Source organism: Peromyscus maniculatus, chromosome X (genome assembly GCF_049852395.1).
Source record: "Peromyscus maniculatus bairdii isolate BWxNUB_F1_BW_parent chromosome X, HU_Pman_BW_mat_3.1, whole genome shotgun sequence".
Lineage (NCBI taxonomy): Eukaryota > Metazoa > Chordata > Mammalia > Rodentia > Cricetidae > Peromyscus > Peromyscus maniculatus.
The window spans coordinates 117,271,209-117,559,566 of NC_134875.1; the positions used below are offsets into that span (position 1 = coordinate 117,271,209).

Here is a 288,358-nt window from a genome sequence, read left to right on the forward strand (position 1 = left end):
TTCTTTAACATCATATAAATACTTAAGACATTGTTTTCTTAACGCCAAAGAACACAGTTTTCAGTAAGTAGTAATATCTTTCTAAGTGCCAGCAACCTCCAGCACAGATCCTCTCTGACAATAAAATGTCTATGTGAACTGCTTATCTATCTAAATTAATTCACTCTAAATGCTAACTGGATTTGGCATGGAACTTGAGAAGTTTTATACACACTCATTTGATTGTGTGGACATTCAGGCATATATATATATATATATATATATATATATATATATATATATATATCATCAAATCCACTGAAAAGTACTTGGTTGAAGCTTGGGTATTAAAAAGCAAGGAAAATTACACCATGAAATAATTAACCAAGAATGTGATGTTCTGCATGGTGGATCTGTGTCCCTTTTATTATAAAAAAGCATAAGTGTAGCCGGGCGTTGGTGGCGCACGCCTTTAATCCCAGCACTTGGGAGGCAGAGCCAGGCGGATCTCTGTGAGTTCGAGGCCAGCCTGGGCTACCAAGTGAGCTCCAGGAAAGGCGCAAAGCTACACAGAGAAACCCTGTCTCGAAAAACCAAAAAAAAAAAAAAAAAAAAAAAAAAAAAAAAAAAAGCATAAGTGTTGAAAATAAAATCCACATGTGTAGGCTAGTGGCCTCTAAAAATCTGTTCTCTAGAGTTAGCAAGGCCTTTCTGTTGAGTTGTAAATCATACTAGAGAACCTTAGGCTTTCTCTTTTCTCCATAGAAATCACCCCATTGTGTGGATTATTATGCAAGACAAGGCATAGCATACCATTTTGGAGGATGTTTCCCAAAAGGGAGAAAAAAGGGCACAGAAAAAAATCGTGAAATTCCTTAGGTTCCTTCAGCCTTTCTGGAGAGGGTCTAGGAGATACCAAGACATATACTCTGGGGAGCTCTTCACCAAATTGAGGCTTGACTCCAACCACAGATCCTACTGTGCAGATTCCAATGCTGGTTCTGTGTGGAACTCACAGCAACCTTGTAAATTGGGTGCTTCTGTCTTTGTTGCCATTGAGATAGGAGAATGGAGAATCTGAGGTCGTAAGCAACATGTCAAAGGAATAGGAGCAAGTCTGAAGAGAATGTGTCAACCTAGTGCCAGAGCCCGCACTCTGAACTACAATGCAATACTACTGCATTACCAATTCTCAGATGTAACTAAAAGGACAAGTAACCAAATTTCTAAGGAGAAGCGTGGTAAATCTTCACCGATTTTTCAACTCCTAGGATCTTTTATCCAAGCTTCTAGAGTGCATTTTATTTGTCTTTATCCAGACAAGATATTCTCCTTTGTTCAAATGATTGATGTTCAGTAGTAGGTGGATTTTGTCAAGCTTCAAAAGGAATATTTAATTTCAAACATTAGCACTGACCCCTCTTTTATTCCACTCTGATAACCTCCATGCTGTATAGACAGTTATATGCATAAATAAAAAACCAATCATATTTTCCTGCATAGACTCTTATATAACAGTATCCTTTTATTTACTAAACAAACCCAAGAGCCTTAAACAAGCACGTGATTTTCTATTTCCATCGCTGCTTTCTCTTCATCTTTGTTTCTCATTCCCATTCTGGAGTAAGAAAAGCCAACCATTTTAGATTATCTGTAGCTGTTGTAGTGTCCCTTAAAAAGGACACAAAATGCTAAGTATTTTGACATGCAGATGTAGCATGAATCTTAATGGTACTTATTAATAAAATCAAACCTGAGGCCTGTTATTGGGATGAACACTGGAAGATCAGAGAGACAGAACAAGCCACAGCTAACCTCACCTGGCCAACTTCTCAGCTGATCTTGTTTCCTCAGACTGGAAGCCTCTGTGTCCTCATATCCGAATGGCTCTCAGCTGAACTGTGCTGCTCAAAACCAAAAAGCTTAACTAGCCAAATGCTTAACCAGCCAAAAGCTTCTAGTTTCTGGTCCTCACGCCTTATATACCTTTCTGCTTTCTGCCACCACTCCCTGGGATTAAAGGCATGATGAGTCACCATGCTTGGCTACATTTTGAACAGATGGATTTCTGCCTCTGGAATGCTAGGATTAAAGGCGTGTGCTACCACTGCCTAGCCTCATGTCTAATATTGTGGCTGTTCTGTCTCTGACCCCAGATAAGTTTATTAGGGTACACAATATTTTGGGGGACACAATACCACCACATACAGATTTAATATAAATCTTATATAAAATAGCAGGTTCCCCCCAAAGACTTTAAGCATAAAATCCAGCTATACCACATATATATATATATATATATATATATATATATATATATATATCCATATCCAAAGGACACTTCATCTTACCACAGGGATGCTTGGTCAATGATGGTCATTGCTGATCTAGTCATAATAGTGAGAAATTGGAAACAACCAAGCCAGGTGGTGATAGTGCATGCCTTTGGTGCCAGTACTTGGGAGGCAGAGGCAGGTGGATCTCTGTGTTAGAGGCTAGTCTGGTCTACAGAGCGAGTTCCAGTACAGCCAGGGATACACAGAAAAACGTTGTCTTGAAATAACCAAAAAGAGAGAAAGAAAGAAATTTGAGACAATCTAGATTGTCCCTCAACAGAAGAATGGATAAAGAAAATATGGTACATTTACACAATGGAGTACTACTCAGTCATTAACAAAAATGAAATCATGAAATTCACAGATAAATGAATGGAACTAAAGAATGAGCGAGGTAACTCATACACAGAAAGATAGATATGGTATGTATTTACTGAAGTGTGAATATTAACTGTTAAGTCTTTGATAACCAAGCTACAATCTGTAGAACCACAGAGGTTAGGCATTGAGTAAGGGACTAGGAAAGACAGATAGGTCTCCCTAGAAAAGGGAAACAGAATAGTTATGGATGGATGGGGACATATAATGGGAGGATCAAGTGGAAAGGGGGAAGGAAGAGAGGGGACAAGGGAAGCAATATAGGGAGAGAGGGGTAAAATTAAAGGCTATTTGAGGGGGTAGCAAAGAAACCTTATATAGTAAAGCTTTCTAAAAACATACATATATGAAGGTGATCTAAATGTAATTGCCAAATAATGAGGGAGACAGAGCCCCAACTGGCCATCTCTTGTCCCCAAATGAAGCTTCCAGTTCTGGGATCAGGTTGCATTCAATTGAGCTGTTGGCTAAAGGGATCCCAAGAGAATCCCCAAACAGCCTAGGCTATTGCCAAGACTATAGGTTGCTTTTTACAAACTGACAGTTAGGCTGAAGACAACACCCACACAACTCATTGAACATGGATAAGTCAAGCTGATGCATATATATACATACACTCTATGTTCTAGCATCTGTGGCACAGGAAGATATTCTGTATGCTAGCAAAAGAGAAATGTAAACACAAACCCTTGAATTGACAATGGTGTCCTGCTTGCAAGACATGCTAGAGCAATGGTGGCACAAAGCTTGTGGGAGTAACCAACCACTCTCTGATTTGACTTATACCCAACACTGCTTGTATGACCAAGAACCTGAGACTAGACAACCCAGGGACCTAGGGTAAAATCAAATGATACTAGTCTGAACAAACAAACAAACAAAACCCATAGCAATAAAAAGACTCCTAATGACATTTAGGTATACCCATAGACCAGTGCTTTGCTCAGTTATAATCAGAGAAGCATCCTACTACAGCAGATTGGAACAAATACAGAGACACCACGGAGAGAATGAGAGACCTTGGAACACTCAGCCTTAAAATGGATGTTTCCATTAAATCCCTCCCCTAAGTACTCAGGGAATCCCAAAGAAGAGGAGGCAGAAATGATGTTAAAGTTCAAGGGGATGGAAGACACCAGGAGAACAAGACCCTCTGAATCGACATGATCAAAGCTCATATGAACTCAAAGAGATTGAAGCAGCAGATTATGGCTTCCAGTTTAGTGTTTTGATGGAATTCAAGAGTGTGCAAACAAGCATGTCTCTGATTTTTGTGCCTTCTCTTGGGTGCTTTTCCTTCAGTTTGTTTGTTTGTCCAATTCTGATGTGTTAGTTTTTGCTTTATCTTATATTTTCATACCACCCCTTAGAAACCTGTTAGTTTTCTAATGAGAGACAGAAAATGAGTGTATTGGGATGGGAGGGGACTTGGGGAGGAATTGGGAGAAGTAGAGGAAGAGGAATCCTTAATCAGGATATACTGTGTGAGGAAAAAAAATCTATTTTCAAAAAAAGGAAAATAAAGAGCAAAACAAAGCTTCAACTTGTTCTCTGCCACCTACCCCAGAGGGCTCCTAATACATTCAGGATGGGCCATGGCTAAGGCATTTCCTTAACATCCAGCATCTCAAGTCATTAATCTCTCTCTTTCATTGGACTTGGAGGCCATCAGAAATCCTAAAACACTGGACTGTGTATTTGCCCAGCCAAATGTGAAAGATAATGGGTGCAAAATTCTCAGCTTATTGGAAGGGACAGAAACAAAAAAGTTACAGTTACTAAGTGAGAGGTCATTTTGATGGCTCCAACACCCTGGGCATATGCAAAAAAAAGCAAACTCCTTTGCCTCCCAGCTTTCAGCAGAATCCAAATGACTTGTGGTTTATGGCCTATTTGTGAGTACCTGTCCACTCAAAGAAACTTTAAAACTTAAATGACCTCAGTTGTCTTTTCACAGGAGGTACAATTTGAACTTGAAAAAAAGGTCACCTCCTTAGAGGGGCCGAAAGAAAGCTGTAAAATATTATTTAACTCATTTTCAATCCTGTTCTTTCATTCTCCCCACAGGATCGATGAAGATAGGACACAGGACCTTTAGGTAGATTTGCAACCTAAGGTTGCCTTGCCACTTACCAGCTTGTTAAATCTGTTCCTAAAGCCATTAGGAAAATTGCCTGATGAGAGGGAGTCATGCTGGCATGCTATGGGTGTTACCTTGAGAGATACCTTTTGGAACTGATTAACAGGGTGCTTTGGCCTGCCTTGATGTATGCAGTTCAGACACTTCACAGTCTGCGGATCCTGACATGTGAGCCCATTTTAATGATACCAGAGAGCAAAAAAATAAAGAAAAAAAAATAGCTAGACCCACCCAAGGTTTTTCTGAGATCAATACCATAATTACATTTTAGACCCTCCAGGTATTAATCTTCTACTTTCTGAAAAGCAATTCCATTTTCCTAGCATGGTCTCTTAGAAATAATACTGTTTCTCCATGGCTTTTTTTTTCTTCTTTGCCCCAAGGGGGAAGGGAAGGAAAGCATTTTCCTTTTACCTTTCTTGCTCTTATAGCCCTTTCCTCTTTTAAATTGAATGTTCATTGATGCACAGAGAAAGAGCTGATGGGAAAATATTTTATAATATTAACAGCATGGATATTGGCTCCTTTTGGTGCTTTCTGGCACTCCTTGCTTTCATTAGTTTATTTAGCAAATTTGTATTTGTCATCTAAAAACAATGTTAATAATTTTCGTTGATTATTATTGTTATGAGCTAGTTACTGTTCTAAACACTTGACTTGAATGAACTAATTTAAATCTCGCTAGCATCCTGAGAAATTGGGATCATTTTAAGCATCAAGACTCTGAGGTCTAAAGATTTGAGGACTATTGCCTAAAAGCTCACAGCTGTTAGAGGCAGAAGGACCATTTCATTCCAGGCAATCTTACTCCAGTGCCTGCATGTTTATCCACTAAAGCTATATATAGCTGAAGATGTATGTATCTTACATTGGGCTAGGTACCAGAAAGAAACAGTCGGTGTCTGTACCGGTACTGGGTTGAATAGATTCTCTACTGAAATTAATATCCACTCAGAACTTCAGAATGTATCCTGATTTGCAAAAGAGATTTTGCAAGCACAATGAATTAAGATGGCATCACACTAGATTAGGACAGGCCCTTCAAAGTGTTCTTATCAGGAAAGGGAGGGCTGGGGAGATGGCTCAGTCAGTCAAGTGTTTGCTATGCAAAGGTGAGGATCTGAGTTTGAGCCCCAGAGTCCATGTAAAAAAAATGTTGGAGGAGGGGGAGAGCAATAAAAGAGATATCTTGATAGAGGGGGCCATTATATGGGGTTCAGGAGAGGCCTGGTTCCAGGTAAACTCTCAGGAATCCACAAGAATGATACTAGCTAAGACTTAGCAATAGTGGAGAGGGTGCCTGAACCAGATTTCTCCTGTAATCAGATTGGGGAACACCCTAATTGTCATCATAGAGCCTTCATCCAGAGACTGATGGAAGCAGATGCAGAAATCCACAGTCAGGCACTGGACGAAGTTCCAGGAGCAGGCACTGGACCAAGCTCCAGGAGTCCAGCTGAGGAGAGGGAGGAGGGACTGTATAAGTAAGGGGGGTTAAGTTTATGAAAGGGGAACCCACAGAGACAACTGGCCTGAGCTTGTGGGAGCTCACTGACTCTGGACTGACAACTGGGAAGCCTGCATAGGACTGATCTAGGCCCTCTGCATGTGGGTGACTTGAAGCCTACTACCTATGGTGGGATTGGTAGGATGCCCCACTCAGCCTTGATGCAGGGGTAGGGAGACTTGGTCCTGCCTCAACTTGATGTGGAATGCTTTGTTGACTCCCATGGGAGACCTTATCCTTTCTGAGGTGGGAAGAAGGGATGGGAGAAGAAAGGGAGGGGAGGCTGTGGTTGGTATGTAAAATAAGTAAAAAGAAAAATGGCACTAAAAATGTTGGGTGTGGTGGCATATGCTTGTAATCCCAGAACCAGGGAAGTGGAGACAGATAGATCCTTGGGTCTCACTGGTTGGCCAGTCTAGCTTATTTGGAGAGTTCTAGGCCAGTTAAAAACTCTGCCTAAAATAAATGAAAAGAAAAGAAAAGAAGAAGAAAGAAAAGAAAAGAGAAAAGAAAAGAAAAAAGGTAGATGATATCTGAGGAATAACACCTAAGGTTATCCTTCTGGCCTCTACACACATGCACACACAGGCATGTACCCTGCACATGAACCTGAAAACTCACATGTATACACACACACACACACACACACACACACACACACACACACATACATACACACACACACACACATACATACACACACACACACACACACACACACACACACACACACACACACACACACACTCCAAATAATAAAAGGAACAGGAGATATCACATAGTAAGTGAAAATGGCTATACAAGGACAGACGCAAAAGTTGGGATGGTAGAATAACAAGGCAAAGAAGTTCCTAGCAGCAACCACTGGAGACAGGAAGAAGTAAAAAGGGAACCTTCCTAGAGATTTTAGAGGCAGCATGGCCACATTCACACCTTGATTTGGTACCCAAGATTCAAAATTATAATGTAATAAATTTCTGCTGTTTTATGCCATTCAGTTTGTACAGTAGCTTTTGAAATTTCATAGGATGATAGTAGAGAAATAAAGAAAACATATTTGAGATGATATTTTCACATGATTTTTCCTAAGAGACTTAAAGAAGTGTCTATTTCCATGTACTATAAACAGGGAGGGCACAAACAGATCCAAGAAGGGATTTGAAGTCCAGCCTCTGAACCAATGAGTTGATTGGGATCCTTACACAAAGACAAATACACTATTGTAAAGACCCTTAAGCAACTTAGAGATGAAACACTGTAAATGGAGGCGTTTTTCTGTTCTGCCCCGTCTGGTAGCCACTTCCAAATTATTACTGAGAGGCTTATATTAATTATAAATGCTTGGCCAATGGTTCAGGCTTATTATTAACTAGTTCTTTCATTTAAATTAACCTATTTTTATTAATCTATTTATTGCCATATGGTCCATGGCTTACAGGTCCTCCAGCACCCTGCTTCTTGGGTGGCTCATGGCGTCTCATTCCACCTTTCTCTTCCCTTCCTTAGTTTGGTTGTCCTGCCCATACTTCCTTCATGGCTACCAGCCAATCAGCTTTATTATTAACAATGAGAATAATACATATTCATAAATCACAAAAAGATTGCTCCACAGCAAAACATCACTGAGAAGTCCCACCTTCATTATGGATGACGTAAGAAAAAGCTGCACCACTGGTGAGCCTCATTCACAGCAATTATTTACCTTTTATATTGCCTCAGAGAAGGGAAAGACCTACTGTGGATCTCCTAAAGGCCCGCACACCCTGTGAGCCTCTTAAACCACATGATCCTCATGATCCCTGGGATTCTCCATCACCCTCTATGAAGGATTGTTACTTAGCTTGATTTCTTCAGGGTGTCTTTCTGCAGAGAATTACAATTCCTCTGACTCAGACAGCAAAGGACATGTTATGACCAGAAGAAACAGTTACAATACACAAATGATAAGATCTATTAAAATATTCAAAATGTTACCCAGACATCTTACAGATAATGGTGGCATCTCTTCCAACATAATTCATTTTACTGAAGAATCAATATCAGATGGTAAGTAAGAATGTGAATTATGCAGAAATACTGTCTGGATTTTATCCGATTGTGACATTTATGAGTGGTATGTCATTGACAAATTGTTTAACCTGTCTTTTCCCCAGTTTCCTTACCTATGGAGTAATTTTCAGAGACTTTTGACTTCATATTTTTAAAAAATTCTCACAGTTTTCTTGAAAGGTAGGAAGATGGAGCAGATATCATAGTTTATATTTTACAGACATTGTCAATAGTCATTATGGCTAGTACCTGATAATAGAATCTACATCCTGGACAATGGACCATCTGTTAGCCATGGTATGCTAAGGTTTTATGTATGAATGATGATAGGTGCTACTGATGCTGCTGATAATAATTAAGGTGCTAAAATTATGATGGATATCATGTACTGAAGACCTGCTCCATACTAGGTCCTTTGATGCAAAACTGTTTTGCTTCTGCATTTCATAGGAGAATAAAGTGAGACATTGAAAGAAATTGGGCTGAGGCTGGTATCACTGTGCTCACAGGATGATTTTTCAGAATTTATGTAAATACTATTTGTAAACTTTAATGGTAATATATCATATATATGATAGATATTATAGCTTCTGGTAACTTCTCCCACTTGCCTAGTCATGCTGACTTAAGCTATTTTAAAAAACACAACAAAATATTTTTCTTCCCTAGCCCTGAATAAGATGGCTATGTTTCTAGTAACATGCATGATTTTTCCCTTGTTAAGTGGTCCTTAAGTCTGGTTAGAGAGCTGTTGGTTACCTTCAAGGTATATGCACCATTGCATCTTTACTGCAACCTTAGTATTGTCATGCCACACTGTTTGAGAACTGCTGGTTGCTTCCTTCCTTTGGAAGTTTCCATTGTAGCTCTCAGAGAGGAGGCATTAAAAAATAAAAATCAATACAAATACTTTATATACAAACATGGTTTTCTTTCTAAATTAGATGAAAGTAAAACATTTACCAAAGAAGTTTGTTCATACTTTTTCTATGTATGATACTTTTACTTTCAGTTAGCCTTTCAAAAAGTATTGCTTTTATATTTTGATATTATAATTACAGTATTTCTTCCTTCCTCTCCCTCCCTCCAAATTCTCCCCAATCTCCTTCAAGTCCATGACTATTTCATTAATTTTAATGTATATGTGTATATATACATATACATGTATACCTATATACATACATATAAAACTGACTCAGTCTGTATAATGTTACTTGTATGTATATGTTTTCAGAACTGACCATTTGGTATCGTACTACCAATTGGTGTGCTTTTCCCATGGGAAGACCATTTTTTAATGTCTCCCAGCATATCTTAGTTGTCTATAGTTATTTGTATAGAGTTGAAGACTTGTGAACTTTCAAGTCTCACCAACGTGATTGACTTAACATGAGCTAAACAAGGTCAAATAGCATTTATGATGTTTAGATTATGATTGCAAATTGTGGTAGTTACGGTAAAACAAGCAAGAACAGACTTATTGAAAAGCAAGCATTTCCGTACTCTTGAATATATGGGAGTCAGGATAGGACAAGGATAGTTGGTCATCCATGTTACCGTGGTACAAAAAGCCAAGTTATTGAATCAGACTAGGTGTCCATCAATAGATGAATAAATAAAGAAAAAATTTAAGTATACACATTGGGGTTTTATTTAGCTATAAAGAAGGATAAATTATGTTGTTTTCAGGAACTTATATGAACCTGGAAATAACTGTGTTAAGTGAAATAAGCCAGACACAGAAATATAAATATTATGTATTTTCTCACATATGTAAAATCTATTCAAGTAGAAGTGGTGAGATGAGAATAAGAGAGGGTGATGGGGTATGAATACCTCAAAGTGCATGGTATACTTATATGAAAATGCTGTAATTAAGCCAGTTATTTTATATAATGAATATATGCTATTAAAATATGATAAAAGTGAACTCATAAAATAAAATATCATTAACTAAAGGTAAGCATGAAGTGAAATCAAAACTGCTTATTCTGTAGTCATTAAGTGGCAGGTACTTAACAAGCCAATCCCATCTGCAATTGGATGAGGTACATATTGTTATATTTGGTGCTATGTCAAGTCTTGGAACACAAAGGCTTTATATCAGAAGACTGCAAATAAAAGACTGTCTTTGAACTCAGACGTGATTCCACAAACTATGTCTTTATGGCCATGGCAGCTGCCTTCCAGCAGCATGGACAAATAATCATGCAGAATTATAATAACTGAAAAGAACTACCCCCCCCCCATAACTTTCTCTTCTGGAATATGAAGGGAAAGCAGGGTAGAAGTCAGGGGATTTTGATTCTAAGCCCAAATGTACATCCACATGTCACTTTAACTCTCTGGGCTTTGGTAGCATAAGACATGATACTGGTGCCCACATAATAGTTAAGTATTACATTTGAGGTTTTTGTGTTTCAGAGAAATTTATCCATCTGGAGAGACAGCTTAGTACTAGAGTGTACTTGCCTCGTGTGAGTGAGGCCTTGGCTTCCCTCTCAGTACAGAAAAGCAAAGGAGTCCCAGGACCACAAGAACACTGAAAAGGAAACATTTGTCTTGAGTCTTGGAACTAGGTAGTAATGCTTCACAAATTCTGCTTTAGTGTTATGCTAAGCTTGATATTGCATCATCTGGGCATCACTGCATTCTGTGTCTAAGCTAGGAAAACTCCCTTAATATTCAGTCTAAATGCAAGCTTTTTCAAGTGTTCTTTGGGCTCATTTTGACATTTTGCTAGTTTTTCATCAATTAACAAATTAAATGCAGTTTTGACATGCATTAATTTTGTGTTTTCCTGGGTCAACACATTTTACCTTTTCATTACTACTGCTGATTTTTTAAAATTTCATATAAATACATGTATATAATTTTTAAATTTTCACATATAAATTATAATATTGACTTCATTGAGCTGAAGCATTTGGGCTTCTTGAAGTGCCATGTAGTCAGCAGACAAAGAAGAGGGCCACTATACTGCCCTGGGTGAATGACCTTATTAATAATGAGGAACTAAGTTGTTATTAACTGGGGAATGTAGTTGGACTTTCCTTCAGGCTTCCAGCTCAGAAGTAATGACATAGAGACATTATTAATTTTTGAATCTCAGCGTGGAATCTAGGCTTGTTCCTAAGTAGCTCTTATAACTTAAATTAGCCCATTTATATTAATCTATGTTTTATCATATGACATTACTTCCCTTCCATCTTGCACCTCCTGTTTCTTCTCCATCTCTCTTGGCATCTCATGCATGCATAGATTAATCCTCCTCTTCCTTTCATTCTGCCCAGAAGTCCCACCTATACCTCCTGCCTAGCTATTGGTCATTCACCTTTTTATTACACAAATCACTACAACACACCTCCACACAGTGTACAAATGTCCCACAGCAGGGGAGCTATAAGGAGAAATATTTTAAGAATTCAAGAGGCCCCCCTGGGGTACCTTGCAGAATTCTCCCATCTTAGAATGTTCATGGCGTCTGTTAAAAGTCTATGGGAAACTATAAGAACTCATTCCAGGTGGGATTGTTAACAACCCCCTGAGGAATTTTTATAGTGAACTTTTGAAAATATGTCTCTAGTACAAATCTGTCTTTTTAAAAAATAGATTTAGAATCTGGTGATTTCTTTTACCTCCAATTTTTATCTAATGAGGCACTAAAGGTTTCCTCGTTCTTTCTCTAAACCTCCTGTGCAAACACTAAATTAGCTCCTTAGTAAAAGTGAACTATGATTCACTGAGCAAATTCTATGTCAATTAGACAGCTACTAAGTGCCAGGCACAGATATAGACCTTGAAAATATCACAAACACATTTTTTTTTGCTTTGTAATCTGGAGCTACCGTGTGAGTGTGTGTGTGTGTGTGTGTGTGTGTGTGTGTGTGTGTGTGTGTGTGTGTGTGTGTGTGTGTAGGGAGGAAAGGAAGAGGGAGAGGGAGAGATGGAGGGAGGGTCACTGGGTCACTGCTAACATATTGCCTGCAGGCCAAATCTGTTTGTTGCTTTCCCATTTGAGCCAAGTGTTAATGGAGCACAGTGATATGTATTTGTTTCTTCACTGTTTGTGACTATTCTTTGTTACAGTGGCAGAGAATACTTGCACAAAAGACTGAGACTTTCACACTTACACCCTTAACTGTCAAAAGCATACAGAAAAGGCTTGTCAACTTCTACTCTAGGAAGAGTGTGCCATAGTGAAGACAAATGCCCTGTGGAGAGCACTTTGTCTGTTCAAGATCCTGCAAGGTGCTTATGCTGGATGGGAAAGAAACAGGAGGACATGGTAGAAAAGCAGGCTCCATCACATCACAGTGAGGATGCTGGCTTGTTCTTGGAATAAGACAGAAAGTCAACAGAGGCCAAAGCAGAGTGGTGTGATCAGATTTTTGTCTTAAAGGGGATTTTAGTTTACTCTTGCTTTATTTCTTTTTCTTTGTAATCCTCGATCATTATTTTTAAGAAACATACACTAATGAATTTAACTGCGGGGTATTTCTGATCCTTGCATATGAATGGCCCTTTGTTCCATGAATTTTGAGGACCTGGGGCCAGAGTGAAGCTGCAGTCTGCCCACAAGCTTATTAAAAGCTATCTATTACACACAGTTCTGAGATCTACCATAAAAGGTCAGCATTCAGCATGCTCCACAAAGGACATCCCAAAGCTTTGCTTCCCTGTGTAAGTGTACGTTCACTCATTACAGAACTGTGTGTGCCAGATGCTGGCTCATCAGTTTATAAGCACCAAATGCACACAGCCTTTAGTTTGAGGGAAATGTATTACTGGCGATTTTTAAAATGCTTTTGCAGCAGATTGGGAAGAATATGTCTTTTTTTGTGTGGGAACATGTGTGACAAAGCCATGGTCATTTTCCCTCTATCAAAATGGAAATATACACCTTTTAAATTGCATTCTCCTGGTCTTGATTTCAAGGTGAATATCTTTGGGGCCATTCAGTCACACAAGACATTGCAGTCACTTTGAAGATGTTATTTGTGCTGCATACACAATTTTGAGCAACTTCTCTTCGGCATTTCCATTGTGAATATTGTACTGTTTGCCTTCTTTTTCAGTCTGTCTTATCATCCTTGAGGGAGGGTCATTGACTATGCGTTTACTTCCAGGCCTTTCTTAGGTAGTTTAGTGACTGTGACATTATGCAGGTCAAAGAATTATGAAACAAATTGTGGCAGATAGTCAAATCTAATATGAAAAATAATTTGACGCAGGATTCTTAATCCGTAAAGCTTTTGTGGTTGTACTAATCAAAGGGTGTGTATTTACTGTTTTTGAGCAGGCCAACTTGGATAGTGTAGGTAGGTTTAAATAAAATTACCCACATTAAATCATGTTGATATTTTTCAGAGCACTATAATGAATAAGTGGTTGTGATGTTATCTGTTATTTTATTTTATGATTGATGAAAGCAAATGTTTGGCTCATTCAAATTACACATTTAAAAAACAAATTGGTAACACTATGAAAATGTTTGAGGCACAGGTTGAAATACTAAAAATAATATCTGGTAGACATAAAATTTAGATTTATCTGACAAATTGGCTTCATGCTTAAACTGGGGAATGAATAAATCCTTTAAAATATCATCCCAAAGCTGTTAATATGGAATTTTGTGTTGTGTTTTGGTTAGAGTGTTTTTATTTGATATTAATGGAATAAGTGAAATGTAAAATGATATTCATTTAATCTTTATTGGCAGTTTTGCTTTCTGAATTTGGTGCTCGTGGTCAGTGGCAAAGATGAAGAGCTTAATGCTAAAACTGTTAGGAAAGGCTTTGGAAAATCTCCAGCTCATCTGGTTTGTAGCATCTATTCAGGGCTAAGTTATTTGAATAAGCCATAAAAACTTCCAAGAGGGAGTCATCCTGATGAACTTTTAAAAGGTAAATAGTGGAAATCAAAACCATTTTTAAAAAGGCATTTCATTGTCTAAAAACTGCAGTAAGAGATGGGTACCCCTTGGGATTTCTATGTTGAGAAAAACTCACGTGACTACGCCATTTGGCAACGCATTATTTTTCTAGTATTACTACACATACCTACAGGACATTTGAGGCTTGGTGGGCATGTGGAAAACCCATGCAAACACAATCTCTTCCTTGTGCAAAAGAGAGCAAACTACGGCAGTGTCCTTTCTACAACACTTCTAGAGTCAGGTACTTGTGAGGAAGAATAGTAGTCTCAATTTTATATTTTGCCAATGGAGGAAAAGAATGGAGAACAAAGACTTCACCCTCCTTGTTTGTCAAGGAGCAAAAAAAGACATGTCATGTTTTGGTAACGTTGCAAAAAAATATGACAGTCAGTTTGCCAGGGACAGGTCTTCTGAAGTGTCTTGTGCAGAGGATAACCAATACTATACTATTCATAATAGCATCTATTCTACTATTGGCTTTTGAAAAATTATGTGTTGAGCATGGTAATAATAGATTCAACTTCATTTTCCCTAGTCAGCTCTTTTGAAACTACAAACTACTTGAAGTTAAGTACTTAATCTAAGATCATAACATTGTTAGACAGCTAAGCTAGTCTTCGCTTTGAAATTTGTAATTCTACCCACTTTGCAATATCCTTTTCTATAGAAACAATTCAGTATTTAAATAAGTTTCAAGGCTATAAACATTCACTTATGACTGAACATCTTCTTGAGAATGTTCTAGCACATCTCTTTAGTTACAAAAAAATTGCAAAGGTTACAATGAGTTAACTCTATTTCTCTTAGTTTCTCAGAATTTTACTTTCATCTTAGATTCCCATTCCTGATAGAAATTGGGATGGGTAACAGGAACAATTGATCTTTTAAGTTTTATTTCAATGTCAGATTTTATTGTTCTTTGGTGGCTTGGAAATTTTCAGTGTCTCACACAATGCACCCAGTTTTAAATTTTGTTCATTTGGGTACTACTAATACTGCTCTGTCTGCCTGTCTGTCTGTCTGTCTCTCATTTTGTAGAGTTTTACCACATAGCTTTCCTGGAACTTGTCATGCAGTACATGTTGCCATTGGACATGTGATAATCCTGTTTTGTCTCTTCTTCCCGAGTGCTAGGATTGTAGGTGTGTCACCCTGCCCGACCCATTTCTATATTTCTACAATGATAAAAGTATCTTGACTACTATAAGCATAAAAAATATAATAGCTCTCACTCTGTTGTGCTCAGCAGACAGCAGTTCATAGCATCTCTCCTCATCCTCCAATTCTTATATTCTTTCTCCTTCTTCTTCCGTAATGGTCTTTGAGCCTTGGGGGTGAAATGCTAAAGAGACTGAGGAAAGAACTGGAGGGTGTATATGATCATATTCCATTGTATATGAAATTCTCAAGAATAAAAAATATTATATATAATAAAAAGAAAAATAATACAATAGCTATATAAATGATCCAAGTTCTTGAGGAAGATTGCATATGAACATCCAAGTTATTATTGCCACATAAATGATTTACATTTTAGTACAAAAACTGAAAGACACTGGATAACTTAGTGGCACACTTATCTTTATTGAAATTGAACAAATGCTTTTTTTAAAATAATCCCTTTTACAGCACATGTAAAATGTAATTATTTCCATATATTTTTACAGGTTGTCTGTTGAGTAAGCAAAAATACATCTTTTTTTTTCTTACTTAAAACATGTAGCCAGGATTCAAACCACGTAGCTCTGGTTCCAAAAAGGCAACGGGTTATGAAAATCACAGTACAGTTTTAATTTTTTAAAGTTAATCAAGGATATTTAAAACGATATTCACTTGGATTGAAAGTAGAAATTACAGGGCAGTCAACATTAGGACAGTAGTTACAGCTACAATAAGAGCAGAAACGGGAAGTTCAAGCTAATCTGAGCTACACCATTCAGAACACACCACCTCCATAAATACTGTGGCTGAGCGGCTGCAATAGCTAAGTTACACTTGGGCACTTAAAGTCACACATAAATAGAGCCAAAGTGAAAAAATATACATAGTAGGCTAACTCGATCTAAAATAAAATGAGCATTTTTTTAAAGAGGATATACTGGTAAGTCAATTACACAATACACAATGAAACCCCCAATTTACATCTAGGAAAGAAAAATAATATCAAAGTGCACACCTACACAGACAGTAGAGTAGAAATCTGTTCTTTGTCATTTGTGTTTGTTTTGTTGTCATTTTCTGGATAAGTAGAAAGAATTTTTAACCCACAAAAGGATTTCTTGGGTGAAACACTAATTACAGACGTTGTAAAGATCATAGCTCAGGAGGCTTGTTTTAAAAACGAGGCAGCATTTTCCTGAAAAAGTTTGGTCCTCAATTTACTATAGACTATTCACTATGGTCAGATGGTAAGCATTTTTCAGTGTGTGTGTGTGTGTGTGTGTGTGTGCATTAAACTAACTTTTCAGTACCAGAATTCATCAAAACCAAGTCAAACCATACACTAATCAGCCCTCGAGAACTTGACTTTGCACATCATGTCTGAGTGATCTGTCATCTAAAAGAACAGTGCTAAAGACTATGAATGGGAGTTATGCTCATGTGATTCTGCAACACCTTAATTTTGTGCAGTTTTCTTCACTGCCCATAGAACTTGTCTTTTTTTCATGTAGGTGCCAGAAACCCCACCCTCATGATCTCCCTCCCCCCTCCCTCAATGTTCTTCTCTGTCAGAGTGATATAAAGACAATATTACTGTGTATTTACAAGCACAACACTTAGGCAAGAAGGTCCCAGGGTTAATAGGGAACAACTATTTCTTGTGGACATCTTCATGCCGAATGATCTTGTATGTGATCCAGTAAAAGATATTGAAAATGAGGAAGGCCAGTGGGAAGGCAGCTCGAGATATGGTGTCAATCCTTTTCGCCCGATCTACAAACTTCTTCTTGATGGCATCTGCATCTTTTGGGGGTTGTGGAAGTGGATTGGCAGGTGTAGCCTTGACAGCTGTGCCATCTTTCACTTGGAGGCAGTGACCCATCCCATAACCACTGAAGTTAAAACGACTTTCACGAGTAACATCTTCTTCCTGGGAGAATAGAGACAGGAAGCACAGACTGTCAGTCAAATTTGATGGAAGGTTCTTAAAATTCTTTAGAATTAGAAGAATAAATCATAGTTAACTGTTGGTGTAGGAGGTTCTTAGAATAGGGAGTACTTTTTGAGTTTAATTCAATTATTCACAGTGCAGATATAATTCATTAACTTTTAAAGCAGAGAAATTAAATATAAAAGTAATGACTTTGTGATCATTTTAATTAACAAGTAGAAATACCTATGCTATATTCAGTATTGACTTTCTTAAATCTTATTTACTAATCCATAGATTTTATCAGACTATTTTAAAACCAGTTTCCAAACCTCCAGTTTTCAACTATAAATATATGAAGAATGACATTCATTCATTTCTTCTTTCTCCAAAAACACTTCTACTAAGGTCTTGTTAGGTGCTTTTAGAATGACCATTCATGGTTCTGTTCTTTCATTAACATTTGATTTAAGATGAATCCTTTAATTATACACAGTTTCCCCTCTGGCCCTCTAGTTCATTTCAGCCATATAGTAGAGATTAAATATTCATCATTTGGCATATATGTAGCACAGACATTATTTCCAGAATTGATTTTTAACATTGATTCTTTGGCCAGTAAGAATCTTTACCATATTCAAACATATCATTTTAGTCAATGCCAGTAATGTTTTATGCTGATTATTTCTCCACAAATTAGATGCAGGACAGAAAATAGTTTCTATTCCTTGGTGTGAAAGGCAAATCACCTAGAGACAAATGGGATCAGAGTATATAGTTGAGTTAAATGGGGGAGTCAAGTGGTAGAGCTTAAAAGATGGGATTAAAATGACTTGCTTGATACCAACGTATCTCTAAATAGCCACTGATCAATTATCTTCTGTTTTTAGCTAGTTTACTGCTTCTTATAATGATATATAATCTTCTACTGAACTTTTTAGCTTACTTGATAATGATAACAGTATGTTTCCCAAAATACAAGAGAACTTGGTATTAATATTACTTCATCATTGTTAAATCTAGCCCTGTAGCACCTTCAGTCACATATAAAAAGTGTGCCAAGGAGAGAGCTGTGAACATAATATGAATGTAAGCTCATCTGTATCTATCCCAAATGGAGTGAGGAAGACAGATTGTACCTAGTGCATTCAAATGGAGTTTTAAAGTCATAGGAGGACCTGCGTAGGTAAAGAAAGGCAAGAGTAGGTATTTTAGTCTACATCATTGAGTACATAATGAGGAGAGAGACGGCAGTGCATGGATTAAAGAGATATGCAAGCACTCCAGAATGGTTAGGGTAAATTATAGTTCATGTGTTCAGATGGGCCATGCAGAACTCAGGAAGGAGAACAGATTGACTCCCATGTGTCTTACTTTGCCAGATTAGTACCCACATGCTACTTCCCTCTGTGAGAAAGACATGCTGCTTGAAAATGAATAATGGAGTTCAATAGAGTCCTGACAGCCTTGGTTTACCAACACTGCCCATTGTGATAAAGTGCCTTTGGTGATGACAGCCCCAAACATGGCTGAATATTGCATTGCAAGCTGGCAATGACTTAGAATTTGAGCTAGAGAGATAGTAGTTGTGAATTAGACACCATGCCACCATTTTCCATATATATCTGGTCTCCAGGAAAATCAGACTAGGAAATGGAAGTCTCATTCTTTAGAAACATTAGTTATTCATTGTTTGTTTGGTTGATACTTATGCTTATTTTATTATTATTTCAGAATTTCATACATGAGTTCTATATTTTCACCTTATACTTCCTCATTCTAACTTCTCCCACAACCCCCTCTCAAATTCATGACCCTTTCTTCTTTGATGACAATTGTTACATATGTGTGTGTGTTTATGTAAACACAGCCTGCTGATTCTGTCTACTGTTTCTCATATGTTCATTTTTGAGGCTGACCATTTGGGATAGGATAACTTATCAGGAGGTATCCATGGAGAAGATTGATTCACCCTTTCTTGGCAGCCATTAATTGTCTGTAACTCTTCATCTAGGGGGTGGAACCTTGGGAGATTTTCCCCTTATTCATGTTGGCATGTCAATGAGTGCTGTCATTGTGCAGTTTTGTTTAGGTGGCCACAGTGTTTTTCTGGGTGCAGCTCCCTGTTATATATAGAAGATACTATCTCCTGACAGATGTCCTGGTGATCCAGCCCATTTAATCTTTTTACCCCCTCTTGTGTGATGTTTCCTGAGGCTTAGGAGTGGGGTTGTGTTGCAGATGTATTGGTTGGGGCTAAGCACCCCACAAACTTTTGTTGTCTATATTTTGACCAGTTGTGTAATCGTCTCCATTTGCTGCAAAATGAAGTTTCTTTTATGAGGGGTGAAAGCTACACTTACCTGTGGGGATAGGAATATATATTTAGAATGTGGTTGGGAATGTTCCTGCCTTAGAGAAGTTATCCTCTAGCATCTATGACTTCACCAGCCATGGATAGTTGTCTGTGTTTGCAGTACCAGCTATGAATTCTTCATTATTCTTATTAATAAATGACTCTAGTGCAATCAAAAGGATATTAATTATAACCTTTAATCAGCTCATTTATAATTACATAAGACCAAAGCTCTTGTATAAAGTAATTGTGAAACTGCTAATTTATAGAGCCATCCCTCCATACTCTGATTCATGTTATATTGTCCTATACAAGTTTGTTCAATGACCAATGTCCCATTGCTTACTAAAAGCTAATGAAGTTTTCATTGAGCAACTAACTGTTGAGTGTTGATTTTGTGTCAAGAACTGAGCTAGGTTTTATGAGAAAGTTAATGTATTTGGGGGGAAAACTCTGCTTGTATGGGCTTTCAGAATCCAATGGGAGATATAATCTAAAGTGTTATCATATAAGGAATCTGGCAAAGAATATTCATGCTGATGTCTGAGTGGTCCCATGTGAACAACTGCATGAACTCAGTACTAAATAGTTAAACTGGGTTAAGATTAAAATATTACATCATATTTCGTTTCCTTAAATTGTGAATGATTCAGACTTATTTTTATTCCTGTAACAGCCTGCTTAAAAGAGACTTTCCTTCCATCCTACCTCCATTCCCTGAATACTCTGACTATTGATGAAGACCTAGCTTAGCTCCCCCCCCTCTCAGCTTTCCCTTCTAACCCATCTCCACTCCTTCCTTAGTTACAGAACCTCAGACATGCCTTTTTACAGGGACCCTCAGTAGCCCGCACTAGGCTGGGACTCAGGTAGGAGATTTTCACAATCCTCCCTGTCCTCTCTTCTTGTCTCTTGAGACTTAGTCCTGTAGCAGCCTGTCTGCAGGAGGCCCTCCTCCCACCCCACCTTCATTCTCTGGGAACTCCACCTCTTGGTTCAGAACCAGAGTCCCCTTAACTCTTTCAGCGGCCCTTCTCAGTCTTTCATCCTGGCTCATCTCTATTCCTTTCTGTCATTCCCTGACCCTCAGAAGCCCACTCTACCAGGAACTTCACAGCCACTAAATTTGCCTATGATCCAAAGAGTGGAACGCCCACCCCACAAAGACAAGACTAGATATCAACCCCACAAAAACACCTTACTCATCATAACTCCAAATGCATAGACCCCAGTATGTTGTTTTAAAATAAAAGAAAGAGAAAAAGGAAAAAGACACTGGGAATAGCCAGGCATGGTGACACATGCCTCTAATCCCAGGAAGTGATGGCAGGAAGCAGAAAGGCATACAAGGCGTGAGGACCAGGAACTTTAGCTTTTTAAGCTTTTAGGCTTTTTAGCAGCAGTTCAGCTGAGATCCATTCAGATGAGGACTCAGAGCCTTTCAGTCTGAGGAAACAAGATCAGCTAAGAAGTTGCAAGGTGAGGTTGGGTGTGGCTTGTTCTGTTTCTCTGATCTTTCAGCGTTCTCCCCAATACCTGGCTCTGGGTTTGTTTTTATTAATAAGATCTTTTAAGATTCATGCTACACCCCAATTCAAAAACAGAAACATCAACAGCAAAGACTCTATCAGAAGCTTGTGTCTCTATTGCAGTAAGTCCTGGCAAATTCAATCTAGCTAAAGTACGAAAAAGGACTTCAAAATAGCAATTATGAATATGTTCAAGGATGTTAAAGAGGATGTTATAAGTAAATACCCTAATGAAGCCTATAAAAACACAGTGGAATGAAATAATGAAAACAGTTCAAGACATGAAAGCAGAATTTTGCAAAGAAATAGGATCACTAAAGAAAACACAGACTAAAAGAAAGCTGGATATGAAAAATTTAAGAAGTCAAACAGAAACTTCAGCGGTAAGCCTCACCAAAAGATTACAAGACATAGAAGAGTCTCAGGTGTTGAAAACAAGGTAGAAGAAATGGGTAGCTCCTTCAAAGAAAATGTTAAATTGAAAAATATGTGAATGGTTTAATTGGTTCAAAGTTTCAAATGAATGTTCTAAAATTATGGAATAAACATATGTGTTAACCATCACAGTGCTATCATAACTGTCCGAAGACTTATTTCATGCAAGAAAGGGAGCACACAGTTTCTTAGGATGTGGGGACTTACTCCTCATATTGGTTATAGACAACCTCAGATTTTCTATCTACTATTTTTTAAGGTAGGGAAAATAGAGACAGCTTGTTAAGACAGGGGAAGCACTCCCTAGAATGAGAGTAGGCTACTGAGCAGGGAAAAGGTATCCACTCAAATGTGTCTAACTACCATTAACCAGCATGTGAGTGATGTAAAAATGCTATAGAAACTCAGATTAGGAATTTGGATACTTTAGTCCTAGATTTAGCTTGGAGGCTTATAAATTGTGTTGATCTCAGGCAATGTAGTTATTATTTTATTTTTCAGATCACAGATGCTTCATACCCAAAAAATGTGAAGGTTGCACTAGAGCTATGGATCTCTGCTATGGCTGCTGGAGAATTTTGCAAATATACTTGTGTCTGTTACTCATTGCATTCCGTTCAAGACCAGTGGGATCAGACACTCTGGGAGTGTGAATTTAGGACCTGAAGGTTTTAATATCCAGTGATTCTAATGTAACGTGTTTGAAGAGTTCTAATGTCTGTCTCTTAAAATGTACAGCAAATTCTGTATATTAGTCTAAAAATAATTTTCAAATGGAAGTAATCCTTTACCATACTGTGCTTTTCTTCTTTACATGACTGCAAAATCTCACAAATTCCTATTCTCCCATTTAAAGAACCATTTAGAAATTAATGATTAAGCATATACCACTGCATGAGTGAGATAATATTCATTTAAGTTCCCAAGTTGTGGAAAAAATCAAAGGGGTAGTTATCTAGTAACCTGTTTTTAGTATGTAAAACAAAAAAAGCCTCAAATATGCACATCCATGTTTCTTTTCAGACTACCTCATTCATATAATTTCTATAGCCTTTCCCCACACACTGTGAATAGACAGATAAAGAGAATAACTCCTTCAATTAAGTACCAGAGGTAGAATACAAGGATACCAGGTTTGAATATCAGTATTTTATACACTGTCATGCAAACTATGGCCATTTAATAGATGTTTGGTGAATAATAAGTGACATGGAATTTTAAGAGGGTTCCCATATGCTTGAAAACCATTTCTTCATTCATTCAAATATGCTTTAGGAGTACAGTTATAGTTAATTAAATCAGTTCTTTAATGTTCTCTGCCACAAAAATTTAATCTATTGTAGTGAGGAAATAGCCACTTAATTCTTGATATACAAGTGAGATGAATACTAGATTAAGGGTCTTCTTATTTACTTTTATGACTTATTCAGTGATTTTTAAATTAAATATGGAAGCTTAAATTATTCATATCAAAGGATATAGTTTTGATTTTGAAAAACATAACTGCAACCGATTTGTTATTGATACTCTGAATGATTAATTTACTTTCTAGTAGGTTCAGGATAAAATGTTATGGTAGTATGGCAAGATTCCTATGTGGGGGCAAAATGGAGATGAGACTGAATCAAAAGTAAACTGAAGCTAAAATAAAGAACAATTTGTATACATGGTCTGTGACTATGCCAACTAATGTAAGTCAGATGCTCCCAGTTAGGAAAGAATTTTCGGATTAGCTCCCTCCTCCTCCTCCTCCTCCTTCTTCTTCTTCTTCTTCTTCTTCTTCTTCTTCTTCTTCTTTTTTTTTCTAATCATCTGGGAACTGTTAACTATTGATGCCAATCCACCATCTTTCTTCAATCACTGAGCAGTATATACCTCTAGATACCCTATTTTGCTATGTTCTGATTTGTAAAATTTCTATAGAAAATGACTCATCTGGTTGAAGGTTCAATGCATTCAATTTCTATATCCTCTTGATAATATCTTATATTTGGTCTTCCATGGAAAGTATTGCTGTGGCACTGAAAATCATTACAGATTTATTGCTACTTTTTATTTATTTTTGTGCATCTGTTTTACCAGCCATTAAATGTGCCCATCTTGCATTTGCAATAAATTGAATCTAAAGCTGTCCAGAATTGCAGCATTGTGAATTTCTAAGAAAATGATTTCAATATAATTAAGGAACACAGTACTTAAGAAACAAAATACTGTCAGTGTCTTCGATTTGATCTGATTCCATTGCTAGGGAGCCTCCATGGGACTGACCTAGGCCCTCTGCATGTGGGTGATAGTTGTGTAGCTTGGTCTGTTTGAGGGTTTGAGGGGGCCCTAGCAGTAGCACCAGCATCTGTCCCTGGCACATGAGCTGGCTTTTTGGAACCTGGTCCCTATAGTGGGGTACCTCGCTTAGTCCCAATGCAGGGAGAAGGAGTTTGGTCCTAACTCAACTTGATATGCCATGTATTGTTGACACCCCATGGCAGGCCTTACCCTTTTGGAGGAGTGGATGGGGGGTGGGTTGAAGAGGAGACGGGGAGGAGGGAGCAGGAGGAGGTTGGGAGGGGAAATTGTAATTGGTATGTAAAATAAATTTGAAAATTTTAATAAAGAAGAGAAATAAAATACTTAGTGAACCCCATGTCTCAGACTTTTATGCCCTAGAAATGAGGAAATAGAGGATTTCTAAATGCTGGGGGTAGGGGAAGTATCTTTCTATCACATTCCACACCCAGATTATTTGATTGGATCTAATGCCCCTTCCGCTGTAACTGGAAATTGCTCAGTTGGAACTCAAGGCTAGTGTGCCTCAATCAGCACAAGGACATAATGGACTCTCTAGTCCTCTTTAAGAAACAGTGTGAGTTCAAACACAATGAATTTTCAGTGACAAAATCCTCCAAAGAAATGATGACTACATGATGCTTAATTATAAACCTGTCTACTTTTATTGCCTAAAGAGATTTTCCTCAATTTGGGGTGGGGGGCTTCAATTCCTTTCTCCATACTGTAAGTTCCTATGAATATATATGAATAATAAATAAGTATAATTTATTGATTATGACCACACTCACATATGTAGTCAGTCTCATTGAGATACCAACTTTGTAAATCACAAGAGAAACCAAGGCCAAGAGATGCTACATGGTTTTGTAGTGGTATATTATTAATGAATGTTAAAATTGAGATACAAGACCAAGTTGGTCTGAATACAAACTATGTGATTTGGAAAACACTAGAAGTCTTTGACTTTCGTGAACTTTTGTCTATATCAAGTCACAAGTGATTTCCTTTTGCAATTATGGATGGTGAGTCTGACTAAGATTTTCAGAATAAAGTTGAAATTAGTAAAAGTAACCATAATCCCTTGTTAGTTAATGACAGATGGTGAAATAAATCAATATTTTCAGCCTTTTGAGCAGATTATGAAAGATAATATTTTTACAGAAAATTCATACCAATAGGTCATTTATTTTTCAAGAGAGAATTTTGATATCATTGTTTTTTAAAACAGTCTCACTATATAATCTATGCTAGTCTTTATCTTAAGAGTCTCCTGACTCAGTTCACCAAATCCTGAGATTATATACCTGCTATGACCACTTATCATTGATTTTTGAAGAACGAATTTCTGAGTTTCATTTATTAACTACCTGTCATTCATCTATTTATATTTCAACCAATATTTATTGAATTATTATTATGTGCAAGGCAAATGGTAGGGAGAAGGCATTGAATAAGAAGACAAAAATCTTATTTTTTTAATGTTTGCATTCTATTGGAAAAAAACAGTCATTAAACAAAACTATATACACAGACAAATATTACACACACATATATACACACACAAACATGAACATTTTAAAAAACTGATTTCAAATTGTCAAGGTCAACTTCCAATGTAAATTACTAGATGGATGATAGTGCCAGGCTATCAGAAAGAAGATAGTAACAGAGGATCATTTTTGGCTGTGGAAAAGTATGATTGATATGGAAATGCTTAAGGCCATCTCACCTGGAGGCATATATGATTACATATTAACTCATGACTGGCCATCTTTCTACTTAAAACTCTTTTCAAGACAGAAATCCTAAAAATGACTTATGGTAAAAGTCAACCTTTAACCAAGATATTTAAAGTTCAAATTTTAAATATTCCTTCAGTTTTTGTTTTTATCTTTTCTTTTAGATAGAGCATCTTTTGCAAATTATCGTGGATGCAGAATAAATCCATGATGATTAACTGATGTTCAGCTGAATATTCCAAAGCTTTATAGAGTAGCTGTTCTTTGGGTCTTTGGGTGGGATCATAAACTTATCCTGGAGTTTCCTTTCAACCTGGTCATGGGAGTCTATATCTCTTCTTGAATGGGCCTTTGACTTGCTCCTACTTGACAGACTATGATTAAACTGGCACTAATTAATTTTAGAGGCTTGGTCAGAATAAGCACTGATGTTTCATTCTGGCTTGCTAGAATGTACAACTAGACCTATGAGTCTTTATGTCAGTTGCTTGGCTGCTTTGAGACAATTAAAGTGTAAAAAAATAATAATGAGCCCATGTGGAGAGAGCAAATGAATAAGCTCTGAGAATAGGTGAGAAGAGAAAGATATCCAGCCAGCTCTCAAGTGTTTCAGCTCCTTCTCCTGTCTAACTGCATCCAAGGTCAAACCCTGAGCTGAAATGGCTCAGCCAAGACCTTTCCCAATTCTTGCCACATTGGCAACTGTGAGAGATAAAGAACTGATTATGTTTATTTTAGGTCACTAAGATTTGGGGTAATTAATCAGTAGTAACATATAGCTATATACATAATCTATAGCATCCCCAACACCTAAATATTTTAGCATTGTCTCTGGGACCAAGCACCAGGAAGAAACTTGGAAGGGTCTCAAGGAGATGGTTGCAAGACTGAAAGCAGAAGGAAGCATTTGTCGCAATATAGGAGATGGTGGAAAGTTCATCCACTATCATGGTAATGTGAAGATAGAAAATATATATGTTATAAATCTGATGATCTAGCTAAAGATATTTCCAGACAGAATAGTGTGGGTATTAAATGTACAACTAGATGTTAGAAGAAATATAAGGGATCTAGAGTCATTTTTTTGAGCTTTCAAAAAAGTCCTTAAATAAGAACAGGCCTCAAGAGAAAAACCATGTCCAGAGTGGGTTTGTAAGATTCCTTTGTTAAAACTTGAGAATTATCTAAGTGAATGCCTTGAAAGCTCCTTTGAACTGAGATCAAGTCTTACTAGGATTGTAAGAGCATGCCTTGCAGTTCATCTCCTTCAAACAACAAACTGCTAAGAATACTGAGAGTTTGTGCCACAGAAGCCTTATAAGGAGCCTTAGGTCAAGAAAGTCAGCTTTCCAGTTTTGAGTTAGGGTCTCACTGAGTAATCCAGACTCTCCATAAACTCACTATCTTCTTGCCCCAGTCTCTGCTGTGCAGGCAATACAGATGGGCACCACCAAGCCTGGCTCAAAAGAAGGCTTATCTTCAACTGACAAATAATAACTACAGATTTATGGAGAATAATGTAAGGTTTTGATAAATGTGTTGTTTATAATGTTTACATCAAGTTAAACCATCCTGTAACATATTTATCATTTTTTGGGTAATGGCACCTACATGGTTCTCTTAGCAATTTTGAAAAATATAATACATTATTATTAACTTAAGCATGCTGTGCAGAAGATCTGCACAATCTGTTCTTGTCAAATGGATAGATACGTGGCTTATCCCACCGAGATTTGTGGCTATGACTTCAGTCTAATGACATGAATTATATTTACCACCAGGTAAAGGAATTGTATCTGTTTAGTTTGAAAGCAGCCAAGCCAGCAGGGAATGAAAGGAGGGGTTTTAAGAGCTCTTAATCTTCTGTGGTGGGGAAAATAGTTTCAAGAGTTACTTAGTTACAAACAAACGTCATGTCTTAGGAAGAAACACTACTCAAATAACAGAATAAGCACCCCGAAAATAGAAAAAAAAAACAGAAAAAAACCACTTCCATGAAGGTATCCACAGTCAAGGATCTGTTAACCCAAGCTTTTCCACATTCTAGAATTCCCTTTAATCAATGATTACTATGCTTTATTCATTTTCACTAATTTTGAAGAGAAATGTCTGTGGCAGTACCTAGAAATGTCTGTGGCAATGTCTGGGAATGTCTGTATCAGTATCTAGAAATGTCTGTGGCAGTATCTAGAAATGTCTACGGCAGTACCTAGAAATGTCTGTGGCAATGTCTGGGAATGTCTGTATCAGTATCTAGAAATGTCTGTGGCAGTACCTAGAAATGTTTGTGGCAGTGCATGTATCTCCATATTCCCTATTTGATACGCTGGGCAGATATCTTATTTCTAAGGTCACAAGGTTTCATACTAAGCTCTGCTCACAGGGCTTGACAAGAGGTGTCTTGTCTGAGGTCAGTAGTGAGACCCTGAGTTTTGACATATGTTTTAATTCAATAACTATACATACTTTCATATGTTGAAGGATTTTTATAAGGTATTAATTTGTTTTCCTTATGTAGAAAAATAACATTAGTAAAAAAAAGAAAGAAAAACAGCTATCTAGTTTACTATTCATGTATATGCACATTTAGTTGATTTCTGGGAGTAAATACAAGTATGACTTGGGTGTATGAAAGAAGTGGGTTTTGTCAAGTACAGTATTGGGGCAGAATATATTTAACAAAAATTGCCTCTATCACATCTCCCATCCACAAATTTTCTTTGATGAGACTTTGAAACTCCTCCTACTGAGAGCTAGGGATCTATATTCCCACATATTGATCTGGACAGCCTGTAACTTGCTTGTAACTAAAAAAAATGCAGTAGAATGACAGTTTGTGAATTCCCATGATAGTATACAAAAGGAGACAGAGATTCTACCCTGTTTCATGGCTCATTTGTGCTTGGATTCAGAGCTGTCCTATAAAAAGCCCACCACCCTTCAGCTGCCATGTAAAAAGGAAGCTAAGCCACATGAAAAGGTCATATATGGGCAATCTAATTAGCAGTCCCAGTCTCAGGAGCTCCCAATCCAGACACCAGACACGCCAGTGAACAAGTTTACAGATGCCTAACTCCCAGGTGACAACCTTTGAGTTTTCCAGCTGAGATTTTAGAAATCATGTAGCAGTGAAAAGTCATCCTTTCTCTGCTCTTTCCAAATTCCTGAGCACAATACTAGGTCAGTTGTTTGTGCCATTGCATTGAAGTGATTTATAACATCCTGTAACTGGAACAGGCTGTTTGAGTAATTGTTGTACCAAATTTTCCAGTTTTAATGGCTAGTACTTAAAACTAGAAGTCTTAGCATAAAATAAAATTAGAAATATTATGACAATATAGGCTTTAATGTGTTCCTGAGTAAATGCTGTCTTTTAAGATTTGGTTTTGTAGGAGTCAGAGGGGGTGGAGGACACTGGAGAACATGTCCCACAGAATCAGCTAAGCACAGCTTACATGGACTCACAGGAACTGAAACACAATCACAGATCCTGTATGGGTCTGAGCTAGGTCCTCTGGATATACATTATGGTTGTAAAACTTGTTAATTCCTGTGGGACTCCTAACAGTGGGAGCAGACATGTCTCTGACTCTTTGGCCTGCTCTTGAGGCTCTTCCTCCTGTTGGGTTGCCTTGTCCATCCTAGATATGAAGGCTTTTACCCTGTCTTATTGTAACTTGTTTTGTCATATCTGGTTGTTGTCTCTTGGATGACAACCTTTGTGAAAGGAAATGTAGGAGAGGGGCAGTGGGGGGCAACTGGGAGGTATGGAGTGTAAAGAAATTGAGATGTGTTGTATGAGAGAAGAATCTATTTTTAATAAAGAAAAAAAGTTGATTGTCTATGCCAAATGGTCAGTCCTGAAAACATACATGTAATTATTATTATACAGATTGAGAATCTTATATTGAGGAGTATGTATATGCATATACATGTATATATGCAATAACAATTAGTGGAAAAAAGGAAGCCATGAATTTGAAGGAGAGTGGGGAGGAGTATATGGGAGGGTTTGGAAGAGGAAAGGGAAGGGAGAAATGTTGTAATTATATTATAATCTCAAAAGTAAAATAAAATATAAAAACCTCTAAAATAGACATAAAATAGCAATCTGGGGGGCTGGATAGATGGATAGCAAAGAGTGTTTACTGCTCTTGTATGACCCAGCATCAGATCCCAGCACCACCCATATCAGGTGGCTCATAACTGCCTATAACTCCAGTTCCAGGGAATCAGATGTCCAGTAGCCTCTGTGGTCATCCCCATGCATGTGGTACACACAGGCACACAGATACATATACATACACATGCACATACAACACACGAACGTAAAAAAAAATAAGCAAATCTTTTTTGAAGTGTAAATCTCAACATGGCATTGGTGGAAACTGTTGCATAAGCCATGCCAGGTAATTTGGCCTCTCTGAAGTGAGCTTCCTGTATCTTTTCTAAGCTATCTGAGACGCAGCATCATTACCTAGGGCTCCAACATTCACTCTGTTAGAGGAATGACACTACTGAAGAAGTACCAGCATTGTAATGGTTTTTTGATAGGGGATGTTAATTCCTGTTCAAAAAATAAATTTCTTGCTTCACCTCAATAATGATGCCACAGAAGGATACCAATGTCATAACCTGGTGACATTCTCAAGGTAACAATTTCTAAGAATCACATTTACTTATCAGCCAATCTCTATTATAAAATGAAGCACAAGTGTATTTCTTTATGAAATACGTATCTGAGATATACCAAAGAGATAAAGTGGTGTATAATCTCTTTGATATTGGATTCAGAACTGGGTTTCAAATACAAGCTTAATAAATCCTTGATAAGTCCTTGTTGATTGCCTGGTGGATTTTTCACTTTATAGACAGACCTACCATTAGCTACTAAACCCTAGCTCACTTAATTCCAGATTTGACCCACATAAAGTGATTTATACTCAACCTTTTTTATGATGTCTATGTTCCATATAGTCAAACATGATCACAATTTTAAAATTCTAGTATGAGATGATTTAAAGAATTAAGGGAAAATATGTACAGATAAATATTATAGATAGGTAAAGATTGTAAACTAATATAAACAGAAAGTGACTGACTATGCTCTTTAAATGCTTTAGTTAGTCATTTCAATATAAAATTACCAGTGATAAGTGAAAACTTGTCATGACGGTATCTATAAGATCAAGACCAGTTAGTGGACTACTTTATACCCACCTTTTTGTTTACTTTGTTCAGTAAAGAAATTGACAAAGGGGCAAAAAGAGAGAAATGGGAAACATCTCTTAGGTATGACTGACTGCTTCTTTTGCACTGATGCACTGAAATCTTCGTTGTGCCACTTGGAGTACACTACAACCATTCTCTTTATCAATCAACAGCAATTTTTTAAAGGAAAATTTATTCTAGGTATCCTTTAATATTTTCTTCCTGCCATTAACTCTTTTTTTCCCCTTTTATTTGGGGGTAAGGATTGCAGGAGCCAGAGGGATCATGGACAGTCTGAGAACACAGCCCACAGAATCAACAGTAATGCTTAATAAAGCAATAATAGAATAAGCATTGGAAACACAATGATGAATAATCACCATTTTTAAATATTGCCTACCTTTTTAAATGTGAACATGCATGGATATCTGAGTAGAGTATAAGAGATTACTGATACAAACATACACAGAGACAAAGATATGGGGGATTCAGGTTAGCATTAATTATGCAAAGTTTATGAGGGTATTTATGGTACTAGTACTACGATACATGAGACCATGAGTAAATCATCAATGACACACCTTTGCTCTTAGTATAACTGTAGCAGCCTATTGGGGTTTAATACTTATTTCTATTTTTCTTTTTTATTATTTAAAATTTGTTTCTCATTCATATTAAAGAACAGGTCGTCAAGAGCTCTGGATTTTGATAGCTGATTTCTATTATTGTCTGTAAGCAGAGGGTGCTTTCTGGAATTGTATCCAAGTCACTTCTGTATCAGTATCCCCTAGTACATTTTCTGGACCCAAATAATTCAGTTATTTTGTTGAGAATGAGACTTTTGATTCTGACTGAAGGCTCAGAAAAGCAGTTCTTTGTGGGGAAGGAGAGGGAGACAGTAATTTTCTTCTGCTCGACAGTTTTCTCCATCTAATAATGTCCTTCCTATATTGTCTAGGTCAATCTTCTCTCAAAGAACTTCCATCCCTTCCCTCTTATGCTAGATCAAGTATCCTGGACATTACAAAAAGTAGAGGAAAACTTTGATCTGGAAGCCAAATTGCTTGGGTTAAATTGAAATCTTTTCTACTTCATATTTTAAGTTTGGGATAGTGCCTCAACATTTTGCTCTTTCATTTCTTCATCTTTAAAATGAAGAGATGAGTTACTTAGCCATCTTCTGCATTTGTGAATATAAGCCTCCAATAATGGCTAGTGTATTGCCTTGAGACTAATCTCTAGGTGGTTCATATGGTTAAGACCTTTCACCCCCGTCATGAAACATATAGAATGAAAATAAGGGTCTTCATAGCTCAGAGAAGTTCGATAACAAGGAGGACGCTAAGAGGGATGCATGGATTGCCATGGGAAGGGGAAATAGATGAGATCTCCATGAGCAAACTGGGAGTGAGGGTGGGAAATGGAGGGTAGGGGATTGGGGATGAGAACATAAGGAAATGGGATGGTCAAGATGGAACAGGGACAGAGTGGGGGAGCAATGAAAGAGATACCATGATAGAGGGAGACATTTTGGGGATAAGAAGAAATCTGGTGCTAGGGAGGTTCCCAGGAATCCACCAGGATGACCCCAGTTTAGACTACTAGCAATAGTGGAGAGGTGTCCTGAACTGGCCTACCCCAGTAATCATATTGGTGAATACCCTGTCATCCTTGAGCCTTTCTCCAATGACTGATGGAAACAGATGCAGAGATCCACGGCCAAACACCAGGCCAAGCTCCAGGAGTCCAGTTGATGAGAGAGAGAAGAGGAATTCTATGAGCAAGGGGCATGAAGATCATGATGGGGAAACCTACAGAGACAACCAGACCAAACTAGTGGGAACTCATGAAATTTAGACCAACAGCTATGGAGCCTCCATGGGACTGGACTAGGCCCTCTGTATAGCTTTATCTGCTTAAGGGGCCCCCTGGCAGTAGGATCAGGATCCATCCCAGGTGCATAATCTGGCTTTTTGGAGCCCAGTGCCTATGGTGGGACACCTTACACAGCCTTGATGTAGGGAGAAGAGCTTGGACCTGCCTCTACTGAATGGACTAGGCTCTGCTGACTCCCCATGGGAGGCTTTACCTTGTTAGAGGAGGGAATGGTGGGGAGGGGCTGGGGAGAAAAGGCAGGAGGGGCAGGAAGATGGGAAGAGAGTGGGATCTGGGGTTGGTATGTAAAATGAATAAACAATTCCATAATAAAAAAAAGAAGGGTCTTAATGTTTTCTTCCTATTCTACACTAATAACTACTACCAGAGTTAGCATGGGTATGTACAATCCATAGACACATAAGATCCAATGATTAGAAGAGACCTGTGCTTGGCCTAATGCATTGCTGTAGCTATCTTGAAATGTATAATTTGTGAACAAAAGCCCTACATTTTTATTTCTCACCATGCCCCACAAATCCTAAAGCCACTATTGACTTCTGCTGTACTAGAAGTGATGCCTTTCGCCTGCTGTTTCTATTCCCAATGAAAAGTTGATATGTGCTAGAAATGTGTAAATATTTAGCTAAATAGGTTAGACTTTATCCATTACTACCCACAGTAGAGACTAGGGGGTATTTGTATAACATTAGAGTAATTGAGCTCATGTGCTGTGTATTTGAGTATAGCAAAGAAAGGGGAACCATTATAAACCTATGATTATTGCAAAGCTTCTGTTTTAAGTTTTAAAATTCTGTTCAACAGAACTTTATGTTTCAAAAATCTCTTAAAACCAATTAATACCATCATGGTAAAGCTGTGTATCACTTAGATGTCATTATACAAAATCTCTTCCATTGCCTACATCTTGCATGTTATTTTTATGAGCTTCTGTATGAAAAAAAATCATCAGGGCCTCTCACTAATTCCCAGTAACAAAGGCAAATGTGTGAACAAGAAAGGACAAAGAATCTGTAGAGTTATTGCAGTGGTCCATGTTAACTGGCAACTTGACAGGATCCAGATTCATGGAACAGTTGCATTTGTAGGTACACCTTTTAGGTATTTACTTAGCTAAGTATGTTCTGGTGAGGGATTGTGGTCAGTAGGTTCATTGGGAACACCTGTACTGAAAGGGAGTGTCACTATTACCTGGGCTTGGGTCCTGAACAGTATAAGAAAGAGAAATTAAGATGGGTACAAGCATTCATTGCTATTTGCTTTCTGATTGTGGATAAAATGTGACCAGCTGCCTCCTTGCTCCTACTGCTGTGCCTTCCCTGCTATGATGGACTGTGTCTTTAAACTGTGAGCCCAAATAAGCCCTTTCTCCATTGTTGATTTTATCACAGCAGCAAGAAAAGAAACTAAGACATGAATGTTACTACAGCCTACTAATGGCAGAAGTAAAGACGTACAGGATCCAACTGGTTAAGACTCCTACTTAGCCAACAAACCTATTCATTTTCTCTTTTACTAGTGGGTCATAATTTAGTTCAGTCACTTAACTACAGTTCTATTGAAATTTAAATTCACATACTTATTACTAGGAAAGGAGATTTTCTTTTAATGATGTTTAGTAACATACCTGGCCTCTACTCACTAGACACCAACAGCACCAATATTTCCTTACTTATGACAACCAAGAATGTCTACATTTTCCAGATATTTTTTAGAAGAGCAAAACAATCCCCAAAATGGTTTTAGTGACCTGTTCACATATGTGCACAAAGAAAGACTATATTTTCTAGTCTCCTTTGCACCTGTGTAAGACGGTGAAATCTATCAAGTATCAAGATTCAAATTAATGCAAGATTCAAGATAGAATTCAATCTCATATTCTTCTAGCACTACATGCTGGTCTGAGTCACCCCATTATGACTCATGTTCTGTGGAACAATACTTTTCTACACTATAAATATGTAATACTCTCATTGGTTAATAAAAAGCTGACAGGCTAGTAGGTAGCTGGACAGGAAGTTAGGTGGGAAAGCCAAACTGAGAATGATGGGAAGCAGGGGGGCAGAATCAGGAGAGATGTCAGCTAGCTCCTGAACAAGCAAGATTTTTAAAAAATGAGGTAACAAGCCATGAGCCACATGGCAAAGCATAAATAGAAATATGGGTCAATTTAGATAATAATTAGCTAGTAACAAGCCTGAGTTATTGGCCAAGCATTTATAATTCATATTCAGTCTCTGAGTTGGTTATTTGGAACCAGGTGATTGGGACAGGATATTTCCAATTACATATGACACCCAATGTGGAGCCGAAATTTCCACATAAAACCCGACAAAGCTTAAAAAAGAATTCTAGACACACAAGAATGGAATCAAGCATGGCTTCTTGGTATCTGCCTTTTCTCCAGTAGGCTCTGTTTACTGGCAGTGAGACATGTCTGCTCCTGGCAGTACCAGTTACTTCAAAGAGGATGACGGGCATCAAAGTAACCCCAAGTGAGGTTTGTTTTCTTTATGGCAAAAGCTAGCCACATGGGCAAAGAAACTGCCCTTGCCTCAATTGCTGACAGTTACTGTCCAAACAGGACCAGCAAGACACAAGAAAGGAGATGGCCAAACTTTGCCAAGACAAGGTAGGACAATCCTTCAGAATTCCCTGCTTCACAGGAAAGTCTGTCAGATATTCTAGGCCTGTAGGCCAGAGTTGGTTGCCCCAACATTACAGAGGAATTTTGAGTGACTTTCCAGGCAGCCTGATGTTCCTGTCAGTAGGTAACACTTCACCCTTCTGGGGTCTTTGATGGAGCTGAAGACTAGATAGTCATAATTATAGTTTTCCTTAGTTATAATAGAAAGTAAATTAGATACAAAACTTTAGACTTACCAAGATAGTTATAAGTATTTTCTCTAATTTTGCCAAATGCAAATTGATTGGATATTGTTATGGTAATTCTTACTAAATAACTCTTTCTGCGGTATATTTTTACTATATTAAGGTAAAACCTCCCTTTTTAATTAGACAATAAGGGGGAATGCTGTAGAACAATCCTTTTCTATGCTATGAATATGTATTGCTCTCATTGGTTAATAAAAAGCAGATAGGCCAGCAGTTAAGCAGGAAACTAGGTGAGAAAGCCAAACTGAGAATGATGGTGAAAAGGGAAGGCAGAATCAGGAGAGAGCCAGCCAGACCCTGAGCAAGCAGGGCATGTAAAATATGAGGTAACAAGCCATTAGCCACGTGGCAAAGCATAAACAGAAATATGGGTTAATTTAAGTGTAAGAGTTAGCTAGCAACAAGCCTGAGCTATTGGCTGAGCATTTATAATTCATATTCAGTTTCTGAGTTGGTTATTTGGAACTGGGTAGTTGGAAAAGTAAATGTCTGATTACATTTATGAAATTCATTCATACTATGATTATTATATTGTATAGTTTTCTAACATGGTCCTGTGACTCCAAAACACTTGCTTCCAGCAATAATGGCCATTCTCAGTATTTCAACTAGAGAGAAATTGCTACAATGTTAGTCAAGTCAGGTCTTTTTTAGCTCAAAATTCTCCAATGACTTTCACTTTATTGATCTTGTAATTGTCCCTTAGCTTTCGATCCTCAACTGTTGCTGCTCTCATGCTAGCCCAAATATCAGCAAATACCTACTGTAAATGTTTAGATACATGATAAATAGAGATCACATTTTTAGACATCATGAGCCATGAAATCTCTGAAGACCACATACTTTGAGTATATATATATTGCTTCTCTATAATAAATATATTTCACTCTACTTTGAGGCACACATCACCTACAGCACTGTATTTTTAATGAACTGTGTATGATTGTTTAATCATTTGGCTTTCTGCTAAAAAATCTGTAAAGGAAAAACTGTTTTTACCTAATGTTGTCTGTAGTCTTAGAGAGTCACAGAAAAATCAATAACATAGTTGTGGTGTTTCAATTCCTCAAGAGAGTGGGAATTCCTTGCATATGGAAATTCTTTCCTAGTAGTTTCTGTCAGTTTTGCTCTAGGATACGCAAAAGACACACTAAATTCAAAGAAGCATGAAGGTGAACATCTTCCATCTGGTCTATGAGCTGTTCAGTTATTAACATCATTTGCCATCTGTTCTGGGTACAATGTGAACACTGAGAATGCAGGGAACAGGTAATCAGGGAATGCTTCTACTACTCAAAATAGTAATAGCAATAGCACCAACTGCAAACCACACTAAGCACTTGTTGATGTCTAAGTTGGATGATCCTGTTGGTTAAATTTTCCAGTTCTCTCTCTCTCTCTCTCTCTCTCTCTCTCTCTCTCTCTCTCTCTCTCTCTCTCCTTCTCTCTCTCTCTCTGTGACACACACACACACACACACACACACACACACACACACACACACACTTAGAGCATTTGGTGTCAAGGCGCTCATTGTTGGGGATTAGGAATTGCTTAACTGGGAACACCATACCTGTAGAAGCTCCTATAGTAGATCATGAAAAACTACATTTCTAAGAATTTGCCTCTGTATTGTTTTGGGGCTGAGATTTGCCAGAAGAGAAACTTTGGGGGATTTGGAAGATGGAAGGTGAGCAGAGGCTACTATTCTTGGGAGTCCTTGGGTATTATACATGTGATATTACAGAATTTTGTGAACTCCTATTTTCTCATCCCACATTGGTAGCTAGATATGTTGGCTTCTAAAGAATTTCCTGTGACCATTTGGTTTACCATTTAGAGCTTCAGAAGAATCCTCTCCCTTTCATTGTTGCTTCTTTTGGTCACTTGCACATTTATTTAAATCCTAATTAGTATGTGAAATTTCTTATTTTGGTAAAATTGTATTGTATTTACCTGACGAAACAGAAATGGAGATAATATTCTAGTACTCCAGTAATTTAACTACAAAACAATGATTTAATGAAAATTATTATAGCTTCTCTCAATTAATATTTATTGAACATGATAATATAGCAAGAGTTGGAGACAAACAAGGATGAAGGATACAGGGCTATTTTCTTGAATACACAATAGGTATAAAGGAATAGGTCTAGGACAGTAGTTTGTAGCTAGGGTTAATATTTCCCCTTGGGAAATATTTTGAAATGTCTAGAGAGATATTTTTGGTTTGTAATGGTGAGGTAAAAGGGATCTCTTGGCATCTAGTGGGTAGATGCCCCAATATGGCTATTCATCCCAATGTGCATGGAAATACTCCCACAAGAAAACATGCATTGTTGATGTTGTTAAACTCTGAAACACACACACACACACACACACACACACACACACACACACACTGCCAACAAGGTTGTTAAACTCTGAAATGCACACACACATTGCTACAATGTAATACAGCATCTCCTCTACTCAAGGCATCCAACAGCTACCAAAAGCAACAAAGGGAGGATTTGTTGCAAAACACAGAAATGCTAGTTCAAATAAATGGGAAGGTGTTTTTAAGGGATGGTGTCTTAGTTAGTGTTTCTACTGCTGTGAAGGGACACCATAACCAGAGCAACTCTTATATGGAAAACACTAAATTGGGTTGGCTCACTGACAGTTCAGAGGTTCAGTTCATTATCAGCATGGTGGAACAAGGTAGCATGCAGGCAGACGTGGTACTGGAGAGACAGCTGAGAGTCCTACATCTTGCAGGCAACACACAGTGGTCTGTGACACCTGGCGGTATCTTGAGCATATATGAGACCTCAAAGCCCATTCTCACAGTGACATACTTCCTCCAACAAGACCACACCCACTTCAACAAAGCCACACCTTCTAATAGTGCCACTCCCTTTGGGGGCCATTTTCTTTCAAAACACTGCAGATGGTTTTAGGAAAGTCACTGTGAGACAATGTTCCAAGTCTCTAGGGATAGGGAATTAATGATCTACATGATGAGAAGACTGGGTTATTTAAATCTTGCTTCTGCCACTAACCAACATGGGAGCTAGGTAAGTCACTCTATGTGGCTCAGTGTCCTGTGTGGTAAAATGGAGAGAGTGACGCATTGTAATATTTTTGAGAGTATACCCTGAGATAACTAACTTGAAGGGCCTACAATAGCTTTTTGTTTATAAGGTATGCTTACTAGATGTCAGTATGATGTTATTATTATTGAGACCATAAACAATTAACCAATTCAGTAACTACAATGAGCGAGTAATCAAATGAGACTAGCTATTATTCTTTATTATTTCTGCTTTTGTCTTACTTAATTCCTTTTTATGTGTGTACCAACTTTCCCACACCAGCTTCAATACTATCAGAACCTATTCGAGAGTCTTTCTATAATTTGGTGTATCAAGACTTTTTAGTTCAAATTCTCAAAAGACTCCCATTGATATGTCATTTAGTAGACTACTGTCTATAAGTCAGTGGATAGGAAAAAGGACAGGATCACAAGATAAAGGACACATTAAGAGTAGGACAAGGAGGGCTGGCAAGATGGCTCAGTAAGTAAAGGCAATTACTGCCAAGGCAACCTGAGTTCAAGCCCCAGGGCTTACCTGCAGGAAAGAGAGAACCAGCTCCCACAAGTTGTCCTCTGATCTCAACACGTACATCACATTATGAAGGCACCAATTCCGCCCCCCCTCTAAATAACCTCCCCAATAAATTCTTACACCAGAGATGGCGGAGACAAGCAGACGCAGGTAGGCCTGTGGTGGCGGCCCGTGGAGGTGGACGGGCCCGGCGGCGGCCGAAGGGGACATTCAGGCCCGGCAGCAGCTGGCGGAGACATTCAGGCCCAGCGGCGGCCCACAGAGGTGGACAGGCCCTGCGGCAGAGATAAGCAGACGGAGGTGGACGGGCCCAGCGGTGGCGGCCGACAGAGACATTCAGGCTCGGCGGCAGCCCACAGAGGTGGACGGGCCACGCGGAGGAGACAGGCGGACGCAGGTCGGCGACCTGCGGAGGTGGACGGGCCCAGTGGCAGCAGCCGACAGGGACATACAGGCCCAGCGGCAACCGGCAGAGACATACAGGCCCCGTGGCAGCCGGCGGAGACATACAGGCCCGGTGGCGGCCCGCAGAGGTGGATGGGCCCCTGGCAGCAGTGACAAGCAGAGGTAGATAGGCCCGCGGTGGCAGCCGGCAGGGACATACAGGCCCGTTGGCGGCCCACAGAGGCAGACAGACCCAGCAGCAGCTGACAGGGACATACAGGCCCGGCGGTTGAGACAAGTGGACACAGGTGGGCCTGTGGCGGCAGGCCGCAGGAGTGGACAGGCCCGGGGACGGAGAGGGGCAGACGCAGCTTGGAGCGGGGACGCCCCTGGCCCCAACACCTGGGGAAGAGGCTATCTCCGTGGGTCGGAACCAGGGCGAGTCTGGGCACTCTGTCTGGGGACAACCCAGGGCCCAACTGCTGATCCTGTGAAACGCAACAACTTGGAGGTGTTGGTGAGACTACCCTGCTCAGCTGAAACCCATCTGGGAGAGGATTCAGATGCCTACAGTTGGAAGTCTGAAGAAACAAGATCAGCTGAGGAGTTGACAAATGAACAAAACGTGACCTGGGAACACAGAAGAAGGTGATACCCAGCCACTAAACCAGATCACCAGAATCATAAGTATATAATTCACCGACTGAAATCAGCTGTCCCTGAAGAAACAGCCCAATAGCACCAATTTAACCAAGAACCCCTACTAAACCAAGACTAAAAATTAGAACAAGAGAGGCACTCTCAGACACAGACACCACCTGCACCGCACAGAGGAAAAAATGAGTAGACGCCAGCGCAAAAATACAGGCAGTAACATAAAGACCTATATGGCAACATCAGAACCTAGTGATTCTATACCTGCAAGACCTAAACATACCATGACAGAAGAAACAGAAGAAATCAACCCTAAAAATGACTTTAAGAAGATGATAGAGGCCCTTAAAGAAGAAATAAAACATTCCCTCAATGAGGAAATAAAAACTTTCCTTAAAGAGGAAATGAAAAACTACCTTAAAGAGGAAATAAAAACTTTCCTTAAAGAGGAAATGAAAAACTCTCTTAAAGAGGAAATAAAAACTTCCCTTAAAGAGGAAATGAAAAACTCCATTAAAGAGGAAATAAAAAACTCCCTTAAAGAAATGGAAGAAAAAACGAACAAAAAATGGGAAGAAATCAAATCAAGCCAAGAAAAAGCAATTAAACAGATGAAAGAAACATTCCAAGATCTGAAAAATGAATTTGAGACAATAAAGAAAACACATGCTGAGGGAATGCTGGAAATAGAAATTCTGACAAAACGAACAGGAACTACAGAAACAAGCATAACCAACCGATTGCAAGAGATGGAACAGAGAATCTCTGATACTGAAGACACGATAGAGAAAATAGATTCGTCAGTCAAAGAAAACACTAAAGACAAAAAAGTCGTAACACAAAACGTCCAGGAAATTTGGGACACCATGAAAAGACCAAACCTAAGAATAATAGGGATAGAAGAAGGAGAAGAATACCAACTCAAAGGCACAGAAAATATATTCAACAAAATCATAGAAGAAAACTTTCCTAACCTAAAGAAAGAAATACCTATGAAGATACAAGAAGCTTACAGAACACCGAATAGGCTGGATCCAAAAAAAAAGTCCCCTCGCCACATAATAATTAAAACACTAAACACACAGAACAAAGAAAAAATATTAAGAGCCGCAAAGGAAAAAGACCAAGTAACATATAAAGGTAAACCCATCAGAATAACACCAGACTACTCAATAGAGACTATGAAAGCAAGAAGATCATGGACAAATCTCATGCAGACACTAAGAGACCACGGATGCCAACCCAGACTATTATACCCAGCAAAACTCTTAATCACCATAGGCAGAGTAAACAAAATATTCCAGGATAAAACCAGATTTAATCAATACCTGTCTACAAACCCAGCCCTACAGAAAGCACTAGAAGGGAAAATTCAACCCAAAGAAGCTAAACACATCCAAGAAAAATCAAGCAATAGATAATCCCACACCAACATACACCACAGAAGGACAACACAACACAACCACAAAAAACAACAGGAATTAATAATCATTGGTCATTAATATCCATCAATATCAATAGTCTCAACTCACCTATAAAAAGACATAGGCTAACAGAATGGATAAGAAAACAGAACCCATCCATCTGCTGCATACAAGAAACACACCTTAACTTCAAAGATAGACACTACCTCCGAGTAAAGGGCTGGGAAAAGGCTTTCCAAGCAAATGGACCTAAGAAACAAGCTGATGTAGCTATCCTAATATCTAGAGAAAAAGGATGTTTCAAAAGAGAAGAAGTCTTGTGGCAATGCCTCAGTGGTCCAGGTAACTACCAGAACTCGGAAATCCGCGACGGAGACTAAGGCAGCAGAGATCTAGAGTGGAGTGCTGAGTTCTGGCAAACAGCTGCATCTTTCTTCCAGTAAGTACCTGAACAGGGCTGATGTGAATTATGTAAAGTCCAGATTTTAAGAATCATACTCTCTCAGGGATCTCCACAAACTAGTGGGTGTCCTCCCTCACTGCCCCTGTGAGACAGTCTCTGTACGGGAGAGGCCTCACGTGACTTTGTCTCTGGTGTTCCTCTGGGGACATCTGTGTGAGAAACTGTATGCTCCAGAACCAGCTCTTGTGTCCTTTGGCCAATGCCGGAGTGTGAAATAGTCCAACGTGGGAAACAAAAGATGATCCCAATCGGGAATCGTGACATTTTGTTTTTTTTTTTTGGATGATGGTTATGTTCTGTTTTGAAATAACCTCTGTGTATTTCATTTATTTTCTTTTACCTGGCGATCTCTGAGCAGGCTTCAGATTTTGACAGTTGATGAAAGATACGACAAGCATTAATGTGTGGGTGAAAAGCTTGGTGAAATTCTGAGTGAAGTTTTAGTTAAAGTTGGTTGAACTTGGGATTGACTGGGAGGCCAAAGATTTAAAAAGCAGAAGATTCTCTCAAGACACAAGTCGTGTGATAATAGTGTGTTTTGTGTGTGTGAATGAGAATTTGTAAATGTTGAATTCTAGGCTTCGACAATCATTGTCAGTGCAGATCAAGCTGCAAGTATTTTTTCAAATATCTTAAGTTATATTTTCTTTTTCAGAGCTGCTTCTTATTTGGGGCTACTTTTTTTTTTTAATTGAGGCGTAATTCATAAAAGGGTATATTGTTTTGATGAGACTTTTTACAACTGTGGCTGGATGTCTTTCTTTAGTCTTTCAAGAAGGGCCATTTTACTTTTTTAGAGTTACTTTTTAAAGTCATGAGGTCAACAACTTGGACTACTATGCATGTAAGTGCTAATGCAAATTAAAACCCAAGTTGACCTCCAGCAGCAGTTCATTCTATGTTGACAGTGAGAGAACACTTTGCCTGTTAGGATACTGTTACTCGTGGACTGAAATGCTGAAGAAACCCCTCCCCCTATTTTGTTTTTTGCAAAAATCAAGGTATATTCTAGGGTTTCCTGGTTGACCTCAACAGATAAACTGAGATGATAGTCTTAGTTCAGAAATGATCTGAATGTAGATTTACAGTCTGCGTGTACAGCTGGCTAAGTGAGATCGCTTTCACAGTTCTGCATGTATCCCATCGGCTCCCCATTAGTCACTGAACTCTTAAAACTGGTATTGTAACATTATCACAATGTTTTGCGCTAATTTTATAAACTTTACAGTGCAATATGTGTTCCTTTTCTGAGGCAAACCAAAGGTATATTTCTCAAGGTTCTGCTGCTACCAGCAGCGTTGATGGAGGATTTTTTATACATTTGTAATAGATAGAAATAAACCAGAAAGAAAGAAGAAAAAAATGTGGTGGAGGAAAAGGTGAACACAGCAAGAATACTCAAAAGGGCTGAGAGTTGCAAATGCCAAGAATGGCTTTGCATAGTAAATGGAATAGAACAGCTCTGAACTATAGCTTACTTTTCCTGGTTTGGTCTGACAGAATGATTGAATGCTTTTGTACAAAAATCAGAGCCTTAAAAACAAGGATTTGGTGAGATTGTAAAATGGTGTGCCACTTTGGCAAAACAGTTTGGTGGTTGGTCAAAATGCAAAACACTGTTACTCTGTTACTCAACAATTCTACCCTTAGGAATAAATCCTCAAACTACTGAAAATGTGCACCTATGAAACATGTACATGAAAGTTTACAGCAGTGTGTTGCTAATAGTAAAAAAGTTAAAACAACTCAAATAGCTATCAAATACTGGAGAGAAATAAAATGTGGCTTATTCATACAATAGAATATTATTAAGACATAAAAATGAATGAGAAACTGACAGATTAAATGACTTTGGTGAACCTTCATAATTTCATTTGTAGATCTTTCCATTTCTAATTTATAAATACATTTGGGGTTATAAATTATAAATGTACTGCCTCCTGTCAACATTGTATACTTCTATTTGATGATTTCTGTGTCAAACATTATATGGAAATGTTTCCAAGTATTTTCTGTATTAACTGTGAATGAATAGAACAAAATAAATTGCCTGTGATGAAAAAAAAAAAAAAAAAAAAAAAGAGTAGGACAAGGGGTGAAGGCAATCTTTCCAGGGTGCTGAACATTCCTGAATGCATACCCTATGAGGAACTGTAGAAGAGACAAGAAATGCTGGGCTTGAGACAAGATAAAATTGGATCATATGAGAGCTATTTTCTGAAGAGCAGAGAGCCTTTATGAATTTGGGTTTATATTTATACTAATGGTTTCAAGGGAACTAATCAAAACTAATTGGTTGACATTAGGAGGAACCAGAATTAAACTCAAAATGAGGATGAAACATTAAAACTCTACAATTGAATATGCAACTCACCATGTTGAAAGTTCATGAATTCCTGGATGTTAGAGACAGCCAAGTATTTAACATTCGCTGGAGATATTGGGTGGTTTATGAGATTGTATAACCAGGTGTCTCCCATTCATGGAACACTGACTATATGTAAAAATTATTAAAGTAAGAAGTTTAAGAGAGCAAACCATACTGAAGGTGATGACTGAAGTTTATGAAAGACATATTCACTAAGCTATATACATGTGTTAACTATCAGAATTTTCTAATTATTCTGATTAAGTTTTCAGAACCTGCTCCAATATTGTTGATCCCACAACAGTTCAGCTGTGCTATAATTTTTGTGATGTATCTAAATGTCAAATATATAAGATATAAGGCATACAAATTTAAAAATCTCCTAAATAGTAGCATATAATCTTGCATTAAATAAAGAAAATTATGCATTGAACTGGATATATTCCAAGAGTCTAACAAACCAAATATGTGGAAACCTATAGCTTGGAAACAACAATATAGCCTTCTGAATAGCCACTTCTTTCCTTCTTCTACTGCCTGCTCAGTTTCTGCTAGAAGTTGCTCAGAGGGAGAGAAGTCAATGCCATTGGTAGTCAAAGTCTATTTGGTACATTGTTTCTGCAGGAAGTCAATAACTTAAGAACTGAGAACTTGACCAATAAGATCAAGTCTGTATTTTGTCTTGCCCTGTATGTCTTTCTACCAACTTGGAAGAGATATGGCTTGGGAAATCCTTAAGAAGTTTTGAGAGGCGAGCAATGGACACCTATGGGCAGCATTGCTTTCCACACCTGCCGAATATACATGTGAAATCAGCTGCGAAAACAATATCCCACCAACTCTGGCTAATCTTGTGTACTTCTAAATTTGCATAATCCTCTTAAGACAGCTTTTCCCCCCCAAATGAATAGGGGCTGGAAGTTCTGTTTTTAAATCAGCAGTTACTGATGCAGGTGAACACTATAAACCATCAGGAGGTACTTTCCTGTGGCTTCTCCCAAGGACACACAAAGCATCAGAATGAACTAGAAACAATCTATATTGCATAATTCTCACTTATTATTTAGTTTTGCAGATCATCTGTGTCCTAACTCTTTTACATATTTCCTGTGACCTTTTTTTTTTTTAAATTAGTGCCTCAGCTCTAACTTTCTATAAGCACCTCTCTCATAAAAAGGGAAAATAGGAAATAATAGATAAACTTGTTTAAAAAAAAAAAAGGTATCTGGAGTGCATCTCCCTTTCTCTCTGGTTCATTACTATGGTTACCAGATTTAAGACTTCAGAAACATAACCTGTCTCTAGGCCTCTAGGGAAGATTGATTGCAGTAAACCATAGAAGACAGAGATTGATCACAAGGTGAAAATAACTCCAGTATCTGTTGATTTAATTGTTGGCAAACTGAGTTCCTGTACAAGCAAATGTGCATGAAGGCATGTAGCAAAGAACTTAGGCATTGCCTCTCTTCCTTTTCAAAACTGTTAGTGCAATTGATTTATAAGCAGCAGAAAGAATAGCTCCTGTGGGTCTGTGAAGACCTATATTCACAAAAAATGGTCTGAACGAGCAGGCTGAAGTTAATTCCTCCCTCCCCAGTTGTGTGCCTTGTAATAAAGCAAATGTGCCCAGCTGAATACGACACAGCTTCAACACCAAAAGCACAGGTCATCAAGTGGTGAGCCCACTCGGTTGTGGGCACCAAAGTCCTCAGCTGGGGATACATGATGAAGAGGCTTAGTGAATGTTATAAGGTATAATAGTTAGTACAAGAAACAGGTTCTATCCCTGCCATTGTAGCAACAAAATCCTAGGGCCCTTGCTTCTGGATCTAGCCTGCTTCTTAAAGATGTCTGAGGAGGTTTAAGAGAGAAACCCCAGTGGGTTTGCTTACCTGGCTTTCAAAACATATTTGCTATGTGATACCTCATGTTCATACTTTTGTGGTGTCCAAAATAATCAAACTCATCAAAACAGAATAAAGTGGTAATTCCTAGGGCTGGGAGGAGGGAAAGTGCGGGATGCTGGTCAAAGGTTATGTTTCAATAATGCCAGACAAATAAATTGTAGAGAGCTAATGAATTGTAATGTAAGTATAGGCTAAAACCCTATACTGTACATATACTTCAGTTTGCTATGAGAGTAGAATTTAAGTATTCTTAAGAAAAAGAAAGAGAAAAGGAAAAAAAAGTATCACTGACTAGTTGCATGCCTCCATGATAAAAAGTACAGATCACACAGGCACCAATGGGAATAAACTTTATGATCAGGCCTTATTGGATTATCCAAGCTTCATTTACAATTTCCACTGCATAGTCCATGTTTTTGCTATTGTCTGTTTCATTGATGGCTTCAGCTTTCCTAGCTTTCCGAACAGTTCCATGTGTTTTTCTTTCTTTTCACTGAATCTTCTTGTCTTTTGTTGTCCGTCTTCAGTCAAATTATAGTTCCCTCCAGGAGGCTTCTACCTCTGTTAAGCAGTAGCTGTAGGTACTGTTTTCTATTCTTTTCTAATGTTTGCATTTATTATATCAGATTTTTAATAATGTAGTTGTGAGTCTCTTATGCACTAAACAGCAATTATGTTAATCAAAATAACATATAAGATAGTTTTAATTAAAGAGCCAGAGGACATTTTTGCATGAGCCTGAGAAAACAAGTTTATATATTGAACTCAATTATACTATTTTAGGTAGCTGTCCATTTTCTCCCTACTGACATGTGCTTTGACCTACAATTCCAGTAGGTTGGACTCTTAAGCACACATAGCCATGCACATTTAAAATATCCCATCTGAGAAATGACATGGCTGGATTTCTGCTTTCTGATCCCTGAGCTATGAGGCATTGCATAGAATCTAGTAATTCATTAAACAGAAGCACTAAGTATGCACCAGACACTGTGACAGGCATTTCAGAGCAAAATGTGAAGAGGATTTGCTGTTCAAAACAACTCTAATGCCATTTTCCCAATGCCTTTCTGAAAACTAGAAGGAAAGAACGTGGAAATAGTTGATGAGTGTTACAGGTGTGCTAAAAACCAGCATTTGGATCCTGAGTTTGCCATCTGGTGTAAAGAAAAGACCCTTGCAGAGAGTGAATCTCTCTCTTATAGGATGTTCTAATTGAAAGGAATTTCTCAGTTGTCTCTTTGGTCATATGTGCTGTAATTATTGTGACAGAAGAGATTTCTTTGTTTGCAAGCAGATTGCACTCACAGACTAAAACATTTCTCTCAGAAACTGTGGTGGTATTGTGTTCCCCAAAATATTGTGCACCCTAATAAACTTATCTGGGGTCAGAGACAGAACAGCCACTAGATACAGAGGCTAGAAAATGGTGGCATTCACACCTTTAATCCTAGCATTCCAGAGGTAGAAATCCCTCTGGATCTCGGTGAGTTCAAGGCCACATTGGAAACAGCCAGACATGGTGACACATGCCTTTAATCCCAAGAAGTGAGCCTTTAATCCCAGAGAGTGATGGCAAAAACAGAAAGATATATAAGGCGTGAAGACCAGAAACCAGAAGCATTTGGCTGGTTAAGCTTTGAGGTTTTGAGCAGCACAGTTCAGCTAAGAGTCATTCGGATATGAGGACACTGAGGCTTCCAGTCTGAGGAAACAAGATCAGCTGAGAAGTTGGCCAGGTGAGGTTAGCTGTGGCTTGTTCTGTCTCTCTAACCTTCCAGTGTTCACCCCAATACTTGGCCTCAGGTTTGATTTTATTAATAAGACCATCTAGATTCCTGCTACAAGAAACCTCAGTCCTCTGTGTGTGCAGCCTATATGGTCCTTATATTACACACTTCTTTACTCTCCCATTCTTGGTACATGGATAATTCTTTGCCCATGTACAACAAGATATTTTAGCAGGTTTCAGGACTTCTAGCCACTGAATTATTGCAGTGCATGGTTCCCACTACCAAAGTTATAAACTAAAATGATTCCAGATGATGCCAAATATTCCCCTGTCTGGTTTAGATCAAAGGAGGTGTCCATGATACTGACTCTCACTTTCATCTGAAGTTCAAGGTATGAGATACTCTCCAGGTTCCTGTGATGTAGATGTGAGTTTGAACAGCAATGTAGGATGGGGCCATTTTCTGGTGAATGGTGAATGCTACCTCTAAGAATATAGACTTCACTATCCATTTAATTATTTAATCCTGGTTTACTTATTCACAGAACCAAGACAAACACACAATGGTTTACTATTAATGTTATAACACAAAAATAAACACAAACACTGCTTCTTTCTAGAGAATAAGTTTTCTTTAAGAGCCTGGAACACCCTATATTTGTAGGAATTCCCTCAGAAATAACTAGGCTGCATTAGAGTTTTCTCCAATTGTTTTTTTTGTCTTGTTGTTGACTCCTAAAGCTGCGTGAATACAAGTTTCAGGCAGTTTTTTCACTATCTTACCTTTTCTAATAGAGAACAACACAAAGGAAACATTCAAAACTAGCTGTTTAGCCAACAAATTTGAGGGCTGTTCATCAGCTTAAGAGATAGCTTAGGAAGGGGGCCATTTTCTAAAACTCTGTCTTACACGGAGCCAGAATCATTCATTTTTCTAAATGGGTATGATTGTGTCAGATGCTACTTCATCAAAGAGGTAGGAAATAACTCCTGAGTCACCTAAGCATTTTCTTATTCTCATATGAGTTTGTTGCCAATGAGAATAGCTTTGAGAGAAGACAAACGAGTGTTGTGCTTAGACAATCTAAGCTGTCTTCATTCACTTCGATCTTTTTATGCTAGTCTAGTTATGTTGAAATAACTGCACAAAGTATATTATATCAATTAGGAGCCAAGCAGTAAAGGAAGACTGAAGACATCCATCATAGTCTTTATACTATTAAAGAGCTAAGCCACAGGCTTGGTTTCAGGAATGGAAAGCAAAAGGATTATTTTGTGAAAGCTGCCAACTTGTTTGGGAAAGGCAGCACAGAACTACCTTAACAACATCAACTGTAAGATTCAGTAGGAAGAATTTGATTGTTTATTCTGCCCTCAGGGCTGGCACTCAGCACTGCTGATTCTCAGCCAAAGTGTGGACATAAGATATACTCCAGGAGCTCTTTGCTATTCGGTAAGCAGAAAATAGTTTTCAGTATGCTGTGATTCTCATCAGGCCCCTGGCCCAGGAGAGAGCATATCTTAGTTTGCTTTGGTTTTCTACAATGTAATTTCAAGATAAGGAACTGCATTGAAGAGGTCTTTTTAGAAGACAACGTCAGAGGTGTGGTGAAAGAATGGGAAAGTGAGTGGTAGAACATCAATAAATGGTGTGTTGATGATCAATGGTTATCATGCTACATAAGCTGAGTTTAAACCGTGGAGACTCGTATTTGACCTAGCAAGCTTTGACAATGCTGGCTATTCAGCCACCAACCAATAGCTGTCTTTAGTTGAGGACTCTTCCAGCATTTTCTTCAATGCACTTCTAGCTTGCACTGAGTATGCATGGGGTATATATGTTCAGAGTTGCAGAAAAATCATTGATATTTGTAGAAGGTAGAATAATTTGAAACATGGATTTCTGACCTTAAAGAGCGAAGGGATTTTGTAGATGTGATTAAGCAATAGAAGCTGAGTTAGTATACAGATGAAAGGCCCAATTTCATTAAATGGATTTTAAAATGGAATTTTTCCCAGATGTGGCCAGGAGTAGACATGGCCATGGGAGAAGTATCTGAAATGCAATGCTCTTGCTTTGAAACCAGAGAATGGAAGTCATGAACCAAGCAATGTGAGTGGACTCCAGACTTTGAAAAAGGCAAAATTTCAAATTCTCCCCTAGATATATAAATGGACCAAAGATGACATTGCAATTTGAATCAGAAATGTTCCCTATAAATTCATGCTTTGGATGCTTAGTTCTATTTTTAGAGATTTTGGTAATTTTTGGAAGTGGGGCCTAGCCAGAGGGGTTTGGGAGTCATTGGAGACCGGTTCTTTAATGTGTCTGTCTCATCCTTGGCTATTTGCTGTCACCACCCTCTCTCTGCATCTTGGTCCACCAGGACCTGAACTATTCTACTGTGCCATTCCTTTCCTGTCATGATGGACTAGACCTTGACCCAAGATAAATACAGCTTTCTTTTAAGTTGTCCAGTCATGCATTTTGTTCACAGTGACACAAAAGTAGCACAGACAGCGTTGGTATATTGGCACCTTAAGTTATGTTTTCACCCTAGATTGATCTGTATTAGCTTAAAAGCCTACCTACAACCAACTTCAGTCATTAAAAAAATACCTTAAACAGGTTTTTGACCACATGGAGATAATTTCATCATATACCTATGAAACTCTACAAAGCATCTTTTGACCATTAATCAGAGGTTTGTGATTTTAAGTCCCCAAGTTACTGCTGCTCTTTGAAGGTCAAAGACTCCTCACTGTCAACTACATAATTGAGTTGCCCGTCCTCTGACCTCTCCCTTCCTCGCAAATTTCCTTGTCTTCCCTTATTCTGTGAAAGCACCCCTTCTTTAAGATGGCTTCATGCTCTGATCGCCCAAGTAATGTTAGACAAACATTGCCAAATTAAGTTACTGGGTGTGACTGCCTGCATAGTTCTCTCTGTTCCTCTGATGAGCCACCACATCTGTCAATCCCCTTCACAGACTTCCATGGCCCTCCCCACATGTTGTTGGAAAGCCCAATGAGATATGGGTTAGATGTCTGACTTCTGGAGTTATAGATACTGTTTATCTTGTTCAGAGCCACTAAGTTTCTGGTGATTTGTTATGACAAGGCTGGGTAATACTTGTTACTCTAATAATTCAAGCCACAAATTCATTTTCATATTTATACCTGCTTAAGACAATCTTTGCTAAGCTTGTAGTACATGGCCCAGATTTGGAAAGCTAGTTCCAGCAACATTACAAAAAGGCAAACTAATGTGAATACGTAACTATCTGTACTTTTACAGAGGGCCTTAACAGGCATGTCCAAATTAACTGTGCAATTAAGAGTGTGTTGAAATAAAAATACTGCAGCATTTTCCTGATATTGTGCCTCATTCCTGTCTGACCCTTCCCATATAGAAGGATAGTTCTGTAATTCTAATCTATTGATCACATCGAATCATCTCTAAAGCCTTTCAGAAGATTCTATTTCATGAGCAATTAAAGTCTTCTAGCCTCTCCGGTGTTATGTTCTCAATACTTTTCTGGACCCACTGTATGTGTTTGTCTTGTGGGCTCCTTTCCCTCTGTCTGTTTCTGATATGCTGCTGCTCACAGGGCACTGCCCTCCAGCATCTCTCCTTTTCCTTCCTGATCCTTCCCTGCTATTTCTTTTCCTAGTCCTTCATTTTCTTGCCACCTTTCTTCTTTCCTGTCTCTTCCCTCCTCATTTTGCAAATTCATCTTCAGTTCTCATCCATGCCTATAGCTTTTGTTCATCTGAATTCTGCTCATTTTCTAGCATGTCCATCCAGCCCTGGCCTCTCTTCCTCATGATGGACGATTACTTCATGAACCACTCTATTATGGTGTCTCAAATTTTGGCTTATTATAAACCAAACTCATACCTGAATCCTTTAGTCTTTACCTTGCAACACCCCAGTCCCTCTCTTGTTAAAGTCATACTCCTCAAAGTTGAAGTAAACTTTTTCTTGACATTTTGTATTTTCAGTCAATACATGATATATTAATTTTACTTTCTTAACTTGTTTTCATTTTTACTTAAATTTTGCCACTTTTTATTTTAGTTTTGATTTTAGAAAGGACCTTCTAATGTTCTCAATCAATCCAATCCTTTTCTGCTTGAAGAATTCTTCCAAGTTTTCAGCTGAAATATTTTTTCTTTCTATAATGCAGATCTCACCATGCGGTTCCCTTGTTTAAAATACCCTTCATGTCTCTCCATCACCTTCAGGAGGAAACTAAATCTTTTTGGCATGACACAGAACCTTTCCTTGCATGGTTAGTGCTCACCTCTCCAGCCTCCTCTTTTGTTACTCATATTTGAGGGAGCTCAAGCGCTAGCTTGGAACTTGTTTTAGTTAGTTTTATCTAGTGGACCTGAAATAAGGATGTGAATGCAAGTTGTCTGAGAGGTGATCTCAGGAAACTAGTAGAGGCGTGGTGGAAGACCCACCTCTCCACTTGGGAAAGACAAGGCACCAACTCATGTTGCACTGGTAAGCAGGCTTATTATGAGTATCTAAAATTCAATCTCATAGGAATCACTGGAAGCCGGTATGGAACTTGTCCAAAAGGGACAAGTAAACTAGAATATTTATCTTTAGTTCCTAATGGTTATTGGTGGAAGTTCATTCAAGTGTAAGTCTTCTGCATTTTCAGCCTGCCTTGCAAAATGTGACATGCTGCTAGGATATGAGTAAGGCACACTCTCTCTTCTTAAATCAAATAAAGGTATAGGATGTAATAAGAAGCCACCAAAGTATATATAAAGGAGCATTACAGTGGTTAATGAGTGTCATATCAACAATTTCTATCACATGGACTCCCCAGTGTATTTTCATAGTACTTCCATATCCTCTGTCATGAATATGTCATATTTGCATGGTAAGTGTTTGTGCTTATTAATCTCACTTTGCATGGACTGTGAGTATCCCAAAGATAAAGTTATTAGACATTATATGATAAATTTATAACGAGTATATGAATAAATTTAAAAAATTAAAGGTAAGGGAAAGAGAATTTTGAAGAATAGAAAAGTAGACAAAAATAAATTCTGTTGAAGTATGAAGGTAAGTAGTAAAGAAAATAGTGAGTCACAACCTGAGATGCAAGAAATAAGTGGAAGGATACATTAAAAAAGACAGGAATTTCTTCTGCCAGCTCTATTCTGCAAATGACTTGCATTGTGTATAAAGGAGTTCCTCATTATAAGCCGTACAATATCATAAGTCTGTCATAATACCTAACAAAATAGAGAAAGCTCAGAAGAAAATGCCTTTCAGTGTAAAAGGTTACCATGTTCCTGACAAGTATGAGCTCTGTACCCTAATAATATAGAGAATTACATAGTATCATGACAGTTATTTTGGATGTCTTCTATAATTAAGTCTAAATTTCTAATACATGCAGGTCTGTTGAAGCTTCATCTAAACTCTTCAGTTTTTCAGGTAAGAAACAAATAGGCCTTCTGCTCTATTTACAAGCTTTCAATATCACCCTTGTTAAAGAAGTAGTTGTTAACTTAATTAAGAATCTATTAAATCACCTTTAAACACATGTAAGAACATGTGGAAGAATGTGAAAAAATGACAGTGATAAAGGGGAACACACACTATTTTACTATATCTTCCTGAAAGGAAAGAGAATTAAGAATTACAGTTGAGTTTCCTTTACAAAGACAAGGTAAAGGAGATCTACAAGATTTTCAAATCTAAATGTGTCTTACATATTTCCTATTTGGTAATTTTTCAGTGATTTGTTTCCCAACATGGGACCAGTTCCTGGGCTTTAATGGTTTTGACATGGCCATGTAAGTAGCCAAGTCAGGAGTCAATCGGAGTACTGTTGTTACTGAAAGGGATGTTGTGATGCTATGCACTGTCACTACTGACTGGACACTTGTTAGAAAGTATAATTATGGGTTCTATCCTGATCCACTAAATTAAAATTTTGTAGACTGAAGGGCAGGGATTTGTCCTTTCCTTTGGCCTCTGGGTGATCCTCATACACATGCAAGTTTGACAAGCATGGCCTAGAGCAAGTTGATCAAGACCTGCTCTGCATGTCAGCAGTAATCTACAAACTCTTTGATTTGGCCAGCAAATAGACAACTATGCTTATGATGGGTTATTTTTAATCCTTATGCTTATTGCTATGATAAGCATGAATGTTTCATAAATAATATTAGTAATAAAACAATTTTAAAATTTCAAAGTGGATTTGTAGGATAGATTGAACAACAATAGACTAATAATAATCCATTGCATTCATTTTCTCTCTCTTGTTAAACGTCATTGTATCTATTGATCTATACACATTCTTCAGATGTTCATCCTAATCTCAACATACAATGTTTAGATGCATGAAAACTTAAAAAAAGAATGGACTAATTTAAAAGGTGTGCTTTCAGTGTGAGGCATTAGACTGCTGAACTTTTCATAAACATGTATGATGAAGAATTTGTTATTTTGCTTCCCACCATATAAACATGTCTATCCCATGAAGTTTGGGTATTTATTCTAAGTCTGGTTCAATCCTTTCCAAGGGTGGGTGCTACCTGACTTTATGCATAAAGATGTGGATAGCAACATAAGTCTGTTTTCTTAGTACGTGTAACATTTAGATCCACATGATTGATACTTTTTCTTAGTAAGTGAAGCCAATCAGAGACAGCTTTCTTTTACACTCAGTTGAGTGTGTGTTTAGATAAATCAATTTTCAAATATAGGCTGTGGGACATAGCTTGCCTTTTGCTGATGTGAGAAAAAGGCAGCTAGCCATTGCTCAAGGAATACTTCCATATGTGTAAATTTTTCAGTAATTCATTTTCAGTTTAACAGTACTGAAAATGCTCCCTTGAGGCAGATGATTTATTCTGTATGGAGGAAAACTGAAAACAACATAGTCTGTTGCATATAGAGAAATATATCCCCCAAATGCTGTAACCCTAGGTTTTTCCACTGCAAGCACCTGCAACATTTAAGGCTGGGCAATCTTTTGCTGTGGGAAGCTGTCCTGTACATTGTGAGAAGATTAACAGCATCCTGGATCATGACATCCTAGATGATGCAGCTACCTTGTTTCCTATGAGTGACCATCAAAAAAGCCTCCAGACATTGCCCAATGTCTGCTGAGGAACAAAGCCACCCCAGGTTGAGAAATATTGCTCTGACTAAGCCTTTGGAGAAAAACAGTAAAAGTTGAGAGAATCTTAGCAGGGATCTCCAAGATGATCATATTCTGATTATAGTTTAATGAGTTCTTCATTTTCTGAGGTTTGGTTGCAGATCAGGATTAGTGGTAGTGGCATTTGCATTCCAGTAGCCTTCTTTCAAAGTCAGTCAGCATTCCAATTGGGATTGAAGGGTTTGAATGTAGGGAAATTTCCCTCTATTTAAGACCTAGTTTAGCAACAGTAGATATCAATGGAACATAAAGCCAGAGTGTCCTCCTGATTCTTTCTGCTGCTTTTGTTTATATACAAAATACAAACTCACAATTTCATTCCTATGATATATGCAGACCACACTTTTCTGTGTAGTCCGTTTTTATGGAATAAACACAAAAGAAATAAAAATAGGGGAGTGGTATGTCGGCAGGCAATCGCAGTTATGTTATTTAATATGGGTTAGTGGCACAAGTTTTGTTATCCAGAGTCTGCTACTTACTTCTGTGGGAGAGAGAGCATAGTGCTTTCTACATGTTAGGGGCTGTTCATGAATAATTTCTATCATTTGTGTGTATGTGTGTATATGCATGTGAGTACAAGCACATTCATGCCACAGCATGCCTATGGAAGTCAGAAGCCAACCTCGACTGCCAGTCATCACTTTCCACCTTGTTTGAAACCAGTTACTTGCTGTTCACTAGTGTGTACACCAGACTAGCTAACCAGGAGCTTCAGGAATTCTCTTCTCTCTATCCCTCATCTCCTGGGGAGTGCTGGGGTAACATACCTTGCATTACTGTGTCTGACTTTACATGGTTTCTGGGGATCTGAACTCAGGTCTCCATGCTTGTATATCCAGCTCTTTACCCACTGAGCTACCTCCTCTGACACTGTTTCATGAATTTTACTCAAGGAAACTCATTTAATATTCATTACAATCCTGTGGTGTGAATAATTTGAACCCCATGTTAAAGGTGAGGAAAAGAGGCATAGGATTTTAGGTATTTGAGGGTTTATTTTTAAGTATCCTGCTAACCATAGCCAGTGTGGACAACTTTGGTCATTTGCTTTAGGAGAAGCAAAGCCACAATTCTAAAACATCAAGCCACCTCGCAAAGCACCAGCCTCACACAAAGTTAGTCTGAGAGCATGCATGGTAAAGTGAGCTAAAATAAGGCCCCTTCAAGTTTTTTCTAAACACAGATAAAATACTAATCATCCTTCAGTATTTGTTGAAATAGTGATCACCCCTTCTTTACCAATTAGAGCATAATCTTCATAGTTAGTCATCTTCTAGATAAGATTAGTTAAGATGCCCTCAGAGAATTGCCACTGCTTTCTCTTGACTCCGTAAGAGTAAACCCCAATTTCCTTAGACATAATGCCCCTCAAATAACTTCTGGAAATCATCTCCGTTCTTTCCACACCTTGGTCTTCATGTTATTGTTAGATAATAGTAAGACTATATACTCATTAGACCATATACTTGTTCTTGGTCATTTTGGTCTAAAAGAAATTGATGTTTATGTACCTATAAAGAGGTACAAAGCAGTATGTAGTTGCTCATTTTCCAGATGATTGAATTCATGTCAAAAAATTAATACAGCTAAGGATAATGTTCAGTGGTCGAGTTCTTGCCTAGTATTCATGAGGACCTGGGTTCTTTCAACACCATGGGGGTGGGGGAACTGGGCCAAATTTAATGAGATGAAAATTTATAGGAATACATATAAAAATCATTTTTGGTATACAAAATACTATTCATATAGTCAAGAGATAATTTGATAGATATTAATAAATAGAAAAATACCTGGGAATTTAATAAGAATTTACAATGTTGAAATGAGCCAATCATAGAATATGTATACTTAAAGTACTACAATCTGGTGTTCTAGCTAAAAGAAGCAAAATTCCAGGTAAAGAAATGGCATGCTACAATTGATTTGTGTCCCATATTGATCACACCTACACTATCTTTCTGTGACTCATTCTTCAAGATGTTCATTAGTAAATGGAAGGAAAGATGGCCAGCCTAGTGAGTGGCCGTTGCCATATCACAGCAGGGACTAGGCCAAATTAGCACAGAGGATTTCAGAAGACTTGCTAGCTTACCATCCTTAAGTGTTCAAATCAGTAGTTCTCAACCTTCTTCATGCTGTGACCCTTTAATACAGTTCCTCATGTTGTGGTGACCCCCAACCATAAAATTGTTTTGTTGCTACTTCATAACTGTAATTTTGCTACTGTTATGAATCTTAATGTTAATATCTGATGTGGAGGATGATCTTAGGCAATCCCTGTGAAATGAGTCTACTGAGCATATAGTCTTGCTATTGTCTAACAATAACATGAAGAGTCATTGCATCAAAACCCACAGGTTGAGAAACACTGGTTTAAAGGGTTATTTCTGTAAGAAAAGATGGAAACAATATTTATGTCTAAAGAGGAGTCAAATCTATCTTTAAGGATTCTGAAGCAATGAGTCATACCTTCTGGTGTGAATTCCATCAATTTAAGAAGCCACTTCTTAAATTGTGACTATGGATCCTGGGACCTTCTGTTCTGGCCTTTATCTGCAAGACCTGGTGTCCTAGTGGAAATGGAAGACTGAAGATCCTTGGAACAATAGTTAAGAAACAGGTACTATAGAGCTTCTTGGTTTATGCATTTGAAGGGCAAAGGACTTAAACTGTTCACTGACCTAGAGCACTAGAAGATTTAAGGCTTTAGCCTCATAAAAAAATAAATGTAGTCCACTGTGTTTGTATATTTAGTTATCTTGAGTGGATTAATTAGAAGATGTTTGGTTGAGAGAATAATTAAGGTATTGTTAGGTAAAATGTCCAAAAGACTATGCCTTGGTATCATTTTATATTCCTGTATAAAATATGTACAAATGAGTCAAAAGGAAATGATCTTTTGAGGAGTTAACAGTGTAGCTAATAGTAAAAGATGGGTATATAATAGGAGAAAGATCTCAAAAACCTTGAGTACTGAAATCTCCCTTTTCTGAATTACTATCATTTGAGACATTCTGATTAGGGCCCAACATTCTTACCTTGTTTGATTCAAATTAAGAGGCTTTATATTTTCTTTTTAATTTTGTAATTATCTGCTTATCATCATCATCATCATCATCATCAGTGTGTGTGTGTGTGTGTGTGTGTGTGTGTGTGTGTGTGTGTACAGTTGTATGTGCCCTAGTGTATAAATGGAGTATTCAGGACTTTGGTTGGGGGCAGTGGGTCAGGCTCTTCTTCTACTGTGGGTTTTGGGAATTGAGCTCAAGTTTGTCAGGGTTGTGTGGCAAGTGCCTTCATGCACTGTGCCATCTTATCAGCACATATTTTCATGGGGGCTGGGTGTGGAGAGTAAACAGTCTCAATAGTCAGCTTGTCATTACATGCTCTTAAGGCCACAATCATATTTTTAAGCAGCCATTATTTATGCTTGGTCACAGAGATGAAAGGAATCAGGACAATCTGAGACGGGAGATATCTGACATCAGGGACAAAAGCAGGTAAACGCAGTTGAAGCTTTACAGTTCATGTAATGAAGTTGTTATAACTCTCGTATTCTGTGAATACTTCTTATTGACAAAGATCAGATAACATAAAAATGGGGTTGTCACATACATCTACAGTGTCAACTTCTAATAGACGGAGTTCTGTTAGTGGAAATCTGGATGTGTTGGATTCTGAGATACTCTGCTTTGATAAAAGTGACAGTAGGTGCTTTGCAAAACACGGAAAAGATAATTATAGCAAATACCCCTAGCTGTAAACTGTCTGGCCCCTTCTTCAGAATGATCCCATTTCATAACCTGACTGTGAGTCAACATCAGGCAACTCTTCCCACACATGCCAATGTAATCTCAGACACTGTGTCCATTGATGAGGAATGCATCTCAATGCCTTTGTATCTTTGTGGTGATGCTCTTGGTTTTTTTTTCTTTTTTTCTAAGACCTTCAAAGGAATCCACCAGTATTATTTTCAGAGGGCAGTTTCTCTTTGAGACTTTATGTGTGGAATATGGAACACTTTAGAGTGGTGAATATTTATTTGTTTGTTCTCCTTAACTTGGGTTATAGTCTATCAGGGCCAGAGGAAATTAGTTTAGTAGCACTAGACTAGCTTAGTTGAGGGGATGAGGGAGATGAACAGAGCTCTGGGATATAAGATAAGTGGGATTTTCATGTGACATTTGAAGTCATTATTGGTGAAAAAAAATGTAAAATTTAAAATAAAAACCAGGTTGTAATTCTGCAGTTTTGTGTTTTGCCTTACCCTATTGTAGTCTTGACTCTACCTTTTACAAGCATAGAAAATCATATAGTACATTAAAATATTTAAGTGTGTGTGTGTGTGTGTGTGTGTGTGTGTGTGTGTGTGTGTGTGTGTGTGCGTGTTACATTAGATCATAAACTGGGATGTTTAAACTCTCAACAATAGACTAGAAATGTCAGAGACTGCATTGTGACTTTGGGGATACTATTTAAACTATCTTGCTTTGGGCTTCTCATCTGTAAAATAGAAATAAAATAGCACTAGCTTCATTACTGGTAGAATGAACACTTTATTCAAATTAGGGCACTCTTGATAGTGGAAAGTGGCACTAATAGACATTACAGTGCTATAATTTTGAATGTTGCAGTTCAAAAAATTACTATTAAATGGGATAGTTAAAGGTTTATAACACACAGAAATGCTGAAATTACTCAATCCTAAGCATCCGGAGTTGCAAGAACAGGCCTGATTATGTTTGTTTTCTGTTCATGGAACCTTTGATTTTATCTTGTTTACCACTTCTGCTGCCAAGTGTTGGTTGGCACAGTGGCTTCACAAATCTTGTACGTGTGTACTGTAAGTGGCCAGTAGGTGCAGCAGTGTCTTATTCCTTCCAGAGACCAAGAGTATCTGAGTGCACTTCATTTGATGAGGGAGCTCAATACAAACTATCCTAGGAGGGAAGTGTTAGTTATGACACTGTAACTGAGAACTGTCATAAAAGAGGTCTGGGATAGTGTTTTTTAATTTTTGTTGTTTTAGCTTCCACTGTGTGTTAAAGTTATAATTTATTTAAATTACATGTGCAGAATAAAGGTTAGAAATCATTTCCATTTAATTCAGATATTAATACAATACTTTATTTAAAATTATTAATTTAGGACTAAAACTTCTTGTCATACAGGTCTTTCACTCATTTTATTTGAGTTACCCCCAAGGTTTTTTGTATTATTTGTGTCTATTGTAAAGGGTGATGTTTCTCTGATTTCTTTCTCAGTATATAGGAGGGCTATTGATTCTTTTGAGTTAATCTTGTATCCTGCCACATTACTGAAAGTGTTTATCAGCTGAAGGATTTCCCTGGTAGAATTTTTGCAGTCACTTATGTATACTATCATATCATCTGCAAATAGTGACAGTTTGACTTCTTCCTTTCCAATTTGTATCTCCTTGGTCTCCTTTTGTTGTCTTATTGCTCTAGCTAGAACTTCAAGTACTATATTGAGTAAGTATGGGGAGAGTGGACAGCCTTGTCTTGTTCCTGATTTTAGCAGAATCACTTTTAGTTTCTCTCCATTTAATTTGATGTTGGCTGTTGGCTTGCTGTAAATTGCCTTTATTATGCTTAGGTATGTTCCTTGTATTCCTAATCTCTCCAAGACCTTTATTATGAAGGGGTGTTTGATTTTGTCAAAGGCTTTTTCAGCATCTAATGAGATGATCATGTGTTTTATTTTCTTTCATTTTGTTTATATGATGGATTACATTGACAGATTTTTATATGTTGAACCATCCCTGCATCTCTGGGATGAAGCCTACTTGATCATGGTGGATGATTTTTTTGATATATTCTTGGATTTGGTTTGCCAGTATTTTGTGAGTATTTTTGCATCAATGTTCATGAGGGAGATTGGTCTGTAATTCTTTTTCTTGGTTACATCTTTGTGTGGTTTGGGTATCAGGGGGACTGTAGCCTCATAGAAAGAGTTTGGCAATGTTCCTTCTATTTTATTCTGTTTCTATTGAATGGAACAATTTCAGAAGTATTGGTATTAGCTCTTCTTTGAAATTCTGGTAGAATTCTGTACTGAAACCATCTGGCCCTGGCCTTGTTTTGGTTGGGAGACTTTTAATGACTACTTCTATTCCCATAGAAGTTATACATCTATTTAAATTGTTTATCTGGCTTGATTTATTTTGAGTTATGTGGTACCTATCCAGAAAATTGTCCATTTCTTTTAGATTTTCTAATTTTGTGGAGTACAGGTTTTTGAAGTATGACCTGATGATTCTCTGGATTTCCTCATTGTCAGTTGTTATATCTCCCTTTTCATTTCTGATTTTGTTAATTTGGGTATTATCTCTCTGCCTTTTGGTTAGTTTGGATAAGGGCTTGTCTATCTTGTTGATTTTCTCAAGAAACCAAATCTTGGCCGGGCGGTGGTGGCACACGTCTTTAATCCCAGCACTCAGGAGGCAGAGGCAGGCGGATCTCTGTGAGTTCGAGGCCAGCCTGGGCTACCAAGTGAGTCCCAGGAAAGGCGCAAAGCTACACAGAGAAACCCTGTCTCGAAGCCCGCCCCCCCCGCCCCCCCCCCCCCCGCAAAAAAAAAGAAACCAAATCTTTGTTTCATTGATTCTTTGTATTGTTCTCTTTGTTTCTATTTTGTTGATTTCAGCCCTCATTTTGATTATTTCCTGGTGTCTACTCCTCCTGGATGAGTTTGCTTCTTTTTCTTCTAGAGCTTTCAAGTGTGCTGTTAAGTCACTAGGGTGAGCTTTCTTCAACTTATTTATGTAGGCATTTAGAACTATGAACTTTCCTCTTAGTACTGCTTTCATAGTGTCCCATAAGTTTGGGTATGTTGTGGATTTATTTTCATTGAATTCTAGGAAGTCTTTAATTTCTTTATTTCTTCCTTGACCCAGTGGTGATTCAGTTGAGCATTATTCAGTTTCCATGAGATTTTGGGCTTCTGTAATTTGTGTTGTTGTTGAATTCTAACTTTAAGCCATGTTGGTATGGTAAAATACAGGAGGTTATTCCATTTTTTCTATGTGTTGAGATTTTCTTTGTGATCAAGTATGTGGTCAATTTTAGAGAAGGTTCCATTGGGTGCTTAGAAGAAGGTATATTCTTTTGTGTTTGGGTGGAATGTTCTGTAGATGTCTGTTAAGTCCATTTGAGTCATAATGTCTGTTAGTTCCCTTATTTCTCTGTTAAGTTTCTGTCTAGCAAACCTGTCCATTGAGGAGAATGTGGTGTGAAGTCTCCCAGTATTAGTGTGTACAGTTTGATGTGCAATTCAAGATTTAGTAATTTTTCTTTTACAAATGTTCTTGCCCTTGTATTTGGGACAAAAATGTTCAGAATTGAAACTTCATCTGGAAGGATTGTCCTTGTGATGAATATATAATGTCCTAGATCTTTTAAAATTAATTTTAGTTTGAAGTCTATTTTGCTGGATATTAGGTTATCTACCCCAGCTTGCTTCTTAAATCCATTTGATTGGAAAGACTTTCCCCAGTCCTTTACTCTGAGGTAGTGTTTGTCTTTGAAGTTGAGGTGTGTTTCTTGTATTCAACAGAGGGATGAATCCTGTTTTCATATCCATTCTGTTAGCTTGTGTCTTTTTATAAGCGAATTGAGTCCATTGATATTAAAGAATACTAATGAGCAGTGATTGTTAATTCCTGTTATTTTTGGTGGTAGTGGTATGTGTTTCCCCTCTTTGGGATTTGTTGGCATAGGATTATCTATTGCCTATGTTTTCATGGGTGCATCTAACTTCTTTAGGTTGGATTTTTCCTTCTAGTGTTTTCTGTAGGGCTGGATTTGTAGATAGGTAATGTTTAAATCTGGTTTTATCGTGGAATATCTTGTTTACTCCATAAAAAAATCAGTAGCTCTTCTATACACAAATGATAAACAGGCCAAAAAAGAAATCAGAGAAACAGCACCCTTTACAATAACCATGAATGATATAAAATACTTTGAGGTAACTCTAACCAAACAAGTGAAAGACCTGTATGATAAGAACTTTAAGTCCTCGAGAAAGAAATTGAAGAAGATATCAGACAATGGAAAGATTTGTCATGCTCATTGATAGGTAGAATCAACAAAAAAAGGCAACCTTACCAAAAGCAATCTACAGATTCAATGCAGTTTCCATCAAAATCCCAACATAATTCTTCATAGACTTCAAAAGAACAATACTCAACTTCATAGGAAAAAAACAAAAAACCTAGGACAGCTAAAACAATTCTTTACAATAAACCAACTTCTGGAGGCATCACCATCCCCATCTTAAGCTCTAATATAGAGCTATAGTAATAAAAATAGCTTGGTATTGGCATAAAAACCAGCATACGGACCAATGGAATCAAATTGAAGACCCTGAGATTAATCCATACACCTAAGAACACCTGATTTTTGACAAAGAAGCCAAAAATGTACAATGGAAAATAGAAAGCATTTTCAACAAATGGTACTGGCATAACTCGATGTCAGCATGTAGAAGATTACAAATAGATCCACATCTATCACCATGCACAAAACTCAAATCCAAGTGAATCAAAGACCTCAACATAAATCCAGCTATACTGAACCTGACAGAGCAGAAAGTAGTAAGTATCCTAGAAAGCATTGGCACAGGAGACCACTTTCTAAATATAACACCAGTAGCACAGACACTGAGGATGACAATTAATAAATGGGACCTCCTATAAATGAGAAGCTTTTGTAAGGCAAAGGACACAGTAAATAAGTAAAAAACGACAGCCTACAGAATGGAAAAAGATCTGCACCAACCCCACATCTGACAAAGAGCTGATCTCCAAAATATATAAAGAACTCAAGAAACTAGACAGCAAAATACCAGACATTCCAATTAAAAAATGAGCTACAAATCTAAACAGAGAATTCTCCACAGAAGTATGCCAAATGGTTGAAAGACATTTAAGCAACTGCTCAACATCCTTAGTCATGAGGGAAATGCAAATCAAAATGACTCTGAGATACTATCTTACACCTGTCAGAATGGCTAAGATCAAAAACACTGATGACAGCTTATGTTGGAGAGGATGTGGAACAAGGGGAACATTCCTCCACTGTTGGTGGGAGTGCAAACTTGTACAGTCACTTTGGAAATCAGTATGACAGTTTCTCAGAAAATTGCAAATCAGTCTACCTCAAGACCCAATTGTACCACTCTTGGACATATACCAAAGGGATGCTCAAGCATACCAAAAGGACACTTGCTCAACTACGTTCATTAGCAGCATTATTTGAAATAGCCAGAACCTGGAAGCAACCTACATGCCCCAAACCAAAGAATGGATAAAGAAAATGTGGTACATATACACAATGGAGTATTACTTAGCTGTAAAAAAACAATGACATCATGAAATTTGCAGGCAAATGGACATAATAGAAAATGTCATCCTGAGTGAGGTAACACAGACTCAGAAAGACAAACATAACATGGTATGTACTCACTCATAAGTGGATACTAGATATAAAATAAAGGATAATCAGATTACAACCAAAAGCTCCAGAGAAGCTAGGGGGAAAAAAGGAGCACCCTAAGAGGGACTCATTGATCACCTTGGGAAGAGGAAGCAGAGAAGATCTTCATGAATAAACTAGGGATGTGGGGGCGGGCAATAGAGGGTAGGAAATGGGGGATGAGAACATGAGGGAACAGGATGTTTGAGCTGGTGGAGGGATGGAATAGGAGAGCAATGAAAGAGATATCTTGATAGAGAGAGACATTATGGGGTAAGGGGGAAACCTTTTGCCTGGGAAATTAACAGGAACCCACAAGGAAGACCCCAGATTAGATGACTAACAGTAGGGGAGAGGGTGTCTGAACTGGCCTATTCTGGTAATCAAGTTGGTGAATACCCTAACTGTCATCATAGAGCCTTCATTCAATAACTGATGGAAACAGATGCAGAGATCCACAACCAAGCACCAGGCCAGCCCGGGAGGCCAGTTGAAGAGAGGGAAGAGGGACAATATGAGCAAGGGTCGGGGGGTGTCAAGATGGTGATGGGGAAATCTTCAGATACAACTGAACCAAGCTCATAGGAACTCAGGAACTTTAGACCAACAACTATGGAACCGGCATGGGACCAGACTAGACCCTCTGCATACGGGAGACAGTTGTGTAGCTGAGTCTGTTTGAGGGCCCCTGGCAGTGGGATCAGGATCTATCCCTAGTGCATAAGCTGGCTTTTTTGATCCCATTACCTATGATCGGACACCTTGCTCACCCTTGATGCAGCAGGGAGGGGCTTGGTCCTGCCTCAGCTGAATGTACCAGGCTTTGCTGTCCTCCCTTTTGGAGTAGTGGATGGGAGGTGGGCCCGAGGGAAAGGTGGGGGAGGGGGAGTGTGAGGAGGGATAAGAGGGGGAGCTATGATTGGTATGTAAAATGAATAATAAAGTTAAATAAAAAAGAAAAAAAAATAAATAAAATTATTAATTTAGGGGAAATGCTAAATCATACAAGGCACTGGGATAATAGACTTAAATTGGGACTTTTCCAAATAAGTTGGATTATATGATTACACTATTTCACAGTTATAGCAGGGATTGAATGAATTATTATCCCTAAAAGAGTTAAAAATAATACCTGACATTGAACAAGCACTCAGTGACTGTCAGCACTTGATAATACCCTTTTTTCTTATGAGATTAAAATATACTGAAAATGCCAGTACTTTGCCTATTTATTTGATTTTTTTGTATTTCTATTTTGTGGGGTATTATTTTTCTTGATTTTGATTTTTTCTTGTTTTTGTTTGTTTGTTTCTTGAAAGAGAAGGGGGAACGTAAATTTGGATGGGCCAGGGGGTAGGAGAAGAAATGAGAAGAACAAAATAAGAAAAAAAAACTAAAATAGAACTGAGTAAAATTTTGTTAAATATCTGCCTTTCCTAAGGGACAAATAATGTTGTCTTTTTCTTCATTGTATGTTCTCACTCAAGCTGTTAAATTTGGTCCTTTCAATACCAATTTTGAGATACACAGACTTCAGAATATCTTTATGGAAGTCATCAAGCTTCCATTTCGAAAAAAAGTAGTAAATTTTGTGAAGCAGCAATTGTAGCTCTCACCTGACGTATTTCGCACTCTTTTCCCTCAAAGACTAGGAACCCTCAGAGAAGAGGGGGTAGAAAGACTGTAAAGGCCAGAGGCCAGAGATGACAGGGTGACACAGTATCTTCTGCTTACGTTAGAACTCCTGCACTCAGGGACTCACAGTAGCAGTGATCACCAGCACAAGACCTACAGTCAACATCCTAGCATAGATGGGGAAGAAGATGGCAAGCCTTGACCCCTAGCTCAGGGCCAATTGTCAGCTGATGGCTTCTGGGAAAGGGCGAGTATCATTTTTTTAAAGGTACAGTCTCTGGTAGGTTGACCATGCTCCAGTGGATAGCCCCACAACCATGAGTATATGGGGAACACAAATTGGACTAGGTTATATAACATCAAGCACATGAAGTTGGGAAGGGGTGGCGTGTGGGGAATGTATCTGGGAGGTGTTGGGCAGAGGAGTGTGGAATGAATATGATTAAAGTACATTGTATGCCTGTAAGGAATTTTCAAAGAAGCAATAAAATATTTTTAAAATGTTTAAGACATGACTCTCTTTAAACTTGAGTATTCTTGCTTCCCAATATGTGATCTACAGAAATCTTTCCTTAACCCAGCTACTTCATGTAAATAGCTAGTGTCTCCTTCATTTTCTCCCTACATTATCTACTCTCTCACAAGTACTCTAAGCTCCCCATTATTCTTCCTTATTTTTCTTTCTTTTTTTAAAGATTTATTTATTTATTATGTATACAGTGAGTGTTCGGCCTACAGGCCAGAAGAGGGCACCAGATCTCATTGTAGATGGTTGTGAGCCATCTTGTGGTTGCTGGGAATTGAACTCAGGACCTCTGGAAGAACAGCCAGTGCTCTTAACCTCTGAGCCATCTCTCCAGCCCTTATCTTTCTTTCTTCTTTCCTTTCCCTCTTCCTCCAACTCCCCTGTTATGCTTTCCTAATCTTCTACCTACTGGTACTCATCTATAACTATAATTGTACATATACTCAAGCATCTGTCTTCTCAGTGGCTGTACCTGAGCTTGGAAGCTTCTTGGATGAAAACATACACCTGTTTATTGATTATTACAGACCTTCTTGATTATCACACACACATTACTACATAAACACAGATCTTATAAGGATACATACTGTCTCTGCCTCAGTATTCTATTTTCATCTCTTTCCTTCGAATACTGGCCTTCCCATTCTCCTAAACTGTTACTGAACACTTCTTCCTTCTTTCTCAATGTGTCTGCATTTTTTTCTTTCCACCACACTTTGAGCCAGTAAGAAACCTCAGAATTCACAGGTAGAATTAGGAACTTTCATCTTACCACCAATGAACCTACCAACTGAGTCACAATCATACTTATTGTCCCATTTCCTCTGTATAATGGTGAGACATGGGGATTCAGGAGACAGCATTTTAACTGAGATCCTACTGGGTCATTTCCTGGGGCATAAACATGGAGAAATTAACTTCTGTGTGCTTTAATATCTCCTTCAGTGAGTTGGGGGTGAATGAAATAATGGATAAAGTGAAATATCTACGTCTATATGAAGCTAACCCCTTTGTTCTGGATTCTATGGCTCTTTTTTTAAAGAAAAATCTTCTTAAGACACATGTTCTTGAATTTATGGTTTCTGTTCAATGGGGTGTTAACATCTTCCTTTTCATTTGAGTATTCCCTTTGACAAATATATCCTCTTATCTTCTATTTTAGGGGAAAATCCTTTCCGGAACACATTTTTCTTCCATTCTAGTTTCTATGCTTCCCTGCACGACAAAGGCAATTGCAAGTGTTAGCTAAAATCTGCCACCATTTCCTTTATTCATTTTCCAGTTCAACCTAGTCCAGACATGCTTTCTAAGAGATGGAGTGCTCCATTTCCAGAGCATTTTCATTTTCATTCCCTTGGTGGGTGATTTCACCCATTTTTGCTGAGTTCAGACCATATCTGTTTCCTGGTCATTCCCAAGATACATGTGTTTTATCCCTCTCATGCACACATGTATCTATCTAATTACTTGCCAACTCTACTGAGATATTTCATAGGCATCTAAACCTGATCATATCAAATGGGGCTCTGTAATTCAACTCTACTGCAACCCCACATTCCCTGGCTTAGCATAATAGGTACTCAACAAATTGATGAAAGAATACATGGCAGATGAGTAGTCTGATGATGTTAAGGACTGAAAGTGTACAAAAATTTGTTTTGTTCCATCTCTTCCCTTGAATGCTAAATTATTAAGTAATATACTCTTGGTTTCTGAACATTCTCACCCACCAGCTAATCTTTAAACTACTACAATCTAGTATCTCTCTAAGTACAGAACTGAAAATACTTATCTAGGTAGTAGACAACAGAGCATTCTTCTAGTTGATTAAATTTTGTCCTCTACAGACTTTATATTTTACTTCTCATTTGTTATTCCATATTCTTGAGATAGTTGTCAGATAGTTGATTTTCAAATCTGCTTTTATAAAGTAGTCTTTTGAAGTATGCATTTTCCAAAATAAACTGGCTTTGTTTCAGTTATTGTATTTTGATATACATACTTTATCTTTAAATTAAAATATTTTATAATGCCCCCTATGAATTATTTTAAGGCTTAATGATCCTAAAGTATGTTTTAATTTTTAAACTTAAGAAAATTTTTGTAGTTATCATTTTATTATTGATATTTAGCCCAAATTCACTTGATTAGATCACATATTCAGTACTTAATTTATAACTGATTTCAGTCCTTTCATGTATTAGGTAGTAGCTGTTACCAACTTGACAAAACCTAGACTCACCTGGCAAGGGAGATACTCTATTGAAGAATTGCCTCCATAGGATTGGCCTTTGGACATGTCTTGACTGATGGTAGGCATTTTGGGGGTGGGGTATGAGGGCATCCCACTGTGGATGGTACCATGTATAGGCAGGCCATGTTGAATATGAGCTGGCTATCATTTCTCTTAAGTTCTGCTTTGAGTTCCTGGTTAGATTCCTGTCCTGACTCCCCTCAGTGATGAACTGTGATCTGGAAGTGTCAGCCAAATAAACCCTTTCTTCCACAAAGTTGCCTTTGGTCAATGTGCTCATTATAGCAACAGAAAAACAAATCAGAACACTGGAGATTTGTTGTGACATGCTTTATAGTCCAGCTCATGGTAAACTTAACAAAATATCCCTTCTGAACTTGAAAAGTATATCTTTTCTTCAATTGTGGGTACAGTGAGTTTATTAATCCTATTGCTAAGTTTACATCCTCAATGATCTTTAAGCTGTTTTTTCTATCAATTTTTGAAAGATGTATGTTAAAATTGTTCATTATGATTGTGGCTTTATCTTCTTCTATTTGCTAATTTAGTCATTGTATATCCAAGACAATGCTATCAGTTTACTATAAGTAATATTTTTGTGTATTTGCTTTTGTTTCCACACACAAGTTATCACTGGCCAAGAACTCCCTATGCAGCCCAAGATGGCCTTATATCTTACAAAAATCTCCTCTCTGCCTCCTGAGTGTTGGAATTACAGTTCTGAGTCCACATGCCTGGATTTAGTAGCAGATTTTGAAAGTCTACTTTCTCAAATATTAAAGGCACTGAACTGACTTTATTTGATTAGCATTTTCATGCTATCTGTCTGTCTATCTATCTGTCTGTCTATCTATTATCTATCCATCTTTCTTTCTTTCTTTCTTTCTTTCTTTCTTTCTTTCTTTCTTTCTTTCTTTCTTTCTTCCTTTCTTCCTTTCTTCCTTTCTTCCTATCTACTGTTAATTTTAGACTTCTGTATTGCCTTTATAACTATATGTATTATAGGTAAGAAGGAATTGGATTTTATTTGAGTTTTCATTTCATCTAACAATCTTTGTCTTTTTATTAAAACACTTCTCTGTTTCCTTTTGCATCATTTGCTGACACATTTTGGGTTGATTGATCATTTTGCCATTTGATTTTCTGTACCCTTCTTGCTCTCCATTCCCATTTTCTTTCATCTCTTCTTTCCTTTCACTCTGTGGTTTCCCTTCTTCTCTTCATTTCTTACTTACATATTTAAAAATATGCTAGTCTTTAATGGCTATTATTCTATTATGCCATTATTGTCAAGAAATCCCAGAATTCATTTCCATAGAACTCAGATATAGCTTAAGAATCCTCTACACTGCCTTCCAAAAATATCTTGCCAGTTATTCAGATTTTGGAAGGAAACTAAAAATTATTTTCCATCTGTGGTCATAAGGAGTGAGCCAATAGTGGCTTTTTTTAACGTTCTCATTACCAGAATCACCTGCAGCATTCCACTCCAAACCTTATGAGTCAGTGTCTTCAGTGGAGTTCATTGAGAATCAGCATTTCCCTTAAAAATCCTAGACAAATCCCATTATGATAAGGTAAAATTTAGGGGAGCCTTGGCAGTATTAGCTCCTAAAAGAGGTTACTGAGTGATGTAAGCCACCCACAGACAATTGCATCATCATTACATTCATGGTACAAACTGCACTGTTTATGAGCTGAAATAGCATCACAATTCAATAACATTTCATGGGCAGAATAAGTGATTCTGGACTTGTTACACTGCACTAGAATTCTCTGAAGAAATAACTAGCTTCCACGGGGATAAAATTTATATAAGCTTAATGTAAAAATGGCAATGTATGAGAAAAGGTGTGTGTGTGTGTGTGTGTGTGTATACTTGTGTGCATGAGTGTCTCCATCCCCCCCTCTCATGTATGTGTGTGTGTGTGTGTGTGTGTGTGTGTGAGTGTGTGTGTGTGTGTTCCTAGGCTGAACAGATAAAATGTTCCTGAAATTGATCTAGGTGTAAGAGAGAGGTCAGCCAGCAGTATGTTTTTGGAGTGCTCTTAAAAACCTTTGGTAAATGCAGCCAGGACTCAGGGAGCTCATACGCATACAAACTCCTCAAAGTAATCTAATAATGCCTCAGCATCTAATAATTCCTCAGCTTTATATCTAGGTATTTGTAAGCAGTAAGATTGACACGTTATTTTTTTAGCTCCAGCATAATAGCATATAAGTCAATGTTTGCTTTACCTTCGCCATCAGGTTTACGGAGTCTTAGGGGGGCAGATATTGAAAAATAGCTTATGTAGTCTACATTAAATTTTGACTTGTTTTTTAGTGGTATTGTTACAGAAGGCAACACTCTCTATATCAACAGACATGTTTCTCTTCCAGTCAGAAGTGCAAACCAGGCACAATGCTTCTGGTATTCTTCATGGGGCTGGGATAGAAACCAGGGCTTGCTTTCCAAACACACCCACACACTCAATTGCTTGGGAGCTGAGGAAGAAATGAGCCCCATCTTGAAAAAGGTATTTCATTGGTAGTGGGAAGCAGCCAAGGTTTGGGATTTTTAAAGATTGTCTAGGTGATTCTAATGTTCAGACAAGTTTGGGACCTACTAAATTGGAGATATTGAACTACAAATTTGACATATAAACCTCTAAGTAAGGTAAAACTTGAGTTTTCTGTGCTAATGTCAAGATAAGGAGATCAGCCTAAATGAATCCACCAACGTCCAGTGTGCACATGTAGGACATAGAATACATAAAACAATGATTCTTAAGCTGTGGGTCAAGACTCCTTTGGTGATTGAGTGATCTTTTCACAGGGATCATATATCAGATGTACTGCATACCAAATATTTACATTATGAGTCAGAACAGTAGAAAAATTACAGTTATGAAGTAGCAACGAAAAAAATTTATTGTTGGCCATCATCACAACAGAAAGAACTGTATTAAAAGATCACAGTATATGAAGGCAGATCAACTGATGAAAAACATCAAATCAGTTATGTACACACAGTCACATACATGCAAATTATCAATATTTAATCAGGATTTAAAATAACTGTTAGTTTGAATCTATATGCCCAATTAGAGTTGTTGGATAAAAATCAGAGAGCTCAAGCCAATTTGAATTTCAGATAAACAACAAATAATTTCAGTATAATTACCTACCATGCACTATTTGGGTGATATTTATATTAAAATATATTTACCTGGAAATCAAGTTTAGCTGTGTGACTTGTAATTATATCAACTAAATATGCTAACCTTACCCACAATGGTAAAGGACTAGTTTGAGCAGTAGTTTATTAGGACAAAAATCAAGTTAATTTTCTTATTCATTATGAGTTCTGTTTTTTTTTAGTTACATTGCTTAGTTAACCACCTCAGGCTCTGTGTGATTCTTTACTGAGAGACAAGCCTACCTTATTTTGCCTCTTCTGTCGTCTCCGCAGACGAAGGAACTCCTTATGTTGCCTGGAGACAAAATTCACTGCTGCATATTCCAGTAAGGCAGCAAACACAAACAGAAGGCACACTGCCATCCAGATGTCAATTGCCTTCACATAGGAGACCTGAGGAACAGGAAGGGGTGAGAGAAAAAGAAGGAAGCTATGAAGGCTTTCCAGAAAACCTAATTCTACATTATTCGAATGTCAAGTCATGGTCAAGTCTTTTCTAGTCTTTAGAAAGCTAATGTGACTAGTGCTGCAACAAATGTCTACCAATAGAAGACTGGACAAATAAATTGTGGTGTGTGTGTGTGTGTGTGTGTGTGTGATCTAATTAAACACACACATGGATGAAATTGGAGGACACTAACTTAAATGAAACAATTATCTCACTTATATGGGATCTGAAATTATCTCATAGAAGTTAAGAGTAGATTAGCAACTGCCAGAGATTGGAAGAAGTGGGTAAATGGATATAATGCTATAACTGGAGGAACAAATTCTAATTTTATATTTCAGAGATTAGTGAACATAGTTAACAATAATTCATCATATATCTCAAAATAGTTAGAAAAGACAATTTGGATCAACTGGCCAGAAAAAAAATAGTAAAAATTCAAGATATAGGGTATGCCGATTTCCCTGAGTTGACCCTCACTTAATACACACATGAATTAAAATATTATATCAGGGTATAGGTCAGTAGTAGCAGTCATATTCAGCACGTGTGGGATTTTGTGTTCAAGTTTCAGAGTTAAGAAAAAAATTAATTACCAAATACCACAGTATACCTCATAAATATGTAGCAATAAAAAGTGCTATAATGGTAAAAAAATAAAAGGTACAAAAGTCATGTTAGTACCACTTAGAAGATTAAATATGAGACAGATGAGACGATGGCCATGGAGAAGAGGGAACTTGTTACTCTCACTGCTCTGCAAGGATCAACATCTTACTCTATACACATTTTCACAGTACAGGGAGAAAAAAAATACAGGGTTGTTGTAACATTGCAGATCCCAGACTGCCAAAATACTTGGCAACCTTCCAGCTGGGTGTATACTATTCAGTTCTAAATTTTTTTTTTGGTTTTTCGAGACAGGGTTTCTCTGTGTAGCTTTGCGCCTTTCCTGGAGCTCACTTGGTAGCCCAGGCTGGCCTCGAACTCACAGAGATCCGCCTGCCTCTGCCTCCCGAGTGCTGGGATTAAAGGCGTGCGCCACCAACGCCCGGCTCAGTTCTAAATTTTTATAGGTCTTACCTACTATGTTTTTCTTTTTCTTTTCTAAGTACTTGCCAACCATTCTTTTAAGTATTATACATGTATGCATCTGTTAAGCCCAATAACAATTGTATTATCCCATTTTCTGAGAAGGCAACTGAAGTAAAGAAGGGTTAAATTACCTAAAGGCACAAAACTAAAACGTGAAAGCCAAGATTCAACTGAAACTGAGTGTTGACTAGTGTATTTCTTTTCTGACCACACATAATAAACACAGTTCCTAGAGTCACATGGCTTGTAGCCCCCATTTCCTTTGACGTTTATGGTATTTCTCATGCCATTTAACTTACTTCTAAATCATTATTTTCAATGAATGCACACATTATGAGACATTTAGGTTATTTTCAATTTCACTCCTCCAACTTAAAATTTTGCTTCTGTGAACATCTTTACCCCCCAAATACCTGTTTGTCTCTGTGCTTATTTGATAGACCCATTTTTGGATGCATTATGGCAGGGAATAATATCAAAATGGTCTCTGTATTTAGAAAGTTAACAGCAGCACAGAGGGCAAAAGAGTAGAAAGTCTAGAGAGAGGAAGAAGTATATTGCTGTGGAATACGGCTAACATCTCTAAGTGGCTTCACCGTGGTGACTCCACTCTTCAGCTGTCAAATATGAACAGTCACAGTACCAATCGCACAGAGGAGGTTGTGAAGAAAATCACTTAATATATGCAGAGTTTAAAATAATGTCAACTCTAGAATAAGTCCTATAGAAAGACTTGTAAGTATTTGACCACATATAGGTGTGCTTTTTGTTAAAGGAAGAGAAAGAAATTAACAAAGAAGTGAAAATACCTACAATCTTAATAGAATGCAGTTCTTACTATTTTTATTTTGGAGGAATTTCATACATGTATACTTGTATTTGTATAATTTCCACCCCTTCCTTTCCCTTCAACTCCTCCCAAGACCCCTCTCAATTTCATGGCCTCTTCTTTTTAAATCTGTATTGTTACACACACACACACACACACACACACACACACACACACACACACACACACACTCATTCATTTATTCCTACTTAATTTATTTAGTGTTGCTCATGTACATGAGTATAAGGCTGAGAACATGGGATTGAATTATCAGGGGTGTGTGTCCGTGGAGAAGACTGATTCTCCTTCTCTTAGTAGTCATTAATTCCCTGCAGCTCTTCATCTAAGGGTAGGGCCTTGTGAAATTTTTCCCTGACACATTGGTAAGACAATTGGTGCTGGCATGAAGGTATTCTTTAGAAAAACCATACTGTTGCGATTTCGGAAGTGCAGCTTCCTTATTGTGTCTAGAATACTGTTTACAGCACTTGTCCTGGTAGTGCACTTATTCCTTTAAGATTGCTGTCTGCTTTACAATATTTATCTCAGACAATTGGAACTACTTGCCAGTCCCACTTATATGGTTCTAAGTTGGCCCAGTGCTTTAGCATCCTCTTCCTTAGGAATGTTCCATTATTTCTACCTGGGATGAGTATTCATATTTTGTCTGACGGAGGCCTTTCAGAATCACTCAAAACCTGTCAGAAATGCCAACTCTCCTAGGAAGCATCCTTAAATTTTCCTCCTTTCTTCCATCTGGATGAGGGGACATTTTCTTTGTCCTCTTACTGAAGTCTATTGAATTTATTCTTTCTCTCTTAGTCACCTGCTCCTCTAGCCCTATCAATAGACTGTAAGCTTGTTTTGTAAGTGTGTGCCTGGGTAAGTTGATTGTTTTTAGAGGAATGACCCTGGGCAGAATTACTCTTTGTATAACCAACACAGAACCTGGCAAGTCATGGGTATATATAAATTTAAATTAAAATATAAATATAAATGAAGCAACAATTAGTGGAAAAAAGGTCAATGAACTTGAAGGAGAATGGGGAGGGGTATGTGAGAGTTTGGAGGGAGGAAAAGGAAGAGTGAAATGTAATTATATTACAATTTCAAAAATAAAAATGTTTAAGAAAGAATAAATAATGTGGTGTGGATGTTTAGATGGATAAAGGAATGAATGAATAAGTGGATGAAACAAAGGAATAAGATAGGCATTTTGCATTAAATCAGATAATACCAAACTATGACCTATCATCCACACATATCTGCATATATCCTTTATATATTAGATACTTATAAAAGTGTAATATAACGTTTTTAAATTCTCTTAACACACCTAGAATTTTAGGACGTTTTTCCTTAGTAAGCAATAATTGGTCTTGCACTTGCTCATCTGAAGCAACCCTATTTTATGATAATATAATGTTACTAATTACAATATTCCCTGTTATATATTATTCAGATTGCCTGTAAATATTTTAAGATCTCATAATGAAGAGAATTTGTCACTGCCTGAAAGATACTCATACACAGAGTGAAGCCCAATAGAGCTGACCATATTTCTCCTATTCCTAGTGTTTACAGCATTCAGGAATTTCTAAACCATTTTTCTATCTCCTTCTGACCATCTCCAGGCTCAGCACATATTTGACTTCTTTTATAGTTGGTCGTAAGTGAATTCTTTCAGTATCTTAATCATTTTTGTTGGTCTCTCAGTTTCCTTCAAATTATGAACCTCTTTCCAGCATTAAAGTGCTGACATTGAATGCATTATTCACATGGAGTTAGAGGATATTGGGAAATGTCTATTACATACGATGTGATGTCCCTTGGTGTTGCTCTCTCAGGACTGAAATTCCTTTTTGTTGCTTTTAACCAGCTCTAATGTCAGATTCTCTCCCTTTGGCTGCTAATCCTTAGAAGTTTTTAGCTCACATCTTTTCCTGTCACATTCTTTTTATGATTCTTGGGCTTACATGATCCCTTCCTGAACTACTTACTACAAACTTGCAAAATAGTTTTTCAATGGTAACTAAGCTCTGAATATGAGGCTATGATTCACTGACTTGGATTCTTTAGAGTTTTTTTATTATTTTACATTTAATTTTACTTTTAGGTTTTGGAGACAAGGTCTTGCTATATAGGCCAGGCTTGCCTGGACTTCGCCATCCTCTCATCTCAGTCTTCAAAACATTGGGATTATAGGAATATATGTCATCATGGCGAGTCTCCTTTTCAGAGTACTTAATTATGCCAATAAGATGCCTCAGCAGGTATAGCTATCTACTGACCAAGCCCCATGGCCTCATTTTGATACTACTTCAAGCCCACAGTAGGAGGAGAGAACCAACTCCCCAAATTGTTCTCTGACCTCCACCTCTACTATAGTGTATTTTAGTACACATACACTCATGCTCAAATACACACACACACACACACACACACACACACACACACACACACCAATAACAATGATAACAATAATAGCAATAATAGTTTTGAAGAAAGCAGTTTCAAAAACAATATCAAGAAATGCAAAACATAATAGACGTTCATAGCCTAGTGATATATGAAAGCATTGTAGTGGGTTTTGAGAAAGGTAAATCAGAAGATGCCAGATGACTAAGATGCTTATTGATTCTTCCCAGAAGTTCTCTCATTACAGTTCTGGGGACTTTCTTCACAGTAGACCAGGAGCAGTAAATCATAGCCCAAGGGTCAGCTCTGACTCACTGAATATCTGCCAAATATTTATTGAAACACAGTTATACTTGCTTAGTTACATATTGCTTATGGCTACATTTATATTAAAATGGCACAGTTGAGTAGCTGTGACTAAAATCAAATGGCCCGCAGAGCCTGAAACACTAAGTGCTTATTTATTGAAAATGTTTGCCAGTCCTTAGCCTTCAGGAGTTTAATGGCTAGAAGAAGCTATAAAGGCAAAGCCCCAAACATAGAAGATGGTGGGGAATCTAGCGATTTGTAGATGTTGTGCATTTTAGGGATGAGGACATGATGATGCGTATATAGGTGTACATTCCAAGCAGAGAAGGCACTGAAGGCAAACAGATAGAGTCAAGGTTTCTATATCATCAAAAAATATTCTAATGATCATTTTTCAAATGAGGTATAAGCATATGTCTTATAATACCTATACAGTTATTTGTGTACAAAAGCAAAGATCTTATAAAAAGCCAACATTCTTCTTCCTCATGGGACTATCTCTCCTCTTGACATTTTCAGCTTTTACTCAGGCCTGGTTCCCTTTCAGACTCTTTGATCATATATGCGATTCGCCTATGGGACATCTTCTCTGTCTTGTGTATCTTTAACTATTTCTGCTTTAATTTCCACTTTATATTCACACCCTCAATAAACCCACCCACTTCCATAGATTTCTTATTTCTGTGTATTTGAGGGTGATAGAAGTGTTGTTGTTGTTGATGTATATCCTACAGCAAAGACTTCGTGGAAATCTCATTTCCTGCACCGGTAAAACTAGATTTTCTAGTCCAGTTGAATACACAATGGAATGTGGAAGAAACTATGAATGCTATTTGAGGGCCTCTAAAATATCTCTAAGGACTTAACCCTTCTACATCTACCTTGGATGTCTTTCATTCAAAACAGCAATACAAACAAACAAACAAACAACAAACAAACAGAAAAGGCAACAGTACCATACGGGGAAGAAGCCAGGATCTCTAAAAAAAAAAAAAAAGAGTTTCCTGCTCCAGAGTAGAGTGTAATATGAAGGAGAAAGATTCTTTCCTTGCATTCATCCACAGAATTGAAGTTTTTGTGTTTCGAAAGCCATCCCTCAGCCATGACATCCCCCGTGCACTTGTGCTAGTTCTAAAATGTCTATAGTTATTATTTGCAGGGTCTTAATTAAATGTCCCCTCATCCATTCATTTCATTAGAGTCCTTTCACTAGCAACTCTGCTTTTGCCATTGATTATTTCCTTGCCTTCACTCTAATATTCAGTCTATTGTATAGACTTCACATTTCTATCTGCAAAGCATCGGTGTTTACGCTTTACTTTTCATTCCAAAGATGTCATTACAGGCTCAGCCATTAACTGGTAGATCTGGCTATTGTAACAATAGGTCCCTTTGCAGTCAATATCTTCTAGTGGCACTTTGTTCTTTTGCTTCTATGGGATGAATTTAAAAAAAAATTCAATTGGAAACATATATGCTTAAGCATTACTATGGCTGCCTTTTGAATGCTCTAGTATTCAAGATACTGCACAGTATGTGTCTGTCCTAGTTATTTAACTTTACCCTACTCTTTCCTAACACAAACTTTGCACTTCGTTTAAGCAATTCTACTTACCCCTGGGGAAGCCAACTCCATTTCTGTTATGACTCATTGTTTACACCAGTGGTTCCCAAATTGAGGGAATGATTTTGCACCTCAGGGGAAACCTGGTCGTATTTGCAGATACTTTTACTTGTAACAACCACTGGGAGGTGCTACTAGTATGAGTCAGGAATGCTGCTAGACATCTTATAATGCCCAGGAGTTCCTCAGCCATCAAGTTCTTCAATCCAAATGCTAATAATTTTGCATTGAAAAATCCCAATGTTAGGAAAGAAAATAAATGCTCCCCACCCCCTAATACCTATGTCTAGTCCAGTGAATTTCAATTAGGGACACTTAGGAATATCTGAAGCTGAAGTCAGAAGTACTTGATAAGGAATTACCTAGTTATTAGATTCAGAAATCCTGCTTAAAATTTTTCCACTGTGTAAATTCTCACATTTCTCCATTTTCAGATAATTATTTAAGGAGTAGTTCAAATTCTATCTTCGGTATGATCCTTTCTCTGCCCACAGTGGTCCCACTCATATTTAGGTTTTATAATGTATTTATAGTTAGTTGGCCCATTTTAGTGTTCGTGCATATGTGTTTTGTCTACACAACTGAAGTATAGAATATTTTCAGAATAAAAATTCAATACCTTTCTATCTATGCCACTGAGGACAAGGCTTTCTGCTGTTAGTTGGTGCTCCATAAATTGATCGACACAATTTCCAAGAAGTACAGAAATTCAAATTTTGTTCACAATCGCTATTTTATATGGAGAGTCAACTACAAAAAAGATAACTAAATGGAAGACAAATTTAAGTCATTTTAAAATTATTATTTATTATTATTTTAGAAACATGGCACCTCTAGTTACTCAGGAGGCTGAGGCAGGATGATCACTTCAGTCCAGGAGTTCTGGGCTATGGTATGCTGGGCCAACCAAGTATCAGCACTAGGCTGTAGTGTGCTGTGCCCACCAAGTATCAACTACCTAGAGCAAGGAACCACAAGATAACTTCAGGATGGGTGAGTCAGCCCAGGATGGAAATGGAGCAGATCAAACCTCTTGAGCTACTCAATAGGTCCTGTATTTAGAGATGCTAGCTAATGGTGTTCATGTTACTCTGGACCTGTTTTCATTAAGGAAAAGAAAATGTATTGTTTTTGATAGCTTTACAGCTCATATAGTTTACAAACCGATCTGGTGGGAAAGTAGAGGCAACTGAGTAGTTTAGGTTTTCTTAGCACCTATCTGTTGTACTTCCTGTCGTTTTGGCATCATGTTAACATTCTTTGGAGGCAATTCTCACTGATGGTTTCTCAGTGCTCTTGATGTTTTTGAAAACTTGAGAAAGATTTCTAGAGCCAGTGCCTCATTGCACACTCAACCCAATTTCAAAGGAGAAAAGCAAGTCATGAGCATATTTGCTTGCACCCTACAATTTGTTTTTCTAGTTTCAGATGTGACAGCATTTCCTGAGACAAGAGGCCACTGATCTCCAGGACAGAATTCTGGGTAATCATTTTACAGGGACTACTCTTTTTGCTCCTCAGGCAAGAATTCCCATAGGACAGTGTGCCAACTAATGTTCATTCCTAGTCACTAGGCTGAACCCAGAGAGCTGTGATATTCCTCCCAAAATCAATAAAGGGGATTGTTTATGAAAATGTATAGTGAGAAGTTTCCTGTAGTAGAGAAGATTCACAAGTGACTATGATCAACCAAGCATTAGTTTTAATATAAAAGAAACAAAATGGGATTCATAGGACAATCTCAATGTTACCAGCTAGTTTTCTTTTATATGGGGAGACAGAGGGTGTATCTGTACATGTGCAGCAGAGATACACATATCTGGAGGCGAGAAAAGCAAGTCAGGAGTCTAATGAGGGGCACTGAGTTAAGGAGCCAGGTAAGATTCATTAAGGAATGAGAATTATAAGATACACTCATGACACAGAACAAGGTAGATGCTGCTGCTGATCCAGCTGTCATTGTCCTGAGGTTCTGCCCGAGGGTGATGAGAACAAAACTACAAGCCATGCTTCCCTGCAGCTTGCTCCTGCTCCAACCACCCAAGAGAGCATGTGACCCACAGTTTTTTAAGATTTCACTTATCCTCAGAGCAGACCGTGCCCATAATGTCAGAAAACACTCCATCCAATTGGTCATTGGGCCAAATGGAGGAATTCCCACAACCTTTTCCCTTTTAGGTCTAAAACAGGAAGGTTCTAATCCTAACCTAGTAAAAACTATAACAATAAGAACTATTGGCATGTGTTACATTCAAATGGTCATTGGGCCGAATCGCGGAATTCCCACAACAGGGGTCTTCCTCTATCACTCTCCACCTTATTTTCCTGACAAGGAGTCTTTCACTGAACCTGAAGCTCGCTATTTCCACTAGGATGCCAGACTGGCCAGCAAGATCCTAGTATCTAAGTGTCTCTGTCTTCCAACATTGGGATTGCAGACATGCATGGCCAAACCTGTTTTTTATATGGACATTAGTGATTTAGACTATGGAGCTCTTGTCTTCACAGCAAGTAAACTCATCCCCTGAACCATTTTCCCAGCACTATTTTTCTTCCTGAGCAATTATCCTTCATAACCTCCTGCTTGGGTCGATTTTTAATTGTTCTAAAACTATGAAACAAACTAGTGCCAAAGCAGAAAAGAAGATTTTCTGATCTGTACAGAACAATTTTATCTACCTTTGAAGAGAAAATTTTGAAATAAACTTTGATTGATGCTTGTTGAAATGAAGGCTACCTGTTGGCCAGAGTAGCTTGAGATATGCTCCCATTATATGGAATTTGATATCTCTAATCAATTCATGTTTTGTTTGATGTTATGAAGTATACCAGCCCTATCTCCATCACAGTTTCATGAATGGAAATGAGTTAATTAATTCATAGTAAAATAATACACCACCAGAAATCAACAAACATGGAAAGAAGATTTCTGACTTTGCTTTTTGCTTTTGCCTCTTATCTATACACATCCATTTTTATTATCAAAACTAGTTGAATTAACTATGGTGCCAAAAGATTCATGATGTTGTACAATTTTGTCTTTATAGTTTCAGGGCCAGGTTGTGATTTTTATTGCCTAATTAAAACAGCTTACACCTGCTGTTTAATGCAGGGAAATCAGATTTCCTTGGCAAAGACATATAGTGGCAGAGCTGACTATCTGGTTTATGCCAGCATCCCAACCCTCATGCATTTTCTATTCATAGCTGATATTCTTGTTGGAGTCTAGGCAAAGTAATTTAAACAATAATGCTCTTTATGAAAATGTGGTTTGCATAAATAACCATTGGGTGGCAGTACCTTCAAACCTGGCATCTGAATAAACCAACCAGCTATAAGATGGTCCTGGAAACCTTTTGAGATCAATTTGTTTAGTTGGCATTGGTTGCCATACAGGTCTAATTAGATGATATTATTTATGATTATGTTTCTCTCCATTATAGAAGTCAGAAGACTATTCAAAGTTATTTAACAAAGCCATATATCCATGTGAGCTTTGAAAAGGGAAGGGGTACTAGAAGAGTACATCTGCTCACCCCTCAAATATATAAGCAATACCATAAAATATTTATTGTACCATAGTATCACCCTACAGAAATGCTCCCTCCAGTTTTCTGCAAATAAGGCATCTGGGGAAGCCAAAGCAAGGAGAGTATTTGCATCCAGAGAAAGGGGAAGAAGCAGGACTCAAGAAAATCTTCCCTGTGCTTGTGTCTGCCACATTCCATTCATTCTCAGTTATTAAGAATACAGGCCGGGCGGTGGTGGCGCACGCCTTTAATCCCAGCACTCGGGAGGCAGAGCCAGGCGGATCTCCGTGAGTTCGAGGCCAGCCTGGGCTACCAAGTGAGCTCCAGGAAAGGCGCAAAGCTACGCAGAGAAACCCTGTCTCGAAAAACCAAAAAAAAAAAAAAAAAAAAAAAAAAGAATACCATCACTACTTACTTCCTATGACTCTACCTTCAGATGTAAAATGTGATGTATGTTTCTTCTCCAATAGGGCAGGAATGAGCAGTAAGTGGGAGATTGGTAGCTAATTAGCACTATTAGAAAACCAAGGGGAAAATTGAAGAAAAGAGCTAGTTATATTGTATCAATATTAGAAAGATGACACTGAGGAATGACAAGATGATGCCCTCTTAAATAGATATCCATTCAGTGTGTGTGTGTGTGTGTGTGTGTGTGTGTGTGTGTGTGCGTGCAGTGGGGGGTGGTAATTATATGAAGGTTTGGCTGACTAATATTTTAATCCTGGCCAAATGAACTTGGGAAAATGGCTTCTTTTGGAAACTCAGCTTCTTCATATTGAGGTAGGGGTCCATGGATTTCAGTTCAATGGGGACAGTGAAGGATTCAGTAAGATGCTTTTTGTAAATCTTAACACTCATTTGGCACTTTGTAGATGCTCAGTCTCTTTGGATTGTGAAGGATGACCTTCTGACCATAATGCAAAATTTAAAACTTGCATAATTCAAGGCAATGTTCCCCAAGGGAATAAATGTAAAGTAGAATCTGTTGCATTTCATGTTCTATGCATCCATTAAGACGTTATTAGTATTATTCTTTTGTCCTATTTAAAATTCACATAATCAAAGTTTACGTAGAGGGGAATCTCATTGTAGGAAACATCCTGTATATCGTAAAATCTGAAATACTGATACAAAGAAATAGGAAAATCATCATCATCATAAAGAACTTTCATCACACAGCTCTGGTTTATTCATCTTTTACTATAATGATGAATTTACTCTTTAACTTGACCAAAATCATGCAGCCAATGTTTGAGCTTCAATTCACAATTAACTTGGATTGTACTCAAACTATGTTTTTGAGGGAAATCATAGTTCCCTCAAAACTATGTAGAACCTCTGTCCCTCTGAGGATGAGTCTGGAATTGCTCACAGACTGTGGTTTCACTCAGTGACACCATCTACAGTGAACAAAAGGTGAGAAAGTGCATACAATGGCATGTACATGTAAGAAGCAGGAGAATTGTTAATCTGCAGCCACGGAAGATCATGAATGTTCAAAGATTAGCACAATGATCACATGCTCTCTCAGCAGTTCACACCATGTCCTTAAGATGCTATTTCCATTTATTTATTCATTTACAAACTACACCCTAACCTAGGTTCTAATTTTACACTTACAAACAAGGGGGGAGAAAACAGAAATTAAAAAAATCCTCTGTGGGGGCTTTTGTATAGGTCAATTGGTAGGATGCTTGCCTACTATACACAAGGCCCCAGGTACAATCCCAAGTCCTGGCCTTATCTCCAAAGCCAGATGTGGTAGCCTGCCCTTGTAGTCCTCCAAATCAGGTGGTAGATACAAGAGGGCCAGGAGTTAAAGGGATTCTCTCTCTCTCAAAAAAAATCTATTCCTGTTCTTTAGATTATACTAAATGAAATATTTTAGAGTGGTGCATTAGATTTATGCTGAGAACAAATGTTTTCCATCTTATAGCCCCTAGACCTGCATCTTGGCAGGAGGAAAAGTATCAAAGAGTTGAGAGGTATCCATTTCCTGAAATTTGCTTACTGATTCAGGATTTATAAGCCAGTTATGCACTACTAGAATGAGATGAAGAGGCCATATCAGGAAGGCAGCACTGGCTACACTTCTCGTTCTTGATTATTTCTGAAACTCAGAACCTTATCAGAGTGGGTTAGACAGGCAAGTGCTAAGTGAAGATATACAAGCTCTCCATCATCCTACAGTGAGAGTGTGCTCCCAGTGTTTGGTGGTCTGAATGAGAATGAGCCCCATAGGCTCATATATTTATTTAGTCGTCAGTTGATGGAGCCATTTAGGAAGACTTTAGGAGGTGTGTCAGTGGGGGCAGGCTTTGAGGTTTCAAAAGATTAGGCCATTTCTAGTAGGCTTCTCTCTGCTTCCTACTTTCAGATCCAGATGTGCACTCTCAGCTCTGCCTGGTGCCACACTTTTGCCCCACCATTGTGGACTCTAATTCTCTGAAACCATAAGCTCAATTAAATGCATTCTTTGTTTGCCTTGGGCATGGTATTTTGTCACATCTATAGAAGAGTAATTAAGACACAACGCAAGCTGATTTTTGAGATGACTAATCGGTAAGCTATAGAGAATGTAGAGAATGGAGGATTGTGGGCTGTAATCCATGGCTATCTTAGAAGCCCAGTTTAACCTACAGTGATTAAAATAAAAGGCCATTTCCTGAAGAATGTTTTAAATCTTGTATTAACTCTAGGAGACAATAAGCTGTCTCTTGGTAATAAGGTTCCTAACAATGCACCTGAATCCTTTCACCATTGGGATGTGGCAGCCTGGAGATAGGGACAGAGTCTCCTATAGTTGAGTGTTAAAGCATATTTCACATATGAGACCATGGTACAAAATATTATTTCAGTTGGATGGCAGAGTTAGTGGTAGCCAAGAAGCTTTCCTATCTAGGGTCTTCCCTGTGGCCTAGTTTACCATCAGCACTATGTTTTAATGTGAACTCACAGTGAATGCTTGAGGTCTGCAAGGAGATCTCCATGGGAGCCAACTTGACAGAAATATTGCCTTCTTGGCCTTAGAATCTGGGCACTCAAGCCTAGTGTCTTCTAACCTAAAGCTCTTGAAGCTAATCAGCTACTTGCTGTTTCATGCCTTCCAAAGTGAAACTGAAATGGAATTATTCCAGAGCCCCACCATGCTCCAAGTTCCATGCGGAGAGAAAAAAAATCAAGAGAAAAGAGCTACAAGTCAATCAGAGATTGGGAATTAATGTGCAACAAAAGCCTCTGGCTGTGCTGGTGACCTTACTTTTTGTTAGCATAAATCACCTAAGCTCATGTTTCAGCTGGTTCCATTTCCTGCAGCTAGGCAGCATTTTGATGCAACTCAGGCCCATACTTCTCTGCTTACCACAAAAAACAAAACAACAACAACAACAAAAAAAAAAAAAGCAAAAGAACAACCCACCACCAACAACAACAATAAAAAACCAAAAACCAAACCAGAAGCACAAATCATTCACTTATAATTAGATGCATATTTGGAATAGACACTGTCTCAGTAATTAAAAACAAATCTGACTTCTTGAATAAAATGACATGAATAAATGTGTAAGTTTTTTGAAGAAATGAAAAAGGCCATGCCATCAGGTGGCATGATCATTATTTTTCAGTATGGCAGTATAGCACATAGTTGAAGATAAATTGGTAGTGTAAAAAGATTTGTGTGGGGCTCATTGAGCACACTGGTTTCTAATATATCTCTTACATATATCTGCTTCAGAGAGTTCAGATCAATTGAGTCTCTTGGTAGGAATCAGTCATGGTGGATTATGGAAACTAAGGGGAGGCAACAGAGTTATGAGTGAGGCAGTAGTGAGATGATGCTAAGAATCTGGGTCTTGGATCAGTCACTGATGTAGTTTGCAAATTGGCCACAGTATTTCTCCTCCTTGACCCCACTTTCCTCTTTCTGGGATTCTCCTTTGTAAGATCTTGGGACTCAAAGGACTCAAAGGGGAGCGAGAACCAAGTCAATAGTAGGGTGGAGTTCCAATGTCAAGATGGTAAGAACTGACAGTCCTAGACAGGCCCTCTTCTCTGCCGTCTTAACACTTTCAATGTCATCTGATAATATACATCCATTGAATATCTCTACCTAGCATGGTAGAACTTGCTTAAAATGGAAGATTACTTCCTTACGAGCAAATGATACTGATTAAAAAAAAAAAAAACATGTAACGCCATAATAAATCTTTATATGATGAGGAGGAAGGAGATAAAATGGATTCTAAGTGTTTGAGTTTGGGTGTCTGTGGTGGAATAATCCTCTTGTATACTGAAAAGATTTGTCACTTGAATTGATTTCATAAAACCCTGATTGACCAGTAGCCAGGCAGGAAGTATAGGCAGGACAACCAAGCTAAGAATGCTGAGAAGAGGAAGGTTAGAGTCAGGAGTTCCCAGCCAGATTCAAAGGAAGCAAGATGAGAGGGTCATACTTAGAAAAGGTACCAAGGCATGTAGCTAAACATAGATAAGAATTATGGGTTAATTTAAGTGTAAGAGCTAGTTAGTAATAAGCCTGAGCTACTGGCCAGGCATTTATAAGTAATATTAAGCCTCCAAGTCAATTATTTGGGAAGCAGCTATTTGGGTGTTGCTAGCAGGACATAAAATTCCACCTACAGGTGTCCTAATCCTTTCTCCTTCCTAGCTGGATAACTTAACAAGACACTTAATGACTCTGTGCCTCAGACTTCTCAAATGAAAAATAAGAATAATAAATGGAACCCACCTAATAGATTTGCTGTAATGATTCAAGTACACATGAAAAAACAAGTAGGCAGAATGTAGAACTGGGCCTAGTATCTTCTAAGTGCTCAAGCATGTTAATTCTCATCATCATGGTGAAATTAGCCACTTACGTTTCTATAATATCATTAGAGTCAATGCCTTGAGTACTACAAATTAGTAAGATTAATTAATAGTTTCATCCAATTTAAGATCTTCATTAAAGTTAAATGTGAGAGTCAGTCTCCTGTGACTTCTTCCTGGATAGAAGCACTTAGGAGATTTAGGAGCAACTGTTCTGTCTTGAATTCAATGCTGTCAGTGTTGGGAGCAGGTGGGTAATTTTCCTTCAAAGACTCTTACTTTAAAATTACCCTTTGACCCAAAACAGCTGGATTTTACCTTTAAATATCAAACTATTAATCTTCAAAACAGCTGAATGAATGACATTATGCCTCTGGAATTTTAAGTAAATCTGGTATAAATTCCAATTTATTTTCTCTTAAGCATCATTAGAAGTAGATAAATGTTTTTACAATTTGTAATTGATTTTGATCTTTGCTAAAAACTCAAGCTTTCTTCTCTACATGTATAAGCAATGTGGGTGAAATGGAAGGTATGCAACTAATAATGAATAGCACAGAAATATTGCTTATATAATATTAAACAATATACTCTAACATTAGGAAGCACATTGACACCATGAATAATTGTTATTATATATGTTGCATAGGGGATACTGATTGTTCAAATTTTTTAATATGTCACTCATTTAACTTGTACATAAGATTGTGCAAATACTGAAACCAGAGAAATTGAACGATTTCCCCCGCATCAAAGAAGCTAATAAAAGCAAAGCCAATGTGGAACTGGAGTCAGCCTTATTCCTACTGTGAGACCATGTATCCACCCCTAGTCTTGTAAATTGGAATCATTCCCATTTCTCTCATCACCTTACAACCTGAGGATTTACTATGAGTGTGATATCTACTTTGCTCATTCTCACTAATTCCCCTATGGTAATTTGAGTTATTTAAAGCTAGCTAATAGAACAGCAATCATACAACTCCAGAGCACAGGCACATCTAAATCAGCTAATGGAATTCTCTCATTTCTTCAGATGAAAGAAGGAAAAGGAAAGCTCATGACTGAGTTTGAGTTTGGATGCCTGCTATAAACTGATTGCATATATTCCCAAAGCAAAACTAGGCACAGAAGTGGAGGAGGTACTTGGAAGATTTATTTAGACAAATAGACTCCCTTTGGGGCATATGTTCTGAAAAATTTAAATTGATAGTGACAGCTCATTGATAATTACTTTTACAAAACCAATATTCAATTGTGATCCACCTAATCAACTGGAATTTTCACTGTGAAAAGACAAAACAAAAACAAAATCAAAAACAAAAAACAACCTAAGAAGTCTCTTCACATAGGATCCACAGGAGTAATATGAAATGACTGGTGCCTTCTGGGTTAAGACAGTGAGGCTGGGCAGAGGCATGGAGGGAATGCTGGTAATGAACACTGTCCACTTTGCCATCTTTCCTGTTGCACTTGACCCGACCCCATGCTCTACTACTGACTCACATTTGACTATCACCATGGTGGGCTGTCAGTGTCTGGCAGATATCTCCAGCCTATCTTTAATATTTCCATCCATTTATCTCTCTCTGACCAGCTATTTTTTCTATGGGAAATCCTAAAGTAGGAAGACAAAGGCAATATTCATCTAGTCATTTAGCAAATGATTCTGATGTCCTTCTATGAGCTAGAAGCTGGCATGTTCTGAGGATATAACAGTATATATAAATTGTATAATTTATAATATATATACATTGTATATATATGAACTTGCATGTGATCCAGTTATACACTTGTGGATACATATCTGAAAGAATCATAATCAATTTACTGTAGAGAGTCAAATATCTGTGAATGTTCCAGCAGTATCCACAATAGCAAGTTATGGAATTAGCTTAGGTGTCAATCAACAATGGATGGATAAAGGAATTATGAAGTTTTTATTCAATCATTAAGAATGACATTATGTCATGGACAGGAAAATGGCTGGAACTAGGTAAAACTGTAAAGGATGGAAGTGAGATAAAAGGATAACAGAAAGGGTGGATACAGTCAAAGAATATTATATTATATTTATACATAGAAATATCATAATGAAACTCATTCCTTTGTATAATTAATACACACTAATATAAAAATCTCAGTAGGATAAACATAAAAATGAACAATTGGATAAAAACCCAAGATAATTTCTTAGAAGAAACAATGACAATTCTTCAAATGATATTTTTTTCAGAATGTAATTGTGTGGTTATTTCCTTAGATAAACTAGTACTAAGTATTGTAATAATATATTTTCATATAAAAATTATCCTAGAGACAACTTCCCTTCTGGACCAGAGGTGAGTGCCTGGGTCCAGTCCGGACCCCATCCCTGGCCACCAGCCACCCCGGGAGGCCCTGCCCAGCTTGGCGCCGGGTTCTGGCCACCGGGCAGCTCCCCTTCTAGCCCCACCGGGAGGGGTCCCCATTTCCAAGCCCCCGGCAGCCCCTGTAGTCTCCGCGCCCTGCCCCCACGCCCATCTGCCCAAGACCCCACCCACTTCCTGAGACTTAGAGACCGGCCCCCAGCTCCCAGCCTGCCCCTGACGACTTCCCTTCTGGACCAGAGGTGAGTGCCTGGGTCCAGCCAGGACCCCATCCCTGGCCACCAGCCACTCCTGAGAGGCCTGCCCAACTTGGCACCAGGGTCTGGCCACCGGGCAGCTCCCCTTCTAGCCCCACCGGGAGGGATCCCCATTTCCAAGCCCCCGGCAGCCCCTGCAGTCTCCGCGCCCTGCCCCCACGCCCACCTGCCCAAGACCCCACCCACTTCCTGAGACTTAGAGACCGGCCCCCAGCTCCCAGCCTGTCCCCGACTGCCATTCTGGACCAAAGCTTGCCCCTGACTTCCCTTCTGGACCAAAGAGTTGGACAAGAGAACTCCCTTTTGGACAAGAGAGAGAGTCTTCCTGAGTCTGTCAGATCTTTGTGAAACAAGTCCACTGATAAGACCAAGAAGGAATCACAAGGAGATGGGCAGACGTCAAAGCAGAAGTACATACAGCAAAATGAAGAGCAATACAGCATCACCAGAACCTAGCTCGCCTCCAACATCTAGACCTGAACACCAAAAATTGGAAGAAGCAGAAGAAAGTGGCCTTATGAGTAACTTCATGAAGAAGGTAGAGGCTTGTGTAGAGGAAAAGACAAGAAAATTGGAAGAACGCTGTAAACAACTAGAGGAAAGGGCAAACAAATTAGAAGAAAACAATAAAGCCCTCCAAGAAAACAATAAAGTCCTGGAAGAAAACATTAAAATCCTGGAAGAAAACAATAAAGCACTGAAAGAAAATCATGAAAAAGCAATGAAACAAACAAAGGAAACAGTCCAAGATCTGAAAAGGGAAATTGAAAAAATGAAAAAGACACAAACAGAGGGAATGCTGGAAATAGAAAACCTGAGTAAAAGATCAGGAACTTCGGATGCAAGTATAACCAACAGAATGCAAGAGATGGAAGAGAGGATTTCTGGCATTGAAGATACAGTAGAAGAAATAGTTCCATCAGTCGAAGGAAACACTAAAGCCAACAAAGTCATGAACCAAAATGTCCAAGAAATCTGGGACACCATAAAAAGACCAAACTTACGAATTATAGGGATAGAAGAAGGTGAAGAATACCAACTCAAAGGCACAGAAAATATATTCAACAAAATTATAGAAGAAAACTTTCCCAACTTAAAGAAGGAAATGCCTATGAAGATACAAGAAGCCTATAGAACACCAAACAGACTAGACCCCCAAAAAAAGTCCCCTCGACACATAATAATTAAACAACTAAATGTACAGAATAAAGAAAGAATATTAAGAGCAGCCAAGGAAAAAGGCCAAGTGACCTATAAAGGTAAACCCATCAGAATAACACCCGATTTCTCAATGGAGACTTTGAAAGCCAGAAGGACCTGGACAGATGTAATGCAGACACTAAGAGACCATGGATGTCAGCCCAGACTAATATACCCAGCAAAACTTTCAATCATCATAGACGGAAGGAACAAGACATTCGAAGACAAAGCCAGATTTAAACAATACCTATCCACAAACCCAGCCCTACAGAAAGCACTAGAAGGAAAATTCCAACCGAGGGAAGTCAGATACACACTTGAAAACACAGGCAATAGATAAAGCCACAACAGTAAACCCCAAAGAAGAGAAGTACACACACACTGCCACCAAAAATAACAGAGATGAAGAATCACTGGTCATTAATATCCCTTAATATCAACGGACTTAATTCACCTATAAAAAGACATAGACTTACAGAATGGATACGAAAGCAGGACCCATCCTTCTGCTGCATACAAGAAACACATCTCAAATTCAAAGATAGACACTACCTAAGAATAAAAGGCTGGGAAAAGACTTTTCAATCAAATGGTCTTAAGAAACAAGCAGGGGTAGCCATCCTGATATCCAACAAAATAGACTTCAAACTAAAATCAATCAAAAGAGATCAAGAAGGACATTACATCCTCGTCACAGGAAAGATCGACCAAGATGAAGTTTCAATTCTGAACATATATGCCCCAAACATAAGGGCACCCACATATGTAAAAGAAACATTACTAAAGCTTAAACCACATATAAAACCCCACACATTAATAGTGGGAGATCTCAACACCCCACTTTCACCACTGGACAGATCTCCCAAATCGAAACTTAACAGAGAAATAAAGGACTTAACCGATGTCATGACCCAATTGGACCTAATAGATATCTACAGAACATTCCATCCTAACAAGAAAGAATATACTTTCTTCTCAGCACCCCATGGAACTTTCTCTAAAATCGACCACATACTTGGCCACAAAGCAAATCTCAACAGATACAAAACAATCAGAATAACCTCCTGTGTTCTATCAGATCACCATGGTTTAAAGCTAGATTTCAACAACAACAAAAACTACAGAAAACCTACAACCTCATGGAAACTGAATAATGCTCAACTGAATCACCAATGGGTTAAGGAAGAAATAAAGAAAGAAATTAAAGACTTCCTAGAGATCAATGAAAATGAAGACACCACATACCCAAACTTATGGGACACTATGAAAGCAGTGCTAAGAGGGAAATTCATAGCACTAAATGCCCACATAAAGAAGTTGGAGAAATCGCACACTAGTGAATTAACAGCACATCTGAAAGCTCTAGAACAAGAAGAAGCAAAGTCTCCTAGGAAGAATAGACGCCAGGAAATTATCAAAGTGAGAGGTGAAATTAATAAATTAGAAACTAAGAGAATAATACAAAAAATTAATGAAACAAAGAGTTGGTTCTTTGAGAAAATCAACAAGATAGACAAGCCCTTATCCAAACTAACCAAAAGACAGAGAGAGAGAATCCAAATCAACAAAATCAGAAATGAAAAGGGGGACATAACAACAGACATTGAGGAAATCCAGAGAATTATAAGGTCATATTTCAAAAACCTCTACTCCACAAAACTGGAAAACCTAAAAGAAATGGACATTTTTCTGGATAGATACCACATACCTAAGTTTAATCAAGACCAGATAAACTATTTAAATAGTCCAATAACCCCTAAGGAAATAGAAACAGTCATTAAAGGTCTCCCAACCAAAAAAAGCCCAGGACCAGATGGTTTCAGCGCAGAATTCTACCAGATCTTCAAAGAAGAGTTAATACCAATACTCTCTAAATTGTTCCACATAATAGAAACAGAAGGAACATTACCAAACTCCTTCTATGAGGCTACAATTACCCTGATTCCTAAACCAAACAAGGATGCAACAAAGAAAGAGAACTACAGACCGATCTCCCTCATGAACATTGATGCAAAAATACTCAATAAAATACTGGCAAACAGACTCCAAGAACACATCAGAACAATTATCCACCATGATCAAGTAGGCTTCATCCCAGGGATGCAAGGGTGGTTCAACATACGAAAGTCCATTAATGTAATACACCATATAAACAAACTCAAAGAAAAAAACCACATGATCATCTCACTAGATGCAGAAAAGGCATTTGACAAAATCCAACACCCCTTCATGATAAAAGTCTTGGAGCGATCAGGAATACAGGGAACATACCTAAACATAATAAAGGCAATATATAGCAAACCAACAGCCAACATCAAATTAAATGGAGAGAAACTCAAAGCAATTCCACTAAAATCAGGAACGAGACAAGGCTGTCCACTCTCCCCATACTTATTCAATATAGTACTTGAAGTTCTAGCCAGAGCAATAAGACAACATAAGGAGATTAAGGGGATTCAAATTGGAAAGGAAGAAGTCAAGCTTTCCCTATTTGCAGACGACATGATAGTATACTTGAGTGACCCCAAAGATTCCACCCAGGAATTGATAAAGCTTATAAACACCTTCAGCAACATAGCAGGATACAAAATCAACTCAAAAAAATCAGTAGCCCTCCTATATACAATGGACAAAGAAGCTGAGAAGGCAATTAGAGATACATCACCCTTTACAATAGCCAAAAATGACATAAAATACCTTGGGGTAACACTAACCAAGCAAGTGAAGGACCTATATGACAAGAACTTTAAGTCCCTGAAAAAAGAAATTGAAGAAGATCTCAGAAAATGGAAAGATCTTCCATGCTCATGGATAGGCAGGGTTAACATAGTAAAAATGGCAATCTTACCAAAAGCAATTTACAGATTCAATGCAATCCCCATCAAAATACCAACACAATTCTTCACAGATCTGGAAAGAACAATACTCAACTTCATATGGAAAAACAAAAACCCCAGGATAGCTAAAAGAAACCTGTACAATAAAACAACTTCTGGAGGCATCACAATCCCCGACTTCAAGCTCTACTATAGAGCTACAGTAATAAAAACAGCCTGGTATTGGCATAAAAACCGACATGTGGACCAATGGAATCGAATTGAAGACCCTGACATTAACCCACACACCTATGGACATATAATTTTTGACAAAGAAGCCAAAAGTGTACAATGGAAAAAAGAAAGCATCTTCAACAAATGGTGCTGGCATAACTGGATATCAGCGTGTAGAAGGCTGCAAATAGATCCATATCTGTCACCGTGCACAAAACTTAAGTCCAAGTGGATCAAAGACCTCAACATAAATCCAGCTACTCTGAACCTGCTAGAAGAAAAAGTAGGAAATAGTCTTGAACGCCTTGGCATAGGAGATCACTTCCTAAATATAACACCAGTAGCGCAGACACTGAGACAAACAATCAATCAATGGGACCTCTTGAAACTGAGAAGCTTTTGTAGAGCAAAGGATACGGTCAACAAGGCAAAGCGACAGCCTACAGAATGGGAAAAGATCTTCACCAACCCCACATCTGACAGAGGACTGATATCCAGAATATATAAGGAACTCAAGAAATTAGACATCAAAAGGACCAACAGTCCAATTGAGAAATGGGCTTTAGAACTAAACAGAGAATTCTCAACAGAGGAATCCCAAATGGCTGAAAGACATTTAAGGAATTGCTCAACTTCCCTAATCATCAGGGAAATGCAAATCAAGACAACTCTGAGATACCACCTTACGCCTGTCAGAGTGGCTAAGATCAAAAACACTGAAGACACTTTATGCTGGAGAGGATGTGGAACGAGGGGAACTCTCCTCCACTGCTGGTGGGAATGCAAGCTTGTACAACCACTTTGGAAATCAATATGGCGCTTTCTTAGAAAATTGGGAATCAATCTCCCCCAAGATCCAGCTATACCACTCCTGGGCATATACCCAAGGAATGCTCAATCATACCACAAGAGCACTTGCTCAGCTATGTTCATATCAGCATTGTTTGTAATAGCCAAAACCTGGAAACAACCTAGATGCCCTTCAACTGAAGAATGGATAAATAAATTGTGGCACATATACACAATGGAATACTACTCAGCAGAGAAAAACAACGACATCACACGGTTTGCAGGCAAATGGATGGATCTAGAAAAAATCATCCTGAGTGAGGTAACCCAGACTCAGAAAGACAAATATGGTATGTACTCACTTATAGGAAGATGCTAGATGTGGAACAAGGATGACTAGACTGCTACTCACATCACCAGTGAGGCTACCTGGAAAACGGGACCCCAAAAAAAGACACGGAGAAATGGACAAGATCTACATGAATAGCCTGGTCATGAGTGGGAACAATGAAGGGCGACAGTCGAGGGAAAGAGTGGGAGATCCTAGCTGGATCAAGAAAAGAGAGGGAGAACAAGGAATAGGAGACCATGGTAAATGAAGACCACATGAGAAGGTGAGAAGGGGAGGAAGCAGAGAGCTAGGGAGGCCCACGGAGATCCACAAAGATACCCCCTCAAAAGACTGCTGGCAATGGTCGCGAGACGGCAGGAACTGACCTACTCTGGTGATGGGATGGCCAGACACCCAAATAGTGGTGCCATAAACCCCATCCAAGGACTGAGGAATCTGAAGGCAGACATCCACGGCTGGGCCCCTGGTGGAGCACTGGGAGTCTAATTAGTGAGTAAGAAGAGGATTTATATGAGCGAGAATTGTTGAAGCCAAGGTTGGATAAAGCACCGGGACAAATAACCAAATGAATGGAAGCACAGGATCTATGAACCAAAGGCTGAGGGGCCCCCAACTGGATCAGGCCACCTGAACGGGTGAGACAGTCAGTTGGCTTGATCTGTTTGGGAGGCAGCTGTGCACTGGTGCCAGGTCCTGGGCTCGTTGCATGAGTTGGCTGTTTGAATCCTGGGACTTATGCAGAGACACTTGGCTCGGTCTGGGACGGGGGAATGGACCTGCCTGGACTGAGTCTACCAGGTCAACCCCGGTCCTCGGGGGAGACCTTGATCTGGAGGAGGTGGGAATGGGGGGTGGGCTGGGGGGAGGGGTGGGCGAGAGGGGGAGAACAGGGGATTCTGTGGCTATTATGTTGAACTGAATGGTGTTGTAAAATAATAATAATAATAATAATAAAAAAAAATAAAAAAATAAAAATAAAAAAAAAATATCCTAGCACTATTAATTAAGTTCCACTTATTCACAATTTATTTTGTTTGCTATATAACATTTTTACTAATAAATACATAATATTTCCAATCATGAGCATCTCAAGTATAATTCCCATTTTGTCAGATAGCATTTGTAATTTACTTACAAAACAGATAATTGATGTTTCCCATGGTCTTCCTTGAGTGGATAGCTGTGAAGTTGGTATTGATTTTTTTATTTTATTTTACAATACCATTCAGTTCTACATATCGGCCACGGGTTCCCCTATTCTCCCCCCTCCCATCCCCTCCCCTCACCCCCAGCCCACCCCCCATTCACACCTCTTCCAGGGCAAATCCTCCCCCGAGGACTGCGATCAACCTGGTAGACTCAGTCCAGGCAGGTCCAGTCCCTTCCTCCCAGACTGAGCCAAGTGTCCCTGCATAAGCTCCAGGTTTCAAACAGCCAACTCATGCAATGAGCACAGGACTTGGTCCCACTGCCTAGTTGCCTCCCAAACAGATCAAGCCAATCAACTGTCTCATCTATTCAGAGGGCCTGATCCAGCTGGGGGCCCCTAAGCCTTTGGTTCATAGTTCATGTGTTTCCATTCATTTGGATATTTTTTTTCAATAATTGAGTAAAACCGAAATATATTATAAGCCACAGTCGTCCTAGGGACCTCCATGCTATATATATATCCTCCATGGTTCTATGGGTTGTGGTCTTTATTTTATATCTAGAATCCACTTATGAGTGAGTACATACCATGACTGTCTTTCTGGGTTTGGGTTACCTCACTCAGGATGATTTTTTCTAGTTCCATCCATTTGCCTGCAAATTTCATGCTTTCATTGTTTTTCTCTGCTGAGTAGTACTCCATTGTGTATATGTACCACATTTTTTTCATCCATTCTTCCGTTGACGGGCATCTAGGTTGTTTCCAGGTTCTGGCTATTACAAATAGTGCTGCTATGAACATAGATGAGCATGTATCTTTATGGTATGAATCAGCATTCATTGGGTATATGCCCATGAGTGGGATGGCTGGGTCTGGTATTGATTTTTTAAATAGTACAGGTCCATAATTTTCTATTCAAATCCCTTATGACCAGATGCACTTCGGAATTCTGAATTTTCTGGATTATATACAAGGTAGTGTGGTGCCTAAGCTATAGATTTTATAAGACGGGTACTGGCCCGAGCTGGGGCAGTAGCCAGTTATTAAAAACACCATAATCCTACTCTGGTGATGGGATGGCCAAACACCCTAATAGTCGTGCCAGAAACCCCATCCAAGGACTGAGGAATCTGGATGCAGAGATCCATGGCTAGGCCCCGGGTGGAGCTCCAGGAGTCGAATTAGCGAGAAAGAGGAGGGTTTACATGAGTGAGAATTGTTGAAACCAAGGTTGGATAAAGCACAGGGACAAATAGCCAAACGAATGGAAACACATGAACTATGAACCAATGGTTGAGGGGCCCTCAACTGGTTCAGGCCCGTCTGAATAGATCTCTGAAGTATTCGAAGAAGGCCACCTGGCCAAACACATCCTAATTGTCGTGCTAGAAACCCCATCCAATGACTGAGGGAACCGGATGCAGAGATCCACGGCCAGGCCCCAGGTGGAGCTCCAGGAGTCCAATTGGCGAGAAAGAGGAGGGTTTGTATGAGTGAGAATTGCTGAGACCAAGGTTGGAAAAAGCACAGGGAAAAATATCCAAACGAAAGGAAACACATGAACTATGAACCAATAGCTGAGGAGCCCCAACTAGATCAGGCCCTCTGGATAAATAAGACAGTTGATTAGCTTGATCTGCTTAGGAGGCATCCAGACATTGGGACCAGGTCCTGTCCTCAGTGCATGAGCTGGCAGTTTGGAACCTGGGGCTTATACAGGGACACTTGGCTCAGCCTGGGAGGAGGGGACTGGACCTGCCTGGACTGAATCTATCAGGTTCAACTCAATCCTCGGGGGAGTCTTTGCCATGGAGGAGATGGGAATGGGGGGTGAGGTAGGGGGAAGGTGGGGGGAGGGGGGAGGAGGGAGAACAAGGGAATCCGTGGCTGATATGTAAAATTAAATTTAATAAATAAATTTAAAAAAAAAAACAAAAGAAAAAAAACACCATAATCCTAAGAAAAATCTGGTGACATAATTTTAAATAGCTCTATATCTGTTCAGCTCAAGCTTTCCTGCTAAATGAGGACTGTTCTTGAACTTTCTTGTTTCTGAACAGTTTGAAATTTGAAGTTGTAGGTGAGGCATGTTTGACCTAAGATCTTCTACACTGTGCATGGAGTAACACTGGCCTTGGGGTATGTTGGAGATTCTATGCCTAGTCCCCAAACAGGCTCTTCCATTGTTCATTCAATTGAGTGTTCGAGTTCGGTGCAGTACACATTTTCTGAAGGTTTTCTGTATGCCAGGTTCAGAGGTTTGAAGTATAAGGGCAAGGGTTCATTTTCTATGAAAGTCTTTCTTCTTGGCACTTCTTTCTGTTCACTTTGACTTCATGTGACTTGTTTGTGCATGTACAGAGGAAGTGACCTTTGGTGTCTCCTACTCTTCCTATAAGTCTGTCAGACCTTTTGACATCAATAAATGTTAATTACACCCATAAAGTCTCTACCTCTAAAGAAAGCTGCATTTGGGAAACTAGAGCTTGAACACAAAATATTTGAGAAAACAACTTCATCCCTAGGAAGCTCTTTCCATCATATGGCTCACAGTTTAGTTGTACATTAATATGTAAGTACTAATTACAGATATTTCAGAGGTTTCAGTCCATAGTCCTTGGCTCTGTTGCTTCTGGGTCCTGTAGTGAGGAAGATTATGAGGGTAGTAGGAGCATGTGGAAGAAGAGACTGGAGACCAAGTCAAAAGCATGTTACCAGTGGCCTGTTTTCTCCAACTGGGCCTCATGTCTTAAAATTCTCATTACCTCCCAATAGCCAACTAGGCTATAGGACCCAAGAGCACTGACAACTGGGACCAAGTGATCAACACAGGGGCCTGTGGGTAACATTTTATATTCAACCACAACCTTCTACCCTTGTCCTCCCTCAAGCTCCTGGCTATCTTATAACACAAAACCCATTTAGTTCATCTTTAAGAGTCCCCAAAGTCTCAACAATTCCAATACCATTCATAGGTTCAAGTCTTCTCGAGACTTGAGGCAAACTCACTAGCCATGGGTTATAATAATTCTCAGCCTGGGATGGGGCAGAAAATCACAGTTTGCTATATAGTATCTCTGTGCCCATTTTCCTAAGTGAGACTTGTGTACAATTATATTTTGTATATGTGTAATCTTTGGGGAGAATTTTGATGTGCTTTTTATGTTTGCTTTGTGATGAAGATTTTCTTGATTCCCTAGGATCTTGAACAAACAAATTAAAATGATCTATTCTCTGGAGATACAAGTCAGCTACGAATTCATCTTGGTCTGCAAACTAATAAAAAATTACATGATAATATCCTAATATGCTAAATTCTTACTTATCCAATTTAACCCACACTCTTGATTAAAAAGTTCAACAATATTAATTTGATTTAAATTTATGATGTTTACAGAAATTTGACTTTTGTTTAATGGAGAAGGTCTCATGCAATTACAACTAATATCAGGAATAAGACTGGAATGCCTATGTTGTAACTGAGGTAGACTTTCAGCCAATTAGACAAACCAACTTTACTAGAGGCATAGAAAGCAAATGATAATACTACAATCATTGTGGCAATCAATTCAAAAAAATCAAGAGAACTAAATGGAAGATCTACTAAAAGTATAAAGACAATTCAGCAAAGAAACAAATTAATATACAGGAATTAATAACTTTAATTTATACAAAATATAACTAATAATAAATTAGTAATAACAGCAACTTAAAAGTAGTAAAAATTGAGTGAACAGGAAATGTACAAGCACATTAAAGTTGGTTTTATTGGCCAGGTGGTGGTGGTGATGGTGGCACACGCCTTTAGTCCCAGCACTTGGGAAGCAGAGCCAGGTGGATCTCTGTGAGTTCAAGGCCAGCCTAGTCTACAGAGCAAGATCCAGGACAGGCACCAAAACTACACAGAGAAACACTGTCTCAAAAAACAAAACAAATACATAAATAAATAAATAAAATAAAGTTGGTTTTATCAAATCAAAAGATGGTCCATGTATGGATATGAGAAAGTCTAACATCAGAAGTATTAATCATTTGCAGGTTAACATTGCTCTACTGTGTTTGTAGTCAATATATAAAATGTTTACTTGTTTGAAATGATACAATTAGGAATGCTCCCTCTAAAAGATGTAGTTGGGTAAGGTAAAAAATACATTACATGTACATTCATATTAATGTATTGCCCATATATAAAAATAAATAAATATTTTTGGAAATTGTGTGCACCTAAAGTTCTAAAATCTGAACATTCATATTTGTGGGAGCATGGGCTGAAATTCTTACCAGAGTAACTTTGTTTTCTTTTACTATTCACATCTGATGAAGGGCAGTATTAAAAATGAATTAGCTTAAGTGAATAGTGTTGCTCATCTTTCTGTGCAATAATATACAATCTGAAGTGAAGGAAAAAAATAGTAACTAAGCATTCTGGATTCTAAAAACAAAGGACTTCCTCCTTTAAATACCTCATGGGTGGTGAATTTTCATTAGTAGATCTTTCCTGTGTGTCTACATGAGTGTGTGTGGTTTTTTTCTACTTAATGAATTCAAGAAAGAGAAATCTTGGAATGTATGATTCATTTGTATTTATCATAAATCAACAGAAGAAATTATAGTGACAAACTGGGGAATAGTCAGGTGTTCTTACAGTTTAATTTTATTTGCCTAATTATTCCACTGACTTAAATATGTTCTGAAAATTAAAAGTGATAAAATATTTATATTAGTATTACCTTTATTTGGATAGAACAGCTAGTTTTAATGAACCATAATCTTAGGACAATAATCTTGGAAAGTTTTAGTAATCTTTGAAAAGATAGAGAATTCTTAGATTGTAGATAATATTGACATATCTTTCTCAACTTTCAATTAAGTTTTAATGAAGTTATCTAGTGTTTAGACTTTATTAATTGATGTTAGCTCTGCCTGACAACTGTAGACTTCTTCACAGGTGGAAGAACACCCTTGTCTATTTTCTTTTGAATACAGTTTATCTGATTATCCAGCTTACTTAGAAATGGCAACTCTAATCAATATGAGTCATTCTCTTAAATTAAGTAACCACAACTAGTTTGTAGAGCTAAAACCATGGAAAGGCTAGTACAGTGCCAAGAGTTCAAGGCCATAGTTGATCCTTTAGTCTGGTAGATGCTTGGTAGAACAGAAAATTTCTAAGCACGTTTAAACACTTTTAAAGTTGAACAAATTGAGATCCTTTTACAAGGGCAAAATACTCCCTGCTCAAAGTGTATAAATTGGCCTCATGAAATCATGTGATCATTCATTCATATAGCATCACTGAAGGTTAGCAAAATACAGTATTGTCTATTATATCCTGAGACAGGGGATAGGGATAAAATGTAAATAAGATGTGGTCTTGTCATTAAATAATTTATAGTCTAGAAAATGAAAGAGGAACTGTATTTCTTTTATTCATGGATTTTTTTTTTTTTTTTTTGGTTTTTCGAGACAGGGTTTCTCTGTGTAGCTTTGCGCCTTTCCTGGAGCTCACTTGGTAGCCCAGGCTGGCCTCGAACTCACAGAGATCCGCCTGGCTCTGCCTCCCGAGTGCTGGGATTAAAGGCGTGCGCCACCACCGCCCGGCTTTTATTCATGGATTTTGCTTTATTATTGTTTTATATATATACATATATGCATACATACATATAAATTTATAAACACCACCTGCTCAATTTATTTAGGTTGTCCATACGTATGTAGCTGGAGTTAAATGCTCAGAATTGGATAATATATTAGGGTACTTGTCACTATAAAAAACTGATTCTCACTCTCAACCGCTATTAATTACATGGAGCTCGTCATCTACAGATGGAGTCTTGTGATATTTCCCCCATCCATTTAGCCTGGCCAACTGGTATTGTCATTGTTCAGGTCTTGTTGAGGCCACCCTATTGTTGACATTTCATGGGTTCAGCTTCCCTGCCATATATATAAAACACAATGTCACAGCAATCTTCCTGGTCCTCTGGCTTTTACCATTTTTCTTCCCCCTATTCCATGGTATTTTCTGAGCCTTGGGTGTAGGGACTGTGTTGTAGATGTATCACTTGAGGATGTACACCCCATACTCAGTAGTTCTCTGCATTTTGACCAGTTGTGCCTCACTGTAATGGTAACAGCTATATTTAAGTCAGTCTGTGTACTGAATAACTTCTATTAATGCCATATCCATATATCCACTTTCCTGGAAACTCCATTGTCTCATTACTCTACCCTTTTCTCCTCTACTATTCCTCACATTGGCTAGTAACAGCAGCACTTCAGTTGCGACAACAACAAAAGTAACTATTTTCTTTAAATCCTACATGCAGTGTGTCAGGAAGACATGCTGACTATACTTCTGTATGTAAGTAGCAGAAACCAATCCTTTGTTACCTCTTCAAGGTCAGCCTCTGATGTCAGAATCTATGTTTCACTTTGATAACTTCAATAGTCTACTAACAGATATCCCTTTATCCTCTCTTGCTCTCCAAGTCTGTTATCCAGAAACCAGCAGCAGAAACCTTTTAAAGTCATAAAATATATTATATGTGTTCTCTGTTCAAAACCTTCCACATCTCTCACTTCACTTATAGTATTACCTGTAATCCTTCCAATGATCTATAAGGATCTACATGGTTCATCTTAGAACATTATTTTGATCTCAACTGCTCATCTCCCTTTTATGTTCTTCTCCAGACACATTATCCTCTTTGCTGTTTTCATCATAGGGTTTTCCCATTGACTGTTCCTTTTGGCTGTAATATGTTATCCAAGGTTTCTATATAAGCATATCTCATTATTTTATATAATTCTTGCTCAGATATATTCTTTTTTATTTAAGACATTTTTCTTCATTTTACATACCAACCACTGTTTCCCCTCCCTCCCCTTCTCCCACTCCCTTCCCACCTTTCCCTCTAAGCCACCCTCATCCACTCCGCATAGGGGGTAAGGCCTCCCTTGGGTAGTCAACACAGGCTGGCATACCAAGTTGGGCCAAGACCAAGCCCCTTCCCCCTGCATCAAGGCTGAGCAAGATATCCCACCACAGGGAATGGGCTCCAGAAAGCTAGTTTATGTACCTTGGATAAGTCCTGGTCCCCTTGCAGGGACCCCACAAACAGATCAAGCCACACAACTGTCACCCACATTCAGTCCAAACTAGGTCCTCAAATATATTTACAGTGAGGACTTGCTTGATCACACTGTTTAAAGTGTACCAATCACCCCTTTAAATTCTCAAGTGCCCTTACTTTGTCAAATCTTTTCCCAATTCCACTTATTTCTTACTAATATATCTTATAGTTGGGTTAATTTGTTGTGTATGTTGCTTATTATCTGGTACATTCTACTTGGATGTATCCTGTAAGAAAGAGTTCAGGTATCTTTTTTTTTTCTTCCTCTCACTGATAAATCTCAAAGGTATGTGCCACATAGTAAATAGCTCATAAACATTTCATAATGAGTCTGTTGGCTAAAACTATATTTCTACAACTTAGCTTACAACTAAATTTAAGAAATCCTCAATTTGTCATATGTAGACAAATTTGCTGAACAGTCTTATTAAATAAAATCCCAGAGCCACATATAGGGGTGAAAACCTGAAGGATCAGAGTAATAGGAAAATCCACAAGCTAACCTTATCTCACCAACACTTCAGTCTCCAAAGAGACCTACTTCCTGTATACCCATGCCTATATGCCTTTCTGTTCTGCTATCTCATTTTCTCTCTGTCCAGCTACACCACTTCCTCTTCCTGCCCTGCTCTGTCACTTCCTGTCTGTCTGTACAGACCTCCAAACCTTTATGGATAACTAGTGTTGGAATTAAAGGCATGTGCCACCAAGCCTGGCTCTGTTCCCAGTGTGGCCTTGAACTCACAGAGATCCTAAAGGCGTGTGCTACCATTGCCTGACTTCTATGTTTACTATAGTGGCTGGCTTTTTCCTCTGATCCTCAGATAAATTTTATTGGAGCACACAGTATATTGGGGGACACAATACTTTACCTCAGATGAATTTTATTGGGGGATATAGTATATTGGAGGACACAATACATCACCACAATTGTATATAGTATGTTTATAAGTGTATCAATTCTGAGGCTGGAGTGCCAGCTCAGCCATTAAGAGCACTGATTTACCTTTCAGAAGACTGAATTTGATTCCCAGCATCCACACAGTGGCTCAATAACAGTCTAACTCTAGTTCTAGACCTCCTTCTGGCCTCCATGGACACTGCACACATGTGGTGCATAGATATACATTCAGGCAAAACACTGACACAGAGATAATAAAATAAAAACAAAACTAAAATTTGAAAAGTATCAGTGTTAGTTATTTGGCGGCGCTCTTACCCTGTGAGGAAATGTCACGAAACATGACAGAATCCACTAACAAGAGTTTTACTAAGATAAGAATAAAGGACAGGGGTATTCAGGCCTGTTAAAGAGACACATGCGTGGAGAAGAAGAAGGAAGCCGGGAATATGGCACTGGCTTATAAAGGCTGGGTGGCATAAGTGAACACAGGTTGATGTGGCTGCTCCACGCATGTGCTTAGATCAGATGGTTGCATTGTGCGCTTTTACGCAGCCATGCAAAGCCACAGGGTCCTGGTCATACGAGACGCCTTGGCCCAGAAATGGCTATTTTGACCCGGAACTGGCTAGGCGGAAGTGTCTAGGTCTGCCAACATGCCCAACCGTGGGGGCATGTTGTGAATCTATCAATCAGTCATTTAAAAGCTCTTTGTGGGTTGACAATAATTAGCATTCAGTGTGATGGTAGGACTCATTACTGCTGCCAAGAGCTAAGAATGCCACTCTCTGTGCTGTTATCTACCTCCCTAGTTTCAGGGTACCCTCTCTTGGTGCCCCTTGTCTTCTTCCTCACAGACTTATTAAGAGATGGCATCCCAGGCTGTTCTTTAAGTGCCCTCTGTATTCTTCCTCAGGCTCACTATCCCCTTTCTCTGTCACAGACTCTCCAGCTACTTCAATAGGGACCAAGGACAATGAAAACCTGGATGACAGTGACATATTAATTAGAAGATAAACTAAGAACCTAACAATGTAAACCTTTGAAGAATGATCCAATAGTTGTTGGAACTATAATATATGACAAAACTGCTTGGAACAATAACAAATCACTGAAGGAAATACATTTTTAGTGGATTGGTAAATATAACGTAAGTACTGCAAATAATCTAAACATGAGTTGGTGGTAAATTGTCTTGTTTCTGCTTAACTGTTACAGGTGCTATGAAGATCTGTACCAGAAAACATTTTCAGTAAAGGGACACACAGTAAATATTTGAGACTTTGTGGGTCATACAGCCTCTTTAAAAATTACACAATCATTTCTTTGTAATAAAAAATCGTAGACATGTGAATGAATGCATATAATTATGTTCCAAGAAAATTTTATTTTCAAAAATCATAGTTGTTTTTTGAGGGGGCATACTTTTCTGACTCAAGCTGTAGAAAATGTATGGGCTCTTAAGGGACACTGACAGGTTTAGGTGACATATTCAATGACAGGCCTGGTGAGTGGAGATTTTATTCATTCATATTGGATTCAAATTTTGGGTCTCTATTCATTCACCCTATCCCACTGATTACTCTCTCATCTTAAAATGGCAGAAATTTAACTGCATTTCAAAGTGGTGAGGGTGGCCTAAGAAAATGTCCACAACATGGGAAATACAATGTCAATAACTCCTGCTTTCTTTTCTCTAAGAAAGAGATTTCTGTTTTGCTAGGGTAGCCAGGCTCTTTGATGAGGTCAGTGAATTCAGGTTTTGCCCTACTGTCTATGTGGAATTGCCAAGGTGAAGAAGCCCCAAACAGAGTAGAATGATTAAACCAGAAATGATACACAGCTACTCTTAAGTGAAAGAGGATGGGAGGGAGCTAAGGAATATGAGAAAAAGAGGAGAATATCCAGCCTTGAGTGAGTTCTAAGGAAAGATTTTCAAAGTTTGCAAGAAATGAGATTGGATGCAACTCTCAAGCATTGCTTTTGGAGGCCTGCTGGAGAGATGTGGATAGCTGTATAGAAGGATAGGGCAGGGCTCCCAAGGAACATTGCTCTGTGTTATGAGTACAATTCTCCTGGAACTTTTAGAGAGAATGTAATAAAGACTAAAGCTACAATTTAATTTCACAGTGTAGGACTTTGAATAAAACCACTTTATTGCTTGGCCAGTAGGTGTTATAGGAGTTATATAAGGAATGAGCACAGAGTTTAATACAGAATAAGAACTAAAAATAGTAACTATATAGTCTTTATTGTAGTATTTGAACCTGATGAGGGGGATATAAGAAAAAGGTTCATAGAAAGTAGGCTCTTAATCAGAATTTTGTAGGGAGGAGGTGTTTCATTAGACCCAGAAGCAATGTGATTGTGGGCTCAGATGGTAGAGTCAGAAGAGCTAGAGTTTAAGGGCTAGTGCAGTTCCTTTTGCTTGACTTTGGACAAATTGCCCAAACTGTGTGACACACTTTCCCATTAATAGGGAAGACAATACTCAATGTATAAGGAGCACTAAAATTGACAATACAAAAAACATTTAAAATAGATATGAAAGGAAATTAATGTTACTTTGTATTAGTCAGTGTTGTTTATAATGTAAATATTTAACTAAATATATGAAAAACAGTAGACCCACTTATTAATATCATCACCATCAGTCATAATTTTAAGCTCCTTTAGGAGCTAATATTCCAACTAAGGTATTATAATTAAATTTTCTATAATGGTGAGACAAACCTACAAGCCCTAAATGGACTTCAGTAACTGATTTGTAGAAATAAAACCACCATGTTTCCTAAAATAGTGGCTTTGGAAGCAAGACAGCAACAATTTCAGTACCATTTAGTTTTAGTACATAGTTTGGAATCTTGAGCTATCACCCAGTACCCAGGAGGCAAGACCCAGGAAATGGCTTTTTCTCCTGACTGTGGTTTTCTGGTGAAATCATGCATTATTCTAGATAGAGGCATATGGACCCTTTTGTAATACAAGAAAGCAGGAGAAAATATGGTACAATCAAGGTATGACCTAGAGACTTACATGCTATCTCTCTATTTGATGGCACAGTCATACAGATAAATCTCAAAGTATTATTAAGTTGACAAGTAGAAAAGTTGAGCCAATGGTAACGTCACTCTGAATTTTTGTTACTTTTGGTGGTACCAAATATTGGATTTTTTGCCTCTGTTCAATTCATATTTCACTTAAGTACTCTGAACCTTGGATAATTTCAATACTTAAAACACTTCACTTGAGTATTGCTGCAAGCACTCCTGCCTTCTACCTAGCCCTTGATTATTCCTTATTTGTTCTTACCTTGGGAATTTTATTATTAAAAGCTCTTTGAATTATAAGGTCTGGACCGCTTCTTACATCATGCAAGTCTGCTCACCTGTCCTCTCTTCAGAGAGTTCTTCCTTGACAACACAACTGACTAAAAATCACACCACCCTTGACCAATACTACCACTCACTTTCCAACATATCACTGTGACTTATTTTTCTTTTTAGTGTTTATTATTGCCCATTCTTCTACTCTGCTTTACATTTCATTATTCATACTTCATTATAAATTTATGAAGACAAGCCTTATTCTCTTTTAGTTACCATTATAGCCTCATTGCTCAAAACAGAATACATGCCATTCATTCAACACATATGTTGAATGGATACATGTCTAAATAGCAACTAGAGTAGAAATTCATTCATATTTAACAGACAAAAAAATAACTTACCAAGAGGTTTAGTGGTGTATCCAAAAGACCAAAGGATCATGGTTTACAGAGACAGAACATGAAAACAGCAGTACTAAGGTGCTCCTCTCTCTTGTCCTAGTTCCCTATCAGCTCTGAATATGTCATTCTCAAGGAACTTCCAATCTAAAATAGACTGTACATTACAGATGAAAAGTTGCACATGATTACTAATCTTGATTATTCTACAGAACTGTCTCAACTGTAAAATAAAATACATGTAGAGATGAACAAATATGAAACTTAAAAATAATACCCATATTAGGGTCCTGCCTCAGGCAGCTCTGTCAGAGCCTTAATGAGTGTGATCCTTAACTTTTGTAATTTTTTATTATGTTTTTTGTTATTTTAAACAATTTTAAAACTTAAAGATATTTCCATCATATTCTGCTCCCCTCAACCTCTCCCAGATCCCCTTCCCCTTCCTATCCACCCAACTTCTAATTCTTTTTCAAACAAATGAACAAACACCCAATGTAACAAAGCCCCCCAAAATCAAGAAAACAAAACTACAACACAACATTAAAACAAAACAAACAAAACCCCCACCAAACTGTAACCAAATAAAAGCACACACACACACACACACACACACACACACACACACACACACACAACTGTGAAGTCTATTATATGTTGATCAACTACTCTCAAACATGAGGCCTCCTCTGAGTGATTGACATACCCAGTATCACTCCACTGGAGAAAACTGGCTTTTCCCTCTCTCAGAAGGTATGAGTGACAGTTCAGTTGTTAACTGTTATTCTAATGGCTAGATTTTTCACTCATTCATTCATTAATTTTTAAAAGTATAACTAATAAAATACAATGAGATAAAACAAAATCTATCACATCAAATTTGGATAAGACAAACCAACAGAAGGAAAAGTGTAAGAGAAGGCACAAGAGTTAGAGACCCACTCATTTGCATACCCAGGAATCCAATAAAAACACTAACCTGGAAGCCATTACAAACACACACACACACACACACACACACACACACACACACACACACACACACACACACGTTTTAGAAGAAATATATATAATGACCCCTAATGATATTCTGCTATATTTATAGATCAGTTCCCTTTTCAGTCATCATGAGGGAAGCTTATATAAAATATCTAATAGATTATGCATAATATATATGCAGAGGACCTGGTGAAGACCTCTGCAGGGCCCATGCATGATGCTTCAGACTCTGTGAGTTCATATGAGAATTGCTCATGTTGATTTAGAGGGCCTTGTTTTCTTTGTGTTCTCCATCCCCTCTGGCTCTTGCACTTTTTCTGCCTCCTCTTCTTCAGGGTTCTCTGATATCTGAGGAGAGGGGTTTGATGGAGACATCACATATAGGACTGAGTGTTCCAAGGTCTCTCACTCTCTGTGTAATGTCTGGCTGTGGGTATCTATACATGTTTCCATTTGCTGAAAGAGGAAGCTTCTCTCATTATGACTGGAAAAGGAACCAATCTATGAGCAAAGCAGAATATCATTAGGGTCATTTAATAACAATATCTATATATATTTGTGTGTATGTATGTATGTATGTATTATTTGGTTTTACCCTAGATTCCTTGTGGGGACCCACAGAATCTCCATAGTGAGGCCTTATTCCATCTTGACTCAGGGTCAGAAAGTCCAAGTTTGCTTTGCCCTGCAAGGCTACATAATAGGATGTTTGGACCAGGTGTCTTATACTTCAAGGCCTAATTACAATTATGGCCTAATTGCCATAAGGTGTGGTTACCAGGTAATTAAGATAATTAAGGAAGTGTTTACACTTGTTTGTATTTTGTACCTTGACCTTGAGAGGAGGAGGTCTTTTGCCTCTCTCCTTGCTGATGTATAAAAAGCCCATTAAGGAATAAAATCAAGACAACTGTGGTATTGACCCAGAGCCCTCCCAAAGCTATCCTGTGTCTCTGTCTTTTTCTTCATCTAAGTCTGTATTTTTCATATCTATTATTTCTTAATTCTCACTACTTCAATCAAGACTGTTCGACAAATCAGGCTAGTACTTGCCAGTCCATGGGTTGTTTAGTCTCAGGTTCTTAGTCACCCAAGCAGTGTCAGGTATGGGTTCCATCTTATGGAGTGGGCCTTAAGTCAAATCAGCTATTGTTTGGTTACTCCCACAATCTTTGTGCCACCATTGCCCTAGCATATCTTGCAGGCAGGACACAACTGTAGATAAAGGGTTTGTGGCTGACTTGGTGTTTACATTTCACTTCTGATAGTGTACAAAGTACCTTCTTGTACCAAAGACATTGAGAGATATGGGTGAATGATCTACATAGGCACCAGCTTGACATCTCCATGTTCAATGAGTTGTGTAGATGTTGTCTTCAGCAATTAGGTCTTACCATACGTTTTTGAAGAGCAACCCATATTCTTGACAAAGAAATTACGAATGTGAGTGATGTAGAACTAACTGAAGAAAACAAAAATAAAAACAATGCTCCACAGAAACACAAATACCTCATGTTCTTGTATTTTAAAAGTGAAACTAGTGATTTCATCAAATTGTAGAATAGACTGGTTGTCACTAGAGGACTGATAGAAGATTAGATAACAGGGTGATTAGAGAAGTTTTAAACAATGTACCAAAATATTTAGGTAAGGAGAATCAGTTTCAGTGATCTTCAGCACAGTGGGTGACTATGTTTCATAATTCACTCTGTATTTATAAAGAATAGAAGATTTGATCATTACATATTATTCATACATATTTGACATTGTCTTCCAGAAGTATGTATAATTATTATATCAATCAAAATGCCTAACAATGCTAAAGTGGCTAAGAACCTGAGACTACATAGGCCATGGGCCTAGGAGAAAACTCAATATATCATTCTAATGAAAGAACATATCAATACAATGGCTTATAATGACATTCTAGTACACCCATAGATCAGTCACTTATTCAGCCATCATCAGAGAAGCTTCCTCCTGCAGAAGATTAGAAATGAATACAGAGATCCACAAGTGAAGATTATGCAGAGAGTCTGAGACTTAGGAGACTCAGCCTCAAATGGGATCTTTTTATTAACCCCCTTCCCTCAAGGCTCAGGGATCAACGCATAAGAAGAGATGGAAAGATTACTAGAGGCATTGGATGAGTCCAAGTAAATTGAGTCTTCCAGATATAACAGACACACACATGAACTTACAGAACTATGTCAGTATGCACAAGACTTGTATAGATTCAAACCCAGAACTGAGAAAGGGAAAGTGGAAGTGGATACAAAGTCCCACCACTAACCAAGAAGTTATTTGCAACTGATTCCTGTTGGTAAAGGGAACATCCTGTTTTTCCAAAGGAGAGTCACTGAGTGTATCAAACACACTCTAGGCCAGGCTCCATGCTCATGAGTAGTTGGCCAACACAACTACATTGTGTGTGTGTGTGTGTGTGTGTGTGTGTGTGTGTGTTTTGTTTTGTTTTGTTACTATTTGTCTTATTGAATTTTCCCTTTTTTTAGTTTGTCTTGATTTTATGTTAATTTCTATTGTTTTTCTTTTTTAGAGAGAGAGAAAGAGAGAGAGAGAGATAGAATGAAATTATGTGGGTAGGGAGGCAGGGAAGATATGGTAGAAGTTGTGGGGAAGGGAAATAATATAAAAAATAAACTAAAATAAAATATCAAGTGCATTAGCCTAGTCTGTCTTGAATTGTAATATGCATGTGAATCACCTAGTGAATCTTGTTAATTACAGAATTTTGTGTATTACAATGTAATGAAGTAGTAGGTCTGGGACAGGCCAAAGATTTTACATTTCTAACAATTTCCTATGTGATGCCAATACTTCTTGCTTCTGAATCACCCTTGAGTATGGAGGACCCAGAACATAAGAAGATACCTGCACTGGATAGCAGTGTAAGGCTATGCAATAAGTACACAAAAACCACAATAAAATCAGGCACATTTGCACACACCCTTAATCTCAGCACTAGGGATGCAGAGGCAGGCAGATCTCTGTGAGTTCAAAAGCAGCCTGGTCTACATAATGAGTTCCAGGACAGTCAGGGCTATGTCTCAAAAAAAGAATAAATAAAACATAAAAACAAACAAAAAAAAACACAAAACCCACAACACAACACAGATGGATCCATGGCACAGAGCTCAAATCCAATAGTGAGGTTTCATTGCATTTGTTAAAAAAAATATTTGAAATGGCAATGCATAAATGCAAACAACTGAGCCCACTAAAAATAAACCTAACTGTATATATGACTGCAAATTGTGTAATGGATACCCTCAGTTTGGATTATTGACATCAAGAATAACAGAGACTTTACATGAAAATATGATGTGGGCCGGGTGGTGGTGGTACATACCTTTAATCCCAGAACTCAGGAGGCAGAGCCAGGCAGATCTCTATGAGTTCGAGGTCAGTGTGGTCTACAGAGTGAGATCCCAGATAGGTACCAAAACTACACAGAGAAACCCTGTCTTGGAAAAAAAAGAAAAAGAAAATATGGTGTGACCACCACCTTTCCTAATCTACAGCAGGAAGGAAATCAGGAATAGCAAAGCAAAAATGAAGACATTCTTGTCTAGAGTACAGAATGGAGAACAGGAGGATAATGGAGAATCCCAGAAAGTACCTAGTTCCAGCCTCCACAGATCCTCTATAGCATCCAGCTTGGCTCTGATCTTGACTGATTTGTATTATTTTATTTTGTTTTTATTATTGAGAATATCATACAAGTATACAATCAAATATGATTATACCTACCCTCTAAACCCCCAACTCCTCAAATGCCTTTCCAGGAGCTTCCTTCCAATTTCATGTCTTTTTTTCAATAACTTCCTGGTATAATTTATGGGTAACTGTTTACTGATTGGATTTTTGGCCTCCTTCACAGGAGGAAATTTTATGCTTGGTATAGTAATCCTGATTAAAAGCCCATGCCAGGGAGGTCATTGACCACTGAGCAGTGGTTCTCAACCTGTGGATCATGACTCCTTTGGGGGTCCAATGACCCTTTTGCAGGGGTCATCTAAGACGATCAAAAAACACAGATATTTACTTTATGATTCTAACAGTATCAAAATTCAGTTATGAAGTAGCAATGAAAATAATCTTACGGTTGGGGTTACCACACCATGAGGAGCTGTATTAAAGGGTCACGGCATTAGGAAGGGTGAGAACCACTGCCCAAGAGTCTCCCTGCTATTGCTATTTTGTTACATTGTCATGATGTCAAATTGCCTTCTAAATGTTTATGGTTATAGTCATTTATTTCAATGCAGATTCTTACTTATAAAATAAATCTTCAACATTCCAGGTATTTACTCAAGTAAACTCCAATTTCCATCTTTAGAGAATTTCCCATGTGCATATAGTCCCTGTTTAGTATAGCTATTACAACTGGATTATTTGATTTTACCCAAACCTCCCTCACTTTTCTCCATTATGAATACTATAGAATTCTGGGGTGCTTTTCTTTTAGCCCCAGATATTGCAGTGTCCATTGTGCTTAGGTCATTATTAGGTCATTGTGTAAATCTATGGTCATCAGGGATATGTGATGAGGATTCTGATTTGGGTATGCAATAGATGGCTGCCTTCTTATTATGTGCTTACATGAGGCTGGAGAGAAGCAGCAAAGCAAGCTCTCTGGTGTCACCTCTTGTAAGGGCATTGACATCATAAGATTCCACTGTTCTTACCTTCATCTCAACTTAGCCACTTTCCAAAGTCCCCATCTCCAAGTGCCAGCTCATTAGGATTTTATTTGACATAAATATAGAAATTTTGAAAGAATGCAAACATTGAATACAAAATAGTTAATTCTTTGGGATATACATACTGCAGTACAATATTGGGTACAGTAAAACTGTGAAATCTCTAATAAGTCAATCCATTAGGTATAAATGAGTGCATATTTGTCTTTAATCAGTATAGGGAGTGGTAATTTCCATCTATGAACACAATTCTGAGCATCAAAATTCATAGAAGGATCTGTTTGAGTGATAGTTAAGGTACCATAGTAAGTAAAATTTTCTCCTTTGCTTATTTAAGAGGATAAGTGGGACATGGGTGAAATACTGATTGATTGATTGATTGATTGATTGAGATAAAGATTCTCTGTGTGACATCTATGGCTGTCTTGAAACTTGCCATGTAGACCAGGCTGGTCTAAAACTCAGAGATCTGCCTGTATCTGCCTGCCAAGTTTGGGGATTAAAGGCGTCCACCACCCCTGCTCAGCAGAAGTCATTAAAGCAATGAAATATGTCAAAGAAATCAAACCTGGTATGTTGATGTAAGCTTTCTTCAGCTTTACAGATTGGGGGCAGGGAGGGGCAGTCTTCTAATTTCTTTGTTAGGGTGTAAATGAAATGAGAGGTTTTTACATTTTTAGTCAGTGTATGAGATAGGGATATTATGACAAAAAGGAAAATAAAAAAATGGTATCTGTATAATGAAAATGTAATGATAAGTGATGACAATAAAGAGCAACATGCAGGTTATATTTCCCACTTCAAGTCTATGTTAAATAGCTTGCTATAGGAATTCCTTGCTGGGTAGAAAGTAGCTGGAATCCACTCACTATATTTCAGATCACCAGCTTCATTAGGGAAGATGCTGAAAAGACTAGTTGTAAACTCACTCTAATGAGACAGAAGCCTTCCTGAAAGTGAAAGGCACAAAGAACATTCTGATGTAGTCCCCCTTTATGCCATATGAACTTGATTAACTTGTTGTCAAGGAACAAAGGAACAACAGGAAGCAAGGGAACTGGATTTTTATTAATTTTTTTCTTGAATACAGCTTAATTTTCACACCATGGAGAAAAGCTGCCCCTTTTCTTATGTTTGCTACTCTGTTGAGAGTGTCCTACGTAGAAAATCAATTACCTTGTCTCATGTTGTGTTGCCTGTTTAATTAACTTAGCAGCTTAATGGAGACAAAGGTGATTACAGCAGTTTGAGGAAGCTTTCGAAATTATCGTTTATTATGTACAATAAAATTTTATCAAAGATTTCTCCATAGTAGTTATGATGTGGGTAGATTTTGTTCCCTTACTCCAATGTTTTGTTAGTCCTTGAAGGTGATTAGCACAGTAGTCTTGTAAAAAATAGAAACTTAAGCCCTCTTGTTATGTTTTAATACATGCAACATAATATCACCTGGACTCGAATATTATATTTGATGTGAATTTATGAGTTGCTGTATTGCTTTGGGTTAATTCTTGCATTTCAAAATCATTGCATATTTGTCAATGGAGAAAATTAAAGTAATAATGAATTTTAAAGATCAACTTTCAGGAATTTACTTTTTATATCTGCTCAACATTTTTAATCACATTTTTAGAGGACTCATTAGAAATTCATATGTCTTTGATTAGAAAAGGGGAAGGAGGTTTTACCAAAACTATATTTGTTATTAAATTAGGCAGATATGAAATAAAATTAAAAAATTAAGAACAGTAATCTCTATACCCAACCAGATTTTGCACATTTTTCATTAAGGTTGGCCATCTGATTTTCATTAAGGTAAGTCCATCTGATTTTCTCCCTACCCCCTGAACCTTCCTCAACCTCCTCAAATCTAGGCCAGATCCCACATCCAGTGAGCAGCCTAGTCCGACCACCTATGCTTGCACAGCTCCCAAAATTCAGGCTCTGGCCAGGATACATCTGCCTACCCCCAACATATTTCAATTTCTCTACCCAGCCAGATCTTACTTATCCTTTGTCATGGTATATCTGGATGAATTATACTGATTCTGCCTCTCTATACACACTTCCTAACATCCAGATCTACTGTCAAACTCCAAATTTAAATCATGATATACATCCTTCATGCTAGCCCAGCCCCCTTTTTTCACCTGACTTCCTTCTACCTAAGCCATATATATAACTTTTAGGTCCAAACCAATGTACACATTCTGTGTTCTGCCATAATTTACTGTATCTATATCAGACATAGAAGTAATAAATGAAGTCCACATGTACATTTCTCATCACAAAATATTACCAATATAAAACATCAATACAGTATTTTCCCCTAAAAATCTACCAATCCCTTAGAAATGTTCACCTATGATAACTATGTAGATGAACCCTGGATCACAGAATTTATAAGAAAAACATAAACTTAATCAACAACTTCAAGGACTTTAAAGAAGACACAAAGAAATAGTTCAATTACTTAAAAATAGATTTAAAGACAATAAACATTTGAATGATGCTCAATAAAACACAAACATGACAGCCAGGGTGTTCGGCCATCAAATCACCAGAGCAGGTCAGCTCAGGCACTCTCTCAACCATTGCCAGTAGTTTACAATAGAGGTACCTTTGTGGATTTCTGTGGACCTCTCTAGCACTCTGCTTCTTCTTATTCCCTTGGGGTCTTCATTCATCATGGCATCTCCCTCCCCATTCTCCCACTCTGCTCCTGATCCAGCTGGGACCTCCTGCTCCCCTAAGCCTTCTTTCCCCCGCCCCTTGCCTGTTGTTACCCCCCATGCAACACCAGTTTGCTCATGTAGATCTTATCCATTTTTCTGTCGTTGGGTGATCCCCGTGTCTTTCTTAGGGTCCTCTTTACTAGGTAGCTGTTGCTGGAGGGCTTCTCTCCAGGTTCCACCAAGCCCCTCAGTCCCACAATCCACGTATAAAATAATCACTCAGACGCTTATATTACTTATAAACTGTATGGCCGTGGCAGGCTTCTTGCTAACTGTTCTTTTATCTTAAATAAACCCATTTTTATAAATCTATACCTTACCACGTGGCTGGTGGCTTACCGGCGTCTTTACATGTTGCTTGTCCTGGTGGTGGCTGCAGTGTCTCTCCTTCCTTCTTCCTGTTTCCCCAATTCTCCTCTCTCCTTGTCCCACCTATACTTCCTGTCTGGTCACTGGCCATCAGTGTTTTATTTATATAGAGCGATATCCACAGCACTTCCCCTTTTCCTCTTTTTTTTAAAAAGGAAGGTTTTAATTTTAACATGGTAAAATTACATATAACAAAACAATTATCAAGCAAGAATTATAGTTACAATATTAAAGAAAATATCCTATCTATCTTAGATTTGTGAGTTTAAGGTTTTATATCTAACTTATCTTTCATCATAACTAAGGAAAATTGTAAGTATCTAGTCTTTAACCACATCAAAGACCTCAGAAGGATATAATACTACCTGAGAAATGGGAGAAGGATGTCTTTCTGAGTCTGGGTTACCTCACTCAGGATGATTTTTTTCTAGTTCTATCCATTTGCCTGCAAACCTCATGATGTCATTGTTTTTCTGCTGAGTAGTACTCCATTGTGTATATGTACCACATTTTATTTATCCATTCTTCAGTTGAAGGGCATCTAGGTTGTTTCCAGGTTCTGCTTATTACAAATAATGCTGCTATGAACATAGTTGAGCATGTGTCCTTGTGGTATGATTGAACATTCCTTGGGTATATGCCCAAGAGTGGTGGTATAGGTGGGTCTTGCAGAAGATTGATTTCCACTTTTCTGAGAAACTGCCATACTGATTTCCAAAGTGGCTGTACAAGTTTACATTCCCACCAACAGTGGAGGAGTGTTCCCCTTGCTCCACATCCTCTCCAACATAAGCTGTCTTCAGTGTTTTTGATCTTAGTTGTTCTGACGGGTGTAAGATGGTATCTCAGAGTCATTTTGATTTGCATTTCCCTGACGACTAAGGATGTTGAGCAATTCCTTAAATGGCTGAACACCCTGGCTATAATGATAGAACTCTCATCCAGTGTCTGATAGAAGCAGATGCAGAGATCTATGGCCAAGCCCCAGGTGGAGCTCCTGGAGTCCAGTCAGCGAGAGAGAGAGGAGGGATTGTATGAGTGAGAGATATTGAGACCATGATTGGAAAAATCACAAGGACAAATAGCCAAACTAGTGGAAATGCATGAACTGTGAACTAATGGCTGAGGAGCTCCCATGGAACTGGATCAGGCTCTCTGGATAAGTGAGACAGTTGATTAACTTGAACTGTTTGGAAGGCCCCCAGGCAGTGGAGCCGGGACCTGTCCTTGATGCATGGGCTGGCTTTTTGGAGCCTGGGGCCTATGCTGGGACACTTTGCTCAGCCTTGGTATGGAGGAGGGGACTGGACCTGCCTCAGCTGAGTCTACCAGGCTGGGCTGACTCCCAGGGGGAGACCTTGCCTTGGAGGAGGTGGGAATTGAGGGTGGGTTGGGGGGAGGGCTGGGGGTGGGAGGAGGGAGCATGGGGGAATCCGTGGCTGATATGTGAAATTAAGTTAATTATAAAATAAAAAAAATACAATCCATCTCTGTGTTGTCTACAAGAAAAAACTTAGCTTTAAGCACAGGCAAAAGGACAGACAAAAGTACTCCAATCAGATAGGAACAGGAAGCAAGTGGATATTGTTATGCAAATATCATTCAAAGTATATCAAACTGAATCTAACGAGAAGAGACAAAGAGGGATATTCCATTCTAATCAAGAGACCAATTAACCAAGAAGACATTACTATCCTAAGCATATATGGATCAAACTCTGGGACACTCAATTTTATAAAACTTCTACTACTGGAATTAAAAACACAGATTAAAATCAAACCATTAAAAGTAGTTGATTTTAATACCCCACTTTCTCCATACCAAAAAATAAATAAAGAGAGAAATATCAGATTTAATTGACACCATATATGAAATGTATTTAATGAATATCTATAGAATATTCTATACAAATGCCAAAGTATACACATTTTACTCAGTAGTACATGGAAGCTTTTCTAAAGTAGACTACATCCTGGGACACAAAACAAATCTTTATAGATTAAAAATGACTGGAGTTGAATCATTCTTTGTGTCCTGTCTGATCACAGTGCAACAAAACTTAAATCTGGCATCAAACAAATCTCTAGTCAGTACACAGACTGATGGAGATTAAACAACTCATTATTGAATGATGAATATGTCAAGAAGAAACCAAGAAATAAATAAAATTTCTCATACTAACTAAATAAGAATAAAAACATATCACAAAAACCTCTTGGAGACATTACAAAGAGACCGTGAGATAAATTTATAGCTGTAAATGCCTACAATAAAAAACTAGAAAGAAGAGAAATAAATGAATTAGTGATGCAAATCAAAAAATTAGGGAAAACAAGAACAAACCAAACCTGAAACCACTAGATTAAAGAAAAAAGCAGTAGAAATTAAAGAAAAAGAAATAAAGAAAACAATATAATGAATGAATACATATAAGAGATGTTTGTTTGAGAAAATAAATATGATCAACAGGCTATTGTACCAATTGGCCAAAAGAAAGAAAGAGAAGGCTCAAGTAACAGAATGAGAAAAATTCAGGGAAATATTACAACAGAGACCAGATAATTGAATATATTATAAAAGAATAATGTAAAAATCTGTATTCCATTAAGTGGGAAAATCTAAAATGAATGAGCATATTTTTAGATTCAGCCAAAACACCAAAAATAACCAAAATGTCAACAATCTATGCAGACAAATGAGGATATTGGAATAGTAATAAAAACTCTTTTAACCAAAAAACAAGTCTGGACCCAGATGGATCCATAGCAGAATTTTACCAGTCTTTCAAAGAATATCTAAAACAAATCCTTCCTAATCTATTTAAAAAACAGAAACAGAAGGAGCACCCCAAACTCCTTCTTTGAAGTCACTTTCCGTATAATACCAAAACCAGGTAAAGAAAGAGCAAAAACAGAAAACTACAGGTGAATATCACTGATGAACATACACTCAAAATCTCTCAATAAAATACTTACAAGCATAATACAGACATACATCACCATGACCATGTTGTTTCTATACTAGAGATGCAGGCATGGTTCAACATACAGAAGTCAATAAATGTAAAATAAAATAAAATAAAATAAAACACAACACCCACATGAATGCACTGAAAGACAAAAATCATATGATGATCTTTATAGAAGCAGAAAAAGACTTGAATCCCATCATGTCTTCATGATGAAAACCATAAAGAAAGTAGTAGTAGATGGAACATAATAAAAGCTGTATATGAGAAACCACAGCCAACTTTATCCTAAAAGGATAAAAACTTGAAGCAATCACACTGAAATCAGGAGTGAGACTGTGCTATCCAGTATCCCCACTTCTTTTCAATATTGTTGAAGCACTAGCTAGAACAAAAAGTCAAGAGAGTGAAATCAAAAGGATACAAATAGGAAAAGGTTAACTCAAACTATCCCTATTTTCAGGTGAGATGTTAGTGTATGTAAGAGATTCTAAAAATTTTACCCCCAAACACCTAGAAACAATCAACAATTTCAGCATTGTAGCAGAGCAAAGAATTGGCTTGCATAAATCAATAGCTTTTCTATTCACCATCAACAAACATACAGAAAAAAGAGATCATGGACACACTCCTGTTCACAATAGCCTCATAGAAAATAAAATATTTAGGAATAAATCTAACCAAGGTAGTGAAGGCCATCTACAATAAAAAAAAAACTTTAAACCTCTGAAAAAAGAGATACAAAAGACACTAGAAAATGAAAAGGTATCTCATGATCATGGATTCATAGTTTTAACATTGTGAAAATGACCATTTTACCATAAGCTATTTATAGATTCAATTTAATCACAAAATCAAAATCCCCATCTCATTCTTCACCAAAATAGAAAGAACTATCACAAAATCTATATGGAACCCCAAAGCCTCATGCTAGCCAAAACAATTCTGATCAAAGATATCAATTTTGGATGGATTACAATTCTAGATCTTAAGGTATACCAGAGTTATCATAATAAAAACAATATACTAACATAAAAATACACATGTAGACCTATAGAACAAAATTGTTGACCAAAACATGACTACCTATAACTACAACAATCTATTATATGACAAGGACTCCCAAAAGGTAAGCTGTAGAAAACAAAGCATCTTCAACAAATGATGCTAGAAAAACTGAATGTCCACATGAAGAAAACCCCCATACAAAAAACCTAACTCCAAATGGATCAGAGACCTAAATGTGAAACATTGAAAGTGCTAGAAGGAAACAAGTAGTGGTATAGGTGAAGGACAAGTCTTTCTGAGTAGGGCCCCATTTACCCAGGAATTGAGGCAAACAATTAGCAAGTGGGACCTCAGCAAACTAAAACATTTCTACACAGCTAAAGAAACAATCTAGCAGGCAAAGAGGAAGCCCACCAAATGGGACAGAATCTTTGTCACCTATCCATCGGACAGAGAATACATTAAAGAAAATTACACGTATAAAGAACTCAAAGAACAAAGAGATAAGAAAACAAAAATCAAACAAACAAAAACAAACTACCCATTTAAAAATGGGCCTGGGATCTGATACGGGAGTTCTCAAAAGATGAAAAAATCACTAAGAACTACCTCAAAAAAAAGTTCATCATCCTTAGCAGTTAGGGTAACACAAATTAAAGCAAATTTGAGATTTTATTTAGCCTCAGTTAGAATGGCCCAAAACAACTGACAACAAATACTGGAGAGGATGTGGTGAAAAAAAGAACTCTCACTCACTGTTGGTGTAATAGCAAACTGGTTTAGCCACTCTGGGAATCAGTGTGGAGAACTGTCAAAAAACTAAAAATAAATGTAGTGTATGACCTAGCTATACCACTTGTTGGCATATGCTCAAAGTACTCAACATCCTCTCCTTAGATATGTGCTCAGCCATGATCATTGCTGCTATTTTAACAATAGCTTGGAAATAGAAACAACCTAAATGTCCTTCAGTTGATGAAAGGATAATGAAAATGTGGTCCATATATATTATGGAATTCTGCTCAGCTATACAGAGAAGTGAAATCATGAACTTTGAAAGTAAATGGGTGGAACTAGCAAAGATCATATTGCATTGCAGTTCTTTCTCAGATTAGGTTCCTAGCTACACATCTTTAGATATGATTATATAACTTGGAGTAACCACAGAAACTAGCAAATTCAAAAGGAACCATGAGACATGGAGGGACAATAGAGAGAGAAAATTGGGGTGAAAGTAATTCAAATCACAGAGTGAAATGGAAAAAAAGGTAAGATGGGACTTTAAATTAGGCAGGAAGGATGAAGCTAAATGCAGAAGAAAGAGGGAGGGTAAAAACAGTAAGGATGTTTGAAAAAGTCATAAGGAATCATTATTACTTAGCTCAAGTTACACATAATACATATAAATCTGTGTATACATGAACATATAGAGTTTAAATAGAAATTTTCCATCTGGGCTGATAGTGCTCTCTCAAGAGCTACTGTCTAACAAAAACCTCAACATCATGTTTGAGAATCTCCCTTTGAGTTATTGGCTGAGGGTGTATTTAAGAAATACCTAAACTCTTCTAGGCTATTGCTGTTGCCCTTGGTTGCTTCCCAGAAACTGAAGGTAAGTCCCTTTTGATGTATGTTCTTAAAACACAGGACCCAAAGGATAGAGGATTTGAGCTGGATCTGATGTGAAAGCCTCCTTCCTGAGGACTAGTTTTCAGGGTACCAATGGTTGCCATGCTAGCTTCTAACAAAAGCAAATAATAGTCCTACCCAGTTAAGACATCTATGAACTATCACAATAACCATCATGGCGTAATACCCTAATGGTGAGTTACTGGCACATTTGTCTTGACAACAGCTCTCTAATTGTGCTTACGTAGTGCTCAACAAGAGAGAAATCTTGCCTGAAACTGGAAATCTAGCCAGGGCTTGTGAAGTTATGGAGGAGAACCTACAATCACTATACTGAACCAACATAATCCCCAGCTACATTCTAATATTTATCCTTATACCCACAAATAAGTATAGGTGTCACCCCTTGCCAAAGAAACTTCTCTTTGCAACAGATAGAAACTATTACAGAAAATCACAACCAAGAAAAATGCAGAGAACTAACAACACCATTTTTCTTGCTCTCAGAATTTCCTAGTTTGTATTGGAAAGCCAATTGAGAGGTTCTTCCAGGAACTCCATATTTCACCGTTAGACAGCAACAAATTTTAATTGGCATACATTAACTGTATGATATTGCTTTCATTATCACACTTCCATACATGTAAACAGTATATTTAAATCATAGTCACCCTACCTTGTCACTCTCTCTTGTCCACCTCCCATATCCAACTGACTGATTACCTTGTCCTTCTACATTCATTACTATTTTCTTTCTTCTTTTTTTTGTAACCCAGTGAGCTTCTCCAGGGATTTTTACAGGAGGATGGATGATAATCTGCTTATAGGAGCATACACACATTATCAGTGGCTACACCACTGAAGAAAATGTCTTTCCTTCCTTACCAACCATCAACTGTCTATGAATCTTTCCACAATAGGGTAAGATATTAACAGTCTTTTAGTTTAGTCATTCTAGTTGGTCTATAAAAATCATCTGCTGATGAATGTTGCACATTTTCTTATGTATATTGACCACCTATATATCCTCTTTTGCAGTGTCTGTTAAAAATATTTGACCAGTTATTTTATAGGGTGTTTTTTTTTGTTGCTATTTAATTATAATAGCTTGTTTTTGTTACTATTTAATTATAATAGCTGTGTTTATTTTGCTTCAGTTATGTGTCTTATAATTATGTTCTCCAAGTATTTTTTCTTAAATAGCAATTTAGTTTTAATTATCACTACTTTCCTCATTTTTTTAATTTTCAGAGTTGTAATTTTTATGATCAGTCAAGAAACCTTTCTAACCCAATGTTTTTTCCTTGGATCAGTTTTTTGTGTATATGCATATATAATGTGTGTGTGTGCTTTTCTGGAGATTGTATACAGGAACTCAGGCATGCTGAGAACATGCTACCACTGGAGCTATGACCACAACCTCTCCAATAGTTTCTTTTTTAAAAAGATTAGTAATTTAGCTCTTCTATGTAAATCTTACTGCTTTAATAGTCTGTTCAAGTATAATTTCTCCTGTGATTCTTCTAGAAAGAATTAATTCAGGCCTCCCTGTGTCCTTTCATGACACCATATGTACATTCACCCTAGAATATTTGATTATAGTTGTTTTAATGGTCACTTCCACACTAAGAGGTGAGCTTTAATTCATAGTAATAAACACTGTTTTTATGAATGCCAAGTGTCAACACTGTATCTAATATATAGGAGGTTTTCATTAAAGTTTTGTTGAGTGAATAAAAAATTGAAAACAATTCCTTAAATATTTTATGAAGCATTTTTACACTAGCATTTCATTAATAGCTTACAAGGACCCCTTGAAGTAAACATTGTGATACTTCTGTGTTTACAAACTGTCATTGGCTCTTTAAAGCCTAATTAATTAAGATTCAACCACTTAGTTTGCCATCAAAAGGTGTCTCTGACGTTATATGCTGCACTTGCTAGCTTTATTTCATATTACCTTTCATGTATCTAATGTAACAGTTGATCTGAAATTTTCATTATTTTTCATCTGTGCCCTTAATTTTTCCTGTTCACATTTAGGTTCTTTCCTCTGTCTTCGAATTCTCCCACTTCATTTCTTTGCAAGCATATGCTATCCATCTGAAAATCACTACTTTTATGTGCATTCCCATTCTTACCCACCCAGATCATTGAAGGTAGAAAGGTGGAACCGGTGCTTGCATGGAGCATTCACCCCTGTGTTCTAGTCTTTTTGGTGCAAGGTACTCTTCAGGCTATGGAAAGAGAAATATGGACACCAACCCAGCCACAAAACCCTTGACCTACAATCTGTTCTGAGGCAATGGTACCACAGAACTTGTGGGAATTAACAACCGGTGTTTGGTTTAATTTAGGGCCTATTCTATGAAACATGACTTACCAAAATAAATAAATAAACAAGCAAATAAATAAATAGATTCCTAATGATATTCTGCTATATTCATAGATTGGTGCCTTGTCTAGTCATCATCAGAGAGGCTTCCACTAGGAAAGGATTCAGAGACCCATTGCTAGACATAATACAGAGAGAGAGAGTCTAAATTGGAGATCTCCATTAGGTACCCCCCCCCTCAGAGCTCAAGAAAACCCAAGGAAGAGGGAGAAGGAAGGTTCCAGGAGTCAGAGGGTATGGAGGACACAATGAGAAGATAGCCCACTGATTATAGGCGTGTGCCAGCACTGCCTGGCAGGATGAGAGTTTTGAGAGATTTCAGCTGTGGGTCTTCCAAGTGCCACAAGTACTACTTGGGCCCTTCATTGCTTCCTTTGAAAAGGAGACCTAACCTTGCCTGCCTTTGAATGTTCTATAAATTTCATAATACAATAGATAATAAAGTCATTAGCAATTTTAACATGCTGTACAAATATAAAATTGTGATCAACTTTACATGCAACCCATCCATATACGAGCCACAGATGAAGACAAATGTGTTTGAACAGGACTTTCTGGGGAAGGTGTATTTTTGACATTCTATAAAATGATCTTTGACTCCCAAGTCTGCCTGTACCCAAAGCAATTTCTAAAGTAGTTCCCTTCTCTCCCTCCTCCCCTTGTTCCTCCTCCTCCTCCTTTTTGTCTTTTTCTTAGGGTTTAATTAGCTGCTTATGAATCCCTTTGTACGGTGTCCAACATCTGTTCATGCTTCACCGTGTCAGGTTCTGTTCAGCTAATGCAAAAGTGAACAATGACCTATTTTGCTTGATTTACTCAGTGTTTAGAACATGCAAACCCCTGACCTATAGGTATCTGTTATGTCTTTTACAAGTCCTGGGACACAGGTGGGAGGAAGGGAAAGTAGAAGCTGAGAGTTAACAGTTACTTAACATCTTCAACATTATTAAGTGTTCATGCCCATCTAGACAAAGCGGTGTAGTTATTACAACTAGGATGCCCATTCTCCCCTGCTAAGGAACCCTCTCCATCTTTATCAAACCTCCTTTCTGTGTTATATCATCCTTACTTTTTCTTCCACACAACTTTTTTACACATTCCAGTTACCATCTCTTAAACCTTTTATACTCATCTAAGACTAACTCTGGCCCTCTATATTAAATTAACTTTCTGTACTTCTTTCAATGAAAAGGTTTAAAGCAAGCTATTTGGAGATTACAAGGAGAGGCTGTAGCTAAAAGTCAGGTCATTGGAGCAATATTTTCTGAATTCAAATTGCATTCTTGCATTATTCCCTCCTAAAGATTCTGCAAGTCACAGAAATTCTCTCAGCTCAGTTTATAAAACTATACAATGGGCTAATGGGGTGAGCCAGAATCTCTACTTCATCCATAGGTGAAATGAGATAATTAAATCAAAAAATTAAATTAATTGCCTAGGGAATTCAGAAAATGTGCCTGAGGAATAAGTATGCTAGTCAATATTATACTTTGTGTCAATTAAAGGAATTAATGGGACCTAGAAATGACCATAAGTGCATTGCTTTGGAATCTGAAAAGTCTAAATTCTCATTTGGTCTATGTCATTTACTGGCCATCCATGTAAACACAATCTAGATAATGAATATATATAGGTTTAAATTCCATCATCTGTAAATAATATCTTTAATATAGATCACTGTATTAAATATCAAATATTATGATATGTAAATATCTATATGTGTTAAATGTGATACCTATACATATATTTAGATTATTTATATATATTTATTTTGCATATATACCCATATATCTATATATTTGTATATATCACATCAAATATACATACATATATTTATATTCAATATATATTTAATATGTTATATAAATCACATTGAAGAAGGCTTTGATAAATATTCAGTACACTAGCAAACTGGCTAGTTTTCTGTAGGCTGTTGTAATTCATCTCCCTAATTATTTCATCCTGATCTTCCATAGTGCTGCCAACTGTATTCACTTATTTGAGATGAAGAATTTCAATAGTGCAACAGAAAAGTCAGGTTGAATGGCAGAACTACTTTTGCATACACTAGATTTGTAGTACTTCTCAGTTAACAAAGGATCGATGATGGTATTGTGCAAACAAGACAGCAAAGTTTGAGGAATACACAAACAAATTGATAGTTTAAATTAACTCAACAGACAAAAAGTCCTTTAATTATTTTCAAAGTATACCCCTCTCACTCTGTGGGAAAACTAGCAACCTAATAATGCATCAAGTCTAGGAAGCCCAAGCAGACTGTTTCAAAAGCTCTGCATTTTTGTTCTAGTTTTCCTTGGATAATATATTGAGGGATATGTTTTGTTGATATCTATCTTCAAAGTACTTTGTTTTGGAAAATGGCTTTTCCATGTACATGCATATTTGTGTACAGTATAAAGTTGTGGGGTCAAAGAGGAAAAGACCAAAATGTTTACTGTAATTATTTTTTCTCAGAGAAGCAGAATGAGGAATATATTATGATAAGAATATGAAGCACAAATAGCAATTAGGGTGAGAAGCAGGGACAATGAAAGCATCAGGCAAATGTTCACCTTTACCAAATACGGAGGGAATACTTATTGGGTACCTTGACATTTAAGGAGAGTCTGAGGCTCCAATTAAGATATATTATCTATTACACAGTTGTCTGTTTTTTTCTAATCAAGTATATTAATCAAATCGTAGGCATAGCAAATAGACTAGATGAAGAGTTTTACTACTCATCATTACCCACGAGTGCCATTCATGTGGTTCATAAAGTCACATTAGTGGTTTAGAATCAATATTTCTCATTAACTTTCATATAATATATCTGTGCCAGCTACAATTTTACTTGTGCCATCATCAAAATTGTTCTTTACATGTAAATGAAGGCTTAATTACACTTATAGGAATTAACATTCAGTGCTATTTATGACATTCCTTTAAGTATTGTTATTGGTATTACACTTTAACATTAGACAGGTAGAAAGTAAAAATAAATTGCTTATTTCAAAACATAAATCCACAAGCCAATAATGAACTGAATTATCTTCTGCTTATTCCTTTCCTTCAAAGCATTATAATTTGACTAGCAAAAATGTTTAAGGCTAGAGTAATAGTTTAGACTATTTAGAATCACTCAAGTAGGAAATGAAATGTACTGCTGGGTAGGACAAGCATTCTAATTTTTAAAGGTATGTTAATTAAAAAGATAAATAAAACTCATCATCTGAAATCTTAGCAGAAGAAATACTGTGAGTAAGGATAATAAAATGAATTACTCTATTTTGCGGCTCTGGGCATTTTCCTTTCAGGTTTTGACTGGAGAGAATGTCACAATTCTTTACAACGCTTTATTGACCAGGTTATGACAAGTATGCTTTTCCCTCACGAAAAACTGTATATTATTCAAATGTGACTTCATCAAATGAAAAGCTTTGCACAGCAAAGGAAATAGTCAAGCACAGAGACAACCCGTAGTGGGGAAAATCTTTACTAACTACACGTCAGGCAGAAGTTTAACATGTAGAATACACAGAAAACTAAAATCAAGAAATCAAACAACCCATTCAATAGAGTGAGAACATCATCAAGAAATGAACTACAAATGGTTCATAAAGATATGAAACATGCTCAACTTCATTAGCCATTAGAGAAATACAAATTAAAACCACACCAAAGTTTTGGGCATTTATAGCTCAATGGTAGATCATTTGCTTAGCAAGTGTCTTAGTTACTTTGCTATTGTTATGATAAAACACAAGCCTGACAGCAACTTATAGAAGAAGTAGTTCATTGGAGGCTTACAGTTTCAGAGGGGAATACACCACTACCATTGCAGGGAGCATGGCAGCAGGAAGTCATGGTACTAGAGCAGCAGTTGAAAACTTACATCTTGATCCGAGGTGGGGGAGGGAGGCTTGCCACTAGTGATATGCCTCCTCCAGTAAGGCCACACCTCCTAATCCTTGCCCTAAAGTTCCAACAACTGGGTGCCAAGTAGTCAAATATATGACCTACAGGGGCCATCTTCATCAAAACCACCTCAACACGCAAACGAGACTCTGGGTTCTGTCTCTAGCACCAACCCCCCAAACCAAACCAAACCAAACCAAACCAAACCAAACCAAACCAAATAAAAAACACTACATTGTGATTCCATCTCACCCCAGACAGAATGGTTGTTATTAAGAAAACTAACCTCAACAAAAGCTGGTGAGGTCATGGAGAAAAGAAAGCCCTTATGCAATGTTGATAAGATTGCCAACTAGTGTAACTGCTATGGTACTGCCAAAATAAGTATGAAGATTCTCCCAAAACCTGATAGACCTACCATGTGACCTAGTTATACTGCTTTTGGGTATTTATCTGGAGGACTATAAGTAAACATAGCACAGAGATGCGTGTATGGTAATATTGGCTCTACCTTTATTCAAAGCAAATAAGTTGTAGAGTCAGCCCAAGTGTCCATGAATAGAGGAATGCCTGAAGAATATGTGGCATATACACACAATGGAAAAATGTTTCGGCCATGAACAATGCTGCAGGAAAGTAGGTAACACTGGAGATAATCATATTAAGCAAATTAAGGTAGTCTTAGACAGACAAGCGTATGTTTTCTCTCACTTGCACACCATGTATTTTATAGAGAGACACAAAACCATGAAAATATGGAGTTAGAAACAGTAATCAATAAATTAACTACAAATGAAAAATATTTATATATTTATGGCATGAAAATACATACAAAACTATATGGGGAATAAGGGGCTATTGAGGCTGGAAGGAAAGAGAAAGAGGAGGATAAGAGGTAATGGTCTCTCGATATGCTCAAAGTATTGATTAATATAAAGATTTCCCATGAATCTCAGGGCCATGTATTATGAATATTTGCCAATTAAAATATTAAAATATTGTCTATCATTTAAAAGCAATAGAAAAGTCTTTGAAATAACTACTATCTAAATATCCACTTCATATCATTAGTCTATAAAAATATATGACTGACCCCCAATTTCCTTATACATAAAAATTACTTAATAGTTTTATTTCTTTATTTAGTTGTCTTACTAGTCTTCATAATTTCCCATCAAACAAAGAAAGAAAAGCAAGTATTGGTAAGGAGAAGATTCTGGAAAACTGAAACTAGAGTATTATCACAAGAAATTCTCTCTGAAAAAGATTTTGTCTTAAGAACTAGAAGGGCTTTGCTATTAACTACAGAAGAAGGGAAAAAGAAAGTGAAGAGTATTGAGAAAGATTGCTGACACATTTAGGGAAGTAGAGCCCAATGGATGTCATCCACATGATGGAAAATGACTCATAGAGCTGTTCCCAAGATATACAGGAGGTGGAGAAGTATATTCCTCTGTCTCAACAACTTTGTGTATCTGTTTATCTTATATATTGACAAATTATATCTGTACATATTTATTGTATACAATGTAATATATGAATTTTTAATTTTTATTATTTTTAAATTTTTCATTATATATTTATTATACATGTTACTGTGTTATATAAAGACATTTCATACAAATATATATTGTACTTTGGGCATATTCCTCCTCATAGCCCCTCTTTTCCCTGCCCCCATTAATGTTTCTGTTGTTGTAGCCCTGAACAGTTTTGCTTCTACTTTCATGTCAGACATACATACATGCATATATGCATGCAGGCACACATCATTTTTGTATCTATGTGCAATATATGAATGGCAAATGAAAAAAATACATACAGCCACATTTTCAGACTGGATTCATTTACTTAATATAATTATCTCCAGTTGCATCTATTTTCCTGCTGTTGACATAACCACTCTTCTTTCCTGAAAACAGTTCTTTTCATTGCATAATTTTTTGAAAGACATGGAATGACCAAAAATGTGGAGTGACTATAAATGAACTCTCTTTATGCCAGCTCTATTGTTTCAATGTTTTAAAGATTACTTGAGATAAATCAACTTAAAAAGAAGAAAGGGGTCTGGAGCGTCAGCTCAGTTGGTAATGTGCTTGCCCAAACAACGTCAAAATTTTCACAGGAAGAGGTAAGAGAGCTATTTTAGCCTATGGTCTCAGAGATTTTAGCCAATGGTCACTTGACCCTGTTTGCTTGGGGACTGTGTTGGCCAATTACACCATCGTGGGATCATGTGGTAGAGGTGGCCTCTTTGGTAAGTTGAGATAGAGAGAAGAGGCAAAGATCCCCAAATATCCTTCAAAAGTATGACCCCAATGACTTAACTAGGCCACACCATCTCTTTAATGCCACAGGCTAAAGCCCAAACCTTTAGCAGATGGGCATTTGGGAAACATTTAACACCCAAACTATACTACCAACAAAAAGGACTCAGAACCCATCCTATTTCTCTTAAGACATTTCCTCTATCCCCTTACTTATTTCCCTGGATTTCTGGAAATGGCTTAACTGTTTATCTCCACTTTCTACCTTCTAGTTTTGTAACAGCCTGCCTACACTGCATATGTTTTGACAGTGCATTTTGTGGCAAAGATGTAGGATACCAGCTTCTTTTCATTCCACAGACAGAGCTATTATGGCTTGCCTAGACCTTAGTCATATTGTTATAGAATTGGTGAAGAGCTCCATAAGCTAAGAAGAAAGCAGGAAGCAAAAACACATTTTGCTAGAATTCACATTTAAGTGGAAATGATTGGTAAACATGGCATCTAGTGAACTGTTAGCCTCTCGCTGACATACTCAGTATTCATTGTTTCCTGTCCTAACTATGTTATGACAATTGCTATCAAGATGATAAGTGCAGTCTGTTTCTAGTGAGATGGCCTTGAATAACCTGAGCTAATCTTTGAGTATTTATTAACCATTTTTGTTTCTCTACCCAGTCCTCATTCATTGTCATTTAAGAGAACATGGTGAGTAAAAGCTCGGTATATTAGTTTTCTGTTGCTATGTAACATATGTACAATGTGCCACAAGTTCAGTGGCTTAAACAATGCAAATTTATCAGCTCATTTCTGTGCATTGAAAGCCTGACTTAGCATGTTTTACAATTGTGTTTAGAGTTCCAAAATGTTGAAATCAATGTGTTCACATTTGGATCTTGAGTCCTCTCACCTCATCCCAATTATTGGCAGAATACAATTTCTCGTAGGAGAGAGGTACCTGTTTTGTTAATCTCTGTGAGCTGAGAGCCTCTCTCAATTCCTTATGATTAAAGATATCTATATGTCTCTCATAGCTTCCTCCATCTATAAGCAACACTCTTGTGCTCTGAAATTCTCTGAGGTCTTTTTTTTTTTTGGTAGGCTTTCATTTAGCTCAGGGTAAGTTAACTCTGTAGTGAAAGATGACCTTGAACTCCTGATTCTCCTGTCTTCATCTCTGGAGTGTACCACCATCCATAGATTTTTATAAGGTTCTGGAATCCAACACAGGGCCTTATACATGTTAGTCAAACAATACCAACTGAGCTCTAGCTCTGGTCCCTGTACCTTTCTCATTGTTTCTCATTCCAGGTAGATATCTCTATTTGTTGTTAGGGGCTCGGGTGATTAGGTTTGGCCTACCCAAGTAATCTCCTTCTTCTAGAGTCAATTGTACCATGTACAGTGACACATATTATCTCATCAGACTATAAGTTCTAGGGGAAAATACCACAGAAATGTAAGCAGGATTTTTAAAATTTCCTACACTGCCCAAATAAGAATATGTAAAGCAAAGCCCCACGTTTGCCTTTCTTTAAAGTCAAATGATTCCCAGTGAAGACTTTCTTAAAAAAAATGTAGTAGAATGTTATTTTTTAAAGAAACCTAAGCAAAGTTTTAAAAAAATATAGTTGCTATATGGATATTTAATAGCAAGAAATCCACATATCCATAACAGGATTTATTGTGGAAAAATGCAAACCACACATTCTTACATGAACATTTATGGGAAGCCAATATCTTAATATTTTTTGATCGAGGATATGTGTGAACACTTTCTAAATGTAGCAAGTCAGCAGAAGAAAGACAGACAGTTGGGACTTTTCTCTGTCCTCATTGCATCCACTGCATAAGGAGCTGGAACACTGACTGACCCTTCCTGGCTGTGACTAAAAGTGACTGTTTCTGGAAAAATTGTTTCTGACATGCAACTGGCACATGCAAAAGGGTAGAGATGAAGACTTATTTCTTTCGGTATTAGGAAGAGCAGATTCTCATTAGCAGAAGAACTGCCAGGCACCTGGCCCAGGCAGATGGACCTAATGAGAGAAAAAGCTTATGGTTTCCTGTAAGTTACTGGCAGATAGAATTCTTTTAGGTGGTTTCTTTCCCTACCACTTTGGACTTGATTTTTCTAGCCATTAAGATGTCCTTGAATCTGTAACTTTTATAGAATATTCTGTAGGTTTCACAAAATGTTTCTCATAGAACCTAAGTTCCTACACTATTAAAAGATTCCTGTGTTCAAGGCTGTTTGGAAAAGAAACTACTCTTTTTCCTCCTAAATGTTTTAGTTCCTACTCAGAACCAGAATGAAAATTTGCTAGTCATGAATATGTATAATGTATCTGAGCCCTCCTAACTCATATATTAATGGAACCATTAGGTGTATTCTGGATCCTCAAAACCAAATGTGCCTGAAAGAACATTTAAAACAGTCTTCAGCAATCATTCCAGTGTTCATTTCACACAGCCAGGCCTAGAGATTTAGACTTCAAGTCACAATTACTGTCCAGTCAATAGACTAATAGGTACATCAATAGGTCATTTATTTCCAAATTTGTTGGGTAATGTTCTAAACTGGATCAAACAGATGCAGTAAGATCCTGATCTGATACCTACAGCATGGTATCAATCGCCAATACTCATTGGTGGTTTGCTCTAAATGGGGCATTACTCAAAGAACTTTCTATAGTTCCAGTGATCAGTACAAAATAATAAAGCAAGTCCTATTACTATACCCATTTTAGAGATGAGGCACCAGAATCCTCAAGCTCAGGTAAATTAGCATACAAAATAATAGGTTTCATTATGACATTTTCATTCATGTGCATTATTTGATTCACTAAACTGTGGGATTTGTTCTGCTGTATCTGTTTCATGATAAAGTGCGCAGGAAAGAAAGCTCATGACATAGAATTTTAACTGTGAAGGAAATGGTCCTTTTTAAATCACTGCTCTAAAGTTACCACAAAGAACTTCTAAAAAGGCAAAAATCATTACCCATGACAAAGTTCATTCGACTGGTTTAGGTAAATCATGAGGAACACAACAGAGTGCTTGGGTATAAGAGCTCAAATTAAATTATGCTTTCATAATAAAAATAATGGACACAAACACAGAACAAGCACTTCACACATGATAACCAGATGAGTACTACATACAAAAAGGATGTTTTCTCAGCATCATTAGCTATTAGAGAAATGCTAGGTAAAACTATGATGAGCTACCAGAAAAACATCTGAGTAGCTGAACAAAAAAGTTCCTGACACTAATGAGTGTTGGCATAGATGTTCATAGCATTAGGAATTCTAGTATATTGCTGAGAGAGCAAAGTGTTTAAACTACTTGGGAAAACTTTCAACAAACACTGGAATTAAGCATATTCATAGTCTATTGTCCAACAATTTGGTTTATAGCTATAATCTCAAGATGAATACATGAATATTCCCATTAATATTACATACCAACTTCTGATAGAGGATACAAGATGGAATAGCCTACAATTGGAAGTGATGTGGATTAACAAGAGAATGGACAAGGAGAGGAAAAACAGAAGTACACAAATAGCATGACTATATCTCAGAGGATGAGGTTTCCTGAAAGCAACCAGTCATGAGAGAACACATGCAACTTAAACTAATTCAAGAGGAGAAAAATTAAACCAAATGTTAAATAAGAAGTGTGAGTACCTCTGAGAGGAGGTATTGATCTGAATGGGGAAATAGAACTTTCACGGGCTACTGGAAATGCTTTGTAACTTGATCTACAATGTATACATATGGATTGTATGCAACATTTAAGGTATTTGTGCATTTTAATTTATACCTGTATATGTTTCTGCGGTAAAAAGGTAAAGAAGGGAATTCTCTGGAAAATGTATTCTAGTATAAGAACATGTTGGCTCTTTTCATTGTGATATATTCCTTCCACAGGGTGCAAACAATGAATTTCCCCAGTAACTATTTGCCTTATGAGATTATTAAATAATGTTAGGTACCTTCCAGACAAATATGGTATTTGTCTGCTTCCTTCCCTAAGCACCTTTGCTGTGTATCGCTTATCTCTCTGAAGAGGAATAGAAAATTCAAGAATGGCTTTCTTTTCTTACCACCAACACAAATGTTGAAGGCGAGCAAATACTGGGAGGAGAGTATGGGAGCTGTCAACAGAAACTAGATGTGAAAATAGCATAAGGAAAGTTGCTACTTTGTAAGCTAATATGTTTCTGCTTCCTGTGGGCTGGTTGTTACTATCTCATGAAGATGCAAAGAGGAAGTTGTACCTTGATGGAGAGGCAGTTACAAAGTTATGCTATTAAGGAGACTGATCAGATGGCTAAATATGTAAAGCTCCCCTCTAAATGTGTTCTGGACAAGTCATCATTTGACAACTGTTATTATTATGAATATTTTCACACATTTTATAGGATTTATTTATTTTTGAAACAGTTCTGTCAAGTAATATAACTTAAAGCTACACCAAAGCATTCACATTAAAGGTAAAAAGAACAAATAAAGCCAATTAACAGGAATTCACTTAAATAATATTGCGCTTCCCTTGTGTGGATTTCCCAAGCATTTAAGAGTTTAGAATCTTATAAAGCAACAGAAGACTTGGAATTACTAAGAGTGGATAGTGTTTGAGGGTTAGAAGGCACAGAGACACACTGGGCCAGAATTGAAGGGTTAACTTGCACTAGGTCTCCCACACTAAAACCTAAAATAGCAAAACATTGTCACTAGATACAGAAGAACACAAGCAACTACATTACATGAGAAAATAAGTTATAAAACACACAGGGATTAATTGAAATACTCAAGTGTTGATGATTCCTTTTCCACTGGTGTGGGATTTCCCTCAATGGGAAAGTATCCATTTCCCTCTAGTTTCTCTTGTTTTCATTTGATAAATACGTACTGAGCATCTGTTTAATGTCAAGTTCTGTGCTACGCTAAGAACACAATGACTCCCTGCTTCCATAGGATTTTTAGTTTATAGTTTCATGTTTCTCAGCATCTGGGTCATGGTTACCCTTAAATCCCCCTGGGAAAGAAAATTTCGGTGATTCCTCAGGGAAGAGTGGCAGAAGTTTAAGTTTAAGAAAGGAATTACCTTTACAATACTACATGATATAGAAAACTTCATGTAAAAATATGTCATTCTAGACTTCACACTAACATTACAGATAGTTATTTTAACAACCGGCTTGGCCATGGCCACATATGGTCAGTAAGAGACTCAGATCCAAAGAGAGATTTAATCTTGGACTTTCTAGAAATTGAAAAAGATTGCCTCACTGAAATTTTTAGGATCTATTTATTCACTCTGTAAATGCTTAATGGGTACCTATGTTGCAAGGGGTATTATCTTAATTGTTACAATTAGAAAGTAAAAAAAAAAAGAAATAAAATTCCTTATCAGTTAATGCCTACATATTTATTTGAATGACCTACAAAACTTTGAAGGGAATATCTATTTAATGGACGGGATAATTTGCAAAGGCAAAGCAAGTCATGAAAGTATCTTCAAACTTTGAAGATCTTGCTAAAAGTATACTATAGTTGCATTGGACACTTTCCTGACTCTATTTCCTCTTCTTACCACCACACTCACAGGGATTTCGAACAGACTGTCTTTCATACAGTCCCCCAAACACCAAAGAAAGCACAGATGAAATAGCTTTGTTATAGTTTTACTTTGAAAATGCCAATTGAATAAACCTACCACCATAGGTACTGTGTGCACAGATCAGGTGCACTACTGAACTAGCGGTTAGCAGCTCTGGTAGTGAGACTGTATTCTTTGTCTAGTGAACTTTCTCTAGTTATTCCTATTTTCTGTAAAAAATAAAGTATAACAGTGCTTACCCTGCTTGTTGCCAATATTTATGTTAATGAATATAATAATAAAGAATGTAACAGAAATTTGAAGAGTGTAGACATTATATAAAAATAAAGTATTATTAATGAGGTTAGTCTATATTACTCCCAGAGCAGAGCAGAGACATTATGTTTTTTTCTTCCAATGTTTCAAGGTTTATTTTTTTTGTTTCTCCTGTTTTTTTATTTTTGTAGCTCTTCTTTTCAGTGCTATATAGAAATAGACATTTATGTACTTCAATACATTTACTATTACAAACTTATCCCTTATGAATCTCATGAGAGAAATTATGCATTGCAATTCAGAGTTTTTCAAATTATATTAAGGTAATACTGTAGCATATAAAATGTATTACACATTATTTACTCATAGTAGGGCTTAGGGAAGACCCTGTAATCAAACACATTAATATTTCTTTAGAAAACGGTATGAATATTCACACTAAATGCAATATGTAAAGGCTATAATTAGTCTCCCATCAGTTTCCAATAGGTTTTGCTGCCAAATGAGCTACAGGAAACCCTTTGGTTTTCAGAGTTTGGGAGATTTAAAAGTTTAGATAAGGGATTTTGGATTTGCACATTCTCAAAAGTACTAATTATTTATGTGTCAAATTAACTCTGTATCTTACCTCAATTTTAGATACTTTACGATAATATTGCTATACCTCTAATGGGTAGATACTGATCTACCCTGCTCATTATTCTTTATTCTGGAGATAGCTTTTCCTTTTCCTTGGTCTACAGCCCTATTAACTACATGATGGACCTCTGGTTAGCCAAGTGTATTTCGTGTGTGTGGTATTAATGTGTGATTGTGTGTGTGTGTGTGTGTGTGTGTGTGTGTGTGTGTGTGTGTGAGAGAGAGAGAGAGAGAGAGAGAGAGAGAGAGAGAGAGAGAGAGAGAAGACTCTGCTCCCTTGAGAGCAATTTCTGAGGTGAACATAGGACCTACGATTAGCTTATGATTTAGTTAATCATGGGTTCTGTCTAGGATACTACATGATGTTTCGTCATTATCTATTTTTAGTCTGCCTTTATTTACGAGTTTCTTAGACTTTACTTTTCTCCTCTAAATGTTCCTGTTTGATGACTTTGATGGGTTTTAAAAGTATTGCTCAGAAATTTTTTAGAATGTCTCTCAATTTAGACTTATAGAATTTTTTCTCATGTCTAAACCATGGACTTATGGGAAGACTACAGAGGTAAGTTTCAGTCTCATCACACCATGTCACAGCATATCACATCTTATCAACATGGCTTATTACTAGTGGAAGCAGTACTTATTAGGTACTTTTGTCCCTTATATACTTGCGCTTTATGATAAAGTTATGTTTTTTAGACAGAATATGGTGATATTTTATTTGTGCTGAAATGTGATTTTATTTGTATGTTAATAAATAAAGTTGCCTGGGGGTCAGAGCTAATAGCAAGCCATAGCAGAAGCTGAGTGGTGGTGGTGCACACCTTTAATCTTGATGACATGAAAGGCAGATCTCTGTGTGTTCAATGATACAGCCAGCATAGAGACATACGCCTTTGATCTCAATACCAACCATAGAGACCTGGAGGTCTGTATAGATAGGCAGTGATGAGGAGGTCATGTGGTTGGGTTTACAACCAATGAGAAGGCAGAACAGAAAGTCAATAAAAAGACAGACACACAGGAAGTAGGTCTCTTTCTCAGGGGAAGGATGGCAGTGGTAGAGGGTGGTAAGAAGGCAGTCTTGGTCTCAGCTCTCAGCTAGTGCTCTGACCTCTTGGGTTTTTAACTCTGCATTTTGCTCTGTGTTTCTTATTTAATAAGACTGTTACATCTACATTTGGTGCCCAATGTGGGGAGAATTCATTGAAAACCACCTGTCCTCTGCTACTAATAAGACCGTTACATCGATAACAGAATCTCACTAAGTAGCACAAATTGGCCTGGAACTCACTATGTAGACCAGGCTGGCTGCCACATTGCAGAGCTAGGACTGCCTCTGCCTCCTGAGTTCTGGGATTAAAGCTGTATATCACTGTTCCTGGCTAGAATGAAATTGTCATAAAAAGCCCTAATTCAATCAGGGGATATGATTTACTCCATTGGAACATAATATCTATACAGATTATTTGACATTTATCTGCATGAGATACTTGTTTCTAGTCTCTCATTCATTTTATGTAACATATAAGATATAGTATTCAATAATTAATATGTAATATATGACCAGCACAGGTCCATGGATATATAGTCTTCTATATAGCTTATAATCCAATACTATTTTATTTTTTTCTTGAATATTTCCATCTTTGGCCAATGGGAATTCATTCAGTTGAGTCCTATGACCCTTGGGCATACACACACTATAGCATCCTGTTTTTGTTGTTTGCTTTAGTTTAAGTCAATCTCAAATGGGCCAAAATAAAGCAGGAACAGTGTTTATATTGTCTATGTGTAGCTGGGACTTCTTTTTATTCTCAATTCAGACTTCAGTGTTTGATCCCCATTGTTTGGGAGTAGGAGACAGACTGCCTAAAACAATTTCTTAGGAGATGTTTCCAATAGACATAACAGTCTTTAAAAGTCTTTCTAATATTTTGAAGTCTACATTATATCATTATTATATAGCATATTTGATTTTGAACAGTGATACACTGTTGACTCTCATATTTTCTTTAACTTATTTGCTGATGTTTATCAACAAAAGAACAATACTGCTCATAAGCTACCACATACACAATGTCACAGAAACACAGGGATTATGTAAAAAGACCCTGCAGATGGATGGTGTCACTTTTTGGCCTTCTAGAAGCTCACCATTTAAGGACTTTGGTCCTACTATCAGCCATATTTACATAGTCAGAATTCAAGTTTAGGTGTTGTTTGACTATCTTTATTCAATTTGTCAATAGATGTGAGAGGAGGATTTTAGAATCTTTCTAAGCATTCCTGTCTTCTCAGACTACATTTGCTACATAATTAATAGAACACAAGCATTTAACTTACTTCCTAAACTTTAATATTCATTTAATATCACACTGATTTGATTTGAACTCATTTAAATTATTTATTCCAAATTTCATGCAAAATATATTCAAACACAAAGATTAATTCACTTCATTAACCTTTTGATTAAAAATAAGACCCCAGTACTTACCTATATGGATTTTTTTCCCTAAGATAGACTGTGGAGAATTGCAACTTAGAAGCTGTATTTCAAGTGGCTAGTAATTATGGTCAAATCTAAATGAGAGAATTAAAGGAATTAACCTATGCATAATTGCAAGATCTTTTACCAAAGCCTTGCTGAAAAACAAAGTTGTTAATCTTGTAAGTAGTAAACATTTCTACTCCTTGTCAGTAGGCTGGTCTTCAAACCATTTTTAAGTTTTAAGTGTTTATCTGGAAAATCCCAATGGTTTGGGCAGAGTGTATGGTTTTGTTTATTAATCCTATAGGCATTTTACTATGCTACTAGGTTTCTTCTCTGTGGTAGGAAGAGTGAGTACCCAAATTTAACTAGTATGTAATTATTGTTTAAAATGTTAAGACCTGTCTAGTATGTGGGTCACTTATTTATTTCAGGTTTTCTCCCCTCATTCCTGATTACTGAAATCCTATTATAAATGTATCTACTCAAATACTGCTGCCTACATCAAGGTATTCATTTTATTTACAAACCAAGTATTGACATGCAAATCTCTTTTCTATGATATCCCATAACATTTCTTTTCACTTTTGTAACACTTCTATTGTTCTGTTTATATTTTTCTTATTAGATCAGTCTTGCTGGAATACATCATTTGCTTACCTATTGTCTATAATTGCTTTTAAGCAACAACTACAGAGATAAGTAGCTGTAGCATGCATCTAATAGCTTGTAAACCTAAAGTATTTGCTTTCTGGCCCTTTGTAGTTGATGTTTGCTGACTGATATACTTTCTCATATATCTAACCTGGTGAAAAAAATCTCATTTTATTTTGTACAATACTCTGTCTTAGTTAGAATTTCTGTTGCTGTGAAGAGATACCATGACCATAGCAACTCTTACCATTGGGGCTTAAAGTTCAGAGGTTTAGTGCATTATTGTCATGGTGGGACATGGCAACATGCCGGCAGACATGGTGCTAGAGAAGGAGCTGAGGGTTCTCTATCTTGATCAGATTGCAACAAGAAGTGAACTGGGACACTGGGCATGACTTGAGTATATATGAGACCTTAAAGCACACTCCTCACTTCCTTCAACATACCTATTTCAACAAAGCCACACTTCCTAATAGTGCCACTCCCTATGAGCTCATAGGGGCAATTACATTCACACTACCACATTTGCCTAACATGGTAGATGTACCTTGACTATTAACTGAAGTATAACTGTGAATGTCTGACAACATCTACAAGAGCAGGTATGATATTTTGACATGTGAAGTGGAGCTGCTGAACAGGAGACATAGGTTCTTTCCTCAAAGCAGTTAACACGAAGTTTAAAAAAAAGGAATCTAAAGCAATGATAAGTCTAAACACATTAGAATATGTTACTTTGAAACAGATCATTTGATGAAACATTTTTTAGAGTAAACTTCACTTCTCCTTCAGGATATAAATATTAATGTCTATGCATGCCAATTATTAATTCCTTCATAAAAATTTGTCCTCAGACTTTGAGTTCAAAGACTATGTATTTAATAAATTCAGTCTCCATTGATTAAAACAACCATATTTTTAACATTTACAAGTTCATGCCATTTCCAATAATTATTTCAATTATCAAATTGTCATATTCCATTTACTTACATCCTATTAATGTGTCAAATTTTCTAACTAAAGCAAAAATTCTGAACTATGGCAGTGGCTTCTAGTTCTTGTCAAGATAGAATAACAGGGGTCAGATTTACAATTTTTCCTGGAAGGTAGCTAATCTCACCACTATATTACCAGTGCAAATATTACCCTTTGTCCTGAATCAAAACAGGTCTTGAGTACATTAAAAATTAATTTGAAAACATTAGATATCAGAAAATAGACAATGCTCTTTGAAAAATGGAAAACACTGAGACTAGTCGTACTGATGCTCCAGCATTACTGTCTTCAGAGACTTTTCAGGCCATGATATCCAGAGAGAGTATTTAAACAAAGTCCAGTCTCAAAACTGAAGGAATGACTTAGGAGCTGACAGAAACTATAGTTATGTGTCAGGGTATTAGAATGGAAATTTTGCAGGAGGGGAGAAACTCCAGAAATCTACAGAAGGTTTCTATAGAGCATTCATCTAACAAGGAGCATGAAGATAAGAAAAAATAACTAAGTTGAGGGGAAAAACTAGCAGAAAAGAATTAGGATAGTATAGTAAGTCATAGGGTGTTAAATAGAGTATATCAGAAGAGTATTACTTATCAAATATTAACAAGACAAGAGGACCAAATGTCAAATTGTATTGTATCTTCAAAATGAGAAAGGCTTTTGTTGGCTACTTCTGTGTTTGTCTATCTACACTTAAGCTACATGTTCTTACTTTATAATTTCCTAAGTTCACTAGTTCAATCAAAATTCAAATTCTTCATCTGGAAGCTTCATCCCCACTGGTTAGTATTCATAATTGTAAAGGTGCTATGCAAATTACTAGAAGAAAAAAAAGCAATCATCAATCATGCTATGAATCCTGAGACCTACTTTAATGACTGGCATGGAAAAACATACCCACTGGTATAATGGTGGCACAAACATCTTTGGAGTAACCAACCACTTTCTAATTGGATTTAAATCCCACTTCATAAGAAAACCCATAGCTGTCACCATTACTGGGCCAAGAGCCTATGGCTAGACATATCATAGACTTTAAGTGAAAACCTACTTACTATTATTTTGCCAAATGGAGAGTATTATTATTTATGACTTAAAATTATACTTATAAATAAACACCATCTATCAACCCTCATCTGAGTAGCTGCCATTTTCCAAAGGTGGTGATTAACCCAGAGACCCACAACTGATCAAGGTGCAAGGAATAAGAGAATGCAGAATGTTCAGCACTAAATCAAACATATACATGAACAACCTGGACATGAGTGGGAGCAATGAAGGGCGAGGGTGGAGGGAAAGAGAGCGGGAGATCCCAGCTGGATCAAGAACAGAGAGGGAGAACAAGGAATAGGAGACCATGGCAAATGAAGACCACATTAGAAAAGGAAGAAACAAAGTGCTAAAGAGGCCCACAGAAATCCACAAAGATACCCCCACAAAAGACTGCGGGCAGCCGGGCGGTGGTGGTGCACGCCTTTAATCCCAGCACTCGGGAGGCAGAGGCAGGCGGATCTCTGTGAGTTCGAGGCCAGCCTGGGCTACCAAGTGAGTCCCAGGAAAGGCGCAAAGCTACACAGAGAAACCCTGTCTCGAAAAACCCAAAAAAAAAAAAAAAAAAAAAAAAAAAGACTGCGGGCAATGGCCAAGAGACAGCCGGGACTGACCTACTCTGGTGACGGGGATGGCCAAACACCCTAATAGTTGTGCCAGAAACCCCATCCAAGGACTGAGGAATCTGGATGCAGACATCCACGGCTAGGCCCCTGGTGGAGCGCGGGGAATCTAATTAGCAAGAAAGAGGAGGGTTTATATGAGCGAGAATTGATGAAACCAAGGTTGGATAAATCACAGGGACAAATAGCCAAACGAATGGAAACCCATAAACTATAAACCAAAGGCGCTGAGGGGCCCCCAACTGAATCAGGCCCTCTGAATATGTGAGACAGTTGATTGGCTTGATCTGTTTGGGAGGCATCTAGGCAGTGGTACCAGGTCCTGGGCTCATTGCATGAGTTAGCTGTTTGAAACCTGGGACTTATGCAGGGACGCTTGGCTCAATCTGGGAGGAGGGGACTGGACCTGCCTGGACTGAGTCTATCAGGTCAATCTCAGTCCTTGGGGGAGGCCTTGCTCTGGAGGAGATGGGAATGGGGGGTGGGCTGGGGGGAAGGGGAGGGGGCAGGAAGGGGGAGAACAAGGGAATCTGTGGCTGTTATGTAGAACTGAATAGTATTGTAAAAAAAATAATAATAATAAATGAAACATATATACCACACACCCAGCTTCTAGTTAACAAAAACCCAATACCAGGCATGAGAAATCCCCATTCAAGTTGTTTATCAGAGAAATCCAGTGGACTCTCAAAACAATATAGATTATTACTGTTACCCTTGGTTGTCTCCCAGAGACACAATGCACTTCAGACACAAGACCCAGAGGTCACAAGATGTTATTTGAATGTATCCTCTCTGAGGACTAGATTTCATAGTACCAGAAGGTGCTTTGCATGTTTCAAGCTAGAGAGGCAACCAAGAGTCCTACCCAATTATAGTGCATATGAACCACAATGATGACCAGCAAGGCACAATAACCCTAAAGGTACTATAGTGGTGCTCATATTTTGGAAGTAACCAGTAGCTTTTTAATTAGAATTAAGGCTCACTCAATAGGAATGAAATTATGCCTTTTACTTGAAGCTTAGCCAACTACCTAGGGCTAGTGAAGTCATGGATTTCAGAGGAGACCCTACAATCACCACTTTATTAAATTAGCACAACCCCCAAATTCACTATTTGTTCTTATATCCATGGATAAGTGTAGTCTTCAGCACACATCAGGGATACTTCTCTTGTGATAGATAGAGACCATTACAAAAAACTTTAGAGAGTATTGGAGCCCAGTCCCAAGTGATACATCTACAAAACAATGCCTTCACCTATGACTCAGGGATGATTGCCTAAGAAATGGCAGAACATTGTAAGAGCCAGAGGATCGGGGAGTTTTATGTGAGGTTGTGTTTCCTAGGCATATCAGAAGGTACACCTATAAAGTCTCACCAACATGACTGCCTAAATGTGAGCTGAACAAGAACAACAATAAACATGACAAAGTGGATGGGGGAAAACTCATGGAGCCTCAACTCTAGAAAAGAACTACAGGCAACTAAGAAATGCTGAGAGCAGGAGAAATCGTCTCCCCCAGGGAAGAGCACACCAATTGGCTATTCAATATCAAGTGGTCATTATTGAAAATATACATACAAGTAACATTATACAGACTGAGCAGTTTATATTTAAGAATATACATGTATATCGAAATATATATATACATAAAACGACAATTAATGAGAAAGGATATTAACTTGAAAGAGAGTAAGCAGAGATATCTTGGAGGATTTGAAAAAAGAAAAGGGACAGAGTGCTGTGGGATGTTCTGTATGTCCTGTGGGAGCCCGTTCTTTGGTTCCTCGTGGCTTTACCTAGCAGGTCCGCATAGAGGATGATTAGGACCACGGGCCTGAGTGCAGGTGTCTGAGATGGTCTGCACTTGGCTGTGCTGGGGGATGGTCTGTATGTCAAGTTGCTCTGATTGGTCAATAAATAAAACCTGATTGGCCATGGCTAGGCAGGAAGTATAGGCGGGACTAACAGAGAAGAGAAATAAAAGAACAGGAAGGCAGAAGGAGACTGCCTGGAGCCACCGCCAGGACAAGGAAGATGTAAAGTACCGGTAAGCCACGAGCCCTGTGGCAAGGTATAGATTTATGGAAATGGATTAATTTAAGCTATAAGAACAGTTAGTAAGAAGCCTGCCACAGCCATACAGTTTGAAAGCAAAATAAATCTCTGTGTTTACTTGGTTGGGTCTGAGCGGCTGTGGGACTGGCAGGTGACAAAGATTTGTCCTGACTGTGGGCAAGGCAGGAAAACTCTAGGTACAACAGAGGAAATGATTTAATTGTAATCTCAAAAAATTAAAAGAAATAATTTTTAGAAAGTCAATGTATTGTCCAAAATGAGTAGCCTTTCTATAATACAACGATGAACTTGCTGAGAAATCGTGAAAAAAGAACTCATTCATAACAATATTAAAACATAAAAATGCTTGAAATAAACCTGAATGACATGAAAGAATAATACGATGAGAACACCGAGGAAAGAAATTGAAAACACTAAAAGATAGGAATATCTCTTGTGCTTATAGATATTAGAATTCATAGGATGGAAATGTCTATAGTATGAAAATTAATATAAAAACTTAATACAACCCACATCAAAATTCCAGTAACATTTTTCACATAATAGAAAAATAATCCTGAATTTCATATGAAAGTAAAAAAGAGCTGACAATATCTGAAGCAATTCTCAGCAGAAATACAAATGGTGGAAATATCAAGACCTGGTTTAGAAACTGAAATAACAATCAGGTGAGTAAACTCAAGGCTTTTCAAAAGAAGTGCAAATGGTAATAAATTTACCCAAAGTGTTAAATATCTGTGTCTACTGGGGAAATTCCAATTAAGATTCCCTCGTCCCAGTGTGAATGGCCATGACCAAGAAAACATAAAATAAAAAAAAATGTTGGATAGGATATTTAGGGAAAAGGAAATCTCATGGATTGTTAGTGGGAATATAAATTTTCCTAGACACTATGAAACAGTATAATTATGACTTGAGCAGTATAGATTGATTTTTCTGCCTCAAAATGTTTAAGAGCTCAAAGTCACACAATGATATCCTTTCATTCTTGGTAATTTCAATATTAATTATGAGAAATTCATTCTTGTTATTTGTGAGTGCATTTCATCCCATCTTGCACTTCATTGTATGGATAGACCACAGTCTGTTTAACCATTTTTTTGTTGATGATTTACCAGTTTCCTTTCTTTCAGCATTTTAGTTACCACTAAATGATAGTTAGTATCTTATACCTGGTTGGGGGTAACAGAATCACACATGATGTGAATTGATGAAAATGCTGGTTTAGAGGGCCAGAGGGTTTAGAGGAAATAAGTAGCAACAGGGCTAAGTTAGGAGCTATGCTGAGGATGAATATTATTGTCAACAAGTAAGAAATGTAATGGAAATCTCATGAACATTGTAAAGTATTCTTAATATGAAAAAGAAACGGCAACCTGGTTAACATTGTCTCTTCATCAAATTATTAATAAACATGTCAGCTGCATACAATGTACAGTGAACATGATGAGCATAGCCCAAAGGTTTATGGACATTGGAACCTAGCAAAGAACTTATTTTGCAGCCATAAACTTTCATTCATAGATAGCATGGTGTGTACACTGGGATTGAATTGAAAATTCTAGGTCTTCCTATTTTTTACAGTATTTAATACTGACAAGTAGTTTCAATCTTGGTTTTTCAAGCTTGGCTGTGGTGATGCACGTCTTTAATCCTTGCAATTGGGAGGCAGAAGCAGGCAGATCTCTGTGAGTTTGAGACCAGCCTGGGCTACAGAGTGGGTTTCAAAAAAGGTGCAAAGCTACACAGAGAAACTCTGTCTCAAACAACAACAAAATCTTGGTTTTTCACTTGCTAGAAACATGACCATCGCAAACTGCTTACTTTCTTTATGTTTTGGTATTTTTACTTATAGATTGGAGCTGTGTATATATCTATATATACACACACACATAGTGGGGAGAGATAGAACAGGAGAGGAGAGAAGCAGAGAGAGAGAGAGAGAGAGAGAGAGAGAGAGAGAGAGAGAGAGAGAGAGAGAGAGAAAGGAGAACTACTAATAATTAATAATTATTACAATAAAATTTGGCAAACAGGGAGCTAACTATCCAGGATTTGAGTGCCTTTGAAAGAGTGTGCATCTGTACCTTTGGAGCACAGCTACTGCAGAAAGTCCAGATAAGGAGGCTTCTGGATACCTTATCAGAAGGTAAAATATAAGCTTGTATCCAAACAAACTGGGCAAGTGAGAAATGATAATGGGTGCTTGAGTCAGCACACCAAGAAACCTCCAAATTGTTTGTGACAGTGCTGAGGAAGCAAAGCTGAGGTAAAAATAGTCTGTCTGGATGCTCTCTTATCTACACCATTATTTAATTATTTCCTTAGTTAGAAAACTGTATAAGGACTATCTACCAAAGAAAACTGGATATAAAACTACTTCTCACTATCATAGAAGTAAAACCTTATAAAAGTATTATTATATGAGAATAATCTACACAGGCATGATTGTCTGTGACAAAGAACAGCCAGTTAAATAAAGATGGGATCCTGATCATGTGGGTTCTCTTTGATTTGTTCTGTGTCCTGGAAAAGCTTAACTGGATGATGCTCAATGACTAAACCGTAAAGAAGTGTATACCTGCTTGTGTGTTTAAATATCACTTTCTGAACATATACTATGAGCTAAGTTCTGCCATAGGGAGTGAGCCAGATAAAATCCTTTTCACAGAGATTTTAGTCCTATCAGGGGAACTAGGATGTGTAGAATAAATATAATCCAAGATACTGTTTGATATGAATCCCATTATTTCTATCAGGAGATCAGTGTGGTGGAGAAACAAATGACCCTGTAAAGTTGAGCTACATCAGGGTGGTGATGAAGACCTGTAAAGTGAGGGGGAATAGAAGAGTCTTCACTGAAGAGGAAGGTTTGAATGAATGTTTGGAAAAGGCAGAAAAAGGAAGTGATGTGAAGGCCTGGGGGGTACATTATTAAAGGAACAGGTGGTTATTGTAATGTCTTGGAGATGGCAAAAAGTACCATTGCCAGGAAACAGCAAGTAGGCTAGTGTGGCTGGAGCAATGAACAAGGATATAGGTTAATATGAGGTCAGATCAAGAGACAATAAATGAAACATTACCGGTGCCCTTGATCACCATCACAAGGTTTTTCTCAGAGTGAGCTGGGAATCTACAGAAGTACATTCAAGAAAGAAATGTTAATTGCAATTTTTCTGGTTTGAGTTTTAGCCTTGTAAAAACATGAGCAGACAGCCCAGTCATACACTGCCAAACATCCAACCTACAGAACTATGAACTTCTGAATTTTCTTACACAGGAATAGAAAAATCAATGGATCCGTTGATGGCTTGCTAATATTATCCACTATTTTGTATATTGCTGAGATTTCTTTTAGTTTATAATTATAATTGACCTTTAGATAAATGAATACACCACACTGATTATATACCGGCACATGACTCTCTCTGAGAAAGATGTATACTTATTACAAAGGGATGTACTAAAAAGGAAAGCCTACCCAGTAGCTAGTAAGGGCTCAAATAGCTATGCTTATTAGTAACATCCTGTTACTTTTTGGTTAGTGACAGACATTTCATAAGTAGAGATAGGCCCTCAAGAATTGCCTAATTGGATCTTCTTTTGGAAAACTATGAAGAAACTTTTCCAAAGTTCTTTACTGAGTTATCAAAAAGAGGCAGAATTTTGAGAGTGGCTTGAAAATTAGAAATAAAGGCTATGCATAAAGTATTTCAAACTTTTTCTATAAACACTGAAACTAGTATTGGTTATTTCCTTGAAAGCAGAACGGTGGTAGGGAATGTATTTACAAAGAAAAATCTTCTTTGATATTCAAGGAAATTTAGTTCAAGTGTTTTTTCTTTCATGTCCCTTCTTTTAAGAAGTCACAAACTAGGTAAATGATCCTTCCTTAGGAAGCTGTAACCCTCTGCATTCAACTTCATCAATGGCTGTAAGAGTTAACTTTGTCTCTGCAACAAGCTCCGCAAAGATTTAGTGGCTTTAGACAACAGTTATCTATTTGCATATATGGATGAATTATTTGGTCCAGAGTCAGCGAGGCTGGATGAATTCTATTTCACAGAGTTGTAGGCTGATGCATTTATTTATTTATCTGCAGTCTATTGACAAGTGATAGTATCAGCTCTCTGGGGAGTGTTTCATCTTTCAAATGGATAGCCTGGCTTTCTTCATCAAGCAATGGTCACAAGAACCCTAAAATGACCAGGAGATAGCCATCCCCAATGTGTAACCCTATTTCAAGTCTTCACTGAGCACTGTCCTTTTTCCAAGACAAGTCATATGACCAAGGCTACAATCAAATAAGAGGAGGCTATCATCCAAGGATTTCTGTATAAGATGGAAATTATTACAACCAATGGTTTTGTTTTGAGAAAATGTCTCTATATGTACCCCTGAATGTTCTGGAATGCACTATTTGGCCAGTCTAGCCTCACACTCACAAAAATCCAGCTGCCTTCGCTTTCCAAGTGCTGAGATTAAAAGTGTGTGCCCCAATGCCATTTTTGTAAAATGTCTTCTTCATTGTCTTTCATACCATTTTCAAAGTCAGAATCCTTGTTCCTCCTTTTCTATACCTTGAACATTCAAGAAAGGGCCTCACATTATATTGTATATACCACAATAGTTCATTATTCTATTTACTCTAAAGAAGAACCAAAGACATTTGTAGTTTCTGAACCAGAGTTACTCATTTTAGCAAAATATAATGAGAAAGATTTCAAAAGAATCTCGAGCCTCAATATACCCCTCCCCCCAAAGAAAACAAATCATAGAGTCTTAGTAGAAGTTTATAACAAGCACTGCCTGGGTAACTGTACCCACTGTCAGATTCCCTGCAAAGGCTGTCAGCAACATTCTTACTAAAGTGCCAATGGCATTCCAGCTCTGTCCCCAGAGAATTCACACACGTCATCTCCTTGCATATTTTTATCACAGATTCCCTACATCAATGATTCTTCAGTTTGCTGTGGCTTGGGAAATGGCAGAATGGAAAGTTTATGAACTCTCCCATACATGCAGACATCTGGCTAAATCAGGCAAGGCCCACAGATCACTTTGTCAGAGCTTAGCTTTCTCCATGTTTACTATTTTAACCAAGAACGTCAAAAGTACTGATTACTTAGGAAACAAACTGCTTCTAATCCTTCTTTAATATATTAGTATGACCTAACACTGATTATTCCAAATAGCTTAGGGTATTCCTTACTCTAATACAGATATGCAGCCAAACCTTATTTAAAAGTGTAGTATCTTTCTTCCTGCCTTCAGTTGTTTTAATTGCAGTCTCTAGTTAGAAGCATTATGATAGGAAGTAAAGCAAAATCAAGCATAGCAAGACGATGGTCTCTTTTGTTTTAAATTCTAAACTTGTCCTGAGTTTGGCAGCTGCTCGAAATGGTCCATCTGGCCTTAGTTGGCCCAGATGGCTGAAAACTAAGGGAGAAGTGTATTTGTGCAGAAAATTGAGCACCCTAGTTAATAAAGGCTAAAGACAATGCCTTTGCATCCTTTTTCCAAAGAGATAGTTATGGACCTGTCAGAGGCACCTGGACACGTGGGTCACCGCACCTGTTCCCTACTGATGTGTATTTTCATCTCTGTAGTCTCTGGACTACAGCCACACATAACAATGCAAGAATCTGTTGGTCATAGCTTCAAATTGTCCCACTATAATCACAAACACACAAAAAAGGAAAATAATGATTTAACCTGAACTGGATATCAAGTCTTCCTGATATCTCACAGACTTCCATTCAATTCACCCTGCTATTTTCTCATGGGCTGGAAAAGAAATAATCCACCCAGCCTGCAGGGCTTTCATGCTTGAAATGGCTAGAGCATTGTCAATGGAACTCTTTCTTAGATGTTGGCACAGATGTATATTTCAAAACCAGCTGGATAACTTCAAATGAGAAGGTACCTATGTTATTTGATTTTTCTTGTATTTAGGGGAGGGACTGAACTTACTGGAAAACTAAAACAAACAAACAAACTAAAATAACCCTTCTTTTGGCAGGAAGGCAGGAAACTAACTTGAAATCAATAAACACACGTTTCTTAATCGAAACAAGTTTGAAATTTATGAAGCATGCTGGAAACTTGCCCAGCGTGTCTCTCTTACCCCCTCAAAGCACCCTATTTTATGTGTTGCCCAAATATTATGAGTAAAAGGTTCTCATTGCCTGGAATGACATTTACCTCCTCCTCCCTTACCTACTTTATGTGCTTTGTAGACTCAGCTCAGGTTCCTCCTTTGCCTTTAGGCCATTTGCCCAATACTGGCCTTACTCCCTTTCTCTGCCCTCCTTTTCTTCCCTGTCCATCACTGCCAGTTACTAGCTTAGACGTCCTCTTTGATATGTTATTGTATTCCACACTGTTTAATCACTAGCATTCTGAATGACCTACCAGATTATAAGCCTCTGAGGTTAAGACTGTGTTTTGCTTCCTTTGATACCTAGCACAATGCATGGCCCAAAGAAAATACTCAATAAGCATTAATCAAGTAAGAGAACTGATGAATCAATCACCATTTAAATGATGCCAAGAATACAACTTGGCTATTTTTAATACTGTTCATTAATTTACTAACTGACTCTTTACTAATTGCCTACTACAAATCAAACGTGCTGCTAAGTCATAGATACCTGAACATGGGTGGTATCAATGAAGTTCTTGCCCTCATAGAGATAAAATCTAAAATTAAGGATGCTTACTTCTAGGTATGATTGCACAGCAACAGAAACTTCTGTTGCTTCAGAATTTCTAAGGTGTTATATTACAGAATCACTGTTCCTATCTGGGAAGGGGCAGGGTTTTTCTAAGAGGAAACATTGTCTAAGGATGATTATACCTACTGCTCTATACCAAGGAAACAAGAGACATGCCAAAGTATGTGGGGAGAAGCCGAAGAGGCCTCAACATTAAACAACGAACTATGGAACGTTGATAGCAGGAAAAATAGTCATCTTTATGGAAGAACACACCAATTGGTTATCTAATATCAAATGGTTAGCCCTGAAAACATACATACAAGCAACATCATACAGACTGAGCAGGTTATATTTAGGAATATATATGTACAATTATTTAAAAAAAGAGGCTGTGGAAGACCATATAGGAAGGTTTAGAGGGAGGGAAGGTAATGGAGAAATGACGTAATTATACTATAATCTCAAAAATAAAAGAAAAATATTTAAGAAAGTAGAAAAGAACTAATTGAAGTAATGAAGTTTGAGGGTGATGCCAGTGCTGTGGTGTCCTTCACAATCTAAAGGTGGAAGAAGATCTTTCACCCTGGCTCTTGTGATAGAAGACACTGATACCTTTTCTAAATGCCATGTATTTACTGAGCTGCTGAAATTATAATAAGTTTCCAAGGTTCAAAAGGAAGAAATCTTTTGAGATCTCACATGTGTCCTCAGTAGTGTGGGATTTATATGAAGACAGTAGGATAGCTAGAATAGGTGAAAGCAGAGACATTAATCAAGGCAAGAATACCTTAGTTCTTAATGGGCCAAGTAAATGGTGGAGAAGATAACCAAATATGAATCAAATTGGCAGTATGTCAGATGGTATGGATGTGTTCTTAAATATGAGAATCGCAGGAATAAGAAACTGCATGGGATATACTGCTGGAGGTGATGACAAAGAGAAGATGGGAAGACATTTCAGAAGAGTTTATTATTCACCTGGAATGATGTGGAATGTGGCACCACTTAGAATCTTTGAGGAAATCAAGTTCAAGTGAAGCATACCAGTGCTTGCAAATTAGCTATTAAAAGCACCTGTAGCTAAAACATTCCATTCAGTCATATGAAACCCTTTACCCTCCCCTAGACCTCCAGTCTTCACTGATGGTCAAATAAGCCACAGGAGTTGGGGAATTCAAAACACAACTTGATAAACTGTGAAAAAAGCAAGGTGCTCTATATTACGGCACACATTTAAGACAAAGGTGAGGACTGTGCTAGAAGAAAGGAAAAGAGTGTTGAACTGGCTACGAGACAGCTTTTGGTAGACAGTGATCATTTTTTAAAGTTTTATAATGTAATATTTCAATGTATATGTCACCTTTGCTTTAGCTGTCTGTTCAATTATAGTGTGAGTGTTTGTGTGTGTGCTTTTTTGGGTCACATAGCATGACATGTTATTACAATCTATGGAATCCTCAGGTGTCCTCCAAGGGCAGGGAACACAGAGCTAACTGAGTATGTTCAATGGCAGTGATTGCATAACAACTAGGTCATTGTTTATTCAGATCCTGTGGATGTTAAATCATTCATAAGATTATCGATAACATGGGCATGTGCTGTCTATATAATACATATGATAAACCTTGCTTTGTCTTGTTGGCAACATGACAGGATCTAAATAATGGGTCATCTAAAACTATGGTACCTTCTGGTAATAAGACTCTTTGTGAATCTTCTAATAGAATTTGCCATCTCAGTGAGCAATCATTTCTAATACGGTATGAACGGGGGGGGGGGAGTAACAACCACAATAACTAGAGAGAGTCCTGTGCCTACCATGTATAAACTGGAATAAACAATTTATACAGGTAGTGCTTCATCTTGTCCTCATTTAATATTTGAAAAGGGTAACTAAAGATGTTCTTATTTTTAGAAATAAGTAAACAGGCTTAGAGAGGTGGGGAGGAAGGAAAGCCCCAAGACAGAAATCCAGGCTTGCCTACATTTCACAGTATATCATTATACATATGTTCTAAACTTTCTAGAGTCTGCTGGAAAATTTTGGAAACAGGAAATCTATATTAGACAAATTACATTTCTTTATGGTACATACCATATTATTATAACATTTCCCTTATATTAAAACTCTAGTCATTCCATGAATGAACTCACTGCTGCTCATGTTCCATGAAATCCTCCTCCCCAGCCCATGCTCATGCAAGTAACCTTAATTAAACTCAGTGGGTCCCACACAAATAAAGACGTCAAGTAGGAGTCAGAATTGTGGGGAAAAAAAAAAACAACACAAGTATAAGGAGAAGAGGGGGATGCTGAAAGAGGATACCTGGGAGGTGACAATAACCAAACTTTATTATGTGGATGCATGAAATTGTCAGTAAATAAGTAAATAAATAAAGCAAAAAAGTTCTCTAACATTTTCTGTAAAATTCCATGCTTGGATTCCACTCCAGATCGGTTTTATGTTATACATGGTCTCATGTGGCAGGGTTATGACTGTTCATTAATTTATTAATCAACAGTGAGGACTCATTAATCATCTAATTCCAGCCTCATGTATTTTAGGTGCTGAGCCTAATACAATGAAGTTGACCAAGTGCCTGTATACATGGTAGGTACGTGCTGTTGGTTATCTTCTCATACATCTTCTCCCATTCACTCTACTCAAAACTTCAACATAGTCACTTGAAAATGTATTTATAATTTCATATTTATAAAAGAAGAAGTCCTTCAATAGATAAGATAGTAAAATAAATAACTGAAGCAATCAGGTTGACTATTACTAAGTTATTAGAGATTTCTCATAGAATGGGGATCTGCATCAGTGTTCGAGTGCTGGACTAATGTGTGTGTAAGACTAGATTCAGTCTGCACCACTGCAAAGAAGATATGCTCATGATAGATTTTTAAGCCTGTGAGAACGACATAAAACTTGGATCTCAATTCTCCATGCATACTAATAAAGGGGTTTGTCCACAGATGTAAACAGAAATGAAAGTGAAAAGCATACATTAATTTCTTAACAACAGTTATGTAGTGGACAGTGAACATAAATGATGTTTCTTTCTTTCCATAAACAAGTAAAATATACATGTGTATTCTGTACAGGGTGTCACAGTAGACTCTGGGGCAGCTGGACTGGTAACACAATGGACCATCTGTTCAGGAACTGTAGTGTTTATAAATGAATGAATATTTATGTATATGTTTATGTATAAGTAAGTATATGGTCAGGATTTTTCATTTTCCATGACTCGTGTGTTAATCCCACTTTCTCTCCATCATACATATGAGTCACATCTCTTCATGGTCAGCTGAGAGTTGAATTTGTTTAATAATAGACTAAAAACACATGTAGGAAGAGAAATCTGCTGGTGGCAGAAGGTTAACCACTATGTGTTCAAAGCCAAGTATAAAATTATTTTAAATTATACCCTCTTCGTTTATCTATCTGAGTTCCTGAATGTCTCTACAAAAAAATATCACTGATCAGTGACAATTTACTTAGCAATAGTTTTGCCTGTTGATGCAGAATCATAATAGCTCCATAGACTGAATAACACATTTACAAAACTGAAAATCTCATTTTGCAAATAAGTGATGACTCTTTTCATTGCAATGGGCAGTTGGAAGTTAAATGTCTTATGTTTTGACATTATCTGCTCACAATTTGTCACCAATACTTTAGCTGTCTATTAAATTGTAAAATATGTGTTTGTGCATCCTGCAGTTTTATGGCATGCAGTGATGATGGTAGGTAATAGCTAGAGAGAAATAAACAAATGAACCTGTTTGGCATGAGGGCATTCATTGAGAAGATTAGAATTTCTATTAACTAAAATGGATCAGCAATTAAGTAGTTGAAAAAAGCCATGGGTATTTCTGACATCTGTATTTCAGTAGGTATGTGACACGAGTACATTATTCTATTTGTTATTCCACAAAATGTTTTAAAATGTGTCAGAGATGGGTTACTTGCTTCCATATGAATATAGAAACCTCACATTTATCCTTTGGAAGTATGAGACTAAATTAAGTTGTAAAATTATTTCCTTGGTATTTATTCCACCTTTGTCATAGCCACAAATCTTATTTTGCAAACACCAGAAATAACACTGTACATGCTCCAACACTTTTCATCACATTAAATGTAACACAACTGAACATAAGCTCAAGCCAAAAATGATAAGGGATTACATCTCAATTCTTTTCTGGAACTGGATATTGGAGAGACCATCCAACCAGCATGAAACTGAGTAGGCTGAATACTAAATCGGACTCACACTCTCAGAAAACCAAAGCCAACAGCTCAATGTACTCTTCAAAATGAGAAATGACATCTGTGGACAGTTCTAGGGAGCTGGGGAATTTTGTAAGAAGGACACTTTTCATTATTTAACCAGTATTTGTTACAGTATAAGACCTGCCTTACATAAATATAGAAATCATTTTTGAGGGTCTCCCATATTATCAGAGTCTTGATACTCTCAAAGTCAGCATTTTTTTCTTAATGCACTTGCCTGTCCAACAGTATAGGGGAATGGCAAAATTTCTGTCTTCACAGAATTTTCTGGTCCATAAGACTCTCAGGTCACTTATTGCCAAGTGAAGGTATATCTTACCTTTGGCAGAGATGCCCTGGAACCTGAACTCTGGGTAGTCATTGTCAGGACAGTTGTGATGCCGAGGGCAACCCTGGCAGGGGCTGCATCCATGTTTATCCAAAAGGAGACCCAGGACAAAATGACTATCAACAGGCTGGGGATGTACATCTGGATCAAATAATAGCCCATCTGGCGTTCCAGGTGAAACTTGACCTCAATGCATGTAAACTTGCCTAGAAGCAGAAAAGGATCATTTGTAGTCTTAGTTGAACTCCTTTCCCCCATTCTACTCTCCTATTTGATTTTGAAAAATAAAGAACATTGGAAGCAGATTGGGGAAGTTTCAGATGGAAGGTTGCGGACAAATGCTCACCTTACACAATCAATTCAACTTTTCCAATTCTTCTAGTAATGGAAATAATAGTGTAAGCATATGCGAGCTAAAGAGCCTTCAGACTGAAATCATATTATCTGGATCTGCTGCAGATTCTTTTAGACAAGACTTTGGCGTTTGCAAGACTGACAAAAAATTTTCAAAAATGTTTGTGTTATATGTAATATATAGTATATAATGTGTAACCATTAACATACACTATATACAGTGTAATATATAACCTATATAATATGAAATCATTGAAACCAATCTTGTGTGTGTGTGTGTGTGTTTGTGTGTGTGTGTGTGTGTGTGTGTGTGTGTGTGTGTGTGTGTGTGTGTGTGTTTGTGCTGAGGTTCACGTGTGTGTTTATGCTTGTGGAACCAGAGATCAACCTCAGGTGTCATTCACCTTGACTTTTGACCCAATCTTTCATTAGAACCTGGCACTCTCAAATTAGAGTCGGCTGGATAACTGTGTCCACCTCCCCAGTGCTGGAGTTACAATCATGTGCCACCATTCTCCGGGTGCTGGGGATTGATCTCAGGTTCACATGCTTGCATGGCTAGCACTTTACTGACTGAACTAAGTCCCCAGCCCCTCAACACCTCCTACCGGGTAAGAAGAACATTCTGAGTGTTTGAATAATTGTATGTCTTTGTATTCTCAGTGGTAAAACCAAAAGGTACATTTATAGAGTATGTGTACACTCTGTTCATTGTGGAAGCTTTCTACTCTTTGGGGAATTGCTTGAAGACCCTTAGAGTATTCAATTCCTAGAAACTGTTTGCAGTGTTGCTTCATCTATAACAATGAGTGCACAGGAAGATACTATAACTTTTAACATTACTATTAAGAGGTAGATGTTCTTGCCTCTTTCCACATTTTTCTCTCCTTTATCGGCTTTGAGTTAGACCTGAAAGGTTATTTGTATTATTTCCCATGAAGATTGGGAAGAATACCTTGGGATCAGGTTTTAGCTACTTCATGAGAAGCTGCTGTTGGCTGCTCTGGGCTGTTCTACTCACAAGAGACCCAAAGCAGTTACTGATGACTACCTCTCTACCATCAGACTTAATGTTATCAACAGATCAGAGAATATGAAATAAAAGATCAGCTTTCCTGGGCAGGTATAATCTTCCAGGCAACAACAGATGCCCACTTGTTGCCACTACTTCAACCTTACCCACCACATATGTCTTTCAGTGCTGAAAATAGCACCTCACTTTAGAGTCAGCTGAACTCTCTCCAGACGGTGCTCATCTTTACTCCTAATGCTCTCCAGGACTGTAAAGAACATCTCTATTTCTGGCTTTCCACAGACCTATGTCATTATCACTTTCTTCCACTAAGGCTAGGAGTGCAAATTGACCTGAGGGTGCAATGTGAACAGTGGATGCAAGAAACAGCCAAGATTTATGTTTTCTGTCCAACTAATGAGGTCTTCTACACCTTTCCTCACACTCATTCAACAGCAAACCCTCAGTAAGAGAAGAGGAAAAGATTTCTAATTCTCTCTTCTGCATTTGGGGGAGATGAGCTGCTGCACTCACAGGCCTATTCCACAGGATCAAGAACCCTAAATGTTGAGGGTTCTCTTCCCCTCCCTTTGCTTCATGAATGGGCAACAATTAAGATACGAGGATAGTTGATTTGATATGCAAATTGGGGCATTTGGGGTTAATAAGTGAAAGAAAAGCTTACCAGTGTTGTAGTGTTTTGTGCAGTAGCCAAGCTCTTTCTCTTCTTTCAAAATAAACTGGGGCAGAGTGAGTCCTTCAGCAACTTGTACTGGACCATCACTTAACCACTCGAATATCAGATCATTCATGGTGTAACCAACTGGAAGAAAGAAGTAGTAACAAACAATGTTTCTTTCCTAGGAAACTGAATTCTATCTACAGAAGTGGACAAGCAGGGGAATCATTTCATGCGCAGTCTTAATAAGAGCTACAGCCTTCACAACAACTACATGTCATCAGATGCAGAGAAATTGAACACATCAAGGTATTTCTATTTAATTGTGTGTGTGTGTGTGTGTGTGTGTGTGTGTGTGTGTGTGTGTGTATGAGTGTGTATAACGAGATAAAGGAATCTATAGAATCTTTTATCTCCTGCCTCTTTATTCACTAACTTTCTCTGAAGAACAAACACATAAACAAACACCAAAACCCTTTGAAGATTTTTCTTCTCTTAAAAGAGCTGTGTCTGTGGCAGTTCAATAAGACAATCCAATTCATGGTGCCAGTCTTAGTATTTCAAATGAAACCATTCCTTTTGAAATGTTTAATGAGAATGAATTCATTATAGGCCTGCCTGCGAGTATTACAAGTGCACATTTGGCCCCTTCTGGAGTGTTAGCTTTACTTGTAGGAAACTTATGTTAATTACTGAGAATAAATTCTCAGTCATTTTAGCAAGTGTGAAAGGCTATATGCAAGTCATTTAAGGGGACCTTGTACAATACGTAAACCAAGAACAGTAACACACACAGGAGCTAGGTGTGTAGCCCCGTTGATACAGTTGTTGCCTAACATGGACAAGGTCCTAGGTTCAATTCCCAGCACCATAAAAAAACAGCAAGTGGTGGCATGTGCCTGTAGATCCCGAACTTGAGAGGTGGAAGCAGGAATATCAGAAGTTCAAGGTCATCCTTGACTACATAGCTAGTCCAAAGCTGCATGAGACCCTATCTCAAAACAAAAACAAATCCCACAAGAACAATTATATATGTATTGCTAAATCTCCCCACTCATTATTCTCATGAAGTAAAACAGGTTCCCTATTTTGTAAGGTTCAATTGTTATATGACTAGAATCATAGAAAAAATAGAAAGTATGATAGTTAATTGGGTCATTATTTGTCAATGTATCTGCATATTTCTCCATCCTGGAAATGACAGCTAGTAATTTTTCACTCATTATTTCTTTGCTCTCCTTGTTTTTTTTCCTTGTTATTTGAACTGTGGAAAGCAGACTAGTGAGAACAAAGAATATTCGATGAAGATGAAGATGCCTAATAACTGTGCCATATTTATTTAGTTTATAAATTCTTATTCTTGCTTACTACAGGATAGTGACCTACCAACCCTACCTAGAAATCAATGGCAAATTTATTTGATGTCTACATTCTTTTGAGCATTTTAGAGGCAAAAAAAATAAAATTATAGAAAACAGAAAACTAGAGTATGGATCCTGTTCAAATATCGATGGTCCAATAAAACCAGTGGCTAACCTATATCTCCCATTGCCAATCTGTATGAATATATCCTAGCTACTTCCAACAACTTCATAGGACAAAGCAAATCTACTAACCCAAGCTTTTTAAGCCTTATTTGAGCCTCATTGGATAGATCTGGGTCCTGCTCTACAGAGAACAATGAAATGATTGAGTCGAGGCTAGGAAGACGTAGGGTAGTAGAAGAGACACTCATTATGTATAACAATGTTTTTCTCAACTCTCTTCTCAAGAGAAGGGACAATGCGGAATAAATAAATACATATAATGCATTATAAGTAAAAATTCTCATTTTATCTCTGACAACATCTAAAAAAATATTTTTGTTATTTTGTTTATTTCTATAAGGAGTTTCAAGGGAATCTGTAGTGACTTTAAATCATAGAAAGAAGCCCATCGCCATTTCTTTTTAAGCAATAGTCTATGTGTCTTTTTACACTTACTATTTTTATAAAGCAAGAAGTTAAAAGTATTTCCTTGCCGCTGCCTCATTAAATCTCCTAACATCCCTGTAAGTCAGTAGCACTTATTATGTTTTTGGACTTTGTAAACAGAGAAACTGACAAGAGCAAGCCAGAGGAAATTTCATGTATTTTTATTTTATTTTATTTTACAATATAATTTAGTTCTACATATCAGCCATGGATTCCCTTGTTCTCCCCTCTCCCGGCCCCTCCCCTTCCCCCCAGCCTACCACCCATTTCCACCTCCTCCAATGACTGAGGGAACTGGATGCAGAGATTCATGGCTAGGCCCCGGGTGGAGGGATTTCAATTAGTGAGAAAGAGGAGGGTTTATATGAGCGAGAATTGTTGAGACCAAGTTTGGATAAAGCACAGGGGCAAATAGCCAAATGAATGGAAACACATGAACCATGAACCAATGGCTGAGGGGCCCCCAACTGGATCAGGCCCTCTGAAGAGGTGAGACAGTTGATTGGCTTGATTTGTTTGGGAGGCATCCAGGCAGTGGTACCAGGTCCTGTGCTCATTGCATGAGTTGGCTGTTTGAAACCTGGGGCTTATGCAGGGATGCTTGGCTCAGCCTGGGAGGAGGGGACTGGACCTGCCTGGACGGAGTCTACCAGGTTGATCTCAATTTCATGTATCTTAACTGAAAATCCCACTGCCTTGGAGGCATGACCAACTTATGGCACATTTCAATGATTTCAGTGGCAGCAAAGTCAGAGCATAAAGGAGACAAAGTAGATGGTATGTCCCTTTTTACTTCCTCATGTCTTAGCATATCCATTGCTTCTCTAAGGAAGATGCCAACTCTTATTCCATGTCAACTTATGCCCCTTAACATTTTATTGATTTATTTATATTACTTTGTATTGCTGAGGATCAAACCCAAGGCCTTGAGCATTTTAGGCTAGCATATCCCTGCTGAACTTTAGTCCTCATGCCTCTCCTTTTTGAATCTCCTATGATTAAGGGCTTCATGTCTTATTCTCAAAGCAAGAGTCCCTTATTTCTAGTATCCCTTTGGATACTTTGATCTATATGAGTGTAAAACCAAAAGAAATATAAAATATAATATAATATAATTTTCTAATTAGACAGTGATTCTTTATAAAAGCAAGATGGCTAATAATCACAATTATCAAAGGAAATTTTTTTCATTTCATAGAAAATATTGCTAAATCAGACTTGGTGGTTTTTTTTCTTAGGAAGAGAAATTTATTTAGTATTTTGAACTTAAAGTTTGTCTTGCTGTACTGATAATGAGCTTCTCCTATTAAACACTCATCCTCCATTAAGACCTTGAGTGTTGGAAAATTTGTAGCGAATGAGCCTTACAAATATTTATTCCTTATTGATCCACTAAAAGAGGCATGCCAGTGGTTACGACAAGCAAGCAGTCATTTAACAGTGATGACTTACAACTCTCCAGCTGCATTGTACAAGTCTGAACATCCATTGGAAAGTTCTTTAGGTCCATGGGACAAGATAAAGTCAAGGTGAGCCTTAATAAAGAAAAAAAAAGTAGAATCTACTTTAAAATCTGTGAAGTATAATCCTTGAGAGACAAAAATCCATCTATCATTAACAAAATATGGTTCAAATACTAAAATCTAAGCTCATAGGGCAAAACTTTGTTTTAATGAAGAATAGCTGTTGATAACTTTACAAAATATTTTAACACTTCATTATAAGCCCTCCCTCTACTTTTCAACCTCCAGATTCTGAGTATTCCTCACTTCCAGATTCTGATTCTCTATAACAATGATGCTTATCTCAAGATAAAAAGTTGTAATATGAACAATAGGCTCTCTCCCACAATGATAAACAAAGACATAAAGTTTATTATGTTTAAGAATTATATCCCAGGTATATGTGCCATGATGTGAACAGATAAGGAAGGGTTCTCCTTCCATCAAATGGGCAAATACTTGGCTTCACAAGCTTTTCATTTACTAATCCACATGGATGAATTAGCAACATTCTAGGCATTCTAGTGGCATTCATTCTAGGATTTCCACAGGTTTAGAGCAAGGAATGCTTGAGTGAGAAAAGCATACTTAAAATAGTGGTTTATACAGTCTTCATTGCCTTGCATGCAGTGGAGGTGACTGATCTCTTTCCTCGTTGAACTGTTCTGAGCTCTACCTTCTTCACATTGGGCCTTAAATCAAGATATTTATTGAGCTATCATCTCTTTTCCACCATTTTACTGTTGATTTCTCATAGGATTGATGCTCACCTCTTGCTCTGAAATTCTTTGTACTTGTAAGAATCAAGGAAACCAATTAGAACTGATAATCAACAGAGCTATGTTCCCTTCCCAATACTTCCTAAAACTACATTGTACCCAAAGCAAGATGTTAAAACTTGAATAAACAGTTGTTCCTCACTGATCAAATTAGGAAGTAGGATATATGATTTTCACTCCAATTTGATGCTAATACTTCATGGCTCCAAGTTTTACTTGTTGTATCTCAATCATTTTTCATATCCAAAGATTCATGTGACTCTGACACTTTCACCCCAAATCTCCTTTGCCATTATGCTCATTCTCAAATTACCTCCCGATCTGCTTCTCTTTGTTTTCTATGGTTCATTTTGTATTCTTTTCAAGCACAAGAAAATTATAGCACACATTTTTTAGAAAAAGAAAAACCTTGAGATATGAAGTGAGAATAAGGAGTCCATGTTGACGGTTGTCAAAGACATTAAAACACAGCAGTGATGGGGACAAGCATGACACAAAGCAATGATCACGGAAAAATGTATTCAGTCTTGGAAACAAATGCATCCCTGTGTTAAAAGTAGATATTTCTAGTTGTTGGAAATATTCATGGTTAGTTTTTATTTGTTTTTATTCTTTATTTATTCTGGAGTATCTGTGTTGATAAGTATAGGCTGTTTAAAAATGTTTATAAAATCCATTATCAGCTTTCTTATCTTCAAGAAATGAAAAGTTTCTTTTCAAAATAATAGCTGAAAGGTAGAACTAGAAAATTTTATTTTATTCTGCATTTTTTCTATTATAATCTTATTATCAGATCCTATTGAGAGCCACTGGTATCGAAAGTCCATGAGAGTATACAGCAGTGACAATTAGAGTTCAGAAGGTCAACCTATCAGAACTAAGGGTTCTGTTAGAGGAAACCATCATGCAAGGCGTTATGGAATTACTGCCTTGTGAATGAATTGCCTGTCTCTTGTTGTAAACTTCTTGTGCAATAACATCTATGATTCTCCCCATTTACCATGTATCTCCATGTTAGTGTACATGTAATCTCACAATTGCATCTCAATCTTGGACACAACTTGCCCTATACATTTGGGGTAATTGGGCAATTGTCCCCAGCTGTGTTTATTTTTCATTAACATATATCTGTCCAGGGCCATTCTCCAGACAAAAAGTATTTCAGCAAAGATACCTTTTTCCAAGGACAAAACTGCACATAGATAAACATTAGTTCATCTCACTCACAGATAGAGAAAAGAACCACTAACGATTAAATCCTCAACCCCTTACCTTCACCCCAGGTTATTTACACAAAACCCTAACTTCAAGAGATTTACTGCTCACATTCCTGGGATGAGGTTTTAGCCATTTGCTAGATACTGAGTTAAGGCAATTACTTCCCTCTGACCCAAGGAGATTGTCTACAAGGCCAGACAGGCAATAGGTGCCAAGCTTCTTTCTTGTGCAAATTAAGTTTTTATTCCTCCTCAGCCAGGTGCTATTCCTAGATTTTCTCCTCAGCAATTACTCTGAAAGTGCTTTAACTAACCAAATACTACATGCTCTGACATAGGTTGCTTAGCCACCTAGCATATGTCCCCCTCCCTATCAGAAAGCAGCTGCAGCCAGGATGAGTGGGAAAAGTGGCGCCAAAGACAGTTTGCTTTCTTGTGACTTACTGACCCCTAATGCTCTACCTCGCCATTTCTAGATTATAGTTTGAGCACACAAATTCCCTAATTGGTCTTAGCCTTTAGTTGATCCTGCCAGAGAACTCCCCTTTTGTCACTCCCCTTTTGGGTTGTAATTGGAAGCTGACAATTAATTGCTTTGTGTGGGTCCTTATCACCTCTCTCTGAGACCCTGAAAACTTCAAGCCTCACATTGTTTTACTAAAGAATTACTGTGTGGGTATATACGCTAGTTCTCTGAGAGCACTGGGAGAATAGGATTGATGGAGAAGAACAAAGATGAGGACAGAGAGGGAAAGAACTAGGGAGAATGATGAGAGAATAGCAGAAGGGACTGAGAGCTGGAGGGACTGAGAGCAGGAGGGACCAAGAGGAGCTAAATAAGAGAGCAGAAAAGAAATTGTGTAGATAGAATTGACTTAGAGAAATAAAGAGAATGGACTAAAGAACTAAGTGTGCTTAGATTCATTGAATATCCCTCCGATTAGAATCCTCAGCTGGTTGGTAGACTCTTCCGTGGACCCTGGCCAGCCTATACTGTTTGCATTAAGATCCAGTGTTCACCTCATTACTAACCGAGTAAGCTGTCCTTTTGAGGGCATCCTGAGAATCCAAACTCCATGGGAGCAAGGAATAGGTGGTTTTGAGCTTTAAAGATCTGGCTTAAAATATCATTTTTAGACATGAAAAAATAATATTTATCAATTTTAGAGTTCATTTGTAGATGTAAATGGATGGATAACTACAGATTTCCCTTGTGAAGACTTGTTTTGGAAAATGCAGGTTTTTGCTATTGATATCATAAACCCTTCAAAATAAGGACAATGAACAAAAGCAAGGACAAAATCTCTAGCTAATAAATGAATGAATGAAGAGTGAATGAATGAATGAATGAATCAATCAATCAATAAATAAATAGCTGGTTTTTACAAAATGGAGTTGTGGTAACTCAAAAAGATCCATTGGCTTTCAATGAATTTGTTTTTCTTTTTCATTTTCAGAGGAGTAGTATTTCCATCATACAATAGTATGTTCTTCTCTGACTTTTTTCCTGTAAATATTTTATAAACAAGTACGAAGCCTTAATTAGGAAGAAGGGAGTGGTTTTCTGTTAGACTTATTGTTCAATATTTTGAATTTAATAAATAATGTGTTATACATCTCAAAATTGCTGCGAGTAAATTCCAAATGTTCTCACCACAAAAAAAAATAAGCATTTGAGGGTGAGGAATAAGTTAACTAGCTTCATTTAATTACCCCATATTGTATTTATAAACTTTAATGTCACTTTTGCCCCACAAATACATACATAGTTATAGCTTTTCAATTTAAAAAAGGAAAAGCTACCATGTTTGACATATAACAATATGCAAATGGTGTGGATAAAGTGGATCAACGGCAGAAAATCTGGGAAATTCATTAGATTTTTGAAAGCTTTACCTTTGAGAAGTTAGAAAATAATAATAATGGAAGTGGGTGTCATTTAAAGACTATGCAGTTGTTATTGTGACAGCTCAAGTCTGCTGCTCATCACCATAGGCTCACTGCACTGGATTCTTCTGCAAACTGAACTGTCCACATTTGTTGAGGGAGCTGAGAAACTCTCATGTAATTACTCCTGTCTTTCTGTCAGATCTAACAATCCCACAGGGACACAGAATTTTATTAACAGCACAGATGACTGAATACACTGAGAAAAATTCCCCCACAAACATGAAACAATCCCTGAATTTTGTTTTAGATGAGAGCTCACTGGGTGATTTTTTTTCCCCTTGCTTCCCTACATTTCTTTTAAGACAAGTTTTACATTTAGAACACAATGAGCACCGATAATCAAACAGAGGGCTAGCAGCTGTATACTTTGTTAAATCATGTCATTGGACGAGCAAATAGGAAGGGACTGTAAAATCTAATTGGTCCTGCATGAATTGCAGAGGTTCAAACTTATGATGTCTGGTTTAACATACATCTGGAAGTCTAACATAGGTCCCCCCCCCCTTTCCTTTGACATATACACTAAACAGAGTAAAATGACAGAAACCTAAAATTGCAGTTTGATGACTTTTTAGATTTACATCTATCCTAGTAATAAACATTCTGATCCAGACTTAAAACAATCTCGTCACCACCAGAACATTCCTTTGTGCTTTCTTCCCAGACCAGAACCTCCCAAAATAACTATCACCTCATTGTTATGAAAAAGACTGTACGTGATTTAAATTAAAAACAAACAAACAACAAACTCTATATTATTTTGTACCAAGATGTAGAAATTGTACTAAAATGGTTTGATGTGAAAAACTAAATAACAAAACAAATTACATTTTGATGGATCTCACAGTGTTACATATTTTATTTAAAATTCAGTTATTCTTCAATTTTTTTCTGAAGCTCAGACTTCACGTTACCAGGCACTGCCTATAACATGCCAAATTTGTTCTTTTCTCCATAGCCTGAAATATTAAGACCACTGCATCTAAAGCCAATGATCTGAGGGCTGCCTGCTTCCTTCTGAGTTAAAGAACTCATTTCCTAAAGCATTATCATTCATTTTCCCGCAGTCAGTGCATACATACACATATACATACATATTCAGAGAAATACCCATTCCTTTATGCACAAATAAGGAAGAAAATTCCCAGAGGCCATAGATCTTTCCCAAGAATAAGAAGGCTGAGCAAGCGTTTAGATTTTAAAGGTAAAAACTAAAGCAAAGTACAGAAATCTGTTTCCCCACCTTCCATATGTTCTCCTTTCCTTCTCCCCTTCTTCAGTTCACCTTGCTCATAAAGCCAACTCCTGGGGATATATCTTGCTTAAAGCTTAAGTTATTGGTAGATGCTGATATTATAAATAGCTTATAATATTTATCCTGTTTTAAATAAACTAATTTGTATTTCTAAAATTTTTGTGACCTTTCTCCTTTACTACAGTGCAAGTACATAAAGGCTGGCATTTTCTTACACAGTCTAAAAACCATTCCTTGCACAAAGTAGACATTCAACAAATATTCACTGAACCAATGAATGCATCAGCATCCTGGAACGGTTTTCAGACTTTCATTCTATGGGACTAGGAAATGACAACGGCTTTGGAAGGAAGGATGCTGGTTATCAGAGCCCACAGAGCATAACTAAATTACAGGACTATCAAGGAAATCCAGGAAAGCTTGCCAGAGCCTTTTTGTTAGGTGCTAGCAAATTTTTCATTAGAAATAAACTGAATAAACTCAAAGCAAAGTGCCAAAATGCACTGTCTGTACTTGAGCCACAGTTAGGCTGGGCCTGCACTATGAGAACAATGGAAATCAGTAATTTAAAACCACATCATGATGGCAAACAGCAGGTTTCTTGAGTCTTAAAGCAAATAAGACTCATAGAAAGTCAAGTGTTAAAATTTTAGCTCTATTCCAGTGAATCTCCTAACTTCCTTGCTTGCCCACCTACCTATGCTGCTTGACAGTTCTGTGATCCTGAACTGTAATTAAGGGTAACCAGAAATAAGGCTTTCCTTTTGTAGGTAAATTTACCCTCTTGAAGCTGATGCAGGGGCTGGAGAGATGGCTCAGAGGTTAAGAGCACTGGCTGTTCCTCCAGAAGTCCTGAGTTCAATTCCTAGCACCCACATGGTGGCTCCCAATCATGTGTAATGAGAGCTGATGCCTTCTTCTGGCCTACAGACATACATGCAGGCAGATCACTGTATACATAATGAATAAATAAATATTTATAGAAAAAAGAAAAGAAAAGAAGCTGATGCAAACCTAAAGAGCAAGTAATGGCATTTTTTTTTTTAATTAGTGACTTCCTGACAAATGGGACATAAAGGTTATATAGCTATTACACCCCCTGGGCTATGAGCTGGCTAGTTTTTATGCCAATGTGACTCAAGTTAGGTCATTTGGGAAGATGGATTCTAAATAGAGAAAACGCCTTCATAGGATTTCCATGGAGGCAAATATATAGGATATTTTCTTGATTGATGATTGATATAGGAAGGCTCAGATTACTACAGTGGTAACAATCATTGCTGGTGATCTTGAGTTCTATAAGAAAGCAGGCTAAGCAAGCCATAAGAAGCAAGTTAGAAAAAAGCATTCCTTTATGGCCTCTGCATAAGTTCCCACATCCAGGGTTCTGCCTTGAGTTCCTGTCCTCATTGAATGATGGGCTATAAGCTGTAAGCCAAATTGTTTTCCTCCCCAAGTTACTTTTGTTGTTTTATCACAGCAATAGAAACCCTAATGAAGATAGCTTTATTGTCTGACATTGTAGAATAAAATCCAATCTTTCCTTGAGAACATAAAGATGGCCTTACTGTAATGTTTAGATCTGTTAAATTGTTCATCAGAGGATCTTAAAATTTCTGAAACATGTGACAGTCTAGTATTAGAAAGATTTGACCTGATACAATGAGAATTAAAGAAGACTGTCATCATAACCCATCTAGAGTTCAAACGTAGAAGTATCTCAGGGGTAAGTTAGAAGTCAAGTTAAAACTGCATCATTAGGATCTGGGGAGATGGCTTAAAAAGAGTAATTCGTCTTCCAAAGAACCAGCATTTGATTTCCAACACCCACATGGCAGCTCACAACTCAAAATACATGCAGGCAAAACATTCACAAACTTGAAATAAAATAAAATAAATGAATCTTTTTTAAAGTACATCATTAATAAATTTCACACATTAAGAAAGGGAATAAAATAATTAATAGGGGATTGGTGGATTAAAATGTTCTGCTAGGCTGGCTGTACTTAACATTCTGAATTTTAATCTGTGGTCAATATGAACAGCATCGGAGGGGTTTTTGTGAGAATTTACATTCTCAGGTACCTTTAATGAGAAGACCATGTAGAGCTGATGGCATCCCAGGGGCTATTTAGATTTTTTTGGAAATATCCCTTTCATTTTTACATCAGGGTAGGACACATAGCTCCAGGTAGGCTATTATGTGATTGTATTAGGGCAATGAGACAAAAGAGAGATAATCAAGGTCGTCCTAGAGAGCATGTTGGTAGAGTCAAGGCAATGAAGCCAAGATTAGTTTCCTGGCAACCAACACTATAGTGAATGCAGCAAGAAGACCAGGAGATCTGTTAGGAAGAGGACTTGATGTTAGGCAAGATTCCACCTAGGCTATAACTGTATAGAGCAATATTTTGGCAATATTTGGGGGCATCTTATGTCCAACAGTTGAAAGAAGAATTTCTTCAAGAAGAAAGTTGCACTTTGACTAGGAAATATTTATTAGTTAAGAGTTTATTTTTCAACTTCTTTTGAGGCAGGGTATCATTGTGTAGTCCTGTCTTGCCTAGAGCTCACAATGCTGACCAGACTATTCTCAAATTCACAGAGCTCAGCCTGCCTCTGCCTCCAAGTGCTGGAATTAAAGGCATTCACACCACACCCACTATTCTTCAACATTTAAGTTTTATTTTTTCCAATTCTCCATTTAGAGTCTTGTTTTTCCAAGCCTAAACAGTCCTTTTATTTTTATAATGTAAGTCATACATCTAAACAGAATGGGCCTACCTTTGGGACCTAGATAAGAACCCACACTGAATAACATCCTAAATACAGAGAAAGGTATCTTGAACAAATCAGTTGATGCTGAAAAAAAGGTATGCACACACACACACACACACACACACACACACACACACACACACACACACACACACACACAAGGAGCTTTAGAATTCCACAAAATAATTATTAGCCCAATGGCCAGACAGGAAAGAATAAAACATTTAAAATCATTCTTATGGAAACAGTGTAGTGAAGTTACTGCTTTGAGTTCACTCACCATATACATTATGGAGAATGTGCTGTTCACTCCATGCCCCATTTGTTTTCCTAATCCTCTGACCCATGGATAAGCACAGGTATGACTATATCTGATAAGGTTCTTCACATACACATGGTGTAAATTGTTAGGAGTTGACATCTAGAATAATCTTAATCTGCCCTTGCTCAAATCCTACCAATTCCTCGCTGTTCATTGTAATCAACTAGTAAATATTTAACCACAGGTTCTTATGACTACTAAAATGCAAAGCTAGGAAGATGTTCAAGTACTGATAGGGATATCTGTCTTTATGTAAACCAGCTGCTAAATTCCTGGGTCTGGTACCCACATTTCCAAGAGCAGACTCCGATACTGAAAGTCTTATAAGGAGGTGTGAAACTAGATACAATTAAAGCAACAACAACCCAGGCTTTAGAGTAGTGTAACTGGGCAGCAGAGGCATGTCATGTTTTCATTACTGTCTTAGACTGGCCCACATCTGCAGGTTGGTCCAGAGCTGAGAGATTACAATTTTCTCTCAGTTGATTCCAAATAAGCAACCCCACTGCTTTTGTTTCTTCCTTTTGAACTTGAGATGTAGAGGACACTGAAGGCAACATTGTCTGGATCCTCAGCTGTTCTAGTTCTCTTTTCTGCCTCAAATTTCAATGACTGAGTAGAAAGGTCCGTGTTTACCAAACATTAAAAAGACATCACAGGAAATACCCATATGCATTGAGCAATACCAGTTAGGAGGGACAAAAATATAATAACTCTTCCCATCTGTGTGTGGTCCTTTCAGAAAATGTGCACACATATGGTTGGCTTATGTTAATTAAGTCCAAATCTGGATTGGATTCCACTTGGAGAGCAATGGATAAATCTGCAGCTAGAACTTCCAAATGCTTTCGTATTTCCTGAATAAAAATGTTTTGAAGGTGTCGAGTAAGGAGAAGGCTAAACTGAACACCAGAAAAAAGAGCTCCAACCAGCAGATTTAAATAAACTTTAAAGTCATTTCATGTCTAGTGTTTAATTACACATCCAAGCAGTTTTGAAGATAAACTGCTACTAGCCAGTACATTAAAATAATAAGAAATGACTTGATTCTTGTCACTCTGTATCCAATGTTATGGCTCTGAATAGCAGTGAGGTGGAGAGAGATAAAAAGACCTAGATAGCAATGACTTTAGCATTTTGTTTGGGATCATCTCACTTTTGACAAAAGAGAGGGTGTCCAGATCAAGTGGCAGCATTCTATGAAAATGCAGATATGGTTTTGAGCAAACCAAAGTAACTTTCTACCTCTGACAGATGGGAACATAATAGTATGTGTTAATCCATTATTATGTAACAGCACAAACATTTCTAGTGCGGTAACTACAGGAGGATGGTTAACTGCTCTTATAGTGGCAAAAAGTGCTGAGAAAGTAAGATGATTCTTTTTTTTTTTTTTGAGTCAGGGTTTTACTATGTAGTCCTTGCTGGCCTGGAGCTTACTATGTACACCAGGTTGGCCTTGAACTCACAGTGATCTACCTACCACTGCCTCCTAAGTGTGGGGATTAAAGGTGTGCACCCCCACACCCAGGAAGGATGATTTATCCTTGATGGGACAGTGATGTATATCTTCGTTAAATTGAAGCACTCAGTCCTCGAGGGAGAAGTGAGGGCCTTATGCTTTAAGAAACTGATGAAAGTTGGCCCTTTTTAAGGTTATATAAAAAAATAAAAAATTTCGGGGAGAGAGGAGACTCTTTGGTGGAGTGACCCACAATTGAGCAGAAAACTTCAGTAATGTAGCTTTTGTAAATCATTACCCAAGTTTCAAATGTGCCTTTCCCGTGATACAACTATTTCTGAGAACCTATGTTCCTATAAGTTGCTCATTTACCCATGTGCCTATAGGCAACCCTGATGAATTCATTGATTCACCAAGCTACAGTTGAGTAGAATCCTTTCTTTGTTCTGGGGTGTGTTGCTAGTGACAGATGGAAGGTGAATAGATAAATAAACACATGTTCATCTCTCCCCAGGAAAAGTTCCACATAAAATCAAGCACAGTCACTAAGTTTACTCTTAACAAATAGCTAAAATGGGAGATCCAGAACCAGCCTAATTATTATCTGAAAAGATATGCGATTGTTACTCCTGTTATTTTGCATTTGCCTCCCCAGAGGAGGAAACACAAGGTCAAGAGAGTATCTACTTTGTACTAAGTATGGAAAGTGAGTAGAATTTGGATGGCTTAGGTGCTAAATAGGAAATGTGTAAATCTATGTTAGGGTGGGTTGTAGGAAGAACTGTCTCTCCACTTTCTTTCCTTTTATTCTCTAAGAGATTCATTGAAGATGTAGTATGAATAAAGCACTGAAAAATAACTACAGTTCTGAGAAATGTGAAATGACTTCTTATAGTCACTTAGTAACATTGGATCTGAATCTAAGTCTTCCTGATTCTCAGAATTGACATCTACTTCTATAGCATTTTATCATTAATGGCCTAGCCCACCTTCTGCTTTATATCTTCCATCTGACTGCTCAATAATCCTACTGAAATGAGATGTCTTTTTGTTGTTGTTTCATTGTTCTTTGAAGGAACTCAGTAATCAATGGCTTTGCTCCAGGAGTATAAAAACTTCATAATTATCTATGTATCCAATTATCTGTCTTTTAATTACTGCCCAGTGATCACCAGCACACCTTCTATAGTACAGATATTTGTCATTTTTAAATGATTCAAACATGGTGAAACTTGTAGAGAGACTGCCAAGCTTTGCAAACTTGTAAAAGTTCCCTTTTCAAATGGAGTGTCTTTCCTCTAGAGCAGTGGTTCTCAAACTTGTGGGTTGCAACCCCTTTAACAAACCTCTGTCTCCAAAAATATTTACATTACAATTCATCACAGTAGCAAAATTACAGTTATGGAGTAACAACAAAATGATTTTATGGTTGGGGGTCACCATAACAGGAGGAACTGTATTGAAGGGTCACAGCATTAAGAATGTTGAAAACCACTGCTCTAGAATGTAATCTAGGAAAATGTACCAAAGTAGTTTATATGTCTTGAAAGAGCCACAGTTACATTATGCTTATGCAGGGATTCTTTCAAAGGCAGCAGTATGGACCAAGAAAAAGCCCTTGTCAGCATAAGTCAGCTTTACCAGAAGCTTTCTGAAATAAGATGACTTAGGTAATGAGTAACAACAGGCTGGCCTTTAAACTCTTTTGACTTAAACCTACATTTTGATCAAATTCCCCTTCATATCTAGCCAATCATTGAGCCAGTCAATCATCTCTGTATAATCATCTAAAAGTATACAAGTCTTAACATTCTGAAAATGCCCACAGAAACAAAGGCCAAAATGGTTGGGATTGGGATTGTGAAATTTGCTCCACAATTGTCATAGTTCAGACTATCATTGATGGTTTTAAACTCACCTCTTAAATCACAGGTATTTCAAACTTCCCTATACTGTTTCAAAATCAGTTTTCCCCCTACTGTGGTTAAATATTTACTTTCGGAGGGAAGGGTTATGAAATCTAAAAGCAATTTGAAGCAGTCACCATGAAATGAAGGATTTCTTCTTGTTCTCAAACTATAAACAACATGAGGAAACATTTTAATTCATCAGGAAGGAGCTTTGCAGCTTGGGAGGAAGAGAAAAGTTGATATAGAGCTAGAAGGACTGCTGGATTTTGTCTGCTTTCCTGATTAAGTACCATTTTGGAGAGGAAACTGAGTCAGAATGGTGATCTGGTGAGGCTGGAGAGACCTGTTGCAATCTTAGAGGACAGATTGAATGAGGGAAGGAAATGTAGCTTTCTTGTTGCCCCAAGACTCCTTCTTGTCATTCTGTCTCTACATCATTACCTGGAGAGAAAACTGATTAATGTTAATGCAGTGGAAAGTTACTTCCAAATGGAGGGAAATCTTTCTATTGCTAGTCCAGGCAGATGAAGTCAAAGACAAGTAGTATGGTGCTTTGAACAGGTATGGACCCCATAGACTCACATGTTTGAATGCTTGGCCCATAGAGAGTGGCACTATTAGGAGGTGTGGCCCTGTTGAAGGAAGTGTGTCACTGTGGGGATGGATTTTGACATCTCATATATGTTCAAGCTGTGAGTTCAATCAGGAACTCAACAGAGCTTTCCAGAAATTATGAGAACACACTTTCAATGCCTTCATAATTTTACTCCCGCTGGTCCATTTTTGAAGGCCCCAAATCTGCCCTACATAAAACCACTTAGTTTAGCTCCTGCTTAATCCACCAGTATAGTACATGCCAGCTCTTTGCACTCACAGAACCTTGTCTCTAAGAAGAACGGAATCATGTGGTTTTCATGGCATTTCCCAGCACCTCCATGATTTACTGCTTAATTCTGGTGTGGGTGCTTATGTTATAGTCATTAATTACTGCATTAAGTTAAGTCACAAAACTAATGAATATTTGGATAGGGGATTACAAAATGGGTATATAGTTTTCTTGGATTATAATATATAAACACAGTCTAGAAGGGACCACAGCTTTTCATAACTAATAAATGTGTGTTTCTGAGACTCGTCAAAATCATGAGTAAAATAACCAAAGCATCATCATAACACGTAGGTAAGTCTCAGTTCAGTGTACATTTTATTTTCAGTTCTAGCATCTAAATAAAGAATATTCTTTTATCTTGTTCTATTAAAAATCATTCTGTAACTAGAGTCAGAATCCTTTGAAGCTCTTGAATCAGGCCCCAATATGAGTCAAGAATGGGAAGCAATTGTGGAAAAAAATGGCCTTTTATGTGAAGATAGAATTGGTCATCAGACAGGATAGTTTAGGGGCCACTGTTGGGTGTCTGTGTCTAGTAACCTACACTCTACCCACTCTCAGTGATATCTGCAATGTATCAGTAGAGGGACAAGGAATATCAGTCCTCAGGGCTTTTATAATACAACTCAAGCAGTATGAGGAAGGTGGGAGACTGAATCATCAACACCTATAATTGGGAACTGAATCAAAAAGGATTTGCAGACATGTTATCTCCAGTGCTATAAACAGAGGTTTAAACTGATGCAAAGGTTGATTATGAGGCAAGCAGAAGCTTTGGTGATGTGGGATGTTTTGTACAGAAGCAATTCTATAATTATTGGTGGTTTGAGAGAGTGTGACAGTTGGTTTTAAATGTCAACTTGCCACAAATTAAAGTAATCTGAGCAGGAAGCCTCAATGGAGGAATTGTCTTAATTGCCTTAATTGACATGGGAATACCCACTGAAAATGTGGGTGGCACCTTCTGGTAATAACCCAGATTAAAAAGGGGGTTGCTCATAAGTGAAGAAAGATTATATAATCTTTGCTCACTTGGCCTTTCCTCTTGCCATTGAGTTAATTTACCCTATTGTTCCTGCTGCTGCTGCTGCTGCTGCTGCCGCCACTGTGTCCTTCACTTATATTAGAAAAAGCTTTTCTGGGCTTCTAAAATATACAGAGGACCAATGGTTCTCCAGGAACCCTCTAAGCCTTTGGCACCAGATTGGGACTCCTATGCTACCCAGCCTCCTAGATAGAACAACTACTGACTTCTGAGTATCTCTGGTATTAGCCATTGCTGGATGACTCTGATGGCTTAGATACCCAGATGCAAGGACTGAACAATAACCCAGTTCTCAGCCTTTCAGGAGGTAAAGTCATAGAGGTAGCCAGAAAGTAGCATTCCTCCGTGATTCATACCTTAAGTTCCTGCCCTGACTTTCCTTAATGTTAGACTTCGATATGAAATCATACGCTAAACAAACCCTTTCCTATTCAAGTTGCTTTAGGTCACAGTTTCTTGTCACAGAAATAGAATGAAAGTAGGATGGGGGACTCTCAGAAGTGATGTAATTTAAAGGAAGAAAACCATTACCAATAATGAGACACTAGACATGTTAGACAAACTTCTCTTCTTCTAAACTGTTCACCATCTACCTTTTCCTTTTATTTGACCTAACATGTCCTATGATATCCTGACTCTTACTACCATTTGTTATAATAAACTCAATGAAATGTTTTGGATAAATTATAACATATGTTACTCAAAAGTCTCACCTGATTCCTATGGAGTTGTGCATTTTTAAGAAATACAAACTTAGAATCTGACTTTCTCTAAAGAAGATGAATAAAGCAAGATGTATATCCTTCATACTTTGGTCATGGATGATTAATTTGGCAAGTCAGCAAAATACTTTAAAGTATTGGAGTATGATAAAACAAATTAGGGAAGTTGTGGTTGCTAATTTTGATAGGTACCTTGACACAAGCTAGAACCAGCTGGAAAGAGTCTCAGTGACAAATTGTGTATGTTGAGTTAGCCTGTGGACATATCTGTGAGTAACTGCTTTAATTTATGATATGGAGAGACCCAGCACAGTGTGGGCATTTCTATTCCATGGGAAGGGGATCATGAACTGTGTAAGAGTAGAGAAACCTTAGCACAAGCAAGCAAACAAGTAAACGTGTGCATTCCTTTTTCTGTGCTCTTCACTGTGGAACTGATGTTACTAGCTGTCTGAATCTCCTGCCTTAACTTCCCTCCAATGATGAACTGTAACCTGGAATTAGAAGTTTAAATAAACCCTTTGATCCCCTAAGCTGATTTTTGTCAAGGTATTTACCACAGCCAAAGAAATGAAACTAGACCAGAAGTCAATATTAAACAACTAATCTGAACAGAATTGGACAAAATTTGTTTTGACATGTTTTCATCAACAAGTGCTGTGTCTTGCATCAATGGTTAGAAATTTGCTAAGACATTTGATTCCCATTGAAAATACCTATTTGACTTTCCCTCGTGTGTCTTAAACATTGGAATCAGGGGTTATGGACTTCGAATCCACTACTACTTCGTTTAAGCTTTTGCCATTTGGAAAGCGTATATACAGTGTTGGGAATTGTGGTCATGTTTGTAATGAAAACAATGGATTAGACATTTCTCCTTGTGTTTTATTTTTCGGCACCTTTGAAAAATCAACAACTATAGCCTGTTTCACTTCCAACTTAAATCAAGTCTTCTGCTGGGAATATATTAATACTAATAACTCCTTGGCCACTAAATAATTGAGTCTAATGCCTGAAAAAGGCAGACACTGACACCGAAATTCCAGGAGTATTTTGAGAACACAATTTGAAAAGTTATGACTAATTTTCTTTTCCTTGCTTTTATTTATTATTATTTTTTAATTGATTATGTGTCCACATGTCTCATTAAAATGGAGCTGTTTTAAGGCAAGGACCACATTTTACTGAGCTCTGGATCTTTTATGCCCAGTATATTGTCTGGCTCATTGAAAACCCTTTTAGGAAAATAATTAGACTTTCTGCAGTTCAAATTTGCCAATAGCTTGTGTTTCTTGAATGTGGCATCTGTATTCTCCTTCACCAAAGATTTTCTTCCTCAGATTTCAGAGACTATCCACAACCTGCCAATGGACAAACTCCTCAGAATCTAAGCAATGAGTCATGTGTCACATTTCAGAACCAGAGATACAACAATTGCCTCTGGACCTATGTTGGTGTAACATATATCCTTCACTGATATAGAACAGAGAAATCTTAACTGTATGAAAAGAAATAACAACAGACTGATTTTATTTCAGCAGTGCACACTGCTAGGTATTTACTAGCACAAACACCACCCAAGGCCCAAAGGATTAGCTGAAGCAGCTGATACACTGTGTTACTTTTTATAACTCTCCTTTCCAGCATCATGCTCTACATATGTCCCATTCTATCAGGTCACATCAACTTAGGTCATGCCCAACACAGCATCTTACACCAGACAAATGGATTATCATGCAGAATATTGTTTCCTTAACAATGCAATGGGCATCCAGGGAATTTATGATTCTTTCTGAAAGCAGCAGTACTGCCACATTTCCCAAATAAGCAGCCTACTACATTTCATAAGATACTAGACAGTAAACCACAAGCTCTGGAATTACTAGGTATAAGAATGGAATATGCAGTAAAGAGCCAAATTATATAATAATTATATAAAAGAATAGGTTCTTAAATGGTGGTGAGTCTGCAAACTTGTGAAAAGTATTTAAAAGAATATTAATTGCTCATTCTTGGGGGATGGTAAATAAAATAAGAGAGTAAAGGGGTACTTTATAAGGGATGTTTGAAATGTCAATAGTTATTTGGTGTACTAAGTCTCTCTTGTACAGTACACTGTCCTAATCTGTCAGAAGAGGTAAAATATTACTGAAAAAAGCTTATTATTCAAAAAGAACATTCTTTTTTGGATTCAGGCTTTAATTATCATATATGACTCCATGGCAAGTAGTTTTATATTGTCTCTGTCAGGGTCTAGCCAACCATAGCTAAACAATGAGGTCTTGTGTATCAGCATTTTCCTGCAAAATCGAATTATTGTTTGCATTTCTTCTATAGTTGATTTTGAAATAAATGACACACAAAGTTGTCATTTAGCCTACACAATTGAAACGACTACAATCTGGCCCTTTTAATGAAATGTTTTCTGGTGTCTACATCTTTAATTTTCATGAGAATATGTCCACAGATGGATATGTTGATCCATGTCTTACAATGAAAGTAATTGGATTTTACAGATCCTGGAACTTGGTAAGTGTCAAAGATTGAGTGTGACTCTAAAGATCTATAATTTAAAAAAAATACTATGATTCAAAAAAATCCATGTTCTTTTGCATCACTCAAGTATTGTAGTAACTAAAATACAAGGCAGAAAAAAATAAGAACTTTACTCTTCCCAGAGTGTCTTTACAACTCAAGCTTTTCTTTCAATTGAGACTGTCCAACTTTGCTAAATAGCTGTAATATATCCTGTTACTCAGTAACATGCACCCAAGAGTTCCTGCTCTGCAGTGAAGGTTATATATCTGATAATGTTTATTCCTTGGAGAGGATCAGTTCTTAACACTGGGAAGCTAAGATGTTTCTTTGGGGATTTGCTGTCTGTTTTTCATTTAAAATCATGAAACAAATAAAACATTTTAAGATATTTTAAGGGCAGTGTTGACTAGACTAAGAGGTGAGTCTTTGTCCTCATAGCCAAACACCCAGCCTCAAGGTTCTGGGTCCAGGGGCACAACACTGTGCCTCCCACACCACCACCCACTGCAGTTCCAGTTTCAGGCCTGTAGGCAAGTCTCCTACAGACAGGTTGGACTACCACCATCCCCTACCAGATCCTGTCACCCTCAAGCACCACCTCCCCCAAACCCCACCCTTTCTTGGAGACTGCAACTGCTACCTGAGACAGAGCCTGCCAACACCCATTGGACTAAGAGCTGCTCCCTGAGTCACAGAGTCCATCAGCACAGATTCACCAAGATCCCTAAATAGACCAAGAGTTTCAGTTGAACCAAGAGAGCCTTTCTCAGGTACAGACACCACTTGCATTGAGTGGAGGAAGAGATTGGTAGATGCTAGTGAAAAATTAAAGTCAACAACATACAGATGAATATGGCTCTATTAGAACCTAGTGGTTCTACATCAGCAAGACCTGAACATACCAACGCAGAAGAAATAGGAGAAATTGACCTTAAAAAATGATTTTAAGAAGATGATAGAGGCCTTTAAAGAGGAAATGAAACATTCCCTTAAAGAAATTGAGGAAAAAACAAACAAAAAGTGGAAGAAATCAATAAATCCCTTAAAGAAAGCCAATAAAAAGCAATTAAACAGGTGAAGGAAACAGTCCAAGATTTGAAAACTGAAATAGAGGCAATAAAGAAGACACAGAGGGAATGCTGGAAACGAAAAATCTGAGTAAACAAACAGGAACTATAGATGCAAGCATAACCAACAGAATGCAAGGTATGGAAAAGAGACTCTCTGGCATTGAAGATACAATAGAGGAAATAGATTCATCAAAGAAAACACTAAAGCCAAAATGTTGTAACACAAAATGTCCAGGAAATTTGGGACATCATGAAAAGACCAAACCTAAGAATAATAGGGATAGAAGAAGAATAATACCAACTGAAAGGCACAGAAAATATATTCAACAAAATCATAGAAGAAAACTTTCTCAACATAAGAAGAAAATGCCTATGAAGATACAAGAAGCTTACAGAACACCAAATAGACTGGATCCACAAAAAGACCCCTTAGCACATAATAATCAATCCACTAAACATACAGAATAAAGAAAAAAATATTAAGAGCTGCAAATGAAAAAGGCCAAGTAACATATAAAGGCAGACCCATCAGAATAACACCTGACTTATCAATGCAGACTCTGAAAGCCAGAAGGTCCTGGACAGACGTTATGCAGACACCAAGAGACCATGGATGCCAGCAAAACTCTCAATCACAACAGATGGAATAAACAAAATATTCCATGATAAAACCAGATTTAAACAATACCTATCCACAAATCTAACCCTACAGAAAGCACTAGAAGGAAAAATCCAATTTAAGGAAGTTAGATACACCCATGAAAACATAGGCAATAGATAATCCCACACCAACAAGTACCAAAGAAAAGAAACACACAACACTACTATAATTAAACTGGTTGAAACTCTGTGGGTTTGGTCCCTTGTTTGGGCACCAAAAATGTAAGTGAATTTGTTGCAACAACTCTGGGGAAAAGTGTTCTGACTACATGGGGAGTCAGGCAACCCCCTTAGGTGCTTAGGACAGCCCTGAAGCTGCAAAGAGACAGTTCAGCGCTGGAGGGCAAGGTATCCTGGACACCTCGAACTACTCAGAACAACAGCTCTACCCTGAAGGTGTCCCAGACACCTGGAGCTATTTAGCACAGCTCTGACGGCTGGAACTGCAAAGAAGCAGCCCAAACCTGGAAGGGAAATTTTTATGACTTCTCAGGAAAGTCAGGCCTGGAACTGATGGGGGATGGTCTCTCTGCGGGATATAGCAATCCTGCTCCTCTCCTGGAGAGCCACTACAGCTGAGCTTTGCACAGCACCCTCTTATGGGGGCTTCCTAGCAGAGCTCTGCTTCTCTTGCTTAAGATGTTGCTTCTTTTGCTTCACTCTGCAAAAGGGGAAACCGCTGCAGAAATGTAGCAATCTCCTCCAGCTCTGGAGAAAAGTTACCTTTTCAGCTCTCTTGTTTTGTCCACTGAGGGACGTCTCAGTAAGGATCTTTTGTTCAGCTCCTCCTTTCTCTGCTCTTTCAGCTCTCTCTTACTTTTCCCCTGAGGGACATCTCAGGAACGATCTTCTCTATGCCAGTGAATGAAGATTTTGACACCCAAAACTCTTTTGAGAAAGAGATTGATATGGGAAGGAGGAGTCCAGGAGAGTAGCTGCCTCTACCAGGGTGGAGAGAACAGCCATTTTCCTAACTCACCAGGCAGGGCAGTTTACACATGAAGTCTTGGGAGTAGAGTCTACCAGGAGTTGACTTGGGTCCCAGGGTTCTACTGTGCTGCTCTGTGGTTGGTTGATTTCACAAATCAGTTGGCCAGGGGCAGAGATGGCTCTGATTTGAGCCAAAATGTGTTTCTTTCTGCCCTGATCTGAGCCATCTTTCCCTACTTCTGGATCCAGGGTCTGGGTATGTTTCTTTAGCCAGCCCCCTTTCCTTACAACTACCACCAAAAAACCTAACAGGAATTAACAATCATTGGTCATTAATATCCCTTAACATCAAAGGTCTCAATTTGCCTCTAAAAAGACAGGCTAACAGAATGGATATGAAAACAGGATCCATTCTTCTGCTGCATACAAGAAACACACCTCAACTTCAAAGACAGACACTACCTCAGAGTAAAAGGCTGGAAAAAGACTTTCCAATCAAATGGACTTAAGAAGCAAGCTGGTAGCTGGGTGATGGTGGTGGTGGTGGTGGTGGTGGTGGTGGCGGCGGTGGCGGCGGGATAGAAATTGGAAAGGAAGAAGTGAAACTTTTCACTATTTGCAGATGATATGACAGTATACATAAGTGACTGCAAAAATTCTACCAGGGAACTCCTACAGCTGATAAACTCCTTCAGTAAGGTGGCAGGATACAAGATTAACTAAAAAAAAAATCAGTAGCCCTACTTTATACAAATGATAAAAGGGCTGAGAAAGAAATCAGGGAACCATCACTCTTTACAATAGCCACAAATAATAAAAAATACCTTGAGGTAACTCTAACCAAGCAAGTGAAGGACTGGTATGACAAGAACTTTAAATCTCCAAAGAAAGAAATTGAAGAAGATATCAGAAAATGGAAAGATCTCCCATGCTCATGGATAGGTAGGATTAACATAGTAAAAATGGCAGTCTTACCAAAAGCAATCTACAGATTCAGTGCAATCCCCATCAAAATCCCAACACAATTCTTCACAGACTTGGAAAGAACAATACTCAACTTCATATGGAAAAAAAACAGGATAGCTAAAAGAATCTTGTACAATAAAGCAACCTCTGGAGGCATCACCATCCCTGACTTCAAGCTCTACTGTAGAGCTACAGTAATAAAAACAGCTTGGTATTGGCATAAAAACTGACATGTGGACCAATGGAATCGAATTGAAGACTCTGAAATTAATCCACACACTTATAATCACCTGATTTTTGACAAAGAAGCCAAAAGTGTACAATGGAAAAAAGAAAACATCTTCAACAATGATGCTGGCATAACTGGATGTCAACATGTAGAAGATTGCAAATAGATCCATATCTGTCACCATGTACAAAACTCTAGTCCAAGTGGATCAAAGACCTGAACATAAATCCAGTTACACTGAACTTAATAGAAGAAAAAGTATGAAGTAGTCTTGAATGCATTGGCACAGGAGACCACTTCCTAAATATAACACCAGTAGCACAGACACTAAGAGCAACAATTAATAAATGGGACCTCTTGAAACTGAGAAGCTTTTGTAGGACAAAGGAAACAGTCAATAAGACAAAACAGCAGCCTTCAGAATAGGAAAAGAACTTCACCCACCCCACATCTGACAGAGGGATGATCTGCAAAATATATTAAAGAACTCAAGACACTAGACATCAAAATACCTAACAATCCAGTTGGAAAATGGGCTATAGAGCTAAACAGAGAATTCTCAATGGGAGAACCTCAGGTGGCCAAGAGACATTTAAGGAATTGCCCAGCATCCTTAGTCATCAGTGAAATGCAAATCAAAACAACTATGAGATACCATCTTACACCTATCAGAATGACTAAGATAAAAAAAACACTGAGGACAGCTTATGTTATAGAGGTTGTGGAGTAAGTGGAACACTCCTCTACTGTTGGTGTGAGTGCAAACTTGTACAGTCACTTTGGAAATCAGTATGTTGGTTTTTCAGAAAATTTGGGATCTTCCTCAAGACCCAGCTATACCACTCTTGGGCATATACCCAAGGAATGTTCAACTGCATCACAAGGACACATGCTCAACTATGTTCATAGCAGCATTATTCATAATAGACAGAGCCTGGAAACAACCTAGATGTCCCTCAATTGAAGAATGGACTAAGAAAATGTAGTACATATTCACAATGGAGTACTACTCAGTAGAGAAATACAATGACATCATGAAATTTACAGGCAAATGGATGGAACTAGAAAATATCATCCTGAGTGAGGTAATCCAGACTCAGAAGAACAAACATGATATGTACTCACTCATAAGTGGATACTAGATGTAAAGCAAAGGATAACCAGACTGCAACCCACAACTCCAGGGAGGCTAGCTAGCAGGGAGGACCCTAGAAAGGATGCATAGATTGCCCAGTGAAGAAAAATAGATGAGATCTTCATGAACAAGCTGGGCATGGGGGAAGGGTAATAGAGTGCAAGGGATGGCAGATGAGAATATAGGGGGAATGGGAGGTTTGAGCTGGAACAGGGACAGAATGGGAAAGCAAAGAAGGAGATAACATGATAACTGAAGACATCATGGCATTGGTAGTAACAGGGTGCTAGGGAAGTTCCCAGGAATCCACAAGGATGACCCCACCTTAGACTACTGGCAATAGTTGAGAGGGTACCTGAACTGGCCTACTCCCGTGATCAGATGGCTGAATACCCTAACTGTCATCATAGAGCCCTCATCTAATGACTGATGGAAGCAGATGCAGAGATCCACAGTCGGGTGCCAGGCCGAGCTCCTGGAGTCCAATTGATGAGATAGATGAGGGAGTCTATGAGCAAGGGACATTGAGATCATGATGGGAAAATGTACAGAGATGGCCAGCCAAACTAGTGGAAATGCTTGAACTGTGGACCAATAGCTGAGGATTCCCCATGGTACTGGAGTAGGCCCCCTGGATAGGTGAAAAAGTTATTTAGCTTGAACTGTTTAGGGGGCCCCCAGGCAGTGGCATCAGGATCCATCCCTGGTACATGAGCTGGCATTTTGGAGCCTAGTGCCTATGTTGGGACACTTTGCGCAGCCTTGGTGCAGGGAGGAGGGGCTTGGACCTGCCTCACCTGAGTGTGCCAGTATCTCCTGACTCCCCATCAGAGACCTTGCCTTGGAGGAGGTGGGAATGGGTGAGGTTGGGGTGGAAGGCTGGGGGCAGGAGGAGGGAGGTGAGGGAAATCTGTGGTTGGTATGTAAAATGAATAGAAAATCTCTTAGTATTAAGAAACACACACACAGAGAGAGAGAACCTACAAAAAAGATATTTAAAAAAAAAGAACAATAGGAAAATTTTCTGAGTCTGGAAAGATAAAGATCCTGGAGAACATATTTGAATGAAATATTTGGAAATGAGGGCCTAGATATGTAGTTCAGTTGGTAGAGTATTTGTTTAGCATGGTTGAGGCCTTGGCTTCATTCTCCAGTCACCCACACACCGTGATTTGTAGCTCATGCCTATAACCTCAGCACCCAGGGATTAGAAGTGGAAGGCTCAGAAGTTCAGGGTCATTTTCTACTACATATTGAGTTGTAGACCAACCTGGGTCAGGGATCCTGTTTCAGAACAGAAGGAATTTCAGAAAGATTCTGTACCAAATTAATGCCCAATAAAAATTAAGAGATCAAGGCCTCAAGGTCTTAGGTTTATTGAGAAGCACAAATGAGGTTAGGATAAAGTCTCTACATATTCAGCCCAGATTCAACTGTTGATGACCAAGTTGATCCATTAAATATTTTGTGTATGATTAATGAAAGAACTATTGAAACTGGAGTTCACATATTATGGTTCAAGGTAATTAGAATGAATATTCTGTAATTTCTTTATTTAAATATATATGCTTAGATATTTATACAATAACATCATCTGTCCATAAACCTACTAGACACATTTTATTGTGAAGAATCACACTTATTTCACACCATGAAAACTTCTGAAATGTTACACCTACTTTAAATTTCAAATAATAAACAAGAGCCCACAAAGTCATACATTCATACACATCCTGTCCTGAAGAATCAGGTATCCCTAGGCACAAAGAACTGAAGAGCTATAACCAGCAAAGGCTTACCTGATACTGTAGAGCACTTTGCCATTTTTGGAAATCCGTAGCAACTTGTTGTCAGTGGTGACATCATGGAAATTGGCACCTTTCTCATTGGCAAAGAATAAATCCGGTTTCCAAATGGAATCCAACATAGATGGATCCAAATCCAGGGAATCATCTGGGTACTCACTGTATGCCAGCCGTGAATCATTCCACTGTTGTCTCAGAAAAATATTCACTCGATAGTCCTATAGAAATGCCATATACAAGAGCTACTTATTGTCCAGCCTGGCTAAAGAAACCTATTTAATTTCCCTCTCACCTTCTTTCTGATTTTATAGTGTTTTTGTCTCATCAAACAAGTCTCTGTACACGTTGGTCAAAATAAAGCACTCAGTTCTACTAGGATTTGAGGTGGAGGGGAATAAGAAAGAAGATTCAACCAAATCAGAACACCAAATACACAGGTTGGCTTTTTTATTTTTTATGCTTCATTTGTTAATTCTAGTTGAAATAATATTAATTCGAGATGATCTTTCTGAAGAAAAAGGCAATGATGAGTACAGAAATCAGACTGTCATGGCAGATTATTAAATAAACCTGATTCATTTTCTAAATCAGATATGACATGATTTCTAATCTCTTTTTTGCTTACATGCTCTGTAGAAAACCCACTCTGCAATTTGGGAAGGAAAATCTTATAAAACCATGTTATGATTGACCAATATTTTTAAAATCTTAACATTAAGTGCTTCATGTTGACAAAATGATTCCTTCACAACTACTTACTTTCAAAATTTTTGAGTATTTTATTGAATTCTCTCAGTGTGTTACATCTGCAGTAGAAAGCTTGATGCTTCATTCAAATAGAAAATTTTCAAGGTTTTTTATTTCAATATGAATATGAATACTATCTGACAAAAATTTTCTCCCTAGTGGGAGCCTCAGGTCCAGCCCCACCAATCTCATGTGACCTGGGCATTTCCTTCTGTGCTAATGAATCAGCTTGTGTCTGTGACGACTCTCCTGAGCACTTGTGTTCAAAGACTTTTAGGCTCACAGAAGCGTTGGTTAAGTTCATGACCTAGACTCTGACTGAGGCATCAACAGTAGTCCCTAGTCCTTCAGGACTGGTTTCAGAGCTTCAGAGCTTCTTGCCACTTGTGGCTGTGAAAGGTGGTAGACATCTCCATTTGTTCTTTTTCCCCCTCACCTTTCCTTTAAGCCCCATTGGCTTCATCTCCACATCCTTGGCATCTAGAAGCACTTTGGACCATTGTTTTTCTTAGTGATTAGGTTGTCTTGGTTTCCTTGAAACTTTCTAGTTGAGGTCCCTAAAGTCTCAGAATACCCTTATTCCTAAGCAAACAGATGTGATTGTTAACTGACAGGTACCATGGAAACCACTAAGAGATATCATATTTTGATTAATCCCCTCATGGTCAAAAGAAAAAAATTAGAGATAAGAATATACTAACCTATTAAAATTTCTATGGCTTTTTTTAAAATGCAGACTAGTTGTGACCAATCTCATAGAACATTTTGTATGTCATAGTTCTTGAGAAAGGTGCCTAGAGTAGGCTATAAAAGGCTAATAATCAAATAGTTCCTAACTATTGTAAATCAGTGATCAAACCTCAGATCTTCTGGGAAGCCTGCATTATTAAAACAAATTACCTGAGGTTTTCTATTGTATGATATGAACTTTTCTAACTTGAAAAAGCTTAGCAGGTGACATTTATTTATAATTTTTTATAGCAAATTCTCAAATCAGAGTGGATGTAGTTTGTGGGCTTAGCTCAACATCTACCCCAACTGGCTGTCCCCGTGAGTGATGAAGAGAATGGCAGGATCTCAACATTCTCAGAGTTGTTCAAAGATACCAGAAGACTATGGTCAGAAAGAGATTATTAGCAGTCCCATATCTCTTGGGGAATGGGTGATACTGAACCATTAGAGATTTGTGTAAATAGTGAATAAGAAAATCTGATTTGTGAAAATTAAGAAGGGACAATTAAAAATGTAACAACCCAGTGCTCATATATGGGTTGGTGTATATGAGATGCCTTCAAGAGTAAGAGAAATGAGGCCTTTCTAGCTTATGGTGTCCATTTCCTTCTATGTTCCTACAGCAAGAATCTACTCTTAAGAGAGTTCTTGTGGGTGAAAGTTGTGTGGCTTGATCTGTTTGTGGGTCCTCTGACAATGGGACCAGGACTTATCCTGGGTACACAAACTGGCTTTTTAGAGCCCATTCCTTATGGTGCAATGCTTTACTCAGCTTTGATCCAGGGGAGAGAGGCTAGGTCTGGCCCCAACTTGGTATGCCAGCCTGTGTTGACTACCCAAGGGAGGCCTTACCCTCTATGATGAAGGGATGGGGGTAGGTGGGGGGAGCAGAAGAAGAGGAGGGAGGGGGAACAGGGGTTGGTATGCAAAAGGAAAGAAAAATTTAAATAAAAATTATAAGATTAATTAATTTATTAATTTTTAAAAAGAGAATTCTTGGGGATGGGGGGAATCTCTATGCTTGTTTCAATTGGAAATAGGGAAGAAAAGGCGCTCCTCCTCAAGCCAAATCTAGAGATACTCTATGTCCAGGAAGTGGGAGCAGCTGGACATAACAAAAGTGAAAGGGTTAAATATCAGAGTATTCGGAGAATAGCAGCCTGTTCACCAGGAAGTATTTTGGGGTGCAAAAGGCCATGAGAAGCCAGCTAGAAATTGGTGGACAACAAAATCACAAACGTAATTCCCTTGGGATCCTCCTGTGTCCCTGAGAATGATTTAAACTTGCCTGTTGACCTACCCTAGAGAATATTAAATTAGTGACAAGCCATATTAAAGTGATGACCTTGAAGAAAAATGTCTTGACATAGATTTTCATAGCAAATTCTCGTGAGTGTTCTCCAGTGTTTCCTGGTTTTCTATTTTGAATTTTATAGCAAGAAAATTGTGAAATAAACTTTCTTGTAATGTTAGAATTTTTAAAATAGCAGTGAGAAAATTATATCTCACTTCAACCATTAAATGTCTAAAGATCATTTAAAATAGATTATTTTCACTACTTATAAACAATGATAAGTAGAACAGAAATATATTTGTATCCAGCAATTATATATCAGAGTTTTGGTTCACAAGTATCTATGTCTTTGAGTGTGCAGTCATTACTATTTATCCATGATTTTGTTTGTGATGAGATACACCATTTTAAAATAAATAATAGCCCTTACAAGTATTTCAGAACAGACAGGGACCCCACACACACAATATAGAGAAAGTAGATAGCCAAAGAAAATACTTTGCAACCATGCCTGTGCAATTCTTTCAGTACACTATAATTTTCAATGTATGCTAAACATTTGGACTATTTAATTTATCAATGCATCATGTCTGTTTCTTAATCTTTCTTTTTTTGGTTTTTCAAGACAGGGTTTCTCTGTGTAGTTCTGTGCCTTTCCTGGAACTCACTTATTAGACCAGGCTGGCCTCGAACTCACAGAGACACCTGGCTCTGCCTCCCGAGTGCTGGGATTAAAGGCGTGCACCACCACTGCCCGGCTCATGTCTGTTTCTTTACAAATGAATTTATTATCTGGTAATAACTCAAATAATAAGAGAGTAGTTATGTGGTTCTGTAGTCTTTCTTTGACTTTTCTGCTGCTTCCAGGCTCAATCAAATATTAACGGGAAAGTAAATACTGAGAAATATGGTTAAATCGGACTATATTCTCTTTTATATTGCCTGCACTCTCTGAGGACAGATTCTACTTCAAATAAACGATGTATTTCTTTGTACTAAAACTTATTTCTATATTATTGACTCTCTGAGCATTGGATAAGGTAATAGAAACACTTATTTTATATATGTGCATATATTTCATTTTAAAAACAAAATCCATGTATAAATTGTATAATCTTTATTATCTTAACATTGGTAATATGAGTACATACATTCCATAATAGTCTTTTATGTCAAATTTAGAATTTTTCAAGTTTCTTTTTCTGATACCTTCTAAAGCTATGCGTACTCCATAAACATTGCTTCCTTAAGCTGAATTATTTTGCACTATTATACATAGCTCTGCATTTGTACATAAAGATGATCACTTTATCTCAAAACTACTCATATCAAACCTTATCATTACCTCTTACTGCTTGGTATGTGTGCACTTTTCAATCTAATTATAAATATATTAAAGACATATTTATATAACCATAATGCTTTTGTCACACTTTGGTTTTTAAACTTGTCAACACCCCAAAAACACTTTCCATAATCTCAAAACTGTATTAGGAGAACTTGCATTTTAAATTATAGTGGTAGGCAATTGCTTTATGATGAATGTAGGCTTTTTAATTTCAGTATTAATTTAGGGAGCAAGTTCATCTTCTGTATCAGCTTAACAGAATATAACGTTTATGGATATGTATTGATTATTCTTTAAGATGTCAGTTAGCATCTTCTTATGATGTGCTCATTCAACTACTGAATGAAAGGAAACTTTTAGGCTCTTTCTGTTGTTATAATTCAAGTAACCATGTCAGCTTCTGTCTACCTTTTTCTCAGGTAGTTCCTCAGGCATGCAATTTCAGATCAGTGAAAAAGTAACTCCAATGTACATTTAGCTATCCCTCACACCTAGTAACGGTACCAAGATTTAGAAACTACTACTGAGGTATGGGTAGCATATCGGCACCTCCAAGGCCCAAATCACATAGAATCCACTCCAATCTCTCCAAGCACCATTTGAAGCTGGGAAGAAAGCTTCTCATCTCCATTTCCTGATGCTCCAGTCTTTGGGAGAGTGTCATAGGGCAGGAATGAAATACCCTTGGCTGTTAGTTATGTTGCCAATGTTTTCTATTTCTGCCTTAACATTAATAAAGAAAGAGTGATAAATATACTCTTATCCTGTAAATTCAATTGCTATCAGCAACTAAAGAAAAGGGGAAAGAGAGAAGGAAAGGATAAACTGACATTTTAAAAACAGTGTATAATCTGTCTCAGTATATATCTTTAAAACCATACAGAATTATATCTGCTGAATAATCATAATACAAGGGTCAAGTACCAACAAGTTCATGTGCCTCTTAATGAAAAAATACACAAATTATTGAATTTAATAACATATTATCATGATGATCCATAAAACTGTTGCTTGAAGAAACAACAATATGTTGTCCCATGAGCACATATCTCCAACACTTATATCAAAGAAGGGAACATTTATATTGGACCTGTAAGTCAATACTTTGTTAACAGGCAGCATTAACAATAAATTAGTGTGATTTCAGTAACCATGGGGGGACTAATTGTATAGTATCAAAAGAAATTTGAATTCTTGAAACAGATGATCATCACCCCCTCTTCAGAAACAATCAACCAAAACTAAATCTTTCAATAATTCTAGTTCAGTCACTGTAAGAGAATGAGGTGTAAAGCAAGAGACTATAATAAACATGATGAAAAACTCAGTTTAGAAGCATTCTTGGAAAAAAACATAGTTCCAGAAATTGCAGAGATATCAAAACTATTATCCCCAGAAAACAACACTAATTGATGGCCTCTATTACTTTATTGATATGCATAGAAGTTAAATTTTCTGATTTCAACTATAATTAGTTGATGTTCCATTTAATGTTTAACCAAATTTTGTGAGTCAATTTTTGAGGAAGTATCAGATTGTAGAATCCTAGAATTTTGATATAAGAAGGTTGAGCTGTGACAACATGCAAGTATGTTCTAAGCTAAATATTTATAACCTCACGAATCCTGCTTTTAAAGTTCTCACTCCCAACATGATAGTATTGGGAGACAATACATTTAAGATGTTATTCTATTATTAGGGCAGAGAAAGAAGTCTTTCTAGAATGAGAAGATGCAAGAAGTCAGCAATGTATAACCTTACTAGATCCGTCATCAATACCTGAGTGTGATGGCACCTTACTCTTGGGCTTCCAGCCTCCAAGACCGAAGAAAAAAATTCTTCGGTTTGTAAACCATCCAGTTTGTGCTACTTTGTAGCCTGACCCAATTAAGATAGGTTGCACCAGGTAGACACCCAGGCAAAACTTCAGTCATCTTGGAAGCCAGAACATTTTTTTTAAGTATTATGAACATTGAAATATTATCAATATAAATATTATTTTGACCCAGTCTATTTTTGCAAGTAAGGTTTGATTGGAGTGTACTCACATCCATTTGGTCACTATTAGTATTAGTATCTGCCCTCCACCAAGGGGCAAAGTTGAGTAGGCATGAGAGAGACCATCTGCCTCCAAGGTCTTGGGTATTTGCTGTCTGTCCCTTTACAGGAAGCATTTGCTAATTCCTACCCTAGGTGACATGAGAATTTCTTCTTGGACATAAACATGATAAACTTTTTGTAAAATGTTCTTTCTTTCAGTTTCCCACCAAAGCCATGAGAAAACAATATATATTTATTTTCAAAACCAAAAAAAGCTTATCATGACATCAAAATCTATGAAGTGAAATAAAAGAAGCACACTATGCAACACTCTCCTTACATGCAATTTGATCTATCTTACACAGCAGATAGACAGGCTGCTGACATTACCTTTGAGCAACAGTTTCCTTTTTTCATAGGAAACATGACAAAGGACGCTTACTAAGTGGCCAGGAAGCAGCTAAGCAGCCAATTTACTAAACAGCTCTGGAAGTCTTAAAGACTGAGGAAAATTGGGTATCCATAACTTCCATTTTCATCCCCTTAAAAGTTTAGCTTCTTGTATTAATGAACGCTGAAAAGGTGCATATTTACATTTTTGATTGAGAGTAAAATGCAGTGGGGAGATTTAATCAAGGCAACTTAGGAGTCTAATTAATGCAATCAGCATTAGGTCGTGCAATACGGTCATTGAATGCCATCGTGTAAAGCTGGTGACAGTGGGCTGTTGGAAACGTTGTCCCTCTTTTAAAGGTAAAAGCAATAGAAGAAGAGACAGAAACTGAGTGTCAAATCCAGAGTTGGGTTATTCTTTTCATGCTTAGTGTTTCTTATGAGTCACTTATAGCCCTATCAAAACTATCTTATTTAGGTATAATTCTTAATGTACTACATGTCCTGCTAAAATATTATTTCTGGAGAATGCTGTTTCAGAGTAATGTTTAAATGGGTACTAGATACACATTATGTTTGAATTTTTGCCAATAAAACTGACTAGTAAAAGTAAATTATTTCTTCCTAGTATCAGAAACACCACAAAAGTACAGTAATTCATTAAACATGATATTAGAAGCCTAAAAGAGAAAGTCCACAACATTTTTTCACTTCTCAATGGCATCATGTGCTCATTTTTCACCTCTTGAGCTTTTAAGATTCAGCTACTATAATACTTGGTCAGATTCAGCTACTATTTCATTTTGGTCTCATCCAATAAAATGGACATATGAGTTAATAGCCATGTAAATTAAAAGCAAGCAACTAAGAACTTTAAATAAAGCATGTGGACACCAAGGAAATATCTTACTCCATATGTAATCGAGAGCTATGTGGGGTTTAGTTAATGATCTAATGGTATGGGTCACTGGCAACAAGCCATAGTAGCACATAGTACAGTACTTGAATCTATTTCTAATATGTAAAAGATGTTAGCACCACATGTCTTCAATGAGTACTTTTAATATGTTTATGTTTTTCAAAGGTGTTCATATTTTTGGAATTGTTGTGATCTTACTATTACTTTCTATTGTTAACAAAATCATGTGTGCATATGTGAGCATGGGAATGTATATGCATTCTCTTATGAATTACCTTTTGTGATAGCTTGATGACGTCCCAGCGTTTATGATAAGCAAAAAAAAGCATGTGCCAAACTTTGAAATTCATACTCATGAAACTTTGGAAATGTGCATATTTTAATACTCCTAAATACACACCATGTTTATTGCTATACATTCTGCAAAACCTAACAAAAATCATGTGTTTACAAAATTGCTCTGGGGTAATGGGTAAAAGAACGGTGAGTTTTAAGTTGTAACTCCTTGACAAATGACTCTGAAATGAAGTTGTATAAATATCTGTTTTTAGATGATGGTGGTGTTAGAAATTGGCACTCAGTAAATGTCACATAAATATGCATCAGTACTGTGATCCCATATCCCATTCCTTCACACGATGGCTTCAATGCTCAGTCCCACTCACCATTGTAGTTTCTGCTATTGACCCAAAGCTGTTGATAAATATGTTGCAGGTAACATTTACAGGAGGCCCTGTAAGTTGAACAATAGAAAATTTGACAGGTTGTGTTCATAGCATAATTGAGTCACGTTTTTCTCTTGCCAGTGGCACTGTAGCACTTACCATGGTGGTTTCTGTGACAGATCCAAAACTGTTGATAAAAATATTGCAAGTAACGTTTACTGGAGGACCTGCAGAATGCAATAAAAATATTGCAATAGACATTGAAGCAATATTACAGCTCCATCAACATCTGTGGTTAGAGATGTAAATAAAATGAAAATGATGATGTGACTGCAAAGAAAAAAATTACCCAGAAGTACATGATAACTTCCCACTAATATTTTGAATAATGACAATTAAGCGATGGTAACTTACCTCCAAAGAGTTTTGAATTTGGAAAATATAAGGTAAAATTATTTAACTGAATATATCAGCATATGCAACAATAGCCATTTGATTGATTGCTTTTCTTTAATATTTAGTTCATCAATGTTTTAAACATTACCAAAGGTAATGAAATAACCTGGATCATGGAATGAACACAGGGCTGAATTTAGAGGTCCAGGTGGATTTGGATCATCTCTCTTTAAATCAGTGTGTTACTTTAATTCTTATAACGCCTCTGAATTTACCCCTTTTCTTCTATATATCCTCTGACTTTTAATGGAGAAAACAGTGTACAAAAATAAAAAACAAACTAAATGAACTTGCATTAAGACATAAACACAGGCAGAAATATCACTTAATATCTGTACTGTTCTCAGAGTAGATTTGGTATTAAGCAATGATTGTCACATTGTCTACTCTTTTCTCCAGAGATGTGGAGCTAGACTGCCACTAGCCTTTTCTTCTTGCCTTTTGTCAACAAGTATGCCACTGTCTGATGATTCCCTGTCTTATGTTTTTCTGGGTAATATGTTTATTGCCTCTGTGGGCATTTCCCCCAATACTTTATGAGATAAGAAAATTCTGTTTCAAACCATCTATCTGATCATTGTTTTCCTCTGCATAAATACATTCCTCTTTACTTGACAAATTCTCATCAGTTGAGTACAAGCGACACACAAGTTGGCTCTGTACCTAACCAGCCAGTAAAGCTCTGAATGAAGAAGAGTTTGGCATGAGGCCTTCCTAAAATGCTGGTAGGAAAAAAGCAAGTCTTTCTTGGCCATACAATTCTGTCACAAATCTATTTTCTGCTAGTAAGAAATAAATTAGACAACAAGGAGCAAGACATGAGAATTTGTATGTGTTTGCTTTTTTTCCCTCCTCTCGCCACAAAGAAATATTTCCTTTTATATCAGCTTATTGGATACATTTTATGAAACTTTATAAAGCAAAATAGAAAACAAATGATGAGAGAACAGGAATGTTTTTTTAATGTAAATCCATTCCAAAACACTCATTAAACTCACTTTACACTATTATAACATTTTAAAAAGGAACTTGGAATTTTAAACCTTGGTTGTCAAAGTATTATAAATTATCTGTTTGTCTGGTCTATCCAATTGATTTGGAAACATTCAGAAGTTTGAGCCATATTATCATTTGTTTTGTTCTTCCTGCTAACTGACAGTGTGGGTGTGTTTCTGGAACCTAAAATACTTTTTAAACTATCATATCCTAAGCACATCAAGTTCAGAGGGTTGGAGAGATAGTGTAATAGGTAAATTGCTTTCCTGTGTGTCCAAGGACTCAAGTTCAATCTACAGAAACTATGTTTTTAAAAATCCAGGTATATTGGCAAATGCTTGTAACCCTGGCACAAAGGAAACAGACAGGTGAACCCTTGGGATTCCCCAGCCAACTAGCTTTGACCTACTTTGTGAGTTGCATGACAGTGAGAGAGCCTGTCTCAAAGAAAATGGACTTGAACAACAGCACCCAACATTGTCCTCTGTCCACAACATTCGTACAAGCACATGCATGTGTACCTATCTACAGTGTCTTAATCTTCATAAGAGGCTTTCTTTCCTGCTCTCCTGAATACTTTACATTTCTTGATCCTTAGTATCTGGCCTTTTCAGTTCTGGGCATTTCATTTGAAGGTGCATTCATATTTACACATAAAAAGTTGGAAAGAAAAACCCGGGAAAAGTGAGCTATTGTAAAAGTAAGGTATTAACACATGCGTGTAGTAAGAACTGACACATTGAAACCTCACTGTGTGCCAGTGCATACTGTATGTCATCCCTCAGTGGGAAGGTAATATTCTGCTTGCGCATTACAGATGAGAAAACTGAGACATAAAAGTAGTTAGCTGTGCTGGTGAGTGTCAACTTTCCACTTGACACAACCTGGAATCACCTGGGAATACAGCCACAGTGAAGAACTGTCTCCATTGGGTGGACCTTTGAGCATGTCTGTGATGGATGTTCTTGACTGCCTTAACTAATGTGGGAAGACCAACCCTATGTGTGGGTGATACCATCTTGTAGCAACCCTGAAAAAAAAAGATATAGAAGAAGGAATGCTTTCTGCTCAATTGGCCTTCATTATTGTTTACTAATTATCTATATTATCTCTGCTTCTGCTGGTTCCTTCACTGATATGATGAGCAGCTTCCTCAGGCTTCCAAGGTGAACTGAAGACCAGTGGCTCTCCAGAAATCCTCTAGATTGTCACTGCCAGAGGGACTGTTGAAGCATCTAGCCTCATGAACTAAACAACTACTCAACCTCTCGGGTGTGAGAAAGACATTGGTGGGTTACTCCAACTGTACAGTACAGCCAATCTAATACATTCTCTCTTACTATATATGCATTTTATCATTTCTGTTCCTCTACAGAACCCTGACATAAATTGATTTTCTCAAAGCCATAGCATTTATAATTAGCAGAAACTGTCTGATTTTAAGGATTCTTTTCTTTACTACAAGGGCAAAATTCCTGAAGCCAGTGGACATTTGTACTAATTGGTTTCTATCCTAATGATAGAAGGTACCCAAATACTAACATTTAATCCACAATTTCTTTGGGTTGAAGGATTTCCTAAGAATTTGCTTTTAAGGGTTATCGTACTATGTGCCAACACATTTGTTTTTAGTCCAATAATCTGATTAGACATTTTGACTGTAAAGAACATGCTCTTAGATGCAGTCACCAATGAATTGACTATGCTCTGTAACATGTAGAATGAAAACATTAACCTCTCTGATGGATTTATCAGCACAGTGAGTTAGATGAGAATCAGACAAAAAACAGAATATAGCTATCTAACCTTTCTAATCACTCTCTTCCCTTAATTCTTCCCTTTATTTTTCCCATTCTCTCTTCTTACATTTTTGGTTGTGAGCCTAACCTTTAATGGCTGAACCATCTCTCCAGTCCACATTCTCTGTTTTTAACTTCCTACTTTTTGTCCTTTCACTCACATTCCTCCTTTACTCTTTTCTATTATTTCTATGAGATTCAGCAATCTGACCCCACTTGAAAGGCATTGCCTTGACTCTGTAGATCACACTGGGCATTATTAATATTGTTGAAATATTAAATTTGCCTACTGATGTACATGAGACGCCATTCCATTTATTTATGCATTTGTTAATTTATAACAGTAGTATTATGTATTTTCCAGTGTACAAACCTCCATAGTCTTGATTTAATGTCTACACAACAATTTTATTTTCTTAAATTTTAGTGAAAATGAACTTTTGTGGGTAGGGTGTAAGTGTGTACTGGTGCAAGGTTACAAGTGTGTATGTCAGAGAACAGCCTTGGATGCCATTCCTTACACACTTTTCTCTTATTATTGGATTCGGGTTCTTCCCTTGGCCTGAACTTTACCAGGTAAGGCTAAACTAACTGGCCAAAAAACTACCAGGAATTCACCCATCTCTGCCTCCCATCTCAGTATTGCTGGAATTACAAGTTCCTGAATGCCTGGGATTATAAGTGTATGTATGCCACTGCACATGACTTTAAACTAGCTCTGGGAACTGTAACTCAAGTCCTCATAATAACAAGACAAGCGTGTTACCAACTGAGTGAGTTACTGCTTTTGGCTTACTTTCCTTTTCAAATATTTCTTTTGAATTCTATAGAATATAGAACTATTTTTTGTGGTGATATTAATGTTGAAATTTCCTTGAATGCATTAGTTCTAATAGCATTCATTCAGGTGCTTGGAAGGTTTTCTTTACATCTACTGTTATCCTTTGGGAATGGAGATAATTTTACTTCTTCATTTTGAACTTGACTACCATATTTTCATTTTTGTTGTTAAGTTGCTATTGATAAAACCTCCAACATCTTGTTGACTAGCAGTTATAGAACAGCAAATTGTGTTTTTCTCGATCATGGCAGAAAATCTTTCAGTTTTTTCCTCAGGGAAAGCTTACATTTAGATCATGTTGCTAACTGTAGAATTTTTATAAATACCCTTCATCAAGTTGAAGACTGATTTTTAATCCATAAATGATTTTGAATTCTACAAATGCATCAACTGAAATTATCTGTATCAAGTAAAATAATCATGAAACTCTTTTCTTCATTCTATTAATATATATTACTTTGAGTTTTATGTTGGATCATTCATTTTCTATTTTTTGGAAGAATTTGAAATGAATTGGTGTCAACTCTTTAAATATTTGATAGAATTCAAAAGACAAGCCATCTGGTCCTGAAGTTTCCTTTGTTGAGAAAGTTTTGATTAGCGTTTCAATCTTTTTATTTGTTGTATGTTTGTTGAGACTTTCTAGTCAATCCTGAATCCATTAGGTAATAAGTATGTTCTAGGTATTTTTAAGTTTTACCTAACTATGTAACTTGTTTTCAATCTTTAAACTATCTTCTCTTTCTGGAAGACCAACAGTGACTCCACTTAATTCTAATTTTTCTTATTTGAATCATCTTCAGTTTTTCCTTTGTCAGCCTCTCTAAATGTTAGTTTGTTACTTCTGTTGAACCTAGAAAGACTCAACTTTTGGTTTTGGTATCCTTCCACTGTTTTTCTATTCTGTTTTATTCCTTTTTTTTTTGTACGCCACTTTAATATTAAATTCCTCTTCAGGGTTTGTGTATAGTTCTCCCTTCATTTTCTAATTGTTGAAGTATAAATATGGGTTATTAATTTGAGACTTTTTTCTTTTTAATATGGACATTTACATTATAATTTGTTCTCTAAGCACTGCCTTCCTTGCCCACTGTAATTAGATATATTCTGGGATTTTTTATTTATGTCTTTTTTAAATTTAGATTCATGAATTGTTTAAAATTGTCTTCATTTCGAAAACCTGGTGAAATTTGCCATTTTCTGTGTATTACTAATCCCTAGTATTCCTACCCACACTGGTTGGAAAAGACATTTTTAATGTTTTCAAACATCAAAAATTTATTGAAACTTACTTTAATTTTTTTAGGTTTAATTAAGGAAAGTATAATCTGCTGCTGTTGGTAGAGTGTTTTGTGTATGTCCATTATATTTAAAATTTTGTTCATGTTCTCTATTTCCTTATTGATCTCTCTGGGTTTTCTTTGGGGGGCGGGAATTGAGACAGGGTTTCTCTGTATAGTTTTGATGCCAGTCCTGTAGCTTGCTCTATAATCCAGGCTGGCCTCGAACTCACAGAGATCTGCCTGGCTCTGCCTTCTGAGTGCTGGGAGTAAAGGTGTGTGCCACCACCGCCCAGCATACACTGTTTTCTATATTGAAAATGGTGCATTGAAATGTTTTTGTTATAGAAATGTTCATTTCTTCCATCAAGTCTACTGATGTATGTTTCACCTACTTTGGAATTCTTCTGCATGTTATTAAGAAGTTCAACAGGCCTGTGTGCTTTTAGACATAAATTAATGCTAACAATAGAGGTAATGAGCCAGTCAATATATAAACCATGAACTAAAGACCTGTGTTTAATCATTCTGTTTTGTTTACTTTGGGGGTAATGATAGGGTTGAGATCATTGTTGTTTCAATGAGGGCATTGAATAGAATTGAAATAGAATCAGTTCAGTGGTGGTAAATGCTATGATTAGCAATACTCGTAGAGGGGCTAGAGAGAAAGCTAATCAGTTAAGAGCACTTGAAGACCTGGGTTCAGGTGCCAGCACCCACATCAGCAAGCACACAGCTACCTGTAACTCCAGCTCCAGGTGATACAACACCTACTTCTGTCCTCTGTGATCACTGCATTCACATGCATATCACACAATACACATACACGTGTATTGTGTGATATGCATGTTTAATAGAACATTAAATAATATCTGTTGAAAAGTTAACATTCAGATATATAATTGTATACATTTGGAATTGCTCTATCTTCTTGGTAAAATGACACTATTTTGAACATATGTCATGTTCTCTTCAAATATTCCTGTTTGTGCATAGTTACTTTCAAATAATCTTCGTTATATAAATTTATATGTATAATATAATTCACCAGAATTTTCTAAGGTAACAAGAAACATTATATAATTTTAAAATATCTATGCTATATTTTATTTAAAAGTAAGCATCAAGAAAAGACTTTGTATGACACAATTAGTCATTAATGCTTAGTTTTGTCCCAGATATTTTCCAACATCAATTTTGGGAGAAAGATTACTTGCAAGAAAAGAACAGTCTTTGAATTCCGAGATGAAAATGTCATGTTTTTCTCTCTTGTCACAAATAGACAAGTATGGCATTTTCATTTTTCATTTTATTTCTTGTAAATAATTTAACATGTCTTCAAGTATCACAATTGCTTTGGTACAAGTCCCTTGTATGGAAATGGAAAATTAAATGCTCCATATAGAAGTTAAATTCCCTGTGGAATAAGATTTTTTTTTTTGTCTAACAGACTAATCATTGCTGTTGGCTCAAGAGATAAAGATTAACTAAATCACAGATGAATTAAAAAGATGTAGATATAAAGGTTAGAACTCTGATATCTGGAAACAAATAAGTACTAATTTTTATGATGTTTTTATGTTATATGGTGTGCTGATGGTAATGAAAAAAAGGTCTTGGAAGATAGTAAGATTTCAAGGGGGAATGTCTTGTCATAGTGGTGATCATGTAGTAATGAGAGATGTAAAGCATATAATTTGGAAGAAACTAAAATTGCAAAAGTTATCATACTTTAGAAATAATCCAAGCAATTTTAATAACTTAATTGAAAATTCACCATGAATTAACTATATACTATTGGTTATTTTATATATACTTTCATGAAGGACAAATTATTCAGAGGTAAAGAATAGCCTGGTTAGTTCATAAACCACTAGTTTAGGACCAACTACATTGATAAACATGAGAGAATTTCCATTCAGTGTAATGAATTAACTCGTATGACATGATGGCACACGTATGTTCTTCCCACTGATGGCTAACAGTTATCAATAGATTTTATACAAAGTTATAGTACGTGGACAGATAAGCACATGACTTTCTTTGATGGATTTCAGAAAATTTGAAAATGTTGGCAAATTGCTCCTATTGTATGCTGTAGACTTCTCCATGTCTTAAAGAAGAATAGGATGGGGTACACCATTTCATGTTGGGTGACCACTTTTGTTTTGAGGCATAGTCCATGTGGTCTTGATATACTGCCAAAGGTGGCCCCAAAAGAAAACAACCTTCTGTCTGTGCTTTTCAATTACAAGCATGAACCACCGTGCCTGACTTTAGGGTGAATACTTTAAAGGAAAAAAAGTGCTATTAATAATACACAGGACCATCAAATCTGAACTCATTCTATCTTGAAAAAAATGTAGACTTTGAATCATATTAATCAAAAGTGATTTGAAGTATGATGGCTACAAGTTTGTCATGTCTTCAGTTCTGATTATTACGAGATGTTGACTGAAGAGATCACAGAAACTTTCTTAATTTGTTAACCTTTCTTTATCATAGGATTAGTGATAATAATTGTGAGATTTAGTAGTATTGTGTAGTGAGTACATATTTGTTCAATGAATAGTTGTTTCTCTTAATAATAGTAATGTTCATTATATTACTATCATTGTTACAACTTCCTCAAACTGTCGAACTCTATTTATTCAGGAAGTACATCACCCAAATCATTTATTTTATTTTTATGTATATGGGTATTTTTCTTGTATGTATGTCTGTGCACCACATGCATGTCTGATGCCCTGAGAAGATAGAAGAGGGCATTGGATCCCTTGGAACTGCAGTATGGATGCTTCTGAGCCACCTTGTAAGTGCTCAGAATTGAACCTGGGTCTACTGCAAAAACAGTAAGTTTTCTTAATGGCTGGGATAACTCTCTAGTCCTTCTTCTCCATCCATAAATCATTTTAGTATAGAGTAAACTGAAATCTTAATACTATAATGTAACAGCCTCTAATGCTAATATTTACTGAAATGTTGCTAATCTTATCATTTTTTCCTCTCTTTTCTCTGTAAACTCAGATTTTTTTCAGCTTTACAGACCTTTTTGGCAAGAATTTACCACTCTCTACAGCTTTTTTGCTCCTAGAATTCTTTATCAATGTTGTGTCTGGAGAACCCATGTAACCATCATGGTTTTGAAATGATTTTGCTTATGTAGATCTCATCCATTTCTCTGTCATTGGGGAATCCTTGTGTCTTTCTTAGGGTCCTCTTTACTAGGTATCCTCCATGGAGTTGTGAGTAGCAGTCTAGTCATCCTTTGTTTTACATCTAGTACCCACCTATGAGTGAGTACATACCATGATTATGGTTGACTTATATTTTTAATAATATGTGTCAACCTTGGTGTTATTGGCATGTGAGTGTAGAGCTTTCTTAGTTGTGGGGAGTTTTCCTGATCATTGTAGAATGTTTAGCAGCATCCCTAGTCTCTATCAACTAGATACCAGAAGCACCTTACTTCTGGAAGAAATATGCCCTGGTATTTATATATGCTCCTCCAGGACAAACTCTCCCCCAGTTGACAACCACTAAATTATAAAAATGAAGGTAACTATAGCAACCCATTGTGTGCTATGTGCTAATGAAGTGAGAGAATATTCTTCTGCTTTACTAAACAAATGCTAGTGTTATAATTAAAATATTTCTCAGCCATATGACTTTCTCATGACAGTGTTTCTCTTTAAATGAAACTTATGAATTAGAAGTGTCTATACACACTTTGGGTATAAAGTTAGTAAATCCCTCTTCAGGGCTCGGGATGCTATGAGGAAAAAGGGGCAGAAAAATTGTAAATACGAGAGAGTATGAATGACACCAAGAAAACAGTGACTTCCAGACACAGCAAGACTGACACACTTACGAGCTCACAGAAACTGTGGAAGCATGCAGAGTGCCTGCACAGGTTCAAGCCAGACAGGGTCCCAGTGCTGAGAGGGGCAAGTGGACCCAAGCCCACATCCATAGCTAAGAAGCTATCTCCAATTGACATCTGCTTTACAAGGGAAAATTAGTTTTCTCTGATGGAGTCTCATTGGATATATAAACCACACTTAAAACTAGGCCTCATGTCCAGCATAGATGACCAACACAAAATGAACTCAATGTATTTGGAGATATTTGTCATATTTTGTTTTGTTTAGGGATTTTTGTCTTAATGGTCCTTTGCTTCTATATTATGGTTTCTGATTTTGTGTTTCTATGGTGTGTGTATGTGTGTGTGTGTGTGTGTGTGTGTGTGTGTGTGTGTATATATATACTGTATTTGTGTCTGTAATTCCTGTGCTTTTTTAAAAATATTTGTTAATTTGTTCTCTAAAGAGAAAGAAAATGGGAATTGGGTGGATGGGGAAATCAGTAGGATCTGTGAGAAGTCGACGGGTGATGATAAGAATATATTACATAAGAAAAGTTATTTGCAATAAAAAAAAACTGTTAGAAAACAAGGCAGTGGCATAAACCTCACACTTTGTTTGTTCATTATGAAATTAAATTCTAAATTAAATTGGCAGACATTTGTTGATATTGATGTATCTTATTCTTAGATACCGCCAGTCCCTCATAACATCAAGTATTTATTGAGTGCCCATTATATGTCATTACATTTGATCTTCTAGTTCTCATTTATAATTAGGTGGTGAATTGAGGAGCTAAATATGATAAATCCAAGCATTAATGATGAGTCAAAAGCAATTTGCAAAAAAACCTCTTGAATCATTCTGTGAGTAATGTCAGCTGAAACAAGAAAAATAGCATGCTCCAAACGAAGCAACTCCAAGGGATGTTTCTCATACAAGTAAAGTGTTGCCTTTTTGTTTATTGCAAGATCATAGTGACCATAAAGTGACTATTAATATTTGGGGAGATTCAGAGTACTTTGTTTGTTGTACAAGGTCCATTTCTTGTTTTCAAGATCTTAGAATCAAAATGGAACCTTTAGGCTTAATTGGTAGGTGTAATCTACATATATTTATATTTATGTCATAATAAAATGTCATCTGCCAGAGAAGTGCTGAAAAACATAAGGTTCCTTCTGTCTTGGGATTGTTTCACATAAGAAGTGAAGATCCATTTGCCCTGAGAAGAAGGCAAGTTTAAATGCCATTTTAAATCAGTGTAGAAATAAGGGGACCTGAGAATTTCTCATGAACTCAAATGACATTTCCCTTCATTTTAGGAAGTTACACAAATAGAATTAAACATCACTCTCTTTTGTTAATTGAATCCCCTACTACTTTGCAAAATGAATAGCAAGTTCATCAACTTGTCAAGTCTCACAAATTGAAAATAGATTTTTGGTATTCATAATTTGTACAGAAGAAAGTGCACTGTCCTTTGCATGATAATAATCATTCATGGATATGATCCATGCACAGACACATATTTGCTTCCATATTTGCTGCTCTCATTCTTTTAAATCTAATGATACTTTATTAATTAATTTTTTATTATTTGATGTGACTATCATATTTCTTGGTACTTCCCAAATCCTGGATGCTTTTCTATGTTGTGCTATTCTCTATTCTACAGGTCATGGCTTGTATTTGACTCATTGGTATGCTCCCCTAAGTACTCAATATAGTTTTGATCACATAGTAGGCACTAAATAATGTATGTTTTTGACCAAAAGTATGAGGCTTTGTGTGAGAAAACAAGAGCTGTATTTATCTCTTCACCTTCAAAGGGTAATTCACTGGAAAGGTAATCCTCATAGCTTAGTGGTGCATCAAGTGCTTAGCATATGTGCAGTTTCCTAAGTTCAATTTCTATCCCTCCTCCCCACAAGTAATTCATTTAAATCAATGGAGTTATCTAAGCCTATGAGATCACAGGAGAACGCTATGTTGTCTCTGCAAAGCCCTCGACAGAATGAAGGAATTATGACAAAGCATGAGAATCACCAATGATATTTTATTTGGGCTGAAATATGGTGATATTTTATTTGAGCTTTGATAAATAAAGCTTGCCTGGAGAATCAGAGGAAAAAGAAAGCCATTATAAGTAAACAAAGAAGTCAGGCAGTGGTAGCACACGCCCTTAATCCAGTCACTTAGCAGGCAGGATCTCTGTGTGTTCAAGGGCACACTAGGGAAGACAGCCAAGCGTGGTGACACAGGCCTTTAATCCCAGTACCAACCATAGACACCTAGAGGTCTGTACAAACAGACAGAAAGTGACAGAGCTGTGTAGGAAGAGGAAGTGATGTAGCTGGGCTAAGAGAGCCAATGAGAAGGCAGAAAAAAAGGCATATAAAGCCTGGGTAGACAGGAAGTTGCTCCATTTGGAAGCTCCAGAGTTGGTGAGGTAAGGTTGGCTGGTGGCTTTCCCTATTTCCCTGATCTCTAAGGCTTTCATCCCTATATTTGGCTCCATGTTTTTTATTTGATAAGACTATTTAGAAATTAGTCTACAAGGTGGGGATTAGTAAACTTCATGACTGTTGCCCTCTCCACCATGGAATACCATTAAGAAGTCGTTCAAGTCATGAAAGCTGGGTTTAATACCATTGCTCTACTATACACTATTTGTGTGACTACTTAATTTGGAAGCTAATTACTCTGGGCTCCAGTTTCCTGTGTTTTGAAAGATAAAATATCTTCTCTTTACCAAATTCTCAGTTTTGCTGGGAGAAGAGAACAAGATCCTGTGCATGAAATGTCAGCTATTTCTCTTCTTGTCCCTTCTCCTACCACAGAAGGACCTTCTTGAGAAACACTGAGATTTTCTCTTGCTGCAGTAATATAACCCTGAATGTGCCCGATCTAGGCTGAGATTTTCCCTTTATTTGACAATAAGTTGTTTTCTCTGCTCTGAATTTTTATTTCCCTCACTTCTCACAGTGTTAAGGGAATGACTTGGAATTTTAAAGAGTATGTACTGTAGAGAAAAACATCTGATCACTCCTAGTGGGTTTTATATTATTAAATCTAATAGTCATTAATATTGAGAAAAATTCCCTTTAATGAACAACTATGCATTTTCTGTATCAAACATCCTTTTACCCTTTACTGTACTTCTATGTAAATATAACCAGCAGGAATGCAAACTATCTCTTGGATATGCAAATCTTGTTCTGTAAATTCTTCAGTAACTTCTTTATCCCACTGTGGGAAGGGGAAGTCTTACCTTCCTTTCCACATTGATTTCACTATTCTTGTTCTGCTCCCTTTCTTTGGAATTTCTTTTGAGCTGGCAGTGCCAATTCTTTGGTTTCATAATTGACTGATAAATTAACTACTTTTTAATATGTTTTGATTTTATATCTATAATAGAGTCATAGATTTACATGATTTTGTAAATTTGCCTTTGAATGTAAAATTTTCCAAACAGAGACCATCACTCTTTGGGAGGCTGAGGCTCAGAGCCAGGCTTTGGAAGCTTGAAGACCTAAATTCTGTTTGAGACCATTGCACTGCTAGGCAACACACCACCCTCTATTTAGCTGTCAAATGAAATCATACAGCACCATGTCTGCCAATGAACAGGATCTAAGCTTTATTTCCCTCTTCTGTTTCTCTGTGCTTTCACAAATGGAGACCTGTTTTCTCCTTTGGCATCATGCACCATTTCTCTGAGTGTGATAAGATCACCACTGCACTGTTGAGAAACAGGTTTTCTGTGTCAGCAGATCTAAAAATAGAAGTCAGAGTTCCTGGTATGTACTCTTTTCTTTTAACAACTAGGACTGCTGCTTTGGAATCACAGTGCCTGTCATGTTTACAAGTGCTCACATTTGACTAATGGGTCCCTAGCACTTAGGGAGCATAGCATTTACAGGTCTTAGCTCACATTACACTCTGCTTCTCTCTAATTTGGTCTAATTAAAAGGGCATTTACTGGATTCTTATGTATAGAATGATTATTTTTCCTTAAGTCAAGGATTGAAGTGAAGTAGTTTATTATGAATGTAAATAATAGCCTGAATAGGAAATGAATAAGTGAGATTGAGTAGACAAGGCAGGCAGACAAGGAAAGATGAGTTAATATGTTCATTTTTCTCTGATAGCAAATGAAGCCATTTTTCTGTGAGCAACTCTAGAAGCCATTATAGACGTACTCCTGAACTATTATCTCCAAGGAAGAAGTAGTTTGGGTACTTTACATCAGTTCCCATTGCTCACAGAATGAAAGGTCTCTTCAGAGTCTTTAATTTATCTTCACTTATCCAACACAAGGATGTAGCTTAGGTTAGAGAAGGCCCTAGTGCAGTGGTTCTCAACCTGTGGGTTGCATATCCTTTGGCAAACCTCTATCTCCAAAAAATTTACATTACGATTCATAACAGTAGCAAAAGTACATTTATGAAGTAACAATAAAAATAATTTTATGGTTGGGGGTCACCACAACATGAGAGACTGTATTAAAGGGTCACAGCATTAGGAAGGTTGAAAACCACTGCCCTACAGCAAACAATGCAGTTCCTACCCTTCGGAAGTCAAGTTGCACACTAATGTAGTAAGGGATTAGAGACATGAATGAAATACTAAAACTGTAACCTACAAGGCTCTGAGAACACCAAAATAGATAGAACACCTGCATTCAGTTAACTCATAATTTGAGATATGATGGCATGAATCAGACTAGAATGTAATATGATAATTAGAATGTTGTTTGAAAGGAAAATATCAATGGAATCAGTGAATATGTGATTGAAAATGGAAAGGAGATTAGCATAGCTCTTTCTATGTAGGGGAGAGGGAAATATATATATATATATATGAATAAATTAAATGTAACCAGTAATTGAAGTCTGGATACGCATTATTTGTCTTTATTTTATACTCTCTGTCAAATTTGGAGCATCTCAAATTTGTATAATTAGAGATACTTACAGTGATAAAAAAATCTAAATCCTGATATGATATACTTGTACCTTCAACACAATATGATGTGATCCTCGGTACATAGCCAAAAACAGCTTTCTCATCAATATAAAGAAACCAAGTAACCACTCACTCACCAGATAATATTTACACTTGAAGTAGAGGAAGTCAGTCTCTCACTAGATGTTTTCCTATTGTGGGCTCATGATAATAACCAGAAAAATCATCTTTGAACTCAAGAAGTCTATAATTAGAAAGTATGAATGTTTTGATATTTTGCCAAATGAACAATATGGAGTTTGTACCTGTGCTTCTTTCATACTAGAGACCAGATTTGTTGAGACTTTAAAAGACTTTATTTTGCATACTGTACTAGACACAATAAAGCATCACTATAGAAAAGTGAATGTCCTTTGATTAAAAAAGATCAATTTCCTAACCTCTCAGGTGATGGGGGTGAGAAGTCGGCTATGCCAAAATGAAATAAATGTCCTGGTAACATCTCTTTGGAGCCTGGGCTAGAACACACTTCATCAAACAGTCATCTTTGGTCATATGTGCCATGTACTTGCAAACACCAGCTACTAGTAGCTTGTATAGATCACTAGTAGTAGCTTATATGGGGCTTTCATATAAGACTGCCTAGGGTTGACTAGTTCATCTACTGTGCCAGTCCTAACAATTCTTAATAGTAGTTTCTGGATCTAGAAAGCAGGGATTGATTAGTAACTGAACTCACTGAATTTACAGAGAATAAATGCAAGCAGGCAAGGAACACAGCTGAGTTTGTCAACCTCAATTATTAAATTGATGAGATCAAGAACTACCTGTGAGGTAGACCCCTGGGCATGGCTGTGGGGCTCTCTCACTTATTTTGTAGTCAATGTGCACCTTGTTATAAGGTGTATTTAACTTTGTATACAAGCAGCAAGTGATTCCTCTGCTTAATGGAAGACCAAGTAAATTTTCAAACACAATCTTGTTAGTCCTTATAGAATACGACTCTAGCAAGATCTCCGAGCTTCTTCTTCCTTGTTCAAGGAAGCCTGGGATCTATGCCTATATATAAAGTAATACAAAAACAATAAAGTTATGGACTTCTGACATCACTTGGAACTTCTTCTCACTATGTTCTAATGATTAAAGCTATGGGACTAAAATATTCCCGGGGCCCATACAGTCAGTTCTACTGTAGGATAAACCATTTGAGTAGATCAAAATGCCAGATTGGAAAGCATGCTTCATGTTGTCAGAATTTTCCTGGAATGTTTAAGCATACTTTGCTCTGAAATGCCACTCTTGGAATTTTGACTGCATATATGAAGCAGTAAAATGTACTTGTGTATGGAATTTATATATAATCCATGAACGCAGCAGCATCTGTGTTCCTTCTCCTTTCCTTGACCATGCACTAATCCCTGCCAGCACTACCTCTGAACATACAAACTAGTCCTGATACTTCCCAAGTAGAAAGCTGTTGGATATTTGGAGATAAATCAGCTTTGCTTGTTCACTTAATTATTCATCAAATATTTACAAAGGATTAATAATATGCTCAAATCTCAGGATGTAATGCTGAATAATAAACAGATCCTAAGGCAAAATACTCCAAAGTCCTCTACAGGCCTGCAGACTCAGAAACCCCTAATATGGCTGTGTAATTAAGTAATAGATACAAGACTCACTCATGAAGTCAGTGTACAACACCAAAATCCACTAATGGTAACAAGGGAGATAGGTGGCCTGGAATCAAAAGCCATTTCTGTACTCTTATTTGCTGTGTGTCAATGAGCCTGGTGGTTAATTTCTTTTGCCAACTTACTAGGTTTAGAATCACCTACCTAGGATACCAAACTCTGTGTGTGCTTGTAAATGATTGTCTGGACCAGGTTAAGTGAGGTGGGAGAAGCAATCCTAAACTTAGTAGGCAACACCATGGCGTGAGCTGGGGGACGGGACTGAATAAAGATTTAGAAAATAAGCTGCAAACCAGCATTCATCTCTCTCTGCTCTTTGACCTAAGATGGACTCTAACCAGTCACCCCTCTCCAGCTTCCTTGCTTTCCTGACCGTCTTATCTATTGCTGTGAGGAGACACCATGACCAAGACAACTTACAGAAGAGTTTATTGTGGGACTGCTTTTAGTTTCAGAGAATGAGTCCACGACCATCATGGCAAGGAGTATGACAGCAGGCAGGCAGGAATGATCCTGGAGCAGGAGCTGAGAGCTTATATGTTGAGACAACTATCACAACATAGAGACCCAAATAGAATGGCATGGGCTTTTTATACCCACAAATAATTCTCATTAAAACTTTAGAGCTGCCATAATGGACCATATTGCCTCTCCCACCCCACGAGCCAAATTAAACAGATTCTTCCTTAAGTTGCTTTTGTTAGGTATGTTGTCACAACAATTAGAAAAATGACTAATATAATTAGTCACCACTTAAATTGTACATTCTTTTTCCTTTTCTGTATAGATAATTGTAACATATATGCATTTTACTATTGTTGTTGGGAGAACAAATTGAATTAATATGAAATACAATAGAAGCTTAACACATAGTAACAACTCAATTACTATAAGCTAAAGATGTTTCTATTAAATACTTCAGGCTCTTCAATGAAAATGATGTGAAATATATAGATTGAGTGCAATGATGTAGGTCAAAGAATCCAGTTAATGGATAACTTGAATACTTGAGGAAGGTAAAGCTGAAAGCACTGGGCCATGCCTTAGAAAACAAAACAAAACAAAACAAAAAAACAACAACAAAAAAAACCAAAACAAAACAAAACAGAGCTCTGGCATGCACAGTAGTATCCTGACCCAGAGGAGCCTAAACCTGGACCGCCAAGATGACTGTCAACGTAAGACCCAGAGGCAATAGGGAAACACCATGGCAGCTGGAAGGAGAGCCCACTTAAAAGTACACATATAAATACCTCAGTGCTTTGTTCAATAAACAAGATTGCTTACAACCTCCCAGAGCCTATGCCGTCTTCTGCGTCTATTCACCCCTTGCCCCTGGGATCAGAGAAAGTGGGATCCCAGCTGCAGAGCCAGCAACAAATACTGAGTCCCTTCATGTCCCTTCCTCTTTTGTCTGAGAATTGTGAATAATACTTTAGGATTCATCTTCTTGTTCTTCATACTTAACATATAAAATACACAAATTATCTTCCTGATCCATAAGACAACCAGGGAGTAACTTCAGTACTAAAAGCTATTTCTAGTGTATCTAAACTTTTAAGCACTTCCTGAAAATAGGCAGACAAGTATCAACACATTAACCACCTCGTGTTCTTTGTTGACTACAATGACTGCATCAAGAAGACACTTATGCTGTTAGAAGTGATGCCTTTGTGGCAAATAGCAGGGTACCGCTTCACCAAAGATATAGAAGCTGTTGGACATGAACTTCTACTGAATACTTTCCTCTCCACTTCCAACCATTATCACAATAAGGAAATCCTCTTTCCCCTCCAGAACAAGAAGGACTCTATCTACTCTAAGAGATTGAGTCTTCCTGCTCCTTTGAGACTCCTTTTCCATCAGTTATCCCCTCTCTTGTGCTGTTATCTCCCCTTTCTGTATTCAACCTTATAAGCTCTCTGGCTGAAAGGAGGTAAGAGCAGTCACCAACAGGTAGACTCACTTTAGCAGAACTTCCTGGCAATAGAGGCATACTAAATATTAATAGTGACTACTAATCAGGTACCATTGGCTTTATTTACTAAATACATGGGATGCTCAGGAAAGAAGTTGCCAGAGTGAGTAAATTATACTTGGCTAACTAAGATACAATATCCATGCAGTACATGCTTCTTAAGCAATGCATATGGGAAATGAAACCTGTTGGCCCCCCAAATGTGTTAAAATTTAAAACAGTGGGAATAATAAGGTTTCAGGCTATAATGTCAAATGTGTGGCATTTATTTAATAATTGTCCACATATGCAAGAATACACTCAGTCAACATAACCAGTTCTTTAATTCCTCAAAAGATACAGAAACTTGGACCTTCAAAGACAAATTAGATGAAACCTTTAATAAAAAGGTGAATAACTGCTTTAAAATACATTCAATAAAGTACTATAGATAGAGACTAAGTGTCCCTGTCATGATTTTTAATGACACACATTCCTCTCCATCCTAAGCTTTAAAAAGCTGGAAAGATAGTGTCAGTTTATGTTCCATAAAAAATAACTTCTTCCTCCTTCTAAGCAAGAAATCAACAAAATTCTGGCTGTTTTCTATTCAAGGAAATGTGGTAAAGAGCCAGATGAGGTAACACATAGGAGTAGACTTCATGAATTTTAAATGAAACACATATTGGTGGATTGACCATTTTAGTTGAGTAGCACATATCCAAGCTTGATCAGTCCAGAATTTGAGATTAAAGATTAGCATTATCTACCTATTTATTTACTTAGTAAATATTTATTGGATGGTCACTGACTGCCAGTGTTAGAGGTAGCAGAGAGAATGAAATACGTCGAATTCCACCCTTCCTACCCTCCTAGAGCTAGTTTATGTGAGAGAGATGGAGGTGGGGGGAGAGAGAAGAGAAACAAACACGCTGAGGCAGGAAGACATGAGGGGATTCTAGAACTCATTTGGACCACGTGAGAAGAAAAAGGATCATGTGACACATTCCATTTATGCATGTATGTACAACTTGAGAATAGACTTTAATCAATAACTAACACAGAAGGAAATGCAAATGTTCAGTTTTTGTTTCCAACCAGGAAAGCTATAGAGTGTATCTCGCACTCTAGATTTCTTTTAAAGGGTCTAGCAGAGGCCATAGATTTCTTCTCTTTTTGTTGTTGTTTTTCGTTTTTCGAGACAGGGTTTCTCTGTGTAGCTTTGTGCCTTTCCTGGAACTCACTGGGTAGCCCAGGCTGGCCTCGAACTCACAGAGACCCGCCTGGCTCTGCCTCTTGAGTGCTGGGATTAAAGGCATGTGCCACCACCGCCGGGCTCATAGATTTCTTTTAAAGGGTCTAGCAGAGGCTATTGTCTACTGGACCTTGTCTGAGATGCTGCATTTCCTTAGTTTTCATTCTTGTCCAGTTTTTCCACTCTATTATCCATTGCTCCTGGTTGTTAATCCATAATAAATCATTAACATACAATCTCTACTCTGGGAAAAGTCAGCCTCAGGCAGATAGAATCATGAACCTAACCATGAAGACCATTGCAAACCAATGTGGAGGTGTATGGAATTGATTTGGAGGTGGGCAGAAGTCCTAGAAGAATTTCAAGAGTCATGAGAAGCTAAGAACATGGATTTCGAAGCTCTGCACACCCCTGGCTGACAGTTCTGTTTCCTTTCTCTGTGCATTCAGATAAAGATACAGCCAATCAGGCTCTCCAGAGCAGCTGCACTATGGATTTTCTAAAAAGAGTGCAGGAGCTATTTCTGATCTTAGCTTTCCTGTAGGAGCTATTTATTATCCATTCTATATTTCTGTGTCGTCTTGCACCTGCCACATCACCCCTCAGGAGTCAATAATTCTTTGCCAAGGTGTCATTCTACAATTTATATGGCATATTGCATAATGTCACTGATGGACACTTTTAGTTAATACCCTCAAGTGCTTTGCCTTATCACTGAAGCAGATAATTTACTCTGGCATTTATATGAAAAGTTGGACACTGACGGCATACCTGCTCACTTGAGACTTTATGTATGCACTGTTTATTTTGGCACATATTGTTAGCACATGGCTCCAAATTCTTAAATAATTACTATATTTTTGAACCTTTGGGGAAAGAAGTAAGGCCCCACAGTGAGGAAACAATTCAGTCAATGGAAGTCTCAACATACCTCTACTTCCATCAAACTCTACAAAGGTTTCTTAACCCAAGCCACAGTGCTTTTAACTATACATGGGCATTTCTCAAATGAATCCGATGATAGGATGGGGGTAGTATGTAATATGCTTTGCCTGGAAGGCCTTTGTAAGCCCAATTTCAAAGGACACAGAAAACAAACCATATGTGTATTTGTGCTACTTACAAACTGCAGATGACAAAAGTTTAGAATTTCCTCTGTTGGGCAAATATATTCTCCTGTTTAAGACATTTGTATTTAATAGGCTTTGGGGTATTTTACCCAAATGTCAGATTCATAGTTTTCTGGAAGCCCTGTATGTTATAAACTCAGTTGTCGTTCAGGAGAACTGTAGAACAGGAAGCCACTTGCTGCATTTTAAATGGGAATATTTATTGAGAAAACTGAATGAAGTTGTGAATAAATGGGGCAGATGTGCATGAGAAATAAACCTGAATCCTGGAAATGTAGGTGCTGGGGGAAAGAAAATGAATAGATATCCCAGACTGTGAAGGATTCTTCCTATTTTGGGAGAGCTATAGAGGATATGTCTGCTACTAGAGTAGGATTAGTTTGCTAAGAATCTGATCAAGTATGGCTGTGTGACTGATGACAGAGTGGCCACTGGTTTCAAGGAAAAAATGAGGATATTTCTGAGAGAAGCATACTGAATAGCACAGTAACCTCGGCAATAGTAAGCTGTGACCTCGACCTTTAGAGCAGCATTTTACTGAAACTCCCCAGAAAAGGCTGAAAACTGCGGTTCCAGCACCGCTCAGTCACTAGGCATAGCACTGCTCATGCGCAGCATTTTCTTTCAGCGGTATCACTAAAATTGTTATACTTTGAGAAGACTTCGTTTCCTTCAGTTGGAAAGAAAAATATATCAGACTTCTGAACGAAATGTTACCCTCTTCCTCATATTCCATGACGGCTATAACTACAGATTTAGCCAAACCACCTCCACCTCTCCCAGTATCTGATACCCCCTTTGGAAATGGAGACACAGCTGTGAAATTGGAGGGAAGTGATAACATGGAATCTGAGTCAGGTACACAAAACAAAAGCTGAAGACAGGGTAAACAAATGGTGTGCAAGCCAAATGAATTGCTTCTGGTTACTCCTCATTTACTTCCATCCCTCAATCACCAAAAATATCTTAATGTCATTCATCATCTGTTAGTTGTACAGCGTGATAGTAGTAATGTTAATGGTGTCACTGTGGACATCTTGAGGCAATACTATAAATAAAGGGTTAGTTTCCTTCAAAATGTGCAGAGGTTTCATCACCAATGTGTTTTTATCTACTGGATGAAATAAATAGCACATATCAGGAGCCATTGATTAAATCTAGGTAGCTTCACTGTCTTCCCAATCTATATCTTTGGAAGAGGCCAAGGGAAAAAAAAAGAAGAAAAATCATGCTTCCTTATTTAGCAGATCATTCCAGAAAAGGCATGAGAAACCAATAATGAAAAAGTAAAATTATATTCTAGTATACCTTGCTGAGCCTTGATACACGGGGGAAGGAGCTTGGTCCTGCCTCAACTTGATATGCCAGACATTGTTGACTTCCCATGGGAGGCCTCACCCTCTCTGAGGAGTTGATAGGGGGTCGGGTGGGGGGGAAGGTCTGGAGTGAGCCAGAAAAGGGGAGGGAGGGGGACCGCGGTTGTTATGTGAAAATGGAATAAAAAGCCTTTTAAATAAATAAAAAAGAAAATATGTAAATCGCCTTAATATATGTTATATTCAGAAGGATGATATATATGCATATATATGTGTATGTGTGTAATATGTCCCTTTCCCAAGACATTTAGTGACATTTCCAAGGCATTTCTCCTTCTATATCCATCCAATTGAAGGCAATTTTCCATAATTTTTATAAATATATATAAGTGTATGAAATATTTTACATATATATAGTATGTATATAGGAGAGATAAGTGTTCATATCAGTGTACATACATGTGTGGGTGTGTAAACACATGTACATGCATGTGTGTAGAAGTGTTTATTGCCGTTCCACATGTGATGTCAACCTATTTTTTGGCAAGTGGTTTCTTTTTGGTCTAGTCATTCAAACTCTGCTGGGTTGTCTGGCAGCAAGCCTGGGGATCCACATATCTCCTCCTCCCCAGTGCTGGGATGACAAGCACATACCACCATGTCTGACCTTTTTTTAGCATGGCTTCTGATTGAACTTGGGTCCTCATGCTTACATGACGAGCACTTTATTGACTAAATTATCTCCCCAAATCAAACCATGATCCTTTTTAAGCAAACCAACTTAGAATATATTTTATTTATATTCGCATTACCTTAATTAGTAACGTATATGGGAGGACACAGCCTATTATAAGTGTTGCCATCCCTGGTCAGGTAGCCCTGGGGCCATATAAGAGAGCAGGCTGAGCAAGCCATAAGAAGCAAGCCAGTAAGTAGCATCCCTCCATGGCCTCTACACCAGTCCCTCCCTCCAGGTTCCTGCCTTGAGCTCCTGCTCTGACTTCCCTGGATGATGGACTACAAGCAATAAGCTCAAAATAAACCCTTTCATTCTCAAATTGATTTTGGTCATGGTGCTTATCACAACAATGGAAGCCCTACGACAACAGAATTCTATATGGGTTTTATATTCCTTTCCTTTGGGTTAGTCGTCCATTTTGCCTCCTGATTTCTAAATGGGATACCACCATCACCAAGGCTCAAGGAACGTTGCAGAAGAGGAGGCAGAAAGAATGTCCGAGCTGAAGGATGGAAAGAGTGCTCTGAAATACTGTCTTCTGTAAATGACATGACTAATGGAATCATGAACTCACTTCAACTATGGTTAGCTAAACAAGATCAAATCAGCCAAAATGCCAGAATAGAAGGAGTCTGACCTCCAGGTCTTACCCATTACTGAGAAGCTTTTTAGCAGCAGAGAGTTGTTAGGGTAAGGAGAATTATTCTTTTTGAGGATGTGACCATTAGTAGGTGTTGAGTAGAAATGAGGAGAGTTGAGGTAGAAAAATAAAGATAGATATGATCATATTTTATTATATACATTATGACATTCTCAAAATCAAGAAAAATGTAAATATGGACTAACTACTTTTCCAGAAACAGCCTTGCACATGAATTTATTAATTTTAAGCCATAACCAAGGCAAGAATTGTAACTGGAGAAAAATAACCATCTTACCAATATTAAAAACTGAAATAAAATATGGACTACTGAGAAATTTCTGGGCAGAATTAATTATTTCGCAGAGAAGAGACCAATTCTCCAGGAAGATTGGGTGTACCTAAGATCTTCTGTGGGTGAATCAATAATTTACAAAAGAACACACTGAAATCTATTAATTTAGACTATCACAAGTACTGGAAGAGAACTAAAGAGATATCTTGGTTTTTGTTTATTATAGATGATACCTGTGAATCAGAGGACACGTTTCAGACCACAACTGTCAGGGTTGTTGTTAAAAGAGTGACATATGAGATTCAGTTTAAGATTTTTTTCCCTCTATGTTATTTCAACTCTTGGTTTGGTAAAGGCATTATGGTCACACAGTGTCATAGGGGAAACACGATAAAGAAAGCATCATCCTTTAAATATGCTAGCCCTATAGTTGCTAAACTTTGGAAACTAGAGGATTTATTCAATATTTTAGATCCCTCCATCCAGGAATTCAGCAGAGGCAAATATAAGAAGTGTAGAGTACAGAATATGTATTTCAAACTTTGATTTACACATTAAAATTGTACACATTTGCAAAATTTTATATGGCACTTCAGTAGGTGGATATACTGTGTAATGTTCAAATCAGGATAAACATACCTATTTCCCTGATCATTTTTTTGTGTTAAAAACATCTGTTTTGTTGCTAATTTGTTTTAATATTTTAAATTCTAAATCCTTTGATCCAGTATATTTCATACAAAGCCCATAGGTAAAATCAGTCAATTAAAAGGAAAATGTTGAATACAAGAAACCAATTGTGAATATTATGTGGTATAGCTGTAAGTCATACTGGATCATATAATCTAATGAGTAGCCACAGTGAGGTTAACCAAATACTTGAGGCACTTACTGTACAGAGACTTTGAGGTTCCAAGCTAAATAAATAAGTTCCTGTTTCTCAATACCTTTGTGGGCAGTGAAGACAAAAATATGTTTTCTAAGAGAATATCTGATAAAAAGAAATCTTGACTCCCTTGTTGGACATGAAGTGGTTCCTAGGAATCAACACTGAGATATTTAAATAGAAACAAATTAGAAGACCAGATATTATATTAAATTCCACATACACTTGGGTTTTTAAAATGGAAGAAAATGTCTATGCTAAAGTGGCTGAGGTTTTCTAGAGAATCAGAATTGCTACAATAAATAGCTTCGGATCAGAGAATTGTAAACAAGCAACACTTTCCAGCTCTCACATTTCCTGGAAATGCACCGTTTGCTCGATGCTCTTTCAATCCCACACCCAACCATTCTCTTTCTTTAATGATCTATCAGATATATGTAGAACTAAGGAGCACGAACCGAAGAATATATCTCAGAAAAATTGCCTTGAGTACATCTGGCATCACATCTTGTACCCAAATGTAAGTTCACAGTGCATCTCATGGAATTGCCACAGGGCAGTCACATTAATGTTGGCAAACCTACCAAATCCAACAGAAAGGAAACTACTCTATTACCAGTAAGAACACCTTTCACTTTCAATCCCCCACATCAATTCTTTCTCTCCATGTTTCAGTCTTATCTTTCACACATATAACACACACACATGTGTTGGACACATAAATATCACACTTCATTGTGTTCATTTATGCTTCCTGAAGTTTTTTTTAAAGATTTATTTATTATGTATACAGAAGAGGGCACCAGATCTCATTACAGATGGTTGTGAGCCACCATGTGGGTGCTGGGACACCATGTGGGTGCTGGGAATTGAACTCAGGACCTCTGGAAGAGCAGTTGGTACTCTTAACCTCTGAGCCATCTCTCCAGCCCAGCTTCCTGAAGTATTTTATCTATCAGGACCACATATATGAGTAGTATCCCATCTTTATTTCTCTTCTTTCTCTGAACTGATAAAGGAAAGCTCACTAGACTTAGCATGCATTTTAGAGGTATTCACTTGACTGAGTGGTGACATGGAGGTAAGTTTGCTTATAAATTGACATTTGGGTCAGTTACCTTACATTGTTTACCCCCTTTACTATCTTCTCTCTTAGCTATCTATTCTTTGTATCCTGGGAAGCTAGTCTCCAGGGTTTACATCAGTGAACTCTCTTAACTTCTGAATCTGACTGAAAAAGCTCGCATTGGGAATGGAAAACAGAAGACTGAGGTCAAGATATATATCCCCTGGCTTTCTCTGGTAAGGTAGCATGGATTGCCCATGTTGCTTCCCCACTACCAATGGTTGCTTCTGGCTTCTTTGGATGGGGACCTTATGTAACTACTACCTCTTACTTTTTAAAATCTCACTATTGATAGTCCCCAAGTAACACACTTTCCCTTTAGAAGTTAGTTTTCCTCAAACCTCTTATACTCAACTAGCGTGTGCCATACCATTTCTATACTGGACTGTTCACCATCCAGCTTACAAATTGTATCCTAATCTTTATAGAAGTGATATAATAGAAATGAAAACTGATGTTATTGATATACAAATAATATATGTTTAGACTCAAATATAAAGATAAAAATCTTTACAAGTACATTTTGTGTACACAAATATGATCCCTTATAACAAATTTATTTTATGCTTTGATAGTACACAGATGAATTAGACTTTTTACTTCCAAGAAAATATGTCTCCCTCTCCACATAAAAGAAGATATAGAAAATAAAAGCTGTCTTGTATTATATATTACAGGTGCTTTTGAATTTCCCACATTTATTTTCAATCCAAGATTTGTTTTAGCCTCTTGCATGGATGTGTGCATGAAAACAGAGCCACTATTTGATATATTTCTGTTCATAAGGGAAAGTTGGGTGTACACCTCAGGACAAGACTGCCACAGAGCTCTGCTTTCCACTAGTATTTGCCTAATGATTGTCCTGGTTGGTGCCTTCAGCCATGTAAACTATTGACTTTGTTCTTAAATGTCTCCACACTTCTGAATAACATTCAGATACTTAATTCTTTTGTTCCTATAGATCCTTGGGTGGCTTTTACATGTTAATAGCAGGAGAAGGGGTGGGAGGGGGAACTGAGATTGGTATGTACAATGAAAAAAAACACCTTTTACATAAATAAATAGGAATGAAAGAAAAAACACACATTCTGAAAATAAGTATGTATAATCAGTCAAAAATATCCAGAACAATCCTCTCCGAAGAGAAGTCAATGAACAAATGCTATATGCCATAGCGACTATGATCAGAATATATTGCATGAGAAAATATTTCAATGAAAAAAATATGAAATAAATGATACTTCCAAAAGTCATGTTAAGAAGCTTGGTAGATATGTTTCACCTAATCACTCTAACTAGAATTATTATACTGTCCAGTGATTAGCTACTAAGATACCTTGATATTCATGTCATTATCTTTTAATTTTAATTTCTTAAAAATCAAACCATAGATTTATCAGCAAAATAGAACAACTTGTCCTTAAGAATAGGAAGGGTCAGAAAGCTCTCCTGAACTCAGCATAAGATGTTTATGCTTTTTCAGTGAAGAAAACAAATATATGGGGTTTTCTTATCATCAACTAAGAATTTATGCAATACTTTCTCAAAGACTACATGATGATGGGCCTCTATTTCTTTTGCTCATAATCTCCTATATTGTAGAGCTCAAACACTCTCTTTAAAACACTTATTGTAAAACTGGAAATCAATTACATGTGTTTGTGTAATGAACCTTGTAAAGACAGCAGCCGGGCATAAGCCCGGTTAAATTCAGAAGCTTTGGTTAAATTCAGAATCTCCATTTCAAGGACTGGATGAAATTTATTCTGCAGTTTTATTTGTTTTATTCTTTTAGACTATCCAACATAATAATCCTGGGTGGTATTTTAAAAGGTAAAGATAACGCCTTCATACAAATGGCTCCCTCTTGGCTTCATATTTAGGCATTTCAAATAACCTATTCACAGTAAAAATGCTCCCACTGAACTAATAAAAGGAAAACTAGGTGAGATACATAGAACCTACTTTGGAATCACTGTTAGTAGAATCTAATATGCTGGAATGTTTCTAATTGGTTTCCTCCAATTAAAAGAAATTTGACATCTATGAGCATGCAGTCACAAGCTCTGACAGTCACAGTAAGTGTTGGATTAAAGAATGCAAGAATGGTAATAATAACGCACATTAAAAATAATAGTCTTTTAAAAACAAGTTCAACTTGTGATTTATTACTCTTTCATTACAATATATTAACTATACATTATAATGAGTTGTATTAGGACATTTTCCTACATGCATTTTGAGCATATCTACCCCTCTATACCCTCTCATGCCTGATGCTTCCCTTTCTTTCCACAACTAATCTGCCTTCTAATTTCATGTTTATTTGTTGTTGTTGTTATTGTTGACTAATAAGTTTCATTAAGATTGCGTGGATGAGAGGTCAGTTATAGTAGCAGAGGCACCTTAACAGTGGCTATAGCACTGAAGAAAATGTTTATTCCTGGTCCACCAACCATTAGCTACCAATAGATCCCCAGGCAGCAGTGAGGTCTCCTGGCCTCAAAACCCCTCATCACTCCATAACTGAATTTATTTATTTTTGTATTATTTGTGTACACACACACACACACACACACATTAATACGACATGAATTTCTGAGCATACACATGGCACAATGTTATCTATGGAAATCTAAGAATAACTTTTGGAAGTCTGTTATTTCCTTCTATCATAGCTTCTGGGGCTCTAACTGACCCTGTGATGGAAAGGCTCAATGTTGTGCAAGTCTTATGAAAGTAATCAGAATTACTTATTTGCAACAATTAAAATCATGACCCTATTTGGCTCAATTGACTCTCAGAAAAGCCCAAATGAGGAAGCTAAAGACATAAGAACATACAAGACACAAACAAATGTGAAGACACCTTTTCACAAAAGTGGCTGAACCACAACACGAATGCTAATCTTCAAGACCTAAGTCCAGGACTCTGTCCACAATGCTAACTTGTATACTGCTAAATCTTTTGGCATGAACTTTGTCAGAAATCATTAGGATGTTCTGGTGCTTTCTTTTTTGATAACACCTAAAATCCCTGACAACTATCCTGTGGGCCTAAGGCAAGGGTTGGGGGATAGTGTATATATAGATATGCTGATCGATGTTCATACAGCACACAAAAAGTAAAGTAAATTGTGATGCAATCAGTGGACTTCAGATGTTCAAGTCTTCATTAACATCATTCTTGAACAAAACAGCTACATATAAATTTTCTATTGTTGCCTACATGTTTACCTCCAATTGTCCTTTTTTTTCTTTTTGGTTCTTTTAGACAGGGTTTCTCTGTGTGCCGAGGCTGTCCTGGACCTTGCTATGTAGCCCAGGCTGGCCTCGAACTCACAGAGATCCACCTGCCTCTGCCTCCCGAGACCTGGAATTAAAGGCCTGTGCCAGCACTGCTCAGACTATTGTCTTGTTCTTAAAAACTCATTCAGTGGGTCACAAAACAAAACAAAACAAAAAAGACATAAATGTGGGAAATGGATGTATAGGGAGGAGTGAGAGGTTGACAGGATGGGAGGTAAGAGTAATTAGAATGATTTTTTATATATATATAAAAACATCAAAGAAAAATTGAATTAATTAAAACAAACTTCAAAACCTAGGGTCTACATTTTATTTCCTAATTCCAAACTAGAAACAATACTCTCAAATAAGTTTTGAAGAAAGTAACTGATAAGCTTTACTGTTAGTTCCATCATGTGTTTTAATATGTGATGAAAAATTACAGAAGCAACAGTACTGTAATTTGAGGCATGATAGTAGCAAACTAATTTAAGAAGCACATTAGTCAGGGAATTTCAGGCAGGAGGTTTGAATACTTTTGAAATCAGGCCACATTCATGTTACTGTACCTAAAGTGACAATTGCTCTAATCTGTAACCAAAGTCTGAGCAATTCAAGGAAGACCATTCCTTGAATTATACCTTTCAATAAGTACTTACCAATTAATTCTCCTTTTGAAATGGAAGTATGTATAATGACTAAAATTCAGGAGACATGGTGAGAAAAGTAAAATTTCTTTCTATCCTAGGTTCTCTGGTAGCCACTCCCACTTCTCCTGCATATCTTTCAGATCCTTTAATGCACGATATATGTGTGTGTATGTGTGTGTGTGTGTGTGTGTGTGTGTGTGTGTGTGTGTGTGTGTGTGTGTAGGCATATATCTGCACATTATATGTGCATTGGAAAGAGGTATATAAAATATTGAAAATAATTTGAAAAGTGGTTTTATAATTTGTCCTAAAATTATAATATTATTTTCAGTCATCTAATTTCCTTTCTTTCTTTTCTTTTGCTTAGTTGTCTTCCAGTTTCCTCATACTTCTAGTTTCATCTATTTTCAGTATGTAGCAAAGGACAAACAATTTTTCCCTAATAGAAATGACAATCATCTTGTAATTTGGCTTAGTTCTAGTCCACTTGAATGATTGCTGCTTCTGTAATTTAAAAATGGTGTCTCAAAAATATCATGTGCTGTATTTATATACTTTATATTTCACACTGAAATTTGTAGATATATGAAAATCAAGCATTTTATATATTGCTAACAATTGCTCTAATATATTTCAACATCGGCATTATTTCATTGGGCTTTTTTTCCCATCCAAAGGAGTTAAAAAGGATTTACTTCAAGCCTATAATTCTGATTCATTCTGGGAAATCTCAAAGTAAAATAGACTAGGAATTCTGTGAAGAAAGTAACTGTGCAATGGATAGCTCATATGATTCCATATGTCCTACCAAGGTAACTGAGCCAATGTTTTCTGCAGTTCCTACTAAAACAAGGATCTCAGAATAACCAAGGTTTTGGTATCCTTTAGAGTGCCTGAGGGCTTTTGCTACTTTCTGCAGACTCATGCTTCATACTTAGAAGCATTGTGTCCCTCCTTTTTAGAATTCACAGTAATGTCTAATGTCTATGTTATCAAAGACATAATCATGGTTGGCTACATTATCCCTAACTGAGAAATATATTTTCTCATTGAAATTCATATTTGAACTTCAACTGCATTGAGCTACAGAGTCTCCAAGAAACAAAGCTTGAAAACCTTTGGCTTCATGGAAGAGGATCAATCCAGCTCTAACTATATATGGAACATTTCTTTAGCTACTAACTCACTGGAAATTGCAGAAAACTATGTTGAACGCAAATGTAGGTGTTAATGTCACACATCACACTTTTAAACATAGATCTCTAGACATGAGAAAAAATTAGTGTGCATGGCAAGCACGAAGATGAAGAATGAATATTACCCCCTAATATTATCTACACCAAATCCTATTCCCCAAATTGCTATAGTGAAATGTATTTGTTCACACTGGGATGAGATTAAGGATTTAACTTGAAGTTAATTTTATTTTCAAAGAAAATTGTATTAAAATAGATAAAGGCTTTGTTTCAAAATGAGAGAAACAGAACTAATGCATTTTATCCACGTTTGAGCATTTCATTAAAAGCTTAATGTTGAACGTGACATTTTCCAGGTACAATAATAGTGACAGAGGCAAATGTGGTAAGGTGATGGAAGAGCACCATGATAAATCAACTAAAATGAGACAAGTCACCCCAGTGGAGGAAAGAGGAGTCTCTGTTGATGCAGAACCACCATTTGCCACGGTTTTAGGACAAGGGAATTGTGAATGGGCATACTTGTGTTTTCATCTGCATAGGGAAATTTGAAAATTTTAGTTTTGACAGGATCTGATTCGCGTCTCTATGGATCCTATGGATAGAATTCAATTGGCAACTCTGACTCATGATTTTGTTTATACACTTGTGCCTCAGAACAGCAGAAAAGCTATTTTTTTTCCTGTAGTTTCTAAGAATGTCTCTCAATTACAGGGCCTAAGACTGAATCATTTCTGGTCTCTTTTCCTAGCTTGCATCTATCTTTCTTCGTATATGTAGGCCCATTATGACATCTTTCAGAGTCCATCAGGGACATGGAATAGACATGCAATATTTTACTGACTTGAAAGTACACTTGGGGGGAAAAAAGCTTTCCAATAGGAAAAAATTATGCATTTGCATTTGGTTTTCCCCTTTCCAATGTAGAGCAGCAAGGAAGACAGAGAAATCTTTTAAGATTTCCTAAGGCTCATAGAGTAGCCTTTCTCCTTACCTTAATAGCCCATATTTGGCTTCAGTGTTTGTTCTTCTGTGGTAAAAATTTGTCTTTATCTCTTCTTCTTAATCATTGTTATTGTCAATATCAACAGTGTCATCATGTTTATTATTATCACAACCACTTTACTTTACAAGGAGACTCTCACTATTCTAAATGCAACTATATCTCTTGATTGATCCTCATCTCTACACCTTATATAAAATTTCTCACTCATCCATTACCAAGCAAATATAAGTGCTGTAGTTTTCCTGCAAGGTTCCTGATGCTCCAAGTTCCCCGTTATATCTCAAGATCTTTTTTATTTTTCACTGTGTCTATTGCAGTCCAAAGCCCTACCCTCAATATCTACTAAGTTAATTAGAAGCATTAATTTTCACAATTTAATCGGCATTTCCTTCTCTCATTCTTTATTTCCTTATTCTACTAAAAGAGGATGATTTTTGCCTTACATTGCCAAAAAGTCATGTGTGTACATATAAAATAAGTTATCACCCTGCCCGCTTCAGTACAGTGTAGGGTTAATTAACAATCCATAAGTATGCATACTCATCTTAATCGACATATAATGTTTCATTAGAGTGTGAAGGATAAGAAATTGTCTTATCTTGAAATATTAGAGAATTGTTTACATTGAAATACCAAGCTCTCTAGAATAAAGAGCACCTTGGGAGATGTCAAGTAATTGACCTGGTCTGATACAAATGGTCTATCTAAATATGGTTATGAAGGAATAATAGTGTTTATTGTAGTGGAGTATTAAAGGGAGAACACAAAGCTCAGTGACATTCATTCACTTTAGAACCAAAAGTGATATCCTCTTCATTTACCTTTTATAAGCCCTCTAAAATCCTTTATTTTTTCCTTTACATATTTGCTAAATCACAAAAGAATGATTTTGCACTGCTAACCTCAACCTCCTCATTCATTTATCTTTTAGAACCATAAATATCATTTATAAAGAGTGACATTCACAGAAGAAACAAAATTGTGAAAATGATAATTAATTCTATGTGAATTTTAAAATAGTAAGTGGTCACATGAATGCTTGCTTTACTACTACTTGACAGTAATAAGCGATTACTATTATCAGGCAAAGATACTTATGAATCTGAACAGTTTTCCTTATCTGGATGAAATGAGGCTTTATATAAATGGCTTAGTAGGAAGTTTTCTCTTCACTTTGAGGCATCCTCTTGTATTTTATCCATACTACCTGATGACACTTAATTTATTTCAAATACTATAATTATTCATGTAACATCTTCTTTTCCCAGTGAATATTTTTGGACATACACTCATTTCATTTCTCAGCTTTCCAAAGCACCCAGCACTCAGTATTGTGCCTATAGTTTAGACTCTTAATATATGAGTGACCAATCCTATTGAAAGCTGACTCTTGGCTTGTTCCTCATATAACTTCATTTCAAATATTGAGTTCCTGAGCAGTGGCCACAAAACTGTGGAAAATTGAATAAACTTAAAGGTTTTCTTCAGGAAAACTGAACTTAGCTGTCTTTTTAAGCAACATTTTCAATTAAAAAGATACTTGTTTTGCCAGAAATGTGATATACAATTTTATGGAATATGCTCAAAACTGGGTATATTCAGAGGCATTACATTTAAGTGAGAAGTAAATTTAGAATTTAGTTTTCATGCTCATATTTGCCAATAAATAGGAATCAAAACTCAAGGAAAGTAATGTGATTAAATTACTAATGAGAAAAACCAAACTGATGCATGAATTACTACATAACAGTTAGATTAAAAGTCTTCCCCTTTATAAAATATCATGAACACTTCACAATGCATTATGTTACACTCATTATTTCAGAAAGGACATTTGTCAGTTAAAATATGTATTAAAACAAAAGCATTAGAACAATTCAGTTCTAGCAACAATTGTTTTTTTCTTAATATAGCTTTTTTTCTGATTCAAAGTAAAACAAAACCAAATGGATAAATCTATCACTTCTACAGACTATTACTGTATTTTGTAATGTTAAACCAACAAAAACAATATTAATCTTCTGTTTTCTCCCAATTGAACAAAGAAAGTATCTATCATCTCTAACAGGTGTACGTTAGATGACTATAATCTTTCTTTTTGTTAACGTCAGATAAATAATTTCAAATCAGCAATTGGAATATTTAAATAACTTAGAATTGAAAATATATGCTATATTAAATTAAAGCCTCTTCTCAACAGAATCTAAAAGTTAAAGAGGTCTGATGGTATGTAAAATAGCATGTATTATATTATAATGTCAACTTGACTTTGATATCAATATTTGAAAAAACTGAATGTTTTGGTATAACCATTGAACTTGTGGTGTTTCCTCATAGATGTTCATGCAGGCAAACATTATCATTTGCTCTTGCACTCACTTTCAGGCACAGTCCTGCTTAAGACAGAATAGGGATTGTGACAATAATCTCTGCCACTAGGATCACTTGTAGAATAGAATAAAAATAAGTTTTTGAACATGTGAAATGCTAAATAAAATTTAAGATGTTATAATCTAGAGATAATTTTTTAATGCCAAAGTAAAACAAGCAACATACTTGGCAATTCTCTTTTACAATATGTGTTCCTCAGTGTAAAACATTCTGACACCTGAAACGTTTCACAAGGCTGTAGCATAAGTTTTCACTGAAACCTACCTTTAAAATTTGGCCTGATTCTTGCGTCATATCCTGATGTCCTTCCCATTAATTTGTCCAAGAAGTCTGATGGAGACAGGGTCTGTGAGGGATGTTTCCCAGACCTGGAGTCATGGTCTTTGCAGAATGCTTCCCTAGACACATTATTAACTCTTTTAGCAGGGATTTTACTTTCATCCTCTGAGAACTAATTCAGAACATTTGAACTACATTTTGGCAAAGACATTTAATATACTAACAAGAAGAATAATTTGAAGTCTTTGATCAACTTCTGAACTGTACATTCTCTAAAGTTAACTTCAACTGATGAAAAGGATAAATACTGGGTAACGTCACCCAAGTTTCTGAACTTTAATTCTGCTTTGCTTAAGGTGAGAAAATGTATACATACTCAAGTTCCAGATTTCATGGATATATAAAGGATTTTTGCTTTTAAAATTATCAGAGAACTAAAGACAGTTTGTGAAATTCATGTGATAAATGTAAAATCATTTCCATATGACCATGAAAATTGTTGCATTTCATCTTTAAATGTATCTTCTATCCTTCATGAGAAATGTATAATAATAAGATAGACTGAATAATAACATTAATTAATACATGCATATTTTCTCACTTGCTACTATTCTATTGCAGCTATCATGCACTAATCTTTTCTAATATGTTGTCCAATAAAGAACCTTCACTTGGAATTTCACCACCATTTTAAAATAGATCACTAATGAGTATGTTAGTTCAATTATTTTATCAGTTCTTATTCATATATGAACACATGAATTGTTGAGTCTCCAAAAAAGCATTAATGAGAGATCATTTCTACACCAGTCTACCTTTCACATTATCAAAATCAGTGATAAAAAGGTGATTGGAAAATTTCTCATATATTCATATCCATATTAGAAGTCATAACAAGCATGTAAAAATGGCTTATTTGGTTTGTAACAAAGTGAATTCTTTCACAGTACATTGGTAGTTGACTGAATGTCATTAAAGTGTTTGCTTGTATATATATATATATATATATATATATATATATATATATATATGTGTGTGTGTGTGTGTTTTAAATAATTTTATAATTCTGCAATTAAGATAATACAACACTCATCACTCATGCCAACAAATCAGAGGTATTAATTATAAGTGCAAAGATGATATGAACATTTGGTAGGAGTTAAACATTTGTACGGTCATCCAGAAATACTCACATTCCCATATGCAGCTTCATCTGATTAATCAAGTATTATTTTATTATTATGATGGTTGGAGTGAGGCCAATGTTGATGATGGTAATGATGGTGATGACTCTAATAAAAACCCAGCCTACAATTTTTCTTAATGATAGTAAGAGGTGTAAACCTGGAAGGAACATAGTGGGTTTTCCCAGTACTCATAGAATTATTTCTATGTGTTTAATTTCTCTTGGTTCGGTGAAAAAATACCATAAAATCTTGTAAAACTTTAAATGTCCCATATTTTGTTTTAATAATTTTTTTTTATGTCTAGGCTGTCTTAAACTCTATACCATTAACTGGCTATTTCACTCACTGGCAATAAAATTGATATTTTCAAGTATGAATTGATTTCACAATTAGTAAATTATTTGAAAATGCAAGCATGCAAATAATGACTTTTCACTCATTTTAATTATACACACCCCATTTCTCATACAGGCATAAATACAAAGACGTCATTTTAATTAAATTTTGGTATGCAATCAATTCTCAAATAGACTGAACAGTAAGATGGAGTTGTATAAAGATATTTAATACTTGAAAAAAATTCCTAAATCATAGCTTTCATAGCATGCTCCTAGTTGGTGAAATATAACAGAAGTCCCAAGTTGGCTGAGAATCAGGGTTCTTATTCATTTTACATAAAATGAGCATTCTCTTGGGAAATTAATCTAACCACTTCCACCATATGAAAAAAAGAACATTGCACCCAATAAACCCTTTAAATGACTTCCAGAAGAATTTGAAAGCAAAAGATATCAACCTTATATAGAAATGTAAAGAGCACACAACTCACTAGTCTAATCTTAATATCACATTAACTGTGAAAATGTGTGTTGAAATGCACAGAGTACAGCTATGCAACATGAAACTTGCTTTTGTGAACATTTGCCTCCCTCCCACCATAATTAAGCTTTTTAAATGAACAAAAGAAACCAAACTCTCTTCTACAACATTAAAATAGTATGATGCAGGGAAAAAACAAACAGAGCATTGCATACTTTCTCTTTCAAACAGTTTTCATGAGGAAAATATCAGCATGCAAAATCATTTCACCTACCTGAAGTGGTTTGTCCCTAAGAAAAATGCAAACAAGGCTGTCAAAATGTTCACTAGCTGCCGGTTCATTCCTGTTTCTGTGATGCTTGTGGAAAATATCCCGAAATGATTCCAGAAAGAAGACTGGGACAAAGTGTCTATTTATTGTCCAGATTCAAAATCTGGCAGGAATCTAGTTTCCTTGAAAATCAAAAAGAGATTTGGGGTTGTACAGTTTGCTGAGAAAAAACAAAAAGTGCCAGTCCTGGGCATCATGGTCAGGTCAAACCAAGGCTCAGGACCATCAGTTAGCTCAGGAGAGACAAAGCCTCAGAACTGATGAATCCCCTAGCTGCTTTTCCTGAATAATAAAAATGCTGCTACCTTAATCGCATCACCATGCAAAGGGGGCTGGTGACAATGCCATGCTGGAAGTCGGGCTGCTGTAGCTTTTGTTTTATATCTTTTCTATTCAGCAAAGCCCCTTTCTTTAGGAAATGTTCTCTTTTTAAAAGAAGTTGTAAATGAGGGAGAATAAAGGACTCTGTGTGTGGGAGTGTTTGGGGGAAAGAGGGAAATATTACTGAGATCCTGTGCTGGAATGAGGGCTACAGAAAAAGACGGAGACGTGATCTTACCCAGCCTATAAATTTCAGCACTCGGACAGCTCCTAGCTCTGAAGTGCGCATGTTTCCTTTTTCAGTAGCTTGGGGCGGGGGTCGGAGAGAGGCATTCAAGAGGAGTTGCGCCTGCTGTTGAAATGCAAAGAGTGACTGCTCCTCTGATGAGGGGGCTACTGAAAGGGGTGTGAAGACGACAAGGGTCCTGGTAGAGGGAAAAGGTGAGAAAGGCTAGGGTCTGAGCTCCTAGAAATGCTAGTCTGCCTCTGGGTAGGCGGGATAGGAGTTTGAAGCAGAAGAGACCGCAATGAGGCTTAGGCGTCGGAAAAGTAAACTAGGAAAACAAAGAACAACATCCAGAGTACTGAAATTATAATGGGTGCGGGAAGTCAACATCTGGTCAGTAGAAGCCAGAGGAAAAGGGAAGTCCTGTGCTGACATGGAGGGTACAGTTCCTCAGCACAGATGAGCTTTCTTGTAAGGAAAAAAAAAAAGAAAGAAAGAAAGAAAAAGAGAAATTCGCGGGGATCAGCAATTGAATTTAGAATATCTTTATGCCTTTCTCGGCTCTTGAGTGTTCTGTTTTGATTTTAGCCTCTTGTTCCCAAAGGGTCTATCTCCCTAGTTGTGAAAGTTCGTTCTACTGTTTAGTGGCTCAGAATCTTTGGGCATCCTTAAGTCACAGATGAAATTTGAAAGGGGGGGGGGAGAGAATGAGCCAGCAGGGGGCAGTAGCAATCTTTTCCTGCTCTGAATAAGGTTTGAACAGTGTTCCATGATAGAAATGGAGCAAAGAAAACAGAGACGGGGATTTAGTTTCACCTTCCCATCACAGGTGTTAATTGCCTGGAAGGGTCAAATAATTAAATGTTGCTCTTCTCCCTTATTGGCTAAAGAGACTGAACATAATGAAACTTTCTAAGTCCGGTATAAAACCGTATCAGGTAACCTGCTATCCAATCGAATTTACCCAGACTATTGATAACAAGTGGAAAGGGAAATAGTTGAACCGTACAGTAACTGGTAGCACTTGAAAATGCGTGTCCTATCACGAACTGGGTGAGGAACTTGCTTTTTTTTTCTGTGAAATATAGCACCTTACGCACTTGGCTACTCCACCACAGGGGTTCATTTGAGAATACACTGTTGTTGTTAAATATATTCCAGAAATGACATGTTTCTCCTTGGATTGGCTTATAGATAAGAGCAAAGTAACAAAGAACCCTATACTTTTTCAAAGGTAGATTGTGATTTTTAAAAATCCAAGTTCTTTTTACTTTTTAATGTAAAACACAGGAAGATCCATTGAAATGCAAATTCTGACACTGTAGGCCTGCTTCAGGATCTGAGATTCCGCATTTCTAACAAGTTCTTATTAGCTAAGGGTGATGCTTCTGGCCCACAGTCACACACTGAGTAGCAAGGCTCCAAATGACCTTTCACCACATTTTTACACCACTCAGACAGTGAGACTTTCTGAGCTTCTTCTGAGATAAAATGCAGCAGTGTCCGTGCATTCTGCTTACATTTAAAATCAATTCCATTTGTTTTCATAATTCTTAAACCTAGAAAAAAGTGGCTCACTTTAAACAAAAAAAAACTATATGGTGCTGTGATGAAAGATCCCTGTACTCCTGCTTCAGATTTGTCTATTTCCAAGTTCATAGACATAGAAACTCTAGACTTGACTGTATCCCTGCAGGCCTGATACTTCAGCCAAAGTAAAATCAATCCCCAGAAGTGTATCTCTTCACTTAATTCTGTATGGAGAAATCATATATGAGGTTTATGTGTATGCTTCAGAATATTTCCAAAATAGAGATAAAAGTGGAAGAAAATGATTTGTCTCAAATGTAAGATTGTAATGATGCCTAGAGTAAAACAAGTTGTTCATCCCTTCTTTCAAAACACAGAGCCATGCTATGTACCAGGAGGAGGTAAATATAGTGAGTTGTAACACAGAGACACTCAGCTACTAGCACGAAATTGTGACACTATATTATTTTAGATCTGGAAGATAATTTAGAAAGGACCTGGCCGGGCGGTGGTGGCGCATGCCTTTAATCCCAGCACTCGGGAGGCAGAGCCAGGCGGATCTCTGTGAGTTCGAGGCCAGCCTGGGCTACCAAGTGAGTTCCAGGAAAAGGCGCAAAGCTACACAGAGAAACCCTGTCTCGAAAAAAAAAAAAAAAAGAAAGAAAGGACCAAGTTTTACTTTACTTTCTTCAATTTGGATTCCACACCCCTTTCAAGTCACAGAAAGAACTCAAATCATGTTTGTCAATGAATTCCTTACATCCAAGCTCAAAGGATATTTATCTACCTTTATTTTACTTGACATTTCCACGGTATATAATATCATTCTTCTTTCCTTGTTTTGCAAAGTTTTTCCCTTTGTGGCACAGTGAACTCGCAGATTAACATCTATTCCATCTTCTTGCCAGGCATACCCTTTTATACATGGCCTACAGAAGTTTGGTTTCCTAAAGGCTATATTCTAGGACCTTACTTCTTCTCATATTAGGCAATATTTTGATACTATAACTTCCATTGTCTTTCTCTATAAATTATACACAAATACACACACACATACACACACAAAAACTTATTCATCCATCTGCTTGTTTGATCATTTCTGTTCCATATCTCTAAATGTCTTCAAATTCCTCTCATGCTAAAATGAACTGTTGCAAAGTGCCCCTAGTCCTATTCTCCGGCATCTACTCCACTGTGACCAACCAACAGACAAAGCACACTCTCTGAGGTGCGCTTTCCATCAGTCTCCAAATGAAGGTTTCACAAAGCCCCACTGATTTGTCAACTATTTCTCAAGTCTAGCCATTTTTCTCCATCTTAATTTCTCTGACCCCCATTGAGAGATCCTGCTGCTGATGTTAGTGACAACACTAGTCCACTAGAAGTGACAACCTCTTGCAATATGCTGCCACCAGAATAAAGGATCAAATTAGAATCTGACCACACTTGGCCTCTAATTAATGATATCGTTCTCCACTGATCTTTAAGTCAAACAAGAAAATTACTTAATGTGGTCTAAAGATCCCTCATAATCTGGCTAAACTTATGTTGTCCCTCATCTTGTCCCCTTTTCAGCCTGTCCCTTCAAACTGGTTTGGTTTCTTATGCTTGCTATAGTGCTCAATCTCATGGAATGCTCAACTACATTCCAAGACACTTTCCTCAGGAAGGCCTTTCTTAACCTGCAAAACTCTACCAGTTCTCCCTATTGTAATGAATCTTAATACTCCCAATCTTTGATTTATAAGCTTGCTACCACTTCATGAATACTCAGGCATGATTGAATAGTGTTATGTATTGGCTGTGGAATGTCAATCAGATTTTTTAAATGATGAGAATATCATTCTCAATGCAATGTTCAGAGATAGTTTGGGAAACTCTATCATGAAGATCATGTGATCTTAAATTGGAACTTAAATCATGAGGGTTTAATTTCATCAATAGATGAACCTAGTAATGGGCTTATAATTGAATGTCTTATTGAAAGGTGATAGAAACTGTAGGAAGTGGGTTCTAGTTGGAGGAAATAAGTCATCAGGAGTGTGTCCTTGAAGAATATGCCATGCATCCTGTTCTTTGTTTGCTCTTATAGTAGCTGCCATCCTGTAAGAAGATTCATTGTATCACATGCTCTACATCATGATGTTCTACCTCAGCATGACCCCAGAGTTAAAGCCAAGCAGCCATTGGCTGAAATTTCTGAAACAATGAACCAAAAAGATACCCTTTTCTTTTTTGAGTTTATACTCCCAAGCATGTTTTCACAGTGAACAATACACTTATATAAGCTTTATGATGAATAGAAATAGCAGATTCAGTTTATTATTGTACAACCATATGTTCAATGCTTATGACAATAGGGATAATAGTAATATTGATGGTAACAAAGGTACAATTTTAAATGTACACACAGAAATGCTAATTAAATGAAACTATAAATAATTATATATGGACAACAAATAGTTATACAAAATTACTTATTACAAATAAAAGATTTAAGATTATGATCATTTGAAAGGAAATCAAGTTCAGTGGTTCAGAAGTCTAACATGAAATGAAAATTAAAGTAAAGGACTACAAATCTAACCTGCTTGCACCAAGTTCTGTTTTTAAAAGTCAATTGATTGTGTCATTGTAGGCAAGTCATATAATTCCTCTGAGCCTCATCCTCATATTTTGTAATATGCAGATAATATTATCACATAAATATTTCTATACAGAATACTCTTGAAAGTCACAGGTAACCATAGTAAAGCAAGTGTTTTTTTAGGCTCTTATCCTCAGTTCCTGGCATCTACTTGCTGTTCAAATTTAAGTTTAGACTTTGTTCCTTGGACAATTCCACTTTCAAGGACAGTAAGACTCTAGAGCTTTGAAAAGGTCTTATTTGCAAAGCAATGAACATCCTGAAGTCTAGTCCTCCTACGCTTCTAACTCACCAAATCACAACTGGTCACAGCATGTGGCACCCTCATTCTGTACTTTCACTGTCAAAAAAGTAAGAATATTTGATCCACCATATAATGCCAAAAAGATAAACACACAAGGATAAATCCATACCATTCTATATCTAAATATATTTTAAATATATATATATGAAAGAAACATTTTAGATTAATGTCAGTATTCTCTATTAATATCCAAATCTAAAAATGTCTCATAGGTAAATAATACTTTGAGGTTTTTAAAACTACTCACACTGTGGGGCAGAACAACAGTGGATACCCATGTTTTTCCAAATAGGAGTGTAATATTCATGTAATTTCATGAATTTTCCTACCATTAATGATTAAGTGACAAAGACATACTTTCTCTAGTTATTAGCAAAGTGAACAGAACTATTTCTCATCATGTGTGATGGATGCTATTTTGAAGTCACTGGAAGCACATGTACACCTATAACTATTTTTAGTAACCATATCCTGATGTTTTTATAGCTTAATCACCATTGTATTAACATATGCACACAAATATTGTTAATGGAAAATCAAGATTAGAAGTCTCAGAGACAATTTATTGAATGAAAGTCCAGGGAGATGTCTAATACATAAATAGCCTTTATCAGTACACTAAGCCAACTCTTCTTATGTAGTCATCATCAGAAAAGAGCATGTTCCTTCCATTTGAAAAGAGAAAGTTGGGGTAATAAAAGAATGTTATTAGTTTACAATTGATACACAATGAGTATTTGAGGCAATTTTGAGTTAATAAATCACCAAGTTGTTTTATAAAATCTTTAATTGATGGACATTGCTTCTTCACAAAGAATAACAGAGTAAACATCAGTTTAATAAAATTATATTCTTGAATTATAGGAATGATTCATATGTCTTAACATGGTCTCATCATATAGCTCTAAATTAGAATAGATTTTAAGATGAAAAAATTCTTCTGACATAGGATTAAGGGATTGTTATGATATTTATTAAATCATACAGTTCATAATATAAGCATGAGGGATTGCCATTGCTTAACTATGTATAATTTTGTACATAAATAGCTAGATAGGTGATTTATTAGTCAGATCAGTTATTATGATGGTAGGGGCTTAAAGACTTATTACAGGTGACAGGTCATCTAAAGTTGGAGATCCTGAGATATCAATATTATGAGTTTGTTAAAGCCAGAAAGCTGCAGAACTAGGAAACTCAATGGTTTAACATTTAGATCAAGACCAAAGGTTTGAAAAGTGCTGGAGTCTTAGACTTGAGACTCTGGAGTTCTGATATCCCAAAGCACAACAATACCCAGCCAAGTGGATGTTGTTCCCCTATATCCAGGGAAGATATCCCCACTCATTCCACTGACTAACACACCAATCTCCTCCAAAAATACACTTATAGCACATCAGAAATAATTGATGAGTTCCATGGAATAGCTTGCCAGTCCAGTTGACAGAAAAATTAACCATCACAAATGTATTATTGATCAAGTAGAGGGTCTGTCTCTCAGACTAAGCTATGCAGAGTTCTTGACAGCTCTTGTATTATGTGGTGACTCGCATACATATATGTCCTGTATTTCCTGACATCGTTATATTGGAAATGAAAGGCATTCTGGAGGCTCCATTATTTCATTCGTTGAGAAGACAAAAATGAGAACAGAAAGGTGAAAATGGCAGTATAGTCTTTGCATGCTTATTTGTACAGGATGCTGCAAACTTTAGTATTAAAAAACTGAAGGTGATCTTCAGTGGCCAGTATGTCCACTGGGCAAGAATGCCAAAGACTGATGTCACGCTGCACTCATGCTCTCTTGCTTTCAGAAATACTGTTTGCTTCTCTCCCTTGTGTTTGTTGGACTACACAAAGATAGCCAGCATACAGAACCACAAGTTTCAAGGCTAGGGAGCCTAAATGTGAAATTACAGCTCTCCCAGGCTCCAAGCAGACAACTAAATGTCTGTCCAGAGTATTTCTGGATTAAATTACTTGGAAGTCATTTTAGAACTGGAACTCATCAACTTATTAGTGTTCAGTGTTCACAGGCCACAAATCGGCCCAACTTAAAATAATTTCTATTTCCAGCCATGTTTCATGGCAAGTGATTGTGATTCTATTGGCTAAAATGAGAAATGAAGATAATAAGAAGGCAAAGAATAAATTAGAGGAGAAATTCAGTGCAATGACAACTAAACATGTTAGGAAGTTTCCTCCCTGGCTGTGCTGTAAAGATGAAAATAATGGATAATAAGAAAATATACTGCTGCAAGATCACGTGCCTTATATTCTCCTAGGTCTGATTTGAAACTACCTTTCATGTTGCCATCTTCTTCATAATGCCCTACTGAAATTTTCTTTCGGAGTGTTCTTGCGGTTTGTGTTTTTGTTGCACATGTCACTAATACCTAGTTTCACTCCATGAAATGTCTATTCTGAACTTGTCTTGTACTCACAAACTTCTAAAAAATGTGATTGTAGACAAAGTAAATGCTCCAAACTGAAGCAAGAGTTTTGTATTGGAAATTATTGGTAACTGGAGAGGTGTTAGAATCAGTGATGACATTTGTATAACTAGTTAACATATTTGTAGCCAGACAACAAATACAGATGAACACTTATAATAAGTGAAGTACTGTATATGTTTTAAAGATAATGAGGTAACGTGTTGCTTGTGGTGTTTAATGACATGTCTGCAAAGGTGAAAATAGTGTGACTGAAATAGAATTTTACGATATCACATGGAGAGATTAACTTACTGATAGACAAAAAGTTTTACAAATGAACATTTTTTTTGTATTCTTCAGTCTAAATTCTGGTTCTTACTTTGATAAAAGTTCACAAACATAATCTTGTAAGTCCCCCAAATAGTTTACTAATTAGGGATAAGACATATTAATTCTATAATACCAAAGAGTACAGCATATAATCTGGAATGAAAATACAGCAAGTAACCCAGTGCATAAGCTTCCTGGTTGTATACTGAAGGGTTTCATGACAAACACTGCATTAAAATAATGGGCTATGTCATAGGAGGATACTACATGTGGAACAAGGATGACTGGACTGCTACTCACATCACCAGGGAGGCTACCTGGAAAACAGGACACCAAGAAAGACACGGGGATCGCCCAATGACGGAGAAATGGCTGAGATCTACATGAACAACCTGGACATGAGTGGGAGTAATGAAGGGTGAGGGTCGAGGGAAAGAGAGCCTGTGGGAGTGGGAGATCCCAGCTGGATCAAGAACAGAGAGGGAGAACAAGGAATAGGACACCATGGTAAATGAAGACCACCTGAGAAAAGGAAGAAACAAAGTGCCAAAGAGGCCCACAGAAATCCACAAAGATACCCCCACAATAGACTGCTGGCAATGGTCAAGAGACAGCCCGAACTGACCTACTCTGGTGATGGGATGGCTAAACACCCTAATAGTCGTGCCAGAAACCCCATCCAACAACTGAGGGATCTGGATGAAGAGATCCACGGCTAGGCCCCGGGTGGAGCACCGGGAGTCTAATTAGCAAGAAAGAGGAGGGTTTATATGAGCGAGAATTGTTGAAACCAAGGTTGGATAAATCACAGGGACAAATAGCCAAACGAATGGAAACACATGAACTATGAACCAAAGGCTGAGGGCCCCCAACTGAATCAGACCCTCTGAATAGGTGAGACAGTTGATTGGTTTGATCTGTTTGGGAGACATCTAGGCAGTGGTACCAGGTCCTGTGCTCATTGAATGAGTTGGCTGTTTGAAACCTGGGGCTTATGCAGGGACGCTTGGCTCAATCTGGGAGGAGGGGACTGGACCTGCCTGAACTGAGTCTACCAGGTTGATCTCAGTCCTTGGGGGAGGCTTTGCCCTAGAAGAGGTGGCACTGGGGGGTGAGCTGGGGGGAAGGGGAGGGAGGCAGGAGGGGGGAGAACAAGGGAATCTGTGGCTGTTATGTAGAACTGAATGGTCTTGTGAAATAAAATAAAAGGAAAAAAATAATGGACTATGACTTTATGATTAAAATGTGAAAACACTGAGTAATCACAAATCAAATGAACTGATGGAGTCATCCTGTCCCTAGCTTCAAAATAGTGAATATTAAAGTCATTTGTGCACATGACTCATTCATGGCATGAGAGTTTGCTTTATCTCTCAGACTTCTTTTTTGTGCTCTAGTTGTTATAAACTCTATTGCTAACTGGTATACAAACTGCATTTTGAAAATGGTACTTTATGGACTATTATACACTTCTAAAATATCTGTTTGGAGTGTAGGTAACCTGTATATTAGAATAACAAAACAAATATTTGTGTAACCACAGATAGCATAGGACGAAGACAATCAGGGCCGACAAGACGGCTCAGGCACTAAAAGTATTTGAAAACAGGTCTGACTTCTTGAGCTTCATCCCTGGAACTCGTGGTGCAAGGAGAAAACCAGTTCCTCCAAAATCATCTTCTGACCTCCACATATGCACTGTGACACAAGCATACACACACACACACACACACACACACACACACACACACACACACACATAAATAAATAAATAAAAACAAAAATCTAAAAGACAAAGAAAACTACCAATACCTCTTTAAACCCCCGAATGCTAATCCACTGTTCTCTCTCTCATGTTAATCCATACATGAAATATTTTCCTATTATTCGTTCTCTACTTTGCTTTTTTAGCACATACAGCAATCTTGTAGAGTTACTCATATTGTAAAGTGTTCATACCTTGTGTTCTTCTGTGTTTTTCTTTATTTAGTCAATATAATATTATTATACTTAACAAGAATTCATTCCTTTTCATGCTCTGCTGGTGCATTCAATGTGAACTGCACAATTTATTTATCTGTTCCACTGCTGGTGGGATTTGGAGTTGCTTCTAGTTTGAATTTTTTTGCTACAATAAATAATGCTGCATAATGTTCTTGAGCATTTCTTCTGGTGCACATGTGCAATGTGTCTCTAGGGTGCATATTTGGAAGGATTGTTAAATCTCAGCGTATGCATAGCTCCAGTTTCATTAGATGTTACCAAGTTGTGTCCTAATAAGTAATAATAATTTACAGTCTTCCCATAGTGCAGAAAGGTCTAATTACTTTTTATCCTAACGAATACTTGGCATTTTCAGATTTCTGAATTCTTGCCAATCTGGAGACTGTTAAATATCATCACATACTGATTTTAGTTTGCATTTATCTGATTACTAATCAGGTTGAATGCCAATGCGATATATTTACCTACAGGATTTTGCCTTCCAAATACCTATTTATTGATTAAAAAACCTTTCAATTCACTTCTTTCTTTTCCCTGACTCATATGTATAAATAATTTTATAGTGACCATTTGCCAATTATCTTATACATCTTTTCACAGTTGGTGGTTTTTTATTTGTTTGTTGTTTTTGTTGTTGTTTTACTTTATGACACATATTTTTAATTTTTTTATTTTAATAAAATAATTTTTATGAATAAAATGTTATTTGTAAATATAATGAATCTTTTCTAATTTAACTGTTTTAAATTTTGTAATAGATATAAATCAACAACCAAGTGTTTCTTTTTTGTCACATCATGGTAAGAAAGATACTTGGTTCAGATGTTATGTGTCCCTATGCTTCTTGTCATGTGTCCCTGTATTTTCCGTTAATGATCTCAGAATTAACATCTAAAGTAACTGTTATTTGTTTTCATTATCTAAGCAACTGCCATACACACATAGTGGCTGACAGATGTGTATATATCATATATGAATAAAAAATTTAAGTTATTCTCTTCTGAGAGTTGGGAAATCAAGGTGACCTATAATAGTAGGACATCATATTACAATACATATTGGCAAATTAATTAAAAGACGTAAAATGTCTACCCGTGTTCTAGTAACACATTGTTATGTAGTAAACTGTCTTTCAACATACTAGTTTAAGACAATATTTTCCCTTTTGTTTATTTGAGAATTTCATACATCAGTACACTACATTTGCATAATTTACACCCCTCCAAATCTTCAGGTGTCTCTCAACCACCTGCTTGCTGTTGCTTCCATTGTGATAAGGCATAGAATACATTTGGATCATATCCCCCAATTTTTCTTCCTTGTTCTTCTCTCCTTTCCCTAACATTCTTCCTCTTTTTTTATAGTTTCCTTTTTATTTCCATGTTATCTCTCTCTCCCTTGTCTTTCCTCTCTCTGTTTTATTAACATTCCACATATGAAACAAAACATGATATTTGTCTTTAAGAATAGGTGGATTATTTCATTTAACATTATGCTCCTTGATTTGATTCATTGTATGCAAATAATGTGATTTCTTTCCTCTTTATGGTTGATTCTAGTCTCCTATATATATGGCACATTTTCTTTATCCATTACACCTGCTAACAGGTATTTAGACTGATTGCATAATTTAGCTGGTATGAATAGTGCTGAGATGATAGACAAGAGGATGCAGGTATTTCTATTGTATTCTAATTTGATTCCTTTGAATATATACTCAGTAGTGGTAGACCAAAATCGTATCTATACTTTTTTACATTTCTCATGTAGTAGTGTTACAGATGCTTTTAAATGTTAACTTGCCACAATTTAGATTTACCAGAAGGAGGAGTATCAATTGAGGAATTGTTTTGATTGCTTTAATTGTTGTGGAAAGACCCACCCCAAATTTGGGCAGTACCTTCTGGTAGCAGGCCAAGTAAAAAGAACACAAAAGAAGGAAGATTGTTCACCTTTTGTTGCCTTGGTCTTCCTTGTCACAACCAAATTATTCTACCCTGTTGCTGCTGTTCATAGTACTTTCACTGATATTAAGAGCAGCTAAGGCTTTAATCATCTGTAGGTTCAGCTGGGCTAGACTTCCAAGATGACTTGATTACATGATTAGAATGTTATACTGCCTGAAGAGTACTGAGTACGAGTTCAGGTGGAACATGCTTGGGCATGCATGTTTTTTCCCCTGAAACTTAGAATTCTTACACTATGATGACTGAGTTATAAGAAAATGGTTTCCAACAGTGCACACTGCAAAGTGATTCTAGAGAGATGATAATATAAGATTTCTTATAATCTAGCCCTGGGAGTCACATAGCCTCAATTTTTCTGCATTCTACTAGTTCTGTATCTCAGCAAGTTTCAGTATAGAAAGGAGCATCACTAAAATGGAAGAAAGCATGGTTCAATGGGCAGCAGTCTTTTGATGAGTGTGTCAGATTTTTTTTGTTGAGTAATAAAGATTAGATGGATTGTAAAGATTCTCACTATAAAAGGCCTCAAATTTATGGATGAAATGTGTGGCTTTTTTAAAAGAAAAGATAAAATGGCCATGAACTAAGGGAAATTCTCGGAGCCCTAAAACACAAAAGCATGAGCTCATAGTAACATCCAAATGCTTTTAGCACAGTGCCTTGGAGTATCTTTTGATTTCAGAGACCTGTGACTGAAGTTTTAGTGGCACCTTGGGGAGATGGGAGAATGAAAGACATAGCCTAGGACCTAAGAAAAGTGAAGATCTATTTAAGGAATGAGCCACATAGTGTAGTATAAAAATACAGATTGGTAGAAAACACACTTACCTGAAACTTGACATTAAATATAAAATAAAATTGTACAATTTGTACTTGTAGGAAAACATCATGAATGTTTATGATCCCAATTAATACTAAGTTCATAATCAAAACAGTTCATGCAAAAGTTCATCTAAAATTGATCAGAGTTGGCTATGTCAAGTCTCTCTGTATAAAGAATGATAATTCACTTAGGGGAAACAAACACATGTTTCAAGGTTGTCCTTCATCTAAAGCTATTGTGGAGAAAATCTGCCAATGCAAATCCCAGAACACATATTAGAGCACTCATGAGTATGGTACAGGAGAAGCAATGAACACAGTAAGATACATCAGATTAGAATTGTCAGAGCTCAAATAAATGTATTAAACCTGCTCAGCAATTACAAAGAGAAGTGAAGAGGAAGAAATAACTGATCCAAACACAGCCAAATAAACTATCTATAAATAAAAAGTGTAACAGTTGACTTTTAAAAGCTAGCGAACCATCTGAATGTCATATTAGATATGAAAAAAGAGATAATTACTAAACTGGAATAGACAAAAACACCAAGAACACAAGACACAGAGACAAAGTATTTGAAAATATGAAAGAGGCATGGAGAGACATTTAAGATAACGGGGGACTGGCTATCTCATACATGTTAAATATGAGTTAAAAAGAAACAGAATTCAGAAGAAGTGGCTCCTAAAGATGTAATGACTAAAATTTTTCAGAACTGATGAAAAGTTTGAATCATTAGGGATTTTAGTGAGTTCAGGAAGAATGAAATATTGTCACATTTGAAAACACTGAGACCAGTTGGGATCTGACTTTTCAAACAATACTATGCAACAACAACTGGAAAGATGAATTATTAGCAATACCACCAAAACAAAAATAGTAAAAACAAAATACTTATTCAACATACTGAAGGAGCATAGCTTCTGACCTAGGATTATGAATATTCCAAGTTCTTTTACATTATGTAAAAAAGAATGAAACAAACTTTCAGACAAATAAAACTAAAAATATTTACTAACAATAGTACTTCAAGAAAGAAAAACTTAAAGGACCATTTCATGAAAAAAGAAAAGTCACTCAGAAGAAAAAGTAGTGAAGAAAAGTGAAATACTAATTTCAGACCGCAATAGGTTTCGAAGCAAAAAAAAAAAAAAAAAAAAAGAAAGAAAGAAAGAAATCTTCCCAGGAAGGGCCAGGAATTGCACTCAAATCAACACCATTACAGCTTCTCTACAATGCTACATTAAAATAAAAAGCAGAGACTGAGCCAAAGAAGACATGAAGGAACAAAAATAGAGGAAGTAAAGGTTAGAAGGGCATCCTGTAGAGTTTTGAAATGCCAAAGAAAGGCTGAATAGGATTACCATCTTCAAGTGGAAATCAGAGTCTTCACCTCAGCCCTCCCTGGTATTGATCTCACTCAGGTGCTCTTTGTGGCTGTAAAAGGATATAGGCCAATAGAGGGGAGAGCAGATTCTTGGTGAGAAGGTGCTGTTACAAGGTATGGTTTTGAGTGCACACTTTTCTCTGCTTTGTTAGGGCTTCGCACCATGTCTTAAACTCACATATAGCCATTAACTTAGGTGTAAGGCATCTTTTCCCTAAATAGGATAGAGAAACCTTCCTTGACATTTCTTATAGCTCCTATGCCTAGAATAGAGACAGTAAATGCTGGATTTGAAATTGTAATGTACAATTCCTACAACCCATCAGGTTCCAAGACCCCCCTTTATAAAGCCACTAAATTAGATTATTAATGATGAATCAAAGTAGTCAAAGCTTATAGCTCTGAAAGCTCTTTACTTCCCCAATATAACAAAGTCTGAATGCTACCCCACCCACCCACTGCTTACAGGGTACAGCACAGAGATCAAAACACTATCATGTTTACTTAAACTAAGCACTGTTGTTAGTTCTATTACTGTATTAAAAATATGCAACCAAAGGCTGCTTAAGGGTGATATAGTACACAAGACTGTGAGAAACAACAAGATAAAGGTAATATGAAATGGGTTTTTTAGAGTCATATTTAACTTTTGATTTAAACTACAGTCTTTTGAGCTCCAATGAGTCAATTTGAGTTCTTGAAGGCAAGGCCAGAATACATTCAATATATGAAATAAAGGAAATGAGGATATCTTTGCCCACAGGAAAAGGATCTAGTTTTATTGTCCTAGTAAGAGTACAAAAGGCACAGTTATGTATCCCTCTTTAGGAAGAAGAGAGAAGAGTGATGGGTAACAGCCCCAGTGAGGCCTGAGGTACCCAAATCAGACATTGTGAGGCCATTCCAATTGTGAAGATCGTGACATTTATTTCTCATGTCAATTTTGCAATGACTATAATAAGTATGAACTCTAGAAATGAAAAACTTTGCATTTAAATAATGGTTCTGCCCTTTGCTAGGACCAGGTATCCTGAATTGAACTAGTGATACCAACAGGTTTTCAGAAGTATTTTAAATTTGCTGACCTCGGAGATCATTTATTCACTCAGCAGATATTTTACTGAATGTCCAATACATTCCATGGCCTATTCAATGAGTGCAGGGTATTAAAAATAGAAGCATTAGGAAGTTCCTAACCTCATAGGACTTAGCATGAATCTGTAGGCTGGCATCCTCTCTAGCCATCTACTGACCCTAAAATGGCCAAATGGCACATTGCTCTTCCTGTGTCCATAGGCAATCATGCAAAATGCACTAATTAAATGTCTCCATAGTGACTATGTGCTTCAGGAATGGCCTAGTGCCAATGCCTTGAAAAGTCAGCTCCAAATGCCACTCTTGTCCAGCAGCTAATGGATAAAGTGACCACAGCATACGCTTGGAATTGATTGTTTGCTTTAGATTTAATCAAGCACTTCTCTCCTCCTCCTTGGAAAATGGTAATGCTCTCTTTTTACTACAACCACTATACCTTAACAAAAAAGAATTAAATTTTCCCTTCTGACTTTTAATTATCCTTGGGCAGCTTTGAGAAATGGCATGAGTAACACAAATCAGAAATGCCAGTTGGCTTTGGAATGCATCCCATTTGCCTTGGAAACAGATTTTTTGAGCTCTTTTTTTTTTCAACAAATGTTACACTGATTTATGTTTCCTTAACAGATACAAATGGATGACAATACCATGAAGATAACAGATAAGTAAATAAAGAATATTGAATATTTCTTAAAGGGTCTGTAGGTATACATGCTATATTGTATGTCAGACATTTCTTTACCTGAGCTACCATCTCTATCACTACTTGTCAAAGTATCTGTGGATATTAGCCACTTTTCAAAAAATGTCAAATCTAAAGGTTTCTAATTGTTAGCTCTCAATTCTATGACATATCCATCCCCATTAAAGAGCAAAACAAACAAGAATGGTATACATTGTTATGAAACTCATGGTGAGCAGACCCAGTCTACATTAAAAAAATCACATTTTAAGTAACATATAGCATAATAAACATTTGGCAAATACTATAATTGACTATCCACAATGATTGTAAGAGAGTAAAACATTTTTTGTTTTATATATGAAAACAAGAAGTTTAGACAGTTAAGATTATTTGCTGAGTGTCACCCAATTAGGTAGTGATAGGCCATTGCATCTGGACTCATATCTTTTCACCATCATGTGTTAAGGCTCAGCAAACAGCAATTTTGAATGGAGTTTAAAACATAGGTTTTTGATAAAAGAATGACACTGGACAGAATTTCATAGATCAAAGTCACAAACTAATGCTAGAAACAAAATACCGGAAGAACTTAATTTTGTATGCATCAAGGACTAAGCAGTTGAAGATAAGAGTGGTTGAAACTGGTTCAGCTACTGCCCATGAAGAATGTCTCATGAGCAATTCCACAATAAGAATGTTGCTTTCTTCTCAAGACAACTGAATATATCAAGAGCAGTCACCTGATTCTTACTTCAGTTTCCAATGTATCTTGATTATTCTGATCTGTCTATAGTCACCAATACTTATCAACTGTACTAAGAAAACAGAAAGATACATTTTTGGCATAATTTGAGCTTCATTTGGAGGGCTATTATTCTGGAGAGGTAAAATTATGTACTCCCCAAGGTTGCCTAATTAAAGTACTTAATTCCTCTTTATCATCAGAGTATCATCTGTTGCAAAGCAAATAGAATCTACTAACCTCAAATGTAGTTGATGAGGCCCAAGCATGCCCAAATCCAAGGTTAGATCAAATATATTATATATTCAAATGTATAAAATACAGAAACATATACCAACATACACACACACACAGAGAGAGAGAGAACAGCAGAAGATAACATCAAACTCTCTTTATCACATAGAAAAAAATCTCTTTGGGCCACTGTTTATAAGTAGCATCTCTAAATTATTCTTGATATTTCATTCATCTTAAGAAGACCTTTGTGGATAAACTTAAAGTGCAGGATTTCAGTATGCCATCTGAGAAGAACAGTAAAGTACTGGTTTCATTTGACTCAGCCTTAGGTCCTGGAGGGAGAGCCTGGTCGCCTTCACTCTGGCCGTCTGCCTACTCAAATCTATTTTAGGCTTACCTCTTAGATTCTGATCTGAACTCTTTTTTTTCAAAGATCCAGACATGTTCCTTTTTTCAAAAACAAAAGCAAACAATAAAAACAAAATCCTGTTTGGCTCAAATCCATGTCTTTTCTGCTCTCTCTAGCCATAGACCAAAGCACTCAAGGGATGTGATTAGAGACAACGGCACTGAAATTCATGTCATGAAGTGTTCAAGTTCAACTATAATATGAGACATTATACTGCTTTTTCTCTTATTCAGTAAACAGTGAGTTTCTTTTTTTGTTGTTGTTTTAGTTTGTTTTTTTGCCCCTTGTTTTTGTTTCTTTGGAGGGAAAAACATCACTTTATTTCTTCCAAACTTGTGAATACTTATACATCATTGATACTGTGGCAAAGAAATTGTCTTAATTAGCATATTTATTTTCTGGACAAGGAAAATCTTCACTCATGATCCAGAGGGTATGCTTGAAAGAGGGAGCACACGGAAACAGGAGATGCACTTGGTTTGTATTCTAACTCAGATGGTGACTGTGTTTTTTTTTTTTTTTTTTTTTTTTTTTTTTTTTTTTTGCCATTGGCTGGTTTCAACCTTACAGACTTATTTAAATGGCTAATCTGAAAAGAACTTGTGTATAGGAAATGAAAGAGGAAAGGGGTCACTGGTGTAGGCCATTAAATTCCTGGAATGTATCTGGGAGCCTTTGTGTAAATAAAGATTTTATTGGGCATAGAGGGGGATTAAAAAATTTGCATGAAAGTTTTACAAAGTGAGGAAGATAAAAAATATTTGAATTCCTTCTTCTAAACATGTTTTATAATTTGTGATACAAAATATTAAAATTTAATATTTCTTACAAATCCTTCCTCCTATCATGGGCATGGCAGAAGATTGTGGGTTCATCACTCTAGACATCAACCTTAGAGACCACAGTAAATCAAAGAGGCCAATAAATGAAGTTTCTTATGAGTTCATTAAGCGATTCCAGTGAACTTTGACTTGAACATTTTCAAATATCTTTCAAGATACCAATCCTCCCAACCCCTGACAACTGGGGGCTTTTAGAGGCAGAATGTAGCAATGAAGGCCCTTAAGAAAAAAAATTCTCCTGATCAAGAGAACAGAATTTCTGGCCCAAGTGCAGACCTAACATTCCAGTGGGATCAGACCAATCTTTTGGCCAGCTGAGGAAGATGGGTTCATCTTAAACCATGTTAATGAAATAGGTGAGATCATTGATTGTCCTATGGGCTTAACTCAGGCTTATTGAGTCAACTATTACTAAACAGATACTCCCTCTTTATTGTGTTTCTTACTCCAAGATAGGACAGACAAACAATGAGAGCCTACATCTTGTTGGGTCTGGTTGGCATATTTATTAGAGAATCAATATTGATGGAAGAAAAGTTCAAAGAGAGATGGTGCTGCAAGTTTTATACTAAATTTAGGATTGTAGTTTATAACATCTTGTCTTGGGACATATCAGACACCAAATTCTTTTTCTATATGTGATGAAATTGAAAGGCAAATAATTCAAAGTGGTGGTTCTTCACTCAGGAAACATTAGAAAATGAAGGTGCTTAGAACCCACCACCAGTCTGTCAGACTGATATGGTGGTTGTTTAAAGCCTATCTAGTGGTTCTCAAGTACATCTGGAATTCAGAATCATTGTTTGTGTTGTTTGTTATTTTATATTTTTTATGAACTTGTAAAAGTTAGAATACAATGTAGTGGATTTGTTATGGTATTTTCATATATGTCATCATACTTTGTTCTCATTTGTTCTTGCATCCCACTTCGGTCTCTTGTGTCCCTAACTCTTTTATATTACACTCTTGCTTCACTTTGCGCCTCTTCTCCTCTCACTCTCCTTTCTACCTTCATGTCTACACACACACACACACACACACACACACACACACACACACACACACACATACACACACACCCTTCCAGAGTCTACACATGAGAAAAAACATGTGACAAGTGCATTTAAAATATTTATTTATTTATTTATTTATTTGTTTGTTTGTTTGTTTATTTTGGAAGGGAATGATATGTATATACCACAGTAGCGAGCTGTCTTTTCCACTGGGATTGAATTCAGGTTAGCAGTCAAGTACCTTTCCCTATTGACTCATCTCTCCAGTCCCCAACAATCTCCCTTTTGAGTTTGAATTATTTCTCTTAATACGGTGATTTCTAGTTCCATCTATTTTCTTCAAATCTCATTACCCATTCTTCTTTATAGCTGAATGAAATTCTGCTGTATATAAGTACCACAATTTTTTATCCATCTATCTGTTGATGAACATCAAGGCTAGTTCTATATCTTGGCTATTGTAAATAGTGAATTAATTATAGATATATGTAGCTGAATGTTTTCCTGTGTCCCACTCAGTCCGCAGCTGCTCAGACCCAAGTAAACACACAGAGGCTTATATTAATTAAAACTGCTCGGGCATTACTTCAGGCTTTCTACTGACTAGGTCTTTCACTTAAACTTAGCCCATTTCTGTTAATCTATATGTCACCACATGTTCCATGGCTTTACTTGTGTGCCATTACATGCTGCTCCCTGGATTGGCATCTCCCCCACCCACCCACCCTGCTTCTTCCTGTCTCTCCCTTTCTATTTCCTACCTGCCTCTAAGCTGCCTTGCCATAGGCCAAATGGCTTTATTTATCAACCAATGAAAGAAAAACATATCCACAGCATACAGAAAGACATTCCCTCATCATTAACTCAGTCGGTAGAGCATGAGATTCTTAATCTCAGGGTCATGAGTTTGTGCCCCACATTGGGCACCAAATGTAGATGAATTTCTAAATGGTCTTACTAAATAAAAAACATGGGGCCAAATATAGGGATGAAAGCCTTAGAGATCAGGGAAATAGAGCCACCAACCACCTTACCTCACCAGCTCTGCAGCTCCCAAAATGTGAGCTACTTCCTGTTTAATCTGTGCCTTTTATTGCCTTGCTTTTCTGCCCTCTCATTGTCTGTTAGCCAGCTACCTCACTTCCTTGTCACTGCCTGTCTATACAGACCTCCAGGTCTCTATGGTTGGTACTGGGATTAAAGGCATGTGTCACCACGCTTGGCTCTATTCCCTAGTATGGCCTTGAATACACAGAGACCCTGCCTGCCAAGTGATCAGATTAAGGGCATGTGCTTCCACTGCCTGACTTTTGTGTTAATGGCTTGCTATTTCCCCTGATCTCCAGGCAAACTTTATTTATTAACATATATATATATATATATATATATATATATATATATATATATATATATATATATATAAACTATTACCACATTTCAGCACAAGTAAAATATCACCACAGATATATAAGTTTTTTGGTGGTATGTTGACAATAAGTACAGTTTTAGTTTTAATTTTTTGAAAAACCTTTACACCAATTTCCATAGTAGCCCCATGAGTTAATATTACTAACAAATTGTATAAGTGTTCCTCTCTCTCCACATTCTCATCATCAGAGAATACATGTTTTAAACTTTAGTGGCAGGATAGGGAATAAAAGAAGATCATATGGGATAGAAAAGGGTGCATCTTGAAGAACTCTGGTCATTGTCATCAAAGAGGACTGAAAGGTGAGTTAGCACCACATTGAAAAGGGGAAATAATATCTACAGAGCACACTTGAGTTAAGGGAAAATGTTAGTTCTATCTCAGTCATGTGAAAGCACTTCCTATAAGCTAGAGGACACATGACAGCACGCTGACCAACTTCAATATTCAGCTTGGACATAATTAGGTTTTTCCCTGATGGTGATAACACCTACCCCAGGTCTGAAAGAGAAACTAATGATTCAGTAAGTGGAGAGACAGATCCTGAGGATATTGTGGTGCTTAGAATCCTCTTCCCTCCCAGAGAATGTATAGAATTAGAATATCCCTGCCAACCCTTTAAGTCACTAGGTCACTCATTAAACCTTTTTTCATCCTGTCATCTTCTAGACAGCAGGCATCACTTAAGATACTCACCTTTTTTTTTCAATGTGCCCTAGATTTTTAATATAGTGCTCAGCATACTGTCAATCTTCAGTATCCAAGGATTCTGTATTTGTGAATTCTCCTACTTACTGAAATTTACATGGAACTTTAAAATCAGTACTCAGAGCACTTTCACAGTCCTTCATGGACATGTGCAGAACAACAAAAAGTAGTCTTCAAATATGCATGTATAATAACAACTGAGGTTGGACAAAGGGCCATTCTGCCTTCTTGTATTAATTCTCAAACCAAAATAAAATATCCTGCTGAGGACAAATTGATGGCTCATTTTCTTTTTGCATTTTTGTGTTCTTTGTTGGTAAACCCACTGTCTCAGATATGTTTTAGGGGCTGAAGGTGTGATTCAATATCAGAACCCTTGCCTAGCATGTAAAAATAAAATAAAATAAAAATGTTTGTCAAGTGTACTGCTGAAATATTATCTAGTATCCTTAAGTGCAAGAAGGCTGAGGTATGCAAAAAGATGTGCTTTATGGAAAAAAATTATAAATCAGATAAACTCCCTTCAGTCATATTGATGGTCAGAACTTCAATGTCAATAAATCAATGTTATATATTAAATAAAGTGTCTTTAAATGTGAACGCACATAAAATAATGTTATGTATTGATAAAATGATAAAAATGTTGTGGCTGGAGGCTTTCAGGAGCATAACTCTGTATTTCCTTTAGGAGCAATGATTCACTATTCTGTAATTCAGTATTCAGGGTAGCTTTATATAAAGTAATCACCAAAAATAATGAAAGTTGATTTGCATAGTCAGTGCTCAATTAGTACTTATGAAGTGAATGAGTATCATATCATTTTTAAATGTATATAGGCATTCTTTTTTTAGACATTTCATTGCTTTTTCTCTTATTATTAATGCTTTTGCTTAGCATAAAGGCATAGGATTTAGGGTGAGGTTTTCTTTTTTATTAAGGAACTTTTTTATTCATTTTACATACCAATCACAGGTCCCCCTCTCATCCCTCCTCCAACTCCTTCCACCTTCCCTTCCCCAACCCACCCCCATTCCCTTCTCCAACAAGGCAAGGTATCCTATGGGGAGTCCACAGAGCCTGGTACATTCAGTAGAGGCAGGTCCAAGCCCTCCCCCCTGCATCAATTCTGTACAAGGTGTCCCACCATATGTAGTAGGCTCCAAAAAGCCAGCTCATGCACCAGGGATGGGATCCTGATTCTATTGCCAGGGGGCCCCTTAAGCAGACCAAGCTACACAACTGTCTCATTTATGCAGAGGACCTAGTCCAGTCCCATGCAGGCTCCACAGCTGTTGGTCCACAGTTCATGATTCCCACTAGTTTGGTTTGGTTGTCTCTGTAGGTTTCCCATCATGATCTTGATGCCCCTTGCACATAGAATCCCTCTTTCCTGTATTCGACTGGATTCCTGGAGCTCGGCCTGGTGCTTGGCTGTGGATCTCTGCATCTGCTTCCATCATACTTTTATTTATTCTGTGGTTGTTTTGAGATCTCAAAGATACTAATAATAGTTTATTGAGTAACAACCACAGTTCAGGCACTTTTGATATCTATTGTTTTTTCCTCTTCACAATATTTCTATCAGACAAAAATTTATCTTCATTTTGCAAATAAGATAAGTAAGGCCTAGAGAAAATAAATTGCTTCAAGTTCCTTAGCTAGTGGAAATGTGACCTCAATGTAGGAGGTTGAGCTAGTACTATAGGCTAAACTTGATTTTTCCCTCACCTGGTCAAATTCCTATGTTGGAGTTATATCGCCTAGTATCTCAGAATGTGACTGTTTTTGGACATTAAAATTTTAAGGAAGTAATTATGGTAAAATGAGGTCAGTGGGTGAGCCTTAGTCAAATGTTACCAGTGTCCCATTAAAAAAATTAAGACACAGACACACTCCAAAGGAAGACTGTGTAAAGGAACAGATTGAAGATGGCCATCTGAAAGTCACAGAAAGAGAGAGACATCTAAAAGAAACCAACTCCATTGACAGCTCGATCTCAGATGTCTTTCCTGCAGAACCTTGAAGAAAAACATTTCTGTAGTTTAAGCCCAGACTGTCGTCCTTTTGCCACAGCTGCCTGAGCAAACGAATGAAACTTATGATTGAGATGCTTGGCTGATAAATCAGACAGGCTCCCAGCCTTCAAATCTTTCTGAGTCTGGCCACTTGTCATAATCCACTAGAGACCATTTTTTTTCTCTAGGGAGGGAGCAATATAATTACAAATGAGGCTATGACTAGATCTGGAATTTTGGACACTAGCAAGGATGGAGCAAGTGAGAAAAATTGCTACATCTTGAGTCAAAGCCAAGTGGAGCATAAAGGTGGCCAAGCCAGAAGAAAATACTGGGAGCAGTGCCAGATCACAGACTTCCAAGCCAAGCAGGGAACCGAATTAAAAACAAGGCAAAGTGTGCAGAGTAGAAAAAGGACTGGGTCACAATGGGAAATGTTTAAAAAGTGAAAAGCAGCAGCACAGAGCAGCAGGGAAGTGATCCCAGGAATGCTTTCAAGACCCACAGCTCATCTGGGGCCCAACTGACTAGAACCTGTAGCTGTAGGAAACTCAAGCTCACTTCCCCTTACCTGTTTCTGTATATGACTCAGAAGCACGGAGCCAACTAAAATTCTGACATCCCTACCGAAATATGAGTCAGTACTGAACTGATCATAATAACTGTGTCATATTGAGTTCCTCAGAACAGATGCAGAGAGGAAATTTCCAGAATCTTTGATATTAATAATTGAGAGAACAAGCTTTTATTTTCTACTTTTGCTAAAGCATTCTTGGTAATTTTTGCATGCTTTGGTTTCTCACATATATTGTTTGTTTTCTGTTTTGTAAATTCACCCACACATCTATTAGAGGATGTTGATGGGTCCAGAGTTCTTATATGCAATTAAAAATAATTTTGTCTAGTTAAATCCCACTGGATTTTTGAATAACAAAATTGCATTTATATATATATATATATATATATATATATATATATATATATTATTTGGAAGAGAGTAACATTAGTATTATATTCAGACATTCTGTCAATGAGGATGGGCTGTCTCTGCAGGTCTTATTTGATGTGTCTCAATAAAATTTATAGCTCTCTAAATAAATGTTATACATTGGTTATCACATTTTTTTTACTGTTTATTATATCATTTGGTCTCAATTGTTAATGGAGTATATATGAATATGTTCTGTTTCCATCTCTGTCTGATTTCATTATAAATCAGCTTATTTTTAAAATTATACTTATTTCTAATGCCTATTAAAATCCATTTTCTACCTAAATTATTTGTTTTATTTATTATTTATAATTTGTTTATTTATTTTATTTGTTTTTTTGGGGGGGCGGGGGCAGGGTTTCTCTGTGTAACAGTCCTGGCTGTCCTGGAACTTACTTTGTAGATCAGGCTGGCCTTGAACTCACAGAGATCTACCTAACTCTTCCTCCCAAGTGCTGGAATTAAAGGTATGTTTTATCACTACCTGGCAAAAATTTTTACTTTACTCTTTAAAATATTTTTATTTTTTTAGGTTACAATATAATTATGTGATTTCTCTCTTCTCTTTCTTCCTCCAAGTCCTCCTATATATCCCTCCTTGCTTTCTCCCTAATTCATGGCCTCTTTTCTCATTAATTGTTATTACCTACACACACACACACACACACACACACACACACACACACACACACACACAAATACACCCTGTCTAGTCTGTACATTGTTACTTGAATTTATGTTTTTAGGGCTGACTATTTTGTACTGGGTAACCAGTTGGTGTACTCTTCCTTGGGGAAGACTGTTTCTCTTCCTCTCAACATTTCTTAGTTGCCTGTAGTTCTTTGTATAGGTTTAGGTCTCTTGGGATTTCTCTATCCACTCTAACATGTCTACTATTACTCTCCTTGTTCAGCACATATTAATGTAGTCATGTTGGTGAGACTTTATGGATATAGCTTCTGACTGGGAGACACAGGTCACAACAAAGTTCCTCATCCTCTGGCTCTTAACAGTCTTTCTGTCCCCTCTTTGCAATGATCCCTGAGTCTTATGTGTAGGAGCTGTGTTGTAGATGCATAATTTGGGACTGGGCTCTGGATTCTGCAACTGCATTTTGATTGGTTATGGCTGTCTGTAGTGGTCTCTGTTGCAAAGAGAAATTTTCTTGTTGAGGGATGAGGACTACACTTAATGATGGATATTAGGACAAATGTTTAGAATATAGTTGTATGTGAGTACATATGTATGCACACACACACACACACACACACACACACACACACACACACACACACACATATATTTCAGAATATATTTTAGAATATAGGATTCTGCTGGCTTAGTAAAGTGGCAATTATAGGTTCTCTTCCAAGATCCATGACTTCACTATTACTGGGTAGTTGGATAGGTTTTCAGGATCACGCATGATTGACCTCTAATTGAGTTGGTCATTGTGGCTCATAGGCATCACAGAGAGCTAGATAGAACTGCTGGTTGTTTCTCTCCTTTGAAAGTCTGCATGGTGCTTTCTGGTGCCATGAAAGCTATTCCTCAGGGAGGAGGCTTTCAAATCAGTTATAGCTCAAGGGCTTCTGAGACTTGTGTCTGAAGTACATGTTGTCTTTATCAATAGGAAGTTGTCTTCCACCTCTGGAGGCTTTGGGAAAGTCAACAAAGAGCAATTTGCAATTTCTTTCAATGTTCTGCAAGTCTGTTGGACAACTCTGACCAACAACTCAAAAGAAGGCTTGTCATGCCTGGCGATTGAGTTATTGTTGGAAAGTCATTGGCTCTTGACGGGAGCATTGTCAGCCCAGATGAAAATATTTAATTTAAATTACATAAGTATATTTGTGAACCACCATTTGGTTGCTGGGAATTGAACTCAGGACCTTTGGAAGAGTAGCCAGTGCTCTTAACCTCTGAGCCATCTTTCCAGTTCACATAAGTATATTTGAACACACACTTACTTGTATTAAAGGATTTTCCTAGATAGAAACTTAATAATATGCTATTTGATGACTTTTTCATATATACTTACTCCAATTTTACTCTACCTCCTTCTTCATTTTTCTCCCTTCCTCTCTAATTAGAGCCCACCCCAATTTTCCCAATCAAATCACTTGTATCTTACTATTACACTCTTATTTGCTTCCCCAAATCCCCTATAATGGCCCCCTTTTGCTTTACTGGTTTCTGCAGTTACTCTGGGATATGTACTCTCATCTGAGGATTTGGAGCAATGCACATCCTATAATAGAGAACATGTGACATTTTTCTTTTGGGTCTGCATTACCTCACTCAGTATGCTTCTTTTCTGGTTCCATCCATTTACCTGCAAAGTTCATGATTTAGGTTTTCTTTACGGATAAATAGTATTGCATTATGTATATGTACTACATTTTCATTATCCATTATCAGTTGAAGGGCATTAGGGTTGTTTCCATTTCCCACTATTGTGAATATAGTAGCAATGACCATGGCTGAGCAAGTGTCTGTGGAGTAGGATGTCAAGTCCTTTGGGTATTCGCCAGAGTGATATATCTGGATCCTACGGTAGATTTAATTTCAGCTTTTTGAGAATTCTCCACACTAATTTCCATAATAACAGCATCAATATGAAATCCTACCAACAAAGAATGAGGATTCCCTTTTTCCCAATCCTTCTCCAGCATTTTTGTCAGGTGTTTTGTTGATCTTTGCCATTCTGACTGGAGTAAGATGAAATCTCAAAATTGTTTTGATTTGTATTTCACTAATTGATAGAGAATGTAATATATATGTTTGCATTCTGTTTCCATACCTATCTGATTTTTGTAAAAATTCAGTGTGTTAAAAAAGTATAGTTTCTTGCTAAACAATATCTTACTATGGTTTTGCTTTCAAAACAATAGTTTATATTTAATTAGCCTTTGTTTGGTTTGTATGAAATTATTTGCATGCTAGGACAATATGACTTACCAAGTTTATTTAAATTCTTTAGGGATTCTCTCATTAACTAGAACTCTAAAGAAATGAAAGCAATAGTATGTCAGTGATTGAGCCTAAGCTACTGGTCAATATTTACTATATGTCAGGATGCTAGGTATTTTTACATGGATTGCATAGTCCTTCATGGTGTTCCAAGATGGTATGGCTGGGTTAAAACACTTCCCTAAGGAACAACGAATGACAAGAGGATTTCAGGAGCCTTTTGGGATAGTTTTTCTGTTCTTTGGGTTGGTGAGGCTTTGAGGGACAAAAAAGATCTTGCAATACAACTATTACCCCACTCATATTTCAGTAGTCAGTGCCACATTTTTAAAACTGCAAATTTGAGCTTTTTATACATTGTAGGTTTGGGTCCAAATACCCACATTATTAAACAGAGTGGAGTGAGCATTCTTTCTGGACCATGTCTGTGCCTTCTAAGGAGATAGAGCCTGTCTGTTTCTATCTAATTGTGTCACCAAGAACTGTACTATAGACTTGGGGCTCAACTGCTGTTTGAAAGCCCAGGACAATATCACTTACCTTTCTCTGTCCTCGAGGGCAAAACTTTCTTCACACAGCAGAGTCTATATGGATCCACAATCTGAGATATAACAGTCTTTCCACGCTGACTCTAAGGAATTCCTTCCTATGCTTCAGAGACAAGTAACTTGGGGATCTGTTCCCTCTCTCTTTACCTTTTTGCTTTCTCATTTTGAAATGCCATGAGAGCCCAGGGAAGCTAAGACCAGTTGCCCTGGTTATTGTATGGTTTCTCTCCTCTTGCTTGACCTTTCATCATACCCTTTCCATCATTTTTCCACAAGCTACAAGTATTTATTTGAGTGTCTTAGAGTCTAAACTCTATAGAGCAAATTGTCTGTATTTTTCCCCTCTTACGTGCTGTAAGGTATCTATAATGACTATCAGCTTATAATTAACCAAGTCTATCAGATGCACAACGTTTGGTTCATCAAAGGGTTTTCTTTTTGTTGTTGCTTTTTCTTTATTTTTGTCTCACATCTGATCCTGGTTGCAGTGACATATTAGGCTAAATTTAACATGTGAACAATGAAAAGGTTTTCCTCATTTTTCTAAGACTTTGAATGCACTGGTATTTTGAACCAGTCAGACTGTGATAGTTCAAGTTGCCTAGTAACCATCCAAGGACCAGCACCAGAGTGAAACCAAGAGAAACCCTGTTTCTTAGCAAAGAGGGCAACGGCAGGGAAACCAGCAAGTCTGGGCTCACAGTTGGTCTGGATCCTCACTCCTTTGAGGGTGTGACTGACATACCTCCTATTAAGCTGCCCAAATCCTCCATCTATAAAATGGGCCTGACATTTGGCAGTGGGCGCCTTGGGCACATATGGCGAAGATTAATGAAGAACCCAGAAAAGAGTTTGAACTTTTTAGAATAAGAGTACATGGGGACTTTGGAGGATTCTTAATAATTTGGGGATAGCATGAAGAAAATGTGGGAAATCAGGGTCAGATAAACTACTGATTTCTAAGATTTATTCTCTCTCTTTGTGTATGTATATGCAGATGCGTGTGTGTGTGTGTGTGTGTGTGTGTGTGTGTGTGTGTGTGTGTGTGCTTACAGTTGTATGTGTGTGGAGACCAGAGGACAAGTGTGGGTATCATTCCTTAGGTTCCATCCACCACTTCTTTTTTTTTGAGATAGGGTCTCTCACTGGACTGGAACTTGACAAATAGAGTAGGTTTGCTGGCCAGTGATTCCCAGTTATGTGCCTGCTTCTTCTCCTTAGGGCTGGGTTCATGAATTTGATCCATGTTGATTTCTTCCCATTTCTTGTCCCAAAACATAATGAATTCTGTTCAGCTGAGACTCCCAGCTCACAAGTGGCTGACTTCAAACAAAGGCTTGTGTTTTTTTTTTTTTCATAGTTGTCTTCGATTGTATGAAACATAACTCTCCTGATGGCTCAGTTAGAAAAGTGCTTGCCACACTAGCATAAGGATCTGAGTTTGGATGCCTAGATGCCATCTAAAGCCAGATGCGGGAATGTACATATGTAATTCCAGCACTTCTGTGGAGAGATAAAAGGATGACATAGGAGAGACTCCAAGGTGCATAGGCCAGCTAGACTGGCATATGCAGCAGGGAACACCAAGAGACCCTGTCTCAAAACATGGTAGAAGGCAGTTACCAACATATGCCCATACTCACAAACACAGATTAAGAAAAAACAAAATGAAACAGATCCAATTAAATTCTGTACAATGGGCTTTATTTTCCAGGCTCACAATAATCATGGAGTCTGAAGATATCATTAGGCAACAAGAACTGCATTCGTCTTCTCTCTGCTCTTTTCTATACAGACTTAAGGCAAATTACTTCATCTTGCTTTAGTGTAGGTCCTCTTTTATAAAATACATACAAATGCACTGACATTCATTGAAAAGATTACATATATATTACAAATATACATACATCTTCATATATAGCCTTATATATTTAGGTTATATATGAAATATGCATACATATGTGCAAACACATATATAGTAAGTCAGAAGCTTCATAAATTCTTCACATTCAATTAAACTTGTACTTGGTAGACTCTCTCTCTCTCTCTCTCTCTCTCTCTCTCTCTCTCTCTCTCTCTCTCTCTCTCTCTCTCTCCTCTCTCTGTTCTCTCCCCCTCAAGCTCCTTTCTAGCTCTCATTCAAATTGCAGAAGTTCTCCTAGAGGATAAAATAGGACCTTATATCACCTAACAAAACATATGTAGGTTTGGTAGGGTTTTGAGACTTTGCCAAAAGTAACACATAGCATTGGCAAGTTTGCATTAGAGTTTTCTATGATATTTAGAAAATACAGTTACTTTGTCTTCCCAACAACCCCATGTTGAGATCATACATTTAATCACAAGTGCAAAAAGTGTGATTATTAAATGTGAGAAATAAGTATCTTCCTTCTTAAAAGATATGTGTATGCAGCCATCCTTCCTTAAGCAGGGATGTTCTGAGCTCTTGTGTTGAGCATAATTTTAAGTGGTGTACACCTAAGGTAAAAGGGAAACATCAAAAGCCACAATCGTAAAAAGAGAGAGTACCTTCCACTGAAACTCTCAAGGGCTCCTGTTCCATTTGTGCCTTTTCTCTGAGAATTGGGAAATACGTTGTAGGGAAACCTGTGATTGCCTTGGCTGACTCTGATCCACCAGCAAGAACCCGATGAAAGACGTCATTTAATCACTTATCCTGAAGCCACTGCTGAAATTACAGCCCTCTGAAGTGACACAGGAAACCAAGTCCCTGCACTTACCATGGAAGATGAAAAGAAGCCTCATAAAGAAGTGTGATTAAAGGCCAAGTGCTGTGGTGGGCCTCACCTCAGGTCCTCCCAGAATTTTCCAGTGCTGCTCTGACATGAATCAAAGGCCTCTCTCTCTTTCTCTCTCTCTTCCTCTCCCTCTTTCTCCCACTCTCTCCTTCACCCCCCCCATTACCCATATCTCCCTCTGTTGACCTCTCTCTCTTCCTCAGCTCTCAGCAAGTGGTAGAAATTTCCTGCAGTTTCACTATGAAACTTATCTGAGTGCTTCTGTGGGGAAAGCTCCAGAAACATGTGGACCTCAGAATTCGTTTCTTCTAAAAAGAGAAAGAAGTGTGTCTCTTCTGCTGCCTTTCACTTAGTTCAAAACTTTTCCCCCTTTAACAGTGAAAGCCCCTAGTCTTGGGCGGTCTACTCTGAGGCAGCAAGAAGAAGCCTTCTTAGAAAATATAGCCAGATCTGGAGAAGGCTGCCGCCTTACTAGTTTCTCTAACTAGGACTTGATTGAGAGTTGTTGAACTTAGAAAATCCTGAAAAGTATATCACTTTTAATCTGTCATTCAAGATCCGTTCTTTCTTCTGGAATTCAGGGGTTACACTGACTTCTGAGAGCCCGCTGTTCTGTGGGATAAGCTCCAACAAAACTCATTCATAAAGAGTATATATGAGTTAATTGAAAATCCTCCCCAAACTGTTGGCTGACTTTCTATTTTGCTTCCCAGGGGGACAAGTTCACCAATTCCCTTTGGCCTAGGGCAGTTTAAGTCACACAAAGTAAACCGATGTATCTGATAGCTTTCTCCTTTTTATCAAGGTTTACTAGCATGAATTCAAGTTTTATTGGACCCAGTATTTCCCAAGTAAAGGAAAAAGGCTTTCCTTATAAAGTATACATACATACTTAAAATGTACGAGGGCCACCTTGTCACCACAACTGATAATACGCTTAGGTCATGTGATCAGCTATAAAAACCTATTCATCAAACTAGAGTTACTCTCAAAACAGTATTTTACAGCTAAGCTCTCAGCTAAGATCTCAGCACACACATATGCATGCATGTGTGTGTGTGTGCGCACACACACACACACACACACACACACACACACACTCTTCTTGGGGGATGTCTAATCTTTTACACAGCTCTATCCAGGCCTTGAGAATAGTAACTGCCAAAATGCGACTTGCATCAGCATCAGGTAGAGGCTGTATAAACACCCTGATGCCTAGGCTCTTGGGTTTTATTACATTTTCTCAGGGATTTTTGTATAATCTTAACTTTAAGGATAAATTATTCATAGTTTTGACTTAATTATCATAAAACTGAATTAAAAGATAGGAAAGAAGAAATGGGATGATTCTTCCATTATTTTGAAATTTCTACCAGGAGTTAATCAATTATTTTTTCAAAAGTAAAATTACAATGAAACCTACTGGAAACTTTAGGAAATCTATGAAGAAAGAATAAAGATGGCTTTATCAAAGCAGTGAAAAAGACTGTAGGAATATGTAGCCTTCTTTTTGCAATAATGGCAAGAAAATATTATTATGAAATATAGAAAATGTAGGTAAAATACAACCTTTAAAAAACCTTCATTAATGCATACTCGTAATAAATGGAAGTGTGTTGCACAACAACATTCTTATACAAGTCTACATGTACTTTGAGTGTATCTCCCCTCAGTCTCTGTTCTCTCTTCTCTCCTTCCACTAAACCTTTTTATTCCCCTCTACTTTTGTTTCATATATGGGTATATGATTTTATATGTATGTGTAACATCTAGGGACAACACATGAGCGAAAGTATGCAATATTTCTCTTTTTGAGAATAACTTAATCTGTTTATCTCTGGTTGTATATATTTTCCTGACATAGCTTCATTCTTCTTCATGATTTAAAAATATTGCATTGTGCATGTATATCACACTCTACTTATCCTCTGTTAATAAACGCCTAGGTTGGGTCCCTCACTTACCTATTGGGAAGCATGTTGCAATAAACATAGATGTGCAAGTATTTCTATAATATGATGCCTTGGAGACTTTTGGGTAAATATGCAAAAGGAAAAATGTGTTTTTTGAGCCATTTCACAAAAAATACACATGCTAAAATAATCTTTAGATGAGAACTTCTTTTTTCAAAATAATATACTGAAGAAAATATCCAAAACACACAAGGAATAAACACAACTGTTTATGGAATGTGGCATGCTTCCCTCTGGAAAGACGTTGTTTTCTGATCGTAATATGGATGCTAAATTAGCATATTTAGCATTATAGAGATTCTGATCCTAATCTCAGTCTTGAGCCTAGTTAACAGAATTCTGAGACCTAAAATCAGTTAGAGGAAGACTGACAGGCAAAATAAATAAATAAACAGGAACATTCTCTTAAATTGATCTTGAATTGGTCAGCTGCTGTTAATAAATATTTATTGGGTACTTATTATGTGTGGAATGTGCACTGCAGGCTGAAGCTGGCCATCATTAAACCCATTTGGAAGTATGATAAGCTAGCCTTTAAAAATGTCCACCCAAACCCACAGATGCAATAAAAAGAGATGGTTTTGTTCTCTCCTATGTTTCCTTCCGGTCCTCTCCAATCTTTCCACTAGTGCTCAAGGAGAAAGAGAGAGTGAGGAGTGTGTGTGTGTTGTTGTACAAAGTAGCTCCTACTGATTTAGCATCAAGGATGCAGAATTTTCATTATTTTATTTCTTGTGGTTGTTGTTGTTTTATCCAGCCACAAGATTCTCCAATTTATACTTCCCCTCCCAGTTATTTTGAGCAACATGATTTTTGCAAGCTAATGAACTAGAATTTAAGGTGAACACTGTGGAATGGAAACGAGCTAAAGGAGTTCATTATATAAAAGGAGTTTATTTTGAGGAAAATTGCCTGTCCTTGCCATTTAAATGTTAAGCAAAAGATACATATCGGATTGTACTTTTACCCAGTCTTCCAATTAATTTCACTGTGGAAACATTTGTTATACAGGAATGAGTCATCACATCTTATCTTTTAATCTTGGGACTGAAGCCTGAGTTTGTCACCAATTTTGTCTCCTCTCCCACCACCCCCCACCTCCCAAAGACTTCAGTCGCAGCAGCTCACTGAAGAAGAACAGATAAAGTTGGCCATTTAACCAGAACAGCAGAGATATTTGACGCATTGTCCATGCAGCCTCTGGAGGAATGGGAGCTGACTGCCTATCTTCATCCAATTTGAACCCTAGAAAGATGAGTAGCCTGAAATGAGTGGCAGGACTGTTTGAAGGGAGACGGGTGAGCTGAGCACTTTCTCTCTCCAGCAATAGTAAGAAAGTCAAAATCAGTACAAGACAAAGTCTGGATGAGAGACTGCATGCCTAGCTTCTCTGGAGTTCCCTCCACGTCCTATTATTTCCTTCTGTTTGGAAAGAAATGGTGGTATTTTTTGGAAACAAGAAGGAAGCAAATATTTTAGATAAGCAGAGGATGTTTCCTTTGGTTTTAAAAGGGTTTATTCAGTTTCATGTGATAAGAACCCATGGATATGTCCCTAGTTCTGCTCTATGGATCCTTGAAAGTCACTTATGAGGGGTGGGTGGCTCCTGTTGTTCAAAAATTGTATTATAACATTTTTTACATATTAATTTGTAGTGGGAGAGGACCGAACTCTGCATGATGTAAACCAAGGTTTTCAAACACTTATGGGCTATGGAAGGCAGTATGAGGAACAACTTATATCATCAGAAAAAAATCCTATACAATTTTATTTATATTTCTAGGATTAGTTGACTGAGAAAATACTTGAACTGGGATGAAAATTGAGTATATATTTAAAAGGAATGGCCTTGTTGTTGATTAGTCACAGTATGTGCAGACATCTAAATTTAGCAGTTCATGTACAGGAAGATCTTTGTATTGAGCATGCAGACAATACTTGATGAAGAAAATGATTAAAGGTCCTTTATACATAGCACTATGAGTTCCTGAGCATCCATAAAGCACAGATTTGACACTAGTGACTTAGACAGGAAATGATAACAAAGAAATAAGTGACTGAATTAAAAATGGGAAAACCAAACCTGGACTTACTATCAAAGTATAGCAAAGTGGGCCTTCTTTGTTGAGGCTAGAATTATAGTTATTTACTTGATAAGATGGAAATAATTTTGTGAATATTCTTGTTGCTGTCACAAAAATCTGCAATGAATTTAGAGTTTTCATTGTTTGTGCATCAGTTAATCTCTTAGTAGAACCACCAACCAAAAATATCGTCCTGATAAGTCAATTTTAGTCATTAAATGGTGTTTTTAAAGATTTTTTTCCTCTTTAGATAATCAGGAACACAAACTAAGTAAATATTCATAATTTTGAAATGAAATGTTGCCAGGAAAGATAGATGTATGCTAAATGGCCTGGGCTCAGATCAAAAGCAACTCTGTCTTACTCTACCACTTCTACTGTTAATGGCATGATAACTAGTCATCAGGTGTGGGAAAATATTTTATCAGAGATGCTAGCACCTACCAGAGCTACCTTGTAACTAAACATAAAACTGTTATGTCTGTAACTGGTTACTCAACCTTGAATCCCCCCCCCCTAATATCTCTTGAGGGTTCGGGTGAGAATTTGAGTACTATTCAATAGAAATGTGATCAATGGATAAGATATCATCTGAACATTCTCTTGAAACTCATCTCCTTCCTTCTCCTTGAAATGTCTAAAGATACCCATAATAGACAGTGGTAAGAAAGAGGTTGTCGTTTCTATGGCTGAAATACCAATGAAAGATTTCAATGCAACTGCTCAAAAACCCATGGCTTAGACTCAAGAGGAAAAAAGACAGTTTATTTTGTCCTCAATTCCAAACCTCACTTTCAAATTTTCGCTACCCATATGTCAGTCATATTGGAAACATGAAGCCAGGGTTTAGAACATTCAATTATACATGTAGCAGAAAACAAAGGAAGGAAACCACAGCCTGAGGCCAGATTCTGTTCCACAGAGGCAAGAGAAACAAGAAACTAACTCATGTATTTGACTCAAGCACATAGTCGGATACTCATGGAAGCCCTAGAATCAAAACTACTCAGATTAGCAATGTGTACTTGGAGAGAAACAACTAGAAAGTAGGAGATAAGGAGATTTTCATTCTCTGCAGTGTGTGTCTCATTTTGGATGGCCACTGCTCACTTATACATTCTACCTTGGAGGAAATATAGCTTTAAAAATCTTCACAATGAATATATTTAGCAGATGAAGTTCTGCTCACAATCTTGTTGGCACAAGCTGAACTTGTATGCCTGGAAACTGTCTGTGACTTCCTAAAGCTGAAAAATAAGCAGACACATGCTGGCACTTGATGAGTTAAATGAGCTGAAATATGAAGGCTGACAAATTTATTAATGTCATTTCTTTTAACAAAGAGGATCAACAAAATCCATAGGAAGTAAATCTTTGCTTCATCTCCTACTGATGATATTGACAGAACTGTAGAGCTATTTTGTACAGAAAGGCTGTGGATTTCTTGCATTTATAAAAAGTGGATAAAAACAGGAGATAAGAATGTTCCTGAACAGTGCTTTCAAATAATCTGTAGTGTCTGATATGGTAACAATAAAGGGTATAGGGTTATTGAACATTTCAAATATGACAATGCAACCTTAGCATTTAACTTAATTTTTTTCTTTTATAATTTGATGTAATTTTACATATCAGCTACAGATTACCCTGTCCTCCCTCCTCCTGCCCCCTCCCACCCTCCCCCCAGCCCACCCCCCATTCCCATCTCCTCCAGGGCAAGGACTCCCCTGGGGATTCAGCTCAACCTGGTAGATTCAGTCCAGGCAGGTCCAATCCCCTCCTCACAGTCTGAGTAAAGTGTCCCTGCATATGTCCCAGATTAAATAAAACAGACTCATGTGTGTCTTGATTACTATAATGAATAGCACAATTCTAAGAAAATTTTCCCACTCGTGAGTATCATATTGTTATTGAACATAGTATTGGCATAAAACATATGTAACATACAATTCAAAGAACAATAAATTAATCCATGTATTCCATAATCCGGAGTAAGAGACTGTTACCCAATACCTGAAATTTATAAGTGCCCACACAGATTCATTTGCATCCCACCCACCACAGAATTAAGTATAACCTTGAATTTTCAGCTTCTCATTCTTGAATTTTATTGTATATTTGTGTATAAAATTATATTTCATTCCTCATGTTTTGGACATTGAATAAATAGAATTCTATTGTATGCATTCTTTAATGAAAATGTTTGTATAAGGTAATACCAAATTGTTTCATTAGTCATCCGGTATTGAGCAGATGGGCTAGTTATTCTCTGATCATCTGTGCCAACTTTTCTATACATGAGCACTATTTCAGGCTCTCTCTTTTCACATACCATTTGTCTGTTTTCATATTTTAATGTATCCTTTCTTTCATGTATATGTGAGCACACTCCAGTCCCTCCTTTTCATTCCATCAGTCTGTTTAATCATGAAATAATACCAATGTCTTCATCACTATACTGTTGAAAGAAAATAGCCACACACAAATCAGCAGCTAATGTATGCTTCCCTTTGCATAATGCTAAAAATATAATATTCTAGTTCAGTGGTTCTCAAGGTTCCTAATGCTTTTATTTATGCCAATTATTTACATTGCAACTTCATAACTGTAATGTTGCTACTGTTATGAATTGTAATGCAAATATCAACCCATAGGTTGAGAACAGCTGCCTAGTACTCGCCAATGACAATGAGAAAAGCAGGAGATGCAGGTAAAGTGCTGAGAGACAGTCATGAAGTGATATGGAAACCACTTGAAAGTTGTCAGCAGAGGAGTAACATGGCCTGACTTATGTCTTTAAAGTGTAACTCCGGAGTATTTTTGGCAATAGGCCTTTACAATGCAAGAGCAGAGGTAAAGAGACTAATTATGAAGCTAATACAACAATCCAGATAGGAGATGATGGAGACCACAGGGTGGTCACAAGAAGTGAGATTTCAAGTATGTTATGAAAAGAGAGGTATTTGCTGATGAATCCATTGTGTTATACAGGGGAAGAAGTGTATCAACAGAAGAGGACTTGGAGCTGGAATTATGCCTCAGTGGTGGAGAAGATATCTAAGATAGGTGAATCTTTGAGTTTGATTCCTAGAGGTGCATACACATGAAAAAAAATGAAAAAAATGTGAGCTTGGCATGGTGCCATACACTTGTAATCCTGACACTTGGGTTGCTGAGCCTGGGTTACATATTAAGTATGACTCCGTCTCAAAAAATTAAGAAAGACACATAAGGTTGAATCTGGAGGACATTATGCCTGGTGAAGTGAGTCTGGTAAAGAAAGGAAAAATACATAATCTCCCTCACATGTATATCTTTTATTATAAAACACAAATATACGGAAACATGAAATAAAAGTGTTTACTATGGGTATAGATGGGGTGAAAGGGAAGAATGGGGAAAGGTAATTATACATCAATAGACGGTTTGTAGTATGAATGAAGATAGGATATAATGTAGGACATGAGAGTTGCAATTAATCACATGTATTGCTTCCTGGAGATGCAACCAAAGAGTAGATTTTGGTTTTGTCACAAAATAAGGCCACAATGTGAAATGATATACATGCTGCCTTTTTCACTATAGTAATAATTTTACTACATGTAAGTCCACCAAAATACAATATTGTACATATTAGATATATAAGAATTATACAGTAAAAAGAATGAGTTTTTTGGGTGTGCAATTGCTAGAACAGATTACATATGCTACTAAAATTCATATATTACATACAGAATAGTACATTCAGAATATCTAGTATAAGTTTGGATATAGTATATCTATACTTTCCTTCAGTTTTGAGGTATGCATATATAAAACACAATCCAGTTCAAAATTTAATTTTCTATATGCATTTAAGGCTAAGAATGACTTTATCACCAAATGACAAATTCTGTGTTATGCTGCCAAATATTGAATTGGAGATGAAAGAAGCTGTTTCAGAAGGTGATTTTTACAGGCTCTACTCCTAGGAAGGAAATATACAACAGTAGATATGTTTGTCTTAGGAAATGATCAAAAGAAACAATGCTGCTGTAACAACATGACTTACAAGAAGACAGCATTTTTAAGAATGAGTGCTGCTTCTGCATGAGCACAAGGCTGGATATTTGTGGTAGAGACCTAGATCTGTATAGAAATAGAATATTTGGGCTCTTTGGATGAAACATTAGGTGTTTACAAAAACAAACATTACTGTCTGTTATTGCTCATCAGTGAAATGCTTTCCAAAGTTGTTTAATTGCATCAGTTCTCAAGATGGATGGTTTGACACAACCTTATCGACTAGGAGCCTTTAAGAGATGACAGACCCCATCACTAACATGATAAACTGCCTCTCTGCGCATCTCAGTCTGCAAAGCCAGTACCAAGCATTTGGTGTTCAGGTTAACACTATCAACATCGGATTAATCTTTGTGGTTGCTACACAAGCAGTGCTTTTGCCCTTTATGGATTTATAATGGATGTCTAATCAAAGACCTTTCCAATAACTGTGTCTCTTTACACTACGTTCACACCTCTACTTACTACTACTCAGATTTCTAAAGACTCATAAAACTATGCCCAAATGCTACTGCCCACTCAGTTGGGATATTTCTAATATACTATTGCCAACAATGTTCTTTATCACTGACTGTTTTTTTTTTAAGATTGCAACAAAAATGGAGGGTACTAAGTAGCAGGAAAAATTGACTATACGAAAGTGAAATCCTTCCTCAAAACAAGGCATAGCATGTACAGGGTGCCCTTATGATACATGTATGTCCTTTCTTATTTTCATCATAAATTGAATACAGTGACTACTTTATATCACCATGACTTCACTTTTTAAATTTGTAAGACTATTGCAAACTAGTCTAAGGCTTGAAATAAAAGGTCTGCCTTGTCAACCACACATTTTTATGCACTAAAACATCATTGAGTTCTCACTCATTAAAAAGGCAATTTTGCCAGACATCTGCCATTAAGTAGTTTATTATCACAGGGAGACAGATTTAGAAGCTAATGGTGTTGGACATGGCAAAGGGCCAATCGTAATTTCTGGGGATTCAATTTAGTTGTAAGAAATAAATATTGTAGTCAGATAATAAGAGTTAGCATTGATTCTACAATAGTATGTTACATGTAGCATCTCAGGTAATATTTCCTACAAACCTCTGAAAATAGGATATTGTCTCTTATCATTTTCAAGTGAAGAAACTAAGGACTAGTTATTTTACTTGACCTAACTAAACCAGGGGTTATTGAGGGATGCAATCAGGCTTTTCTGCACCAGAATCAGTATCTCATTTTGGTCTCTAGCTTTTCTACCCCTCTGATGTCCAGTTAGAAAAATGAGTGCTACCATTTACTACAGTAACAAAAGTCCAGAAACAAAAGAGCTTTTTAGTGTGCCTGTATACTACAAATCTGAACAGTGGGAGCCTTAGGGACTGCTCGGTTGATGGATTTTTTTTTTTTTTTTTTTTTTTTTTTTTTTTTTTTTTGGTTTTTCGAGACCGGGTTTCTCTGTGTAGCTTTGCGCCTTTCCTGGAACTCACTTGGTAGCCCAGGCTGGCCTCGAACTCACAGAGATCCGCCTGGCTCTGCCTCCCGAGTGCTGGGATTAAAGGCGTGCGCCACCACCGCCCGGCAGGTTGATGGATTTTTAAATCACTTTCTGATAGCGCTTTCATTCTGATCATTCAGAAAAAGGTTACCCTTAAGTCTTTAAATATTCTATATAAGAAGGATACCAAACTATAAAAACTTAGAGTTGTGATTCAATAGCAAATATCTGGATAGATAATCATTATTTGTATCTTAAAGGTATCTATTTTGCTGCTCTAAGAGTTTGTTCTGCTGTAGTATATATCTATCTCCTAGAGTTTATATGAGAATTTAATATTCTGTGAAGAGTGAAGTGCTCATTTTTACAGCTGGCACATGGCAAACATGATGACAATAATAATGATGATGACAAAAAAATCTCATGGCGACATGTTCAACATGTTCAATTTTGAGGATGCCTGGCCAAGATGCCCTATATTTTATTTTATTCTTATAAATACAATTATTGGTGAATTTCACATGCTGCTTGGTCATCTTCCTAAGATCTTATAAAAAATAAAGAAAACTTTTAAACAATAGCCCTATAATAAGCAATAACTTAAACAAAGTGAGGTGACAGGATTTTTGTTTAGATGATATTTGTCCCACCTGTCTTTTGATGCATTGCTCAAGAATTTGAATTTTCAGAACCTATCTCTGAACATTAATTTGAACAGATTAGTATTTCCCTGAGATTAAAGTAATAGCATGGAGTGTAATCCTAATTAGTCTTAATAATAAAACCTGGAGTCAGATATTAAGGTGAGAGATGAAAGACCAGAGAACCAGAGCAGCAGCCACAGTCACTTCTCACCTCTTCAAAATCTCAGACCGAATAGGTGGCAATCTTGTCCCTCTGAATCCTCAGACTGTATGGGCCCGAGATCCTGTCTTCACCTACCTTATATTCCTGTCTCCAACTCCCTAATGCTGGGATTAAAGGCGTGCACCACTACCACCCAGCTCTGTTTCTCTTTTAGACTAGTTCAGTCTCATGTAGTCCAGGGTGGCGCTGAACTCCTGATCTTCCCCCTTCCTCCTCCTAAGTGCTGGGATTAAGTGTGTGTGCCACCACTGCCTCGCCTCTGTGGTTAAGTAGTGGCTAGCTCTGCCCTCTGATCTCCAGACCAGCTTTATTTGTCAGAACACAAACAAAATATCATTCAAAAATAGCACAATAAAGTTGCCTATATAAATGGAATGGCTACTCAGTTCATTATGCACATTATGCATACATCTACATCCACCCATAGTATACCTTATCCAGGCGAAATGATCTACAGTAAATAACTCATTGGACATCATATATAATTGTATTTACTAAACATCATGTTCCATCTGATTCATAATGAACCATCAAGGAAGACTTATTAAAGTTCTGCAGTTCTATTTACTATTAGAGAAAGGCTTCTCTGTTTTCCAATAGTGGGATATTGTATCATGTTTTTAAAAAAAACTGGGACATATGATTAACCAAATGGTTAGTTCCAATTATCTTTTTGTTTATATTTATGCTCATTTTAGTTGTATTCAATTCTATAAAATAGAAGCATTTCATTATGGCTTTTTTCCTTTCAATTTTCCAAAGCCACACTTACAGTTTAGTCTGAGATGTTAAAGTGAGTTAAAACACAAGCGTAGATATGACTAAATTTTATTGAACTGAATGAGAATTTCACCAAGGAGTTCTCTGCCTGTGCATTTATGTTTGTTTATATGCCCATACAATATAATCACTCTTCAGGCTCTGAAGTGAAAACAGAATTTTTATGGATCTTGTGGAACTCATTTGAAGTAGTACACTAAAGGAAAATCTCTTATTTTCAGTATATAAGTGGCTTATTAGAATAGCTAGTGAAGGGAGGCAATAATGGTCTAATTTTAGTAATGAAGATTGGGTAGTTTTCTAACTTCCCTTCAATTTTGCTGCACAGGGCTCTCTTTCACTGCCAGCAAACGCCCATTGTTAAACTGTGAAAGACCTCAAGGATGGGCTGCTGGATCTTCACTCCAAATTGCTCGTGTGCATGCAGTACCACCTGCCAATACCAGGGCATATCTCCAGTGTTATGACTCGTCATTGACCTCAGTGAGATAAACCATCAGATGCAGGCCTAACATGGACTTATCCCTGGCTTGGAGAATCGAGTAAATATCAAGGGCTTTTAGTGAATGCTGAGAAGGGCCACCCAGGCACTAATTAAGCCAGTAGATGAAAACTGGAGCCCTGTAACATAGATCAGAAATAAAGCCAGAAGACCCATTGAATACCAGGCTGTCAGCAAACAAACAAAAAATCCTGAGGCTGCAATATCATATCTGAGTTGGTTAAATAAGGTCTAAATTTTGATCCCTGAGTGATGATGTGAAAACCAAGAGCAAGCTGTGTCTTTGCTATTCAGCTTTCAGCACAAACTCCTAAGCACCCAATAAATCTCTAAAGCAGTGGTTCTCAACCTCCCCAGTGCTGTGACCCTTTAATACAGCTCCTCCTGTTGTGGTGAGCCCAACCATAACATTATTTTCGTTGCTACTTCATAGCTGTAATTTTGTGACTCTTGTGAATCATAATGTAAATATCTGTGTTCTCCAATGGTCTTAGGAGATTCCTGTGAGAGAGTTGTTTGACCCCCCAAAGGGGTTGTGACCCAAAAGTTGAAAACTGTTGCACTGGGGAATAAATGAAAAAGTGAATAGCGTTGTTCGGAACCTAGTTTAGTGTTATATTTTCTACTTGCACCTTTTTTCTCTTACCTAGTTCTTTTCTTGCTCTCCCTCTTCCTATCCACCTTTTCCCCCACCCCTCTCCTGAAATCTACTCTGTCACCCATGTGACAGAAAACATGCCCATGTTGTCTTTGTTCCTTAATTAATAGTATCTACATATGAAAAATCAGCCTAACTTGAATTTCAGATAATCGGTTCAAATAAGCTGTCCACTTTCTTGCAAAAATAGTGGAGTAAACTAGGAAAGAACCTCCTACTATTTCTGTAATGAACACAATATCAAACTGCCTTCTAAATACATATCCCTAGGTACATAGCTTATTGTCATTTTCTGTCTTCGTCAGAGAAGCTTCTTTGTGCAGAGAAACACAGCTGATCAAAGTGCAGAGAGTAAGTGTCTGTGGGGTGCTCCACCATAAATGGGACATTTCTATCCCAAACCTGCTCCCAAGGCTCAGGGAACTCCTCAGAGGAGTGGGTAGAAAGATTGAAAGAGACAGAGGTCAGGGTAAAATAGTGTCTTTCAGACATGACTGGACTGCTGGACTCAGGAACTAAAGTTGCTGCTGTTGCCTGCCTAAGACCTGCCTGCATAAAACCTGCATATCATCAAGCTAGTTAACATTCCAGTGCATATGGGCAATGGTCGAGAGAGTGACTGAGCTGACCTACTCTGGTGATCTGATGGCTGAACACCCTAACTGTCATGATAGAACTTTCATCTGATAGAAGCAGATGCAGAGATCCACAGCCAAGCCCCAGGTGGAGCTCCAGGAGTCCAATCAACAAGAGAGAGGAGGGATTATATGAGCAAGAGATATTGAGACCATGATTGGAAAAAGCATAGGGACAAATAGCCAAACTAGTGAAAACACATGAACTGTGAACCAATAGCTGAGGAGCCCCTGTGGAACTGGATCAGTCCTTTAGCTTGAACTATTTAAGAGGTTCCCAGGCAGTGGGACTGGGACCTGTTCTTGGTGCATGAGCTGGCTTTTTGGAGCCTGGGGCCTATGCTGGGACATTTTGCTCAGCCTGGGTGAAGGGAGGAGGGGACTGGACCTGCCTCAACTGAACCTACCAGGCTGAGCTGAATCCCCAGAGGAGTCCTTGCCTTGGAGGGTGTGGGAATGAGGGGTGGATTGTGGGGAGAGTTGGGGGGGGGACAGGGGAATCCGTGGTTGATATGTAAAATTAAATTAATCATAAAATTTAAAAATAAATAAATAAATGGTGAAAAAAACAAGTTCAAATCTGGACACATCAACGGTTCATGAGTAGCAAAGATCACATCACAGACTATGATTACCAGGGCTTACCATTTAAGTGGGAGTGGACTGACATACCAGAGCATAATTCTGTTGTAGCCATGATAATGATATTTGAATGCATTGATGTCAGGAGATCTAAGACTGAAGACTAGAAATAAGACTTTTAATCATTGGTGGATTGTCTAGATTGTCTCCTCTGAATCTTGTAACATGATTTGCTAAATGGTCTTATTAATAAAAAAAAAAACCCAGAGCCTGATACTGCGGTGAAAGATGAAAGATCAGAGAAATAGAACAAGCCACTGTGGTGATATTGTGTCCCCCAAATAGTATGCACCCTAATAAACTTATATGGGGTCAGAGAACAGAACAGCCACTAGATATAGAGGCCAGAAAATGGTGGCACATAACCTTTAATCCTAGCATTCTGAAGGCAGAGATCCATCTGGATCTCTGTGAGTTCAAAGCCACACTGGAAACACCCAGGTATGGTGACACATGCCTTTAATCCCAGGAAGTGATGGCAGGAAGCAAAAAGATATATAAGGCGTAAAGACCAGGAACTAGAGCCTGGTTATGCTTTTAGGCTTTTGAGCATCAGTTCAACTGAGATCCATTTGGATGAGGATTCAGAGACTTCCAGTCTGAGGAAACAGGATGAGCTGAGGAACTTGTGAGGTGAGGAAGCTGTGGCTTGTTCTGCTTCTCTGATCTTCCAGCATTCACCCCAATATCTGGCTTCAGGTTTGATTTTATTAAAAGACCTTTTAAGATTCATACTACAAGCCACAGCCAATCTCACCTCGCCAACTCCTCAGCCAATCCTGTTTCCACGAATCCTTAGGCTGAAAGCCTCTGAGTCTTCACCCCTGAGGGTCTCAGTTGAACTGCTTAAAGGCCTTCTAGGAAATCCTCAACCCAAGAGCCTGAGTCCTCACCCAAAAGTGTCTTAGTTGAACTGATTAAAAGCCTCTAGTTCCTGGTCCTCATGCCTTATATACTTTTCTGCTTCCTGCCATCACTTCCTGGGATGAAAGGCATGTGTCTTTCCCAAGCAAAGACATGAGATCTCAAGTCCTGGGATTAAAGGTGTGTGCCACCACTGCCTGGTTCTTTTTCCAGTTCGGCCTTTAACTCACAGAGATCCAGACAGATATCTGCCTCCCAAGTGATAGGATTAAGGGTGTGTGCCACCACTGTCTGGCCTCTATGTCTAATCTAGTGGATGGCTCTGTCCTCTGATCCGCAGATAAGTTTTATTTGTTAGATCACAAATAAAAATATCACCACAGAATCTAACTACTATTAACTATGGTTTTGACCAAATCTACATGTCAGTTATAAAGAAAAACTTTGAAAAAGTATCTGACAAGTATATATTTTATATTTTGTACTGCTCAATAAAGTACTTTTTAGATAACTATATGAAAAAATAAATAAGTATTAGATTAATTTTAATTCAGTGTTTCATACATTTACAAGATGAATTTAAGTAATTTTTTCTCTCTCCACCCCCCCCATGAACACACTGTTTCTCTCCTTTCTCATTGTCTCCCTCTTCCATTGAGACCATTCTCTTTTCAGCAAGTCCCGTTCCTACTTCCATGTCTTCTTTCTGTGTGTAGTCACTGAGCTTATTTAGAGTGTCTTGGCTGAGTGTGGGCAGGAATTTGAAAACTAAATATTCTCACTTAGACAAAAATATTCTGTATTTAAATGGAAGCGATTCCAGATGGACCTGGGCCCTAAGTCCAATTTTTTCTCAGTAAGGAAGTTAAACTGCTCAGTGGTCTCATTGACAATTCAGGAATCCTGCTCTACTCACTATATAAGAAAATTGTGGGTATAAGTGGGTTCATTTTGACTTAATGGGAAATGTTAGCATCTGCTTTAATGATTCCTCCAGAATACCATTCTGGCCCCAAGGAATCTCTCAATTGTGAGTGTGGGAGAGAATGTACCTGATGACATCAAATTCATAAATTTTGTTTTCTTGGAAAGTGTCTAAGGGGTTAATCAGTTATAATTACCAGGAGAATATGGCTGTCTACAGTAAGGTGATAATGCAAGGTACTCAAGATAGGAATAAGACCCCTATCATTAACAGTTAAATATGTTCCATTGGCAACTTGGGTAGCATAGAATTTTCAGGAAAGTCTAGATTTATCTTTGTAGCCTGTACCTCTGCTTCTTTTCATAGAATGAATAGACCAAAAGTCACATTTATGCCTTGGGAGAAGAGAAAGAAATATAATCACTTACTGTATCACACAATTCCCACCACATATATAAAATTTCCAAGAATCTTTCTTTCTCTGCTTATTGTAGTCACTTTCCAAATAATATAAAGCACAATAACAAACATTTCTCCTTTTCCCCCTGGCCAGTAAGTTCAGGTTGAGGCCTTCCCAGAACAAATGATTAATGTCATCAGAATAACATGAGAAATGGATCTGCTATCACTGAGAGGACAATACTCTTAACTTCATAGAACAAACAGCATCCTTAGACTGGGACATGAGCTGCCTTATTGCATTCTGGAAAAAAAAAAAAAAAACAGAGGACCCAAAAGAACAGCTTTAGCATCACAGTCAGGAAACATGCCAGTAAGACAATGGTTGGAGTGCAGTTGACAGGCTCTAGGGAAACACCAGCTGAATCCAATATGTTCATTACACAACGCAAGCAAAAGTCTGACTAGTCGAAGGCCAGCAGAAACAAATGAAGTTAGAAAACAGTAAAAGCAAGTCACGAAATGAAATCAGTGTAGTTAGAGATCAGCAGCAAAAGTCAGGAAACTTGAGGGTTTCTTTACCTTTTTTGAACCAATTAAAGGAAACTGTAATATATGATGGTAGTATTCAAAGTTCAGACCTTGGAGCAACAGAGTTGATCTGAATGTTTGTTGTTTCTTACTGAATCAGGAACTGGAGATGGAGAAGCTCAGAAGGTTGTCGTTTAAGACAAGTGTGCAGCTGAGAAGATGGCTCATTGGAAAAAATGCTTGCCTTGCAGGCATGTAACCCTAAGTCTGGATCATCAGCAAGTTCGTAAAAGCCAAGTGCATCAGCATGTTCCTAAAATCCTAGGTTTGGGGAGGAGGAGAAGGGAAGATATCTGGAGCTCGCTGGCCAGCTAGTCTAGCCAAACTGGTGAGCTCTGGATTCAGTGAAAGACAGTTTCAAATTATAAGCTGCATAAAAATTGTAGAGAGGCTCACAGTTGACCTCTGTCATTCACACACATGCACACACACACACACACACACACACACACACACACAAACACACACACACACACACACACATACACACACGATTCTTCTTTTCTTTTTTAAAACTATAAAATTCACTTCATTATAATGAACTCACAAATAGAAACATCTAGATTGAGGTAGCCACTCAAACACTAGCCTAGTCCCGAATTTTGTACATCTCAATGAACTTCTATACAGTTAGAATAGTCACATATACACAATGGAATACTACTCAGCAGAGAAAAACAATGACATCATACGGTTTGCAGGCAAATGGATGGATCTAGAAAAAATCATCCTGAGTGAGGTAACCCTGACTCAGAAAGACAAATATGGTATGTACTCACTCATAGGAAGATGCTAGATGTGGAACAAGGATGACTGGACTGCTACTCACATCACCAGTGAGGCTACCTGAAAAACAGGACCCCAAAAAAGACACGGAGAAATGGATGAGATCTACATGAACAGCCTGGTCATGAGTGGGAACAATGAAGAGCAACGGTCGAGGGAAAGAGAGTGGGAGATCCTAGCTGGATCAAGAAAAGAGAGGGAGAACAAGGAATAGGAGACCATGGTAAATGAAGACCACATGAGAAGGGGAGGAAGCAGAGAGCTAGGGAGGCCCACGGAGATCCACAAAGATACCCCCGCAAAAGACTGCTGGCAATGGTCGAGAGACGGCAGGAACTGACCTACTCTGGTGATGGGATGGCCAGACACCCTGATAGTTGTGCCATAAACCCCACCCAAGGACTGAGGAATCTGGATGCAGACATCCACGGCTGGGCCCCTGGTGGAGCACTGGGAGTCTAATTAGTGAGAAAGAAGAGAGTTTATATGAGCAAGAATTGCTGAAACCAAGGTTGGATAAAGCACAGGGACAAATAACCAAATGAATGGAAGCACAGGATCTATGAACCAAAGGCTGAGGGGCCCCCAACTGGATCAGGCCCCCTGAATGGGTGAGACAGTCTTTTGGCTTGATCTGTTTGGGAGGCAGCTGTGCGTTGGTGCCGGGTCCTGAGCTCGTTGCATGAGTTGGCTGTTTGAATCCTGGAACTTATGCAGGGATGCTTGGCTCGGTCTGGGAGGGCGGGACTGGACCTGCCTGGACTGAGTTTACCAGGTCGACCCGGTCCTCGGGGAGACCTTGATCTGGAGGAGGTGGGAATGGGGGGTGGGCTGGGGGGAGGGGGAGGGGGGCGAGAGGAGGAGAACGGGGGAATCTGTGGCTATTATGTTGAACTGAGTGGTGTTGTAAAATAAATTAAAAAAAAAAAAAAGAATAGTCATTCTGAAGCCATGGAGCTTCACATTGGATTTTAATCTTTCACTATCAATTACACTTTTATGCATGTATCTAACACACACACACACACACACACACACACACACACACACACACTCACTCACAATGATAGTTGAAACTAGAAAAACAGTTAGCTTTATATTCTCTTTCACAACTCATGTGTCCTTTTCCCATACATTAAGTGCTTGTTGATTCTGAGAAACACCAGTACTAGGGAATGACTAGTAAGATGTATCTATTAAGGATAAAAGATGAGGCATTATCTATTCACCATGTATAGATGAGTGAATGAACAAACAAAAAGTTTAAATAAATGTGCTAACAGTGATTTCTTGAAGCAATGTTTTGCAAAAGTCAGGTTATGACATATTCCTAGATCATGAAATATATCACAGTTAGCGTCAGCATTTAGAAAACTTAGATTGGAAAATACCTATGCTGCTTGCTTTAAATTTCAAGCAGAGTCACAATTCTATACCTGCACTTCTTTTGGGAGATGTGCAACCTTCACTATGTAAGAACTATTTAGAGAAATCAGAACACCTAGCATTCTATGATCTTGAAGAGAATATTCAAGCTATACTCAAGGCCCTAAGCCCAACTAGACAGAGGCTCTACCATTGCACAAGACAGTCCAAGATGCCAAGTGTCTCAAATTAGACAAAGCTGCAGAGCTATAGACTAAAACAATACATCTCTTCTGGGTAGAAGAATTGGGCTTTGATTGACCATTTATGAGATAGTGAAATTATCTGAGAGCCTGGTGTGTTGGGAAACTGGATGGTCCAAGGATTCAATCAGACTCAATGGAAGTGTAATGGATTCTAAGGCATGACAATTCCGGACTGTTAGGATCAAGGTAGTCACTGTACATATACAAGGTCTTCTGGGCCTAAGATCTGATTTGAACCACCTTTATTAAGACAATTATGCGTATTGAAACAGAGAGAGCCTTTCATAATACTTCAGTAATTAATTAACTGTTAATATGAACATGTCTTCTTTTGTCAGAGAAGCAGAAAACAGCCAGACAAGCTTCAGTGCCAGTCCATGATCCCCATGCTTTATACTCCTTTTCATGCTATCAAGTGTGAAGGGGAAAAGTGACTCTCTCTTCCATATTTTCTCAGTTCAGAACTATTTCTTTTACATCTTAAAACCCGAAATCATTTTCTTTCATAACATAAACAAAATCCCTACATTGGTCACTGATGAAAGAAAATTACATCCTTGTATAGCCTCTGATGTACAGGAACAAAGCTTAAACTCACTGCTTTACTTATTTATCCAAATTGGAGTAAAAAAGTGTTTAATGTAAGATAAGCTGAGAAAGAACATGGAAGGCGACAAGATTCACAGATGCCCACAGAATAAGAAAAATATTTTATACACTTTTGGGGAAAAGGAGAAACACAAAGAATACATAATGCTGGGAACACAACAATGATGGTTTTCTCCAACAGGCTCCATGGCTAAATTAAGTACAAAAATTCATGTATATGTGCTTTTGTTTGTATGAGGCTTCAGTAGCATCTATCAGGTTCCTAAAGCAACCTTTATCCTCATTAGCTTTTGTGAAAACCAATAAACCACTACAGGTATTTTTAAAAATTTAGTTTGTGAGCTTCTCAATTCATGAGGTGCCTTGGTTTATTTGCTTAAGCCAGATCTTGACAGTGTTTTATGTAGAAATGTGTTTCACTTCATACATAATGTGAATCTTTTCTGACTTTGTGAAAAAAATTAGTTTTGTGTTTACATGAGTGAGAAAAAAGTCTCTCTGTTCTTACTTTTGGACTCTCTTGGCAAGACAAGGATGAAGCTAGAAAGGGCAATTTCTCTTCCCTAATACCTACTCTAAATTTCTTCAGTCTCCCTTTTATTCCTTATGTGATTATTTTACCTTTAGAATTTTTTTCTGACTGTAAGACATAACAGATATTCTGTACCTTTCTTTATTCATTTAAAACAATTCTTAATTGGTTCATTTTACCAAACACATAACAACCCTTGATAAGAGAAATGCTACATAAGATAATCAAAGATTTCTGCATCCATCTGTCCCAATGTACTTAGGAAGGATTTGGAAGCAGGAGAGGTTAATAATATTCTTGGAATTTCCTTCAGCTACCGACTTTCCAGACAGGGAACCTTAGCTGAGTGAAAGTGGTGCTTCACCACCTGTATACTTGGTGAAAACTAAAACTTATGGGAAACATAGGCAAGCAATTTTAGCTGTGATGTCAGTATGGTCTTATTTGGGAGAAAATTTTAGATCAGATGAGGTAGGTCTTTGTTGATAGGGTAGACTGAAGAGGGATTTTTGTGTGTTATCTACCATTGGTTCTTATTTCAAAAACAGTGATATAAAATGCACACTGGTAAAGACTGACTAGTGGAGGAAGGGCATTTAGGGTTATAGACCAGCCCTGATTGTGGTCCATTCCACAGCTTTCTGATCCATCAAAATATAAAACAGTTGCATCACATTCCTGCTGTCTTAGTTAGGGTTTGTATTGCTATGAAGAAACACCATGACCACAGCAGCTCTTATAAAAGTAAACATTTAATTGGGTAGCTTACAATTCAGAGGTTAATCCATTGTCATTATGGCAGGACATGGTGGCATGCAGGCAGACATGGTGCTGGTACAGGAGCTGAGAGTTCTACATTTTGATCCAAAGGCAACAGGAAGTGAACTGTGTACCACACTGAACATAGCTGGAGCAAAGGAGACCTCAAAACCCATCCCCACAGTGACACACATCCTCCAACAAGGTCACACCTACTCCAACAAAGCCACCCCTCCCTATGAATTTATTAGGGGCCATTTACATTCATACTAGCACACCTGCAAATATAAACAGAGCCACCTACCTCAGCCACTGTGCCTTCCTCACCATGGAGGACTGTATCCTCTGAAACTATGAGCCAAGATCAACCTCTTTGCTCTTAGATTGTTTCTGTCAGGTACTTTGTCATGGTGATAAAAAAACAATAACTAATATACCAGGAGCTATAAGACCAATGATCTAACCACTGCACTGTTGAGTCCTCCCACTATAAGAGCATCATTTAAGAGATTGGGAACTTGAGAGGGAATAGAGGGCATCAGAGAGTTTGGAGGGAGGAACAAAAAGGGGGAAGTGATGTAATTATATTTTAATTAAATATATAAAATAAAATAACTAACAGGAACTGCTACCTCCACCATTGATCTACAATTCTTTCTCAACAAAAATTAAGATTGTTTTGTGTTTTCATCAGTAAAAACTACATTCAGTGACCCTGTGAAGGAGAAGTAGATGAGATTTACATGAGTGGACTGGGTATGTGTGTGGGGGGTGGTGGCAGAGGGTGAGGAGTGGGGGATGAGAACATAAGAAAAATGGGAGGGTCAAGCTGGAACAGGGACAGATTGGGAGGGCAGGGAGGAAGATACCATGATAAATGAGGACATCATGGGAATAGGAAGAGTCAGGGTGCTGGGGAGGCACTCAGGAATCCACAAGGATGACCCCATCTTGGTCTGCTGGCAGTTGCTGTGGGATGGTCTGTATGTCAAATTGCTCTGATTGGTCAATAAATAAAACACTGATTGGCCAGTGGCCAGGCAGGAAGTAGGTGGGACAAGGAGAAAGGAGAATTCTGGGAAGCGGAGGCTGAGGCAGAGAGACACTGCCAGCCACCGCCATGACCAGCAGCATGTGAAGATGCCGGTAAGCCACCAGCCACATGGCAAGGTATAGATTTATGGAAATGGATTAATTTAAGCTATGAGAACAGTTAGCAAGAAGCCTGCCACAGCCAAACAGTTTATAAGTAATATAAGTCTCTGTGTTTACTTGGTTGGGTCTGAGCGGCTGTGGGACTGGCAGGTGACAAAGATTTGTCCTGACTGTGGGCAAGGCAGGAAAACTCTAGCTACAGGCAGTGGTCCAGAGGGTGCCTGGACTGGTCTACTCTAGTGACCAGCCTAGCAAATAACCTGGCTGTCATCATAGAGCTTTTGTCCAGTGACTGATGGAGGCAGATATAGAGATCCACGGCCAGGAACCAGGCTGAGCTCTGGGAATCCAATTGATGAGAGAGAGGAGGGATTCTGCAGGCAAGGGACATCGAGATTATGATGGGAGGATGTACAGAGATGACCAGCCACACTAATGGAAGCCCATGAACTGTGGTCTGGTGGCTGTGGAGCCCCCATAGGACTGGACTAGGCCCTCTGGATATGGAAGATGGTTGTTTGGCTCGAACTGTTTTGGGGATACCCAGACAAGGGGATTGGGATCTGTCCCTGGTGCATGGGCAGGCTTCTGGGAATCCAGTGCCTGTGGTGTGATGCCTTGCACAGCTTTGATGCAGTGAGAAGGGGCTTGGACCTGCCTAGGCTCAGTATGCTGGGCTCTGCTTACTCCACTTGAGAGACCTTGATTTGGGGGATATGGGGATGCAGGGTGGCTTGGGAGAGAGGGCTGAGGGTGGGAGGAGGGAAGAGATGGGATCTGTGGGTGGTATATAGAGTGAGTAGAAAATTTCTTAATAAAGAAAAATGAAAAAAAGATACAGAGCCAACCAGAAAAAAAAAAAAAAACTACATCGAGTTACGTCAATCTTTGTTGTTTCTCAGATCCTACATTATGCAATAGGCCAGTGTTTTCAGACAGAATTTCAAATTAGCTGGAAATGGAAGAAAATATTTTCTAGCCAAAAAAAGTGATAGGATAAAATTGATTGCCCTACCTCATTTAATAACTCTGTGACTTCTAACAGCTACATATTTCTAGGTTTTCCTCTTTATGATGAGAATTTTTGAGATTACTAATCACATGTATTAATGGAGAGACATATATGACAGTTATTCAAAAACACACCTTATTACCTAGTTGATAATAAGTATTCAACAAATTCTGTGTTTTAGTAGAATAGATTTATTCAAAATTTTTTAGTTCTCATCTTCCATGTTCCATTTCCTTCTCTCAAACTGAGAGCACAGGTAGAGTCAAATAGAAGAAAAAAGACTCTAAATCACATTGTGATCTATAGTTGTCATGGTTAGCTCTTAAATGAGAGTAGAGTTCTTCTATCATGCTTCCAGTCTCATTTGTTCACATTGGTTGGAGTTGCCCTTGTGAGCCTACTCAACACTGCTGTGGTTTTCTATTACTATCAATCAGGGCAACACATGTTAATGAAGTGCTTTGCTGTTTTCACACATGATTTATTGGAGCTCTTCTCATTAATGTGCTTGATTAAAATAGAAAAGTAATTAAATGAAGAACAGTCATAGTAACACATGCCCAGCATTAGTTATTAAATACAAAAGTTCTTAAGATGAGAATCTTATCATTTGTCCTTAAGCCGTTTGGGGATCATCAACTAGTAACACGTCACCGGAACTATTAATACCTCTAATTCATAGATTCACTGTTTGTAGTCAGAAGTTTTCCTGTATCCCACCTGGCTCCTGCAGCCCTGTAATCCTACAGCTGCTCAGACCCAAATAAACACACAGAGGCTTATATTAATTTTAAGTTATGGCTGTGGCAGGCTTCTTGCTAGATAGCTCTTATATTTTAAATTAACTCACTTGTATAAATCTATACTTTGCCATGTGGCTTGTGGCTTACTAGTATCTTTACATCTTGCTTCTCATGGCAGCAACTAGCAGCATCTCCCCTACTCTGTCTTCTTCCTTCCTTTCTCTCTTGTTAGAATGTCCTGCCTAACCTTATTTGCCTCACCATTGGCCAAACAGCTTTATTTATCAACCAATCAGAGCAACACATTTTCATAGCATACAGAATGATATAACCCATCAACTGTTCTTTGAAGAGTGCTAAAGGGAAATAGAATTTGATATTTATAGTCAAAATACCAGCAGCTGTAAAAGGATGACTGGAATGGCACAATCTTTTCTTTATTCCTAATCATTGAAAATAAGTAAACCTCCTCTCTAGTTAGAAATCTGTGATTTGTCCCTTAAATATCAGTAATATGACTTTGTAGGATAGACTTCTCAGCAAATATCAGTGCACATTTGAAAGGTGAAAAACAGCCCACTTTAAGAGAAAAAATAAACTCACATTGTATCTTTTTCAGGTAACTTGTTTTCCTAATGAATGGATTCAGAACAAGTTGAAAGGCGACATTAAAGGTCATTCTATGTAACCCTCATTTTTCTATACAAGGTTATAAACAAAACCTTCTAGAATTTTCAATAAAAGCACCCAACATGAAGACCATTATTCAAGTTCTAAGATTAATATTACCATGCTGATGAATCTGTGCAATGAAGGTCATCATCTCCTACTCTCAAAAATATTAATATACTTTTGGTTTTCAATATTTTAATGCCAATGAGTTATAATTTTTGGAGTCAACTTAAGGACATTTAGACAGTCATCATAAATTATATTTTGAACAAGGTAGGGTAAAAAGATACAAATAGTTGGATACTGCTATCAAGAGATAGACAGGTAAAATAATAATTCATCTTTAGCCTATTATGATAACAAAAATACATCTGCCTATACTAATGAATCTTATTTTTAACCTTGCAATTTATTACTAATTTTATTTACTAGCTCCATTATTCTACCTTTTATTAGAAAAAATTTCAGGCAAAGGTTGTTAAAAATTGGCCCAAAATATCCAGGTGGTGGTGGCATGCAACTTTAATCCCAGCACTCGTGAGGCAGAGCCAGGCGGATCTTTGTGAGTTCAAGGCCGGCTTAGTCCACGGATCGAGATCCAGGAGAGGCACCAAGACTATACAAAAAAACCCTGTCTCAAAAAACAAAACAACAACAACAACAAAAAAAAATTGGCCCCAAATGAAAAGGTGGCATTGCCATAAGCAAATTGGAATATGAAACAAACTAAATGGGAAAGACAAATCTTGACTTAAAATGAAAAAAATAATAAAGATAATTCATGAAACACTTTGATTTCTGAGAAATATCTTTCAAAATATCAATGGTTGTGTATTTCCTGATTATAAAATTTTATCTTGTGATTAAGCCTTCAAATCATATCATACAATAAAAGGGTATTGACCTTGAAATTATATAAGTAGAAGTTTTTAAAATCAGATTTTTATAAAGTTGAAACAGTTAAAAAATTAAAAATAATGTTATTCTCCATCTTTTTAAAGTGGGGTTTCAACTTATTCTATAATTAATTTTTGTAATAGGTGATAATATGTTAAAATTGAAAGTAGTTCTAAAATCATCTACATTTTCAGAATAATCTCTGTTGAATCTAGTATGATGCTCCTATCAAAAATGGTCTATATCAAATTAGTTTTGAGAATATATCTAAAGATAGTTATCTATACTGAAAGAGACTTCACCTAAAGAATTTAAGAAGCCTGATACTAGTGAAACATGTATAAGTATATTTAACCACATATCTACCTATCCATTTGGCCATGGGCAACAATTTCCTACATAACTCCACTTAACCATCCTGTCACACTTTAGAAAACCCTTACCTGGATCAATTCTCTAAAACATTCACATAGCTGTAGCCTCAGATCCAATAGCACTGTTGGCAGTGAAACTCAGATACCCTCACTCCTTATTAGGTATTCCTTTTTATTATTTACAAATATTCAACACCTTCACTAGAGTAACAAGAGGTGCCCATTTTTCCCTTCTGTATTCATCCAAGTTACTTTCTTCCTGTCAAGAAAACAGAGCAGAATTAACTATCAGGGCACAAATTTTGTAACTCCTGTACTAAAAAATCTGAAGCAGGAGGTGTGTCACGAATCTGAGTTTGTTTGAGCTACAGTGACATAGCAAGATTCTGTTGCAAAAAGAGAGAAAATGAGAGATGGTGGAAGAAATAAAGAAAGAAAGAAGGAAGGAAAGAGGGGGAGGAAAAGAGGAGAGAGAAAAAGGAAGAAAGTGAAAGGGAGAGAAGGGGAGAGAAGGAAGGAGGAAGGGAGGGAGAAGCAAAAAATAGCCACAGGAAAAATTTCTTTGATATTTCTCCCCTGATTCAAGTCCACCTAATACTGGTGCACTCTAACACTGATGTATCCTCCTGCCTTGGAACATTTGGATATTTGTATGATTTTGCACAGACTTGCACTCATCAACTGACCTAATTAAGTAGGAAAATTCTGTATCTTTGCACTGGCATAAAAACAACAACAACAAAAATAAAAACAATGACATCATGAAATTTGCAGGCAAATAAAAGGAACAAGAAAATATCATCCTGAGTGAGGTAATTCAGACTCAGAAAGTCAAACATGGTATGTACTCACTCATAAGTGGATACTAGATGTAAAGCAAAGGATAACCAGACTACAACCCAGAGCTCCAGAGAAGCTAGGTAACAAGGAGGACCCTAAGATGCATGGATCGCCCTGGGAAGGGGAAATTGATGAGATTTCCTGAGTAAACTGGGGGTGAGGGGGGCAATGGAGGGTAGGGGATGAGAGATAAGAACATGAGGGAACGGGACGGTCGAGCTGGAACAGGGACAGAGTGGGAGAGCAAGGAAAGAGATACCATCATAGAGGGAGACATTAAGGGAACAGGGAGTAACAGGGTGCTAGAGAAGTTCCCAGGAATCCACAAGGATGACCCCACCTTAAACTA

General features: G+C 37.4%; 1 protein-coding gene across 2 annotated transcripts; it reads right to left on the minus strand.

The window, feature by feature from the left end:
* Nucleotides 1-15,891: 15,891 nt before the first annotated feature.
* Glra2 (glycine receptor alpha 2) lies at nt 15,892-232,256 on the minus strand. Of its 2 annotated transcripts, XM_006973195.4 has the most exons (10): nt 231,670-232,256; nt 231,054-231,232; nt 228,759-228,892; nt 194,880-194,947; nt 186,577-186,800; nt 162,871-162,953; nt 159,452-159,589; nt 157,392-157,606; nt 72,847-72,996; nt 15,892-17,418 (listed from the first exon to the last, which is right to left on the minus strand). In XM_006973195.4, exons 2-10 carry the CDS (start codon nt 231,119-231,121, stop codon nt 17,140-17,142), a joined length of 1,359 nt encoding a protein of 452 aa, XP_006973257.1. In that variant the 5' UTR covers nt 231,122-231,232; nt 231,670-232,256; the 3' UTR covers nt 15,892-17,139. The 2 variants fall into 2 exon arrangements, with proteins under 2 accessions (XP_006973257.1, XP_076417918.1); XM_076561803.1 differs by lacking the exons at nt 194,880-194,947; nt 231,054-231,232; nt 231,670-232,256 and having other exon boundaries at nt 17,033-17,418; nt 228,759-228,888.
* Between the last annotated feature and the right edge of the window lie 56,102 nt (nt 232,257-288,358).

Bases quoted from the DNA above. Each gene is read 5' to 3' on its own strand.
- Glra2 (XM_006973195.4), bottom strand. From the start codon at position 231,121: ATGAACCGGCAGCTAGTGAACATTTTGACAGCCTTGTTTGCATTTTTC. The intron at 194,948-228,758 runs GTAGGTTTCAGT...TGCATTCTGCAG, and splicing joins AATCAGGCCAAATTTTAAAG to GTCCTCCAGTAAACGTTACT. The intron at 162,954-186,576 runs GTAAGCCTTTGC...TTCTTTATTAAG, and splicing joins AAAGTGCTCTACAGTATCAG to GCTCACCTTGACTTTATCTT.